At 39.0% G+C, this 277638-nt stretch overlaps 3 protein-coding genes and 1 long non-coding RNA gene across 5 annotated transcripts; 2 read left to right on the plus strand and 2 right to left on the minus strand.

Moving 5' to 3' along the window:
- Positions 1-77044: 77044 nt before the first annotated feature.
- GDNF (glial cell derived neurotrophic factor) lies at positions 77045-94580 on the plus strand (the record flags this gene model as incomplete). 2 transcript variants are annotated; one of them, XM_080362656.1, is made up of 2 exons in its annotated part: positions 77045-77216; positions 94096-94580. In XM_080362656.1, 2 exons carry the CDS (start codon positions 77045-77047, stop codon positions 94578-94580), a joined length of 657 nt encoding a protein of 218 aa, XP_080218782.1. The 2 variants fall into 2 exon arrangements, with proteins under 2 accessions (XP_080218782.1, XP_080218783.1); XM_080362657.1 differs by having other exon boundaries at positions 77045-77117.
- A 21648-nt stretch (positions 94581-116228) lies between these two features.
- WDR70 (WD repeat domain 70) lies at positions 116229-243380 on the minus strand. Its single transcript, XM_080362484.1, has 18 exons — positions 243350-243380; positions 243196-243258; positions 242891-242974; positions 239303-239417; positions 235126-235324; positions 210501-210560; positions 207197-207330; positions 202199-202352; positions 200349-200425; positions 175609-175783; positions 156990-157089; positions 150800-150884; positions 149604-149742; positions 132667-132767; positions 131221-131300; positions 125832-125948; positions 125284-125446; positions 116229-117921 (listed from the first exon to the last, which is right to left on the minus strand). Exons 1-18 carry the CDS (start codon positions 243369-243371, stop codon positions 117837-117839), a joined length of 1953 nt encoding a protein of 650 aa, XP_080218610.1. The 5' UTR covers positions 243372-243380; the 3' UTR covers positions 116229-117836.
- Positions 243381-246534: 3154 nt separating this feature from the next.
- NUP155 (nucleoporin 155) lies at positions 246535-274762 on the plus strand. Its single transcript, XM_080362889.1, has 35 exons — positions 246535-246636; positions 247875-248012; positions 248354-248450; positions 249589-249659; positions 250270-250362; positions 251203-251369; positions 251810-251915; positions 252446-252519; positions 252821-252912; positions 253045-253142; positions 253237-253389; positions 253968-254068; positions 255471-255641; positions 256652-256762; positions 257674-257768; positions 258519-258607; positions 260403-260465; positions 260566-260716; positions 261576-261642; positions 262526-262644; positions 262837-262937; positions 263844-263977; positions 265308-265499; positions 266138-266276; positions 266867-267002; positions 267425-267578; positions 267846-267950; positions 268041-268195; positions 268654-268783; positions 269052-269165; positions 269644-269764; positions 270742-270852; positions 272108-272244; positions 272987-273087; positions 274386-274762. The coding sequence occupies exons 2-35, from the start codon at positions 247895-247897 to the stop codon at positions 274522-274524; spliced, it is 4005 nt and encodes a 1334-aa protein (XP_080219015.1). The 5' UTR covers positions 246535-246636; positions 247875-247894; the 3' UTR covers positions 274525-274762.
- Positions 268715-277417, minus strand: LOC308052104. Its single transcript, XR_013923547.1, has 3 exons — positions 277255-277417; positions 274261-274334; positions 268715-268765 (listed from the first exon to the last, which is right to left on the minus strand). It is a non-coding gene; the product is annotated as an uncharacterized lncRNA (long non-coding RNA).
- Between the last annotated feature and the right edge of the window lie 221 nt (positions 277418-277638).

Raw genomic sequence — 277638 nt, forward strand, 5'->3', positions numbered from 1 at the left:
TAGTTGTAAAAAATTCTGAAGTCAGAAATAACCCAAAGCAAGCTGAAAAGCATAGAGGGAGACACACTCTGGTATTCAGGCAGAGAAAGGCTTATGCATCACAAGACTCGTCTTTTCAACAAAATTATTGGGGTCACATTCATGGCAGATGTTGGGAATCAGTGGGACTAGCTATTGAAGTATCTCTGAATGCAGGAGCTTATGTGAGTGAAAAGGTCTGGATTTTTAGCCTGACACCAAATAACTACATAAACAGACTTTCTGAAGTTGTAGTGACTGATGCATTTCTGATTTATGATCTTCCCACAAAGGATTAGAATTAAGCATTCATATAGGTTGTGATGCAGATAAAGATCCTGGACTATAACTTACCAAAACATAGTTTGGGGTCTTGGTGATTCCTTCCTGATCCAAAAGAGAGATTAAACATTATTCTCATCTGCATCATGGCAACTAATTTACACCACAACCTATGCTTCCTAAGGACTCCTGGGGCAGCTCAACCAATACAGGTAAATCTAACTAAAACAAGACACAAGGGATGTGTAACATTTCCAAGAGACTGATATTCCATGTCACATAGTTGCATCCCAACCACTGCATGACTGCTCATCAAAAGCAGCCTGTTTCATTTCCAATTGTACTGCTGTAGGGTTACACTCCTGAGGCACTCAGTCCCACACAAAATGCCTGTGTCTGTCTGGCAATGAAATCAGCTCAAATGGCTGAAAGGTACAATCTGGTTTTAGTGTGTCATCTTCTCTTAAAATAAGAAAAAGAGCAGCCGTTTTCTCAACAACAGGCAGAAGGGTTAAGATAAAAGAGAATTAGGTCCTTGACCACTTAGAACTGACAGCTTCAACGTCCCTTAGAGATCACCTATGAAACCTGGCCATTTTGCTTCACTGAACATATTCACAGCTACACAAGGATACCCATGTTTGTGCAGCATAGCCTGCAAACTCCATGGCTGCAGCGAAGATTATTTTCTAATATAAATAAAACCATATTCTAGGACTCCCTCCAGGGCCATTAAGCCTTCCTCTGCTCAGTTAGTTTTGTCTTTGGACAATTACAATAAAAACATATGTTAACTGTTGTTCTTCCACTTTCTCAAGCCTGTGGGAATTCTGGGGACTACAAATTTTAAAAAGGAGAAAAAATGTTCTTTAAAATGTTTCATCTATACATTCACATGCATATGACATTTAAAGTAACTTTTTTACTTTATATTAAATATTGGTCTACTTATCTATCTCTATATATAGACTAATAAAATTCACAACAAAGCCAAGACCCAGCCACTTGAAAGCTTCCTCAGCACCAGGTACCAGGCATTTGTAAGACCCCTGAGTGCCTGTTTCAGGCCTGAGACAACAGCTCCACCAGAACTGCCTCTGATGTGTCATGGTTGGACCGATAGGCTACATCTGTACTAGCAATTAAGTGCTCCCCTCTCTAAGCTGAGACAACTGGCATGAAATTACATGCATCTATGCTATCAAACCCACACTGCCACCAAGCTGATCACTGGAGTTATCCTGCTTTTGCACTAACTCACAGAGTTTGGGGAAGTTAGCCCAGGTAAAAGCCATGCCTGAAGTCATTCTAACAATTTAACAATACAGAAGACCAGGGTCCAGTGCCAAGTGCTGCTTAATCTACTACGTGGACAGAAGATCTCACAGGCAAGTTATCTCTATACCACTGTTGTTCTGCTAATTGAATTTCTGTAGCAAAATCGTCTCTTAATTGTCATTACTCAGGTTTGGTCATCATAAGATCAAACTGTGAATTTCTGTACCTCTGCCACTGGTTCTCTGGCCTAAGGTCTCTTGTGCAGACCAGCTGACCTAGCTCTGTGGTTTCAAGGCAGGTGAAGTGAGTACCCAAAGCAAAGCAGGACTCCAACCCTATTCAGAAAAGTAAGCCCTCTGATTTTTGTAACGGAGACTCTGTCACCCCAGCTAAACTAGAAACCACCAACAATACACTTCAGTTGCAGTACACATCCCAGGGCCAATCTTATACCATTCCTTTTTATTTTTTGACATTCAGATGCAGTAGTCTCTAACCACAGTTGTATAGTCACAACATTGACAAAGTTCAGCTGGAAAAAAAATAAAGGTGTGATGAACTATGAATGAGAAACAGTCCAGATCCCATAAATGATGCTGACAGGCACTGGCCTTGTTTCTGTCTCACTGCAAGGAAGACTAAAATGTCTATTCTTTGAAGTCCTTCAGTTCATATACAACTAATTAGAGTTCCTTTACAAGCACATAAATTGCTAGAGGGATGCAGGCAGTCAAACCTGAGAGTCTTTCCCTGGCTGGCCTTTCTTTGGAGAGGCATGATGCTGTTAAGTGGAATCTGAACAACGTCTGAGCTCACACAGTCAGGTTTCTGATCTTGGCCCACATGCATACCCATGTAACCAGAGCTACCTTGATGTGCATGTGAGATGCACAGCCTGGGCCAGCTACAGGAGACCTGAGAATGGACATTTTGTCCTGGAGCGACAGTAATATGAAGTTTCATACTCATTCCAGTGAGTGAGAAAACCACTACTGCAAAGAAAAACTGTAGCTCTTGCAAGGAGATGCAGATTTAACTGGTTTTCCCCATTAGCACTGAGCAATGTAATATGCTGACATGCACCAGGGAATGTATTTATTGTGTCACATACCCTTTACAGAAAAGACCTGAAGGATCTGTGGTAACAGTTCCCAGGTATTGGACTGGTAGAACACTAAAATGAAAAATTGTACTGCTTGTTAGCAATGAGTATTTGAATGCTTTCACAAACAAACCAGAGGTGCAACTAGCTGCAGACTCTGGAGAAGCAGAAGTATCTAATAGCTTCCCAAACACAGTCTATGAATAAAAAAGAGCCTAGAAGGCAGGAGAAATCCATTCACCATGAAGAAATGCATCCCAAGAACATTAACTTCCTTAGAAAACTAAATACTGTGGATATTTTTGGCACATACTAGAAAGCTAAATATATTTCCTTAACTACAAACAGTTATTACTGTTCCATTACATACAATAGATTATACAAACAGATAAAAAGCCATTTCATAACTAGGTATACCTCTGCTTTTAAAAATATTTCAGTAAAATGAGAGAGACTTCCTTGACAGTGCAACAGGGTTTTAGGGCACCTGTGATGCCTTTAAACACTCCAGCAGCCTGATAGTTCGGTGCCAGATAAACAGGAAAGGCACCATTCTCTGCTCTGGTTGTTTAAGTGCAATTTATTTCTGTACAATGCTGAACTGTGTAGTTTCAGAGGAGCACAAATGCAATACTAGCACTGCAGAGGCAGCACTTACTACACTAGGCTATATTTGACTGCTGACAAAAATCCTCTTGAAATTAGAATCGAACCCATCAACATCAACAGGAAATATAATGCAGATGGAGCCATTTCCTTGTATTTGAAAAAGAACTAATTATAGAAATATAAAACATGAGGGTCAGACCTTATATTTACTAATAATGATTGATTCAATCTTGACATGTTTCCTGCAAACTGGTTCTCAACCTGAGTGGGAAAAATCACAAAGACTCTATCTTAAGCCATATGTAAATTCTAAACCTCCCAGGGTGTCTTTCTGTCATTACTCAAGTTCTACTTGAGAAATTAATGCTTCATTTTGTTGTAATCAATTGCACTACAATGAAGACTGGTGATGACATCCTATTGCAACAAAGTCTCAGCACTGGTACATTCAAGGGTTGGCAGGGTCTGATGCCTTTACTTCAATTAGCTAACTGTACCTTTGTGAATTAATTCCCCAAATGCTGCCCGCATTCACCTGCGTGGTTGTGCCCTCCTGACCCAAGTATGGTTTGTCCCAAACCATAGATCTAAGCTGATACCCAAACTAGATAGAAGTACGAAAGTAGGAGCCCTAGCACTGAGGCCACTGATGAGTGAAAGGCCCTGAATATTGCACATTTGAGCGTTTGATCCAACTTTAGCACATAGTGTGCAACTCTTCAAACCTCAGGCCGTCTTCAACCCTTCAGTCAGAAGCAACAATAATGGAATATTTGGAAGTAAAAAAAAAAAAAATTGTATGTGGAGAGCTGTAAATCACATTCACATTCTGGGAGGCCACATAAGGAAGAAGCCCAAAATGCTGTATATTCACGTCACTCCACAGGCTTTGACAACAGTTAGGATTTTCCCCATCTTCTATTCCCTATTTCACTTTTGGCAATAAGCAATAATTCTACTGCCAGAACAGTTCTCATCTTATAAACTATTGTCTTTAGAAAAAAGGAGTAGCGCTGTTGACAGCCATTTTTCTCCAATTAAGTTTTTCTAGTTTTGTTTCTGAAGAGCCAGGAAAGATTGGGCTGGTGCGATCTCTTTATTTCCCATTGAGGCATAGACATTGATTTTAGCATATTATTGATTTACTCCTGAGGATATGAACCAATGCAGCTTCTGAGTAGCTTGGGGAAAAAAAAAATCTCACACCAAAAAAACCACAAAACAAAACAAAAACCCTACTCTTAACACAATATTTTGATCACTCTGCTTTAGAAAGAAAAATAGGAAACATTTACAAGACACCATGAGCCAGATGTAGACGCAATGCATTAGTTGTCATTGGAAACCCATAGTGCCTCCCCTTTGTTGTTTCACCGGTTTAAATCATTTTATGGCTCTCTTCCGTTCAAATATTGTTCCTTTGGAAGTTCATTCTATTCCTAATTCCATCTCCAAATGCAGCTGGCTAATGCTGTGTGGGTGTTCAGCTGTCTTCTCTGGGAGAGACCTCTCTCTAACCAAGACATGTGCAAGTTTGACTGGAGGTGTGAAATGGGATCTACTTTGTTACCATGATGGCTATGCAATATCTTTTGTGACCAGGACAACAAAGATGCAATTACAGTATTAAAGGCTTGCATTTCAATCTGTAAATAAATTGAAACACATCACAGGGAGACAGTGTCTTGATTTAAGAAATGGGACTCTGCAAGAAAAATACATCAGAGACTTCCACTGAGTTTCAAGATATAATGTTGCACTGGGCATACTTGATGAATAAGGCTAATGCACTATGAGGGACATAGGTTTCCAAGGAACTTGGTGAACGAAAAGCTACATTCAGCTCATTGCTATCAGGCAATGGAAGTGAACAACGAAGAAAGAAAACAAGAAAAAAAAAGAAAGGGTAATGTATATTTGGAACTTTTAGATATTCACATTTCAGTAATATTTATTTTTTAGAGCATCATGTTGAAAAATAGTATTTCAAAACAAATGTTAGAATCACTGCCTAACCCTCTCTGACCAGATTTTTAAGATACAGAAACGAAATTCCTTTCAAAATTAAAATACTAAAAATACAAGTAGACAGGATGATGCTTACAGCCACTTCTCCACTGTTCTGCTTTTTCACTAGTTCCTTTCCACATCTCAGGTTTTTAGGCAGTAAGCTGTTTGTGTTTGTCTGCTGCTCTGCTTACTCAGGGCATAATACAATCTGAGTTAACAACAAATAGTGGAGCTTGCTTTTCAACATTTCAGGTCCTATTTGACCTATATTTCACCAAGCTGTGCTTTGCATCAGAAAAAGTCTTGTTAAAGTGGATAGACACAACACCTAGTTAGGCTGCATTAAACAGTGTTGGGAAACGACCTTTTAGTGTAGGCAGAAAGGTAGAGTCATTGCTCCTCTATTGAACTACCAAACAATGGTAGAAGCATAAATCAAAACTCAATCTATGTTTTGAAACATTTTGTGTTTGATCTAAAAATTAAAATACATTGAGATACATAGAATCAGGTTCTAGGCTTCTCTTAAACTATTACAGTCTGCTTGAGTGGGGAAAAGAGAGACAGGGTCATTTGAGTGACCAGGTCATTTGGGTTTTACAATCTAGCCTCATGCTTCCCTCACATCCACTTACAGAAATGTCTACATTCTTCTGGCTGTCTTTAAGGCTTTCCAAATGCCTGTTACTCTTCACATCTGTTTAAGTACCAAAATTGGAGATACAATCAGTGAGATAGAAGACAAAAAGTCAATACAACCATGTTTCAAGATCAGAATAAAACATCAAAATGAGGTAAAGTTACTTAAGCCTTGACCTTTTGAAGGTAGGCTTTGGAGCTCATTACATGTGAATTTTCTCCACTGAAAAGATTATATACTATACACATACACCACTAAATTATCTCATAACAGTTTGAAAGAATATGTTTTATAATAGACACCCTTTTTTCAAAAAAAAAATGGAAAGGATTGAAGATCTTAAAAATGTATTTAGTCAACACAGCTAACAGAAATGGTCAAACTATTGGTGTACATTGTGTTGGTGTATCAGATAGAATCATTAAACAGAAAGTGTTTCATTGACAGAGTAAACTGATGTCTGTTTTTATTTAAGAAAAAAGTCACTCAAATTGTGTCTAGTGTGATTCACAACAGCAACAAAATAAATAGTTTGTATTTGCTTCCAACTTCATTAGAAAACATCTGAACGTATTGCTGGATGAATTTGTGCTGTTGAAACTCCTGAAAAACCATTTCGTTCTCACACAACCGGATACTGGCTGTCTATCACAAAGAGCACATAGAGTTAGACTCCTGCAGCACTGAGGTAGAGAAGTGGATGCTCCTGAGAATAGAACTGACATATTCATCTGAAAAGGACACTGAATGAGAAAGCAAGTGTTTAATAGCAACAGATACATCAATGGAAGAATTTCCTCTGCATAGAAAGCAGAGAAGTAAAGCACAACAGTCTTCACATCAGCTCCCTGGCTCTGGCATGGAGACAGCAACAAAGACTACTCACTTCTCTGTGCAGCCCTCTTAATTCTCATGGTTACAGTTCCCTGTGGAGACCTTCCAAGGACTTCCTTCTTAGTAACAATCAGAAAGGTTCACTTTCACCCTGGTTTCTAATTCTATAATTGCGAATGTGTGGAAAACTGCTAAGTTTCATGTGCAGAGCTGCCACCAGGGCTGGATGATGTAACAGCCTTGTGTAGCAAAGTTATGTTTGAAACAGGATCTATGCTCATCAAGAAGATGTTATAAAAAACTGTAACATATAATACCTCAGTGTTTTGCATGTTCAAAGCACACTGAATTCATATCCACAGTGGTATATTAAAATCAATTCAGTGGAATGCCAGTAAAGTCACTGGAATTAATGTGAAAACAAGTGCTGGTGGCAGCAGCCGGACCAAAGCTGACTGACCACAGTTCTCTGCACGAACTGCAATGACAGTGCAAGATTCCCTTCCAGCCCAGAGTAACGCAGCTGATGATAGAGTAGACTACTTATCTTCAGAATGAATGCCTCCAGAGGTTCATGATGCAAATATATATTACACGAACAGCTGTAATATGGAAGAAGACCTCATCCCTCCCTTCAGCACCCTTCTCAGTGCAATTTGACTGCACATACCCATGGGACAGTCAAGTTTGTGCTCAAAGGACACTGCTCAAGCAGTATGCAGGAAAGCCAGCATGGATGTTTGAGACCTGCTTTCTACATGCTACAGGCCCTAATGTATGTGGAAGATGATCATGCCAAGCTCAGGGTCTCTAGGTTACTCGATGTAGCCTCCTTTCCCTCAGACCTTCTGCCAGTCCCATACTTCACATCATCTTCCTACACACATCTGTCATTGTCATGCCTCCTCTGTAAAAAGCCTGGGACTGTAGGTGACCCAAGAACATGACTGTGCACTGGATGGATAGCCCCCTTCAGTCTTCTCCCACTTCTCCCTTCACCTTGTAATGAGCAGAATTATTCAGTGGAAAAACCCTTCTACCCTCAGAGCAGTTAAGGAGCAAGAATTATTGCTTTCATTGCTGATGCAGGAGATATCCCAGACAGCTTGAACCAGGACACAAGTCTGGCCTTGGAAGACAGACTCAATCCCCAGGCCCATAAAAGTAAGTGTACTGTGCTTTACAGTTGCTCTCAATGGAGGTCAAGGCTTCGCATTTCAATGTGTGAGTGAAATGCAGGTCAGTCACCATTATGTTAACCACTAACATTTCAATGCACTTGTCTTCATTTTACTTCAGTTAATAAGCCTGTGTGAGATTAATATCAATGCCTAAATGATAATGCCATTAGAAATATTCTTGTGCTATATTTAACATTCAAGGTTACTAAACAGAGAGGTATTAAGAAATAGGGTCCACCAGTTTATTCAGACCATGGTGGAACTGGACTATCTTTCAGAAAGAGGGCCAACTCTTTGAATTCCTCATGATTTTCTTTTGCCTTTCAGCAAGTGAGCCCAGTCCAATGCAATCACTCCAAACAATGGGAGGGTCAAATTATTAATGTTTGTCTGTATTTGTGACAAGGCAAGTGGTATGCATGCATATCACTTATGTATTTTCTCACGTGCACTAACAAGCAATAGCAGACTGAATGGATAGCAAGCTGATATGTCAGCCACATTTGTATGTGAACCATAACTCACGGATTACAGTGTTATTATCAGGTGCATTTTCAGAGGATGCTTAGGCATAAGAGTGTCTTATAAATAAAAAGAATGAAGACAACTGCAAATTCTAAGCAGCATGTACACTCACAGAGACTTGGCAGTTCTACCTCAGTATTACAACCTAACTGTATTTTCTGTTAATTTAAAAGAAAAAACTGCTAGTCAATGATAGGTTCAGTTCAGAAAGAAATCTTACTTAAAAAAAAAATAATCTTAGTGGCTGCAGAATGGCATTTAATACAATAAATTTCTAGAAAGTCATTGCATGAGTTCAAATCATGAAAGTAAAATACAGAAAAACAAGATGCATGCAGTACCCAATACACTTAGCCTCTGTGTTACTGTCTATACTGAAGTAGTTTGCAAATTATTATTGTTGCTGTAAGCCTTTTTCAGATCAATGCTCTTTACCATACAATGGTAGGGAACATTTCATTGACCAACCTGGGTTTCAATCTAGGTGCTGTCCCTCTATTCTTCCTCCCAGCTGCTATCTGAACATGCAACTGGGAAGTTGAAAAAGTCCTTGGTCTCCTTGGCAACAGCCAAAATATCAGTAAGTTCTTACATTGTTTTCGTATCTCCTCCAAAACACAGCTTAGCCACTGGAAAGAAATAAGTTCTTTGCAGGCAAAGCATAGGAAGCTTACTGTGTTCTCACATATTTCTCCAGTACTAAATCCAAAACAAAAGACCATGCTAGCTACTAAAAAGAAAATATTCCAGCTGCATAAAGAAAATCTACTCAATTTCAGTGAAACCAGCAAACTAATTCTACCATGAGGGGTTTGTTAGCTGACTCTGTCAGGAAAATCTGTTCTATTTCTATGTGTTTCTCTCCTTCTCCATATATACACATCATGTATAGCAAGAGTTTTCTGAATTTGTAAGAGAACAGTGCTTATAGTTAGAAGCCCAGCAGTTTACACAAAATGGAGCAACTGCTCAAACCCAGGAGTTTTTTGAGTGCAATTAGTTTACAATGCTTCATTTTTGTTCAGGTGACATGGAAGAAACACATGGCTCTTTAGCCTTCTGGGACTGCAGCCAACAAAGCTAACAGATAACTGATTTTGCTACCCCTGCTTTCTTTTGGAGAATGTTTTAACCCTTATATTTTTCTATGAAAGAAGAACTTAAAATCATCTTCACATGCAGAATCAGAACACATCTACAGTCCCATGAATGGTCCCTCACACTCCCAGCTTGTTCCATAACCAGCTGCAGTCCTGATGCCATGTGACTGCATCAGTGTAAGGCTGAGTCAAGGCTATAAATCCTGCCTTCTTGAGAGCAGACATGCAGGTGTCTGCACCATGCATCAGCATCCTTGATGTGTCAGGACTAGCTCATCAGTAAGCCAAGGAGACTCAGAAATCCAGTGAGTGTCAGCACAGCCAGACTTCCCAGGGAGGGGAAACAACACCACAGGCAGAGTTAACATCTTGCAAGCAGTTAAGTGACACTGTGTACCTCCAGCTGCAGACATTCTCTGGACACAGGTGCCCCTGAGCACACAGCCTGACCACTCTTGCTAGACCCAGGATGATATGTGGTATGCACACCACGTGATGTGCTAACAAGTCTGAGATCTGTTTGAGCACAGGACCTGGCACTTCAGCCTCCTGCTTATTCTAGGCCTCCTTGTATACCACGGCTGGGTCATGTCTGGGCTTAGAGTTCTTTGTATCCTTTAAGCAAAGAAGTTTATTTAAGTTACAAAGCCCAGACCTTCTATAATTGTCCTTAGGAGTGCTAGTTCTGTATACATTAAGTCCAGAAATATTAATGGCATCACAGGCTGAACTTCAGTGTGTTTGGACACTTGGTTAATTGGAACACTTGGTGTCTCTCTGCTCTGGATCTTACATATACGTGGGACTCACCACAGCCACATCAGCATGTTGTTCATTTCCAGTATGACTTTCCCTCCAATTCCACAAGCTTAGCTCCAACGGTTAAGCTAATTTCTTTAATGTTAACCTTTACATTCTACACAGTTATTTTCTGTTACTGATTAGAGAGACAACTGATACAACTGGCTCTCTGCCTTCCTTTGGCTCATACTTGGTATCTCCCATAGACCCGTCCCTTTACGGAAAATCCTAAACGCTTCTCAGCTTTGACAAGGCTATAATACTAATCTATGTGCTCTGCTAGAAATGCATTTAAACATTTAATTGCCTTGTTAGCATACATCACATAATCTCACTTAGAACAGTATAAAACGTTATCAGCCTGGCTAATCTAAGACACAGTACTTCTGCTGAACATTGCTATGTCTCATAAATGTACAGCTCCCTTGTATGAAAGCTTGCAGTTATTTAGTTTTTGAGACCTGTTTTAGTCTAACAGTAATGAGTTTAGAAAGATGTTTTCAACTGTTCCCCAAAGATGTTTGACCTGCCAAGATCAAATAAAACTCTGACATAATATAGGCACAATAGGTTAAACATGTTTTCTAGGTTTAAATCTTTTCCCGGCAGTGGCATAGTAATCTGCAAGCCAAAAAGCTACGTGAATACCATACACTGAAGTATTCCCAAAAGGAGAACAAAGCAAAATATGCAAAAAACTCACTGAAGCCTATTGCAATCTCACGGTCCTGAAATGAGTATTTCCCTCAGAAGTCAAATCACTAAGCAATGGCAGTATGGTTATTCTGCTTTTTAGTTACAGCTGTTCTTCATTGCCTGTATAATTGTAGAACATAAAAAGGAAGGAAGCAGGGGAGGCATTAAAGTTTGAATGGTTTTGATGGGGTCTTTTTCTGTCCTAGGCGTGGGAGGTGAGAAAACGTCAGAACTTTCAGTGCAGTAAGGGCAGCTAATGACACTCAACTGGATGTGAAACGTCCTTTATGAGGAGGATGAAAATATGGCCAGGGCAAAATGCTTCATGGACAGATGGGCAAAAACTTCTTGGAAAAAATCCATGGCAGTAGAGTCATGCTTTAAAAATAGTGCTAGTGGGGTTTAGTTTTCATTTTAGCTTTAGTGTCTTCTCCATCCAGAGTTTGTCACTGCAGCAAAATCATTAGGAATACATACTTCAGTGCATAGAAACATAAAAGAAGGTTTTCTGTACTTTTTCAAAGCCTGCTGAGGTGACTGGGAATTTTGTCTGGGATTCCTGAAACTTCTGTGAGACCCCAGTGAGAAAAGGGTGCTTTTCCACAGAAACACTTCATACTTCTGCTCTATCATAGGTATCAGTTTGTTGGACAGCAAATGAATACCTCCATTTCTCTGTCAGCACCATCAAAAAGGGCTTCAGAGTTTCTCTGAGAGGTTCCTTCCTCCTATCTTTGTATGAATGGCATTGAATTCTGTTAGTATGGGTACATTTACTCCTGCCATTTGTATTTCTGCACATCCCCCTGTTATCACAAGTTCAGTAAATTATGGTTATTATTGGTTCAAGTACTTTATAATATTAATCAAGCAGGTGTCTGAATAACATAGCTCATAAAATACTGTCTTATTATTTTGCATGGATAAATGATGTTTATGTGGCTGTGATATCTGTATGAACATGATCCTATCATCTCCCAGGTCTCCCCTAATAGTACTCAAATCCCTTTACCGCTTTGAGCTGAATGAGGTCCCTGGCCCATCCCTGCTCTCACTAACTGCTGCCAGGCCAGTGGGATGGAGATGTGAGAGGGTGCTGAGGACATTGTGTTGTTATGAGGGACCTGAGGGGCTGCAGGGCCCAAAGAAGTGAAGGTCCAGACTTGTGGCTATTAAAGGAGGAGAGAGACCAGGGAAGTGGGTAAAACTGAGGATATGCCAGTAATGTAGGAAAGCACACAAGGAGAGAGACAGCTGGGGCTGGGGCAGGGACAGAGAACCAAAGGTCTTGCAGGAGACCCTGCATTGTACAGACAACAGATCAGGAATGCATAGGAACTCTCCATTCCTCTGTTCAGGGAAAAAGTTGTTATGAACACTCCTGATTGGATATTTGGTGTAAATCTGCTTAACTGGCACCATAATAAAACTGTGGGTTTGCTGGTATTCTCTGAATCCAAGGGTAAGCTGACCTTCTATTTCTCATCTTTTCCTTTGTACAAATTCAGATGTACCAAGACTCCAATTTATGGGAAAAAGTTGATCTTCTTAGTAAAACCAGAAATTCTCATATAAACATTAGAAATTGCTTCAAAACAAACCCATTCTAATAGTTTCTGAGAAATTCTACTTCTTTTCAGCTAATGTTAGTCTCTGCTTTTCTGAACAAGGTAACTTTTTTAAATTAAAGAAGCATTAATAATTTTATCTCCATATTTTTTAAGTTATGATTTTGTAAGTAAAGTTCAAAGTTTTGGGGTTTTTTTAAAACTGTTGCTTTTCTCAAAACGGGGAAGCAGTTAGGGGAGAGAGCTTCTGTTCCCAGCTCTGCCAATGATTCTTCATGGGACCTACCCATTTAAATATCATTCTTTCTCAGTTTAACCTGTCTGTAAAGTGGAATGCAATAAGGAACTTCATCAAGTTGTTGGGAGGCCTCTTTAACACCTGAAAAGTGTTTTAGTGTCATCCCACAGTTGCTTGCATAAGTAGAGTATGGTTATCATAAGTGCTTTTTAATTCCTATTTCACTTTCGAGCCCAATCTTGTTTTCATGTGTTTTCACTGCAGCTCTGTCACAAAACACTCTGATTTCATCCTGTGGAATCTGTTGAATTTACGCTAGATGCAGATCAGAAATGAGTTTGCCTTTTAAAGCACAGATATCATATTCTGCATTTTCTAGGGATGTATCTCTCTCTCAACTAACTTCTTCTGGCATCTTACCAGATTTTAGTACTGTAAAACTTAAAGAATCTGGAATCCGCATTGTACAAGTATACAAAGTTCATTTAATTAAATGCAAAATATGCTGCATTGACTATTTTTCTCTTAAAAACTATTGCTTCTCCACTTCATGTTTCAAAAACTACATGAAAAACAGTCTTAAGGTAGATTGAAAATAGGTTCATGTTCCATGCAGAGTACTTCAGTGATTATGTCCTCAAACCTTTTCCTGTACAACTTCAACTGCGTATTAGCTTCTGCAGTTGAGCCATCTTTATTAAATTAGATTTGAAATTAAAACTAAAGCATACAGTATGTTAGCTGAACATAGTATAATTTTGCATCCTCATATCAAGAGTAAAAGTAATATTTCTGACATATTCAACACAAAAGCTATCCATGACTAATACTAAATCTGTGACAACCAGAGAAATACAAGAAAGTATGAAGTTAATGCTGACATTTTCACCTCAGTACTTTTCAATGCATCATTCTCCTAGGAAATTATTCTTTTATTTCAATGAAAAACAGATTTCCAGGTGTCAAGGTGAACTGAGACCTTAAACATGCAGTGAGAACAACTCCTCATTCCTTTCCATGCAAGTTGGACCACAGGTTATAGCCATGAGTCTTATCAGAAAGACAGTATTTACCCATTCAGAGCACAGCTGATATGGATTCGATTAGAGGACTGTGATTTAACGTATTAATAAAGTGGTGGGAAACACTGGCCCTATCCTCTTGAACTGGAAGTTCTAATCCCAAGGCATTCAATGTACTCTACATTATGGTATTTCTTATTAGCTTCTTGCACAATACACTGCCTTCAATGAAACCTATCTTAAATTTCAAAAGTGAAAACAGTACTAAGGCAATAACCTAATACGTACTGCACAGTCAACTTAGATAAGATGCCCTACAAGTACTTCTAATTTTGTTTGTTCTACATGGTTAAATATTGAGACAAATGGAACAAGACCACAGGAGATCCATACTGAAAATTCCCTTTAATATCCTTTAGGTACCATCTCTTTCACTATCAAGACATCTCCAAATCACCCAGATTGTCAGACAGCATGATTTGCTTGTTAATATTTCTAATGTTTCTGGGCTAACCCAAATAGTACATCTCATGCACACTGCAAGTACCAGAAAAATAACTCGTTTTTCCTACCTCAGTTCACTGCATGTTCCAGATCACAGAATTACAGAATCCCACAATGTTAGGGATTGGAAGGGATCTCAAATGATCTTCTAGTCCAATCCCTCTGCTGGAGCAGGAACACCTAGATGAGGTTACACAGGAATGTGTCCAGGTGGGTTTTGAATGTCTCCAGAGAAGGAGACTCCACAACCCCCCTGGGCAGCCTGTTCCAGTGTCTGTCACCCTCACTGTGAAGTTTCTTCTCAAATTTAAGTGGAACCTCTTGTGTTCCAGTTTGAACCCATTACCCCTTGTCTTACCATTGGCTGTCACCGAGAAGAGCCTGGCTCCATCCTCATGGCACTCACCCTTTATATATCTGTAAACATTAACAAGGTCACCCCTCAGTCTCCTCCAGGCTAAAGAGACCCAGTTCCCTCAGCCTTTCCTCGTAAGGGAGATGCTCCACTCCCTTAATCATCTTTGTTGCCCTACGCTGGACTCTCTCCAGCAGTTTCCTGTCCTTCTTGAACTGAGGGGCCCAGAACTGGACACAATATTCTAGGTGTGGTCTCACCAGGGCAGAGTAGAGGGGAAGGAGAACATCTCTCGACCTACTAACCACTCCCCTTCTAATACACCAGTACGGCTTAGGCCATCTAGTGTGGTAGGACCATAATTACCAAGTTTCTCTTTGTTTTCATCCTGTATTTAAATTTCACATTTCTTTGGTGAAGAGAGGTTTTTTCTGCTTTTGTAGCATGTAATAAGTTCCTATTGCTTGACTCTGTATTCTAGATCTTGAATATTAATAACACCAAATCCTACTCTGACATGCTTAAAGAAATTGCTCAGAACCAACAGGAACACTACAATATAACACATTCACATTCAGGTTCGAAAGACTTAGAGATGAGTACCTACATGTAAAATTTAAGTCTTCAGAGCTCTGCTTACCTCTACAGGTAAGCTTTGCTCAAGCAGACAGTTCTGTTGCTGCAACTACACTGTTGCAGCACACAAATCGTATCAACTACCACAACCGAGTGTGGAAGAGATGCATGTCTGTCCTGGCCAGTCTACACTTCACCCTAAATTTTTCACCAAAACAGCTCTTAGGTAAATCCAGTTTTGCTGCTAGCCATACACATAGCTGCAGAGATCATGACTGGACTGTGCAGCTCCGTTCCTGCCCCTGATTTAAACCACAGTTTAAAATTTCATGCATTAGGTGATTTCTGTATTTTAAGGAAGAAAGAGTACCATAAGCACTCCTCACCATTCACAAAATGACCAACTTCATGCCAAAACAACCTTTTTATTTTTATTTAGAAGCCTAAAGCTGTGGGATAGACCAAAGTGGTCTATAAGCAAAGTACTAAAGCATTTGGATGTAAATGAACCAAGTTCAAGACCAGGTAAGGTCTTGAAGCAGAGATCTGAAGAAAATTTTCAAAGAAAAAGCTTTAACTACCAGGCTATTGAGCATTTGAAGGAATGCTGTCTCTCATGTTGAAGCTGTTGTGATACTGGGTTGAATGAGAACTGTGTGAATAACTGATTTGGGATGGTTTGCTGAACTGAAAGAACACCAGACTAAAGCTAGATAATGACCTATTTTTGCATAGATAATTAAATATTCACTGGAGTAGGAGCTTGAACATAACCCTCCTTTATTTCAGACAGATCTCTGCTGACCGAGCTGTTTGCCAGAAGTGCAAATGCACCACACGCTTCTTCCCCTCCTCCTATTACAGCTGCACTCTATGGGAGAAAGGCTTGGCCACCCACCTGCTTGCAGGAAAGGATTCATGGCTGCGAATGCCAAGAAGAAACAGAGGCACTTTCCTTTGGAGTTAGCTGCCTAAGCTTCTTCAAGAGACACAGTAGGATGAAAGTCTTCCCACATCCTCAGCGTCTCTGATCAGCCACTTGCGTAGTGTCCCGGGTTAACATTCCTCTCCTTTCCTTGGGCGCTGGGCAGGCACCCCTCCCTGACTACACCGGGACTGTGAATTTTGTCATTCGGGACAATGGCTAAAAGGCAGGCACCACAACACAAACCCGACGAGCTTCAGGTTGACATAAGAGGCTCCTCAGCACTGCACATTTCTGAACTCATTTCATTCGGGTCATAAGGATTGCAGTGTATGAACAAGAAAATTTTGATTGCTTCCTGACATACTTGAAACTCCTCCTGAACAAAGATGAATTTTCAAGACTGAATGTGACTCCAATGCTCCATTTTGGCTAAGCATTTTAAATAACAACACTTCATCACCAAATGGAAAGTGATATTACAGAATTGCTATCCACTCACAAACTTATTTTGCTACATTTACATTTAAACCACCTCTGGCTAATTAAATTCTTATTGGGGAACGAAAAAAAAATTAAAAAATAAATAAAAAGAAAGAAAGAACAGACTAACAAACCAAGATAACCTGTTCTTTAATGGTCATCTTTTTCCTTTGTCAGCCAAGTTCTCTGACCTATGTCATGGACCTGCTGTAGAACTTACAAAGTCTTAATCAAAACAAAAAATATTTGTGTGAAATCAAAATGAAAATCAGGCTGAAGATAAGTAACGCCCATTCAATTGCTGAATTCTAGATGAATGTATAAATAATTTCTAGGCAACCAAACACGTGAATTTCACAAAGAAACACCAGTGGTGGTGAACATGTCCCATGAGCTAAACCAGAGGAACCTAAAGGTGTTGAGAACCTCCCCAAGTCATTTGGTTCTGTACAGACTCAGGTTGCTACAGTGGCAGCCTGAACTTTATGTCTTCATGACTGAACTGTGTTCCAGAGTGCCCAAAGAGATTAGTGATTAAAGACCCAGTTCCATTGCTGGTATATGTGGCAAATACCCATGTAGCCTACCAGAAAAATCAAACAAAGGCTTGCTTGGGCAGTGAAAATCATGAGTAGAGTTTCCAAAGTTATTATAACCAAGTTCAACCAATGTGTATATTTTTATCACTTCATGCTAAAATGGTGTGATCATATTTCTGTGATTTTTTTAAAGAATACAAGATCTCTAATTTTTCTAGCAAAAATACTGTTTTCAAATATGAAGAGATATAAAATGAGACCATATCCCTTATTCATGAGAGACAGATGTTATTTTTGGCTGCACAGTTTAATGAATACCATATTATGCTCTTTTTAACCTTACACCAGAAATAACATACTTCTGGTATTCAGGAACTTCAAGCCATTATCAGTAAAAGCTTCTATTGACATCCAGAACTTTTCTCAGTTCTCACTGCAAAAGCTTTAGGCTGTCAGCTACAGTCCCTGTCATGGAAGGATTTTTTTTTTTTCTACCCATCAGAAGATCTTCATGCAAAAGTTATAATCCTTAGCAGTCAGCTAGCTGATGCTGAAGACACTGCTGTGTTTTCCTGATGTCTTCTTTACAGTCCTGATTTTATACATTTGATACCTTGCTGTATTTTTGCATTTGTGTTTTCTTTTCTGGCCTTCTAAAAACAAAAACAATGAACCCTTTTAGAAATGTTATTATACTTCTGTTTATTTTCACTGATTTGGAGAAATGCCTGTTAGTAAGTATGAGCTGAAACTAATTATCATCAGTACAAAATCTCCAAACTGAATGGGGATACTGACAGAAATGCAACCAAAAAAAAAAAAAAAAGAAAGAATAAAATGTTTATTGGGAAGCAGAGATCAGTTTTGCCAGTCAGTGACTACAATGCAAAATAAAACCCTGCATAAAAACAGTTATTATTATCATTTCATTTTTGTGTGGATAACTTTCTTCATAGAGTAAAGGTTGTGGCTTATTCAAACTGCTCAATTTAAGCCAACTATAAAAGATTTTTAAATGACTGCATGGCAACTGTGTAAGTGTGCACAATAGGGTTTTTTCCACGACATCCAATATGATGGCTTGAAACAAATGAGGTTGTTTTAAAACCCTTAAAGCCCGAAGACTTGGGTATCTGTCTCAGTGTCATATGTGATAATACAGCAGGATATCTTCCAAAGAGGTAAGCATAAAATCACTCTTAGGTGATGGTTCCTGGGCTTGAAGTACAAATGTACAAAGCTCAGGAGTTAGGACATTGAGAAGCTAAGATGTGTTTATGGCCTACCACAAGCTCAGACTGTATGAAGAAGTGCCCTTTGAAGGTAAACGTAAAAGTGTCCAAATTAACACCAATGTTTTCATGGCCACAAGGAGCCACACTAGCAATTGCAGATCTTTCCGCTACAGCAACCTGCTGTTCTAGGCTTTAGCTAGGAATTCACCGAGTGCCAAAATCACAAGCTGATCCAAAAGCTTTACTAAGGAAATACTGAGCTGATAAGAGACAAGGAACAAGAGCAACACAAGATTAAACAAAAACAACAAACTCGTGAGCAGATTGTGCTTCATATTGCACAGGTGGGCTGAGGGGGAACAGAGCAGCACTTCCATGGCAGCACGGAAAGATAAGGTTCTGGCACTCCAATTCACCTCATGATTAGCTTTGCTACAGCACCAGTCAGCAAGTCACAAAGCAAAGTGGATGTGGTCAGAGCAGGCCACATGTAATTACTGTTCCCACAGAAGCTGACATCTTCTGTTGAGATAACAAAAAAGTGCCCAACAACACATTGCCCAGGGCAAACAGAGCCTCAAGCTGTGTGGAGCACACCCAGTGACAAGAGCCATTTGCGAAGACCAAGAACACTCCATACAAGATATATTCTGGGAACGGTAAGGAAAGACTCAGTTTACACAAGCAGTACAAGTGTAGGATGTGCCACATTTGTCCTGGGCATCTCACTGTTATTTAATTTTTTTCTGGACAACAAGAATGGTCAGGACTCAAGCCAAAAGTTCTTTCATCTCTGTATCTTGTCTCTTGACAGTAGCTTGGCAATCAAGTAAAATAAATTATAGCAGTAATACAAGTAATCATTTGCATTTACCATATTGTTAGTGGGAAAAGGGAATCAAATGTGAAGTCTCTCCTACCGTTAGGCAGTCCACACACTTACCATAATTGACTGGCAAAATAACATCATTGAATGTGTAAGTGAAACTCAGCAAGAGAAAGTAATGTACTGTTGGCAGCAACAAACAGAGCTCGCTGGTTAATGCTGTAGTAAAGCGACTTTAATGCAGCTGAACAGAAGACAATTTATGGTGTTTAGACTACACCAGTGCTGGCATTTACAAATACTCTGAACAGGCCAAAAAACCTCAAAACTTTTTGGTAAATTTAAATATGTCTGCACATGCACATGAATGACTGTGAATGTTTTATTATAATTCCTTCCTTTCATTTTTATTTTTAATATTTCATTCATAGTATAATTCACCCTCCTGACCACTGACCTGGAAATTTGAACAATAAAATTCCTCAAAATCCTTTGAAGTTATAGATGTTAATGAAAAGTGCTCATAAAATGCCTTTGACTTTTATTATTGTTTGTACTCTTTTATCTTAAAAATCATCAAATTGCCTTTTTCAGATGTCCTAAGACTTCCTTGTGTTTCCTGCACTCAGCTGCTGATGGCCAAGTTTTATCTGAAAAAAAACCTTTTACAGTTCCATTAAAATTAGGAAAAAAGTCAGAAATATAGGTTTAGGGTTTGCTGGTACAGAAAGGTTCTAGTCTTGTAAAAGGGGAAAACAACACATTTCTGTGGAACAATACTGCTAAGAAAGAACAAGATACTGAACAGAGAACAGCAGTATTGTTCCTTCATGGTGCTGATTTGCATTCAATGAGCATTTATCCCATGTTTGGGTTGGGGGGGTGGGGGGGGTTATTTGTTTGTTTTTGGTGGTGGTGGTGGTAGGTTTTGTGTTGGTTTGTGAGTTGTTGGGGTTTTTTTCTTATTAAATATTTTCCTTTTATCCAAGTGTTCACAATTTTTGAGGGAAAAATGCAAGTTGTGGGAGCCAAAACACCTTCTGGAAAGCTGACAGTTCCTTAAACCATTTCATCACACTGTCTCCACTTGGGAGACTTCATTTAAAATACTTCCCTGGTTGACTATGCTGATGCAAGGGTTAATCTATCAGTATTTTAAGTATTTTCAAAAGGACAAGTTCTGTACAGATTACAGTTCAGAAGAAATCCAGTTCCTGGTCCTGTCATTTTTATTCCTTGGGTTATATTATGTAAACAGTCTAATACAGGTGCTCTGCAACCTTAGATGACTGCATATCCGTAAGGCCTATAGTGTGAGGGCAATACCTTGTTATAAACCACCGGGAGCCCCCTTTCATTGAGACCAGGCTGTAACGGATGGGAGAACAGCTGCAGGACAGACAGATTCTGCACATAGTTAAAGCTCTTAATTCTCAGTCATTTCAGGAAAACGGGGATTACATCTACATGGTGCAACAGAGAATGAGGTAGAGAGCTCCAAATTAGAGCCAAACATGTTAGCATGTATCACAAAATGGGGCAAAGATGTGCAGAAAACTTATTTTGGACCCTCAAACCAGACGTGTCCTCAGCACAGCGTAAGCCTGGTACTAATTAGACTGCTTATAAGGCTCATAGGTAACACACACTGCATCAGGACAGCCATATTGCTACTAGTTGCAAAGTTTCCTTAGTCTCTGGATGCTTCTTTCACTGCCTTAGGCATTTAAAATCTTTTACAAATGCTTCCCAACATCTCTAAGCAGACCCACATATCCACGTTTTAACCTAGAAGTAGTTCCAGGGCTTCCATTAATGCCACTCCTTGAACTTAAGTCACTCAATCAGCCAAGTGTTTCACTGATGCAAAACAGCTGGGGCCACACCTGAGGCCGGAAGGAGAGGTAAGGATGGAAGGTGCCGGACAAAAAGGAGAAAGCCAAGTCAGTTAACATCTGACAGGAATTAGACTGTATAATAGTCACCTGCATCTTTGGAGAAATATTTTTTAAGCCCAGAAGCTGTCCTTGATGGATCAACAGTTATAACAGCTGGAAATGCATCCCACAACAGCAGTTTCGTACCCTCCCTTGGCAGCTGTCTTTTTTGTTCCAGTTGTCTATCAAGTCCTCCTTGCTCACTTTATATTTTAATTTCTGCTCTATCAAGAGCAGAAACTACTTTTACCATCCTCCTGGATTAACATGAACAATGTTGCTGCTTCTCCTTGTAAGATTGTTTTGATGTGAGATATTGAGGTCCCATGTTCCAAACAGTCATCTCTGCATTACATATTCTCACTTCTTTCCACATAGGTCTTCATTTCCAAAACATCTATCACATTAGCTCTCTCCTCTGATCTCTCTCCAGCTTGTCTGGGTCTCTTTTAAAACATGTTGCCCAGAACTGAGCAGAGTACTACAAATCATGTGTTGACTACAGCAAGCTAAGAACACTTGCCTCACATACAATACCCTTGGTATTTCAATGAAATACAATAGTAGCTATTTTTTTCATTAGTGCTGTGCTGTTTACCAACTCATACTCAAATCGCCATCAACTATAATCCCCAGATACTTCTCTATGAATTAAATACATGTCCTGAAAGATTTCCCATATTCTATATTTATTCTTTCTTATGTGAAACAGACTATGTTTGCATTTTAAACTTTACTTGATTGACTTCAGTCTTTTTCTACAATTATAACTCACACAGTATTTTTAAGCCCTCTTCTCCCAATAATTTCTGACTCTTCCCAGACTGCTGTTATGAAAAATTAATAACGAAGGTTCTGAGAAACACCTCCAAGTACATGCTCTGCATACATTAGCTGAATTTATTGAATAAATAATATTATTATTTATTCATATATGTTATTAATATATATTATTATTAAATAATAAATATTTATTGAATAAATAGCAATTACTGATTATGTTTGTTTTAACTAACTTTAGTCAGAAAAGTCTAGAGTCTCACCATGGCAGCTACACCTGTAGTACATCCATGAGCTTTTCGGAGGAAAACTTTACACAAGCAAAAACACACTGCACTTCATTTCTTTACTTCATTAAGATAACCACCAAACACATAATTTAGCTTGCCATGAGTCATTCATAACAAACATACCTACATTACCTTCTCTTCACTGTCTTATTTTCCTTTGTTAAGATTTCCCCCTGGTCTCAGTGACTGTAGTAGTTAGGACATCAATGAGTGAGAAATAACATCTATGAGATTTCTTTCTTGTGTCCAAGCCAACAAGAAATCAATTAACTATCTGATGGAGACTTCCATCTTTTGATCTCTTTCGGTACCTGAGCTGGCATGTGCAAAGCTACTTTCATATCTCTACACTGCACTCCAGTCTGGAACATGTACAGAAAACCTGTTGTTATCCTGAAGAACAGACGTTGAACACAGAATAAAGCAGATTTCTTGCCATCACTGTTGGGTAACTGAGTATCCCATAACAGTAGCGGGGAAAAGGACATCCCCCTTTACACACCAAATATCTTATATGGGGAAAATAAGACTACAATTAGACATACCTCCAGTTCTTCTGTCTTCCCATTAGGACCACCACCAAGTTAACAATCTCCACAAAAGGAGAAACTTTTGGAAAGCATTTATAACATTTCATTCTGTATCTGCCAGCAGAGACGTCCAACAGAAGGCAGACTTCAGAGAGCAGCAGCTTCTGAAGCACTTGTATTCATCAATTTTCATTTATTTCTGGCAGAGCAGACTATGAAACTATGCTTAAGAAATGATAAGGGTTCTGCATGACCTATAAAAATGAAACATGAGAGATGTCCTCTTAAATAGAGTGTAGAAAACAGGCCAACCTATAGAAGAGTTTGAGGGTGTTGTAAACATGAAAAACAACTGTCTCATATAGACAAATAAAGAGGAGAAAGGATAACAAACTGGGTTCATAACACAAATTAGATTGTCATTAGGATCGAAGTCAAAAACTCTAAGAGCCAGATGATTGAAGCCTTTGACAAACAACCCTTAACAAAGCAGTTATAATTTGCAAAGTGAATGAAAGTATCCACTCTGGAATGAGGTGAACGTGGCTATTGTACAATAGACATGATGGACAATCAAAGACACTAAAACTGAGCAGAGCCTGCACATCAAATCAGATGGATATTCTTGGGCTTTGCTGCCATGGAAAACAAAGTCACTAAAAAGCAACACACCCTCACCAAGATTTTACTAAATATTAGGCCATACAATCCCCATATCTTCAAAGAAAGAAACCACCAAGGCTTTTATCCAGTAAGATGCCAGGCAGGCAGAACTTTGGCCATTAGAGACAAAAGATCCTTAGGATACAGAATAACTCTGACAAACTAACTCATTGTTTTTTAAAATCAGCAGTGTTGATGGCGCAGACACCAGCTCCTTGCATACATGCAAACTTTCATTGGATCCCATAGGAACCTAACTAAGGCTGTGTCATGAATGGAGTCAACCCCCCACATCCCTGAGCCAAACCTAAGGAGCTAAAGGTCTGAGCTGCAGCTGGGCCAGGAACTCCTTCTAGGAAACTCACAAGGAAGCAGAACGACGCACTGAACACTGATAAGTTTTGGGTGCAAGGAGTCTCATGCAGATCTTGCCCACTGTATGCAATATGACTTCGAGCCAACCATTTTATTCCATAAATATGATGCCTGGGTGAGCCTACATTGAACTCCTTCTACTAGACAGGCATGGCTGTAGGACAACGATCTTTTACAAATCACACATCAGTGGATGAACCCAATTTCAGTTTTATTTTAGTTGTTTAGCTCCAATAAGTATGTTTTAAATAGAATTAATCACTTAGAATTATAAGGACCTGTGATTTTTAGTTTGCTGTCTGCTTAGTGTTTCTTAGTAGCTAAATTTACTAAAATCTTAAACAGTGTGTTGTAAAGTTCTGCTCATATTAACCAAACTTGTATCTACTTAATGAAAACAAAGCAGCTACAACCTATCAACAACACCTGCAAGGTAACCTTGGTTTGTACTTTTTTGAGCAAAACATGACCAACTTGAGCAAAATGGCCTCCTTCAAGGCCAGCACAAAGCAGCTACAAACTATCAACAATGATATCAAAGCAGCTAAACAAAACAAGGGCCTGTCTGAAGACAGTGAGAGAATCCAATGAGAAGCAAGAAGACCCCAGACTTAGAGACTACTATTGGACTGAATCATTGTGTGAGGGGTGGCTAAATAGTCCGTAAAAGTATAATTACCTGGGGATTTCTATGCTCAGCTCAGCACCTCAGCAAAGGCACCCAGCTTGAGCCAACCCTGTTGCTGTACTTTTCAGTTAAATTATTTATTTCTATGAATGTTAATGCTCGAGAGTTTACTTCAAGAGTCCTGGGATCCAGACTTCAGAGTGCACTGACACCAGACCCATAGAGGGGAGTTAAGCAGGTTGAGATGCAGAATGGTGAAACTTTGAAATCCTAGCCAAGTGATATGAAAATTGTGTGTGCACATATAATCCTTTGGCTATAAACACATATAATCCCTTACCTGTTTTCCTTTTCTCCCTATGTTTCTTAGACATAAACTGTTGACCAAATCTGGGACTAAGTTTGGATCCAGACTGACCTAGATTTCTGTCTGAGAAGTTTAGAAAGCAAAGGGGGATCCATTCTGAACCTCATGACTGAACAGAAGGGCCTCCCTCTACCTTTTTGCATCTCCTGTCTCTATATAAATCACTCTAAAACAACTCTCACCCAATATTCCTTGGCATGTTTCCTCCATGCAGTAAGTCATAAAGTGAACTTTGCCATGGAACTCTGTTAAGTCACACTTTTCATTCAGCGATCTAAATACTGCTCTGCAGCAAGCAGGACCCTAAATCACTCATCTGTGACAGCGTGTTACAGGGCACTGTTTGTAAAGGCCAGTAAAGGTGAGAAAAATTGAATACAGTACAATAGCCTGACAATGCCATCCAAGACTGGCATCAAGATTAAGTTTGTTGAAAAAATATGAGAGTGGAATCAGAAGCCAGTGATGTAAAAGGAAGTACTGGAAGTAATTAATACTCAGCTGATGAATGAAATTATGAACTATTCAAACTACACCTCTTTAGAAACCTTATGAAAGAAGAGTCTCTGGAATCAAAGAATAACTCAAACTATGCCAGGACACATAACTTCTTCAAACGTGGTTTGAGCAGCAGGAAGAGGAGCCTCTGGGCATAACAGCTTCCATCAGCAACGAGAGACCCCCTAACATTGCCTCAGATATTCTTCTTCCCTTCCTGTTGCCATGTCTTCCCTGTCAACTTCTTCCCTACCATCTCCTTCATATCTTCTTTCCCTTGCTATGTCTATTTTTTTAGCCATTTGCCTCAGAAAAATCCAGTTTAGATAGCCCACGGGGTGTCTTATGAAGCACTGGTAGAGAGGATCCAGCGTAGGGCAACACAGATGATTAAGGGAGTGGAGCACCTCCCTTATGAAGAAAGGCTGAGGGAGCTGGGTCTCTTTAGTTTGGAGAAGAGGAGACTAAGGGGGGACCTTATTAATGTTTATAAATATATAAAGGGTGAGTGCCATGAGGATAGAGCCAGGCCCTTCTTGGTGGCAAACAATGATAGGACAAGGGGTAATGGGATCAAGCTGGAACACAAGAGGTTCCACTTAAATTTGAGAAAAAAATTCTTCTCAGTGAGGGTGACAGACACTGGATCAGGCTGCCCAGGGGGGTTGTGGAGTCTCCTTCTCTGGAGACATTCAAAACCCACCTGGACATGTTCCTGCGCGACCTCACCTAGGCATTCCTGCTCCAGCAGGGGGATTGGACTAGATGATCTTTTGAGGTCCCTTCCAATCCTAAACATACTGTGATACTGTGTGATACTGTGGTGTGATCCAGCCTCTTCAGAGGAAGCTAAAAGCAGTGTTCAGTGAACAGGCTGATGCTAGTAAGCTTGCCAAGTTTTGCAGTGACTGTAGCTTTGTTTATCTGAGGGTCAGAAATCATAGTCTGTGTTTGCTGTTTCTACTGCTGTTTTCTGCATCTTTGGTCTCCTTATCTTGCTTTGTTTTCAGAAACAGAATCAGATTTTAATGATAGGAGCAACATTGGGTCCAGCCACAGAACCCAACTCATGTCTTGTTTTTCCCTAAATGGAAAGGTATTAGCTGTTGAATCTGAAAGACTATTGAACAGGAGCTTTCCTTAGACAAATAAACCCCTCTACAGTTTAAGGAAGAAGGAATCTGATTGAAACAGAGCTTTCTTTTACTTTCTAAATTATCTAGCTGCCTCCCGTCCCTCTTTTATCTTTTTAAGTTAAAAAGACTTTAAGACGCTCTAAGCAAATTGAAATCTCTGCACTCAAAGCCTTTAGAACACTATGTGTAATACCAGGGCAATTTCTTGGGTGTCTCCAGGTCCATTGGTTCCCTCAGAATTAACACGACATAGGATATTGCAATGACTAATTGAACAAGTTATTAACAAATTAAGCTCTTCGTTTGGTCTCAAGTATTTACAACAGCCTTCTACCAATGCACTTGCTCAGGGATAGTATCCTCAGGCCTAGGACTCATGGAGTTATGGCATCTCTCCCCTCTACAATGAAATACAGAACTGCTGTTGATCCAAACTGCTGTGGCCTGCAGTGAAGTGCAGCACCAGCGATGCAAGCTCAGTTCCACCACCCCAGGATGATGTTGCTCCTGATTTAACCAGCCCAAACTTTCCACAGCACCACTCTGATATGCTAGAGCTGGTTGACGGCAACCCACTGCTTCATCTCAGCAATTATGCTCTATCCGCATCTGGCCCAGTGTTGGCTCTGTGGTGTCTCTGCAGTAGCTGCAGAACTCTGCAGGGCAGCGTGAGCAAGATGTATGAAGCTCTTGCAGATACCTGGTACTACCCAGAGTCAGATGGAGCCATATTGAGAAAAAACCTTAGCCTTTGCAAACATGAGAGGAGAAAATGTGTGTATTTACTGATCATGATTTCTACAAATAAGGTTCAGTTCTGCTATCCCTTTAGTGTGAATAAGTTGGAACTTTCTGTAATCAGAGACTGCTTCTCTGAGGCTATTCTCATTTTATGTTACTTTTTAGTTCTGATTCTGTATTCTCTTATGATAGTTTTACCTCTAATAATGAAGGGAACTGCTCCAGCGGTAGGACAAGGGGTAATGGGTTCAAACTGGAACAAAAGAGGTTCTGCTTAAATTTGAGAAGAAACTTCTTCTCAGTGAGGGTGACAGACACTGGAACAGGCTGCTCAGGGGGTTTGTGGAGTCTCCTATTCTGGAGATGTTCAAAATCCACCTGGACACCTTCCTGTGTAACCTCATCTAGGTGTTCCTGCTTCTGCAGGGGGATTGGACTAGATGATCTTTTGAGGTCCCTTCCAATCCCGAACATTCTGTGATTCTGTGATTCTGTGAGAGGTAGAGTGCAAAATCGTTATTCCTTTTTAATTATGAAATTGTATTTCAAAGCATTCTTTGATTCCTGACTATTACAACAACAGAAATTTTCATTTTTACTGCCCTACCATCTTCTTTTGCCAGCATCATTACAAAAATAAAGTCAAAAGGCTTCCTTTCTACATACTCCAAAAGTATCTGGAGTTATGCCCAGAATTAGTATCTTAAAACTGCAGCACATTTCAAAGCTCTGACTTTCACTGTTCTGCAACACAAGTGACTTTCTACTGTCATATATACTGGCTCCACCTTAAAAATCCGGACTTTCTGATGACCGGGGCTGAAATTTCATATACAAAAACATCTTTGTGAATGAGTGTGTTACTTTATTACCTATATCTTCTATAGAAATAAGGTATGAATGTTGTAGCCAAGTTATTTCCTGAATTTCCCTCCAAAACATGTCCTCTACAGACATGGATCAGTAGTCCAGAGGTTGTTACTGACGATTTTATGTTTGTTTCTAAAGACTGGAATGGATACAGATCCTAATCAAAACCTCACTGAAGTTAATGAGATTCTTTCCTTTTCTGCAGTATTTCTGGAGCAGTGTCATTACTGAGGCTTTTATGCTCAGATTTGATCATAATACAGAAGGCCAACGAAAAATCTGCTGCAAATGAGTACAATTCTCATGATTTTGTGTTGGCAACAAATATTTAAAGCATTCCTTAACATCACAGTAACCACTGAATGTGTGATGCTAGGGTGTCAGCAAATATCTTTTTTGGTCAGGTTGAGTTTCCACAAACTTGTGAGATCCACGTTTTTTGAACTTGTAAGTCCTACATCTCTTAATAATAAAAAGCAAGGTAAACTACAGCTCAAGACAAAACATTAGCAAAATAGTTTAAGCAATTGTATCTGTGGTGCAGTTCAACCTACTGAAGCAAGATCTAGAGAGTTCTCTCTGTGCAACTTTAGAAAATAAATCTAAATGGCAACTCAATAACTATATTCTGTTATGAGTCACACTATAAATGCTAAACTATCAGAAGTTTTGTTTTCAAATGGAAAGCATTCCATCGATGTTTTACACAGGAATAACTAAGAGCATCTCTAAGTAAATTATTCTCCAGATGTTACATAAGGAATAACTGGTCTAACATGGGAGATGGATGAGTGAGTGAAGATTACAGCATCCACATTATGCTACCTAAAAATATAGCTACCTGATTAGTAATTCATTTTAAATTTAAAAACAAACAAACAAAAAAGTAAAACTCACTGAAGTTTCTGTAATACCTTTTAAAATGGCTGAAACCAAATCATCCTTCTGTCCCCTATTTTCTGTACACTGTGTTACAACTGTTGGACTCACTGTTGTAGGATAGACAAAAAGAAAATAAGAAAAGACAAAAAATAAATAAATACTAATTTTGGAAAACAGTAGTATCATTTTAAGTTTTAGTCATGAGTCCTTGTGTTGTTACGTTGTTGGTATGTTAACAGCAAGGAGAACAGAAAGAATGTACCACCTTCACTTCTTCATCATCTCTGTTTTATGATGCATACTTATACCATGGCATTTATTTGCAGCTTCTGCTGGCTACCTGAAGTGGTCAGGAGAGAACTGCTTTCCCCTTTATTATAAAATTTGACATCTATATTCTTTTCCCTTCAATCTTCAGCATATTGGAGATTAGTCATGTAAAAAAAAATACTATAGACCAAGGTATTCAAATACATTAGCACTACTGATTTTATTGTCTTACCAGATCTAAATTCGGTAGAGATTGTGTGCTTTGTGGTCTCTGATAGATTGAGGCACATGGAGTAAAAGTTTTTCTGGACTAACCACCTCAGATGTGGTTCCCCAACCCCAATGAAGACAGGAGTCAATGACGCAACCAGCCTCTTGCCTCTTGGTCTTGCATTCATATACTCCTGTGCCTGAGGATAATGAAAGACTCTATTATATGCTGACTTCATTATGGTCAAAAAATGTCATTCAAGTAACGAAAATCTTTAATTTCACAATCCTACTGAAGATGGGTGGGGCAGCACTGAAATGAAAACCCAAAGGACGTATCCCTTAGTGCTATTGCTCCTATTGGAAAGAGCATGTGAGGTTCAGCCAGTTCATTCTGTGAAGCACATTCACCATGTGTCCTTCAAGGATAGGCACAACCTCAGGGGAGAGCAAGTGTTGAGGGCAAGAAACAACCAGAATAATCCAACGCTAAGTCAAGTCAAAAAGCTTCTGTTCAAGGTGCACAAGCTCCTTTCAGGACTTTTCCTAATACCTTTGTACAGTTTGGTAAATGACAAAGGAAAACACATGGCTTCCTCTGTCAGTCCCAAACTTATCCGTCAGCCTGAAGTTCACTATAGCACAGCAAGGAAATGGGAATTTTCAGAAGAGATCAAAACCAAGGAAGATACTACTTTTTTCTTCTACATTTTTCTGATATGTCTTTTTTTGGAAAAGTACAGACACAGAATACATAAGACAGTGAAAAAAATCTCCACCCCATCTCCTCAAAGGTTAATTACTCACTGGATGGGGAGGAATCTCTAATTTGGATTAAAACATGGCTTAAACTCACAGTACAAGGAGTGACAGAGAAAAGAATTAACAGTGGATACCCCATAAATTTTAACATTTTCAGAGGTATAAATGGATGCACACAGAGACAAAGGAAAACAATACCAAAGTGGCAACATTGGAATGTGAAACAACATCCTGGCTCATCAAGCCTGGGGAAGATGAGTAAGGCTTATAAGGAATAACAGAGCACCAGATGAAAATCAGTGGTTGTACATGCAATATAATGCAAAATAGGGAACAGAGTTAAATGCAGGGAAAATAGTGACTATGTGTCATGGAGGCACAGAAAACAATCAACTCAGGCAGAAGGCAAACGCAAAACGGGGCATTTATTTTTGCTCTTCCAATCAAAATTATTTAGCCGGTGATAAACCAAGAATAAAATGTGCTCTTAATCAAAATTACTTTATGCTCCAACAAACATTTAGTAAACCACAGGGTCAAGATATGAAGGGGAATCCAATCATTACACAGCTGACAGAGGGTATCTCCAAACTCCAGAATGATAATTTAAAATTCGCAGTCACCTATATAAGATGAAGGTCTCAAACTCAAGGAGTTTCCTTAGGTGGCATCTCTACCCAAGGTGAGAGTCTCCAGCTGCAGACCCACTGCTATGAGAAGACCAACTCAAAATGGGGTCTTCAGCAGGATCCATTTATACTGTAGTTGAATATGAGCTGTCATATATGGTCAGAGGTCTAGAACCTTCTCTCAGCTGAGGAGTTTCATTGGCCAAGAGCCCTGTCTGTTGACCAAGAGGCATGCATATGACCATAGTGGTCATACCATAGTGCGTCTAGAAGGTTCTGGTATTTTTGGGGCGTGGTGAGGGGTGGTGCACCTGCCACACTATGGTTCAAAGTAGAACTAGATGGCACAAAATTCATTCTGAATAATCACAGAATCACAGAACAGTTGGCATTGGAAGGGGCCTCTGGAGATTATCTAGTCCAACCCACCTGCTAAAGCAGGTAAACCTGGAGTAGATTGCACAGGAATGTGTCCAGGTGGGTTTTTAATCTCTCCAGAGAAGGAGACTCCACAACCTCTCTGGGCAGCCTGTTCCAGTGCTCTGGCATCCTAAAGGTGTAGAAGTTTTTCTTTATATTCAGATGGAACCTTCTATGCTTCAGTCTGTTGCCCCTCATCCTATCATTGGGCACCACTGAAAGGAGTCTTGTCCCATCCTCTTAACATCCAACCTTGAGAAATTTATAAACATTGATGAGATTCCCCTCTCAGCCTTCTCTTCTCCAGGCTGAACAGACCCAGCTCTCACAGTCTCTCCTCAAAAGAAAGATGCTCCAGATCCCTAATCATCTTTGTAAGCTCGCCGCTGAACTCTCTCCAGTTAATTCCTTGTCCTTCCTAAACTGGGAGCCCAGAACTGGATGCAGTACTCCAGATGCGACCTCATGAGAGCAGAGTAGAGGGGGTGGACCACCTCCCTTGACCTGCCGGTCACATTTTTCTGAATGCACGTCAGGTACTTCTGCCTTCTTGGCCACAAGGGCACATTGTTTCCTCATGGTCAACCTATTGTCGACCAGAACTCCCAAGTCCTTCTCTGCAGAGCTACTTTACAGCAGTTCCACCCCTAAGCTGCACTGGTGCCTGGGGTTATTTCTCCCCAGGTGCAGGACCCTACTCTTGCCCTTGTTGAATTTCATTAGGTTCTTCCCTGCCCAGTCCTCCAGCCTTTCCGGTTCTTGCTGGATGGCAGCACAGGCTTCTGGTGTGTCAGCCCTTCCTCCCAGCTTGGTATCATCAGCAAACTTGCTGAGGGTGCACTCAGCCTCCTCATCCAGGTCATTGATGAACAGGTTGAACAGGACTGGACCTAGTAGTGATCCCTGGGGAACACCACTGACTACAGACCTCCAAGCAGGCTCTGCACTGATGATCACAAACCTCTGAGGTCTGTCATCCAGCTAGTTCATGATCCATAATTAGACCTAGTAAATAAGCAGAGTTTATTAGACTTATAAAAATCCAGTGCTTTTGAAGCTACACAGCATCTTAGAAACACAGTAGTCCAAGGACCTCTGAATATTCATTGCATTGTCCAGTGAAGCTATAACCTGAAAAACATTGAACTGAGGGTCACAAATAACATTCACCCAACTGTTAGGAGGCATAAAAAGAGGCATGGAAAATAATACCAAGTACATTCTAATGCTGTTACGTTTTGGTATAATATGCTTCCACCTGGAATACTGTCTCACAGACTGCCTCTTTGGCTCAGAAAGACACACAAGCCTTTTATAGCCCTGGACGGCAACTAATGAGACCCAGGTGACCTGGCCAAGCAAACAAGACAGACAGTTCATCAACCTCAAGTCTGATGTATCCTCACACACACCTTCCTTGTTTGAGGCTGGAAGGTCTCAGACTGAAACTCCTGTGCTATCCATTATATCACATCTACAAGCCTTAACATGGTTTCTAGAAAACATTGATCCCAATACTGTTTCAAAATACTTAATTAAATACTGTTTTGCATTAAGCTAAACCTGTAACTCTGGAGCATCTTTCTTTTGAGGAGAGCACTAGCTGAACTGCCTGATCCAACCTTGGCAGTAGACTTTGCATTGAGTGTGATGTGCTTAAGTGGGACATACCTTTATCAGCACCACAAGTGAGCAGGACATAAATAGGGAAGGGAGAAGGAGGCCTGCAGGTGTCCCAAGATGTCCATCCCCAGGACTACCGTGTCACTTCTGATGTACTGTAGCCAAGGTTACCCAAGCCTGATGCAAAAGGGAGTAAGCTGTGCTTGCACAGAGCCCTGCATGTGGCTGCTCACCAGTACCACATGTTATAGCTAAGCTAGGCAGGCTGTAGGCCCCAGAGAGTGGCCCCAGAAGGGGTCTCAGGCAGTGTCGCCACACCTGGTGTCCAGCCCTAGTGAGGGACTGGAGGATTCCTGCATGATGCAGGTTCAGCGGAACGTTGTTTAACACCTCACTGTGTGTTAAAAAAACACCACATAGACGTTTACCCTCCTAACGGGAATGGCATCTTGTCACCGTCCTTCACAAGTGTGTCGTTTTCCTGCAGCAAAACCCAGCTCTTTTCCTCCCAGGAATGGGATGTAAATTTTATTTCTGTTGACCCTTAACCTTGGAAAAGGCCTCAGGCAACACTTTCCCTTCACTTCAGTCAGCTTGGGATGGAGATTACAGAAAACCCAGCGCTAAATGCCCTGGTGGCAGGTAGAAAACAATGTTGCATTAAGTGCAGAAATTAGGTGCAATTTGACTCTCATTTCTACAGTTGTTTCCATGTGTAGGTGGATAAGCAGAAAGCCATGCAGTGATTTCAAGTCTTTGCTCTTCCTTCCCCTCTATTAAAGTCACATTCTGTCAGCCCAGTCCCTCAGCTCTCAGGAGAAAGTCTCATTAATTTCATTTTCAGAGTATGAAGGAGTATATAATCACAACATGAAACTCATTCACAAAGTTTAAAGTAGGAACTAATTTAAGCAGCATTTACTTCTCCTTTTTTCAACACAGTTCTTAGTCAAATCAAAATCAAAAGCAAATGGAGAAAACATGTCCAGTGGGGAAGAGGAGGTTGCAGCATGCCATAAAATTTGCCCATGGCATTCCAAAGCAGAACCTATTGCTTGATGCATACAGCTTGCCGGGGGCTTATCATTGGAATCCCCACGCATGCCTGCACAAAGACTCGCCACAGACCTATCTATATAACTATTTTAAAAAGCATGCAGGGGCAGAGGTGGGGTTTTCCATTTCCTACAATGTCTAATTGGAACTGTGATCCTCAAGGCCAAATTCTTGCAGGTAGATCCAATAAGACAGTTAACCCCTTCAGATTAGGCACTGAATACCTGGACGCTAAGCATCTGGCTCCTTCTGCGAAATTCAAAACCCAGAGCTGGGTGCTAAGCCTCCCCGCATTGAGCACATGCAAAGTTAGACCTCTCAGAAGGGCCATCCAAGAAAGCACATGTAGAGCGGGAGACACTTGGAGCTGGAAATGCTAATTGCAGGAGCGTGGCCGAATTCTTGTCCCCTCTCCAGAGCTATGGCATCCGCCTGTGTCAGAGCTCCAAATAGAGCCTGACCCTGCTCCATCCCGCCAGCAGGCAGCCCTTGTCAGGCTTCTGTTTTCTTTCTAAAACCCAGCCAGGATGCTCAAGAGGTGTCGGCATTTGCGCGTACATCATGCCCTGGCACCGGTAGCGCCTGCCCAGGGAGAGGTACATGGGCACACGAGCTCCTACACTGGCTGGGGGACCATCTCCTGCCTCCCAGCAGAGTTCCCTCACTGCAGATGTCTTGAATTATGTGAACTGGATTTCTTTAGTTTCCCCAGGAAATCCTAACTTTAATGGTGACTCTGGCAGCAGTTCTCACTGCTGCGGGTGTGTACAATGAAAATGGACAGTTTTAGCACTTCATAAGACCTTATTTTCAACGGCCAGCTTTCCCCTGCTATCATCCTAGACCACTATGAGCTTCCACTTGCCTCTTTCAAACATCAGCTACATCATCCTTGCAAAGATCTTTCTACCTGTAACTCAGGTTTCACCCACCAGAAACCATCTGCGCTCTCTCCAGGTTTTGTCCTATTGTATAAAAAAATACTATGTATTGATGATTTGGGACAACCCACCCAAACACACAGTGGCCTTTTTCAGTTGCCTCTTGCTAATTTTACAGTTTTCTCTTTTGGCCACAACACACACACCTGTACAGTAACTGCCATTCCTTTTACACAGGAAACAGGGCTCATGACAAAAAACAGGGTTGAGTTAAAGCTAACCTGTCATAAGCTCTGAGTTAAAAAGAAACACACATTTAGCAGTGATGTTTGACATGAAACAGATGTCCTTAAAACATATCACTTCTTGTGAAAAGTATTCTTTTAGCAGTGAAATTAATTTTGGTCAATATTGTCCATGAACCTGGAATAAATAATAAAAGGGCATAGTGGTCTTTTTGAAGAATGTGAATTTCATGTCTATCAGAACTTATGTCCATGGACATTAGTGGTCAAATACAGTTCTGAAATGTAACTCTAACATGTATCTATGGTGACATAATATTTCTAGTTTTCCCTTTTGCTTTGAGCACCTGCACTCAAATTCCCTATTGTAAAATCAGTTAAAGTTGGTATAATGTAACAGATAATAGTATTTAGGCTCAGAAGGAAAATACTGAGATTCAAATTACACGGCAGAAACTAAGAACTCCCAGTAGACCTGAATCATTCAAAAAAGGTTTTCTTTAAAAGTCTTAAGGCATGGAACTGGATTACCAAGAGACCTTTTTTGCATCTGAAAATACTACTTTAAATTTGTAAATGTTGCCTCACTGGAAAAAAAATCTGGAAAATGAATTATGATTTACACCCTACAGCATTGCTATAAATGAGTAATTCAAGAAGCTCCACAGAAATCTGAAATGGATGATTCCAAAACAAGTTGCATTGAAATGGAATTTAGCAAAATATGTACCCTGACATGTAGCAGAAGAGCACAGGGCATACAGCTCCCAGTTCCACACTGATCACAAGTCAGGGCTCTAACTTCCCAGAAAGAGCGATTGCAGCCTCTGAGTGTTTAAAAAAAAAAAAAAAAAAAAAAAAGAAATGAAAACCAGTGGCAGAATGTGAAGAAGGAAGATGTCTTTGTTCAATTTGCAATATCAAGCCCAAATGGAAAATGCTGGCGAATTCCTGAAAACTTGGGTGCATGCTAGAAAAACAGGCGGTTAGACAGCTGGGGAGCTGGGGCACAGGCACAAGAAGCTTTTAGGCAGAGCTGTCATCTAGAGAGTGCTCCCTGCCCCTCACATGATGTGACACTATGGTTGAGAAAAGAGATAATCTTTCCAGGAGACAAAGGTTTTATAGTTTTCCATAAAATGGCACAAACGTGAAAGTACATCTTTCCAAAACAGGCTTACAAGAGTTAGGCAAATGAATGGTTACAACTAAAGACATCTGCATCTGTTCTGAGTAGAAGAGCCACTTTTGTTGTTGTTCAATCCTTATGCCATTATGAAAAAATTTCCAAGTACTCCTTTTTAAAGCAGCTTCCTGCTAAAGTCATATCAGTTTAATGCTTTCCACTATTTATATCTGCTAGGCTTTCCTTATCTGGAGGCCTCCTCTGACTTAAATGGAATGAAAGAAGAAAGCCAAGATACGCGCAGGATGTCTCTATCTGAAAAAGTAGGAGCAGGTAGATAACTTTTATCACACACCCAGGCACTGAGCCAAGTTTTCAGTTCATGTAAACAAGCACAACTTCACTGGAGCTGGTGGAGGCCTGTCAGCAGAAAACTCACTTAGAGTCTATCATTCTCTCTGCTGCAGCACTAAGCTGATACTCTGGGATAAAACCTGAATACCTCAAGAAAAAAAAAAAAGTATTGGATGAATAAATCTCTTAAAGAAAATCAGAACCCTGAAACTGTAAGCTTTTGCTGTTATCTTGATATAATCTATTTAATGAAATTGCCTTTACCCTTATAAGTTTTAGGCAAGGTAACAGGTGATGTTCTCTGTGTACATGACTTTTATAGAAGCTGCAATACTTCTCTCACCCTGGATGAAACTAAACAGTTCATTCTTCAAAAGCAGGGATGGATTTCTCAGAATGGCATGGGTAACTAAAATCACTCTTGTGCAGTTGTGACTCACTTCAGAAAAGTGAGGACTGACCTTGTGTCAAAGTACTTTGACACTGTATCTTATTTCCAGAAAATGTAGGTGCTTGTGTGACTCAAACTTAAATAGCGTATGTCAAATATTCATATATATGTTGGCAAGATTACTAAAGAGCAAATAGACTACAAATATACCTATAATATAAAGGAAAATTTTTTTGCATGACCATGAGTATACAAAACTTAGAAACAAAGGGAAGAATCTATGCCAGATTTTTATACATAAAACATCTGAGTACCATCAGTTCAAACATTTGGGAGCTAAGTCCAGCAGGTCATGAACCTCAGTAAGAAATTTCTGTGTAAGAATTAATGGTATGCATTATTTTATAATTCACTGGTAATCAGGGTGGGGAAATAATCTTTCTGGTTATATTATCACTAAATTCTTTCAGAAATCACAAAAGCTTCCATTAAAATAAAAACTATTTTGACAGAACAATGAAAACAGCACAATAAATTAAACATATAATGTATCAGTCTGAATAGACTTGTAAGAGTTGCAGCAGCTAAAATGAAATATATTTTATGTTACTGTAAGATTTTAGATTGTCCAGGGCCTAGCATGTTGATGACATCTAATCACCTAAAGTAATAATAGGTATAAATTTTTGCCACTATTGCAATTGTAATAACTTTACTTGAAATAGAGAAAAATGGTGTGGGAAAATACAAATCAATTTGTGATGTGCAATACTACTTCTTTCACCTACCATAATACTATCCAAGCAGCCTTCATTAGCATCCCTTTCATCTATCTGATATCTGCCTGTTGAAATGCAGAAATAGATGCCTGGTGGTTTAGCTCACTAAGTCTCCCAATAACTTGCATTCTGGCATAGGGAAGTTTATATGAGCAAAGACCTCATTAGTACCTTTAGGTTTTCAGTGCTTTCCCACATACACATGGCTAGTTGAGTCAGATTTCCAATGCATAGAAGAAGAGCTGTAGTGTGTAAGTTTGAGAAATTTGTCCTGTTTTCTAGTCTTCCTGCAGTAGATTGTTGTTATTCTTTTCTGATTATCACGCAAAGTTAACAACATGTGACAACTCGTAGAAATATATTCATTAAAATTTAGAGTTCTCCAGTCTCTTCAGCACAAAATAATGATCAGGCTCAGGAATAAAGCACTGGACCTTTCTCACTCTCTCTCCAATTCAGTTTATACAAGATTTTTTTTATTAACATTTTTCATCGGACAAATACTTCTCTACTGAATGAAGATTTATATTGTGGTTTCCTAGAATAATCTTCAAGAAGGAAAAAGTATTTCCTCCCTCACAAATCCCCTCACTCCATGCACACACAACACCATGCTCTGAATAGGATGAAGGAAAATTAGTGAGGATATGATTACTTTACTAGAGAAAGCCTACTGTGCTCTCGTGCCAACAAGATATTATAGGTCAAGTCAAGCAAGGTCAAGTGAGTTCTTGTCATGTCCAGGATCACTGATTTATTCTGTCAGCTGTTCACTGTCATGCAGCATGATGGGGTGAGCGTCAATACTGAGATAGTGCAAAGTGACTGGACAGGTTGATTTAAACTAGGGTGGCTCATGTTCACTTGAAACATGCACCGAGTCCTGCTGGGTGATTATGGATGTCATGGGGAGTGTGGGATGAACAGTATATTAGCACACATAATTTATGTTCAAGGCTTTTTGTGCCTTTAAGAATGCAGCCCCTCTAATGAGGAGGTCCCATGGGTTCCTCTGAGCTTCATTAGCCCTTAACAGACAAGGAGATAAAAAGGAAGTAAATTCAGAAGAGCTGGTGCAGTAAGGCCCTCTTAACAAACCTACTGTCTCTCCTCTTAACAAACCTACCCAAGATCAGACAGCAAAACAGAAATACAGCTAGGACTCAAAGCCATGGGTTCCTATTTGGTAGCTACGTGCCAGCTCGGTAGGGTATATTGCTTCCTAGCTCACGTGAAATTACATTTCCAAGAGCTGCAGTCCAGCATTTCCATTGCAAAGGCAAAGTACGTATGCAGACTTGTAGTGGTGGTGTTATGCAAGCAAATGATGGCATCAACCCTGCAACTTTTTTTTTCTTTACTTTTATTGGTATATCTTTATTTTTGACAGTCCTTTTATTAGGGATTAGGCAACTTTGTTTATGCTGATCTTTGTCACTCCTTTTTTATAAATACACATTTTCTGTGGGCAGAATGCAAAGTGGAACAGTTGCTGAAAGGGATCTGATGACTATCAGAACATCCTTTCTTTGAAGTGGTACTTTTTGGTAGCCTCAGTTTTTACAGTCACAGTTTTCAACAGCTCGGGAGTCAAGGGCCTCAGTTCGAGTGATACCTGCAGCCACTCATCCAATATGGAGTAGGAGGTATTATAATTATATGCAATAATTGTATCACTGTCCAAAACTTCAATTTGCTAGCATAACAGTATATGCACTATATGTTATATGAGAACTAAACAGTTATGTATGCATGAATTTTTGTGCACTTGCTGTGCAAAGCCAGAATTTAATATGGAGTTCTTAAGTCTAGTCACTCTGTGGTGCAAAATAGTAGATTACCTAAAAGTCAGGTTACCAAAAGCCTTATATATTGTGCGCAAAACCATGGCTCAGATGAATTCATTGACAAAACTTCCACTAACACCAGTATCTCAGCATTTCTCATGGTGAATACAGTATGAGGCAGGGTTTAAACTAGAGTGGAATGGAACAATCTACTTCTATCTGTAATAGACTACACCTTTGTCTAAATCATACTGATCTAGGCCTGTCCAAAGCCTGTTATGCTTCCACTTCCCACAGAGTGCAGTGGCTATTGTAGCAAACCCTTCAGTGTCTAAGTCTGTATTTCTGCACGGCCTTCCGTGGGAGCTGCAGCAGAGCGCAAGGCTGGGCTGACATTTTGATAAACATGCTGAACAAGTATCTGCTCTGTGGAGCAAAGGGGAGGGAGAAGACGTCAAAACAACAGGAAACAGTGCTAAAATTTACTTTTCTTTACAGACTTTGATACCACTGGAGCCAAAGGAGCTGAATACTGTCAGGTAAAGCAGATGGGACTCCACAGCTGTGCTGTGTCTCTGGAGCCCTTCAAGTATTTCCACCGGTTTCTCTTTGCAGAACTCAATTTCATCTTGAATTTCAGGTTCAGGAAAGAATTTCCAGTTTCCATTTCTGTTCAGTTCCTGAAATACCCCACAATTCATTTCTTCTGGATATCAAAACCATTAAATAACACCATTGCAACTTGGAACTTTGCCAAAGGTGGATCAAATAGGCTGAGTCTTTGTGCCGAGTACAAATGCTACTAGGGCAGAAAAGGTCATCACTGTTCTAGTTTTTAGCTTCAATAGATAAAATATTTTATGATCAATACTTAGTGGCCTTCTCCATGTAAGTCCCAGTTTCCAGAACTGCTTTTATTGGTTATGCTTCCAAACAGCAAAAATACTCAGGCACACTCATAACTTCAAGAAACTGAGTAATCCCAGCGCTTTGGGTTGCACTGTTGAAGTGAGTGGGAGTCTTGCCATTGACTTTTATAGGAGCATTATCGGACCGTAAGTGCTTTGCTGGTTCAAGGCCAGTATTTTCTCAGACTTTAGAGGAAGCCAGAATGGGCCTGATCTCTACACAGCCTCTCCTAGAAAGACCAAAATAAAAACAAATGATACTAAGCAACAGGAGTGCACGTAACATAGAGGAAAGGGTCGTTGACACAAGACAAGCCAAGGAAGCATTAGTCATTGAAATACTGGTATAGGAGAGAATGGTGGCAGGTTGTTTTCTTCACAATATCCTTGATGTCAGGTTTTACAGACAGACAATTCATCCATCTAGCAAACAAGCATCCGTCTGACTGAGATCCAGGCAGACATCTAAGCCTGCGGCAGAGCCAGAGCTGCAGTCTTTCTCTAGCAGAAGGGGTTTATGCTGCACTGGCTAGAGAATGGGCTGTGGCAATGTCCAGCAGCAGCATCACAAGCACAGCCCTTTTGGTCCCTTTGGTCTGTACCTGCAGCCTGGGTGAAGGGAGAGGTAAGAGCAGGAGGTGCAGCCACCGTTGGGTGCTGGGCCTCTCCTCTCACACCAGACACCCCACGTGTCCCACAGCAACCCAAGCTGCAGTCCAGAAACACCCACATCTGCCCCTGGTGGGAACAACCTTTCTGGAGCAGCAACAGCCGAGTGCTGAGCCAGCCTTGTCCTAACAACTCCACAGCAGCATTTCAGGGAAGTAATTTGGTCCATATTACAGCACGTTTTGGCTTAATATAGCTCCGTTCAAACTGTGTTTGGTGCTATGGTACTCCCTCACTTTAAGAAATTATTCCCATGTTAGGAATTATGTATATACCCATTTTGTCCAGTCTGTGTATCACTTACATGCACTCAAAGCTTGACATATTCTGTATATGAATCACTGTAAGTTTTAATGTACCATCTACCACACAGAGACATAACTATGGCCAGTGATTGACATAGCTCCTCTAAACCAGCTCAATCCTGCAAGAACACAATCTCTCAACTCCAAGACTGATGGCTGAGAAATCTTGAATTAGGAATACAGCAACCTCATTTCATTTTTTTTTCTAGTAAGCAGGGAATTTTTTACCCTGTTGGGGCTCCTTTAGACAATGCCTCTTTAGGTAAAAGCTAGCAGGTATATATTTTGAGTTTTATTCTGTTACTCTTTTACAAATAATCCAGTCACATGTGTAGCTACTCCCACTGAAGCCAGAATTACTATTTTTCTGGGTAAGATTTGTTTTTCTAAAACAGCAAAACCAAGACCCTTGCTTTTCTGCTATAGTTTCTTCAGCGGGATAGCCCATGCTGGGACAACATTTATTTACTCTTTTCATTTCATTCAGCCACAGAATTAGCCAGCTCTTTTAGGCATGTGTATCTTTTTATGAAATACAAACCAACTATCAAATGCCCTTTTGTTTCAAGTCAATTTAAATCAACGCCCTACAGAGCATATGAACAACTCAGCTCCATGAAAGATACATACCTTGAATTGCTAACCAGCTCTGGATAGACCAGAGAATGCATTTTAAATGACAATGTCACATGCAGCTTGTGAGTGAGTTAAGAAGTTATGCCACTATGATACCTCTGGAAATAAGCACTACTGTTTTCCCTAGGCACTCCATGACCTTGTGGGTTGATCCAGGACTGTAAATAAGAGCACTTGGAAAAGCATTTCTGTTCACACATTTGTAGTTACGAGGGAGAAGTCCTGAATGGAAGCATGGCATCCATCAGGCAAACACAGCAGGTGGTACAAGAGGGATTTCATTAAGCAGATGCTACAACTGGGACTTCTACAGCATTTTATTATGGCAACAACTAAATATATATTTATCAAAAAAAATCAAACAGAAAAAAAGTTGTTCCTATTCACAGTAGAAGGCTGGCAAGTTTCCAGTCAGCAGTTTAACAGTTGGCAACACAGAAAAGTCACTTGTTGGGTCACCAAACTGCTGGGAATCTGCAATCACTTTTATCACATTATCTACAAGCACTTCACTGACCCAGTAAGAAAATTTCTTGGGGTATCTGTATACTCCTAGAAGAAGTCAGATTTGGTAAAAAGAAACTTAGACTAGTTAACTCCTTCATCGATAGTGTTATAAAAGTTACTTTTTTCCCCACTTTTTCTGTTTCACAAGTGGTGATATTTTCTGCTTGCTTTATTAGTTTCTACTTGTATTGTTCTCATCAGGGCTATCTATGCTGAATGACTAGGAAACAAGTAAAATTACAAAGTGGCTTTTAAATATTACAGATTTTTTTCATATTGTGCATGCTAGAATGACAGAAAAAAGTCTCCCAGCATAGTGTCTGTGTGCTGATCTGAACTTGCTCTAATCCTAAGGCAGAAAAGAAGACTCAGGAGGCCACAGCCACTCTAACACTCTCACACAAGGAAAAAAAAAATCCGTGACATCGAAAATGACATCTACAGGATAACATATGTGCTAGACATGCCGCCAAAATGAGGAAGCACTAAGTCCCCAACACCTGTACCTATCAAAAACACTAACACAATTACAGCAAGTGCATCACTATTTTTAAAGAAAAGCTTCCTTCATCCCCACTGTTTCCTGGAATCACTTTTATCAATTTCAGACACATAGAAAAGAAAAAATAGAAGCTGAAATAAGTAAATGAGAGACAGCCGTGACTGTTGGCAAAGTTTCTGCTGCTTCCTTCCTGTAATCTTGATAGATTACATCACCTGCACTTTGTTCTCTCTCGTCAGCTATAACTCCATATCTGCACTTGCACGGCCAAACACCGCCTACCCCAGCTTGCCTTGCAGCTCCTACACAATTCTGAATGGCCAAATTAAACACTGGAGACAGGTCCTTTCTAATGGCCCCATTTCAAACTGCCATAATCTATTGCTAAATTTTAAAAGAAGTACCTTCTTTTTATCACCACATTGGTCCCCACACTTGGGAGCAGCTTCCCACAAGCAGTCACAAGACTGCTTCACTATCCTCTTTCAGATTCCTTCTTAAAATTTACTTTTGTAGTGATGTCCACCAAGAGCTGACAACAGCAAAGTGCTGAAGCTGTGGCTTAGCCCACTCTTCCCTGCCCAGCTACAGGGTGATTTTCTCTCCTCTGCTTTTACACTAAGCTCCTTAAGGAGCAATGTTGAAGAGTTTAATCAAAACACATTATAGCTTGTCAATGGCTTCTATGATCTCAGAAACCTTCCTGAGTACAAGAGCTCTTCCAAACTCCATGTTAGGGAGAAGATTTCTCATACAGGGATACAGGGAATAAGATCAAAACCCAGAGCAGACAAGAGCATATTTCAGATATGCTAAATAGAGTACCAAAAAGTGAACGTCATAATTTCACAGAGCTTTATATAACGAAAAGTTAATTGGATTTAATACTAGACTACTATTCCATCTAATATTTAAAAAAAAAAAAAAAAACCAATAAATCAATGTTTTCTCCATGAATTACTTGCCACCTGAAGCTGAAGAAGAGAACTTTTGCCAGGAGGAGAATGATAAATTACAAAAATAACCCAGAGAAAATCTAAAAATAATGCAAAGGGAGTGTAAAGAGACAGTATTCAAAAGGATCCTTACATACTGCAGAACTAAGGATTTCTGTCCTGTAAACATCCTTTTTATTGAAGTCTTTACCGGCTAGAAACAGATTCCAGCCCTGGAGTACAGCATGGAAAGATGGTGGAGAATTATAAGGCAGAAAAATTGCACTAAAGAAAATGCAGAATTTCAAGTAGGAGTCTAAATAGGAGTGGTTTTCCTCTGAATTTCCAGTCTGATAAGTTTAAATTTTTATCATCTTGTGGCATTACTAACACTTCAGAAATGTGGCATTTTATCCCTTACTCAGTAACAGGGAAGGAAGAGATTGCCAGTAACAACACTGAAGAAAGGACGTGTCTTTTCTCAAATCATCCAGCGTTTGGAGTTTCTGTAGGACCTCCGGCCAAAGCCGCTTGTGATACTGAGGGCTTGTCCGTCGATGCCGTTAGGTTTCTCCCCTGTCTTTTGGAAAAAAAGTCTAATAGTCATTTTTAACCCCCGCCAAAGACATGTTTTCCTATACAGTCTTTTGAGCTGTCAAACCCTGAGCCAGACCTTTCTATAGCAACAAAGCACAGTAGGAGTCATCCCTTCTGGAAGCTTGGAGGGGCAGGAAGAGAGATATGCCAGTGTCTCTCTATTTATACCTCTAAAGCCTATGAGGAGACTGGCGGGGCATGAGGACCATGGCCAGCTAAGAATTCCTTGCAGAGCTAGTATTGCTAGCTACTCTGAACCTAGATTTCTGTGTCTAAGATAACTGCTACTCAGTGGAAATTACAATTACAACTTGTGTATCTTGCCAATATTTTGAGACAAACAAATTCAGATATACTGGAAGCCTAAGGGACCATGTGTTTCATTAATAAATACAAACCACATGATATTTTCAAATACTTAGTTAAGCCAAACAAAATAATCCAATAATTGTGATATTTAAAAAAAAATCCAAATGTTCCATCCTGAAACTACTGGAAACCCACCGCAGAGACTACCAAGACTGCACACAGATATGGGCAAACAAAAGAGGACCAGCTGCATGCAGTAAAGGCACATATTTTATACTAAGAAAACCGATTTACTTTACAAGGGAAAACTATTTGATCTAGATCTGCATCACATCTGATAAATATTTCTTGGTACAGCAAGTTTTTGCCAAATGAGTCAAACATTTACATGCAATGTCACAACATTAATAATGCACATAAATACAAAAAAAAAAAAACAAACCAAAACAAAACACAAACTTTTTTTTTTCTAGAAGCCAGGAGCAGAAAGGAACAAAAAAGCATGGCTTAACATACAAGAAAATTAAAATATATTTAATGATGAGGCAAATCCATTCGCATTTTATCGAGATAAAATAAAATTTACTTCTATACCTTCCAAAATATTAATAGGAATGTCTGTTCGATATTATGGATCACTAGAAATACTGAAAAGTGTTTTTGAACTTTATTTTTAGAGCACTTCTTAATAGTTCCCATGGAAAGATATGAAATATGTCCTTTCAGTACATATTCTGAGAAACTTTCAGCAGATTATTTCATTTCTGTTTCTATTCTGAGCCAAGGTTTTGGTTTCTTTTTTTTATTTTGGGGGTTTTCTGTTTGTTTGTTTTTCTTTGTTTGGTTGGGTTTTTTTAACTGAAAGAATCCTATTCTTCTCTAATGTATACATCAGGAATTAAATTTCTCTCTTCAGCCCTTCTTAGATAAAACTTTGCAGCTTTGGCTGTAGCGATACCCTCATTGATTGATTTCAATGGTTTAAGTTGTTGCACAAGCCCAGAGAATTTCTTTCACTTTAACTGTCTCATTTGACACTGCTAGCTGATTCAGGGTTGCCTGGTCTTTTCCCTCCCTCTTTGGTTTTAGCTTCTCCCCATTTTTCAGACTTGCGGAAACTGAGGCTGTTTTGTACTTGTGTCTTATCTGTACTCTTTCAGATTCAGCTGTATGCTCTTTTTTGGTGAAATTTGATAATGTAGCCTGATGTTTCAAATCTGATTTTGCAGTTCTGGGAACCTGGTCCTTGGGCTGCCCCAAGAGCTTTGCAGTACCTCAGAACCATTGTGTCTCCACACATCAAAGCAGAGCAGTCTACATCCACACCTTCATTCTAGTCTGCCCTCTGCAAAGAGGGAGGGCAGCAAAAGGCTAAGTCAAAGCAGGTTTTACGTCTTTGTATTGAGAAATTTCTGAGAAATCTGAATCAAACCCTCAATTAAAAAAATATTTCTGATTATTCATTACCAATTTACATTCTTCCTTCATGTGCTCATTTTTTAGATATTTTCTGGCAGAGACTCAGTATCTCTGATCTGTTGATTTGTAAAATTCATTTTAGCCTCCATATTTCAATCCAGTTCAGGTCTGCAGAGGTTTATCCAGGAATGCACCAGCACTCTTTCTAAAGAGGACCTAGAAAAGCTGAAAATGGATGAGTAACTTGTCTCAGACCTAAGAACAGCCATTATCCTCGTGAATATCAACACAGGAGGGAAACTGCTCCTGAAGTTTAGTCCTAATCATCCAACTGTTCCATGATCTGACTTTAATAAGTTCAGAACAAGATGCTTCAAATGCAAGGGGAATAACCCAGCACTAGACAGATGGAGGTGTGATCTACTACTTATGAGAGGTCTCATTCCAGTCCGTAATTGTTAGTAGAAATAATAAATACAATGCTATTTATTACATGATGTAGCATTTTGTCGAGCTAAAGCTTTTTTCTTTTCTTTTTTCTGCTTCTTCTTAATTAGTACCTGGCCTTTACCATCTGCTGAAGAGAGATAAGATAGCGAACACCAGATTAACTTCACAAGTATCTGATACAGCTCACTGTTTCATGTCACAATTGCCTAAAATGTTCTTCTCTGAAGAAAATGATAAATCACAGCCTTTATTTTTTAATACACGTTCCAAGGCAATGGTTTCCAAACTGTTTTGGACCTTGCCCCACTGTCAACTCTTAGCATTACTTACACACCATCAATCACCATTACTGTCAAACATTTAGCTGAACTCCTAGGAAAGTGTGGCTGTGTGTGCTAGCTGTACTCTATGCCCTCATGGGTCACCACTTGGGACACTCTCCTGCACAGAAATAGGTTTATATCCACAGGTCACAGTGAAGTCAGAACCAAGTCTCCCCACATGACATAAGACAAAGATCTGAGACACAACAAAATTCTGTCTTCCTGCGAATTACAGATCAAGGCCAGGTGTAAATGACAGCTAGGTGTCCAGATGAGCTCAATGACCCTCTTTTTCTCTGCGTCTTGCAAGATTAATGAAAGATGAAATTTTCATTTCATCACAGCATGGTACAAATTATTGGAAAGCAGTAGATGAAGTCTACCAAGACAGTAATACAAGGGCTGAGGTACATGGAAGACATATGAAGGGAACATATTTATATACTTTCCTCATATTTCCTTGCATGCACACAGAGAAGCTCATGTAGCATGTGTACTCGTGTTACTCAGCAGGAAGATCCTGAAGGTGCTGGTTTCTTCTGGACACACTGCCACTCAGATGAAGCATCATCCTCAAAGTACTGACTCTGACTAGATCTGTGAGGCTGCCTCCCACTCCTGGACCCTTCACACCTGTAAGGCTGCTCTTTCCCAGCTCTTTCCCATGGTGTCAGCAGCTCCAAGGAGTGGAAAAACAAGGCCTCTGATTCACTTGATTCAGTGATCATGAGGTTCCCGGTGTCGCTCAAACACCCAGACCAAACCATGCTGTCACAAAAATCTGGGGAGTTGTGTTTTAATTCTGTGTAATTAACACTGAAGCCTGCAGTCTGCTTGAGGGACTTAAACCCTCCTGACCAGGCTGGTGGACAGAGGGAGGCTTTGTATTATGTACCTGCTTCATCCCCGAAACCTCAAATTTTGATGCTTCCAAGCTTTCCCCAACAAGTCCTTCTCCAAACTTGAAAATTATGCAGATGTCTGAAGAGAGGAGATACAGGCAGTTTCTTTCCAGCTGACTGGCTGAGGATTTTAACTTTCTGGCTTACAATCAGCAGAGCATCTACCAGTTCAGGTGAAGCTGTAAGTGTGTCATCAGGATACCACATGCTTTGATAATTACTCTAGTGGGTATTAAAGTTAATCCTGTGCAGTGTAGATCACTTACAAAACACAATAACTGAACCAGAAATCCTTACGTGAGACAGTTATAAAATCAGTGGCTGACAGTGCCAGCACGTCTCTGACACGTCCGGCATAAACTGGAACCCAAAATTCCTGCCTAGTGCAGCCGGTCAGGAATCCAACTGCCCTGTGATTATGAAATCTGAGGCATGGCAGAACAGCTTATGTCAGATCTACTGTGTATCCATGAGTCTTAAATGAAGACTTGTGAATATAACCCATGCCCTTCCTGGCTTGTGAGAAGGGTCATGAGCAACCGGTGAAATTTCAGACCAAAATAGCCAATGCATCATTCACAGGACCCAGATCGTCTTCCTTTAAAGACCAGACACCCATCCCTGATGCACTGGTCCTACCCAGCTATATTCATTCTCACCATGAAATCTCCCATTCTGCAGAAAGCCTAGCAAAAAAAACATGCTAGGCTTTCTCAGCCTTGGCTCAAGACAGGACACAAAGCTAAAGTCATCTTTACAGGTATGATGGAGAGGTAAATATATCCATCCTCCTCATCCTACTGCTCTTCTTTGCTACCTCCCTGCAGTGGCTGACATGTTTTAGCAATAGGTTTTTGCAATATGTTTACCATACAAATGGTCAAAGTCCTGAGAACTATGCTAAAATAATTTCATTCTTTCCCAATAGGAGAAATTCAGTGAACCAAATAATAATAGGAAACAGCACATCCTCATACCACCTCACTTGGATCACTATTTTCTCTGTTTTTTCCTATGTCTTTGTATCATACTGCATAAATGTGATACAGAAGCTGGACGCCAACGCTGGATAACCATCAGCACTAAGTATCAACACCAAATACTATCACCTGTTGCCACCACAGCTGTCTAGTTCTTGGAAAATACTGTTTTAAAAGTAAAAAGTGCTTATAGCCCAGTAACAATGCTTCAAGGTAGTCTTATCCATCCTGAATCATTTGCATGCATAAAATTATTATGTTTGCCTGAAGATTTCCAAGTAGCTGCCTCCACTGTGCTGGATTCACCATGTGCTCCAAAAGCAGTATTCATGAATAGCCCTTTCGGTATCCCTAATTAGAAACAAAAACCTTTCCGTACTTTCAGATGAGAATTTCAGGTTTTACGAGATATCAAATAGTACAAACACTGAAGTAGCACAAGATGTTAATAGGATATCAAGCCTATCCACACTGTAATCAAAAATCCTTGTTACAATAAGATATTTTACAGAAATCATTTATCATCAAGCAAAGAATAAAAAAAAAATAATAAAAAAAAAACCCAACCAAAAAACACAACATAACAGAACCTAAGAATTCGGACACATTATGAGATTTATTGGATACCACAAGACAGAACAGACTTCACCTTACAATAAGCTGTCCTAGAGCCATAGGTGGCAAAGGCCAGGCCCAGGCTGTGGAGAAGGTGAGGAGATGGAGAGGACACAGCTGGATTGGCAGTAGCTGGGGTAGCTCAAGGATGCAGTGGCCTTTGGGATCAGGCAGAGCAGGTGCATCATCCCACTGGTGCAGCCTGTATTGAAGTGGGTTGGGCTCACCTTCTGACAAGCGTGAGTGCTCATGTAGGAGCCAGTAAGGAACTACATTTAAAATTTCCATCCCAGATTACATACAATGGCTCTTCATGTACATCAAGCCTTACCTAGCAAGGAAGAGATCCACACAATATGCTCCCAAGGAGGTAGACCTCTGTTCTCAATATCACAAGAAGGATGCAATTCCCAATTTCCTATATGGTTTCAAGATTTTTTTTTTTCTTCTCTTTCATGTGCAAAAAGTGGTTGGAACAGGGTTAGAATTTTCTATCAGTCTTTGTTTTTGCCTCACAGTCTTTTTATCCATGTTCCCTACCAGTGTTATTTCCACTAGCCTTAATTATTTTAACCAGTCTCGTCATCCTATTCATTAGACTTTAAGTAGAGGTAATTCTCAGTGAGCTCTGAGTTACAGTGTCACTAAGACTAAATAGCTATTAATATGTTTAATCTTAATGAGCCCTAAAAACCAGTCAAATCAAGATTAAAGGCACAGCAAACAGACAAATTGGCAGAAACATTGAAATCAAATGGCCATTTTGGTTAGACTGTCAAACTAAGATGGTGGGGAATAAATCTTCATAAATCCTTAAAGAGGAAGTTAAAAGAGGTAGCTATTTAGGTAGTAACAAATCATATGAGCACATTTTTGCCTGCAGCAATAAAATCAAATTTCAGTTGGATGTACATTTTAGTGCTGGAACCAAATTACTGTTTATGTCTAGATCACAATCTCAAGAACAATTAAGACTTCCTCCCTACATTTGTGTCATAAGAAGGCTAATCTCTTTTATTCTACCTCCCCACAGAAATTACAGCATTCAACAGGGCAATCTTTGAGGGAAATGTCTATCAGCTTGCTCCCCCCAGAGGTATGTGTATATGTCTAAATACATACATACACACACACATACACACACACACACACGTATATATATATGTGTGTATATACATATATCTCTCTGACAGCTTAATTTCTCTGGAACTCTTCACAAAATGGGACACAAAGATTCCAGTCTGAGATTCAGGCTATAGAAATTTAAGTGTTTAACCTTCCTCCCTGGGTAAGGTTTTTTGCAGGAATTAATTGGCACAGGGCAGCATCAAGCCATTTAGTTTTATCAGCCTAACCAAGACAACTTGCAGTCCCAAAAGGTTAGGCCTTCACAGCACCCTTTGGCCCTCATCTGGCCTCCCCATGGCATCTCTGCTGGTGACTCCAGGCAGTGGGAAAAATGCCTTGGATTTGAACAAAGAGCATACAATCCAGAAAGTATGGTACATGATGCTGAGCCAGAAATTGCCTTAAAATAGTATCTGTGATTACAATCAATATTATCATAGCAATGGAAAGCAATGTGTGAGGCCATTTCTGAACCCTCCTCTCTGGAACAGTCCATCAGAGCATACCTTTGGTACTACCATCATCTGGTACAGTTTCTAAAAAGCTGTAAAGAGAAAAAAAGACCTCTGAAGGTGAGCAGAGCACAGAGATATAGCAGCAAGAACAGCTCAGAAAAAGTCTGGATCATTGCAATAGTACAAGGCATCTGGGAATGGACAATTGCTCACATTCGCTGCTACCAGACTTCTCAAAAGCGTTGAAAAGTTAAGTTTTCATCTTCAGGATTTTACTGTTTCTCTTTCATGGATAGGGTCTGAAAAAGTAGCTGTATAATTATCAGGAGGCATTATATGTGAAGGTATACAAAACATTTTCATATTCAACCTCAGATTTCAACTTCCTAACCCATCTGAGAAATATGTCCCACAGGAAAAATAAATAAATAAATAGATTTTTTAAAAATATAAAATAAAATTAAATTAAATTTAAAAAAAAAAAAAAAACTAATACCCAGGAAGGAAGATGAGAAAGGAGCCACAGGAATTTTCAATGAGACCTTGTTGGAGCTCTCATAGAAAGATTTGCGTTGGAAAGGACCTTTGAAGATCATCTAGTCTGATCTCCCCTACCATGGGCAGGGACATATTTCACTAGGTCAGGTTGCTCAGTGCACTGTCCAACCTGGCCTTGAATGTTTCCAGTGCTGGGGCACCTACGGCCTCTCTGAGCAATTTTTCCAGTGTCTCATCACATTCATTGTAAAAAAAAAAACCTTTCATATGTCCAGTCTAAATCTACCCTCTTTCAGTTTAAAATTGTCAGCCCTTGTCCTTTTACTAAAGGCCCTGGTAAAAAATCTCTGTCTTTCTTACACATTCACTGTGCTGGCTGAAGAGCCTCTCAGCCACTCCAGTTTTGCCACTGCCTATACAGCCCTTAGATGTTATTGAGGACATAATTATTCCCCTCCTAGCTACAACTCCTCTCCCGTGTAGATATGACTACATATGACCTATCCTACTCATGTACCATCCCAAAAGCCATCCAAGCTGTGATTCATATCCTTTCCCAGGGGCTCCTTAAAAATTCCTGCCGATGCTTGCCTTGGGAACCCTGCTTGTCTTCAGGCCATAAAAAAGTTCTTTGACCCTGTACATTTTTAAAGGGTATCCCTGCCCAAATTTCCGAAACAATAGTAATTGTGGAAGAGCTTCTAAAAACATTCACTTCATGAGGGCTACTTCACGAGAAAAATAGTTTGGCAAAAATAAGCACCAAGTGGAAAACAGATGCTAAAACTTGTTGGTCAGCTCCTCAACGATCTATGGCTCCACTAAAAAGTGCACACAGACGTTATGGTCAACCGCCTCCCTAGTAACACTGGGTTTCTGTATCCGCCCCACGTAGCCACCTGATTTTCTATCACTTGTTAAATCAGAGAGCAAATTTGTCATTATCAATGCAAAACAGACAGTATCCTGGTTTAGTTACACAGGAAATCTACTGGTGACTGAGACCTCTTTCTCCAGCTTGTTGAAAAGTTACTAGAGAAGATTCAACAAGCTTACTCATTTTCAATGAACTGCTCTCCACACACGGATATCAATGGGGATTTTTGAGTAGGCCTAGAATTTCATTACTCTGTGCAGATTATTTCAGAGAAGTTAAATAACTCTTAAAAGGTAGTACAGCCTGCTAGCGCTCCTCTTCTCCAACTCTTGTTCCATTCAGTTGAATTTTGCGTACAGAGGAAAGTGATTCAGAAATGAATCATTTTCTGTGGTAGCTGCTGCTGGAAAAACATCAGTGAAATTACTACCACATCAAGCAGAAAGCACATACCACCCACAGATGCAGGCAGAGCAAAAGCACTTGTCTCTGGTGGAGTTCCTGGTATAGGACTTCACAGACCTGTAGTATAGATCCCACACAGTGAAGCCATCTACAGTGGCCAGTTTAGTTTTACCCTCATTTGAAGAAGGGAAAATATCCAGCTGACCTGTCAGTAAGTCAAATCTCTTTGATATCCACTTACCCATGCAAGAAAGACTCTTCCATGAAGCCATGTAGCATATACCTTCTTAGAAACACTGTTTTACTTACATCCTTCTGCATAAATTAAATAAAATGCGAGGCAAATACTTCCTACATTACCACATATATAACCAAAATATAACTTACTATTTGAAGATCCGATTTAAGGCCTTGTACTCAGTATATATTAGAACATACAGTTCTGTATATTTATATCATTTTCTTGATTCACAGTTGAGTGTCAAAATTTAGAAATGTTATTTTCAGTGAAAAGAGAAGCAGACAGACAATTTCATGTTGATCTGTAGAAGATAACAAGACTTTCAGGACTGTTTCAAGAATTATCAGAGAATTAATTGAATTTGCCATATTCCCATAGTTAAGGAGTTTGGGGCAGAACTGCAGTTGCCACTGGCTGCTCAGTAACCAGGGTAACTGCACTGTTCATGCAAGCAGAAGATCTTACATTTCTATAGGACCAGATACAAGGAAGGAGTGGATGCAGGCCCTGACAGGTCTCTGCAGATATCCAGTCCTAAGAAATGACACAACAATAAGCAGCTAGAGCTGATGAAGTAATAAAATCTACAATAGAGCTGTACTTGCAAACACAGAGTGCACAGAGTGAGGACACCATGGGATAAGGACTTAGCTCGCACAGGTCTTACATATATCTTTGCTTCCCAAGCTATAGTTGGCTGAGGACTTAGGGAATTCATTTACTTCACTGTAGATTTCATGGAGTTGCCTTTTGTCTCAGTTCTTTCTTTAGCTTTGTTTGTCATCTACCATCTGTCTCTTCAGCTTTTTTCTTCCTGATCTGATTGATGTGGTTGTTACCAGAAAATTTCTTCATTCCATGATGGGAATTTGCACAATTATCCACATTATTTACTTAGGGAATTCCCAAAAAAAAGTATCAGACTGATATTGACTAAGTTTATGTAAGCCTCTAATAACTCCACTGATTTGAGTAGAATTTGTCTGGATTTACATTGGTATGAGTAAGATAAAATTCTGGCCCAGACCTTCTATTTCTTCACTTCTGACTTCACCGATCACGCGATCCTGGATGCTAATAGTTTGACTAAAACCAGAGACAGGCTTTTTCACAGAGGCTGGCACTCCATGGTCTTTTCCAGCTACGGAACATCAGTTGTCCGTCCCAGGAAACTTCTGTTGCCTGAAGCAATTTAAACCTCCAGTCTAAATTCCAATTAGTAACTTAAAGCTTTTACTAAAGTGCTGTCAGAATTTATAATAAGCTCTAAAGGCATGAGAAACTTCAAAATCAGCAAACTACTACTTGCTTGATCTCCATTTCACATTCATAAACCAATACAGCTATACACTGGCTGTAAGTTATTGCAGTATCCTCCCATTAGATGACCACTTACACACTTCAGTGGGATATAAAGTGTCTTTACTGTAAGTAACAACTGGGTAATCTATATTTAGCATTTATTTTGCTGCTTATTGTCAATAATTCTCTGCAGTGCAGTGACTTCATCTTGTGGATGAGATGCACGTGGTTGTTGATTGGCTTCTGCTATTGGGACTTTTGTCCTCTGACAGCTCTGACTGTCTCAGGGCACGCCACCCTGGCAGCAGCACTGGGAATATCCACCACAAGCTTTGCCTTGCAGTTCATTGTCACACACAATTCCCCCGGGGCAGCAGCAATTTTCCTGCAGCAACAACCACAGACATCAAGTGCTTTTGTGTTATGGTTCACTATCTGTAGCAGACCCAGTAACACTGCACAATCAAATGCCACTGAAGCCAGTGGGAGCATCATCAGGCTTTAGGTCAACAGAGTTTGGGTAGCAGCTCGTTCATCCCACTGCATTGTGTAAGGCATCGTGGCTGCATGTTCCTGGTGCACTGGGTGCCAGTTCCTGTAATAAAAAAGAATTCTCCCTGGTGATTTATTCAAAACACTTTAAAATTGGTGGAAAACCAGTGACACCTGGCAAATTTTACTTTAGCTGACTGGCAAAGCCATCTTCAGAGTTTAAATCAAGAAATATACTGTAGCTGAAACTATCTAAACCCAGATCCATCAACAGAGTAATATCATTTTTAGCTTGCTGCCTGAGGGCACATAACTGACATTTTGTATATATAAAGTATTGGCGTCCCTCATATGCCAAAGTTTAAACCACAGAAAGAACCTTCTGGCAGATTCTAACAGAAGCTTCCCAGGGGCAGCTGAAACAGTCTATTATCTGTGCATGCCTGTGTTGACTAAAAGTTACACATAGGCTGCACTCTGCCATCCAGCAAGCCAAGGCACAATGCCAGCTTTATCCCAGCAGTGCTTCAGAGCAGGAGCTCCCACCAGCATCAGGAGTGCATTCCCACGTGTCAAGAGCTGCTCTCTGCAAAACCCAGCACGAGCTGCATGGGGAGCACCCCACGTCCCTCACCACACCTTTGGAAGGTCACCACACCACACTGGCCACTTGGTGAAAGGAATGAGCATGTACAGAGACGGGAGGATGCCATTTGGGGTCACCTAGGAAATTACTTTAAAGGGTTAGGGACTAGAAAAGGGTGGGAAGTTCAGAAGCAGCTTGCACAGAAAATACCAACAAGTCTGTTCCTAATTTCTTATATCAGATTCTTTATTCACTACAAGACAGCCCAAAGGACTAGAAGAAGGGGAAATTTTCATTTATACTGATTTCTTAGGGCTGCTTGAATGAACTTCCTTTAGTCTTTGTTTGTTTCTCAAATCCTCACTTTACTTGTAAAACTAGGATGCAAATAATAAAAGCTACCAGAGAGAGCACTGTTTATCTTTGTGTTGGTTTTTATAGAAAGAGCTTGAAAGTCTATTGGCAGTAGTAAGTTTTGCAATTTTAATTATGACAAAGCTAAGTCAATGTAGTGGCTCATTTTGGTTCTTACATTTACCATCTCAGGAGATGAAAAGGAGCAGAAATTTTCTCTTTAACTAAGCCCTTCTCCCCAACTTAAATTTTAACATTTTAGAACAAACAGATATGTGTTATTGAAACAAGAGCTTATATTAAGGTTTTTTTTCTGTATAACTTAGTAAGTCACACTAAAGCCCTCACTACAATTCTTACATTAAAAAAATAAATCAGGGTAATTGTAATTTAGATCCATTGTAGGTTTTCTTTGTATTTTTAGTGAGGATTATTGTCAAGAAAGGTTTGCAACCACATACCTCGTTCTTCTATCCTTGGCTCACAATCACAATCAGTGACTGCAGGTAAAGCAGTTAAGCTTGTGCAAAGCTAAACCATATTCAAGGGGCAAAAAGTAACACTTATTTATGGCTGTGCTTGGCTCCCTTTCTATAGTATTTACCAGATCATGCTTCTCTGTAGAGATCTTGTTTCAAATTTTATGAGAAATTGGCACTGAGAAATTCCTATCTCACCTACCAGATTTCCATATTCTGGTCAAACACTGTGGGAAAGTCTGGTAACTTTTTCTATAGGTGTGCATACTCATGTGCAGTGATACACCTAGCTAGGATGGCCAGTATTTTTCTTATTGTTCAAAGCTATGATTCGGTTTTCTGGCTGTTCCAGTATTACATAGCTGCTGCCCTTCCTCCACAAACATTAAGTTCATCTTGAGGGTAGTCTCAAGTGGTTGACCTATAACAAAGTAAACACATGTAGTTCAATCACATGAGCTCAACGCATGCTTGTGTGAGGCTGCTTGACAGTCTGGGGGCTGTGAAAGCAAATGTGTAGCTGCAGCAATGCAGGCTGCTCCAGAGGGGAGCAGTTTATACAAAGGCAAAGCAGAGTTTAGATTTATATCCTCTGGTACGGCAATGTTGCAACCTTGACCAAGATCACTCACCTCATGGAGCTTCATTTCACAGCCTCCAGAGTGGTGAAAACTGCACTGCCTGCACACCAGAGCACTTCCCCCTGCCTGTCACCAGTCTGCCCAGACATTTCAATCTTTAGGAACTGTTCTGGACTGTTTTGTGCTCTAGCCAGGCTCTCTGCAGCACTGAGGTTGGGCACATCAGAGAAGGAAGAAAGAAAAGTTTGAGTGACTGATCAGAGCATCACCACCCTCCTCCCACAGTGATGGAGCAGCCCTCTCCCAGGGTTCAATAGGAAGCATGCAAGTGTAGTTTTACCTCTCCCTCCAAATACATTGATTCAGAAGCAAAACCGCTCACAGATATGAGGAACTGTAGTGGAAAGGATCCATGAACCCCAGTAACATTTCCGTAACTAGGCTGGACATCCTCTGCCTGGTGCAGCTTGATCCTGTGCTCCAGTCCCACTCCACACCCATTCCAGCTGCACTGCCCATGTGTCCCTTCATCCCTCCACACCACGCAACCCCTTTCAGCCATCTCCCTTCCCACCTTCCAGCCAAGGAGTTCCCAGACTGCCTTCCCTCACCTCAAGGGGACTGAAACAGAACAAACATGGTATTTGCAGCCATGGTGTGGCTCTCTCTGCCTGATCATCCTCTTATATATTTTCTCTCTGTCTGTGTCCATTTGCAGCATTTGGGTCATGTTTCAAAACTCAGCAGTTAGTTTTCATATTTTTTGGTGCTTTTAACCTATAAAAGCAAAAAAAAATCTCGCCCTCCCCACCATGTCAACAGTTTGAAAATACAAAATTCAAAATGTGCCTGCATCCAATTAAGAGACAAATTTTCAGGCACCAACTCATCCTGTCATGGGAAGGACAGAAGTCACTGTATGCAGGGGCAACATGGTGTCTATCAACCCCAGACTTTGGCTGCAGACAAGGATTTACTCCAACATAGTTGCAAATAAAGGTGTAAATTACTCATTGCAAAACTAACTCCAAATTTCTGTATGGCAAAAATGCCATACTTGATCAAGTCAGGCTAAAAGCTTAGCCCTGTTAATTTAACATCTGCATATCTGTCACTCCAGTGTTCAAAAAGGGCAAGAAGGAGGATCCGAATAACTATAGACTGGTCAGCCTCATCTCCATCCCTGGAAAGGTGATGGAACAACTTATCCTTGGTGCCATCTCAAGGCATGTAAAGGATAAGAGGGTCATTAGGGGCAGTCAGTGTGGCTTCACCAAGGGAGAGTCATGCTTCAACAACCTCATAGCCTTTTATGAAGACATAACCAGGTGGCTGGATGATGGTAAAGCGGTAGATGTGGTCTATCTTGATTTCAGTGAAGTATTTAACACAGTCTCCCACAACATCCTCACTACTGAACCAAGGGAGTGCGGTCTGGATGGTCAGGTAGTGAGGTGGACTGGGAACTGGCTGAAGGAAAGAAGCCAGAGAGTCATGGTCAATGGGGCAGAGTCCAGTTGGAGGCCTGTATCTAGTGGAGTGCCTCAAGGGTCGGTACTGAGACCAGTACTATTCAAAATATTCATCAATGATTTGGATGAGGGAATAGAGTGCACTGTCAGCAAGTTTGCTAATGACACCAAACTGGGAGGAATGGCTGACACGCCAGAAGGCTGTGCTGCCATCCAGAGACCTGGACAGGCTGGAGGGTCGAATGGGAAAAATTTAATGAAATATAACAAGGGCAGGTGTCTTGCGTATACTCTGCCCTGGTGAGACCACATCTGGAATATTGTGTCCAGTTCTGGACCCCTCAGTTCAAGAAGGACAGGGAACTGCTGGAGAGAGTCCAGTGCAGGGCAACAAAGATGATTAAGGGAGTGAAGCATCTCCCTTATGAGGAAAGGCTGAGGGAGCTGGGTCTCTTTAGCTTGGAAAAGAGGAGACTGAGGGGCAGTCTCATTAATGTTTATAAATATATAAAGGGTGAGTGTCTGAAGGGTAGAGCCAGGCTCTTCTCGGTGACAGCCAATGATAGGACAAGGGGAAATGGGTACAAACTGGAACACAAGAGGTTCCACTTAAATAAGAGAAAAAACTTCTTCATAGTGAGGGTGACAGACACTGGAACAGGCTGCCCAGGGGGGTTGTGGAGTCTCCTACTCTGGAGACATTCAAAATCCACCTGGACACATTCCTGTGTAGCCTCATCTAGGTGTTCCTGCTCTGGAAGGGGGATTGGACTAGATGATCTTTCGAGTTGCCTTCCAATCCCTAACATTCTGTGATTCTGTGATATACTAAGTGATGACTGGACCTTTAGTAAACATAGAAGAGGAAAAGTTAGTAATTCATATTAAATAATTATTCTCTGCATGCAGAAAACAGCTCTTTTCAGCATCTAGAATCATTAATATATGTCACCAGTTGTCTGCAGAAGAGTTCTTTCTGGTATATGGAGTTGATCAAAATGCAGATGTGACCTCTGTTCATTTCTGAACAGAGCGTCTTTTTACTTTACATTTCTCCTTCCCTTCCACTAATTTTCACCACAATGTAAAATTACCATATTATGTTTGCTGGTGGTATAATATTTCAAATCTATCAGAAGTTAAGATTTCTGCTTATAAATTAATCTTAACTAATGCGTTTCTTAAATAGAGTTTTTTCTGGAAAAAAAAACTTGATGTGAACCAAGGGCTAACCACCACAGCCAATATCAAGAAGTCTATCTGCTCCAGCGTGCTTTCCAGAGCCAGCATTCAAGATCTGACTGGTAACTCCTAAAAGCAAATGTGTTCTCTCTTAAAACACACACAAAAATATTTTATGCTAAATACATACAAGCAGACAACATCCTAACTGCAGCAAGATTATCTAGTTCATCTTTTTCCCCTCTCTTTCTAGAGTGCCTAGTGTAAGAGAAGCCTGGACCATGACAAGCTCTCCTGTACGCATCCTGCATAGAGAACAGAGGTGATGCTGCCTCCCATGGTAGTGGGACATGGCAGCTTGTCTCATGCCCTTCAGGTGGTGTTTATTCCTGCTGTCAACAGCAGCAGCAGCGTGCTGACAGCATTACTAAAACTGTTTTGATCTTGTTGCAGAGTGAATAAACAAACTCACTGGATTGGGACCAGGTCTATACCTCTCCTCTTAACAAAATCCATCCTGCATCTCCCATGGCATTAGCCAGGCTCCCGTCTGCACTCCTGTGTGTTTTTGGGGTGGAGGGAACACACATGTGAGTGTGTGTGTTATTCTGGCACTTAAATGTGGAACATTCAACAATTCACTGGAAACGTAACTGTTGAATTTCTAGTAGTCTGGACTCAATTGAGAGCTAAAGGTCAGTTTGCATCAGGTTTTGTATTTAATGAGTAAAACTTAAGTGCTCAAAAATGTGCCTTGTTGAAATGAAGGTACTTAGTCCAGTAGTTTATTTCAGAGTTGTGATGCTTTGAAAGCCTATAAGCAAAACAGATACTGTCCTGTAATCCAAAAAACAAAAGCAAACAACAACAAAAAAAAAACCCAAACAACAACAACCACCAAAAAAAAAAAACAAAACAAACAAACAAACAAAAAACAACAAAACAAAACAACAAAAAAAAACCAACCACCACCATACAAGTGCTATCCTAAGAGGTTTTCAGGATTTTACCACCCACACCAAAGAAGCCAAACATTCTTTTAAATGAATTGCCCTTAAAAATAGAAAAGCTATTTTAATCAAGCTGCTGGACTGCTTTGTCTGGTCACCTGTGCCCAGCAATGGAAAACTTTCTTCCTTTAATAGTTATGTTTCTTAAAACAACCTGATCGTAAGTGACCTATAGTTTTTAGCAAAGCACAATGGAACAGTTTAGTCTTGCTTCTCTTCAGGTCAGTGGGAAGCCTGCCACACCTTCCAGCACAGGGCATCTAAGCCTGCAACTTGCACAGGGCTCTACCTTGCAAAGCCATTTCACCCTCCACCAAAGTTCATGGACGAGGTGGGCTCTCAGCCCCTCTGCAGATAATGGCCAAGAGATGCTTTCCAAATGATCCACAATAGAATAGCTTGGCATGCAGCAGCCAGCTGACAGATGAGAGCACTGTGGGAAAGAAGCTTTCAGTTTTGATTTAAAGAGTGAAAGGGCAGTAGTACTTTTGGCATCTTTGGGAAGGGACTTTAAGGGATGAAGTAGCAGCTGCCCAGTCTGCATAAATTTATTAACTGGTGAGACAAGCAGGCTGCTCTCTATTGGCCCTTTGGAGCATGAAAGGTGTCACCAGATCACACACAGAGCATCAGTGGCAAGCAATTTACCTCAAAGGAAATACTGAAACTGAATGTAAGCAAAGAAGTAGGATACTATTCATTAGCAGCTGGTAGAGACCCAGCAGCCTGTGCAAAACAAATGATGGCAATTTTTTGTGTGCAGTAAAGCAACATGAGAGGCATCACAGTTAAAACTGGATAGAAACAGTATGTTGACAGAGAAAGGTGCACTGGCAAAATAAACAGTTTTTCATTAACTCATGTCAATCTCAGGAAAATCCCCATTAGAAAATCTAAATAGACTTTCTGTAATCTGCCGCAAAAACCCTTTTATTTTGTTTTTAATTTTATTTTACTCGCTTTGATACTTACGTTTTATCATGATGTTTTTATGCACAAACTACTACTTGAATCTCCTAATGCAACAGGTAGGATATGCAGTGCTTACTTAACTTCTACAAATTATCAGATACTGAATATAGTTTAAAGACACCCAATCAAATAAGTTACCATTATATTGCAAGGAAGAAGCTCAGCCAGCTCAATTTATTATAACATATCCAGATGAGACAAATACACATTTAAGTATTTCAAATAGGAGAGCTGAAGGTCCCAGAGACAGAGTGTTGATATTTCTAAAAAGGTTAAAGTCAGAGTTCATCCCAAGAAAAAAACAATGACTCAAACATTAAAACTTCCTCCAATTAAAGTGCTCTGGTAAAGGTCCTTAAGAAATAGCACCAAACAGACAGGATGGAGAGAAAAGGAGTACAGATTCCTAGGCAGTTGCTGGAGAGATCACCATGGGTAAATTTCTAGATTATCTAGTCTCTGGTACAGCACAGAGGAAAAAAAAATGACGACACAAAGGCTTATCAATAACATCCAATACTGCAACAACACACAAAATTTTCATGGGAGAAGCATGTAGACATCAAAGAGCAGACACCAAGATGACACAATAGCCAGGGGGGTGACCACAAAGGAGACCCTGAGAGCCACCGTGGGGGATTAAGTGGCTCAGGTGAATAAGGACCATCAGCCAAGAGGCTGAAAGCATCTGGGCATCCCCACAGGCAAGGCAGCAAACAAACCACCTTCCCAACACATAGGAAGTTCTAGACCACAGGGAAATAAATATAGCAATCACAGCAAACGGCAGTGTGATCCTCTCAACTCTGTCCCAGGCTCCTCAGGCTGTCAGAGTCTAAAATCAGCCTCCAGAGACTCTACAATTTTCCACATCTCAGAGGCTTCATATAGAATTATTCCCCATGCAGAAATTTGGGATTAGATCTCTTCCCAAATAAAACACCAAGAATACATCTGCATACCATGTTTTACAGTTATTATCATTAATGAACACAGGTGACAGTAAAAAATGGTCTATTAACCAATCTGACAGATCATTTCCAAAGACTAAACAGCCATTTCAGACCAATCATTACCTTTGCAGTCACTCTCTCTCTTCAGAGGCTGGTAGCAACAAGAAAACTCTTGCGTGTTTGTACTGAAGCTTGTTAAAATTGCTTGTGCCAAGTTAACTCCAAGCCTTGCAGGAAAACTGATATAGCTGTGGTAAAGCCAAGGGGGCGGGCTGCTACCATGTGTTTCCCATTTCCTAGTCAGCATAAGCTGCAGCAAACACACAGAGAGCAGACAGAGAAATTATGCAGAGCTTGTTTCAGCTTTGATGGTTGTACAGTCAGTTATTGAGATTGCAGCTGTTGAAAGCTGAAGGCACTTCTCTTCCCATTGCCCATCAGAGAGGTGCTGACATCCCAGGCAACCTTACCTGAGAGACTGCATAATCATAACAACACTGTTAGCATTTGTCTTCTAAGGTATCATCAGCTTAGCAAGAATTCATTAAACTCTGTGATTCTGAAATATTTCATGCTGTGCTCTGTGCTTACGCTCTTGCATTTTCTTATGCACTTGTGCTGCATTTCCCCTCGTGCCAGGGAACAAGCCAAAATGCATGTTTCTCATCAGGCCACGTGTTCTGTGAGAAGCTGTCTGCAAACTTTCTGCCAAGAAAACCTGGCAGAATCCAGGCCAGAAGAAGTACAACTAAGTCCCCTCTGGCCATTGTGTCCTGAGGAATTCTGGAGGAAGGAACGAATATCTATATATTGCATATGTATGTACAGTGTATGCACACAGCAAGCACTGGCAAGAGGAGCGCTCATCCCAGGGCACTGCTCAGGGAGAGTGAAAGGGAAAAAAATAGGTCAGAAATATATCAGAAATTAGGTGGGAAAGCCATTCTGACAGTAGCGGCCGTGGGAAGGGGCCCAAGCCAGGGAAGGTCTTTCAGGACCACAGGGCACTGCAGGTCAAGTATGTGTGTTTCCATACAGGTATATGTGTTTATATCAGCTGGCCCAAGACACAGAACAAATGTGTGAAAAAATACACCACTGAGTGCTCCTCACAACACACATCCAAGCATTGGAAAGCAGGTCCCCTCTCTCCCCTGCTCCCATCCTATAGACCTGTTCTCATCTGAGCTCGTTCTGCAGAGATGTTTCTTATGAGACTGGTTGCCTCTGGTTTCCTCTAACACCAATTAAGAGACACAGAGATGCTGCTCATCTCTTAGGTGGGCTGCATTGCCCTCTAGAAAGGCTGCATCCTCCATGAAATATTGAAAAAGCCCGTGTCAAACTGGATTTCCACCTGGGTATGAAGCTGGCTGACAGAAGTTAGGTGGAGGGAGGCTAATCCAAAGTACTTCTCTTTCTCTCAATCTCTATCAGTGGGCTTTTCCCAAAACACGGCAATGTCAAAGGGGCACAAGATGGTACAAGAGCATCAATGTCGAGGCTTTATGTGTGTCTACTCCACTTCCATTTCCCTGGTCCCTCCCTCCCTACCAAAGAAAAACACATAAAAAAAATCATTAAAAGCCTTGGACACGTTGGTACCAAGTGGTGAATATGATCAGGACTGTTGGAATTCCCATAAAGAGAATAGAGATGAAATTACATGTTCATAAGATTCAGTACCAGTTTTGTTGTTTTGGGGCTTCTTTGTTTTGTTTTGGGGGAAAGGAGTCAGGGGTTTTGTGAGGGTTTATTCGTTGGGTTTGGGAGTGGAGTTTTTTTGTTTTGTTTGAATGTTGTTTTTTTTTTTCAAATGATTGCTTCCTCTTGCATTGCCAGGAGAGAGGTTAAGCTCTGTAGCCATGAGCAGAGAGGACCAATGCCTGGTACCTGCACTAGCGTGATCCAAGGAGCAGGTGCCCCAACTGCACACATGCTGACTGCCAGCACCTGGGCACAGCCCCTCCATAGCCCTGAAGAGACCATCACTGAAGCCTACAGACTGCATGGTAGGGAAGGAGATAGCAGGTTTTAGGCACAGAAGAGAATCTGTAAAGGGAGGGGTTAGAAGTGATGCAAGGGTCACTAATAGCAGGCAGAAGGCACTACTTGCAGCACCTGGAAAAAGTGAGGCACTGAAGGCTGCAGGATGGAAAGGCAAGACCTGCTATAGCCATCCTGACACAAACAGTCAGACGTGTGAAGGAGCATCAAAGGAGCCAAACATCACTGAAATTTTGACTGAGAACAGGGCCAGAATTGAGCTTGTGTCCTGGGTTATCAGAAAGTGAAGACACCTTGATTTCAGGAATGGGTATTTTGACATCTTGGGAATGTCCCAGAACTAAGGAATCTGTTAATGTTTTAGGGTAACCTAATTTCATGTTAAAAGCTACCTTGATTAAAGCCCCACTGGATTTTTCCTCAAGCATTGTACTGTTCTGATATCTAACCCCCATTCCTATAGCAAAGGACTGGAGTTTTGATCCTGAGCAGGCAAAAGAAGTGTCTTGCAATATAGATTCCACCTCCTTCTAAAAACGCAAGTTTGGCTTTAAACACATCAAGAAAAAAAAAAAATCCTTGAAACAACAAACTTTAACAGCTCTCATAATGATAACACATGGTCTTCACGAGGAGACCTGCCAGTTTTTCCCTGTCCCAGAACAAAAACACAAACGGAAACATAATGAAGGAAGGCTGTGGGGAGACTCCCCTTTTAACCATCTCCAGAAAAGTGAATTCCTTGGGAACTTAGCTAATAATGACACAATCTTAACTGCTGCACAACAATTAATTTCTTCTTCCAAAAATAAAGAATGTCTTCTTGTTTCCATTTCTTGTTTCCATTCCCCCAAGAAAACCAGAAGTTCTCAAAAACCTGATACACTGGTTCAGAGAGTACAGGTGAGATATTTTATGGAAAAAGTGACATTGGGAAAGGATCTGAAAAGAGAGGAAGTGGGAATGAGGGGCTGAGTTGACCCAAGGCAACAGTAATTCTCCAGGCGAAATGGTTTTTCCGCAAGCCTGCTGGAACTCTGCCTCATCCAGCAGCACCCCCCTGACCCTGGAAGCAACGAGTCCCTCAGGAAATTGTCACACTGAAGCCAATGGAAATATTCCTGGAGTAAGAACAGTTTCCAATATTGATTTTGTATTGACTTGCATGGTCCTAAGACAGTAGATTCTTGGAAACCTTTGTAGCATCATACCATCCCAGGATATACAATATGATTTTTTAAGAAGCTGCATTGCAGATTACAACATTTCTGACATTTCTTTCCTGTCTAAAAATGATTATTCATAACTTTCCTGTGAATATGGGATTCTTTCACACCTTCCCTCGTTTACTCACCTCTATATTCCTAAATGGCTGCATTCTATTTCAGCTTGCTGATTAATACTGTCTGTACTTTTTTTTTTTCACTTCTCCTGCACAAAAGCAGTGCAAATATAATGCCATGCTGAGACATTTAGAAATCCAGGGGCCGATTCAGCAAGTAGCTTGCATGTGTCTAAGTATGCTAATTGTCCCTGGCTCAAAGTCAATGTTTCACTGCTTTGCTGAATTGAGATGCTAAACGTAATCTTCAGAGGAACTTCCTTGACGATCACATACATCATTGCACTTCAGACTGTTGCTAACTATGGAGAGCTCAGAGATGTAGGCAAGAGCATGAACAGTACCCCACGCTTTTCCTTGCTGAAGGAGATAAAGGTCTATGCATGATCCACGCAAAGACTTCACAAAAATCAAAGCAAAAGTGACTTGCTCCTACTAAGTGACTTCAAAAGGAACCTGGTATAAATAAAATGTGTCAGTTTGCATTTTTGTCCTAGATTACAGACTAAGTTTTCAGAACTTTTTTCCCAGCTGCTGAAGAAGATTTTGAGATGGGTAAATTCACAGCTCTGTTAACCATTGTTATAGCTATTTTACATGTGAGCTATTTCCTCTGAATTTGTTACAAATAATAAGTCTTCTTCTCTGTGGAAGTATATTCATGAACCCATACTTATGAATGACTCTTTCTGAACACAGAAACCAAATAAGCATTTCTAGTTTCAGTAACAGTGAAGTTTTTGCAAGGTAAGCCAGCAGGTTGAAGCATTACAAGGTGGTGTACAGCACACATTAAAACAGTTTTATGTAAAAAAAAAAAAAGAAAAAAAAAGAAAAAAAAGAAAAAATTAAACACTGCCATAATTCCACATTTGCATAGAGAGAAAAAATATCATTTAATTGTCTCTACATTATGAAGTACACATAGGCAAGGAGCAGAATATTTATAGACCAGTTGTTCTCATGACCAATCGTAATTACTGTATGTCTCTACTTGCCCCACCAGCAACATCTGCTGAATGGCCCAGGCTAGGAGTAACCACTGCTATCTGACATTCCAGTGGTTTACAAAGACAATGCAGTTACAGCTGCACATCTGCCATAAGCAAACAGCTGAGTACTCTGCTGAATGTATCATGGTCATTCAGACTGCTGAGATGCTTCTTCCTATACTTAGTAACAGGCTAAGAGGGATATTCACCTGAAAGTACCAAGCTTCTGCTACACAACTTGTAAAATTTTACTACTTTTTAATTTATATTTTTTTACCAACTTGGCCTAGCGGAAGTTAAGTTAACAAGCTAATTAATACTTCTGAATGACCTTCCTTATGTCTTACCATGACATCTGACAGCAGAATAGAAATTTAGAAATACGGAAAAAACTCTTGGGAAAGAGAATCCAAATGAAAAAAGTCACCACGTTTGCAAACTGCTGCTGCTTGTTCCAGTTGTCCTCTGCATGGCTTGCTCTTCTTGGCTGCTTTCGGCACAGATTAGTGACCTTCAACCCTAACAAATATGTTGCCCTCATGCTTCTATGATCTCCTAATCTCCCAGAAGGTGACACATTCTAGAGATTAAATACACTGAGATCCCCGTGGCAGCATAATACAGATGCGGCTGTGATGAATGCCAATTAATACAGTAGCAGCATGTGACACCTGTTTACAATTACTTTTAATTAGTAAGTTTTAAACACTCTGTTATTGGGTGCCTCTTGGAAATATGCAACTAGAATAGGTCCTGAGTTCATGTTTTGTTAGTCTTTTGAGTAGCTTTCTACTAGAGACCTACTTGTTCTCATGGGGGACTTCAGTTTACCAGATGTCTGCTAGGAAAAAACACAGCAGTGGGGAAATAGTCTAGGAGGCTCCTGGAGTGCATGGAAGACAAGTTCCTGACACAGCTGATTCGTGATCCAACTAGGGAAGGCACCACACTGGCCTGTTGTTTGTGAACAGAGAAGGACTCATGAGTAATGTGTTGGTTGTAGGTCACCTTGGGCATAGTAATCATGAAATGATTGAGTTCTCTGTTCTTGGAGAAGTTAGAAGGGTGGTCAGCAGAACTGCTAGTTTGGACTTCTGAAGAGCAGACGTTGACCTATTTGGGAGGCTGATTGGCAGAGTGCCTTGGGAGGCAGTCCTGAAGGACAAAGGAGTCCAGGAAGTCTGGTTACTCCTCAGAAAGGAAATCTTAGAGGCATAGGAGCAGGTTGTCTCTGTGTGTCAAAAGGTGAGCTGAGGGGGAAGAAGACCAACCTGGCTAAATAGAGAGGTTTGGCTGGAACTTGGGAATAAAAAGAGAATGTATAATTTTGGAAGAAGGGGCAGGCAACTCAGAAGGAATACAAGGATGCTGTGAAGTTATGCGGGGAGAAAATTAGAAGGGCCAAAGCTCAACTAGAACTGAGACTGGCTACTGCTGTAAGAGGGAAGAAAAAATGTTTCTAAAAATACATCAGCAACAAAAGGAGGGCTACAGAGAATCTCCACCATCTGGTGGATGCGGGGGGAAACATAGTGACAGATTATGAGGGAAAGCTGGCATGACTGGAATTTGACATATATGACGTTCATCTACAAGAAGGGCTGGAAGGAGGATCCGGGACATTACAGACCTATCAGTCCGACCTTGATACCAGGGAAGGTAGTGGAGCAGATCATCCTGAGTGCACATACAAGACAACCAAGCAATCAGGCCCAGTCAGCATTGGTTTCTGAAAGGCAGGTCCTGCTTGACCAACCTGATCTCCTTCTATGACAAGGCAACCTCTTTAGTGGATGAGGGAAAGGCTGTGCACGTTGGGTACTTAGACTTCAGTAAAGCCTTTGACACCATATCCCACAGCATTCTGCTGGAGAAGCTGGCAGCTCATGGCCTGGATAGGTGTACTCTTACCTGGATAAAGAACTGGCTGAATGGCCCAGTCCAAAGAGTTTTGGTGAATGAAGTCAAGTCCAGTTAGATGCTGGTCACGAGTGGTGTTTTCCCAGGGCTCAGTATTGGGGCCAGTTCTGTTTGATATCTTTATCCATGATCTGGATGAGGGGATGAAGTCCACCCTCAGTAAGTTTGCAGATGACATCAAGTTGAGTGGGATTGTTGATCTGCTGAAAGGTAGGAAGGGTCTACAGAGGGATCTGGACCAGCTGGATCAATGGGCTGAGGCTAATTGTATGAGTTTCAACAAAGCCAAGTGCTGGGTCCTCACTTGGGTCACAACAACCCCAGGCAGCCCAACAGGCTCAGGGAAGAGTGTCTGGAAAGCTGCCCAGCAGAAAAGGAACTTGGGGTGTTGTTCAACAGCCAGATGAACATGAGCCAGCAGTGTGCCCAGGTGGCCAAGAAGGCCAACGCCATTCTGGTGTGCATCAAGAATAGTGTGGCCAGCAGGACTATGGAAGTGACAGTCCCCCTGTACTTGGCACTGGTGAGGCCCCACCTCAAATCCTGTATTCAATTTTGGGCCCCTACCTACTAGAAAGACTTTGAGGTGCTGGAGCTTGTCCAAATAAGAGCAACAAAGCTGGTGAGGGGCCTGGAGCACAAGTCTGATGAGGAGCAGCTGAGGGAACTGGGGCTGTTCAGCCTGAAGGAAAGGAGGCTGAGGGGAAACCTTATCACTCTCTGCAACTACCTGAAAGGAGGTTGTAGCATGGAGGGTGTTGGTCTCTTCTCTGAAGCAGCAAGTGATAGGACAAGAGGAAATGGCCTCAAGTTGGACCGGAGGAGGTTCGGATTGGATATTAGGAAAAATTTATTCACAGAAAGGGCTGTGATGCACTGGAACAGGTTGTGTAGGGAGGTGGGGGTGTCACCATCTCTTAAAGTGTTTAAAAGGTGTAGAGATGAGGTTCTTAGGGACATGGTTTAGTGCTAGAGTTAGGTTAATGGTTGGACTTGATGATCTTGAAGGTCTCTTCCAATCAAAATGATTCTATGATTCTGCTGTATGAAAGACTTTAGCAGAAAAGCTTTGCCTGATCTGCTAGTATTGCCCTGAAAAAAATACACCTAAAGGAAAAAGCAACTACAGCCATGGGAGGAATTTGGTCACAGGACACTGCCCAGAAAATGTGCTCAATGCATATTTCCTACTGTGTTCCCTATCACATGTTAAACTTCACCTATAAACATACAAGTTAAAAAACACAAGCAGGTATCTACAATAAAGTTCTGCTATACCTACCCAAAGAGAGGAAAAGTTAAGGTTGCTTTTAAGCACCATTTGCCACATCTCAGACCAATTTTAGAAACAGGGTGTATCCTCCTCGCACATCAGCAAGAGAAAAAACCCTGCTTAGGACTTGTTTCTATTGAGCAGGGAGGTCTGCCTGAAGCACGTGGAGACATGCTGGATGCACCTATCTCAGGAAAGTAAACACTGCCAGGGATGCTGCCAGGACCAACCGTTGATACTATCCCACTGGGAGAATGGTCACTGGTGTGCTGGGGCCCATGCTGTCCCAGGCAAACCCATCCCCACATTGGTGCAGGAGACCACAGGGACCAGGAGCCACCCCCAAGGCTATGTGCACACAGCCACCTTCTCTGGGAGGGAGCAGGAAAAATGTGGTCAAATGGCAGCAGTTGGCCCCCAGGCTAAAGAACAGACCTTGGCACTGGCTCACAATAATTCTAATAAACAGAGCAATTAGGGCCAGCTTTAACTAGATAGCTTGAGCAAGGCAGGTGATCTGGGTTCCAGCATAGGCTGGGCACCTGAGCAAATACTCGTGGGCCCCAACAGACCTGCATCACCCAGTAGGATATCTGTGCTGCCACATTTTCACCCCAGTTCTTGTCTAAATTACAGTCTCACTCCTTGCCCACCAGTTAAGTCACCGTAACACAGGTACCATGGGATGCAGGAAAGGCAAGTCCAGCGTTGGGTGCCACTGCAGAGCAGAATGGCCACCCATGCCCCTGAAACACGTGAATTCATACAAACCTTAATCGTCTTAAAGAAAGAGAATTAATGCTCAAAACTGAGTTTCATGCAATGCCCAAATCCTGCAGGGACCTCTTGCAGGTCCAGGGAAGACCAAGGACATTCAGCATCACATAGGATCAGGCAGATGTAGCCCAAAACACAAGTTTCCCCAGGCATGCAGATTCTCAGTGCATTTTTTAGTACTCAGATGACTTCCAAAGGCATTCACTTCAACAACAGCACAATCTCCTCTGTTACTAATACCAACGAAACAACCCCTTATTGCCTGAGCAGCCATACCATGACTAGGAAATAATGTTTCGTATTTCAAAGGTAACTTAGAAATTACAATATGGAGCGCTTGACATCTTAAGAGATCTATACATCAAGTTGACACATATAAACAAAAAAATGAGACCATACTGCATAATGTCAAGCAGCTTTTTAGCTTGTTTTAAAAGAGCCAACCTTTACAATGTAAAGACACACTTTATTTAGGTCTGAATGGGTCATTTTTCTCTTTCTGTTTTTTTTTCCCTGACAGCAGAACTTTTTTTCTTCAACACGAAAAAGTTTTATCTCAAGCAGCTGCTAAATACTTGTGCTTAAAACTTTATGATCTCTATAGAAAAATAAAATCAGTTCTTGAGTTTTTGTAACATTTAATAGAGCTATAGAAATTTTACACAAAGCAAGAGTGTGCAGGGCTTTCAGCAACCCTCCTTACCAAGAGACTTGCCATGGTGGTGCAGGGAGAGGCAGGTACATTATCATTGTGATTAAGAACTAGCAGGTTTACTCTCCATTTATTTTGACCATCCTATTAGTGCAGCTAAGACATCTGCATAACATCTTGTTTCACCATGGTTCACATGAGCTAAATAATGCATATGTTAAAATCCGGGCTTTCAGTGGTTTTTAATAGCAAGGAAAAATAAACTCCTGCAGTATTACAGATACACAATCTCTGTTTTGGCTTCATCACCTGATGTTATTTAAAGAAAATTAGTGGTTTTGCACTGACAAAACCCACGCAAAAGAATAACGCATTTGGTTCATTTTATCCAATATCTGCAATAAGGGTTTAGTTAATGGTCTTTTAGTTAAAATACCAGGACTCCATCTCACTGCACACTAACAGGGTAACCAAGACATTCATTCCAAAGTGTCTCAGTCCCTGGCCTCCAGTAGAGGCACCTGGTTGTATCCATTCCTCCAATCTTTCTGCCTGCTCTGTTCAGGCTAGGAGCTGGAAATGGCTTTCTGTGCATATGGTACTTGGTGCATACAGCATCTTGTGGATACAGCATTTGGTGCATACAGCACTTGTGCTCACAGCACTTGCATCCATCACCTATCTCACAACTATGCATAAAGAACTTGGTGGCAGAGGCAGCACAGCCTGAACAGTATTGCTGAGCCAAACCACCACTGGTGCTTGTAATGTCTTCTCCTGTCGCCTTCTGGTGTGCACATATATATAAACAGATGCATTTATCAGATGCCTGTGTCTTTATTGTATGCATACCATATACCCTGTTTCTTTTTAACAGATTGTTATTGTTTCACCCATTTGTTGTCATCTGTAAAGAGGCTGCACTTCAGAAACTTTTATTCCAGGGCCAGGAGAGAGGACTTTTATTTCAGGTGCCTATCACTGGACTGTCTATATTGAAAAAAAGTTAAGATGACTTTTAAGTGATTACTGATGTACAATACTGTTCAAATTTATAATGGGGGACAGCTTTTGGGGAGTGCTTTACTCTTATACTCTTATGAGAAATACCTTTTGTGCAAATCAGTCTTTCTCCAAATGGCATGATTATTAAAATAAATAGCCTAAAATATAATAATAATAATAATAATAATAATAATAATAATAATAATAATAATAATAATAATTTCAGACTTTATTGAGTCACAAATTTTTTGTTCCTGTAGAGAGGGGGACACTTTGCTAAGGAAGGCTGACCCCTTCATCACAAATGCCTCATTTGATGGAAGATAGTTCTGAAATTCCCCCTCAGCAGGTGGATGACTGCAGCGATGAAAAGTCCACAGTGCCCAACGGGCACTGAGGGGAGCTTCATGTTCATCTCTCCATCTTGCCATCAGATGGAAATTTAGAAGATGTCTCCTGCAGAAATATTTGTCCTGGTAGCCCATCCAGATGACATTAGCAGACCTCTCCAAATTTCCAATAAACATATCTTTAAAAAACCTTCACTGCTCTGACTGTAGAGGGCACAGGGGTTGCACCTCACTCCCATTACAGCCAGTAAGTGACTGTGACCCTCTCCATAAATGTAGAGTCCCTGGGGCCTGAGATCTCCCCCAAAACCAAGTGCTTGGAGGACTCTGAGTGTTTCACACTGATGAAGAAGAGCAATTGGGTGTCATTTGTGCGCACACACCTCGCTCTGGAGTCTGCATCTGAGGTTCTCAACCTGCTTCCCAGCCAAGGGGTGCAGAGAGGGTGCAAGAGGCGTGGCAAGCACTGTGCAGAAAGCCCAGCACAGGCAGTGGGAGCTGGTCCCACTTGCCTCCTGTATCCTCTCCCTCAGGACCTGGGCTGGCCAGAACAAACACAGGTGAATGAGCATGAGGGGAAGAGATGGGAAAGAGAAAAGGGAAAAAGGGGGGAAAGAAGGGAAAGAAAGAAAATAGGGAAAGGGAAAGGAAATAGGGAAAGGGAAAGGGAAAGGGAAAGGGAAAGGGAAAGGGAAAGGGAAAAGGAAAGGGAAAGGGAGCCCAGGAGAGGCAGAGTCGGGGAAAGTCGGTCCCCAGTGCCGCTGGCGGTAGCAGTGCCCGGGTAGAACGAGGCCCGGCGCTACCGGGCCCTGCCGGACCCTGCTGGACCCCCCGGTAGCAGCGGTGGGCGTCCCCACAGGGGCTCCGGGAGCTGGCAGCAGTCACCGGGGGGCTGCCCGGGGGCTGCTCGCCTTTCCCGGGAGAGAGGGCCGAGCCGGTGCGCATACGTGTGAATGCATAACCATAAACATACACACACTCGGGGCGGGGAGTGCATGGAAAGAAACCTGCAGCCAGCTTACAACTTTCGGGGCAGCTCTGCGGGTCTCCTCGCCCCGCGGCTCCGGTGCTCGCTGCTTTACCGGCGCGAGGCGCTCCGGGAGCGAGATGGTTTCCTGGGGGTTTCCCTGCTCCATCCCATAATCCAGCGCCTCCCTTGCAAACAAAAATATCCAAAGCAAAAATACATATTAAAAAAAAAAAAAAGCAAGCAGCGGCGCGGGGCGGACGGAGCGGTCTATTGGCCGCCGCACAAGCCCTGCGCCCTGCGCGTTCCCCTACCGCCCGCCCGGGCTGCGCCGCGTTAATTTCATAGCACCGGCGACATGAGGACCTCATACCTCCGGACAACTGGGTGAGTCATAAATACACGGCGCAGGGCTGAAAGCCGAGACTGTTTACAGCGACTTTGCAGCGGCCTCCGGCGAGTCAAACCGCCGTCCTCCGTGCAGGGGCCGAGCTGCGCGGAGGGGACCCGTAGCGCAGCGCGGCTGCCGGCGGGGGACCCGCGCCGGCGGCACCTGCGCCCAAGGGGCGGCAAGGAGGGTGGCCGTTCCGCCGCCGTCCGTCGGTCCGTCCGTCCGTTCGTCCACGGCGGGGGGCGGCCGGCAGCGGGAGCGCGGAGGAGCGGTGCTGGGGAGCCACGCGGTGTTGGGTTACCCTGGCCCGGCCCGGCCCCGCCGCGGGGCCAGCGGGTGCCGCGGGTCTGCGCCGGCGGCCGCGCAGCCCACGGTATGTCGGGCCGGTGACTTCAGCCGGGAGATATTTGGAGGCTCCGCGGGGTCCGGTGCGGGGGGCCAGCGTGTGTTTGGGTCTGAAAGCGAATCAGCGGAGGGCGCGTCACTGCCAAAGGGCCCTATAAATCCATCTGCGGCGCCGAGTCGCCCTGGCAAAACCCCCGCGTCCGCGCGTCCGGCTCCGCGCTCCCCTCCGCCCCGCGGGTGCGGCGCCCCCCGTGCCTCGCCCTGCCCCGCGCCCCCACCCGCCCAGCCCCGCCGGCGCCCGGGGAGCCGGGCGCGCCCAGGCCCAGCCGGGGCAACCAGAGCGGGCGCTCCCCGGCACCGGCCCGGCCTCCCGCCGTTCCCGCCACGCTCCCCGCTTGGATCTAAGCCTTCGCCGCGACGGGACCCCCGATCTGGAGGAGGAAGCCTCGCTACTGCTGCTGCTGCTACCGGCTCTACAAATCCCGGCGCCGGCCTCTGATTCTCCCAGCAGGCTGAGAGGGGTTGGGTTGTTTTTTTTTTTCCTTTTTTTTTCGTTGTTGTTTTTTTTTTTTTTTTTCACCGCTCCCCTCCTCAGCTGGGGTGGGCTTTTTTTCTTTCTTTTTTTTTCTTCCTTCCCGCCGTTGCGTGCGTGTCCGAGCAGTGCGCGGCTCCCCGCGGTGCTGGACCAGCTGGCGTTACAGGAGCCCTGATGTCTTCATCTGACTCCCCGCAGTTGTTGATGGAGTGTCTTTCTCAGATTTCCAGGCAGGGTCCCAAGAGCAGCACCCAGAGCCAGCTCCCGCTGCCAGGCGGCGCTCCCCGCGCCTCGGGCCGCTCCCGCCGCTGCTGAGCGCGGCTCCGGGGCCGGAGACCCCCGCGGCGCTGCTCTTGCCGCGGCCACAGCACCTGCGGCGGGGGAGGCCGCCGGCGCTTGTGCTGGCGGGTCCCCTCTGCCTCCATCCAGGTTGCAACTTTGTTCCCCCTTCTCCATACGTCTCCCTCACCTCGCGCAAAGAGGATCCCGACGGTCGGACCCCGACCTGGCCCACATGCATCGCCCGGCCGGCAGCTGCTCGGCACCCCGGGGTTAATGTCCATCTCGGGTCCGACGAGACCAGCTCGCAGGTGAGGGTGAAGCGGGGGCCGCGACGGGGCGGGCGGGCGGGTCGGGCACCCTCCCTGGGAACACAGGGCCGCCCTGCATCCCACCAGACCCGGCGAGGTGCGAAGGCAGCGGCCGGCGAGGAAGGCGCGCACCGGGCGGCGGGCGCGTCCCGAACCCCGCTGCGGGAACTGGGGCCGCCGCGGGGCCCCCCGGCGGGGCAGCACCCCCAGCCGGACACTGCCCAGTGCCGCCGTCCAGTCCGGGCTGAACTGGGCTGGAGGCAGCTGTCATCCCTGGGCGGCGGGCATCGGGTGCGTGACTGGCTGCGGGCGGGGGCGGCCAGAGAGCGAGGGGCACAGAAGAAAAAGGGAAAGGGAAGGGAAAAGGAGAAGGAAAGGGAAAGGAGAGAGAAGAAAGAAAGGGAAATGAGAAAAGAGGAGCAGGAAAATAAAGAAAATGAAAAGTAGAGGGGGAGAACGAAACAAAGAGAAGGAGTGGGAAACAAGCGGCAAACGAAGAGGAAATGGAAAGAAAAAGGAGAGGAAAATTAAGAGAAAGGGAGATGGAAACAAAGGTGAAAGGGAAAAGAAGAAACAAAAAGGAAGGAAAAGGGAAATATTGAAGCAAGGAGAAAGGGAAATGAGAAGGGGGAAGAGAAAGGGACAGGGGAAAGGAAAAGGAAGGGAACCGAAGAGGATAGGGAAAGGTGACAAGTAAAGAGGAAAGTGAAGAGAGAAAACCAAAAAAAAAAAAAAAAAAGGGAAAGGAAAAAGGACTGGAAAGGGGGTGGGAAAGAGAAAAAGAAAATATGGAGGGGAAAAAGGAAAGAGAAAAAGGGAAAGGGAAAAGGAGAAAAGAAGGGGAAAGGAGAAGGGAAAAGGCAGTTTGCTTGTAGCGTGACAAATCTGCGCAGCCCCGCACCCCAGATGAGCCCTGTCAACCCTGGCCCAGACCAGGGACAGGTGCCCTGGCGCCACCCGGGCACTGAGGAAGGACAAGCACAAGGTGACCTGTCTGCCAGCACAGAAACGTGGTCACACCCCTACATCCCTGGGCTCAGGCTCCTGGGACCTGCCTACCCACATCCCTCAAAGCAGCTGTGTGGCACACAGAGGGACCAAAGGCCACCCTCTGTCCCTAGACCTGGCCAGGGTGGACCAGACTGATCTGGGTTGTGACACTGTCCAGCTTTGTCTCAGGGGCGGCAGGGAGGGGGCAGGTCTGGGGGAGCACAGCAGCTGGGGGCTAACCTTGCCTCTCCTCTCTGCCAGGGGCCTGTGTTGGAAGGAAATCTAAGATGAAGTTATGGGATGTTGTGGCTGTCTGTGTGGTGCTGCTCAACACGGTCTCCACCTTGCCCCTGCCGACTGGTAAGATGCCTCCCAAGGGGTCCCCTTCAGTGGTAGAGGGGCCTGAAGACGATCTCTCCCCCATCAGCCTGCTGCATCCCTATGCTGTGCACAGTGACTGTAAGAAACATTCCCCTTTCTAGCCACTGCTGTCTGTCTTGCTAAACCTGCTCCCCTTTGCCCAGACATCAGGGTGAGGAAAGGACCTCCCCACTTTCTGCTCTCACTTCTCTCCCAGGCAGGATCACTGACTCCAGTCTGACTCCAGCAGCTCCAAATCAAGTCATCCTCCAAAGCTTGGAGTTGGCAATTGCAATGTCAATGTCCCTTGTTTCCCCTACCTTCAGACTTTCTTTCCTGGCAGTCGTAAGATCCTTTCGGATTAAAAACCCAGAGAGATGGGAAAGTTAATTGCATGCAAAGGAGCTGGGAGGAGGATAAAGTACCTGCATCTTGCAGTGCAGGCACTGAAACTCCTTCCCCGCTGCTTCAGCCTCCTCTCCCTGCTGAGACCTGCCAATGCAATTATTCACTGTCTGTAGTGGGCGCCAGTCCCAATGGAGATTGGGCTCCATGATGGGAGGCACTGTACACATTCTGGAGTGCTGCTGAGTTTCATTAAATCCTCCTTGGATCCTGATCCCAACATTAGTTTGTCCGCATGGAAATTTACAGAAGAGTAGCAGTGGCAGGGTTAGGAGCTTGATGCAGAACAATCCATATGAACCAGCTCACAGTAAGACAGCTTACCATCCAAATGACAGATAATAATAATACCTCGCTAATAATAGGTCTCCTACAATAGCAGATACAGGATTTTCACAGCGGTATGTGAACGTATGCTAACTCTGGTGGCTTTTTAAAGTGAGAGTTAATATGACTCATTAAGAAGAGACAAAATAGTCACATGAATTGTAAAGATGTTCACTTAGCGAAGGCAGAGACAAAGCTCAGAGGTTTCTCCCTTTGCCCTTGCTCAGCCCCCTCTCTTTAGGTCATTGCAGGATGCAGACAGTATCCAGTAGTTGGGATTCATTTTTATCTCCTTATCTGGAGGCATGTCCTTTCCCTGCGCCTGCCGTGCCTTCAGCCACGGACAGCCCCGCTCTCGTTTCTCTGTGAGCTGTGCGGAGGCACCAAGCAGGGAATCATGTGCCGTGACTCCGCTTTCATCCCCTCCCCAAGACCCATCTCCTGTCTGTCCCCACACACACAGATGTATATCCTTCCCCATTTAGTCTTCTTTCCTTCCTTTTCTTGCTTGTGTTTCCACCCTTGCTGAAATCTTTCCTGGCTGCCGCCCCAGCCTGTCCCAGTCCAGGCTCCTGCCACTCACAGACCTGCAACCCCTGATGTCCTTTCAACCCTTTTTGTAGTGAGGTCAGCCAAAAGTGCTTCCTCCTAGGGCTCCAGCCTGCCAGGGCTGCAGGGCTGTCATGTCTTCTTCTCCATGGTTAGCTGTGTGGTGGGCTAGGTACCATCCTATGAAAGGCAGTAATCAGCTTTGCAGGCCGCTGTGCTGGTCTCTCCGCATGGGCATGCTGCAGTGCAAGTGGCAATGAGAGCATTAGAGGGAAAGTGGCATCAGTCAGTTTGCAGCTCTTGCAGAAGCTACAGGGTGGAAGGACATTAATGCTTCATCTTTACAGCATGATAATATTTGTGCAATGCCAGCTTTCATATTGAAACTTTCTTCTGGGAATATGGTTCCTGGTGAGTTGGTTTCTCCACAGCAGCTGCAGAGGATGGGCAGGACTTGCAGTCTTGTCTGTTCTAGTGTCCAAAACTTCTCATCATTTCCTCCTGTTTTTCCTGTGGATTGGTAAACAAGACGTGGGAAGAAAGATGACCTGTGCTTTACCTGAGCTGTGGTAGTATCAACAGACAGCCTCTTCCAGAAATCTGTTTCCAGGGTACAGATATAGGCTTTGCCAAGCAGAGCTGCATTGCAGGTTATTGCCCAGAACAGTCATTTGAGAAAGGGCTGTGTTTGGTCTTGATCTCATAACCCTGCAGATCATGAATAAACAGGCTTGGCTGCAAAGGAAAAGCAAGCTGTACTGTTCTTCACAACAGATATCGGGGAAAACCCAGGGAGTTCCTGTGGTATTTGGATGTCAGCAGTTTACATATCACCGGTGCCCAAAAGTCAGAAACTCTTCTTTCTGCTACATTGCCAAGTCAGATGAGTCAGGGGAGACCTGCAGAAAGGTCTCCCTGCAAGAGAGCAGTGAAATGCTTTGATTCACTTTTACATTGTTTTTAATTGATTTAAAAGTCTGTAGTGTCTGAAGAGCAGTCTGCAAACACAGAGCCCATGAGGCTGATCCTATCTGTGCACATCGCTGCCTTCCCACTGCAGCAGCAGTTTGTTAAGAGTCACCACAATCAGTGTTGTTATGTTTGTTTCTTTTCACTTTCCATTTGGTGGCACATAATCATCAACACACGTAAAACATATGATGATGTACACAAACAAGAGGAGTCTCATCTACACCACATAGACTTCCTTCTTCTCTTTGAGGTTTTTCTTAGAAGCAGAGGGCAGTGTGGCATGAGCATGCAGGCATGCTTGCAGCTCTCTGGTTCATCTGCTGGTGGACCTGCCATGTATTAATATCGCTGTGGATACTGTTGGTCTGCTGCTTCGCTAAGTACCTTTGTAGGAGGCAGCTCACAAAGCAGTGTGAGTGCCATCATCCGCATGGACTCATCTGTGTAGGGCAGTGTGTGGGCTTAGCAGGACAGGGTGCTGTGTGTGTTCAAAGAGGGGTGCACTACTCTCCTCTAAAGCAATCCCCATGCAGGCTGAGTGGGAAGTAGCAGTTGTGCTCCAAGGTGTGCATTGCTTTTACTCCAGGGAGGTCAGGTCTCCCATACACCATTTGCAGCGAGTGATTGTAGAGTTGTGAGATCAAGTCCTGCTCCTAAGGCCAAGTCAAACACCCAGCTGGAGCACTGATCTGTTTTCCAAGGCCCTTGACACCTTTTAATGTTCTCATTTGATAGGATTGCTTTCTCTGCAAAGTGCTCTGCGGTCACCTGGTGCTACCCCATCCCTTTCAGATTAGCTCAAAACCTTCCTTCATTGCAGCCTACAGGCAAGGTCCTAACCTCCTGGGCTGATCAGGTGTAATGTGCTGACCTTTGCTGTTCAGGGCAGTAACGAGAGATGGTAAAGGATGTTGGCAATTGCAGTCTCCTGCATTTTTTACTGGCCTGGAGGCTGGGGTGAGGGTAGCCTCCATAAGTGCAGTGCATTTCAGATTAATTCCATGTTTGTAAGTGTTGAAGCATCAGTGTTCATGGGACATCTTATTTCATACAAAGAAGAGTAGCTGCAGAGTTTGCAAGGTTAGAAAATCCTTTCTTTGTTTCCTTCATGCTACAGTTTGCTGGGGGAAGGACAAAATTAGCTTAAATAGCATCTGTGAATAGAACAAATATAAACCAAATTATTATAAACTAAATATGAAGTCAGCAGCTTCAGAAGCATGACAGTGCAGAGGGAGCCAAACACTTAGTTTGACTTATATGCAGTTCCCAGCAAATACAATTGTAACTGTTGCTGCTGTATGGTCAAAATCAACATGTACATGGGGACTGGAATTTCTTAAGATCCAGGCTATGTTATATAGTCTCTTAATCCAGTGAGCACCTTTAGTAAGAACTAATGGTAAGCATGTAGAATTAAATGAAAAATTTCACTGTGGGCTTTTCCCTCCTAATAGGAGGAAAAGATGGTGTTTTGCATTATAACGTCTGAGTTACTCTATTGCCATTGGATGGTCATTTGACGTTGAAGCTCCTTTGGTATGTTTGTTATGCTGTAACACACGGTGGTACATGTGCATTATACATCTGTGAAAAATTCTTCATAACTCTACTTAGGGGTATTTAATGTTAAGTTACTGCATTTAGCTGCAACATTATCAATAATATGGAAAGTATCTCAAAGAAATGGTGATATTGTAGGGCTCTTTAAGGCAAAATCAGTATTAAATTATACATCCAGCTACATTTCCTTCCTTACAATATTTATTAGGCACATTTAGTGTTACGAACCAGAACTCTCATGCTTCTGTCCAGGCTTTCCTGCTCAACACACCTATGGTGTGGCATATGTGCTTTAGTCTAAGACATCCAGAAGCTACAGAGGAAACCGGTTCATGCACTGTAAATCCAATGCATGGGACAGGTATTTGCCACACCAAGCAGGTGCCACACTGCGTCATTTGATCTGTGTGTATCCAGTACAGCTGATGCATCCACCCAGTGTCACACCAAGTGTGCCTGTGCCCCTGGGCCAGCATATATTTAGTCAAGTTTGTTTGCATGGGCACACCCAGGTTATCTAGGCATTTAGAAATCTCAGTCATTCAAGTTCACCCATTCATGGGCAAATTTCTAGAAAAAGAAAGGACACATCCAGTTAAGGCCAGATGCATGTAGCCCTAGAAGCCAATTTCTCCGCAGTCTCGGGTATAACTACTGAATATACTCCTGCGAAGGGTATTCTGGGACTTAAGGGGAAAAGGACTTAAATGCAAGATAATATGGTTTTATTGTCATTTTAAGAGTTATCCTTTGTTTAAAGGTTTATGTCTTTGCTGCTTTTCAATTTAAGGACCTCAGAAATTTCCCAGTGGAAGTGTGGCTACTTTCAGATGTTTTTCAGGTGTGAGTTGCTAGATAACATACCTGAACATGCTCTTCTTGGTCACCTTTCATAGGCCTCTTCACTATATTTTAGAAATACTTCTGTTCAGGGTCTACAGATGACAAGCTGCAAAACCCCTCTTTTGTAAGGCTGAAGAATTTAGCTGTGTAGTGACTATTGATGAATTGATGGAGGAGGCATTATTTGTCCACTAGAAGAGGATCTGCAGATTGATACATTGTGATGTCTTTGCAAATTGTAAGTGTAAACTTATAAATGTTCCTGATTAGGAGTGCATAAAGTAGGTTTAAAATATTTGAAGTTACAGAGGCTGAGGGAAGCCATTGGGGTTATTGAGTCCTATCCCCCATAACTGCAGATGATATGGGATGGATCATAGAATAGAATAGTTTGGGTTGGAATGGACCTTTAAAGGTCATCTAGACCAACCCCCCTGCAATGGACAGGGACATCTTCAACCAGATCAGGTTGCTCAGAGCCCCCTCCAGCCTGGCCTTGAATGTCTTCAGGGACGGGGCATCGACCACCTCTCTGGGCAATGGCTCCAGTGTTTCACCACCCTCACTGTAAAAAATCTGTTCCTCATGTCTAGCCTGAAACTCCTCTCCTTTAGTTTAAAATCATTACCCCTTGTCCTGTCTCAACAGGCCCTGCTAAAAAGTCTGCCCCAATCTTTCTTATAGGGCCCTTTTAAGCACTGAAAGGCCACAGTCAGATCTTCTCAAAGCCTTCTCTTCTCCAGGTTAAACAATCCCAACTGTCTCAGCCTGTCCTTATAGGAGAGGTGTTCCAACCCTCTGATCATTTTTGTGACCCTCTTCTGGACCCACTCCAACAGGTCCATGTCTTTCCAAGTGCAAATATCCAGTCTTTGTACCCTGTGCACACTATCAAGCAACTGCAACTTAAAACTTGTAGTATACAGGCCAAACCCCACATAACTACACTTGTGGATTCTCATACTTATGAGGTAATAAGTTAAGGGCAAGTAATAAATTAATAAGTGAGGAATAACAAATATTGCAGTATAGCCATGTTCAGGATCATCAGACATCTAAATAGGCCACTGCCGCATTAGTCAGAATGGTCATTTTTAACAACTGAAAGATTTCAATGATTCTTGGAAGTCCAGTCCTGATTACAAAGAGAAGAAAGGAAGTAGAATTGATTTTTTTTGTTTGAGACAGGCACAAATGAAGAATTGAGATACAAAATATACATTAGAGTATGACTGGGTTTAAGATCAAGGACATAAAATTAATTATGTGAGGCATTTCAAATATCAGCATTCTTTTTAAGGAATAAAACCACATTGTATGACTTAGCAGATATTTAGGTTGTGTGTGTTGGTACAGCACTTAAGCTGAAACCTGCAGGTACATGTCTTTGAAGTCAGTGGGACCTGTATAAATGCTTTAATGATTATTGGACAGGAATAATTTTCAGAAGAACTAAACACTGAAACCAAAATATTTGCTTTCCTGTGTTGGGGCCAGACACTGGTACAGCAGTATACCAAAACTTCTCAAGTGGCCATGTTTTCAGAGGCACATTGGTCATATCCCCTTTAACTAAAAAGCTGCGTACAAACACCTGGATGATCTTTGCTCCCATCCCAAGCACATAAGATTTCTTTGGCAAAACCAGCAATTACTCAGGAAAATTCTGACAGGGAGGTGAGGATCCAGCATAGCAGCTGGCAAGGAGCTTGCTCTTCTGAGCACACGCCAGTGCTGTCTGGCAGGCTGTGGTCCACGCATCCCAACATGAGACCTTCTGCAGCAGAGCACGTAGCACCTGCACTAGAGCCAGGGACTGATTGTTATAATAATAGTAGCATTTTCCAAGCTGCAATGTTAATCTTTTTATATCATTCCCATTGTAAACACGTTGAAATGCCATAGTTTTGCCCAGATGGCTCTGCTTTGCTGCCTCTGAGGAAGAGAGTGGGACAGCATCCCTTCCTGCTGCTTTGCTGCCTGTGCTTATTCCTTGGGAATACCCCTAAAACCCAACAGGAGATGTAGTGTAAGAGCACAGGGAGCCCAGGAACAGTTGCTGTTATTTGTTTAGGACTGCTCTTCCCATTCAGTGAGCTGGGACTAAGGTGGGGCTAGTGACCGATGTGGGGTTTTACTCATGTCGTGTGAGGGCTGGGCTGGATCACGTCTGCACCAGGATTGCTAAAGAGACTTTATTTTTAATACCAACAGTATTTCCTCCTTTAAAGTCTCAATGCCTTGCCTGTTAGCTGGCTGCATGCCTTCTTGCTAATAGAGGTCACAGGTTTCAGGTACCACTCATACATACACATTTGAGGCTCTCATAGGGTTGGGACAAAACCAAATATTAAACATAAACCCAGATTTTACTGGGAAGCTGGATATTTACTCAGCATGGTATGGATTTGAAGGGGTACAAGGTCTTAGTGAGAAGGCAACAGGCAGGTATGTGCCTCACCCAGGTTTGGCTCCTGCTCCACCACTGCCTTCAGGGAGAGCACTGCCACTTCTTCTTTTTTCTCCTTTTACAGTCTTTATGCCGTAACTTTTTCAGATGCAGAGACTGCTTTGTGGGTGCTTGAGTGCCCACACAGCCTTGTACAACAAGGCCCTGGTGCCAATGGGTGCTGGCAGCTGCTGCGGGAGCTGCCACAAAACCTCAAGAGCAACCACCGAAAAGCCATCCGCTCCACACCCCCCAGCAGGAGTAACAAGCCTTTTCTTGCTTCTGAATAGTCTGTGGATGTGGTGTCCTATTGCCCAAGTGATACTCTGGAATGGTGACAATGATGTAGTTAGATTTAATGCACCTCCTGGAGCAAAAGAAGCCAAGAGGTCCTGTGAAGCTGTGATCAAATTTACACAGTACCTCCTTTTTTTAAAATAAGTTGCCTCAGAAGAACAGGGAGGAGTTTAAATGTATTTGTAGATTGCATGTTAGATGACATCTGTTTGCCTCCATTGGAGACTTGAGTGAGGGCAAGAGGAAGCAGCAAGAACAAAACAGCTGGATATAGCAGGCTATTAAAAGAAAAATTGAGACACTCTCAAATAGTTGAAGCTGTGTCCAAAGGAAGGAGATATAGGCTCATAAATGCTGGTGGATTAAATACAAAGATATAATAAGGCCAGCCAAAGAAAGCTTTAGGTATGACTTGCAAAAGCAAACCCAGCGAATGCATTCCTCTTCAGTTACATTAGGACCAGTGAGCTTTCAGGGAGTCCTTACAGACAGTAATCTGTCCAGGTGTAGAAGTGTGTTAAGAGTTAAGTGCTGTGGGACTTTCTCTTACTGGATGTGGTTGGGGAAAACCCTGGGACATATTGTTTTATAACTCTGAAGCCCTCACAGGCTTGAATGTACTTATTGGTGAAAAGGTGGTGAACAGCAGGTGCTGATGAGCTGGTGTTTCCAAGCTCTGAATCAGAGGTAGGACCACATCCTCTTGCTGCTCCTTTGCTGCCTGACTACCAGATGAGACCCTTCTTTGCCTACCCCAGAGATGACAGAGGAGCAGCTTGGCCCTGAGTGCCAGCCCAAAGTCAGGCAGGATCTTCCTTTACTTCACCAAGTTCATCTGACTTTGCTGTTTTCCCCTGCTCTCAGGAAATTCCCTCAGCTGGCAGCAATTAGGATGGTCCTGTTATTCCTTCTCTTTATTCTGGTGGGAACCGGCATTTCATACCTGCAACAAAGCAGGCAAAGGATGTGAGGGGAAGCACGGCCAAGCATGGCAGTGTGAAATACAAAGTACTTCGCAGATTTGCAGTTAGGACCAACACATGGGAAGCAGCAAGGTTAGCTAGTGAGCTACAAACTCAAAACTCAGCCACTCTTTTGGAGCAAACACACCAAGGAGGTTAACCCTGTGCCTTTTTTCCAATGCTTCCTTATTGTACCTGATCAGTGTGAGTGGCCCTGGAGACATCTTCCAGGGTACTTAACTCTTTATCTTGATGAGGAACAAGTGACAAGGATGAGAGGCACTATTTCTGAGGGCTTCCTGAGTTGGAGGGGAGGACACAGCATGTCCTTGAGAGCTGGTGCGGCAGGGAGTGAGGTAGTGAACCAGAACTGTATTAAACATTTAAAAACGAGCTGACCGTGATGTGTTTGTTGTTCCGTTTCCTAATGGACAGAACTGACTGGTTTCCATTTCACTCTTAGCCCCACGGATCTTCATGCAAGGCATGAAAGCAAAGTCATGCCTTAGAGAATAATTAGTTCAAATCCTGAAAACCTTTCAGCCTAACTATTTTTAACACCAGCATTTGCTTTGATGCCTGCATGATAGGCAGCTTTGTTTTACATGAAAAATATTTCAGCAGAATGATCACCACATTAGTAATTTTAACCTCACTAAAGTTGCATTTCCACAAACATATTACTCCAAGGCTCTCTTGAAGTATGTCTTCATGGTGTGAGATGAAGGGATTCTGTGTTCAGATGGGCCATGTCCACTATAATAAGTACCTGAAAACACTACTGCAAAGCAAGCTAAACACAAAATTAGTTAATTAATTAATTGTATCCCAGATTAATCTTCATAAGCAACAAAAAAAAGAGGGTGATTGACTGCAGTCACTGTCAGAGACACATTAGTTGTCTGTTTCCCACTAGCAAATGATCTGAGAAGAAACATCTTTGTGAGTATAACTTTGGAGGAAACTTGAAAAATAATGAGGAAATTAAAAAGTTTCACTTGTGAGGGGCCTATATTAAAGTACCAGAACTGTTTTTGAAAAAGGACCATTTGATCCCAACACAGATGTAGATCTGAATTTTCTAAATAATGCTTACCATTATAATGAGCTGGCTTACCCCCCTGAACTTTAAAATTATACTTTAAACTGGAGTCTGAATGCTGCTGTTTGAACTTTTCTAATCAAAAGACAACTGTGCTTAAAGGAAATATCCTGGTAATTTTATTAAATGTTTGACCTGATATTTTGATGCTATACACTGCCACAAAAGCATGCATAAAAGCTACAATATAAAGCAAAAATCTAATTTTATAATTTTTAGTGTACCTTATGTGATTACATCTTCCTGAAACCGGTATGGAAAACTATTCCATAAAGTACAGTTTCAGATAATGTAAAACGTCAAGTTTAATGAGATTAAAAATAAAAAGGAAACCCACTTATGTAAATTATTATTTTCCAATTAATAGAATTTAAGTTTTTGTTGTAAACCATAATAGACAGCATGGTCAGAAGATCAGAATAGACTGTAGTTAGCCTTTTAAATCATAACCAGGCACCAAAATGAGTAACTGGATTTTTTTCTCAAAAGCTGAAGATCCATCTGTTCCCACTGAAATCAATTTGTGATCAGGTACAAACTGAGGGTTTCTTGCTCTACCATGCTGGGTTACTGCCACTGTGGGGGAATATTTGGCTTTAAAGTAAATCTGTTGCTATTGAAATCAAAGGAATAGTTTTATAAAATGTAACTGTGATCACATTTGAACAGATAGAAATAAATCGGCCATTTTTCCTTAATGGAGATAGTTTTCTTGAGAATGTGATGAGTTTAGACCTGGTTTATGTAGAAGTCTATCTGCAAACTGTATAAGCGCAGGCATCGGATCCCGGTCCTGCTGGCACATGGTGTCTCTAATTAATTGGCAGTACAAAGGCAGGCTCTGGGGGGGTTTGCACCAGAGAAGATGCCCAGAGGAAGGCACATTTCCTTGTGTGCCTGAAGCAGAGCTCCGAGGTGGCTTTCTGCAGAGGCCAGTGGGGAGCACCACAGGTGTTCAGCTGCAGGACCCTGCACCCATATGTGCTGCCAGCTTCTGCAGTGCCCAAGGTACAGGGTCTGTGCTCATGGGTGGGCAGGTCAAAGCTTCAGGTTCCAGAGAGCAGCAGTGAGGTGAAAATTTCAGTTTGCATTCAAGAGGGGTGTTCCTAACCCAAGAGATTGGGTCAAAACTGTGATCTGAGTGTACCCTAAGGCTTCAGAAAGCAAGCGAATAGCATTCAAACTGCAAGCAGAAATGCATATATTCTTTGGGGTTTTTTTTTTTTTGGTTTGTGTGAGGTTTTTTTGTTTGTTTTGTGTGGGGTTTTTTTTGTTGTTGTTGTTTTGTTTTAAATTAGTCTCATTTCTTGTTTTTTTTGCTTGACTCCTGGAGTTCTGGACATCTGCTGTTCACAAACTCTGCCGTCAGCCTCGTCACTCTTCTAGATTCCCATGTGCACCAGTCCTGTGATGTTTTGTTCTTCTTTGCTTTTTAAATTTATTTTCTGGTCATGTGAGAAACTCCCAACAGAGGAAAAGGCCTGGTTCAGCTGGACGTGGGAGACCGAAAGTGCCCAGAGGCAGACTGGCACATGAGATGCCATCCATACCTCCAACTGGTGATAACACCAGCGCTAGAAAGCGGACTCATTTTCTGGTTGCCACCAGAGGAAAAGGCTCTGCCTGTTCATGGCTGGGTAGTCAGGTTCTTGGCACAGCACTGACAGAGGGAGCACAGAAGGGAGCTGCAGAAGGACAAGATAGGTGGGAGCAGGACACACATACCCCATGCAGGTGGGGTGCTAGGCAAAGGCAATGCGAAAATGCATGCATGTGCCCACATGCAGCCTGCCTTCAAGGGATTTCTCTGGGGAGCTGGATGGTCAGGACACAGCTTTCAGAAACGTGACATAAAACCCAAACAAAACCTTCTGACTCTGTTTCAGTCTTGTGAGTGTTCATGGCACTATAGTCTTAAGTGGTGGGGCTCAGCCCATTGCACTGCCTCAGTGGGGTCTGTGAGCCTTTTCATCATGCTGTGCACAAGATACAAAGAGGCTTCATATTCCCTGAGGGAGGATTTTACATTTCCAGGACATATGGTGCTTTCCCCTGGGAAACACCTGCTTTGAGGTGCATAACCTGTGAGCCAATCTTCACTAACCTATACTGAGCATGTGCTGTTGTGGGATGTCCCATCCTATTCCATCCCCTCCTGTCCTATCCTAAGAGGCTTTGGATTTTTAAATTCTAATTCCTTCACACCTTGGGGACCAGGGACTACTGCTCAGAGAACTTTACTGCTTTTATTGCTGTAGTATCTGGGCATTTTCTGCTGGCACTCTGTACAGCATGACAGGCATCTGTCATGTGTTTGTTGTCTCAGCTTTTCCACCAGATGGCAAGTGTTGTCAGTAAACTAGTTTGTTTTGAAAAAATATGGGTGTGTATAAGTGTGTGTATAATTAGGTATATTTGCATGTGTGTATGTGTGGATACATATATACACATGTGAAAACTGTGTATGTTACACGAAGGGATAATAATATATGCTTCTCCCAGGGGTGTGAAATCCCCATGGGAAGATCTGCCTGCTGCAGAGTCAAGGCACATGGCCCATGCAGTATTAGAGAAGCAAAGCTGCCAGGCTGTTGACCAACATTCTGAGACTGCAAACATTTTCTAAACTGTGTTGGAGACAGACGGGTAACTAAGTACCCCTCAATTGAGTGGCTTTATTCAGGTTACAAACCAGTGCTTGATGCCAAGGCAGCCCCTATGAGTCCAGTGGTGTTCCCTGGCCACACAGCTGAGGTCAGCACGCCCTTCATCCCCAACAGCACTTACCACAGTGGAGAGACCAAATAAGTGCTCAGCATGTGGTGGCTGAGGTACAGAGAGGCCTTGGCATCCCTGGAGCACATCTACCAACTGGCCATCAAGATGGGTTGGTCCTTCTGTCAGTCTTCTCCACCTTCCCTTCTGTCCACTAGGCTTTTATAGTCTTTAGTCCTTGGTCAGTGATTATTGCTTATTCATGTATGGTGTCTGGTTGTAGCTTCCTCAGCACTTACCTCTAGTGCCTTGTTTCAGCCCATCACGCGTGGTCTTAATGCTGGCATTTCCACTTGGTTGATCAGTGTCCTACTTCAGGGTTTTTTTGCACCATTTTCTTTCAGTCTCTCAGGTTTCGCACCCATACTTATTGGGCAGCTGAACATCCCTACTGAGTCGTGACTGGCAACTTGGCATTGGCTGCTCAGTCAACTCTGACTTCATTCCTGGCTATCAAGGTTTCCTTCAGACTCCTGTGAGCCACTCCTAGTGACTGTTTATAGTCATGCTGATGACTGTGCTTCATTAAGCAGCAGAAAATTAGCACCCAGCCACATCCTATCAGTATGAGCCCCATCACTTGGGTCCATGGTTCAGTGGCTGCTGGTTCCAGCTGTGCTGGTTGCAGTATTGAGAGCACAGGCCCATGCTGCCAAGTTTGTGTTGAAACTTGGCTTTGTGGGATTGTATAATAATTCAGAGTCGTACAAGAATTGGAGGTGTTCCTCAAACAGTGCTGAACTGTGGAAGCAAACTTGGGCTACATTGACAGTCCATTTGGAAGCTGGCAAAAAGAACATTGTTGCATTGACCATGACTGGTTGGGGGCTCCACAAGCAGAAGGTGGTGTTGCTTACAGCAACTTGCAAGGACTCAGAATAGCCCAGTAATGGAGCTGCCATTGTGTTGATGACACGTAGCTACACAGCCACGTAATAGCATGCGTGGTTGTAGGTGGGCAGATGCCGACCAGGGTAAATAGGTCCAGCACATTTTCTTGAGGAGGCCTCTGTGCCCAGTGTTCCCAGTTGTTCTCTAATATCTCCCATGTGCCTTGTGTCTGCTCCAGTTATGTAACCTCCAAATACCAGGAGTCACTGCAGCAGTCCTATTAACAGATTTAGATATCTGCTTGGGATATTTTCCAGTTCCCTGGGCTGAAGGGGAAGTCCACCCTTGGAACAGAAAATTGGCATTCATCTTACTCATAGTGCTGGCATCCCTCCCAATAAGTGTCCCAAGTGCCTGATGTTGCAATAAGGGATGAGCTGAGCAGGGATCCCCAGCTCCGTTAGACCTTTCAGCCACGCACACCTCATCCCAGGTTACAGCTCGGAACACTTCTTGCATGGCTTGTGTTAGAGCCCCAGTGAGATTAGCAGGATCAGTCATGCTGCCAATTACCCTGTTTTGTGGTTGCAGCAAGTCCATGTGTGTAGATAAGGCTTCCTAGTTGGATATGTAGTTGGCTTGAATACTTGATCTACTTCTGCCCTACTGCTTCTACCGTCTGCAATGCTGACACCCCATACCTACATTAGCAGCACTGTACAGGGCTCCTCTGTGGTGGGTTTCCTCAACCTTAAATATCACAGGCCACTTGCAGTGCAGAAGGCCTTCAGCAGCATTAGCTCCCTTGGTGCACTTGGAGTAATGATCACACGTGGACCAGGATGGATGTAAGTGTGGGCTCTGAGCAGTGACGCAGCCTACAACATGGGCCTTTTCTCCTCTTTATCTACCCTCCATAGCATATTTGGATTGGCTTGGGCAGGCCAGTGCTTGAGCCCTTTAACTGTCTGATTAATATTTAACCAAAGTAGACCCCTTCATGTAGCACTGTCACAGGGGTAGGTGGTATTTTTACACCCAAATTGCAAGCAGTTTAAAAATTACGTTCTTAGTTGGGTTGTTATCTCTTCAGGTAATCCACAGTTTTGTTTCTCCCTTCTTAGGTGGGGGACACTTACTTCCCTCACTGCACTGGCAGCATACCATGAGGCTGAAGGTTGCCAGCAATAATCTCCACATATAGGTTGGGTCTCCCTGTAACAATCTCCCTGCCCCTTTTTGATAGTTGACCACTGCATGAAATTTCGTTAGACCTGAGTATGCTTCCCTGACAATTGTATTTCACTCTCCATAGCCAACATCTCACTGCATCATACTGTTGCTACAGGGGTTAGGCCAGCAGTATGAGACAAAGGTGTGGACTGGGGCAGTCACAGTAGTATGAGAGGGGTAATTTGAGAGTGGAGAATGGCACAGCTAGAGCTGCCTCCTCAGGGCCACATCATTCCCTTATTGGGTTATAAACTAAAAAACCTACTTTCTGTGCAAGAAACCTAGAAGGCATCCAAGTCCCATAGCAACAAATGCCTCCAGCCAAACCCCTCTCCATCTGTATCTGTGCTAGGGCCAAGCTTATACTTGACAAATGGGGGCTATGACAGCTCCTTGGGGGTCATCTTGCTTAACTGCGTCTAGCAAAGTGTCTACCCCTTCTTACTTCTAAGGAATGTAGCCCACCCATTGCCTTGACCCAGACCTTACTCAGTAGGGCAGTATTTGCAGGGTGTAGGCACACCAGCCTGTCCTGCAAAAGAGTTTGGTGGTGCATGCAATGTACACATCTATCCAAGATACCCACTCCAGTAGGTATGGCTCACACTGCGTATTTTGGTACCTGCTACAGAGGTAATGATAGAGGAGTACAAGAAGAGTGCACTTACCATTGTTGTCACAGGAAAATGAAGCTTGGTGCAGGGTCTTGCCTTGTTCAGGTCTCATATAGCTGTGTAGACAGCAGCTATCCCTTCTTCATGTCTTTGGACAATTTCTGGTTTACAAGATTGTTGCCTTTAGCATGGCTATCTGTAAAACACGATGTAATTCACTTTTCTCAGTCCCAAACTCTATAGGATCCTGCTTCCCATGTGCCACCTCATTATGTAAAGGTACAACATTTCTTGCCTTCATTACTCTTTTACCAGTCTATGCTATTTTGCTGGATGCATCTATGATAAACCATATACTTCTGATTCATCACTGTTTGTAATGAAGGGGGGCCTCTAGGATGTGACTGCTTCAGGGCGGGGACTATGTTCCTCCTTAGGTGCAGATGCAGCACGTTTTTGCACTGAGTAAAGATCCTGCTGCCCTCATCTCCTCTGTATTTGGTGCTTCTATTGAGAATATAAGTAATAGGAGGCAGCCTCGAGTCTTCCTGTCCACTGTGAACAGAGTCCATGCCACCACATGTAGGCTGGGTACCTGTGCTGCCTGGTCTCCCATCAGCGCTTCTGTGTGTTACTGTGCTCATCAGGGAAATGCAGCACTGAGCCTTGCCTAAGGATCTGTTCCTATTTCAGCACCTGACCTGTTGAGAGTCTTTGTGGCTTCATTGAGATACCAGCCTCTGGCCAGGTCCACTCTGTTGGGTATCACCTTTCCCAATGTTTGCAGTTCCTGGGATATTTCTAGGGCTCTTTCTGGAGGTGGAGCTCCTGTACATGCAGGGCCAGGTGCATAACAGTGGTCTGTTACATGGGTGGGCACTTAGGAGTTAAGCACAGAAAGAAGCATCTTCTTAGGTCTTACTGCAAAGAAAGGGAGTCCTAAAGTCTTGATTTTTGGCAAAATGAATGAGAAAAAAAACCCTCAATACTGCATGGTAGTTTATGTATTTAAAAGATAGTCATTCATAATACAACATAAGGGCACCTACACACAGGCTCCTGACAGCCTGACCCTCCACTAAATCACTGGATTCACTAGAGCAGATAACAGTGAGGGGTTTAGTCTGTGGGAAGTTTAAAGATTTAAAAATGTGATTTTTTCCAAATCATGCTGAACAGCTGAAATCTGAGAACATTTCAGAACATGTTCAATTTCACTCTCCTTGAAAAGTTTCATTCTACTCATATCAAAACATTTCACTGACTTGAAAACTTAATTTACTTGAATAATTTATCACTGATATATATCAAGTGAAAAACGAAATAGGTATTTTAACTTCATAAAAAGAAAATGCATTAATAACATTTCCCTTGAAAATTAACATAGTACTTGTATTCTGACCTATTTCTACTCAGTCTAATCGGCATCTTGTGATACAAAATACTTTCATGAGAAATTTTTCAAAAGTTCTCATAATAATTATCCCCTAGAAGCCATAAAAAAGCAGGCACTCAGCCAGGAATAATAGCTTAACCTGGTACCCCAGGAAATTCCTCTTTCTGTCCTTCCCGAAAACCTTATTGATAGGTGACTTTGGCAATACTAACCACTGCTGGTGTGAAAAGACAATAATTAACAATTATAATCACAAAATTGCTTTAAAGAAACCTCATCCTTCTGCTGCTTTGCTGGGAATAGCCTGTATAACCTCTCTACAGTATCTTCACCCCCCATTAACAAATATTCATATCATGACATGCTTTTTCTTCCATCAATTTTAACAGGGTTCATTCAATATTGAAAGATATCCTGGAGTGCTACCAAGCATCAGCGGACTCCTACAGAGATACATACATATCTCATTTATTTTCCCCCAAATGAGTTTTTATGATGATCTAAACCATTCCAAATTCTCTCTGATTTCTGTGGGTCCAGGGTGTGCACTCTGAAGTGATGGGCAGAGCAGCTTGCATGCATCTAATGTTTTGAGCCACAGATGGACAAATTTAATGACAACTGACATGTGACAAAGCCTTTTCTCTCTTTCCCAAACAGCTAATATGCCAGAGGACTACCCAGATCAGTTTGATGAGGTGGTGGACTTTATCCAAGCCACCATTAAAAGACTGAGGAGGTCGCCGGATAAACAGACTCCGATTTTTTCTAGGCGGGAGAGAAACCGGCAGAGTGCAGCCACAAACATAGAGAATTCCGGCAAAAAGGGAAGGAGGAATCAAAAGGGCAAAAATCGGGGATGTGTCTTAACAGAAATACACTTAAACGTGACTGACTTGGATTTGGGATACGAAACCAAAGAAGAGCTAATTTTCCGGTATTGCAGTGGATCTTGTGATGCAGCCGAAACCACGTATGACAAAATTTTAAAAAACCTAACCAGAAAGAAAAAACTAGTCACTGACAAAGTGAGGCAAGCTTGTTGCAGACCCACAGCCTTTGATGATGACCTGTCTTTTTTGGACGATAACCTGGTTTACCACATACTGAAAAAACATTCCGCAAAAAGGTGTGGCTGCGTCTGATGGCTGCAGGCCAGAGGCAGCTCCAGTTTTGCATTCCTGCTAAGGAGAGGGACCAAGGTTCCTGGGGATATGTCTGCTCAGAGTGGAGAAAAAAGGACCAAGAACGCAGCATGAGGGGTCATGAGAACCTGGGGTGCATGAGGTGGCATAGGAGGATGGAGGCTTTTGACGTCCTACGGGAAAGTATGTAAAAGCTCAGGTGGAGATGCTGACAGCTGGATGGCATGCGTGCTCCCTGTCCCGTTTGACACAGTCCACCATCAGTGAGACTCAAATCCATGAGGAATGTGCTTAAAAACACAACCCTGCCATACCATGCTGTGTTGTAGTTATACCATCTGTGCCAGGAGGCTTAGCCAAGAAGTAGCTTAGGAGTACCTTGCTCATCCCCTATGCCCTCACCTTTACTGAAAGATACATTGTGCTACTGCTTATTGCAGTGTGGTTCCTTGGCACTTAGGACATCTTGTAAACTATAATAAGATTAACTTCATAAGTAAGATGACATTGGGCAAATATCAAAATTCCCAGGTTCAAGTTCTCTAGGGCTGGTATCGTTGCGAAGCAAAACAGTTCCACTTACTGGTTAGGTTTGGTTATTTCCACCTCGTGTTTCTTCAAAACCAGTGTAGGATTTCATTCTTCTGCTACGTATGAAAACAAGTTGAGTTTTTAAGCACGTCTTCTTAGGATAATAAGAGAAATAACAAGCCCTGCCTACACAAAATGTGTTTATTTTGGTTTACAAAGGAGTAACGTCACTTGTGTAACTACATTTCTATTTGGTCATTGTGAGTGAGCAGAGACTACTTGATGCAATGCATCCATTCAGAGACATAAATATACAGAAGATATTTATTGCAATTAAGTTATTGTTATTTATTACAGTTCAGTAATGAGTCTCCTTTCCTTATTTATTGAAGTTTCTTTTCAAAGGTGCCAAAGTAGAAGGTGCTTGGAAGATATAGAGAGACAATGAAGTTGGGAACAACGGTCCATGATTTGATTGAAAGTGTTCACTTGAATGCAAAAAATCACTTACTTTACCTTTTTTTTTCTTTTAAACAAAATCCTGATTATGTGCACAAAATGTAGTGCTGAAGCCTGCAGCCCTTCCTCCTGTTCACTAATACTTCTGAAAATTACTGCAGTCATACATGTACAGGAGCAGCAATGGCTCTGGATGAGTGAGGGCTGCAGGACTTGGCTCAACATTAGCAATTTGTTAGAAAAACTAATTCTAGTCGTATTTTAAATGTAGCCACATATTTTTGTCACACTTTTTGCCAACTGACCTCATATAACTATGGACAAATGGAAAATAATCACATCTAGCTTTATAATTTCTTGTTATATTTATTTAAGCTTTTCCTTCCATATTTCCATATAGAAGCGGTTAAATCCCTCTTACTAGTTAGCTCTGGATTTAATATAGCCTGCCGGTAAAAAATTGTGTTAAATAACCAACATGTTTTGTATAATTTGCTGAAATGTTACAGGATCATACCCATGCAGCAGAACAGTCTGAGTTTCCTTAGGATGAGGGAGGTTGTACAGCAAAGACAGCCGCTAATGCAAGCTCTCCTGGAGATTTTTTTTCCTGAAGGAGCACCGTGCAGGTCACTAGACATACCTGACAACCAGTGAAGCATCAACTCCCACAAAAACAACAGGAAGAAAAAAAATCCCTGCTGAAAAACCAAAAACCAATGGTCTGACCTTTTATCTCATGCAATGGCTCTTCATACTTATTTTGCCCTGGGCCCCACGGAGTGCCACAGAAGAAGGGTCTAGAGGTCAAAAAATTCCAGAACAGGCATAGAAAGATGTGCCAGGTGTATGAAATGTGATTTAGCCCCAACCTCCGCTGCTTTCCTGGGCAGATGGAGGGCAGCCCTGGAGCCCACCCGCGAGGTCCATTCTCGCACTGCCATGGGGATATGTTACCCTCCACGCTGGGCAGGAGTGGTACAGCTGATACCATGACAGGTATCGGCATCATTTGGGCAGTAGAAGCTTGCTAAGCTGAGGGTCGGCTGGGCTGTTGGGCAGTTGACCAGGAGCAGTACTCGGAGTATTTTCACTTGCCCTGCTTGCAGAAAATTTGCCCCAAAGCATTTTCTGCACAGCTTGAAGAGTCTGCAACTAAAGCAAATCACTATGTTCAAAATACAAAAGGGTAAAGTTTGTGATTTTTTTTTTCATTTTTTAGACCTTACTGAAGACAGGAGTGTGCTTCTCTGGAGTTTTTACTTCACCTGCAATTTATGTCTCAGTCATTTGTGTTAATCAACCAAAGTTCTCTACAGACTTTATTTTTGTACAATATTCATTTTATAACTTTTTACAAAATAAAACTCATTTCTATAGTTACCTGGTTGTTGCTTATGCTTCTTCCCCATTGTACCACTTCCAAGTTGCAGTATTGCCTGATTCCCAATCTGCATGGGGAAATGCTGAAGATTCAGCAAGTCCTCTATGCAGTGGAGCTTTCCTCTCCTGTCTCACCAGTGTCTTTAATGTGGATCAGAGATGTCTGTGCCTTCTTAGCGGAACGTAACATTAATGGACCACTCCAATAAATGACTCAAAAAACGCATAGTAAGCAGTGATGTAGTAATCAGCCCAATGGCAGGCTTGAAAGCCTGGTGTTACCCAAGGTGTCCCTTGCCTGTGTGGGGCTGCAGTGGCTTTGTGGTGGCCACATTTCCTGTGCTTGGAGTAGACTTTTTACTAGTAGACATTTTACTTTACTAATCGAGGTATTACATCAATTGGACTAAAGTCCATCCACTTTAGCAGTCATTTTCTCTTCATCTTTAAATAGGAAACATGAGGAATTTTTTTTCCATCACCATCATGGAAAAGATGAGGGCAGGTTTTGTGGCTGTGGCCAGCAACATTTTCTCAACTGTTTTGTGTTAAGTGCTGCAGCTCCCATCGCAGAGCCAATAAATGCATGCAGACTTACAGGTTTTGACACTGGGCTCTGTACTCGTTGAAACTGCTATGAAGAGGAAGAGGGACCATCCGAGCAGTGAGCCAATGAGCAGGAGATCAAACGCTCTTTCTCTTAATGTACAGCATATGGATGCCTTGGTTTCATTTGTGCTGAGCGAGGCCATGCACGCAGCTCTAGCCCAGCCACTGGAATGCAAAGCAAAGCTCACAAGCACTGCTTTTGAAGCACACGGTATTGAAGGCATTTCTCCTTGCATGCCACCGCCTCTGCTCCTTGCAGCAGGAGCCCATCCACCATACACAAAGGCTCCTGATTGCATTCTGGTTGAATATGGCACTCATTGAGCGCTTGGCATGAAAATGATCTGCAGCTTCACATTCAGCAGAGATTGTGCACTTTCCCAAGAGCTGGAGGGAATGTCTATGTAAAACACAGCTGTGAGGTGCTCTGAAGATTAACCTCTGATCTTACAGACCAAACCTCCTGTCTCCTCTTGTGTGGATGGGGGTGTAAAAGGCCAATATTGAAGTCTTGCTTGGCCTTTGAATCAAAGGCTTGGAGTGGGGCACATAGTAGCTGTCAGGAGCAGGTTTTCTTGCATGGAGCTGCTTCACCCTTCTTCCCCAGCTTTCCTCCTGGTGAGGATAATATTGGAGAGAGCAGATGTGGTTTTGCTGTGGCAACCCCAGGCTCACCACTGCTGGGCTGGTACCTTCAGCCTCATTTTCTGGTTAAAGAAAGGCTTGCAGTATTTCCCTGACATCTTGCACATGTTAAAACAGCTTGAAATCTTCAGCTGGCAGGTTGTGTACAAGATACCAAAAAATAATCAAACTTTTCTTTGTCACTAGATAGTGCCAGTACTGGGACAGATATGTTGCTGCTTGAATAGCAAGGACAGCACTACCCTGGGTCCCTTCTGGAAGCAGAAGACCTGTCCCAAGTGAGTTAAGTTTTTTACAAGGGAGATGATGAACCAAACCTCATAATTATTTACACTCAGTACTAAAATCAAGAGAGGCAAGTGCTTCTCAACATCTTGATAAGGATTTTCTTTTTTTTAATTTTGCATTGGGTCTTGTTGCCTCAGTTATCATTGTGCTGTCAGACAAGAAGGGCTGATTAGAGACTCGGAAAATATACTGACCACTCAAGACAAAAGCAGATATTTTGCAGGAGGCCATATTTAGGGATGCAACTTAGAAGTCTGGCCCTCAGAGCGTTCCCTCCAGCAGAAGGGTTTGCAGCCATATACATCTCACAGGCAGTGTCATCCACAGGCAGGGCATGAAGACAAAAACTGTAATAACATCAGGTCCATCTGCAAGCTCTCCGTGTGCTCCATCCCACCGCTGTCTGGTTGTGCTGGTTTCAGTGCAGAGAGAACGAAGTAGGCAAAACTGTGTTTGGTTTTGGATTGTTTCACCTTCGGGCCGCAAAAGGGGAGAAAGGCCAAAGGCAGCCAGTGCCTTGGTCTGGAACAGCACGGGAGGAGACCAGCAACAGCCTCGCTCCTTGCAATCTGGATGGCTAACCAAAAATACAGAGGAAAATATCAGGATGAAGAAAACAAATGGAGCTGACACATTGTATAAATAGGTCTTCAAATGTCATGCATGGCTGGAACAAAGATGTTTTGTTCCAAAGCAAGAGACAGCTTGAAATGGCTCAGTAATACACATTAAGAGGTTTGCTTATTTGGAACAGAGCTCTTCTAATGAAAAGGTTAATTGTGTTGCAATGGAAAAGAAAAAAGGCAAAGCAGAGGCCAGGCATGCACTCCTCACCCTAGCAAAATTTCCCATTGGCTTGAAATGAAGATTTTCTATAGCAGACATCACAGGACTGAACTACTAAAGTTACAATAAATTATACAGTAGGTATATTCACGGGTCAATAAAAATAGCTACACAAACCATATATTCTATCAGTATTAGTCCCAGTAGCTTTCAGGCAAACTGAAGCAGCCGCCAGTGAGAGGAACACAGTGGTCAGCTCAGCCTGAGGCCAGGAGGTTTCCTTGGGCCAGCATGAAGCACCAGTGCTTGACGTCACCACTGGGACATCTTCACTTGCCGTTGGCTTTTTCGCTTTGAAACTGTGGCATTTTGTTTTGTTTGTGGGCCCTTTTGCCCAAAAGGGTCTTTCGCAGGTATGGAAAACTTTCTGCTTTGCAGCTGAAGAAATTACGACACGACGGGCTTTTGAAGGCTGCAAAGGGCTGCTGTAATTACCCACAAGGCTAAACTTTTGTGGGAGACTTTTCTAGCTTTTTGACAGTAGTCTCCACCTGGGGCCGCATGTGCAGGTTCCCTCCTGCTCCCTCAAACCTTTGGTTTCTTGTCTGCCAGCGCATGGAATGAGGAACGCTTCCTATAGACATCAGTCCCTGGCCCAGGGCAGCATACCTTATCTTCAAGTGGTCCTAGCAGGTCTAAAGCCACCAATATCCTCACCAGAGCTGCTCCACTGACTGTCATAGAGTTACTCCAGTTTCACAGGAATGTAAAGAAGTATATCAAAGTTCTTCATTTTCTTGGCAGTATTCACACACAAAGAGTTGTACAATCCACCTAGTCTTTCTATTTCAAGTTTCTCTTACTTATTTCACATGTCCTGGGATTTCCAGAGCTTCAAGATATTTTACTGTGTTCTTACCATGTTGCTAATTCCCTCTTCTCCTTCTCCATTGGTGCTCTCTGACAGATTTCCTTTCCTTGACTATCTCATCACTCCCACATTAATCTCTGGTACCACAGATGCTCTGAGCATGTCCAAATATTCCCTTATTTCAGGTTAAAACTATTCCCCTCTGATATACAAACAGGGGTAAAACAGGCACTCCTTCTTAGCATTTGGTATTATTTATAATAGCAGTTTTAATCTGGAGATGAGAAATTTCCTTAAAAAGACCCTACAGCTTAGCCATCAACTTTGAATAACTCTGAATTTCAAAAGATATAGAGGCTCATTTCCCACAGGACTAGTCAGGTCCTCTGGGGATTAGAGTGACCACACAGCCAGGTCAAGGATTAAGATCTCCCAGTACTCTATCTCTGCCAGTGGCCCTCAGCTGGGAAAGGAAAGAGTAGAATAAAAAGGCAAATTGGGAGTGGTATTTTCCCTGGAAACCCCACCCCAGCTCCAACAATTTGCAGTTCAGGAACTTTCTGAGCCAGATGCTGTATTGGTGTCCAACAGCCCTTGGCAGGTCTGTCTCCCTGGGAAGACACCCAACATCCTCCTCTGAACTTATTCTTTCGGGCTCCCCTGCTCTCTGGGGCAATTTAATTCTGTGAAGTGCAAGCAAGCGCTTGCTGGCACTTAACCTCCATTACATCAGTTGCCCACTCATTCCTGTGTCCTGTGAGCTGCCAGCCCTCCTGCACCTTCGTAGTCCATGTGGGTCTGTCCAATTGAGGAGCCATCACACCTCTCACCATCCGTGTCTTCTCTTCCAATCTGACCATGTTCCTCCTGAGGTGAAGATGCTCCCATCAGAAGGCTGGTTGGAAGCAAATTCTGGATTTCCGCAGAAGGAAACTGATATTTTCTGGTCTGTTTTCTATTCTGTTTCCAATAATTCCTTTCAGGTGCTGGATGGTGAACTCGTTAGAGACATGACTTCAGAGGCAATATGATGCGTCCTATTGGGAATCCATTTAACACCAAAATTTTTGCCAAATATCAGGTCTGAACCTGACTAACTCCAATTGTATCAATCTATGCAAGGTGTCATGTGGCAGCCAAAATAAGATTTTGTTTTACTGATGTGAAACCATTGTGTGCAGCCATGGTGGAGCCAGAAGGCATTGCCTCGGGGCTGGGCTACTGCGCAGATGCCCACTTCCCAGAGTTGTCCATGTAAGGAGATCCCAGGTCTCTGGGTGTGACACATTCATCTGACACAGGAACAGATCTTGTGTCTCACTGGCTACAGAAAGTTAATTAAAAGGGATCTTGTCTTCTAGGAGCTACGCTGTTTTAAATCAAAAAGGATCATAGACAATGAGTTTCCCCTTCTAGAAAACAGTCATCACTGGAGGAAGGAATAGGGCAGTAGCCCAAAGACAAGCAACAGTGACCAAGCTCTGCTGCCAACAAGGGATTCAGGGAGAATCCAAAACATGGCACAAGACACCCCCACAAGATGTGATGACCAGTGGAAAAGCGTTTCTGTCCAGACAAGAAACAAGTGGCTAATTGCAAACATGCATCCAAAAGAGAAACTTTCTGTGGCTCTCACAGGGACAAGGTGCCTATCACAGCAAAGAAATGAAAACAACCTAAAGGCAAGATGTTTTGGAGGAGCTGAAGGAAGTCCTGCAGCATTTTTTTCTGGTGTTTATCTAGAAGGTCAAATTCTGCTAACAACATTTTTTTTCCTATGAAGGGTGTCTGGTTTCATTTCAGCTACAAGTGGGAATCTCATTTAAAAACCCAGAGCAAGTCAGAGATAAAAAGGCAGTTTTGCAAGGAGTATGGAAACCTCCCGTTCTGATTCTGACAACTGGTGGAACAAGATTTGGGATAGTTTAAAAAAATTGTCCAAAACTTCGGAATTTGTTCCATTAATCTATAAAGAACAGCTTGGTAACACCTTAGGCTGATTTCTTAGTATCAGTAATATGTGACCATTTTAGAACAATGCAAGTAAGTCTCAAGAGTAGAGTGTGGCTTATAGTTGACTGTGAGTCTGTATATTATGTGCTAGCATGACCCAATGAAGCACCTCTGTGTCATGATATCTGTTTGGCTAGCTGCTCTGGGAAGACAATTTTAAATCCCTTTAAATCTTTGTCTGTTATTTTAGAATAGATGTAATATTGGCCATATTTAATGTAAACAAATCTGTCATAGATTTTTCCTACATGACATCGGTGGCAGGACATGTTCCCTACATTACATGCTTTTTTGCACAAGGTGAAATAACGCACAGCCTAAAATTATTTCCCCATCTCCAGTGTCTGAAGGATAAATGGAAAACAGGAGTGCCCAGAGTCCATGGCGATGCTATTCTGCTTAGGACAAGAAAGTTCATTAGAAGTTTCATATATTAATTTAATTTACTCAACTCACGATAAACTGTAAATCTCCTCTGTCGTCTTTGACACTAACTACAGACTCAGAAGCACACTTTAAAACTATACTGTGTGAAGATTTTTTGAGCAAATATGGTAAAGGCTCCCTTAAAAACAAAGGTAATCCCCCTGAGCCTGCGTGGTCTCAGTCATGTTTATTCACCTCTTCCAGTGTAATAACTCAATAAATACTGCTATGGACATTAGCTAGGACAGCCACTAAATGTATAGTTTTATGGCTGAGTCTCTCTCAGGCGCTCATTTAATCATGTGTTTTATTGTCAGCTCTTCTCAAACTGTCAAATGTTGTTCCTTACAGGAGACCTGCTTTCTGTAACACACATCCCCCCTAGTCCCACTCATCATTTAGTACTATTACCTTTCTTTTCTCTAGCCTGTTGGTGACATTTATGGCTGTTTTTCCCAAGAAATAGCATATTTTTAAAACAGGGCCTCTTCTTCACTTTTTAGTGCTTTGGCTGAATAATTCCTCACATGCTAGAAAAGGCCCAGCTGATGTCTTGATCTTTATACCCATCCCCATCCAAGGGCCATAAGCAGCAGTGAAAACTCACTGTGTCTACTGATTTTGCCTTTCTTCAGGAAGCCTCACGGAAAATCCCTTCCCTGCTCTGCTCAGTCCCGCAGCACGGGCTGCTGCTCTGTGCCCGGCCCCTGCCACCCCGCCAAGCACGGACACAGCGACTGCAGGCAGCCAGGCCCGCACAATGGAGAAATACCAATGTTTGCCCACATTCACGTCCAAAAGAAATCTTCTACCTGTGGCACTGCAATCTGGTGGTATGTAAATGCGTAGTGGCCTACACCATGCAAAGAATTTACCCGTGTTGTGGGGCTGTCTCCATAGAAGGGGAAGGGGGCAAAAGGGAGAGGGAGGAGAAAGGAGATTTTGCTTGGAAGGGAGCTACACATCATCAGTTTAAGAGCAGCAAAATCACTTGAAAAAGCCAGTCCTAATACCATGTTTAATTGCACAGTTTTAATCTCATCACCCATATGCTTTCTAAGTGCTCCCCAGAAGCCTGATTCTTGCTCTAGGCTGCCTGTGCTGCTGAGAATGGCCAAAACTGCTCAGCCAACAGGACAGGTAAGAATCCAGTGAGAAAATAGAAGGGTACTTGGAGCTATGAGGCCAGGCTGCAATATCACTATTTCAAACCCGTTGAATAAAACCCTCTTTGGAATCTTACAGAGAGCAATAAACGTGTTTCCTGATCTCAGTAGGGGTCTGGCTGAGAGGAGCCCATTTCAGTTGCCGAAGCCATGCACATCAGCTTTGCAGATTTGCCAGCTCCCTCTGCAAGATGGCCTGCAACATGTGTGCACATGGTATCTGGCAAGAATAATTCAGGGAAAATGAAAAACGCTTCTCATTCATTGCAAACAAATGGGTACAGTGCAAGCACAGGCAAACTTTCCCGAAGCAGGCAGCTTTCCAGATTAAAAAAGAAGGGAGTGAAAAGAGAGTGTGGGGCCTAGCAGACCCCTGACAGGAAACGCGTGGCAACAGCTACTTCAAAGAAGGGAGTAAATATCTAGGAAAAGAGCAAGTTTCCAAAAGCAGCCTTTGCTTTCTGCTCTGGAAGAGCAGAGCTCTGCCCATGCCCAGCACGGGTGCTCACACGTGCAGTGCCAGGTCTGCAACCGTGGCCACCATCACCGCCCTGCTCCCAGTGTGGACATTTGTCTCTCATTGCCAAGTTATTCCCAAAACAATTAGTTCTGATATTTTAAAGCCCCGTGACTCTGCAGATCTGGGCACCTTCTGAGAAATAAACAGTTTTTCATGTATTTCCAGGTTTCTTCTTTGCAGGGCCTTTGTCTGCCAGGGCCTGTGATACCAGCATGCAGGGCCACTGGAAGGGAAAACCCATGGAGAAACTTTAGAGGGCACCCCCAAAGCTCTTCTAGACAAGGATGTTGCAGACGAAAGCACCAGAGCCATGACAGCGAGTATATGCTGACACGGCTCAAAGACACTCAGCCACACAACATTTGAAGAAACTAACCTCCCTGTCTCTGCATCCATGCCTTTACTTGGTGGCCCTCCTCAGTCTTTTCTGATATAAATTAGCAACTATTCAGAAAAAGACCCAGCAACTAGATGAAGCCACGCATGGCATATATACCACTGCCAAGTCTGAAAAAGCTTCAGCCTGTAGCATAGGTGCAGAAATAAAACACCTTAATAAAAATATGATAGAGCATTCAATTTGTATTCGGATTGTATCTGGTGTGAATGCTAAGGCATTTTACTATGCACAGATAAAATTTAATTCTTACTTCACCTTTGGCCTACATGTATTTTTTTATACACATCATCAGTGTATACAGTCCAGAGTTCATAAACTGTCTTAGCCAAGGACCTCAGTGCAAACATAACCAATTTCATAGTCAACAATCAAAATGTTAAAATCAATAGCTCATTTGATCCTTCCAAAAGAATTGCAAACTGATAGATTAATCATAGCATTTCTATTATCATTAGTTTAAAAGCTATAAACGTGCTTTCCTGAAGGTTTACAGGGAATAACAGCTGGCGGCAACGTCACCTGGGAGTCACAACGGGAAACCTGTGGTTGGGAGTTGTTTTGCTTTCCCTTGTAAAAGCTCTGTTGTGTTTACTCCAATAAAGTTTAACTTGGCTATGATTTCATGACTCCTGAATTCACGCTGTTCCCCCGGCCAAGCCATAGAATGGCTAAAGATCCAATAAAGATGAGTGACATCATTAACCCAATACAGTAGCTATTCAGATGTACGCTGTGGTCTCCTTACATAATCACCTAATTTTAGCTACTAAGTGAACCACATACAGTACCACAGTGTATTATGAGCTCTGAATAACGGTCTAATATCCAGATGCTTTTTTCCAAAGTTATTTTATTTTCCTAGTTTAAAATTATTTCCTTACGTAAATCTCAAGGTGTTATTTTTCCCTTAAGCAAACCTTCTCTTCAAAACATGTTCAAGGGTTCTGCTGCTCCTGATCACCTTGACACATCATTAGCTGGTCATCACAGTTGTAACGGTGTTCATGGTACTAATATATGGCACAGGACCTCGGGATTTTATAATGACTGTCAATGATAACAGCTCTAAGAAACCCGTAAGGTGATTACGAGCCTCAATTCAAGCACCAGACACACACATGCTCAAGTAAAAGCACCTGGTTTGCTAAAAGTAGCTGTTTCTTGTAGTTTTACAAAATATCTATGAAAATACCTTTTCAACCAGAAATATTTATGGTCAAGGACTTCTTTTTGCTACGTGCTACAACAGCAGCATCTGCAAGCCCTGTTCCCTGCAATCAATTAACAGCAGACAGATGCATATTTGATGTCATGTATAGGTACAAACTCCAGATATAAATTAAATGTGGTAGCTTAGCCGTGCTAGTGCTGGAAATCCCTCAGATGGATGTTCTACTTTTGAAAAGGATATACGAAAGCAGAGCTTTCACTGCAGGAACCCCACACACAATTTGCACCTGGGCGCTGTGCACACCTTCCAGTTCAGTTCCATATTATGCAAACTGCACATAGAGCCTCCAGAGAACATACCGCATACAAGACCAAGTCAATGATACAATTTGATCAAATTTATCCTTCTTCAGCTTTTTGTCTGGTATGATTACAGAACTACGCTCTAGCAATGAGACTTGTAGCTTTTAAAAACAAACAAACAAACAGAAAACGAAAAACAAATGAACAAACCACAACACCTATGGCTATAGTGGTATTCATCTAAATGACATAACACACTAAATCTCAGAAGTTCTAATCGTTAATTTCTCAGAGGTTCCTGTGCCTGTAGAAACTTACTGAAAATGGGTTGATGTATTTCTTTGCAATTGCAGAAAAGATACAAGACTATCTACAGTGCTTGTACCGAGGCACTTTATTTTGAAGCACACAGAAGGGGATTACATGTAAAAGCCAACTCATGTATTATGATTCCCAAACCCACAGTTCTGCTAATCGCCCCCATCCTGACACTGGACATTTGACTTTCTCTCTCAGCACAGTCGCCCTCGCTTCTACCCAGAGCTGTTCTGCAGCCGGGAGAGCTGGCAGCTGGTCCCCATCCCTTGTGTAATCAACTATCTCACCTCAGAGATATGCTCACATTGTGCTGGCACAGACTCACTTCTTCCACTTTGCAGTGCTACAATCTGCAGACAGAACTCTGGCCCGGCTTTCTGTCTAGTTAAAACAAAACTAGTGTCTTTGTGACAATTTCTGGAAAAACAAACATGCTAAAACCCAAGGCAACATCCTCTGCTGGCTTAAGTAACAGCAGCTCCTTAGCCCTCATTTCCATTAGCAGAGGTGCTGGCTCTTGAACTCCAGTTCACTCTACGCTACTGGCACAATATTTTTGATTGTGGTGTCAGCAGGAGTCAAACAAATCATGTTAACGCTGGGAACTGAATGTTTGTGCTGCAGAGGGCAACTGGCTGTGCACAGCTTCAACCCCCAAGCATCTACTCTATGTCTCTAATGATACCGTAGAAATTAACAGTAAAAACTCTCCATGTGGTAAAAACTGACTGTATAATTCCCCGTAGAAAAATGACATTTAGTCTACAGATTAAAAAGTAAACCAAAGCCCACCCGTGCAGGAATGCTGAGTGAAGCAAATGGGAATGCTGACCATGCCTTGGGACTGGGAAGACAGTCTAGCTGTCCCACTGGGGTCCAGTCTGTTTGTCTAGTCACTTATAAACAGTGTAAGCAAAATAGCAAGGTTTGATTCTGCCCAGGACTGTCGGATTGCAGCCCCTGCATTCATTCTACGTTTGAGATTCCGATCATTTCTAATTAAAAAAAAACCCTGGCTCCCACGCAGTGCAGCGTGATTCAGGAATAAACATCATCAGTGCCGAGCTTGGCTGTGGGGAGCCATCGCAGCATCCTCGCTTCCCCAGGGAAGCGAAACGTTCCTCGGCTGTGTGCAGAGAATGGGGTGCCAGGAGAGCAAGTTAAGGAGCAGACAATCACAAAGCAAAATTAAGTCAGGGTGTATTTCCCAAGGAGCTATTTCAGCCTGCACTGCCAGTGTGATATGCCCACAACCTGAAGGATTCTGTTTCTCACAACAACCAAATGACTGCTATTTGCAACTCAGGTACAGGCACAAACCCACGAAAGTTAGATGACCACCACAAGATAAGAGCATTTCCCTGATTCAAAAAGTTGTCTTCCAGACTTCTCTGCAGCAGACAGATGCTGGTAAGGAGCATCAAAGGGACACTGAAATAGCTGAACAATATTCTTAGATCTGCCACTAACCTGACTTTGATCAACCCTCCTTATCTCATATTTCTGTTTCTTCAATCCTGCAGTAATAGTTGTCTTTTCCATTTTGATTCTTAGAGCAGATTATACCATCTCTGATTATAAGTTTGAGAAGAACCTAACAGAATAAAAGACCAAGGATTTTTGTAGCACAGCAAAAAGGAAAGTTAGGAAGCAGGAATACCAGGAGTACTCTCAAGAACTTAATGAAGTCACTTCTCCCTCTTACCATCCCCCCAAAAACCAACCAACCAAACAAACAAAAAAACACCAAACCAACCAAAAAAAAAAACCAGACACAAAAAATACTTATAACAACTTCTGTTATGGAACTATTTAAACTCTGTTGTATGCCAGAGTAGAGTAGTATGCTGCACAATAAAACAAGTGGTTAAAAAAAATAATATTTCCAGAACTAAAGCTTCCTTTTTTTTTTTTTTTTGGTGTGTGTGTAAACATGAGTTAAAAGCTAGTAAAAATCAACAAAATAATCTGACAAAGGTACATTTTATAGACCCACAAGCAAAAAGATTATCACCTTCTGAACAGCAAAATCTCTCACCACATTTGGCACTGTGACAGCTGTCATCTTCATTGAAAACTTCTTCTTCTGTTTTCTTGCACTGCAGGACAATTTTACAATGGTTTTGGAAAAAATTACAGAACCTTTGAAAGCTGACTCATTAAATTTTTTATGGCCATGCACACGAGTGTGCACCATCTTAATCCCTCACCTTGATCCTACAACCAGCCTCAGGTGCCCATCTGCCAGCCCCACCATTCCTGGAAAGGTTTCCTAAAAAGTGTCAGTGCAATAGGATCTCACAAGCCTGAACGTCAGAGGTGAGGGCAATTACAAATGAGTGCCTCAGAACCGGAGACAGTCTCACCAAAAAGATAACTTTCAACACCATGTCAGTCTAACTCTCTCCTCTTTATAAACATTTCTTTCTTCTTTTTTTTTTTTTTTTACCCCATTTTGTGACTCCCAGGGCTACTCCAGAGCATTGTTCCATTCTGCAAAGGGTTAATATCAGTGTTTTGCCTAAGCACACCCCAACTGGAGTGAAGGAGACCCATGTCTCTCAAATTAAAATACTTACTGCAGGTTCTTCCACTTATTGCTTCACAGGCTGTGCCTCTCATGGGTTACATTGCCAGCTTCAGTTTCTCTGGTCCTCTAAATTTCACACAAGATACTGCCTTAACTGAGGTAAATTTCCCCAAGATAATTGCTCATCCACACAGTTAATGCACCACTTGAGATATGTAGCATGTTACTTCTTGGGCATAATTCCCCACATAGCATGCCCCTGTCAATAAGATAAATAATATATTTACACACATATGTATATACAAATGGTTGTCACACAAAGCCAATCTCAGTTACTTTAGCATGTGACCTGTTAATGTCAATTTAAACTATCAGGTTTTGTCATATATTTTTTTGTCAGTGCAACACAGAACACTCCTTTCCAAATAAGTTTCTAGGCAATCCTTAGCACCCAAGGATAAACTGCCTTGTGGTAAGTCACCAGCAGTATCACTGCTCACGTCCCACTCATCTCTGCGCCCTATCACTGGTGTCACTGCAGGATGAGGAAGAGTCTTCTGTGAACTGGGAGCCTGCTGTGCTGACATAGTCAAAATTTTACAAGGATTATGGATCTGGAAGTTCAGCATGGGCTGTTTAATAAATTAACAAATCAGGAAGTATTTTCCACCTTACTACGTACGGACAATTTATAATGAGCTGGCAACTCCACTATTAGGCTTATTTTTGCATTATCATATTTCCTTGAAATCTCTATATACTGTTTACATGCAGGGGTTTAGGGGAAGGATCAAGCCACAAAATGTTTAAAGGTTGTTTTTACAACGGAAAAGTGTCTAACCCAACAATTCAACATTCATGAGAAACTGTAAAGCAGAGCACCTGAAGCACAGCTGTATGGATAACAGCATGAGTGGGAAGAGACCAGCAGAATTGCTTTATGAAATGTGAAATTTCCAAACTAGAGAGAGAAAGAGATTTAAAAGTCTCCTACCCTCCTGCAGCTTACCTTGAAAGCTTCAGGATTTTAAGGATGGAAAGAGCTGCAATTACAAGCAGGAGAGAGAAAGCAGATTTTTGTAGTAAAGCAGATAGGAGACAAGTTTGCCTCTCCGAGAGCCAGCTAAATGTGCAAGACTGCAAATAGAAAGGAGCGCTTTGACTTGTGGTACACATGACATCATCATCTAGTTCTCACAAAAGGAGACCCCTCTGCACTGTATTTACCAAGCTGATTTTTAGACGAAAACCATCCCAACCACTTTCATACTTCTCAGTGTCTGCGAGACAGAACGTACTATGTTCCCAGTCTGGGTGTCACTCAAGCTGCTCAGCCGAGAGCAATCCTTCTGGCAAAAACTCCACACGCATCATTTTGTCTGCCTCGTCAGAGGAAAAACAGAAACACAAATTGCCATCCACCAACTCTGACATGGCTGACAGTCATCCCACCACAGAGGAAAAAATAATCTGCATTCTGAATTATTGTTTTCCAGATGTATTATCTTGCATTTGTCAGGGTGACTCCTTGTTATTTCCTGCTTCTCTTTTTTCAGTGGTGTTTGCAGTATTCATCCGCATCATCTGTTAATTTCATTAACATCCTGTTTAATGATCTCGAAGGGGGTAGTTTAAAATGATGTTACATAAAACCGGACATAAACTCCCTATTCCTGTAGAATCCTACTGATCACCTCCCACTCATCTCTGCACCCTATTATTTATCACGACCTGTTTCCCTGTCTTCTGCAAGGGCTCACACTGTGTTTGCATGACACGCCATTTTCAGGTGAAAATTCCTGACTCACCGGGCCTTAGTTTCTCAGTCTGGGATCGCCTCTGGTTTTCCTTTGACTGCTACACTGTGCTGTTAAGGAATGAATTAAATTTCTGTGAATCATTACAATAGCAACACAGTTTTGCCCCAGATTTGTGATGCACTAGTAAGCTATGGGGACATGCTGCTCTGCAGTTCCATGTTATGGTCAGATTTACTATGTATGTTTGTTTAGATACTTGATCTTTTTCCTCTTTGCTGTCACTAAAAACAGTTTATCCAGCTCCCAAAGTTGCATTCTCTGAATAACCAGTAATTACCACTGGTGAGTTCCTATTAGCCCCAGTGCTGCTGGTATAGTCCTGTGTCCACACCTTCAAAGCCTCTGCTGTCACCCCCTGGGCCTGTGCTTCCCTATGAAGCATTTCAATTCTAGAGTCATGAATAGTTCATTCAACACAGAACAACCAAACAGAATTACTACTTACCAGTTACAAAGCCATGAGTCTCCCCATCATTGTACAGAGCTAAGCAAAACCTTTAACAAATGCAGCAGCTGGTTGTTAGACAGCAGCTAAAGAAGCTCCGACAAAGCCGCAGGCAGCCCAAGACAGGTCAAACCCCAGGCAAGTCCTGAGGCCTCTTAGCTTAATACAAAACCTTGGCCTGCTACTAGCAATGGCTACTCCATATTAAAGGGCATCCCAGACTGCAGAGCAGATCCACAGAATCAAGCCAAGTAACAGGACAGGCCTGGGCCAGAAACACAAGTTTCACAGTCGGGTGCACACTCTGCAAAACTCAAAATAGAAACAAGAAAAGACAATTTCCAGCCTAGGAACAACTGTGCCCCTGAGGATATGAGAAACATCCAGGTGGTCAACAGCATGAAAAGAACAGTACAGACAGTGCCTGAAGACAGAGACTTCCAGAGAAGATCTGTAACAAGCTGCAAGTTCCTCAGCATTTGAGCATTACAGAAACCTGCACACTACATGTCACCTAACACCTGGAAGCTGAGTGACATGGACACCCCTATGTTCTTAAATCAGCCGCAGTGCAGCCCCAGTGATCTTGATAAGCATTAGTAATGGACTACAAAAATGCCTAAAGATTATAATTTTCAGTAAAATGTTCCCGAGGCCACCAGAAGAAGAGATGAACAGAAAAGTTGTGGAACAAGAAACAGTGCTGCTTTCATAGTTCTTGGAGTTTCAGGAAGTCAATGGGCAACACAATCACCACAAGCAAGGCAAGCACAGATCTCATTGCAGTATCACAGCTCTTGGCAGGTGTGAATGTAGTAATTAAATCCTAGCACAGATCAGACGAGATGTACATCTACAGGTGTGTGGGTAGCCCTGATGCTAAATTAACAGATTATACAAGATTATAGCAGATTATTATTATTTTTTTTTTTTAATTACAGAAGAAGAGTTAATGTAAGTGAGAATTCAGGATCAAAACATCTAACTGAGAGAGGCTGGAAATATGTTTGGAATGTGGAGTATGGAAACGCTGAACACAAGGAGGTCTTGAGGTCTCCCACATCTAACTCTGTTAAAGTCAGAAGGATTCCTGCTGGACACAAAGGGACAGAGCCATTAAAAAAACCCTGAAGCCAAAGCACATGAAGGGAATCCAGCAATTTCTAAGAAAGCCAACTGTTTTTCCAAAAATTTCTGAGCACAATAACTAGATGCTTATGAACCCTTAAGAAAATGAATACTGAATGAAACATTTCCCTCCCATACATATGGGAAACCTTATGGATTTTCCACTAACCACCAACTTCAATAGTGGCTTAGCGGACTGAAAAAGGAATATATTTGTTACATCTGCTGGCAACCAGAAGCAGTAAAAAGTTGCCAGCATTTTGGCGCCAAGAGAGAATTCAAAATAATCCGAACAAAATGGTGATACATTTTGAGAAAATGCAATCAAATTCAGTACAAAGGACAAAACTGAAACCTTGAGAATAATACATAATAATACCAGACAGTGAATTGGCTGGGCAGCAGCCTTGTAGTGGAGGTTCTGGAGTCTGAACGGGATTAGGACCAGAACAAAATCCATAATGCCAAACTGCAGAAAAAAACCTGACTGTAATAAGACAGGCAAACACTTTTCCTGTTTACTCAATAGTGCTAAAAAAAGTAGCTTTCACTGAAACACTGAATATGGACATTATGGACAGTACAGTCCAAGAAATGTGGCAAGAGAAATGCAAATAAATGATGAAATGCCAGAAAACATAAAGGAAAACTGAATGAATAAGAGGAGACAGGAGAAGATAATAAAATTTCAAACACAATAAAAAGCTGCTGCAAAGGGGAAAGTCATAAAGTGACTTTCATGGCTACTGGGAACAGGATAGGAAATAGTGGGCTTAAATTGTTGCAAGCATGTTTTTCTTAGAGATTATGAACAATTTTCTAATGCTAAGAATGAAGCATTGGAACAGATTGTTTAGAGAGATGGTGCAGTGTCTACCATAGGAGCGTTTGAAGAACTGATCAACTGATACAACAAACATGCCAGAACTGGTTCAGGTATGGCTGTAATTTGAGTCGAGGATAGACTACATAACTTCTCAAGGACCCATCCAGTCCATCTACTGCAGGTACTCATCTGTTGCATCTACTATTTCATGATGTAACAAGGAAAAGGCCAGAGCCCGCAGGAATACTTCTTTGAAAGAGTAAGAAAAGTCATAAGTACTAACCCTGACATAAAACAGCCCTGCACAATAGCTACAGTTAAAAAAATAAGACCGACTTCTTGGCTATGCTTTCTGAATCAGCCTTGTATTGAGTTATCTCTCAGAGTACAAGATGAACATAGTGTCTGATCATCAGCCATTAAAAAAAAAAAAAAAGATAAACTATTGCCAAGGCACTCAAGCAACACATAGATTATGGAGATTCCAATAAGCTGATCTGAGTATAAGACACTGCTGCCAAAGCGGGAGACTGTCAGCACGCTCCAATACCTTTGCACGTAGGATGGAAAGCTCTGACAACCGAAGCAAATTTCAACCAGGATGATACGCTACAGACAGAGAAATATCTTGTGTTTCAGAGCTATCCAGACTGCATGAAACAATTAGACACAGGAGTCCCAGAGGATTAATGAATTGCATATTGTATACAAAATTGTGTTTTAATGAGATTAGCCCAAAATCCTAGCAGATTTAAAAACTGATGTAATAAGATGTGTCTGTGCTCCAATGCCAGGCAACCATAACGATATATCTGCTAGCCAACTACACAACTTTCATGTACATTTATCCATGAAACAGTTCAACAGATAAGAAAAGCTCAGGGATCAACAACAGGGGATAGAAACTCATGAAATCATAGCCCACCCATTGAAAGAAGTCAGAACAAGCCTGCTAATTTTTAATAAGAGTAACTGTAGGGCTTTCAGTAAGTTCTCATCACTGAGAGGCAGGCTAGGAGGACACACAGGCATTTAGTGTGACAAGGAAACAGAAGGGATCTCGCAATAGTATTGTGAGTAACAGGCCACATCAAAATTCAGATGTTTCAATATTAAAGGAGGATGTGAGCTACAATTGTCTCAAGCTGGACAACCCCAAAGGCTTCAGAGGTCAAAGAAATTACTGGATAAAGATCTAACCAAGAGGATAGCATCTGAGCTCAGCAATATCACTCATTGCAAAACACTCCTCAGGATCCAGCAGAGATTGAACTGATAAGACAAAGATTCACCATTCTTCCCATAATACATATTTTTCTATAGCCCAACAGAGAAGAGGCAGATATGACAAAGGACATCCAGCCATGCCTGTAATTGGAAGCAAGGAGCGAATGACTGTAGGCCTCTGGGCATAAATTCACAGTTCTTGTTATCTATCACAAAAAGTAGAGGCACAAGTAACACCTTCAGTGAATTACAGGCCATAAAAAGTAGATGAGAGAGGAACACAAACAATCATAAAGTAGCTACAAACAGACAGAGGAAAAGTACCAGGACTCAAAGACAGCCTTGGCAATCTTCTCACCTACTGCAGAAGACTTAAAAAATAAGATAAAGGAATAAGGAACATAGGACAAGACAAAGGACTACAGAGCAAAATTAAGACCCCTATACCAATGGCAGCTAGGTTGACCACCAGCTGGTGGGTTGCAACCATCTATCAGGAAAAGCCTTGGTCTGATGGACAGGCATGTAGTACTTAACAGCTGGTCTTAATCATTAGCACAAGGGACAAAAGACCAGAAATTACTATAAAGAAAGATCTAGAAGCTGCATAGAACATGGAGAAAAATCCAGGTCTGGAGAAAGCACCATGGAAGCCATTCTGCAGGCCAAAATACTGATGATGATTGTGGCACCTCTGTAAGCAAGTCTTTTTAGGAAAGAAGCAAACAAAAAATCTCACTCCGTTTCAGAAATATGGAAACTCCCCTGCTCTGGCAGGGAGATTGGACTAGATGATCTTTCAAGGTCCCTTCCAATACCTGACATTCTGTGATTCTGTGAAACAAAAGCCCACCTAGACTCTGGCCACATTAACACTAAATACAGAGACATGGAAGACCAAGATTACAACTTGGCAATTACTAAAACCTAGATACTTTTTGAATTTTTAAAATAAAATTAGGTTAATAAAAGTATTATAAATATAGTTTCCAATATTCCAGTTTGCCCATAGAGTTCCATCTTTCACATCGAATATTTAATCATGTTAAGCTTTATCAAGACAATGTTACGATTTTTCACTGTACAATTCAAAGGGCTGAGTCAGAGTTTGCTGTTCCAAGTATGGTCAAGCAGACCGTTCTTACCTCCTTCCCAACTGGATTAACTCTTACCTTTGAGCTGTTCAAGATTAAAAACTGCTTTTAAAAATGCATTAGGATTTCTCTTGTTGGTGAACATGCCATGAAAATCCAGTGTAAGGACTACAGCAAACCAATCAAGCCAAGAGTTAAAGTACAATTTAGGTTAGTTTTAAATGTTTTTAATACACATCTGCACAGGCACTGTTTTAAATTTTACACTGCTAAAACAGTCATTCAAGACAACTAACCACTGTAAGTAACAATGATGAACTCTTAGAGAAATTCTAACATAACTTTTGCAGGGTTCACTTATGAATTAGTTTTTCTACGAATCAGGAACCAAGATCTAGCTGATATGAATAACTAACACAAAAGGAGCAGCTTCCTTCAAGCTCAGAGCTCTGCCTTTCCCTGCAGCTCTGCTCCCTAAGCCATGCTGCCTCAGTGAACAATTAACAACAGAAATGATAAAGTATTACTATTCAGACTGCATTATTGGGATTAAAAAAAAAAAAAAGACAAAACAAAAAGTAGCTTTAAAAGAAACGATGCCATTTAATCTTTATTTGCTGAGAGGGACATTGCATAGTGAGGTCTTTTGCAGATCTTAACAACCACTACTGTTCATCTGGTACCTCCTCTTCTCCTCCACTTACTGTCCACCTAGGTGTTAAGTTCTTCACTACAGCTGCAATTGTAAATTAAGCATTGATTTGCTATTCTACATAAGTACGTACTAAAAAATTTTTACAAGGGACAAAGACGAGTTGTGGTTTGTGTAGTGAGGTTTCACTCTTATCAAAAGACTATACTGAGTGAAAGCATTGGAAATATTTTGTCATGGGAATGTTTTGCCAATGCTCATTATACCCTTTTGAAGTGAGGCTTACTTTTCCCTAAAGTATAAAAATGATAATTAAAAAAGAAAGATAAGCTTGGAAAGGAAAATCATAGAATGAAATAGCAATGCAGAGCAATGCTCAAAAAATATATCTAAGCTCTGCTGACTATCAGGAACACACACTTGAGGTTAGGAAGGTGATTAAGTGCTTTGCTAAATATAGCCTTAATATATGCCTTCAGAATCTGTTAATAATTAAGCAAGCTTGATTGTTTATTAAGTCGATTACTCTCTACTCTTACTGGAAATGCAGTGTGCTTGCTACACTGTATATTATTATAATCACAATACTTAGCATATTGTGTATTATAATAATCACAATATAAATGACTAAAACTAACATAGCTTCCTTTCTCCTTCTCTAAAGGACATTAGTTTTAAATCTGTCCTTCGCTTTATGACATTCAGAATTGCAATTTTGTGTTAAACAATTAAAACTTTCAATAATTAAGAAACCACTTTATAAAGGATAGTATCAGTCTTCAGAGAGTGTGAGGCAGGATATACATAATTGAGGCATACACAAAAGTCAAGAGATAGAAAGGCCTGGTAATAAATACATAGCTCTGCTCTATCCTAACACTTATCAATACAAAGTAAGAGGGATAGGAAGCCTGAACAAAATTCTGCATCAAGTAGGTAATAAATACATTCTTTTTCTTAAAACAAAATATATAATTGTCCATTCCAGTTTCACATTGTTGCAAAATAAAAGCTGTATAAAATACTACTTTGAGATAATACACATACTTAAAACAGCATCATCCAAATAAAGATAGACACTAGAAAATATGTTTTCTAAAATTTACACAGAAGTGTGAATTAAACCAGAACTTGTGTGAACACACTAATGAACTAAACTGGATTATTCTCATCAATTAATCTAAGTGTAAACTTTGTTACACTTGTAACGAAGGGGGTAATTTGTTAGATCTTAACTAGAAAAAATAAAAAGGAGGCTGAGAAACAATTATTTTATTTATACACTTGAAATGATTGAACACTGTCATGACACAGCATTTATAAAGCTAGCAGAAATTAAAAAAAAACATTTGGCAAAACAATGAATTCACTACATTTCTGTTTATAGAGACATTTTTCACTTAAATCACAAAACTAAAAAACTGACATAGAGAGGAGTTCTTTGCACAATAAAATTAATTCCTTATTACAAAATTCAGATGTGGGATTAAAATCCATTGTAATACAACAATCCTTTTTTACAATGTAGCAAGTTTTATAAACTGAAGTAATTTCTGCTTTCAAATTTTGATTCACTACCCAAAATTAAGAAATAAATGCTGCACTTTGTTTCAAATGCTCTAAAACTATTCTTTAAACCAATTTTTTCAAATTTTACGTTTTTTCCACTCTGGCTTGTCTGTTTCATCATCTTCTGGTTCCACTTCGGCAAAAACTGTTTTTGGCTGTGTTCTAGAAAACATTAAAAAATATGAAAATAATGATCAGTCTATAATTCTTTATCAGAAACTATATTAGACATGCACTAGACATAAATGACATCCTTTCCATACTTAAAAAGAGAGCATCCTTGACTTGCCCATTTTTCATTTTCAGCATAAACCTTTGAGCTACCCTTTTAAGAACTGAAGAAACTTGCAGCTCTCAGGCAAGGAACAAACATAACAAACACACATCTTTTGCAAGTATTATTTCCTTATCAGCTCACAATCGCTATCTGTGTATTCCATGAATAAAATTAAAATACAAGAACAAATTAATTTAATACAATGCTAGAATGCTAGCCACAGATCTTCTTATTCCATCAATTTAAAAAAAGAAACCTCCATTTTGAAACACCATAGTATACAGCAGCCAGCAAGTGAAAACAGAACAGCTAAGCCAGACTTCATATGAGAACACAGTGTATCCTACAGTCAAGCTTGACGGTATCTATTTCTTCACTGTTTACTTGTACTTTAAATAACACTTAAACTTTATAAAAATAATTATTGATTACTTTTTAAACGAACACAGTATCAAGCAGCATTTCAATAAACTGTTTGGACATTGAGTTCCCCTGTTTTACACTTTAATCACCGCACAGTCTCCTTTTCCAACCTAATTCTCAGCACAATAACTGCGGACCAGGAACTTCTAGATTTCTGATGCTAGTTGTGCTCTACTTCTCATTACAACAGACATGACAAAGTATAAAATGCAGCCAAGGCAGTCATAATCTCATTTATATATTAACTAATGTTTTTACAGTGGTCTAAGGATGTGAAGCACTATTATTGTAACAATTGTTATTTGGCAGACTCTACCAAATGTATAAACCTTAACAAAATTGTGTCTGCCTTACTTAACACAATAGGCATAGTTTCATTTTGCCATTGACTTCAAAGAGTAATAGCAAGCCACCAGCCAGTACAGTCCAGGATTCCCCGTTTGTTAAATACGTGGCACAAAATAGATTTAAAGTCACCAAATCTAGTCAAAGACAACTTCCTGTCTATACAGGATCTTTCTATCAGCTTGCCTTCTCTCCCATTCTCCAGACTTGCCATGGAGGTAAGGAGCATACTAAGATGTCCCATAGATGGTCCTGCTGCAGGACTCTATTGAGACACGGTCCCTGGGTGCAGGTTTCATTACACCTAAGCAGACATTGTAGCCAGCTGAGGACCAAGACTACTCGAAGTTAGATGATACTCCATGGAAAGCAGAACTGAGATTAAAAAAAAAAAAAACAAACAACCCTCCAATTGAAAAAATAATTAGAAAATAGTTACATAAACTCTATTTAACCAATAACTGAAGAAGGATTAAAAAAAAAAAAAAAATCAACATTAGATTCAAAACAGAAACCAGTGATGAACACTTTATTGCTCGAAATACTGGACTTCGTTAGCTGTTGAAGATATGGAACATATGGAACCTTCTTCTCTTTTTTCAAAACACAGTGATGGAAGTTTATTTAGCCCATTTTAACCTGCCTTTTATTAGAATAGACAAAAAGTATCTAAATGGCATTTGGATCCCATCAGGTCAGTATGGAGACACTTCTTAGTAAAGCACAACAAATTAACCATTAATCTATAATTTCTGAGTGCAAAGCCTGCAACTGCCATAATTTTGGTTAGAAACTTCCAACTAAGAAGAATGACTTAATTTGTGAAGCAGCAGTAGAATCTACATATTTTCTAGGAGAGGAGTGGCACGGAGAAACTTCAGATAATGCAAGTATACTAGGGAGCCCAATGAGGCCAGGTGTAGGATGGGGGGGGTTAAAAAAAAAAAAAAAGAAAAAACATCTGTATCATAATCTAGCAGTGACCAGCTAAAAGAAAAATACAGAGAGGAAATCAAGTCTGCTTGCTATCTAGTTTCTTAAAATAAGCACGAAATGGCTGTAGCCTCAGCTCAGCTGAAATGTAAACTGTTCCACCTCCACAAGCGGTAACTGGGGCACCTAGGGTGATTCATATGCCTGACCATTTTAAAGACATAAGCATAGAAAACACTGGTTTTTTTATAGCATTATCAGCAGTGATCATTTAATTTAAACAGAAATTGTTCTGCCTAGTAACTGCACTAGAGATTGGTAATGCAGTAGGAGTTTGCCGCATTATTAATATTTAAATAAAAATTATCAAAACAGGTTTACTACTTCAAAATATTTTTATTTCTGAGGGCTACATAATGCATGTGTAAAGATAAGTTCTTTTTCCACATCAACTTTCTCGCTTTTATTAATCCTTGAACTTGGAGTGTGCTTCAGTTTGTTATGGATTTGCTTGCCAGATCGTATGGGAAATTGCCATGGAGGGCAATGGAGCCCAGATGAGCTGGTTGATCTTTCAGGACAACCCCTTCAAAATACATTCCATCCTATGTGCAGAAAGTGAAGTCTAGCAGAAGGCTAGTATGGATGCGCAGGTATCCCATGACTGAGCTAAACCCCAAAAAGCAAGAACACAGACAGAGGAAGCAGGGACAAACTTGGCCAAGAGGAACAGAGGCATTGCATCAACATTTAGGAACTGAGTTAGGAAAGCCAAAGCTCAGGTGGAGTTGAAACTGGAAAGAAATGTGAAAGGCAGTACTAAGGGCTTCTACAGCTACACTGATAGTCAATGCTACGGAAGATGTGCTCAATGGGGCAGGTAACCCACTAACACGTGGTATGGAAAAGGTCAAGATAGTCAGCTTTTTTGGGCTACATTTTCCTTGAGAAGGTCTGTCCTCAGCTCTCTGAGGACCCCTATACTAGCAGCAGAGTCTTTGGGAGGGAGTGAGGCATGACCAACAGAAGAGGAAGAAAGAGACAGGGAGTACACAGCATAGTGGAGATACAAAAATCTATGAGATGAGATGGGACGGATCCAATGGTACTGAGGGATCCGGCCAATGTCATTGCAAGGGCATTCTACCATCTTTGAGGGTTCATGGTGATTGGGGGAGGTTCTCGATGACTAGAAAAGGCAAACATCATCATCTTTATAATGGACACAAGGAGGATTTGGGGAACTACGGGATGGTCTACCTAATCTAAGTCCCTGGGAAGGCTATGGAACAAATCCCCATGGAAGGCATCTCAAGGCACATGAACGACAAGACGGTGACAGGAACAGCCAGCACGGGTTTAGCAAGGGCTTACTATTCCTGTCAACCAGACTCCTGGAACTGGTTGCCCACAGAGGTGTTGTGGAATCTTCATCCTTGAAGATATTCAAACTCACCTGGGCAAGTCCCTGAACAACCTGAATCTAATTGGATCTGAGCAACGTGATCTAAGTGAATACGTTTTAAGCAGGAAGTTGGACTAGATGACCTCCAGAAGTCCCTTTCTATCTAAATTATTCTACGATCCTGTGTTTCCACATGACTGTCAGCTGAAACCAGTGTCTCATATACTGACAAACGCATTCCTATTGTGGGTTACACTAACAGGCTGCAAACAAAAATGGGAAAACAAACTAACATGATTTATTCATAGTGCATGCTTCTCCTTATTTCAGTGGTTTTCAACATGTTCAGATATGTAGACTCCTAAAAAATTTGAAGGGGTCATGCAGACTGTTTTAGAGTCACAATAATCCCTCTGGTTATGTGTTGTTTTTCTTAGTTACCTTACAGTGATCCAATAAAAGTATCTCATTGACATCTGAGGTTCAGAGACTAGCAGCTACAAAAACACTGCTACAGCTAAACCAGCTGGGGATGACAATTGCATATCATAGCATGTGACTCAGGCTGCAGTAACTTTTGAAATTGTGTTTATATTGCACTGAAATAAAAATAAAAAGAAGACTTTCAAGCACGCTTGGAAACTAGAGTAATGTCAGAAAGGCTACTTGCAGACAGAAATGTTTTAAGCACCAGGCCCCTTTGTATTCCTTACCTCATCAGCTAGCCTGACTCTTCTCTGAATCTCAGGGGCTTCCCTCTCAAAATTACCCATTTCCAAAAAAAGATTTAGCTTAAATATTTCAACATGTGCCCATAAAACCACTGTTAGGAAACATTCTGTTCAGTCCTGCTTCTTCAGCTACAGGTACTTGAGCCAGTACACGACTGACACTTCATACAGCACAGCTACAGGCTGCTGCTTCAAGTCATTCCCTTTTGCCTGTGATAGCAGCAGTGACGAAGACAGCAAAATACGGGTAACATCACTGAACTGGAAGATATTTTCTAAGATATTTTCAGGTATATCATGTTGGGGAGGGAAATTTCACCCTCACCTTCCCTGCGGTACAGAAGAAAGCTACATCTGGGCCTGAGCAGGCCCTCAGCTACAATGTAGTAATTTCTGCTAGTCCTTCACAGAGACATCTGAAGTCATTATAGTATCTCTGTACAGCTGCGTTAAAACAAACAGCTCACAAAGAATGTAATTTTCAAACATTTACAACTGATGCCTCAAGTTCCTTTCCTGTAGTTCTTTACTTGAAATCTTCAATCTGTCCTTCCTTTCACTCCACTGGAATGGCTCTTGCCAAGGTCTCTAACAAACTTTTTCCTGAAAAATCTCAAGATCTTTTATTTATCCTCATCCTTTATGACTCTTCTGCTGTGTTGCTAACATATTTTTTGACACTTTATTCACATTGGGCTTCTGTGACATGTCATCTCTTGATTCAACATGTACTTCTTATCATCCCCAGTATCCTTTTCAGCAACATCTGTTTTTTCATGCATCCTTTTACCATTCATGCACTTCACCTTCCTTTTCTGGCTCAAATTTTAGAAGAAACAGAACAGCCAGGCTAATGATAACAAGGTTGAAAAAAATTTTAAGTAATAAAGAATGCAAATGACTATTTGTCTTGAAGAATAAATTAGGCACCTTTAACTCCAACACAAAGGAAATATTTTTACATGCAATGTATAAACTAAGAGCAAAAGTCATGTTGCAGGTATTTTTCATAAGAATTATTGACGTGAAAATACAATTTAAAAAGCATAAAATCAGTTGTCTGATTTAGAATGACCTAATCGGTATGAATCAGGACCAGCTGAACTCAAATCCAGTCATCACAATCAGAGTTATCAAAACATTCATCAACCAGAAAAAGTGTTCCTTCGCATTCTCAGTCTAAAATCATTTAATAACCATCACTGAAGAAAATTAAGTAACTATAGTTTCCTTAGACACCATCTTAAGAAGGAAAATGAAAATCTGTAAGTGAATAACCATCCATTAGATAACACAAAAACAAAAGCCTTGTTAAACAAATTGATAGTTTTATAATAAATTTACATGAAAATTAACTATAAGAAAAGTGAAAAACAGATAGTTGAGAAATAAGTAGTAAAAAGAATTAATACTGTTTAAAAAAGTAAAATATATGCGATGTATGTTTTTTTAGGTCTCAAGACAGTATGTAATTCTAAGTTTGTATCAGAATATCACCTTTCCTAACTCTATAGTATATCTTATGCTATAGGTAAAGCAGCCCATTTCCCTAGGTTTGTATACTGCCTGTATTAAGAATGCCTGATTTTAGCAGGGCCACTGAGGACACTCTTCCAACCCAGTATTATGTGATAATATCAATATCAATTACTTTTAATTTGCATACTTTATTAAATATGCATCCATAAGAACAGCTGTAAGATGCATTATATGCAGGGTAAACATACATGCCCTGTAACATCAGATACAGGATAAAATTAGCACAGCTTTCTGTATTATCTGCATGTGCAAACAACAGCTAACAAAACCTATGACTGCCACTAGTCTGCAGTTGTTAATATCGACCTCCGTTTCTGAAAATTAAGAACATAACACAATTTTAAAGAAAGTTTTTGCATTTCAGTGTCTTAGTCAATAAAACCAACAACAATTATATTATTATAATCATTATTATTATTAAAAATGCTCTTTGCATAGAGTACATATCAAAGTCAAGCTTTGGAAGCAAGGATAATGGCAGTTTCAGTGGCATGAGATTTATCAGCTGACAAAACCATCAAGGCAGCATGCTGTTGGCTGCAGCCCAATTCCCCCACATACATATCACCGTCTGGTGTGTAAGTTAATAGCAGTCTGGACTTGCATCCTCCTCGCTTCTCAGCCAGCTCTCTTCTTCCCCTGCAGCTACATCTTTAACAAGGAACTGTAATGAGATCTGCCCACCTGACACAGTAAGCCTTCTGTAATACAGCTATGTTTTAAAACTTTCATGTCTACTACATTGCAGGTGTCAGGGATGAAACGTAATATATAATCAATGAAGTTACTGAGCCAAAAATATACTGAGGTATCTATCTACCTGATGGACTGAGTGATTGTATTTACTTTGGAGAACAGATAGCTGCGTATCTGAAATAAAACCAGCTGCCTACACATTCAAAGTAAATTTCATCTCTAGCAAAGATGAACTCTTAAACAATTAAAAATCAATATTTAGCATATTAATTACAACATCTGTTACAGAATCAGGCTTTCAAACACTCCCTTTGCTAGCAAGGGTGACACTGTGTAATACACTGATTTGATGTACAAAATCAAATGCCATACTTATTAATTAGCAGTATCCCATGTATATATTTAGTATTTATTTTGGTATTATTGTGAGAGTATTTATTTAATGCTATTTAATTGTATTTATTATAAGAAAAAAATCTTTGGTAGAAAGCGTTCTAGAAACATAACACCACACTTACACATTCTATTTAAAATGAGTAAGTTACCATCTGCAGGATTACCGAGATTTTACTACCATAATCTTGATGAGGCTCTTTATTTAACAACAAATGAACATTTATTTCTTTACGTGGACTTTGTAGATTTTATTGTCAAAATTTTTAATACCAACAACAAGTTAATTCAGGCAGGTACTCAGGTCCTTATGTAGGAAAATTTCAAATAAAAATTTATGACTTTCAAGAAATTATCCAAAATATGCTGTCATAACATCAAGTAAATATTTTGAAGGTTTAACCTAAGTATCAGTCAGAACGAGAGGGTATATTGTTAAATTTATAATCTCAGTCTGTCAATGGGACAGTAGCTTATTAAAAAGTAAGTGTAATTTCAGACACTGGTTTGTAGAAGATTATAAATTCTCATCAGCTCAGAAAGCTTTAAAATAATTTCCTAGCTTTGACAGGTACATTTTTAAAACAGAAATGTCAAATTTCAACAATTTAACCTCCTAGAAACTCTTAATCTTCATAAAAGAGTATGGCATATTCTTGGTTTACATATTCATGGCAGCAGTCAAGAGAAAGCAAAGTATACCATTGAAAACGTGTTCTATTTTTACGAAAACTCCCACTGGCCTTGAGAAATATTACTTGTATTTTAAATTGTTTCCTTACTTAGCATATGCCGGAGCAACCCAGTATGGATTCTCCTCCGCTTCCTTTGCATGACGTAAAATTGCCTCTCGAGGGTTGCTGTCATCTGTCTTATCCAGTGCAATATTCTTGACTATATATGATGATAAGGTACCTCCATGAGTTCCAACACGCCCACCACGACCTGTAGCAAAAAAAAAAAAAAAGAAAAAAAAGAAAAAAAAAAATAGTATTTTAGAAAAAAGTGTTTAAAAATAAACACAGAAATGTCATATTCTAACTGTAACAGTGATCTGATACGAAGAAGTTATTTAATACTATAGAAAGAGGCTAATTCAGAGCTGCATTCGCATAAGTATTTTACTGATTATATAACAAAGTAAGGTATTGTGATTATTAATTTATTCCAGGTAACCACTCCAATCAAAGACCAGTGTTTTACAGTGCCCATACATATGTAGTTAGAGTCACCACCCAAAAAGTTTGAATGCAAATCTGAATGAGTGTAGAACTCAAGCATGACTGTTCCTTTGGCATACAACGGCCTCAAATTATTATGCCTGGGTTACCTGGTCCTGCTACTGGAGGTTCAGGTTTGTGAGACTTCATGGGGTCCAGCCTGTCCTTCTCCAGCTGTTTCCTGGTGCTTCGCTGTCGTGGTTCACGGAACATCGGAAGCGCATGGGCTGAAAGGTCACATTTAGGAGAAGAAATGTTAGAAATTCCATTTTAAATTCCATTTTAATTACAAAGACCGGAATGCTTCCTTGCAATGGAAAAGGTGGCAGAAACAGCCTCCCAGGTATCTGTATCCAATCAGTGGTCTACTGGGGTGTATTTTAGAGGGCTTCTTTCTGCTCAATTTTTCAAAGATGAAAGCTGCCAGATTTCCAGGGTTCCTTCAGGCAGAAGCCTTTCATCTCAAATACTGTTTGCACAGTTTATGCATATTTAATTTACTCCTCTGTCATTCAGCTCTCAACATTAGCATTGTGACAAACCAGTTGCTCTCTTCTGAACTTTTCATGTTTCTACAGCTCTCTAATACTCTAAAAGCACAACAAAACCCTAGATGCATTTTTGGATCTGAAACACAGACAGGCAGAATCCCCTTAATGATCCAAAACCATAATGTTTCTGCATATGAAGTCACAACCATATTATTTTTTAAATTATTAGATTAATCAAGGTTGGAAGAATACCCATAACTTAGATAATCTGGCCAAATCATCAAGATTTCAAAACCTCTGTTTCCTCATAAACCTGCTACAGTATCTTCAATCATTTTAACAGTTTTGGTCTGCTCAGTCAAGAGACACATTTGTTTTCAACAGAGAAACACCATGTTAAGGGACATTGTTTTCTGGTGGTGAGGTTTAGCTCTCACATTCACGTGCACTGATTGCTGCAGTTTCCCAAAATGTGGGAAATTGTGTTGGGGTCAAAAAGACACAACAAAGATAAAAAAAAATCAGACAAATCTTGAACTTACAGGCACCTACTCTATATTGAATAAAAAATAAACAGAAGGCAGAATCCAGGGACCTATCAGTTTGATTTTTCAGCTTGTTTCTGGAAACCTGCTCAATTTATTAGGCTGACTGAAGTCACAGCCAGGTGACACGGCAGTATATCTTTGGAAATAAATGTTTAGGTTTTATTTTTGCAGATTTCATCAAGTATGAAAGGCAATGAGAAATGCCTGGGACAATTGCTGGCAAGGATTAAGCTTCATCGGTCTGCATAGAGCATCTGAGGTGACTATTACACAGATCTAAGCTTTCGTCATTTGTGGAGTCAAGGTTGCCTAAGGGAAATCAAAACTTTGTATTCCCGTGTTTTAGAAGTAACATCTAATCCTTCAAACCAACATTCCTGCATTTTAAATATCCATTATAGGCAATTCTAAGATCAAAGAGCAGCCAGAAGTCTGAAGGAAAAAAAAAAAAAAGGAGAAGGAAAAAAAAGAGGAGAAGGAAAAAGGGCTTGGCTTGGTTCACTTCACAAAAGGACTTCTCAGACCTTCAGTTGTTTCCAGTTCTATCTGTAAGTTTCAAAGACAGACATCTAAGCTCTGAAAAGCTCCTGAAGTTTGCAGCAAATTTTAAAATTTGCAAAGCAAATCCTTACAACATTTTCTGCATTGCTTTATATGCAAGTATCTTAACCATGATAAACAGGCAGATGAAATATTTTGCAGGTAGCTGGGAGAAGTCTCCCAGTGACTAGGCTTGTTCTTATGGGGGACTTCAACCTACCAGATGTCTTCTGGAAACACAGCACAGAGAAAACAGTCTAGGAGGCTTCTGCAGCCCATGGAAGCAAAGCTTCCTAACACAGCTGGTTAGTGAGCCTAATAGGGAAGGAGCCCCACTGGATCTGTTGTTTGTAAACAGAGAAGGACTTACGGGCAACATGTCAGTTGGCGGTCACCTTGGGTATAGTGATCATGAAATTACTGAGTTTTCTATTCTTGAAGAAGTTAGAAGGGTGGTCAGCAGAACTGCTGCTTTGGACTTCCGAAGGACAGACTTTGATCTGTTTAGAAGGCTGGTTGGCAGAGTCTTGTGGGAGACAGTACTGAAGGACAAAGGAGTCCAAGACGGCTGGTCTCTCTTCAAGAAGGTAATCTTAGAGGCACAAGGAGCAGGCTGTCCCTGTGTGCTGAAAGGGGAGCTGGCCGGCCTGGAAGAAGGCCAGCCTGTCTGAATAGAGACCTGCGGCTGGAATTTAGGAATAAAAAAGAGAATCCATAACCTTTGGAAGGAGTGGCAGGCTACTCAAGAGGAATACAAGAATTCTGTGAAAATTAGAAGGGCCAAAGCCCAACTAGAGCTGAGCCTGGCCACTGCTGTGAAAGGCAACAAGAAATGTTTCTATAAATACATTAGCAGTAAGAGGAGAGATAAGGAGAATCTCCATCCCCTGATGGATGTGGGGGGAAACATAGTGACAGAAGATGAGGGAAAGTCTGAGGTACTAAATGCCTTTTTTGCCTCAGTCAGAACCGTTGTGCTACAGGTATCTAACCCCCTGAGTGAGAAGACAGGAATGAGGAGCAGAATAAAGCAATAAAAATCCAAAGGGGAATTGTCAGTGACCTGCTACACCACTTGGACACCCACAGGTCTGTGGAGTCAGATGGGATACACCCAAGGGTGCTGAGGAAGCTTGCAGAGGTGATCATTAAGCCACTTTCCATTATCTACCAGCAATCTTGGCTAACTGGGGACATCCCAGTTGACTGGAAGTTGGCTAACATGATACCCATCTACAGGAAGGGCTGGAAGGAGGATCCGGGCAACTACAGACCTGTCAATCTGACCTTGGTGCCGGGGAAGGTCATGGAGCAGATCATCCTGAGTGACATCAGACAGCACAGACAAGAAAACCATGCAATCTGGCCCAGTCAGCATGGGTTTATGAAAGGCAGCTCCTGTTTGACCAACCTGATCTCCTCCTGTGACAAGGTGACCCACCTAGTCACCATGAGGGAAAGGCTGTGGATGTTGTGTACTTAAGACTTCAGTAAAGCCTTTGACACTGTTTCCCACTGCTGGAGAAGCTGGCAGCTCATGGCCTGGATGGCCGTGCTCTTCGCTGGATAGCCTGGTCCAAAGAGTTGTGGTGAATGAAGTCAAAACCAGTTAGATGCCAGTCACGTGTTGTGTTCCCCAGGGCTCAGTATTGGGGCCAATTCTGTTTAATCTCTTTATCAACAATCTGGATGAGAGGATCGAGCCCACCCACAGTAAGTTTGAAGATGACACAAAATTGGGTAGAAGTGTTGATCTGCTGGAGAGTAGGAAGGTTCTACAGAGGGATCTGAACCAGCTGGATCATTTGGTTGAGGCCAATTGTATGAGGTTCAATAAAGCCAAGAGCCGGGTCCTGCACTTGGGTCACAACAACCCCAGGCAGCGCTATGGGCTTGGGGAAGAGTGGCTGGAAAGCTGCCTGGTGGAAAAGAATCTGGGGGTGTTGTCTGACAGCAGCTGAACATGAGCCAGCAGTGTGCCCAGGTAGCCAAAAATGGCCAACAGCATCCTGGCTTGTATCAGGAATAGTGTGACCAGCAGGACTAGTGAAGTGATTGTGCCACTGTACTTGGCGCTGGTGAGGCTGCACCTTGAATACTGTGCTCAGTTTTGGGCCCCTCATCATAAGAAGAACATTAAAGTACTAGAGAGTGCAGAGGAAGGTGAGGAGCCTGCAGCACAAGTCTGATGAGGAGCAGCTGAGGGAATTGGAGCTGTTCAGCCTGAAGAAAATGGGGCTGAGGGGAGACCTTATCACTGTCTACAACTACCTGAAAGGAGGTTGTAGCACGGAGGACATTGGTCTTTTCTCCCAAGTAGCAAGTGACAGGACAAGAGGAAATGGCCTCAAGTTGCACCAGGGGAGGTTCAAATTGAATATTAAGAAAAAATTCTTCACAGAAAGGGTTGTGAAGCATTGGAACAGACTGCCCAGGAAAATGGTGGAGTCACCATCCCTGGAGGTGTTTAAAAGGTGTTTAGATGAGGTTCTTAGGGACATGGTTTTGTGCTAGAGTTAGGTTATGGTTGGACTCAATGACCCTGAGGGTCTCTTCCAACCAAAATGATTCTATGATTCTATGATCCTTATTTTGTTTCAAAATCATGTGGAAGAAACAGCTGAACAGCTAAAACTCAGCCATAAAATCCTGAAACTTTGCATAACTGGGACCTAAATCTTTGAATGGCATTTATAAATGCCTTTGAATACACAAGTCCCATTGGATTTTTAAGCAGAAAGTTTTTTTAAAAATCACAAATGCTCTTTACAGCATAAACATGAATGACAATGCACACCAAGTATTTAGATAATAGACCACATGCTGATATAGTCAAGGCTGTAATAAAGATGGATTGAGAAGAACACCCAAATGAGATAAATAACCTTGATCTTTGCCAGCTGCTATCCCACCCATTGCTACCCGAAAACTGGAGCTGGACATCTGCATCAGTGACATAAGAAGGAGACAAGTGTGGCTGGAAAGTACCTGAGATGGGAATCCAGAACAAAAGTGCCTTGATATGGGCCCAGTTACCAAGACTGCCCAGACTTTCTTATTCTATTTTTTTTTTTTCTTATACTGCCAGAAATACCTTTAGCTATTTCTAAGTCCAAGACTACTGGAAAACAGAGTTGAGTCCAAACTCCATGGAACTGGAAGAGGATGAAGGAAGCAGGGTAGCACAACTGTGTGACTGTTCACATTTTAAAAGAAATACTACACGGGGCAATGCTAATGGAGAGGGCCAAAATCTTTCAGTCTATCCTCTCATCCTCTTGTAAAATTTACCCTTGGGAAAAGGCAGATCACTGAACATTTTATAGTAAAAGTGATAATTTCTTACGCATCAATGAGCCTTAATATGAACATAAGTTCTTACACAAGTATAACCTTCAGGCTAGATAGATATTTAAGCTATTTAAAACCCTATATAACTCTGGGCAAGTTCTAAATTTTGAAAAATCACTTGGAATGTGTTCAAGAACTATCTCTACTATCTCTGATTTTGCCACTGTTACTGTTCATGTTCCCAAGTGGCAAAACACTTCCTAAACCCACCTACACTCACCAATTTAGTTTTGGAAAACCGAAGATTTAGGCGAGCTCCAAAATTTTGGAGGGTTATTTTTGTTTTGGTTTGGTTTTGAGGCAGTAGTCCTTCCAGGCTTTCAGGTGCATCAATCTAGAAACCAATCATTATCAACAACTTTACAGAGCATACAGAATATATACCTTTCTGGCTGTACAAGGCTACAAGAAGTTCGTATAAAGCACTAACACCTTATATCAACGATTGATACTTATGAAGGACTACAACTTTCTGGATGGGAAAATATAAAGGTAAATGATCTGCAAAAAATTTTACACCTGTGAAAGAGCTAAGGATGCTGCTATAAAAATAAGTTTAAATTCCTTACGTGTTATAATGTAATCCTGTGTAAGAGTCTCTGCTTGTCTCTCTTTTCGTTTGGTTTTGACCACACATAATTTTGCTCCCCTAGGAGGAAACATACAGCAGTTCAGTTAGTTTGTTATATGTAACAGAAACCATTTTTTTCAAGACAGAGTACCAACAAAATTATATAGCACTTTAAATATTCATCAATGTGCGTATCTTCACCTGTTCATGCACATGTGAAGGAGTGTAGAGAGATTAGTGTTTCTGTTATAGAACAGTTTATATGACATGCAGAAGTAAGCATGGAAGATTCATTTCACACTTCATTTGTCCACAGTACTTGCAGCGGGCACATGGAAGGTGCTCCTCTCCAGCCAAGGGCAATGACTCGCTCCTAGTACTCTTCCTAAGCAGCAAACAGTTATCTAACCAGAGGTGTCTGTAACACCAAGGCAGGAAAGGCTGCATAAGCCTGGCTGCAGCAAGACTGGTTTAAACTGGTGGTACTTTCCTGTTTATGCTAAGTACCATGAAACAAACTGGGAACAAAACTGAGCTAGAGCTCTTGTGGTCTGTGCCTAGGAGGCTCAGGCTGCCTGCTGGAGCAGGGTCCAAACAATGATGACCAACTGTTTCGTTCTCCAAATTGACAAAGACCAGAAAAATAAAACTTATTTATGATAATCTTGTAAACCAGAGTTTATCTTCACATCCAGGTGTCCAGGTTACAGTCAGAATACAGATGCTGTGAACTGTAACACAGTATGTTTTTGGATGCCAGTGATGGTAAAAGCAAATTAATTGCAAAAGAAGTATTTATAGACTAGTTAAGTCCTCTTCTTTTCATTCCAGGCTGACAAGTCACCTTCTGATGAATCACAACCACCCTTCCATCAGATGTATAGACAAAACCCAGACATCACAGGTGGGGGTGGGGTAGAAGACTAGTAGAAAGATGGGAATGTGCTTCTTTGATTTGCCCCCTATCAATTTGGATCTTCCAGTATTACTTCACAGACACTGAAGTTTAAGTTAAAGCTTCCAAATAAGATTTTTACTTCAGAGGAAAAAAAAAAAAAACAACAACAAAAAAGAAAGACTAAATACAATAAACATCCTTTCAATAACACCACATCAGCAACCTCCAATAGGTCAGATGAAAGGCTGGTTATACTTACTGCAGACTGCATGCAACTGAAAAATGGAAGTATTTGTAAATTCAGATAGAACAGCTAGCATACTGCACCACGAAAAGCCCAGAGGAAAACACGCAGCTTTTCAGAAATAAACTGGGGGTTTGGCTGGTTGTTTTTTTTCTTTCTACTGTTACTAAATAAGTAAAACTCTGCAAAACAAATGTTACTAAACCAGTTTTTCTCATTTCTTAGTATAAACATAGAGTCACAGAAACTGGCTAAATTTGAGAAAAAAATAATGTTATTAATCATTAATCATGATTACGTACCTCTGGCTTTTGACAGGATCATAGTACACTTTGGCCAAACCATTTCCTGTACCAACCATAATCTGGTTCAGCTTGGGATGCCAAAGGCAACGCACAACACTCTGAAATAAAGCAACATATTGATAGTTAGTTGTTCATTCATCTAGATCTTAGAATTAATATTCATATTGACATATAGTGGATCAAAGTCACACTGTAGCAGGAATAAGCCTAAGCACATGAATGAATTTGTGAATGAATATGTGAATGAATATCAGTTCCACTCCAGAGCAGAATAGAATGTAAAAGCAGTGACAACACATGGATGTAGGCAGAGAAGGAAACACAAATTGGTGGCAATGTGACAACCAGCGGTTTCCACAGGCTGCCAGCTCCAGGGTGTTTGTGGACCTAATGTAAATGTAAAGCTAAGGCAGGATTTGAGGGAGAACAATGAAGTGCTTCAGATATAGCAACACAGGCCTTCATGACTTCTGCATTTTTATTTTTAATTATCAATTCTTCCATCCTGTTCTTTATCTTCTCTTCTCCTCACACAGTGATGACCTTTCACTAGCTGACTGCAGAAACAGAAGAGTAGCTGATTTTCACTCTTGGTTCTTCCTCCCCCACAACACCCAGAAGAACTTGCTATTTAAAGCCAATGTCTCACAGTCTTGTCACCCTTCTGGTCAGCAGAGAAACTAATTTTTAGACATTAGGAGTATTGTTCTTTTACAGACAAAATGTGGTTCTCCATGTGACTTTGGATTTCCACGTGATTACTGTGTTCAGCCTGATTCAGCAGGTCAGTACAGAAACTCTGTAGGACACAAGCTGCTGACGTGAGAGAGGCAAAGAAGTGGGCACAATCTGCCACAAAGGACAACACAACACAAAACCTGTATCTGCATCTGACTTACGGAGAGGAAAAAAAGTATGTCTTTTTGAGAGATTGTAACCCTTTAAAGAGTTTCAGAGAGACTTAAGAGGGGTCTGAACAGTATTTGTGTTACCTGTGTAATAAATGTATCCAGAGCTGGCAGGATGCATCGTCCTGTTAGTATTTAACTGAACAATGCTCATTTTTCTAGCCCGTTTTCCCTCCAAGCTTACTACTTCACCTTTCTCAAAAATCAGGAATGGGCTCTTCTCAAAGTAGATTAATAATTTAAAACATTCAACCAGTATCATACATCTATCTTTAAATTATCTATGTATATACTTCTTTTTTTACATAATACAGCACATGAAATTCACAAAATGGGAACCATTAATGTATTAACCAGAGCAATACAGCAAAGCTAAAATAATTAGGGGTGTAATATAGCTCTGTAACTTTGGAAGTGAGAACCACCTAATCTGGAAGAGAATGGTATGTATCAACTGTAGTGACTTCTGAATCACTTCCCATTTCACGTTCCATGCTATTTCTGGTTTGGTCCAGATCCCGTTTTTTTTGAATGTTAGGAGGCACACAGCATAAAAAATATCGAAAAATTTCTGAAGCCCATTCAGCCAGCATGAATCAGAACTTCATTTCACTACACCATGATGGATTATTCTCTTCTGAGCTGTTTTTCTGCTTTGTGTTCTTGTTTAAGAAGGAAAATTGAGTGAGATAAGTTTACATGAATCAACTGACCATTCCTTAAAAGGTTTCTCTGTAAAACATTCTCATTCTACACAGATATACATAGAGCACTACAACTTCCCATTTACCTACAGGTACAAATAAAACTGGCTTGCTTAATATGAGACAACTAAAGCACAACAATCTTTTTACAGGTAACTCCGAACTATAATGTAGAATTCTGATAATACATTAGATGCATGATCCCTGCCACAAGCAACAAAAATGACCAATACATGGTTGTATTAAGTTGTGTGAGTTAAATAAGAGATTCTTAGATATCGTTATGTAACGGTCAAAATGCTACGGTAACTCTAAAACACACAAAGCTATAACAAGTATTTGAAGGTCAAAGGTGGGTGGCCTTTTCTTTTATTAATATTTATTGCATGTGTTTAGCCAGCCTTTTAAAACTTTGTAGTTAATGTGGTTCTCCACTTTCTACTGTCAAGTAAACGTATTTTATAGCATGGTACTGGCTACCAGCCAACAAAAACACAGCCTGAGACAGTGTGGCCCAGCCCTGACGGGGATTGCTAAATTTCTAACTTGTAAAACATGGACAGCACACTTAAAACCACCACGGCACATGCTCCAGAGCGGACAAAAGACACTGCCATTAAATGCAGCCCTATAAATCTTCTGAAACCATGGAACATCCACAGAATACAATTTGTTAAAAACTAAACAAATACAAGCTCTGAACATAAAAGTAATTTTATTAATCCACTGGCATATAAACCTACTTTATAACAAATAATAAACACTACTTATGTAGATTTTTGGATTATTTTAGAAATGAGCAATGCTTTAAAAAAAGACCAAAACACTGAATTCCTTACCTAATTCCTAATAATTTTTACCAATCATATAATCCTAAAGAAGTAAAAATTCTAAACAGCTATACAACAAAGAGATCATTCTAGACTAGGTCTTAACATTGGGAGTGAGGGGGAAAAGGGAATATTTTAAATATAAAAATAATTAATTCTTAAAGAGCAATGAATCTAACTTCTGTACCCTTTACACTTAGAATAACGCAGGTAACCATTTTTATCATTGGAAATGCTAACCACAAAATTCCAGCTCAAAGAAGGTCCTACCTCCCAGCTCTCCAGAAAAGTAAGTGTGTTAATAGCAGGAAAAAAAGTGTTTTCCTGGCTTGCCCTACCTATGCACATAGGTAGATATCCATCTACTAATACTGAATTACAGAATTGTTGTGGTTGGAAGAGAGCTCTGAAGATGATCTAATTCAACACCCCCTGCTCCAAGCATCGTCAACTACTACAGGCAGCTCAGGTCACTGTCCTGTTTGATTCTGAATATTTCCAAGGGTGAAGATTCTACAGCTACTCTGGGTAACCTGTTTCATTGTATGACCAATCCCACCATTAATAATATTTTAAAAATAAGCAAAAAAACAAACAAAAAAAGCCTAAACACCCCTCCCCCCCAAACCAACCACCACCAACAAAAAACCCCCCACCAAAAATAAAAACCAAAACCCAATAAAACAAACAAACAAACAAATCTCAAACCATTTTCTTACATCTAAGTGGAATTTTTTGTAATTAGTTTTGTGCTTGTTGCCTCTTATCCTGCCACTGGCTACCACTGAGCTTTGCTTCATCTGCTTCACCCTCCTGCCCCCTTCAATATTTATATGTAAGATCGCCCATGAGTTTCCTCTTTGCCACGCTGAGCCACCCTATCTCTCTCAGCCCCTCGTTCTGTGCCAAGTACTCCAAGCCTTTAATCATCTCTGTAGACCTTTACTGGACTCACTCTAGTATGTTCGTCTCTCTCTTGTACTGGGAGCTTAGAACTGGACCCAGCACTACAGATGTGTCTCACCAGGACTGTGCAGAGAGGAACCATGTCCTTCCTAGACCTGCAGGCAATGCTCTTAGGCCTGATGCACTTTGGACTTCATGCTGCCAATTTCACAGAATCATAGAACGGTTAGGGTTGGAAGGGATTTCAGTTGCTTTGAGATGGAAAGGGGATTTGCCATTCCACGATCACATTTAAAGAATAACTTGTTTCATTTAAAGTTGTGCCTTGCAATGGAACCCAACACAAACAAGATAGTACTTCAGTTTTAACTGCCCGAGAAACAGGAGCTCAGGCTGGAGGCAATAACCTTGAGCAGTTAAGAGCAAACTGCAAGCTCTCACCCTACTTACCACGGTAGTTTCATTCTTTGTAAGAGAAGTAGAAGAGCAGGGAATTAAATTGCCTAACATTGCTTTATGGAAACCTAGCACAAAAGACTTGACTCACTGCAAATACTGCTTGTAAGGAAATCCTATGAATGGCAGCTTCAAGAGTCAGAAAATATGAACACCAGATCACAAACTTCAGTTAATTAATTGTAGATCAAAAAAATTCAACAAAGAAACACAAAAACATTTAACTTGTTTCTTATAATATTTAAAGCTGAAACAAATAAGGTAAATTCTGAAATTAAAAAAAAATCCACATAATATCTCAGCTTTGCAAACAGATAATAATGTCTATTATAACAAGAATGATAAAATGCAGGATGCAGCATCACATAAACATCTTCAACATTTGAAAAAATAATTTCTGTAATGGCTGATTGTTTTGGATAGCCTATCTTTGGAGCATGAAGACTTGGAAGCCTATCATAAAAATCCTGAAAACAATTTTATCCATAGAACTGATGTGGCCAGTTTTGTGACCCACAGATCTGAAAATACAGCACTTATAAAAGACAATTCCTCGCCATGATTTAAAAGTTGTTTGGTACTTTTGTTGTTGCAAAAGCATTAAGTTCTTCAAATGAAATAAAACTGAAAAAAGCCTTTGGCAATGTTTATTGCATATACAAGCACAGTAGCCTGCATTAGGAAATACTGGGAAAAGATTGTGAAAATATTTTCGTGAAGTCAAGCAGCAAAAATATTAAAAATGTTAACAGAAGGAGAAACACTCCACATTTACCTTCCTCACTGTCACTGTGGAAGAGATTACAACAGATTCATTATGTGTCATTGACAGTAGGCTTTCGTAATTATTTTCAGGTAACATATTGTCTTATAATACTGACTTAAACAGAAAGTCAATTAAAAACCCACCCACCTTGAAAGACACTTTTTTTTTTTTTCAATCTGGATGAAAAGATTTATCTTCTTAAACAATTGTGTAATAAAATAAGAACATAGTGGTGATTGTTTTTAAAACTACCTATACCTTTTTCTAAAGTTGCTATACTATTGTTTTAAATAAAAAATTTGTATTACTGATAAGTATTTTTTGCTTTACTTTTAAACTAAGCACTATATTCACTTCAGACTCTCAGTTCTTTTAAAATAAACTCCAGTTTTAGAAAATTTTACCTATAATAACTTAAAAGTTTAACAATAATATGTGGTAATCTTAAACCATAAAACTCATAAATACATAGAAAGGTGGCAGGCAAAAGTGATGATATCACTATTCCCTCGTGTGCTCTTCCACCTGCATTTCTTCTGAGACATGTGCAGTCCGAGCTCACGTGCAGTTCTGGGGTGGTTCATAAATAGTCTCACCCCTAACAGCCTGTTCTGACCCGAGTGTTTCCCTTTGTATCATATATGCAGATCTGTTGCTGCAGGTAAACACTAAACTTCACCAAATAATTTTTCTGTTGGGTTTTTCTTCATCTGCGTTAGCTCTCTAGGAAGCTACACACATGGCTTTGCTGCTGCTAAGCACGTAGCAGTGCTTTGACGGAATTTAACAGCAATGCCTCTCAATCAGAAACTGAAGCCTGAAACATAATTTTGCGTAACACAGAATGGGACATCTATTCTGACCTAGAAATATGTTTAACAGGCAAAGTGAAGAATAACTGAAGCAGATTTCTCAGCAAGCAAAAGCTAATTATCTGAACTGAAACTGTCCAGAGCACTTGAGTAACACCCCGATAGGAGTAAACAATGCAGAGAGGGCATTTTACAAGGTCAGCAAGAAAAGATTAAAATGATTTGTGGCACAGGAATGGAAAATTTACCCCTAAGATGAAACCATGAAGCTGGTAAGGTCATAAAACTACAGCCTGATGTCAAGGATTGAAAGAATTCTCCTGGATCTTTGCTTATAAAGAACGTTCAAGACTACAGCAGCGAAGACAAAATTCAGTTCCCTGGCCAGTGCTTCAGGGAAAAACACTCAGTTTTACTGCACAGATAGAATAGATCCAGGATGGGAAGAGCAGTCTCAGGGGGGTCAGTACAGGTTGGAGGCAGGAAGGCGAGGAAAGGTTAATAAATTCTAGTAAGAGGGACTATGAAGGGTTAGAGATTTTCCACATTGGGAATAGGGACTGGCAGACATTATGAGGGGTGTGAGAAGCTTTGGAGGGGATGCAGTACAGAAAACATAGATAAAGCATATCAAGAAAAAAAACCTGAACAAATAAAGCAAGCATTCCTAGTTCTTCCATATTATAGAGTATGTATACGCTTCTCATAAACATTAATTCTTACACCTAAAATATTTTTCTACCACATTCCAGAACCTGAGCAGTCACTCCATCTCACTAGTATCTTTTGAATCTACCAAAATGTAACTTTGCCCATTATGTAACAAATTAAAGAGAGTATATATATGAAGAGTACCTCTTGAAAGCATTACTCACCTTTATCCTTTTTAACTCTGCTGCAAGAAAGCTAGGGAAAATTGAGGTTTCCCTCCATTGCTGTCTTCTTGTATTCCTATACTAACGTTTTACATGTCTGTGAGCTGAACTGTACAAAACCACCGTTTCTTACTTTTTTCATTTCAGCTGAAATTTTGACTGACATCCAACAAAATGTAACTACAGTTATACGTATATAAAACCCAAGTTAATAGCCAATCTTGCTAGCAAAATTTATTAAACAGACACTCATGTGTGTATGTGTACACTGATCTAAGGGAATAAGGGTCCTAATTTGCTGCAAGATTGGTGTGATATCAAATTTCACCATTTTCCAAAAAATTCCAAGTACTTTCATATTTTTGACATAAATAGGAATCACCATACACTTCTGCAGCGCTTAGGTCAAGGGGGCTATATTCTTTCCTTGCTACTGCAAAATGAAAACTAAATTACAGGGGCCATATTTTACAATGTTGTTTTAATTTCTTTCCCCTCCTTCAGGAGGTCTTACTGCTTCTCAATTAAGTATTGTTTTCTTTGGAAACAACCCCTTCTCCCTAAAGACAATTAAGTTCTAAAGTTAAATACCACACATTTGTCTTCGAAAATGAACATTTCATGTGAAATGTATTTTCAGATAATGCATGATAATGTATCAGCTTTTTCAAGTTCATTAGTAAAGCTCATCCTGCCATGCTGGCAAGAGGAAAGACGAACATGCTTCCATAACAGTTATGCACTGTTGGAATAAATATTTTCAGTTTTTCTTTCTCTTCACTTCTGGTACAGCCTGTACAACTCCTCTCTGATAGTTCTCGACTAAGCCTACTTATACATTTGCTCCAAAATACCATAACTGATTGTTCAGTTATCTGCAGCTATCAGACTTTAAGACTAATTTCACTAAATTAATGTCTGCTCCCACGGCTATTACCAAAAACTGTTTAAAGGAAAGTTCATCCAAAAACATCCTATAAATGGAGAAGATGCACCATCTACTTCCACACCTATAGAAAACTGCCTTGAGAGAGCGTAAATCTGCCGAATGATGTTGACATACAGTTAATACTCATACTACCTCTGTGGTGAGTGTGCAGCAAACATCCTGCTTGTAAACCAGAAAAAACAGAAGTGATTTCCTTGCAAATCATTAGAAAAAATTACTGCTAATTCCAGATAAATACTGAAAATGGAAAAGGAACATGCTAATTGTAGGCTTTCACACATTTCTCACTGTTGAAGCAAGAAGCAGTTTCGATATTTGCTTCATGTGCTGTTTAATAAAAAATTCAATTAACATTTTCAGAAAGTTCTGTACTGCTAAGGTGAAGTTCCTGATGTTTTGACAGTTATTTCTGGAAAACTGTGAAAGGATTGTGCTAGCTGAGATTCCAGTCTACGCACAGAACGGCAGGCATTTCTCCTATAAATAGCCTACAGTCATAAATCCTTAAATCAATAGAAATTAGTGCAAAAGTAAACCATTGTCTCCTGCTTTACTATTGGCAAGGTCAGAGCACAGGAGATGAAATGTCCCAGTGCTTCAGAAGGAGAGAATAAACACTAGTGGAGGGAAGTGAAGGTCTTAGGTGAGACTTACCTCATCAAACTTAAGATGCTTACACCTCTAATATTTAGAGGTCCACTCTTTAAATGTCTACAAACTTTCACCTCCCTTTATAGTTAACAGAGATAAATAAGCCTTTTACAGTGGCCTTCACCTAACCTATTTTAGGTAGCTATTTTAGGATGAGATAAAATCACAGTCTGGATGTGTGTAATTTTCTCTGTTGATTAGAAAACGAGTCTAGGGTGACTGGATCAGCTGCAGACATCTATATTTGGTCAGGTGAATCCCTGCAGCCGACAATGGCCAAAATAACTATATAAGAAAAACAGAAAACTAACGAGGATCTATGTTACAGCATGTTGTGCTACTCACATAAAACTCTCCAGTTCAAGGATAAAGGACCCTGGAAGCCAACTTAAATACTCCTAGTGCAGAAATAATACAGCAGATACAAACTCTCAAAACTGTCCAACAAATCTTTACAATCTTAGGTTGAAAGATCAGGTCTACCTCTGCATGGACATAAAACATAAACACAGCATATGTTCACCCTTACTGCTCACCCCTTTCCTAACCTACAGTCAAATAATTCCTTCAAATTCTGTTGTGAAGATACACAATAAAAAGTGACAGCAAGAACTGCTGCTCTAAGAAAATATTTTCGGTTAGGGGAAGAAAAACTTAAAACAAACCTTTTGCCTTTTGTGTGTGCAAGCTTTGCTTCAGTGGCCATGAGGGAATGTGATGGGTTCTGTTTGAACAGCGCTGCTTGGATTTGCTGCACTTGGCTGTCCAGCCAGCCAGATAAGCAGCGTATCAGCAGGGAAGGTGGTGAACGTGTAAAATGACATTCTGACCATGGTTGTGGACTCTGTAAGGACAGATCACCACAGCAATGCCCAAATGGGACTCTTCTAACTGAACTGAATATTTTATTCTAACTGTAATTTTTATAAATTCCAACGTTGCTGAAAAGAAAAAAAAAAAAAAGTCTGTAAAAATCAGTGCACATATGCGTGCAACTAGTTTATTTAACACATATTCTCTCTTTTCTCCTGTAAAACCCTCCATACTCCAAACACACAGAAGCTTAAAATATAATTAAGCAATACTACTTTTGAAACCTAACTGCTTATTGGTAGTTTTTTTAAGAAACAGTGATTGCCTTTCAAATTAATATTACCTATTATCTAATCTGATGGTTATATTAGATTATATTTGAGAGGGGTAAGCAATTTCAAGATTGTGCTGGAGTGAGGGATCAAATCTCAGTGTGCCTTCCAGCTTTATCTTCTATGGTTCTGGAACTTGCACAACATTAAGTCCATCTGACTTTAGCATTACATCTTCCCAGAAGAGAAGGGAAATGTACAAAGTTATCTCTGCAAAAAGCTGTAATTATTTTAAAGGATTTCTGTGTCTTGAAATAAAACATTAAAATATTTGGATGCTAACAGCTAAAGACAGCTTCCCACTACCACAATATTTTTTCAGTGATTGTTCCCCATCTCTGTTTGGCTAACACAGCATTTAAACAAATTCTGTAAAAAGGAAAGATATTAAAGTAGTGTCTTTCAAGCTTTTCCATTTTATAATAAAGGTGTGCAACCATTTAGAGACTTCTGATACTTAGACTGATGTACAAGGAATACAAATCTAGTTTTCAAAAAAACCTCCATGGACACGTTTGAAGAGGCTCACAGTTTTTATGGACCGAAAACTTCTCTGCAACTGCTTATGAAATACATTCCAGCAAGAACACATACACTGCTTGTTAAAGGAGAGGAAATGCCTCAGAACGTACCAAAAATCTCATGATGCTGGGATGCAGGGAAGGCTCATAATAATTTTAACTTAAAGGTAGCAGAGTGAATCCTGTCTGTCTTTAAGATCTCAAAGCTTTGAAGGAAAGACTTCTTCCCTCTCAAGCCCTCATACTCTAGAAAGTTCAGAAGCAGGCCTAGAAGAGATTAAGCAAGCATTTCACCGCATTTTTCCCCAAATGTACAAGCACATTTTTCCCCAAATGTAGAAAGTGATATTTCCTCTCCAATTCCATCCAACTGGAATTTAAAGGGAAATGAGTAAATACTAGAATAGAATAGAATAGAATAGAATAGAATAGAATAGAATAGAATAGAATAGAATAGAATAGAATAGAATAGAAAAACAAAAAGCAGAAAGTCAATATTCTAATCTGAAGCTAATGGCCGAAGACCTGCATGAAACATCAGCTACAATAACTGTCTAGTCCCCTCCAAGAACAACAGAAGTTCTGCCTTAAGAATCATAGAAACGTAATGCTGCTCAGACACAACATAACTTCCCACCGCACACTCTGTAATCTCTTTTCACCGATGTCTTAGAGCATAGTGGAGATCCAAAAGCCAACAACTTGGCTTGCCGTGCTGCTGTACCTGGGAAAGGCTGGTCTGTCTCTTGGATGCACCCACCCACACACCACAGGAGGAGAAAAAAGGTAGACTGAATAACTCTTACAATACCCATGTATTTTAAATCCAAATTTAAAATAAAATTTTAAAAAAAGTAGAATTATGCCATTTCCAAGTGTCTGCAAGGCTGGACAACAAATGCCACCAGTTTGCCTCCACTTTCTTTCTTTTTTTTGTGCAAAAAGATGGTTAGCACTCATATGTTGATACTATGCACGCTCTGATAAAGAAAAAAGGCTGCTCACACAATAAAAATATACTAACATTATATTAAAAATCTACTTCAAACCCCAAATGCTAAAATCTTTGGGTTTGAGATTCTTCTGGAGTTCTTCCAAGGAAAAGAGCAAACTACAATAAATAAGGTGGGAGGTTAGAAAATATCTGCAATGCACTGGCCTGCTATCATTAGATTTAAAATACCCATGAGAATACAGTAGTAGAGGAAACAATACTAATGTTTTTCCCTTGTGAAACATGACTTAGAAAATGTGTGGAAACATTCAATAGAAAAGGAACTAGGAATGGATAATATTTACAATTTTCTATGTAGAAACCAGAAATATCCTAAAAGCATTTTCAGAGGCAAATAATTTAAAGCAGAATCTCAATATAGAACATATGGACAGCAAAGCTGTATTCGCTTACCCTTTCAAGGTACAGCTATAAAATATATTCTTAGAAGGGAACTGCACCACTGAACAACACTTTACTTTTTTGATGAATAAGAAAAAGCAACTTAATCCAGGTGGTAAACTGTTTTCCTTGTAACTGCAATGTAGGGCATTTTTAAGCACCTGCTCTTTTAAAATTACAGCCACACTTTCATCACAGTATATTGCAAAACTAAAGCAGACAACCTTCACAGACACCCCCCATGCCCTTTAACAGTGAGGAAACCTGCACAATTTATTTCTCTCCAATACCTCAAAACTCTAGTGACAGCTCCTCTAAAACCAAGTACATGCTGCTGCAGGATATACAAAGGGAAGGACCACATTGTCTTTACATATATGAAAGTAGAGAATAAAAATTGACAAGTTACCTCTCTGTAAAAGAAAACACATTCCTGTGATTTACCTTTCATACTAGATTTTTTTTCTTCTTTTACTTTAATCAGCACTGGACCTTAAGTATTGTATTTACTTCCTTATTGTGAAAAATGTGGATTTTCCCTTCAGATAAAATAAATAGCTTTAAAAAAATCCCCCAGAAGTAGCAAAATGATCTCTTCCAGAAGTTAAAACAATTTATTTTTCTTACATTCAAAAGCTTTAAATCTTAGTGAAATGGGCCACAGTGGAAAAGCTCTTTACTATATTACTGCACCTTATAAATAGTAAATGATATCCTTTGAGGTCAGGGAAAGAAATACTGCAATCCTATATCAACTGTGCATAAAGGATGCTGGAAGTTTCATATTCCTTATTCCTTCTTTCCTTTTGACTCTTTAATCTAAAAAGAAGCTTTATTTATAGCTTGTCTCAGAAGACCTTCCTGAAACATCCCTTGGAGGTATTTTCAGAAGTATTTAATAATTTAACTTTTGCTTATATTTGAGAAACTAAGAAAATACTGAAGAATACTCCAAACAGAAACAGGTTTCCCAGAACAACCACAGATCTTTGGTTTTGGATTGTTGCTTATCAACAAAAACCTCCAGGACATTTTAAAAAACTTGCACATCTCATTTTACAATGTACACAACCTTATCATCTTTGCTCATTCTTAAACTAAATTATTAGTTACATTTTCATTTTAAAAGAGCAATTTCTGTAATTGTACAGTTGTTTTTTTTTCCCCAGTGCCCACTTTTGCTTGGCAGTATCGGAGCATACTACTTCTCCCTTCCATATGGGGAAAATGACTGCTCTACTGCTGCCAAAATCAATCTTGTCTGTAATAAGGATAACTACTGGTTGATCTGTCTGAACTAGCCAAATGAATGATAGACATGTGAGAGTGATTCAAGCGGCTATCTACAGCTATTTTAAATTAAATTGACACAGGAGGAAATGCTGTGTATCCAGCTCTGTTTCCCATACATGAGGTATTTATATCTGGTTCCCATGAAGATCTCGTACTTGCATAACCAAACCAAGAATTAGGAATAAACCATCCCTGACTTACATCTGTCAACAAAATCTCCCTTTCGTTCCAGAAAGAGAGTGGAGTCAGAGATATTCCAAAAGATGAGACCTCATCCTAAAGCAGCTACAGGTCTTCTTTCCTCTCGTACTACCTGAGGAAAGTGACATGGCCTCTGAGTTTCTGTGCACACACTTTGTACCCCTCTTCTGGCAATTATATTTCCTGACATCTGTTTAGGTCTCCTTGTCCATCTAATGGAACAAAGAAACATTCTGCATGCACTTTCTGCATGCATCTTTCACATGAAATAAGCCTTAAATGCTCAAACTGAAAAGGTTTAGTATAAATATTTTTGTGTGGATATTTGAGGTGAGGGTAAAAGAACTGTTCATAGATAATACTGTCTAAGATAGAAGAAACAGAGACAGAAAAACTACAAAAAAACCTGTATGCGCATAACAGGATTTTTAAAAGTTCAGTTATTGTTAAAAAGAGAGGAATTCTGTACAGTTTACCATACATAACTATGGTCACAGTACAAAGCCCTCCTAATTTCCAACCTCACCTGCCTCCCCTGAGCCAGAGAAAGGCTGAAGTTCTGCACACGGTGCATCAGCTTCCTTGTGAAAGCAGAAGAGGCAGGAGCTCCCACCCCTGAGCTTTGATCTGACCTGCAGTAAGCAGATGACCCCATCAGTAACCTGCAACACGGGTAATTTCACTCCTTGATAAACTCATGGAAGAAATATCCACTGAGTGCTATTAATTGTAAAATTCCTGTGTCTTCATCAAGACATCTCTGAAGTCACAGATCACTGGAGGCAGAACAGGACAGTCAGTGAAGCAGTGTGGTGTATCTGCCCTGTTGACACCTTCTCGTGCAGGCACATTGCTACTGGCCAGAGATGGAGACCACAGTCTGCACCACTTCTGACATTTATTTATTTTTTCTTCAAAAAGTATTCCTATTTACCCAAGAAACCTGAGTTCTACACTAGTCCCAATGCCTACATAGTGAGATGGCATTCAATAGCGGGCACTACAATACAGTCACTTGTTTAGCCACTAATTGTGACCAAAAAACCACCAAAAACAACAACAACAACAAAAAACCAACCAAAACCAAAACAAAAACAAACAAAAAACCCAAAACAAAACAAAAAACCAAACAAAAACAAAAAACAAAAACAAAAAAAACCAAACCACCAAGACTAATACATGAAATGAAAAGCAAATTAATACCCTGCACCCAGCCATAACAACAGAGACTAATCAGACTGTTAGTCCATTAGTAAAACCACAAGGTTTCACTCCAGCAGCTCTGAAATAGTAATGGGTTTTCCCATGAAAACTTGAAAGAAAAGGTGAAAAAAGGTTTGTGTGTATGATGGAAAGGAATGCCAGACACAGCTTTGGTCAAACATTCCCATTAAATATTTTCCCATTACCCCCTAGGTTCATTCACAGGCCAGTTGCACTGGCTATTTACCAAGAAGGTTTAAGATAATGTTTACTGCTCTTTAGTCTTTTTCAATTTTCTAAGCTTACCAGCATTTCCTTTAAAAAAATCATTTTGAAATTAAAAAGCAACACACTAGTAGTTTATGTCTTCTCTTCACAGCTGTTAGAGAAGTTCCTTCATAGCTGAGACTCAGGCATGGATTCCAGAAATATGTACAAGAGTAGATTGTCTGTTATTCTGATTATATACTTTCTGCCACTAAACTGGTATACAACTGCCCTCAAAAAGTCTTATTATTTTCATTTTATAATTGAAATAAATTCTGCCTTCCTTCTTTAGCAATCTTGACTAAATCCAACTAAAATCACTTTTATTATTTTCATGAGGAATGAGACCACATCGAGCTCTTTATAGACACAGATATTGCTGGATTTGTGCTTTTGCTACACATATTGGCATAGTGTAACTTCATATATGCAACGCCTAAAAAAACCCCCGCAAAATAGAAACATTGAAATTACACATTCAAGCACTCGATAACACACAAAAAGTAAAGATAAAAAAGTACACTAATGGCTATCTGCATTTTTGAAAGAGTATAAGGAACAAATGAGAAGTAAGAAAGCAGTCCTTAGAAAGCAAGTAATTACTCCAGTGCGGAAAAAATACTTTCATAAACTACACACAAAATATTAATCTACCATTTTATAGTTCAATGATCATTCCAACAAACACCATGTACTGCTTATAAAATACAAAAGCCAGCTTCTTAAAAAAATCACTTGTTTTTAGCATGCTTTCACTGCAATTTGAGAAGAACAAGAAAAGAATACTAATGAAGAAGCTGAAAGATACAAACAACAGAAAAACCTTGAAAATACATACTAGTTTTATAACACCACTTACAGTAATTTTTCTTCTTTTAGATTGATATCCTTAACTGTGTTTTTCTTAGATGGGTAGTGTTGAAGCTGAAAGCTAGACATACTGATTAAGAGGTATTATTAGTGCTGACTCACCGAAAATTATGTCCCAAGATCAGTACTTATAAGTCTTGATTCTTCACCTATTATTTCCATTATTTTCATTTTATCCATTATATTGAAAGCAGGAGAATGATTATCTTAAATTTTATAACTACAAATGATGAAAAACAGCACTAAAACTCTATAGACAAAAGTAATTTAATACAGTCTTAAAAAGTATCATATAAATGTCAGCACCTATGTAAATTTATAGTATAAAATTATTAACCTGCTGAGATTTGTACACATACTTAAAATTTTACTACGTGAGTGGCCCCAGTGAAGTCGCTTATTGACCTCTAATTTTGTTTTTCGAAAAGTTTCCTTCCTACTGTTGGTTCTCAGCTTCATGTGTGTTTTGCATTTTGAAGCAGAAGAACAGAAATTCACTTCTAAATTATGAGAGAAACTGACAGGAAAACAGTATTTGCTGGATTCTCCTGTAACGTTATCTACCTCAGCAAGTAAAAAGACTCTCTATTTCAGAGAATTAAAGACTGTTTTACTGGGAGACAAAGTTAGCAAATGAAAGTGATATTTCCTTTCAACCCAAACCAGGTAAGTTTGTAAGCAGTAATGCTCACTGTTTAATTTTTTCAGAGATACATGATTCACCATTCACAAGCCTCTCATTCTTGCAGTCTTAAAGCTCAAATGATGTTTCTGTACATTGTTACTGACTTCACCACCACTAAACAGAGATGCCATCATGACAACATCCAGACACTTTCGCTCTAAGGAGTCCAAATCCATTGTGAATAGAATTGCTAACCTATTTTGTTTCCTGTGCCCAAGGACAGAGAAGAGCTCCTAGGACAATCTACCTCTTGCACTTTATTTTATGTAGTTGTTTTCCTTTTTTCTGTCATGAAGTTTCAGAGGGGATACTGAGACATTCGTGTTTTGTCTCAGAAAAAGATTATAAATACTTGGTTCTAATACTTGTACCAGAAAACAAAAATCCACTAGAAATCTTCATGACTTGAGGTTTAGTATGTTCCATAGGAGAAAAATTTAAAATCCAATTTATGTTACCTTGGAGAAAATCTTTACCTCTAAATAAAACTTCCAAAATCACATAAAAACTGCATTTAGCATATATGGTTTAAAAAGAAAAAAAAAAAAATCCCCTTATGAAAAACGACATGGTTTCTGAATTTTTAATTTGCAAGATTGCTGCCACAGCAATGATGGATATAACTAATTCACCTGTAAGCAGGTTTTGCTTTAGGATGAATTAAAAGAGAAAACGAGATTTGAAAAGTAAATAGAAATGTAAATTCTGTATAAATTATCTCCAGCACAAGGTGGGGTGGTTCACTGTGCTAGGAAAGCCTGCTGTGCTGAGTTAAGAAAAGTACAGAAGGAGAAAACAATATCTTGAAAGAAAGCAAAAAAGTTGCTGACAGACTGCAGCAACTAATGGGACTTAAGCATACATTGCCATACTTAAGCAATGTCAGTTCTGTCTGAATTTCTCCCATTTTTGTTTTGTTATAATCTATAAATGTACTTGTATACACCACAAGAGTGAAATGACCTTTTTTCAACTATGATATTAGACCTTTTCCTTCTGTACAAGGGAATAGGTAGGCAGTTGAAGCCATACACAGACTCTTCTGTATTACAGATTCTCAGTTTTAGGGTTTTGTATTACTGGTGATAATGGTATTTTTGATGGAGTGATTCCCAATGATACCTTCCTTTTACCATGAAATCTTTGCATTTACACAAGCTAGAGTCCAGTGAAATACAATCTTTAGTAACCACAAGTCTAGTTTCAGGGATAAGTAGGAGTTTTGTTACAATATGGCATTCAATCATGATAACTGGTGGAGTAAACAGCATAAACATGTAAGAATTTTAGGATTCAGGCCTCACTTCATAGATCTAAATGAGTAAAGGAGAATAGCGCCTGTTCAGGCCACTCTGCCTCTATCTCTTAAATGTGGAGTAGAATAATTACAGTAGTGTTAGTAGCTCATCATCATCTGTATAAGGAGAAAAAAAGCATATTATTATGATTTCATTCATATTTTTGAATAGTTGACAAAAGAAAACTACAATACATACCGCATCTGTAACTTCTATCTCATACAACTTTTCAAATGTCTCCCGATAAAAGAAGAAAAGCTTCCCACTGCCACCACCTTTCTTAACAGAGGTGCCTGTGACGAGTATTTTATCATCTGGGCTGAAACAACAATCTGTCCTGTTGAAGAAAACAAATCATTATACTGGGAAAACCAATCATTAATGTATAGGGAGCTTATATATAAATTGCACTCGCTGAAAATAATCCTTTGTATTAGTTAATGCTTTCAGGACTAAACTTAAAAAAAAAAAAAAAAATCTTTCATCAGCTGTCATCTCTTACTATAGTTATTAGACACAGTTCACCTGTACAATTACAGCTGGGCACAAAATGGGCAAAACTGGGAGATTCAATAAAAATCCTCCTCTCGACAAAATTCTCTTCCGCTCAAAAGTCTGATAAGCTTTTCAAGATGAAAACAAATGAAAAAAGTTTTTTTCAAATCTGGTTATCAGCCTTAAGTAAAAAAAACAAATCAGCCATGAAATCTGTTTTTGCTGATGATACATTTTTCAATGACGCAAAGCACTGTGTTTATACAGGAACCAAAAAATGTTTTGTCTGTTTACTTTTCCTCTATGCTACAAATTGCACTCAAGATTGAGCTGTCCATGACCTGCCTTTCTAAAAGTATAAATTACCCTTAGAGTTGAATTTCGCTGTGATACAGCTATAGAAATCCAGGTAATACCAATAAAAATAATAAAATGAAATATTTAGCACTATGCAGTACAATATAGTACTTTAGTACCAAAGAACACAGTCATCAGCACTTCCAGCATCACAATCTGAACTCATACCATGAACCTTCAAGTCATGTGTACTTTTCAACACAGCTCTTTTTTTCTTTATCACAGACCAAGTAAGAATGATGATTACTTATATATCTCATTACACGAACATAAGGCAATGACTTGGCCTCTTCCTGAAATGTTGCTTATCTAATTGGCATAAACCAAGTACAGCTAGCTATGAATTACCACAAAAAACCCTGAGATCTTTTAAAGCTACTTGAAGTCCTAAAACAGCCAAGAATCCTGATGGCAGAGTCCTACCTGTGTAGTCCTTTCTGCACAGTTCTGGACACAGTGAGAACTGACAACTCCAGAAGACTACCTCCCATTCAGCACAACTATTGCTATTTCTACTTGTTGCAATAAATTAGAGTACTTACATTGGGAAGAAGCTGGGCAGTCTTTCTGCTGTCTTAAGAGGCATTTTAAATTGTCTAATATCCCACATCTTTAAAGTATCATCTCCTATGAAACAAAAGAGATGAAGGTTAGCAATAAAGAATTTGAGTCAAGAATTCAGACATGTAAAGAAAATTCTATCCTCTAATTCAGACACAGAACATGGGGATGGTTTGGAAATTTTTTGTCCCTAAATGATTATGAAAGTGCAAGGATGAGAAGTTCCACCTACTGCACTCCAGCAGATGAGAAACGTCTCCTCAGTAGCTCAGGTCCATCATGACAACTCGTCCTACCAAGAAACACTATCCACAGTGGAAACAGATTCCTGAAACACTAACTTATTCTGTGTTTGTGAACATCGGTAAATTTAACTTTTAACTTTTAAGATATCAAAAGAAATTAAAATGTCACCATGGATGGTCTAGATCAAAAACTAAGCAAGTATTATGTGTCTGGTTTCTACTTGCCTTGAAAAGATGATCAGGAAGAACAGAAGACCCAAGAAGTCTTACCCCTTTTTTAGTGGTCAAGCAGCAACAAACTGCAATCTCAGTATAGAGAACAGGCCCTCCAATCAGTCAGAAATCCTTAGGGAGTCGGGGAAGGGAAGCAAGTGAATCCACACTTGCTATAATGAAACCTTTTCACACCCCTTCATCACACCACCTTTGGCCATAAAAGCCAAAATTGAGGTAACAGCAAGACATTTATAGCAATTCTTGTCTGTGTTTGATAAACATGGTATGACTGTGGGCCAGTAAAAGTCAGGCTGTTTATTCCTTTTTGAAAAGTTATGACATTTTAACAAATTGAGAACAGGAAAAAAAAATATATTAGTTAGTTATTCTCAGAAAGATCTACATCTCTGCTGATATCTCTCTGGGATACATATTTCCAGCATGAGATGAGCTACAGATTTTGAGCTTTGAAGCACCTCACTTGGGCACCTAGACATCTTGCATTTGACATCAGTGTCTCAGTGCTTTCAAGGGTGAAAAGAAGGACTTTCAACCAACAATTCTATTTAAAAATATCCAGACAACAATTTTGGACAAAAAGTTAACAAATCTTCCTGACCTAGGAAGAAAAAGAGGCAAGTGACTGGTAATCCAGAGACCTGCTTCTTTCCAAAGCAGGAACCTTGCAGCAAAGCATTTTGTGGACTCAGAACCTTTGAGATCAAGAGCTTAAAGGAGGGTTTGGAAATGAAATGTTACAAAAAAAAAAAAAAAAAGGTAGCACACCATAACAAAAGAAATCAAGGCCGGCAGTACCCTTTGCAGGGAAAGCAGTAATGTGTGGTCTCGTACATCATGTATGTTTATATTAAAGACTAGGATAACTCCTTACTACAAAATATTTTTAAGAAGTGGACAACTTAAATAAATGATGTCTAGAGCAGAGTATATTTCTGTTCATTGGAAAGCTAAAAAATGACAAGAAAGAAAAATGTTGAGTCCCTGTTTTGGGAATATCTATTTTGTTATTGTTTCCCAGTAGACTCCATCCCAAGCACTTCAAAGTATTTGGTCTTGTAATATGAACCCTCATTTTTCCCTCCCCCAACAAAAAACCACTTATCGGCAAGATTTTATATCTAAAGTACCAGCACTTTATAAATGTATGCAAAGGATACCATTTGGCCACTCTGCAAATTTCCTGGATAGGGACAGATCTAAGACTAGCAGCCAAGGCTGTTCTGTTCCCGGTGGAATGAGCCCTGACATGATCTTCAAGCTGTAGTCCTGTCAGGCTCTAGCGGGAGAGATGCAGTCTGACACTTAGCTATAGCTCTTCTGCTAACAAGAAAATTTAATCTGCTGATTTAAAAACATTAGAAGACTCTAGAAGGACTCAAAAGGTTGTGGCTAATTTCAAATCAACGCTGTCTTACACCATGCAGAAATGGATAATTAAGTATTTGGAAATGTATAACTAATAGTAGAATTACTTGGCCAATGCTGTGAAACTCTGATGATCATTAAGAATTTGCCGTCATTAATTTTTTCTAATAAAAATTTTCTGTGTTGCAAATATGATATTGGTTCCTGAATCTCGCCTGCATTTGGAGTAGAAATCACTGTCACTAAGAAAACAGACACACCAACTTTCCACAAAACCAAGGATTTTTTCCAGTACCATCTTTCCATTGATGCTTAAGGGGCTTCTTTACAAGAGCTGTAGCAGTAATAATCTATTTTCACTTAGTTCATACATGGACAAAAATAGTTACCCTTAAAGCAAAACATATGAACAGAAGTTGTGCAGTTCAGCATGAAGCATTCAAAACAGTCCACTCAGATCATTCAGTATTTTTCTTCATGGCAGACTTCTCCAAAGCCTGGCAGGATTACTTAGAGCTTTTATAGCATTTTTAGTAGCATTTCTAACTCTATTCTTTGCCATTTTAATAAGAAGGACAGCAATAAACAGGCTCTAGCCTGATAATGCTATTGAGCATTGGATTTATCAAGTGGTAACAATTAGGTCCTAGAAAAACAGTCTTTGGTGAGCCACCACAGACATTTTGCAGACAGCTTTCAGTCAAAATGAGGCCAATGCAGTCCAATGTGCTGATACTACACAATATTTTATCTGTTTGTTTTTTTTTTTTTTTCTTTGCAGGATATCATTGGGGAAAGCAATGAAACAAAATAATGGAGAATTTTAAAAAGAAAATACAGCATAGGAAAGGCAGACCACGACATGGCTTCCTGTGAGGGAGCACCAGAATATATTATGTTTATAAACTCTGAGCCTTTCTGTGAAGTCTTATACTAAGTATGTGAGGAGAGGCACCTTACAGGACAAGGTCTATGTTTCTGCATAGTGCACTGGTTCTGCACAGAGGAGCTGCAACAGCTGAAGAACAACCTTGGGAGGCACCGCAGGTCAGGACCACTCTCACCCCAAGCCAAAGGCCTTGGGAGGGAAGTCACAAATTGGCGATTCTGCACTGACACCTGGAACAGCTCTCACCATCACCTGCACCCACACCAGACTGGACAAACGTTTCAATGCAACATTCTCTCTCAACATACGGAAGTGAAGGATACTGGAAGACTTTGAGAAAGTAATTTCATCTCCAAGTGTTACAAATACTTGACAATGGCTATTAAAGCTAATGAATGAAATTTTGCATTGTTTGAAATGAACATCAGTGTTCTGCTCCTGAGAAATATTACCTGACATAAAACCTTTTGATTTTTAAAATGCTAATGTTTGAATTAACCATAAAAAAGCAATATATTATTACTCTACACAAAACAAAGTCACTATACATGCTGCTGCATAATCCTTGAGTATGCAGGAAACTGTACTCAAGATGTTTCTACTTTTTAAGTTAACTTCAAAATTAAATGTTTTAATTTTCCTCAAGAACATTGTGAAAAGAGGAATTCAGCCATAAATAAAAGAAAACCCCAAAACAAAACATCAAAAAGAATGACACATACACAAATTTTGAACTCAAAAGGAAGTATATATCTGCACAAGCTATCTGATAGGCTTAGATGTGAATATTTTTTCTTGGGTTTAACTACAGTGAATTTATTTTCCTAAATTCTATTTCCTGTAGAATTTTACTGATTAAGATGGCACTGAGTCTGCACACTCTTCATACCACAGAAAAAAAATTAATCAGCAAACTAATAGCTATCAGGAGATTCATGGAGTTAATGAAGTAATTGCTTCATATTATGACAGAAACTAGCTCCATAAATTCTGTACATATGAGAAGTCAAAACCATTTTTAAAAAGTTTTTGTAATAGGCCCCCAAGTCCAGTCCTAATGCTTACCTCTTCACTGCTAAACAAAGAAAATATTCCCCAAATACTATCCTGACTGTATTTAGGAAAAATTACTTTCATGGTTACACGTGTGCAAAAATATCACTTTCTTAAGTTTCTGACAAGTTACTACTTAATACCCAACAAGAGTAAGACTGGGGTGTCTCATAAGCAGCTCCTTAGCTTTTCATTTTCCCTTGTGCTTGCAGCTGAGCCCTGCCTCATCTCTCATATCCAACACAGAATCTACATCAGATGCAGGAGAGTCAATCAGGCTTTCAATGAAAAGTCCCCATTCCCCAAACAACTATCCTCTCTTTGATCCTCAACACTTGGCAGGTGTGTTAATCTATGAATGCTGGATCCACATCTGCTTTTGTTGGTACAGATCCAAAGCAATACTCATATTAAAGCACTAACCAAACAAGTCAAAATAAGGTATGAATCCTCCTTATTCTCTAGCACAGCACATACAAAGCTTTTTTTTTAAAAAACACTAGACAAAGGTAGCACTTTTATCCACACTGATGGGCCAAATTTCCATACAGTCCTACATTCTGCAAACAATCAATCAACATTTTATATAGCTTAGAGCAAAATGTGGTAGATAAAACACAAGTAAGTGAAAGTCTGTTTAACACGATACAAAATCTGGAGACAGATGAGGAAGACCAGGCAACCGAAAGTGCCACATCCAATAAAAATAAGCAAAGGTCATTTATGTGATTTATATTCATAAATGTGATACATAAGAGAATTTACATAAATGCAGATTTCAAGAGAGCACTAGTGAATATTCCTCATGTAAGTATTCACCTTGTTTGCTGTTAATATTTAAAGTCACTCTGAAATTTCTCTTTTAATCTTCTGAAGTACATCTGTGTGAATATTTTGGAGGCAACACCACTGGCAGACAGATGCATCATTTCACTTAGCCCAGAACAGAAAGACAGACGGTTCACCTACTTTCCAAGAAGGAGAAGGTTCTCACGTAGTAAGTGTTTAATTCAGTAAGGACCAGCAAGTTTGAAAGTTTTTACCTCAGCCATTCATGATAAGTACTGTGGCAGTGGAACTCTGGATCCAGAAGCCTGAAGAACAATTAAGAAACTATCCAAGTGCTATTAGCATGACCCAGTGAGCCTGGGGCTATCGAGGACAAGACCTACTATCATCTTACTCTGAAGGATGAGATCTGGGGAACATAATCTTAGAAATATGGCAAGACATACAAATTAGTCAGAGAGGCAGCATAAAACAGCAGCTGCATATCAATGTAAAAGCCACCAATGTCACTCCACTCATCAGAGACAGGGGGAGGACACCGACAGTAAGCCACAGCCATTGGTTTGGAACCACATCCCATGCTTCTGTGCTTTTGTCATCTATTAATACCTCTACACTGGTATTTTCTATCAGTAATCTCATTCTGCATATGTACCAAACTGACCAGATGTCCTGTACATATGTTAGGTACAATGTTAGCTGACATTAACACACACTGTCTCACCCTAGGCCTGTTTATTTAGCCTCGGGGCCATGCTAATGCATACATACAGCTTCTGGTTACAGCTGGTTTCCAGGCAGACAGCTTGGATTGTGTGCCTGCACCTGCCTGCAAAATAGTGGGTAGACAAATCTTTCTGAAAAGCTGCCTTAGGCAGACACCATCCTATCCAGTACATCTAACGTTGGAGGTAACGAGTCTTCACATATATCTTTGCCTTCTCAAGACTTGTTCCGTTACCTAAGGCTTTAATTAAAAAGTTTTATCTGGAGGTTAAAAAATAAGGGGTTTTTTCCTGTCCTGTAGACATTTCAAATTTTTTTGCCATTCAAATACATCTTGGCCACTCACTCCCAGTCATCACATCTCAATGTTTGTAATATAAATTAGATAAAAACAATTAGAAAAGGACATTGCATAAGAAAGCTGTGTGATTAATTAATAACTCCAAAACAGATATACCGTTATTGAGAGGCAGTAATTTTCCCAGAAAGAACTAATTAACAAAACTGGTCTCATTTTATTTTTAATTAAGCTACTATTTTCCTTTTGGTGTATTATTAATGCTAGACAAGAAGATCAATCAGGAACTGTGTAGTATACATAGCAAAGTTCCTTAAAATATTCCTTAACTGCTGTAAAACATGCTTGCAGGAACACAGTATTGGATGATGTATTAAAATAAAACATTTAAATTGTGAAACACTTCAGGTTTAAATCACTCGTATCCCATTTCTCTATCTTACCTCCATCACGAACAATTACATTTAACAATGATACAATTTAAATTGTTTGTTTACCAAACCATTTCACTTCATACAGTTAAAGTCATCTTAAATTCAACACATCAAAGGTTTCTTTCAACCACCTACCTCCTCGGCTGGCAAGGACAGTACCATCATAGGAAAATGTCAAGCATGAAGTGTCGGTGCCTGGAGCATGGGCTTGCCTGCAGTGGAACTTCGTGTGTACCTGTTTGTCAAACAAATAAAACATTAGAAAATTTGCTTATTACAAGATGGGACAACCATTTCTTTATAGCATTTTGTGTACTTTGCTGCTATTCCTAAATTTAAACAGAAAATCCAGAATTTTTACGAGGTACGGAAGCTAAATAGCTCTACAGCTTTTAAAAAAATGTCATATATTTCAGAATAGGCTTTCATAACGAGTGCATGAATGAAAAATTTTACTTCTTCATAGGTTTAATTATACAGTCCACATTTACTTAGCATCAGAGCTCTTGGAAAACTCCCACTAGCACTGAATGAAGGTAGTTATGCCTGGTTAAAATAAAATACATTTTAAGATAGACCTCAACACACCCCTAGCCAGGCATATAATTACAAAAAAAACCAAAATACAATATACATACTTTGAAAATATCTTAAAAGAAGGATTGGAAGAATTTACTTTCACCAGATTTAAACCCTGCCAAAATGTATAGCCTATACAATAGAACAAAGTTCAGATAGTCTGAGGTTTGTGTTCCATTTAGCTGCAACAAAATTCAAGTTTGGGAATGATGTATGCTTATTTTTAATTATTTCTACCTTGCTGACAACCCTAGAGAAAGGTAGAAAGTACTTTCAAGTTAACACTTTGTTCCTGCATAGAGCTGACTTCATATTTATTAAGTCTGTATTTAGTAAAATCCCTAAAACTTCTATTAAAAAGGAAGGAACCTCAAATTTAATTTTAGCATTTTCATAAAATCAAGCTTTCTTACTTTCCGACCAAAAATAAAGGTCTCTCCTAAAATACCAAGATGCCTTTCATATACAAGAAAGAAAAATGGAAGAAAAGGGAAAAGATGGAAGCAAAGATGAAGGAACTTGAGACAGATTGACTCCTTGCTTAATACACAGGATATTAACACTTCCCATTCAAGCTCTTTGCCTAACAGAGATCTAATTTATATAGTTTTAAAAATAAAGCATTCAAGAATCAAAGGCTGCCTGTGCAACTGGATGTCAGCTTCCCATCTGTATCACGAGGGTTAAAACATGTCCTTCCTCATGCAGGGTGCAAGAAGACAAATTAGTGACCTTAAAGTCCTCTGTTTACCATGGTGATGAACAAAACAGAATAGAAGTGTACATTTTCACAGGAGGGTTTGAACAGCATGCAGTAAGTCAGATCCAGAATCACACCCTAAAGACTAGCAGGACAAAATACTGAGCAGCTGCTTAGTGATTACTCTCCAATCTATACTTTAAAAGAGACACTTCTACAGAATCAAAAAGGAGAACAAGATGACAAAATGCAAGCACATGGATTGAACTAAGCTTGCACAGGAATCATCAGTTACTAGAGCTTCTAATTTTTGACTATGCACCTCACTTTACCTTTTTGACTATGCATCTCTTCTTATGGACTATTTTGTATGCAAAAGACCCAAGCTAGTGAAGTAATAAATGTTGTTTAATCTTTCAAAGATTTGTTCTAAATTTGGTCCAAAAGCTAGAGAATCTGTGTGACAACATTAACAATGATTACAACTTTATTTTGGTGTGCAGATTTAGCAAGTTTTTAGAGGAGTCACATAAGTCATTCTGTCCACAAATGACTTCAACAAACAAAAGAGGACTTCAAACACCAAGTAAATGCTTCTTACAGCATTTGGAGATAGAATGTAATAGCATAGTACTTGTTTTGAAATTACTGTCACTTCTAGCCAATTGTGCATATCCTGAAGAAACTCTATGAACAGATTGCAGTTTACAACTGTATGTCTTTGGTGAGGGTGCTTATAAATACTAAGAAACATATTTTATGCATCCAATTACATAAAATTTTCCAAGTATGTGGTAACATATAAAGGATAAACTGTAAATTGGCTACCAGAAAATAAATTCCCCGTCATATTTGTTAAACATTAACAAACAATTAAAATGATGTATTTTCTGCCTAAGAAATACCATGGACATTTGCAAAAACATCATAATTGGTTAATAATCAAACCAAAAAAAATGACAGAAAGATTACAATATGGTATTTAGCTATTTTAAATAAATTAGAAAAACTTCATTTGGGTTCCACAACACTTGTCTCCCCAACACTCTCATCTGTCTCTGGTAATGTCACACTGACACACATTTATTAAAATAACAGGTTTTTTTCATTTTGCTGCCCAACTTCAACCACGGTGTTTGGTTTTGGTTTTTTGTTTGTTTTTCTTTTCATGTCATCCTCAATCAATCTGAAATGCCTTCCTTTTGTTTTGTTTTGGATACAAACTGAAATAAAGGAAAAGATTTGGTTTCCACCAATGCCTTTTCTTGTATGTCCTACTAATAAAAAAATGAAACATCTACAGATAGATAGATAGTAAATCAGATAATGTTTCAGGAGTTTTGTTATTTTTCTATGGTTAAAGACGGTGATTTTATTTAGCATTAATTTATGAATGCACTAATCAAACCCAAACTGTATCTTTCAGGAATTAAACAGCTCACCTTAAATACATCATTCACTATGGAGTCTTCTCAATGAAATACCTATTCCTGAACAACTGCTTACCTTTTTTCAGTTGTCTCATAGAAAAACAAAAATACCAACATACAGATGCCCAAGACAGACGTTATTTGCCCCTTAATCACAAAAATGAAAACAACGGAACAAATTTAGCCCAACTCTTTGCAGCTTTAACACCTCAGGATTTCATGCAAAATGAGAGTAAGATTGCATGAGCAATTCCCTTTGTCTTTAAAAATAAATTTGCTCAATTTACCCATAAAGAGATTGTTTTCCTAACTTTAAGGTATGCAAGGTTGCCCTCATATATTATTCTCTAAAGGAATATAACCCTGAATTGTAATCTTAAATCAAATATTCTAAAATGATCGAAGGTTGCTCTAAAATGATAGAAGGTTGAAATGATAGAAGGTTGAACAAGAAGTTTTTACATATACTGGCAAATGTTCATTGCAGTTTTCAAAAGAAAATAATGTGTTTGGCCTCTAGCCTCTTAACATTTTTAACAGATGCCTAATCTTGCTAACAAATCATTAGTAAAAAAGTTGTTATCACAATCTTTCTTGTTGGAAAGACATGAAACAACGGAACTAATGTACACAATTCAAGTTTTATTCAGGATGAGAAGGAGAGAACACAGAAACACTAGATACAGATGCCCTAACTAGGTAGTTAGGGCAAAGCATAACTACATTTCTCCCTCATTATCCCTGTCATTTTGTTGTACAGGTGCTTGCTATTACGGAGTACTAGTCATGTGCCATATAAAATTTGACAAGTTAATCAGTCCTTAAAAGTTTTTAAAGGTTTAGTTATTTCAGCAAATTCTGCACACTAACTTCTGCAACTTGTTTGAAGGTTTTCTAGCAAATAACTCCAGCAATGTAAAACTTTGTATTAGCACATATATTTTTGTTAAGCAATTACAGCTGACTGGACTTGTGTGCAATATGAAATGACAGGCGGAAAACATGAAGCACGTGTGAGAAAGGATGTAGTTGCATGTATCAAAAAAAACCCAACAGGATAACAGATAAATGTCATGGTATGCAATACCACCACAGTTCTAGAGAGGATGATAAACAGAAGACAAAATGAAGCCAGAGAAAGGATCGGAAAGAGGGGGGCGGGGGGGAAACAACCAAACAACCAAACAACACAAAAAAAAACAACCTGCCCAAAAGGTATGTGACTGAAGTGTCAGTAATTAATATCCTTTGCACAAAAATCTGGGTGGACTGAAGAGGACCAAAATGGGAAGTCAAGAAGATGGCGGCCACATGAAGTACTTATCACAAAACGAATGACCTACAACAGAGCTGCATGGTTAGAGCTCTGCGTCTCACAACTGCTCTCCTTCTCCAGAATCCTAAATAAGACACATTCTAGGAAAAGCAGAAAACAGAACTGGTCAGTTTGCTCACCTCAGAAATCCAATAAACACAGATGAGAAAAACGACAATGCACTTAACTAATGAAGTTTTTAAACTTTCCACATTGTTTCTAGCATACAATATTTCACAGTAAGCTGACACTTTTCCAAGACTATAATGCTTCCTCCCAGCCTCTTTTCTTTTAACAAAACATTGAATCTCCAGGATAAGACATTATTCTTCCTTCCTGTTCCTAACATCTTGATTTTTTTTTTTTTAAGAGCAGGGGCAGTAAAGTAAGGAAGGCCTTGAGGACAGTGAGATCTACAAAAATTGCTGTATCCATCTTTTCCTGTTTGCAGAGACGTAACAAAATTTTACTCATTTATTAGCAGGCACACAGTCAAACATGCAACCACAATTGTGTCTATAGCAAAAGACTGAGTGTGCCACTAACACTGTGCAATCTACTCCAGGGAAGATCATCTCTTGATGCACTCCCATGCTCACTTACGAGCTGTTCACCCTCTTTCACATCACGGAATGTTCCTAGTGCTCCTTGAGAGAGATGGAAATTGGGATTTACTCTGGTTTCAAACGTGAGGCAGAAGGGCAGGACTAGCTGGGCAGAGATGCCAGGAAGACAAGTCTCAAGCTATGTATGGCTGAGCTAAAAGAGGCCATTTCAGCTAAGATAACATAAATAATAAATTAGCTGACACTGACAATATCCAGCTGCAAAAATGATAATTTTTAATAAACATAAAAGCTTTTCAAGATAAGGTGTTACCTCAGGCCAGTCTCAAGGTGACAAAGACATGAGCTATAAAGCTGCAAAAAGAAAACAAACAAACAAACCAGAAACCTCCCTTTCCATCACAACTGAGCAAAGCTGTCCAGCTCTTTGTTGAAAGTGATCCCAGAGACAGCCAGCAATCTCTGAGCTGTGATCACAGCTGACAAGACTGACAGGTTCCCAGGGTATGAGTTACACTCTCCAAATGGCAATTTCCCCTTCCCCCTCTTGGTCATCTCTACTGAAGGCAACATATTTGCTTTGTTCTCAATTATAATCCATAAATGAAATGTAACTGTACTTTCTGGGTTTAGTGTCCCACTTAAAAATTATGAGGTCTACATATACCAGGTAAATTCACTAATTCCTTAATTTCTGCCTTGAGTAGACATTTGCAGACTATATCAGATGCTTTCCTTAAGTCTCTGTAAACATGATCCCTGGGCTTTCACTTTATGTGACAGCTCTTCAATACCGCTTCTTGTGGTGTAGATATGGATGCTGTTTCAGTAATTATCACACTACGCACAGTAAGATTAACCTGTAAAATCTGAGGGTTTAGTGTTTACATGATTGCACTATTATATTATTTGCTCTTCTCCATGATTTTCTAACTCAGTACCATCTACCCATATCACTAGCAGACCTGAAACACTCTTTCCTTTCTCTCAATCCTAATTAATCAATTGTGAATACAGTAACCTAACTTCATGTGCCACTGGCAATTGTATTTAACTGTCCCACATATCCACTATGTGCTCATCTGGTCCAACCAAAGCCTTTTTCTGGGTGGAGGGATAATATTCTAGGAGATGCAAGTCTTTGGGATTTCTTTATCTCTCACACTCAGTAGTGGTCCAATACCCTCCAATAATCTTTCACATGTATTTCATAGAGCAGTTTTTCTAGTTATTTGCAATTACTGAACAGATAAGCGACTTGGCTCTTTTTTTTTTTTAAATATTCTGCAGTTTTTCTTCACAAAATATACTGCAATGAAAAACCTAAGTAACAAGGAAAAAAACTGAAAATATAACAGCTCTGTAACTATTTTTGAAGTTTATAAAACCTTGTATCATTATATCATTGAATTATGAATAAAAATAAAAACACAAATGTGAAATGCTTAGTTGGAAAATGTTGGGCTGTTATGGAAAATGGCATTCTTAGAAGAGAAGCCATACAGCAGTGTAGTCAGTCAAGGTGAAAAAACGATTTAGCGTTTTGTTAATTGTAATTGATACAAAAAGTTGATTTATTTTGAAAAAAACCTCTTAACATTTACACAGAAGGTAATGAGCCAAGGTACTCAAAACATCAGACTATATGTGGTTTTAGACAGAAAAAGGAGGCAAGCAAACTGGCTTGCCTTAGAGGTGTTTCTGAGCTACTGCAGAGTGTTGAGAAAGCCTATGTTTCCTTCACCACTTAGAGCATTCTATTTCTAAGATTATTGCTGACCACAGAAACAATTTATTTTTGTTTAACTTAATTCATCAAGAAAGATTTTAGGAAACCATTTCAGAAATATGGCTTCTTAACAGCATTGCTAAATATCTGCCTAATGGTTTGAAAACGAAACCCCAGCTGAAAGTTTGGCTTCACTGTCAAACTTCGCATTTGAGAAAATAATCTTGGCCTCAAAAACAATAAATATAACTAATAAAAATAGCTTTTGGAAACTATTCAGTTGGCTTACTTTGGGGACTTTTTACACTACATGAGAAAAACGTAAAAGGATGTAGAAGAAACATTGTCTGTATCTTTTCATAACTTATCGAACCCATCCCATGCTATGCTAGCAAATTTATGATTTTCCTCATTTTTACTATTGTAAATATGGCTTCTGTAAACCAAACAAAATTCCTTTTGCCTCTTCCAAAGTAAGTTGGAGAAAGTCCAGAGGGAGCCACAAGAATGATCAGAGGGCTGGAACACTTCTCCTATGAGGAAAAGCTGAGATAGCTGGGGTTGTTCAGCCTGGAGAAGAGAAGGATCTAGAGAGACTTTCCGGTAGCTAAAGGGCACCTACAAGAAAGCTGGACAGGGACTTTTTACAAGGGCATGTAGTGACAGGATATGGGGTAATGGCTTTAAACTGAAAGAGTGTCAATTTAGATTAGATATAAGGAAGAAATTCTTCACCATGAGGGTGCTGAGGCACTGGAACAGGCTGCCCAGAAAAGCTGCCGATGCCCCATTCCTGGAAGTGTTCAAGGCCAGGCTGGATGGGGCTCTGAGCAACCTGGTCTAGTGGAAGGTGTCCCTGCCCATGGCAGGGGGGTTGGAACTAGATGATCTTTAAGGTCTCTTCCAACACAAAGCATTCTATGATTCTATGGTAATTTAAATATGACCTATTCAATATCCAAGACTCTCTCTAACAGGCAGCCTGTCAACTTCTATCTTCTCCATCAGCAGTGGCATCTTCAGAGCATAGGGATACACACCAATTATTGTTTGCAAAGGTCGTGCCTCAGAAACCTCACCTGAATGATCCACTTTTCACCAAATAGCTTCCTGTTTCTTTTTCTCTCTCTCTCTCCTTTACTCTTTTTCACAGTTTGGCGTTTCTATCCAATACTGCTGTTTCTTCTATCCTCATTCCTTGTCAATCCCACGTAAATTCCTCAGTCTCAATAGATTTATCCCTGACAAATCCAACAAACCTACCCCATACTCATTCACCTTGGAAAAAAATTGCCTATTTTCTACTCCCCTTCTTCATTGTCCTATGAGGTCCGGCATCTCCTGTATACCTTCTACATGTTGACTCCTTCACCATCCCTCCTGGTGCACGATTGTCTCTCAGTTTCACTGGCTACTCATCGTTACTCAAATGCCTTGTCCCTAACTTCTCACTCTACAATGTATTTTTAAAAACTTTTTTACAACCATGACCACTACTATTTCCATGCCAGTAAGCTACCTTCAAAGGAAAGGTACACCATTCTCTGTCTGCTGAACATCTTAGTTCACCTTGATATCACTTTGTGAATGTTTAACTGGCAACTTCAATTCAACATGATGAAAGCTGTTCCTGATTTCCTTACCTGGATGCCATATCTCCTCAGTTTCCCTGGAAGATCTAGCCTCTTTTAACTACTTAGTGTAAGAAAAATGTTGTATGCATCACAATGTGTCATCTCCTTTCTGCCACATATTCTAAAAGACACTGTAACAAATCGAATCAATAACCTGATGTCAATACTATTACTTTGATGCCTTTTCTCTCTTTCCTTGGCAATGGTTCTTCACTTTTGGGGTCCAGTGTCACCTCATTTTGTCTTCTTTAACAGGTGTAATTTTACCAGTGACTTAAATATACATTCTTCCAGTAATAGCAATTACAGACCACTCACTTAAGCCTCAGGCACATCTGTGTTCTTCTCATATACAGAAAAACAAAGTCAAAACCAACAAAACCACCACTCTCTCTTCTATAACACATATGGACATAGAGCAAACTATCATTTAAAGATGACAAGAAAAAGGAGACAACTAGCAACTGAGTTTGCGCTCTGCCTTGCTTTTGTTTGTTGGTATAAACCTCTTACCAACTTGACACCAAAGGATTCATTTTTTTTTACATAACCACATTCGTTTTGGAAGTAGAACAATCAAAACTGAAGTTTGTTTTAAATACGTGGACACAGAGCAGCACACATTAGCACAGCCCTGCCTTGCTCTCGCACCTCAATGCAATAGCCAAGAAACAACAGTGGCCTGTCTGGAGTACAGAAAATGTTCCTATGCCCCTGTCAATTCCTACCCAGTTTGGCACCATGCTTCCACACATGAACTATCAAAATCAGCGAGGCATTTTGCACATTTATGACAAGCGACAAGCCAATGGCTGGCAACGCAATGCTTTCTGCTAACTAAAACAGGTGTCCCTACTTATGAAAAATCACTCAGACTCTTGAATATAAGCCAGTCCTCCTGATACATGGGCAGGAACACACAACCTGTCCTAGCTGTGCTTTTGCAAGGTGTGTTGAAACAGCCTCTGCAAAGGTCACAGCAGTATACGCTAATAACTTGACCAAGATGAAGTTTGGTTACAGAACTTGGGCTCAATCTGCTCTCCAAATGAGACCAGAGACCTGCATACTGGTCAGGACAATGAAACAGGCCAGGAATAGGATATAGTGCCATTTCTGAGCTCTTATCAAGGTATGTGCTGATCACAGCAGTTATATTCATCAGGAGCAATTAGTGTCCATAAAAAACACAGTCCACGAATTGGGGTTTTTCAGAATATTTCACTCTTTGTATGCTAACTAACATAGTACTTTCTAATTTGGCCATCCATCCTAGCCTTAATAAAAATGCATTATACCAAAAATTAAATATGAACTAAGGTTAAAGTTGATTAGAGGGGACTGTTTTGAGCACAAAACAGTCACAAGTCAAGACAGGAAGTGATACATATACATGGTAAACAGAGAAAGAGTAACCATAAAGGCATTTTTTAACCCTTACACATTGCTTAATCTGAATGAAAATTACATATGTTGAATTACCTAAGAATACCTTGTTTGAATTACTAGAGCTCCAAATGACTATATACATTCAGAAATTCTACTAACCTGGAATTTCATTATAAGAAGTTTGTGGGCATACTTAGACACACAGCGACACACCATATATGTATCTCCGCATAGTGTGTTAAATATACATGTAGCCATATCCAACTCCAAGTCTAGTTCTCTATCTCATGAGAAATTTAGAACTTGGTTTGAGGAAGACAGCTGTTCCACGGATGTATCTGATTTCAGTCTGTGTAGTGTCACTACAGTCATACATTAAATAAAACACAGCTGGACAATGCTCCACCTATTTCACCACCCTCTCTGCTAACTGTTTAGCACTAACATCTGTTGAAAACAAACTTTAGGAAATAAGGAGATAATGAAAAAAAACATTTATTTTAAAATATTTTGCACTGGAAGAAGTTTTACTTATTCATAAAGAAAGCCTCACATTCAATTAAGCTTTCATTATTACAGATTAGATACCCAGAGTTAAAAGAAACTTGCTCGCTGAAGGCCGTCTTACACAAAGCACAATATTATTGCAAATACTTTCATTTTGTATGATTGGTTTAGTTCCGTACCTGCTCCCAAGAGATGGTGTAGTTGTGCAGTTCACCTTCTCACTTATAATCATGGACACAAAAATAACTTATTTGGTTTATAAGCTTATTATGAATTTTCTACAAATCCCATGCAAACTTTTTAAACTCAAGTTGACTAGACTTATGAGACATTCTTTAGAAACTGACTGAAGTCTGTATTGTATTATGGCCACCTATTCAAGCACATTTAAAACTGCATCCTCACAGAAGTGCACCTTTTAATGGATTCAGCCATGAAACAATTGGTCTTTAAGTAGAAATTGTTCTTTATCGGACTTCCTCTGAGTCAAGAGTATGTAACCTTATGGTACATACAAAGGCTATGTTTCACTGTAATTTATCTTCTTTTTTTTTTTAGCTTCTCAGTTTCTAACAGATTCATGGGGAATATTTTTGTATGAAAAATATATTTCTTAGCGTCATAAAATTGAGCACATTTCAAAATAAATCACTCTCTTATTCAACTGAACAAAAAAAACAAACAAAACAAAACAAAACCCAAAACTGTCTGTTTCTCTTTGGTAAGTGTATTTTTTATAAATTAAACAGTTATGGAAAAGGTTAGACACAAGCACCACCCAACATTAAACTTGCTAGTTCTTAAGTACACTCTTTCCAAAATTCACTTCACATTACTCTTTACTAATACGCCAAAATAGAAAGCTTTCTAAAAGTTAAGAATTAATGAGAAAATTGAAGCCTGCAAGAGATACATCTGACTATGAAGCTGGAAGGGGGTGAAGGGCCCATAAATTAGATCAAGAGGTAGAGCAAGCATACGCAGACAGAAAATACCTAATCTTCACTCAATATGTTCCACAAATCAGAAGTCGTCATTTCCCACCTTTTTGTTTTTAAATAAATCCACTCGATCAAGCTGTAACAGCTTTCCTTTCGTATTTTAAAATATGGGAGTTTTAGGCTTCTCTAATAAAACTAACTTAATGATCAGGAGTTGTACATAAATGTACTTCTCATTACTTTTACAGAATTCCCAGCAAACCTGCTGTTCATCGTCCCACAAGCTTCAAGAAATAGTGACGTACTATGAATCACAATGAGAAGCATTTAGACACAAAACTGGCTTCCTAGTACAGACACCAAGCACAAGATTCTTTCAGTAATATACAAACCGTATCAGGCTCTAGATCAATGAAGTGTCCAGCTTGCTTGAGCAGTGAATATACTACAGTATCTAAAAGCCATTTTTCTGATAAGCCAGGCCACTCCAGAGCTCATTTCTGTTAGAACAAAATGTAGCATCTGCATTTTTAACTTTTTGCCACTGCAGAAAAGGAAAATCTTCTCTAAAATAATAAAACTACCTCAAAAAGGTTCTGCTATTTCTGTTTCATTATTTTTCACCATTTTATATTTTATTTCTGTAACATTCATGTTACATTAATATTAATAATACCACAATATTAATAAAGCAAATCATGTTGCTATAGTGCCTATACTTTTCTTCTGCAATTGCCATTTTAAAATTATATCTGTAAGCTAAGCTCTAATGTTATTTTTTAAATAGTAAATCAAATTTAGATATATAATCCTTGTGGGATAAGCCTTTTTCTTTTAACCATATATGAATCCAAAGTAAAATCCTTTATGCTGTTTTCATTGGAGTGTGACAGACTTGAAGATTTAGAATTGCCTTTCATCACTATATTAGATAGTGCAAACACTGAGATAGTTCTTAACTATAAACTGTTTATTATATAAGAGAGAAATGCACTTAGAAATACAACAGGGCACATTTTATCTTAGCATATGATTGTCAGATTCTTTACTTCAGCTAGCTTCAGGGTATAGATAGCGATGTACTGGCTAAACCAGACGCATACAAAAAGGAATAATATATGAATCTGTTAATATTTGCTGCTGGCAAGCTTGTGTGTGATTTCCAGTTTCTGGAGCAGAGATCTGGCACATACACATATGGAATGAAAGGGTGGGATATTATGGATATGGAAAACTTACCTTAAGTTTGAAAGGGGAATATAGTATATTTGGATATCTTTCATCTTGTATTTACACAAGAAATTTCCAGATGTAGCCAGACTGCCCTCTTCAAAGCAAGAAGCACATTACATACTTGGGGGAAACTGGAAGATACGCCTGCTCTTCAGTTGTAGTAGTGATTTCAGCAAATTTGGGGATAGTTATTCTAAATTGTTTCTATTAAATATTAACATCTCAGGTAAATAATTTTAATGCTCTGAAAATATCAATATAAACCCCAAATTCTAAAAAAGCAAAACCAAGACAAAGTACCCAAGTTGACAAGTGAATATTCCGTGGTAAAAAAAAACATAGTAAAATCTAGCTAGTGTGGAAAGAAGATAATCCTGGAATGCTGTGAGAGATCAGATGCCAAAGACTATGAGCTTTGCCTGGTAGAATCTGTATCTAAAAAGGCACATGCACACTAGTAAAGCTTTCTATTAGACAGACACATACATCTTAATAATTTATGACTGAGAGCTGAGTCTTTTGCATGGCAGCATATGCAAAAAGCATCCTGTAATTATGCAAACATCCAACAATCTCATCTTCCCAAAGCATGGGTATAAACCCCCTCAAAGGACCTTCCAATTAATGAAGAAAATATTTACTGCAAGTCTCAGGTCTTACTACTAGTTTTCATTACTCTGTCTTGGCAGCATCATCTGTAAAACCCATCAAGAACAGCAAAATAAAGTTTACAAAAAATTTCCAAGTAAGATCTGGGCTTAGCTTCCTATTCCAAAACAAAAGGGTCATCCTTTGGGAGTGGGGGGGGAAGACTTAACATGATCTTTTTGCATTATCTAAATCTGTGTCCTTAGTTGTACAGTATTTCTTCAAAATGGTTCCAATGCTTGTAAAACTTTTCATCTCTGAAAACTACCTTTAAACTTCATACTGCACACCACAAAACTAAAGCTTACAAAAACCCTTTCAAAGCAAACAGTCACTAAATATAGAAATGTATTTATCTTACATCTATAAATCATGCAATTATTTGGAGAATAGTTTTAACATGAGTATTTGTAATTTAAATGTACAGAGCTTAGATCTGCTTAATTTCAGTGTGTACTGAGACATCCCACTTTTCTTCCCCTTATATCTGAGGATAGAGCTGCTTAAGGGCATTTGGAAAACAGGTTATTTAGATTACCACTTGATCATACCACTTTTGGGGATATTAATGTGGGCAGTATATTAGTATAGTGCTGGATTTCATTATTATTGTGCATTTTAAGTCCTGGAAAATCACTTTGAGCTCTAGCTAAGTAATTTAAAACTGATCAAAATACATAAATTATTCTAGCAACTTAAAATCAAAGTAAGGTTTTAAAACCAGGAAAAAAGAAAACACTAGCAAAGCAATAGTATGGCAATACTATTAAAGATGCTCACTTTTGAGCAGGAAATGGCTGAAGAATGGAGTCAACACTAGATGTTTCATGAAACAAGACAATAAAAAAAATCACTAGGTATAAAAACATCTTCCTCAGCACTGAATCAATTTGTGTTTAATAAGAATAAATTAAAATATTGCATAATTCCTGTTCAGATTTACACTACATAAAAACATAAAGCTATTACAGTTATATCTGTCAAAGCTAACTCTTTACTACTTACAGAGACACCATTACATAGCTAAAAGCTCATAAAAATTAGCCAGGGTTTCTAAACAGACCCAACTTCATATAGCTTGGAGTAAAATAAACCAACTAACCAAGCAAGCAAACAACATTTGGGGTGTACAAGCTATGTTCTTACAGGCTTTTAAAAGATTTCACCAGTCCTTGCAACCTCTGTCTCCTCAATATCCCTATCAATACTTTTGTATCACAGCTGTGATGATATACCAGAAAACACGTGAAGTGATAAGCTGAGTAACATCATTGGGGCTGCCATATGCAGGGAAGTTGACTATGCAGTCCTGGGCTGAATGTACCCATGGAAAGCTGGAGGGAAAATTCGCATAACAGGCAGCCTCATCAGGTGGTTTGAAGGACTAAGAAAGGCCAGCTAAGAAGTTTAGTTTTGTCATCCTTATAAATCCTGTTTATAATCACTGAAAAACTTATCTTGACCCCGTCCTGTTTAGGGTGGAAAATAATTGGAGATATTTTTCATTAAAGACATTTCTATCAATTTTATCTCACAATACATTTTTAACCTACCCATCAAGTGTGCTAATAGTCTTTACAACAATTATTTCAGTTTTTCTGTATCTCTATGAATGAGATACTCCCACTTCTACACAGGAAAACTGGGCGCACAGAGGTTTACTGATTGCAAGACACACTTCAGTCTTGTTACTAAAGACTGGGCTCCTGGACCAGCTCGTTCAGCAATAAGTATTACTATTGGTCTTGCAACAAGCTTTGAATGGGCAAGCATAAGCAAGATGAGGAATTTTAACCTATTTGAGCTGCAGGTAAATTTCGTGGTTTTACTGCACTGGCCTGTGAATCAATAATTATCAAGGTCCTCCTGTCTTATTTTGACTACTAACACTCTGCAACTCTCCATATTTGCCAGACGCTTCTCCATGTCTCAGAACATTTAAACTGAGACAGTTCAAACGTATTATCTTATGACTGACTATTTCACACTATTGTTTCCACTATCCATTGGAAGTTTGAAGGAAGTTATTTTTTATGTCCTTTGAAGCTGTTATTTTAAGCCAAGTTGACAGTGTTCATAATATTTCAAACAAGCTGACAGATCGTTCTGCTAATGTGCACTGTAAATGCACATGTACGTGAACCTTAAAGAAAAACCATGCACTGACAAAATAACATACGTGAGAAAATAACACAGATTTATGACAAAACAAAAAAATCCTCTGAAGCAGGTGATTGTAATGGATCGAGATCATGCTGAGGAAGTTTGGAGAAAGGCAAGGCAGAGCCAGAATGCATTTGGCTAACTTCAGCATTAGCAAGTTACAAATGTCAGTGTCATGAAGACAAAAAAAAGTCTTCCTCCAAAAGTTCCAAAAGTGTTTTTACTCGCACTACATACAGTTTGGAGATTTGGAACTGCACCAAAAAAGCAGTGGAAGCAGAAAACTGAATGAAACACTCATGGTGTGCATTACTAGTCAGAACTAAAGAAAAGAATCAATCACACACCAAAATTACTCCCTAGGCACAGCAACATAATTTTAAAAAGAAAAAAAAAGGCAGATACTGAGGTGGCTCTAACTGGCTTGGAAAAAAAACAACTAACTCATGACCCTAACTTAAACAGCTACTTTTGACTTCAGCAGGGATGACAAAACATGGGACAGAAGAGATCTTGTTATCTTGTTTCTTTCTAAAAACAAACATTCAAATAATTATTTAATCACACCTTTCTGGATCAAGTTCTATGCTACTCAGCAGCACACACACAAGATGCCACGGTGGTGATGGAGATGCCACCACACAACAGGTTGATTTTTAATTTGTTTGCCCTTTGATAGACACATCAGTAGGATTTCTGTAGTCAGGTGTAAAGCTACCTAGTCATGTCTGGAACAGAAGCTAATAAACCTATCACTGGCAGTCAGAAACTATGGCTACAGTGCCAAAGAAGATTTCTGGGAGCTTCATCAGGGAATTTTTGCTACCTTGTAAAGTGGTAAGGTCTTTGTGAATCCCTAGAGGAAGAGAGGCTTCCTAACAGCACTGTCGCAGGGTGCCTGCCTCTAGTTAGTGCCCCTTCACTCTGGAAAAGGGCTTTATCAGACCCTCCATCCTACCAAGGTATCTACATCTTCCCTTGATACCATTGTTTTCATGATCCTTCTCCTGTACCAAAGCAGAGACTTCACGTTTGCACTGAAGCGAAGACAAACTGCCCTCTCTCTGAAGTGGGCTCAATGTTTGACAGGAGTTTTTACACCTATCAAAAATAAATGTGTCTAAAACCCTTCACAGAGACCAGGATAACAGGTGCTATGGATAGTACGTGATGTGAGCCATAATATCTGGTAGAAACACCTTCCTGGATTTAGTTTGTGCTGTCACCATCATATGCAGGAACAGTAGTATGGGCATTCAACAGCATGCTTGAAAGGCCATTTATGTTTTTTGTTTAAATGCAAAAACCAATTCAGATACTCAAAACAGGCCTTTATCAGATCACTTCTGGCATGACAGTACAGTCAACTAAGTTATGTTCTGAATCTGTCCTTTCTGCCGCATATGTGCCAAATCCAGAGTCTAAAATAATCATGCCAGAATCATTCCTAACTGATCAAGTATAAGAAATTATAGCAACTATTTTCTGTTTTCAAACACTAGTGATTTTTGTCACAGACTCAATAGAGTCTTCTCAAGTTAAACACAAATGTTGTCTTAATTTTGACTTGAAACAGAGCTGTACTGCAGTGTAGCAAAGTCTGTGTATACAGCTCTACACTTGTTTCAACAAAGTCAAACTATATTTGCTGGATATAAATTAGAAAATTTCTTCTTCACAAATTTGAAGTTAGTATTTCTAATATATATCTCTTCAAGCAGCCTAACTCTCATGTCTTGATTCTCCACAGCTTTACCTATTTTCCTGTGTCACCTACTTCGTGCCCCCAAAGCTGTACCACTTCATCATGACTTAGCATTTTCTTGTTTTCCTTTGCAAGCATCTCTGCATCCTGTCAGGCCAGTAAAGTGCTTTCATTATTCCAATGCAGGAGTCAATCCCATCCTCCTCTTTCTAAATCCTACTTTGAATATATGTTCTTTTTTATTTTTTTTCTTTTTTTTCTTATCCACTCCACCCCCCAAATGTAAGATGCAGGATTTTTCTTTTTTATTTTAAAACTATTTCATCAAGAGGCCTTTTGAAACACCTCATTTTGACTATGCACAGAAATTTTCGGAGGGTACCAGCAGCTTTAGGTAAGAATGGCACTAAAGAAAGACAATTTAAACTCCTCCTTTACACAAAAATCTGGCACATTTCTTAATGATACGAACAAAAGCAAAGAGAAAAATTATTTAGGCTTTAAACAAAACAAATCCAAGGACAACTTCATGTCTATTAGGAAATCACTTTAGTCTTGCATTGTTATATAGGGGTCACCAGTTGGAAATCGCACAAGATGCACAGGACATATCTTTAAATTATTCATAATCACCTTAAACTGCACCCAATCAGCATTACAATATGTCATTTTATAGACACAGAAAAGTTCAAAAGGAAAAGCACATGAAAAAGCAGACTACCAAGAGCACTATTGTTAAAACTACACCAGAAAGCTTAATATTTCAATACTGTATATGTTAAAATAAACAACATACACAGGTGATGAAAGCCAGTCTCTGAAAAATTTATTATTCTGTTAGAGCAAGTTTACACTTACGATGAATTCTCAAGCTTCATGCCACTAGGAAGTTTTACTGGGTTTATAGTGGAAATAAAAACAGAAATAAAAATAGACGACAATCCAAAAACACAGGCTATACTTCGAATATGACCAACAGGCTTTCTTTTCCTTTTACATCTATACATTTCCTGTTGCCTCCAGCAATTGAATTTTATTCAGTCTTCAAGAAAAGTTCCCTAAACTGCCTGTTTTCCTTTTTGAAATTAAATGTTTTGTAAGATTAAGTTGAACAGACTACTGCAACTTGTATTAGTTCAGCATTACTTCCCCAACACCATCCTATTGGAATTGTATAGCCTTCTAAGACTTATGTCAGTTTGATCCAAAGGATTCTGCCCCACCCTCAAATTTTCCCTGTAATCTTAATTTGGCTTCCAAAAAAATTAACCCTAATCTCATTGTTTCCTCCAATGCATTCTGTAAGTACTTATCCCGTTGAAGTGAAAGGAACTGGGCATCAGTTCTTTGTGTAAGATAAGAATAAAGGAGATATGGATCATTAATTTTAAAAGCAGTAAAGCTTTGCCTGATGAATTTGCACTCAACATTGCAAAATTAAACTCTTGGAACAGGACTGGTTTCTAAACTATACTACACAAAGCAACAGGGAGCACTGACTGCTCCAAGCTTCAAATTATAAAGCAGTAGCAAGAATGTATGTTATTCTTTGTCAGTTACATTCATGACTACTGGAAATTCAATTTTAAGTTCAATATGAACAGAAGAAATTACAGGGTATATTTCAAAATTTTAAATAATTTGATATAGTTCTCTTTCTGACTCCTTCTGATAACACCACACTTATATAATTTGTTCAAATTTGTCTCAGTGTTATTTTTTACACATGGGACAATGTAACAACATTTGGCACTTAATATGCAGCATTATCCTTATACTCACCCACCAGGATGCTATTCTCCTCTGCCTATGATCTGGATGAATATCTGATTTCCGTACAAGTTTTTATGAGGTACTGCTTAACGTATTCAATATCGTAAACAAATGTGGAAGTATATATTTTTGATTACATAAGAATTAATGAAACTACAGCTTTTCCCACAAACATCGCATCTTAAATAAGTTATATTCTAAATATAGTTATGTAGCCAACTTTTTTTTTTTTCAATAGACTGCCAATAGTTTCCTCAGTGTTTTGGACTGAAAAGCAGCACACTGAATGATCAGTTGTAGAGAAGCAGGAGAAATATTAAATTCTGCCTACGAGGTACTTGGGTGGAGGGTGAAGGGGAGGAATAAAATGCATGTATAAAAGTACCAAAATTGATTTTATCAGCTTAAGCATTCAGCGTATATTATCAAATACTTGACTTACACTCATATTCCTATCCCAGATCTGGATGGAGCCATCTTGACAGCCAGCTGCAATAAGTTTACCATCTCTGCTGTATGTGCAAGTCGTAGGAATCACCCGTTTACCTTGAACTGATCGTGGTTTAAATACACTTTTGTGCTTTTTCTCATTGTTCACATCCCATGTCCTCACAGTTCTGGAAAAAGGTTTAAATACAGAGTTGTTTTAGTTGAAGTTAATGCATATGGATTAATTATGATATATCCAAACACCTTTTTCAGTATAAATGGCACATAATATTGTTCAAATAAAGCTGTAATGGCAAAACAGCATTTAAGATACGGTATGGCAGTCACAAAACTAACGTGACAACTTTCTACGAAAGACATATTATATTCACTAGCAAGCATGTGAATATTTTAAAAATGAAAAGAGAAAAAAAAAATCAGTTCTTCCCAAACTCTGTGTAAATACATAAAATTATTTACAACTGGACAAACGACCAAAGGTTAATAAGCAGGCACTGCATAGTCTCTGCTGTCACTAGAAATCAGGAAGATTAATGTATTCAGCCCTTTACAAGAACGAAGACTTAATGAAACAGGCATGAATGCTTATAGAAATTCATTAACAAGATTGTCTTAATTGTTCTGACATTACAACAACTGTAAAATCTGCTTTTAACTGGCAGTATTGCAGACTCACTAGTTATTCTTCAGACTTTTCTTAATTTTACAAAGGCATTTTAAATAATCAATGGCCATATTATCATATTTCTCTTCCACTAATCCCAAAAGCCTTACAAGTTCTGTTGTAAAACTGTTCTTTAAATACTTTACAAAGACTCATTTATACAATACTGTTCTTTCAAGTTGAGTTTTCCCCACATTATTAGCAAAATAAATACATCGTTTTTCTTTTTAATGGAAAAAGAATATCTGCCTAGATCTTTAATGTTTCTTAGATGCACAAAACCATCCAAATGCACAAGAACTAAGCCACTGAGATACAGGTGGACTCTTTTAAACTGTCTTAGATACAAATGTTTTCTATCCATTTAATACGTTGATTTCTTTCCAGATAAAAATTCAAAACTCTTCTGGCATCTAACACAGAGAAGAGTTTCAGGATTTGGCAAAGAAAGGAAGATCATTAATTTAGAAAGAAAAAAAAAAAAAACACTAAATTCTCAAGACAACTTTCTTTGTTTAAACCATAAAGACATTGCCTATGATCTAACAGCATATAATACAAAAGTCTCTAGCAAAGTAAACAGCACTTTAACAAAGGCTGCCATTTCTCCAGAACAAGACAAGACACCGTGGTGCAATATTAGGAGCTTCCACCAGAGCTACAAAAACAAACAGGCTACAGAGCTGAGATATATCTAATTCTAGGACAAGAAAGTGAGCTGGAAATAGCTCATCAAACCTATATTTAATCACACATTTAATGCCAGTAATGATAAATCAGTAACTGAAGTAGAATGAATCTCCAGTTGTCCATAGCAAAGTCAAGATAGTCTGTTTTTAAAAAGTCTTCAGAACTCATATTTATAAGGTATTACTTCAGTGCTATATTTGGAGCTCTAGCTTAAGACATGTAAGCGTTCTGATGGTTTGGTTTGGTTTTGGTTTGGCTTTGGTTTGGCTTTTTTTGGTTTTGTTTGTTTTTCATTTCAAATTGAACATTAGATTATGATGCATTTTCTGGGGGCACTTAAATAAATCCATACTGCTATGTGGAACAGCTTGCCCAGCATGGTTATGTGTTCACCTTTCTTACAGTTATTCAAAACCTGTCTGGAGATGGCCATGTGCTGAGTGCCTAGGTGATTATGTGTTGAACAGGATGGGTGGAGATTAGAGTATCTTCAGAGGCTGCTTCCATCCTCAGTCATTACGTGACACTGAGATTCCCCTTTTCCTCTCCATGTGTTGTCAGTAAACAACCATCTCAGCCTCCTGCCTTTCAAAAGGCACACTGACATGCATCCCATGCTGATATTTACTCAAAACTTGAGCCTTTTTCCAGACTCTTTCCCCATTATATTCAATCCTTCTATAGAATCATAGAATCATTTCAGTTGGAAGAGGCCCTCAGGATTATCAAGTCCAAGCATAACCTAACTTTAGCACTAAACTATGTCCCTAGGAACCTCGTCTAAATGCCTTGTAAACACCTGCAGGGATGGTGACCTAGCCACTTCCCTGGGCAGCCTGTTCCAACGCCTGACAACCCTTTCCGTGAAGAATTTTTATCTAATATCCATCTGAACCTCCTCTGGTGCAACCTGAGGCAATTTCCTCTTGTCTCATCACTTGCTTCTTGAGAGAAGAAACCAACACCCTCCATGCTACAACCTCTTTTCAGGTAGTTATAGACAGGGATAAGGTCTCCCCTCACCCTCCTTTTCTTCAGGCTGAACAGCCCCAGTTCCCTCAAATGCTCCTCATCAGACTTGTGCTCCAGACCCCTCACCAGCTTCATCACCTTCCTCTGCACTCTCTCTAGTACTTTAATGTCCTTCTTATGATGAGGGGCTCAAAACTGAGCACAGTATTCAAGGTGCAGCTTCACCAGTACTCACTGGAATATCCCACAACTCCAGCTTCTCTTCATCCTCTTGTGATGACCATGCCCTGCTAAAAAGCTACTCCCTCCCTTATACTAGAAGTTTTCCCCTTCTCACATGGTGTACCTAATAAGATAGTTATGAACAGAGAAGTTAAAAGCGTGCCTCCCCCTATTTGCCTTTTTACCCAAGATACTTCACAAGCACCTCAGCTGTAATTCCAAAAACAACCTCTGAGATTCCTTCACCACCTTAATTCTTCATTTCTGGTGACAGAGAAAGACTTTCTTAAAGCCTTCAGTTCCCTCTTTTTAGGACTCAGTGTCCTCTAAAAATCTCAATTGCTTCACAACACTATAGAGCATATTCATTTTAGCTTTCAACTGTAAAAAGTATAACACAGATCAAAAAAAAAGTGAGCCCAATATCAACTGTAATATCAGGGGGACAGATGAAACATCTAAGTTTCCTGAGGTGTTGCTTCTGCAGCAGAGACCTGGCCACACTCCCCTTTCTAAAATGCCTACATAACCTATAGTACTGGTATAATGTCCCCTCAATGTTTTCTTAATGACCCCACACTGAACAAGTATTTACTGTTGCACTTCTGCTATTGGATCTAAATATAAAACTTTTCTACTAAAATTAAATAAATATTTTCTAAGAAATCATCTGTGTATTATTTACAAATTGACAAATCATTACCAGAGAGCCCTTAACTCTTGAGCTATGACTGAGCTCTTTAACCTTGTCTTTCATGTCACGTCTTTCAAGTATTTTTATTCTTCACAGAAACATTTCCTACTTTTATTAAAAAAATAGGCATCATATTGCAAACACATCTCATGATACCATGGACAAAACTTCAGCTCACCACATAAATCAACTGGCCCATGGTTTCTGACTGAATCATCACCAACCAAAACATTAGAAATCATCTATAAACTATACAGGCTTCACATTTTCCTTCAGATGTTTTTCTTCAGATAGACTAGAAACACAGAGATTTCTGAACGATCTCAAAGAGATACTTTCACTGCCTTATTCTAAGGACCCTCATCACACAGTCTGAGTTTGATATAGACTTATTAGTTCTGACATTCTCCTTTTACCTTCCATGCTCTGTCAATAACTACCTGAGCATCCTGTCCCTTCTTCCAGCAGGCACTTGGATGCCTTCCCCCATCTACTGTTTACACTTGAAACTTACTTGAAGGCTTTTTCCAGTTCCTTTCCCTCACAACACTTTATAACTCTTAATATTTAACTCCTCCCATCCTAGCCAGGAGGAAAACAGAAACCCAAAAAATCTATCTTCAGGGAATATGTCTTTAAACTGACAACACCGCAAACAAGTGCTAACTAAGGTTGCTGCTGTATTTTCTCTCCCCTTCTACTACAGACCCTCAGTCACCACACCATATCACAGTCAACTCAAGAGAGCACCATTTGGAATTATGCCTCTAGGGTTTTTTTCAGAATATTTTGTACTGTATCATGATTCTCCCTCCTCCTCAGACATTAAAAAAAAACCTGACACTGCATTACAGAAGTCCCATTTTCCCTTCCTAAGCTACTCTGGGTCCAATCTAAGGTTTTTTGCATTAGAACAAGTAAAAAAAATTACCCTTGGTTCCATCACATCAGTTCCAGGATACTAATTTTGGTTAAAAAAATTAAAAACTTTTTTCCCACTTGAAAACTAACTATCTTTATTTTTTTTTCTTTTTTTCTTTAGTAAAAACAACATATAGGGGGTTTTTTTTAACTATCCCTCCAATCTATGTCATTCTTTCATCACATCAGATTCTAATACACTTAATGATATGTACAGTCATATAAATATTTTTAATTTCTCTTCCATAAATTTCTTTTCAAATAAAACTTCAATGAAAAGGCTCTACATACAAGTTTAAATTTAACTTTTTAAATGGTGGATTCCACATCTGCAAAACAGATTTTGTAAAGTTCTTCTATTTGCCAAGAGCAATTCAAAGCAACTTAGAAAAGGATGGGAATGTTCTTTTGGAAAGGTAATGTGGATATTTTCCTGACCACTGAGAAGTTAAATGACCCATAATAAACAAGTAATTTAATTACTGGGGTCCAAAGGTTTTGTGCATTTCCCCCCCCCCAACACAGATGTTTTTCTCTCTCTTTTTTTTTTTTTTTCCTTTTTTTCTAATGTTCTTACGGTGTTATTACTATGTCAGAATTTCTAATAAAATTATTGACAATGCTGTATTACACAAATTATTTGAGTTATTTATATAGCTGCATTTCCCAGCCTGAAAGCATGGAAAATTTCTCCAAGTCTTGATTCAGTAAGCCACTGCTCATTCTAATACTATTCTAATACAATCTGCTAAAATTCATGGAATGAACTAGTTTGAACATTAAATGCCTGACCTCTCAAATTCCACTAAGCTTCTCTGTCTGTCCCTTATTCTCTGTTTCTACCGGACTGCAAAACTCTTGCACAATATTAAATGTTATTGGAATTCAATATAGTATAAATATATTAAGTCTATTCTTAATAACTATGTCTACTCTTATCACACTTAAAATACAAAAATATGGTGAAAAATTACCTAAAGTAGAATATGCAAATAGAATAGATAGATAGATGGATAGATGGATAAGAAATAGCTGAAAAGTTCTGCTAAGATGCACTTTGTGCATATGGTGGTACAAGACTATGTCATCAAGAGAACTTTCATTGTTGTATTCTCTTTGCCCTCTTTCAGCAGAAGAAAGTTACAGTAGTCTTCTGTTGAGCACATGGAACCCAATGAAGTTTGAATCACCTACCATATACTGAAAGAATTTGTACAGACAAGCAGATGGAGAAATCCAGAAAAATTTTCCATACTTGTTTGGCAGAAAAACTTCTAAATAAGCTACCTACTCCCAGCATCTGAAGAGAGTTAAAATAATTTAAACCAGAACACAAAAAAAGTCAGATCCAACATAAGTAAAATCATAACTATGGAAGGAACTGCCAAAAAAATTGACACAACTTAATAATTTACAATACTTCTTCAGCTTCTCTGTTACTTAAATAATCTCTAAATGTAAAAAACAAACAGAAACTTCAGCTGATAAAACATTTTACCAGAGTAAGAAACAAATAAAAACATCAAAATTCACTTTTATGTGATATGCAGCAAATGGATTGAAGCAACTATGAATGTAGCTTTTTCCATGTTTCCAAATAAAATTGGTAGCCCTTTTTTGATAGGAGAAATTGCCACCATTTGGGAAATTACAGCTGACTTATAATTGCTATTCTCTAGTGGGAAAATAGATTAAAATCTTATAACAATGGATCAGAACTACTCTTATTGTCCAGTCTGAATGAATTAAAAAGCAACCAACTCAAAATTGAAATGACACATAAGGATGTCTGAGGGAGCATGGCAAGTAGATGTTCTGAATTAATAAGCAAAACCACTGTTGCTCGCCAGCAGGTAGCCTGGGAAGAATACACACAAATTGTCCAAGCAGTCAGGGATGGGGGTTAGGAAAGCTAAAGCCCTGACAGAATTAAATCTGGCCAGAGACAACAACGGCAACAAGAAAAGCTTCTGTAGGTATATTAGTGATAAAAGGAAGACTAGGGAAAATGTGAGGACTCTCTGGAAGGAAACAGGAAGCTTGGTTGCCTGGCATATGGAGAAGGCTGAGGTACTCAATCACATTTTTGCTTCAATCTTCATCAGCAAGTACTCTTGCCACAACGCCCAAGTCGCAGAAGGCAAAGGTGGGGTTGAAAGAATGAAGAATTTCCCACTGCAGGAGAAGATCGGGCTTGAGAACATCTAAGGAACTTAAAGGTGCACAAGTCCCTGGAACGTGATGACGCAGCTGTGGGTCCTAAGCGAAATGGTAGAGGTGAAGTTGCTAAGCCACTATCCATCATATTTGAGAATCTGTGGCAATTCAGTGAAGATTGCACCAACTGGAAAAGGGGAAATATAACTCCCATTTTTAAAAAGGGAAAAAAGAAGACCTGGGAGCCACCAGCCTGTCAGTCTCACCTCTGCCAGCCAGATCATGGAGCAGATCCTCCTGGAAATGGTGCTAAGGCACACGGAAAACAAGGAGGTGATTGGTGACACCCACCATGGCTTCACTAAGGGCAAATCATGCCAGACAAATCTGGTAGCCACCTGCAATTGGGTTACAGAGTTGGTGCATAAGGGAAGAGTAACTGATCTATCTGGACTTGTGCAAAGCATTTGACACCATCCCACATGACATTCTTATCTTTGAAGTGCATTCAAAACCTGAAAATCCCCCCAAGTATTTGCAGATCTGCCCATCAAAAATGACCAGCTACAAAATTCTGTCATTCTCAAAGCCAAAGACTATAGCATACATATTTCACACATCACGTTGGCAAGAATGAATGACAAAATACGAGACAGAAAAAAAAAAAAATCCTAGATTATAAGTGTTGACATCTATCTACTATCAACAGCAGATCTTAACAAAAGCACAAGAGCATCCAGTCACACAAACATGAAGATTTCAGAATGGATCACAAAAGAAATTCTAGGATTCTGCTCTAGACTGTTCCCCTCTACACCTGTAAATTCCCACTGAACTATACTGCACAATGCCAAATTCAGATAAATACCTTGCTATCACCAATCTTTAACCTGAAAGATGCTGAATGCTTTAATTCAAACCAGTAAGTTTTACGTGGGACTTAAAAGTTTCAAAAGACATTTTTTCTTTTCTAAAAATATTTGACAGCTTTTTAAAAGGCTTTGAAACTTTAAACTATACTTGCTCTTAACATACCTAAAGAAGAATATATTTGTTTTCTTATATATTATTTTTTTGCTAGATGTATAGATCTTGAAATAGTTATTTGTAAATCAAGTGTTCTTACAGAAAATCTAGCTAGAAAACCTGTTACCTGTAGTACATCCCTTTTACTAACAGATGAGCACTCTGCTTGGAATATAATCACTATCTTGGAAGACGGTATAACATATTAAAATAGAAATAATGTACGGAAGAGTAGAAAATTAAGAAGTAAGTAAATGATAGAAAATTTTGATTAAAAACAAAATATTCACATTACTATATGTATTTTCCATTAACAGTTATTAGAAAAATAAACTAGTTCCAGTGTAGTTACTAATGTTCAGCAGAATCTTCCTTACTTGAAAACAAATAGTCTGAACATAAGTAAAACAAAAGGCTTGGTGGGAAAAACTTTACAACCTCAGAAGAAAAGATATGAAAAGAAATATTAAGGGAACGAACATACAAGTAGGAAAGAAAAACGCGAAGAAGGAATATATAAGTGAAAAGCAGATCAATTGTGGAAAACCAAACATGGTTAACTAAGCTAACTGCTGGACAGAAAGCAGTAGTAGAGGGTATGCAGGCATGCAAGTATTATGCCAGTAAGATTCCATACTTCTAAAGAAGGAGGATTAAGATTCCATACGCATGTTATATTCAGTGCTGCTTAGAATACAGAAAAATAAAGAAATCTAAACCCAGTAATTACATTCTGAAGGTAGGATGACTGTCTGGAGGTGGGGGGAAGAAACAAACAAAAATCTCACCAAACCAAACACACACCTTCAAGAACCAACATACAAGAATAAACTACATAAAAGGAAAGTGATGTTAAATAAAGCTTTAGATATTATAGAAAGGAGAATGCACTGCACTGAGCACTGTCTTAAATACATTGAAATTCTGGAGAAGATAAATTGAAGACAAATCACTGAGGGATTTAAAAACAAAACAAAGCCACGACAAACATGCTCCTGAACACTCCTTAGATTGCCAAACGAGTGATACAGGAAAAACCCTCTTCAGACTAAAAAAAGTCTTCAAATTAATGGCATATACGGTATTGACAACAGTGGTTGCCGGGCTCATAGTTTACCAAAAAAGAATAATTAATGGTTTCTTCTTTGAAGAATTTTTTCTGAGGTTTAACTTAAGGTAGTTATAATGGATTCAGTCTATTTGACAAAACCCTTTTTGTATGCCAATGTATAGGCAAAACTTGAACATGCCCATCCTGCCTGAATTCCTATAGACCTTTCTCCCTTTGTACTTCCATAAATATTAAAGTAATTCACAGAATCACAGAATCAAGTGGGTTGGAAAAGACCTCAGAGATCATCAAGTCCAATCCTTGATCCAACTCCAGTCCATTTACTAGATCATGGCACTAAGTGCCATGTTCAACCTCAGTTTAAAAACCTCCAGGGACGGTGAGTCCACCACCTCCCTGGGCAGGCCGTTCCAATGCCTGACCACTCTCTCTGTAAAGAATTTCTTTCTAATATCCAGCCTAAATTTCCTCTAGCAGAGTTGAAGCCCATGCCCCCTTGTCCTACTGCTAACTGCAAATTCCTCTTGTATTTTCCTAAAGTACTGAATATATTTATTTCATTAGTGATGAGCACTTGGGCAACCAGACTGCACTAAGAGAAAAAAAGCTTGTTAGTTCTGAATTACTTTTTTGCTGGCACAGACAGCTAATTTGTTTTCTGTCTTGTTGATGAAGTCTTCACATACAAATCTGACTGAAAAAAAGAGATTGTTTTTCTTTGAATCAGCCATTACACTGACAATCATGAACGTCTGCATCAAAGCACACCACTTCTCCAGTTCAAATCAGCATCGGATCTAAGCAAATCTTCAGAAAACCATCCATAGAGTAGATTAGAGAACCATTTCCCTACAATAATTTCTTCCAATGACTAACAGGTTCAGTGATTTTAAAGAAGCATATTAAGCTCCCTGAAGGGCCAGTATGTTTTTGAATTAATAATAATGCAAAGTCTATGTTAATGATGTGCTATTTAAAAAAACTGAGTACTGGTATTTTCCTGAGACTATGTAGCACTTTGCACACAATGAGTCCTTCACTTAACTATTCCAGCAACATCTAACTTCAATATTATTACTTTTATACAGAACATTAGATGAATTACAGATAATATGTGATTGACTTCAGAATCCTGTGACAGTTAAAGGAAGCAAAATTTTGTGTTATTTTCCAAATAGGACAAGAAGGCCACAAACTGAGATCTCATCTCCCACTTAGTAAAGATAAGAGTGGGCTGTAATCAATCTCCCTACAGGGGTACCTCTGATTAAGATCAAAGGGGAAGACTTCTGGTAAAGAACATCTTGACAGTTCAAGTTACTGTCACCTGCATGAACTGAAATGACTCAAGAGCAGTCTTGCATGATATGGCAAGAACAGGAAGAGTAAATCACTAGGAAAACAGGATGCTTTCTAAAAAGCTGATTAGTCATGGCTATAAAATAGTTAAGGCTCATTTGGATCTCAAGTTCTTCTTCACTCTACTAAATAACTTAGATTGGAACTATTAATAACACTCAGCAGAACTCTCCATTAAACCAGTGAAAAATGAACTGCAATTAAATTAAAGCAGTCAAGCAATTAAAAGCTCTCTGAAGCAACACGTCAGCTGCTCCTCTATGCATAACAATTAGTTTTAACTGGTTTTGCTGCCATCTTAGATCTCACTCACAGCCACTTTTCTGCAGTTCCATTAGCAATGAACTGCAATCTAACAACACGTAAGTAGCAGAAGAACAAACTATAAGTCTTAAATGTATTTGGATTTTTAAAGTTACAGACTCTGTTCTAAACAACACAAAGTTTAACTCAGTTATACAGATTAAATATGCAGTTGGGTTGCAGAAAATTTTAAAATTGAATTTGACTTTGCATTTATGTGTGAAGTAACAAACTTTGTATGTTTTAGTACAATCTCCATAAAAACTTATTAAATGCTTATACAGACCACACCAAATGGCAGCACATGAAGTGTAAGAAAATACGAATGTATGTATTTATCATATTTTATGGAATACACGCAAAAGTGTAAGACACTTCCCTCCTCCTCCCAAAAATTCAGAAATGAAGACAGCATCTTTTTTAAAGAAATACAGTTCCTAGCCTCAGCTTTCCAAAGAGTCAGGATAGAGTCCTGTATCTGTTTGGATAAACACACAGAGCAACATTTTTCCATATACTCAACACTATAGTCTGCTTACATCATAATATTACTGCTACTGAGGAAGCCCCTATATTCCTTTCCGACTTTTGTGTAAGGTTAAAAGTCTAAAGCAAAAGGTTAGTGGACAAAATAGTATAAAACTGTATTATTTCTGAAGATGAAAAACTATAGACTTACATTCCCTTATCTCCACGTGTGGGGAAATTATTTTGCTAGAGTTGAAAATACATCGATTCAAAACCAGTAAACAGCAGGACATAAACAACTGAGAAACTATTTTTAACAATTTTGTTTTCCATTTAAATAAAAAGACCAGAGAAGTTCGACTCCCTGCTCCTCACAGGACTACCTGATACTAAACCATGTGACTGAGAGCATCATCCAGACGCCCCGTGAGCTCTGACAGGTCTGGTACTGTGGCCACTTCCCTGGGAGCCTGTTCGAGGGACCAACCAGCCCCTAAATGAATAATCTTTTCCTCATGTCCAACCTGAACTTCTCCTGACGCAGCTTCATGCCACCTCCTCATGCCCTGTAGCTGGCCGCCACAGAGAGGAGAGGAGCACCTACCCCTCCTCTGCCCCTCCATGAGGAAGCTAAAGATGACCATGGGAACACCCCTTCTTCAAGCTGAACAGACCAAGTCACCTCAGCCACACTCCTCGTAAGTCTTGCCCTCGAGGCTTTTCACCATGTTGATTGTCCTTATTTGCACACACTTGAGTAGTTCAATCTCCTTCCACAGAGTTGCCCAGACCTGCACACAGTGCTCCAGGTGAGGCTGCACCAGTGCAGAGCAGAGCGGGACAATCACCACCCTCGCCTGGCTGGCAATGCTGTGCTGGATGCGCCCAGGACACGGCTGGCCCTTTTGACAGCCAGGACACTCTGCTGACTCACGTTTGACTTGTCTTGTCATCAACCCAAACCCCCTGATGTCTTTCCACTGTGTTGCACTCCAGCCTCTCATCCCCCAATTTGTAGGTATAACCAGGATTACCACATCCCTGGTGGAGAATCTAGCACTTGCTCTTGTTAAATTTCATATGGTTGGTGGCCGCCCAGGTGTACAGTCTATCCAGATCTCTCTCTAAGGCCTCTCTACCCTTGGAAGGAGTCCACAGCTCCTCCTAGTTTAGTATCATTAGCAAACTTACTCAAAGCACATTCAATCCTGCATCCCAATCATTCATAAAAACATTAAAGAACACTGCCCTAAAACTGAGCCCTGGGAAACCCCACTGATGACTGGCCAACAGCTGGATACAACCCTATTTACTATAACCCTTTGAGCCCAACCTGTCTGCCAGTTGCTCATCCAACATATTATGGACTTGTCTAGCTGTGAGTTGGACTTTTTTTTCCAGAAGCATACTGTGACAGACTATCAAAAACTCTGCTAAAATCCAAAAATCACACATCTACTGGTTTCCCTTGGTCAACTGGATGGGTGACCTTGTCATAAAAGGAAATTAAGTTAGTTAAGCAGGACTTTCCTCTTGTGAATCCATGCTGGCTGTGACCAGTGCATTGTCTCTAAAATGTTTTTCGTAACTCCCAGAATAACCTTCTCCGTAATTTTACCAGGCACTGGCAGGCCTGTAATTACCAGGGTCTTCCTTCTTACTCTTCTTGAAAATCGGGACATTTTCCAGCTTCCACTCAACCGGAAGTTATTAGTGAAAAGCAAGTTCAGGATGTTTAGTTCCTTCCTACTATGGAAAACTGCAGCTAAGGAAGCTCTTAAAATTAAGCCACTTCTGAAATACAGTTTTTAATTCTTGCATACTTTTATCTTTAAAATATAACTGTGTTTTCCCTTGAAACAAGAGAACCATCAATAATTGATGCAATCAGGCCCTCAATATATGAGGGGCAGAACCTCAGGAAAAAATTGGAAGACAAAAGCTCAATGCTTAACTGAAAACCTAGTCTTCAGCAAAACCTTGTGCTTACATGAGCTGCAAGGTAAAAACCACTTGATTAATAAATTTCTCTTCAATCATGCTACATGGAAAGTAGAGTCTTGTTCCTGTCTGTGTGCATAAAACAGGGTTCTAGGGACAAAGCATAAAACATACTCACTTCCACAAAGCCATAGACATAATAGCAAGACTTGATTAAATAATGAGGAAAAAGAATTGGCACAACTTAGCATGCTCTGTCCTCTATTATCCCTGTATTGCAGCAAGTTCTTCTTTCATTTCAAATTTTTAATTCTTAAGATAATCTACTACTGTATGAACCCTTTAAAAATGAAGTTACGCACTAAAACGTCCCTGTTGAAAAAGCCCTCAAATGCAAGCTCTTAGAACTGATGGGATTTTTATTGCAACAGCTAACATTTTAAGCAAGAAAAACTTCAGAAAAAATATTAATATAAACGTACATAGTTTATAAAGACAAAAATAGCCTTACTAACCCTTTTGTAAACATACAGCTTTCAGCAAGGGCCAGCACAACCGTTATTCAAACTCCTCTTAACCAGGCCTGCTCATTTGCTGTGCTCTCTTAATCAGCTCTGTACTGCACAAATATCTATAAATAGATAAGTTAGTCTAGAAAAAGCCATCCTCATCTATTTGGAGTGGACTTCACACCTTTACACATGTCAAGACAAAAAGCGAACTACCATGACAGTGCAGTGCAAATTACTACACACGTGCAAAATGGCAGCTGTTTGATGAAGGCACTCTGGTATTATTAAAAAGTCTCTAGATGTGGTTTTTCCAAATACATACATTTTTGGCTGATCAGGCAAGATTTTCACAGAAGCAACAGAACTTTACCCCTACATAACCCTCAATGCTCCCTTTTCCTGTGCTAAAGGATGAGAACTCAGGGTGTTCCAGAGACAGGAGAAAGAAAAAAGTCACCAGAACTTAACATAATTGGCACATGTAATTCCTAAGCCTCATTATTGAAAACAGACGAATTGCTATGGCTGAAATAAAAACAAGTCAGCTATGTGAGGACAGACAAGGTGGATATACAAATTCTCCTACATAATTTGATTTTCATAAATGCCAATTCTGCTTTATTTTGACCTCATGCAAATCTTGAGAACAAGTTTTTAGCTAATCTGCATGGTATCTCAATGTGGGTATGTAAGCAACAACTCTATAGTATACAGTATATCAAATACAGGTTAAATCGGGTTTGTGTGTCATATACATTTTATATTTAATTCAAAATAATATTATCTGCAACAGTTGGAGAGTGCCTTATTTAAGTTAACTTCTGATTCACAAATAGTCATTACAAGAAATAAAGCTTGTAAGGCTCTCTTCTTTAAAGTCTTCCTATATTATGGCACTGAATATGCTTGGAATAATTTTAAATTATATTCCACATAATTATATTAATTTCCAAACAAAGTGGCCAGATCTATCACATCGCTACTGCTTTTGGAGGCCCTGAAATATTTTGTACTTCCCAAGACCTCTCAGACTTCTGAAATTGGTAGACTGCACGAGTACTACAGCTTTCACGTGAAAGAACCACAAAAAGCATGAAATATCAATATTAAGCAAGTTCAGACTAAAGCCTCAGAAACAAGGAAAATAACAAGCAACCTATAAATATTTAGTTTCATTTTATTTTGAATAAATGGATGTTATTTTATATCTGTTTGAAAACCTGCTTGGCATTGTCTAAGATGTTGTCTGGCTGTTTCATTGCTAAATCATGCATCTTAATGTAACTTGACAAGAAAGATCTTTAAACCAAGCCACTAACTTTCTACTAAAGCCAATGAGTAACGTTCACTCCACCAATTCAATTATAAGGGTGGGAACCTTCAGCAGAGGATAAAAAAAAGGAGAGTTTGCATGTGGAACAGCTACTTTACAACTGCATGGACTGTTCCCCTAAATATCAGAACCTGTCAAATTAAACTGTAATGCTATTATTTTTACATGTATAGTGTTCAGAAGACTATTAATATCATCTAGATCCTTCTAAACATGGGTCCTGGGTTGAAAAATTAGCCATTCTAAAGTCAGTGATAGAGTTGTTACTCGATGGCTGAACTTCATGTAAAGAAATGTGAGCTATGTAAAATACATTAGACACCCTTTGTCTACTTGGAAAAGATTCTAGAGAAAATAAGCCCTGGACATGGACTATATGAATCCACTCTGGTCCTTAGAGGTTCTCTGCAGGAAAAAAGTGGAAACACAAAATGCACACTATATTTCAATGGCAATTTTGATTTAATGGTCCAAAAAGAAAACTACAAAAATGTATTTTCACGATAGCACTATACTTGGTGTCCTTAAAAAATTAACCAAAAAATTACAAAGGAAAATAAGTTCATGCTGCAGACAGACACACGCTGGGATGAAACATCAACGTATGGACAACTAATTAAATCTATTTTCAGAATTATGATAACATGGATGAAAATACAAAGTTGTTCTTGTTGGTTTTTTTTAAGCTCGTGTGTACTACCAAAAAAGGGAAGACACCTTTTTTCTTCTCTGAAACTCTTCAGTTCCTATTATACTGCTATCCATTTAATTCTCTGTGAATCACACAACAGAATGAAGCTACAAATGAGTATAAGTAAATTATTTATTTTGAAGGAAGGAATGTATATGCTTTAGTAAGTTTATGATGACAAAAGAAGATCTGCATCTTATCTCACCAAAAGTTCAACCTCAGGAGACCAAAATGTTTGCCAGAAGGTTCTAAATCACACAGACACCAATGAATGTAGATCTTACTTGTAGATATTAGCTGACCAGAAGTTTCCACTACCATTAATGAGCTAAACTGAGGAATATCAATCAGATGTTTTCTGTCGTAGCAAACAGAAGGTTTCACAAATCACAGGTCTGGAAACATTTCAAGAAGGAGATGAAAGGTTTCCAAAACTAAACTAATCCTGCTCGAAAGAAACGCATTTAATATTAAGCTTTATTAGCAAATACTTGAAAAGATAAAATTAGCTTCAAAGAAATTATCATTATTGCCATAAAGAGCAATTGTAAAACAATTTATTGGGGAATGATTCAGAGACAGCAAGGCCTTGGCGGGGAGGAAATCAGGATAAAAGTCAACAAGGAATTGGTTGATAACGCTGTGAAGGCATATTGGTTTTGAAGAGATAGCATGCAACTAAAAAAGAAAAAAAAAAAAAAGAAGTAGTAATTAATGTGCTACAGAAAGAACTATTAGATCCATTTCTAAACAGAAGTTCCACATGGACAGATCTGCCATCCTCAGAAGGACTCTGTATGGACTTCTCCCTAGCCTCAAAAAGCTGAACAACTTTAACAGACATTCAGAGCTCAAGCTCCAAACCCTTATCCAAAAGCAACTAAGTCTCATGTATGAGTTTTGAAAATATTCTTCTCCATTTATGACCTCACGTGCTGTTTTCTTCACCCAGTTCGTTAACCAATCTGCTCTCATTATCAGCGACTAATACTTAGTGTTCAAGTTTTACTAGAAATAGATTCACACTTTTTCTGAAAAAACATGCTTTAATTAAAATAATTTATAAAAATATGAAAGTTTTGAGGCAATAGTCCAATCTTATGAAATCACATTAGCAACATGTTGTTTTGATTACTTCAGACTGTCACTTTTAAGATCCTTTTCCTACTAGCCAGTCCATGTGAGACAAATGTCTCACATGTATTTACAGATAAACCCTTTAAAAGTCACAAACAAAATTTACTGGAACGAACAGGAAAAAAATTAACAGATTTTGGATTGTAATCTACTGCTTTTAACCTACTAACAGCTACTATACAAAAATTTACAAAATGTTTGATTAAACACGAGAAGTTTCTCTCACAAAAGCCCATACAGCATTTCTATGATGTTCTATCCCACTTGCAAAATTATATTTATCAGTCTTACACAGAATTTTCTGGATGAAAGCATTTCCCGACCAACCAATACCCAGTGAAACCATACACCTTTGAAAAGCCTACTAATAGCGAAATACAACTTCAGCCTGTTCCAATCGACTTCATGAAAAACAAGAACCACCCAATATACATCTCTTAGGTGCTAAAAAAGCACCTTATCAGTGGAATTTTAACTGTAACAATAATTTATATAACATGAAGACCCTGATAGGAGGAACAATTTTAAATCTCATTACACAATGAAATTACCTGTAATTTCAAATGTCAAAGAACCCAAAGCAAATATTTTTCCCAGGATTTTGATCTATAGGATATTAACTATCATTAGTCATTACTGCATGACTTTAATACAGAATCAGATTTGAACATAAATCATGGCAATTTAATTTTATTTTCTTAGACAGAATACATATTTAATCTTTGCAAGCAAATGTGCCAAAATAAATTCTTGTCTACCCTACTTTACTTTGTCATTATCAAACAAAAACATTAGAGTTTAGTTTACTAAGTCTATTGTACTTCCTATTATTACTAGAATAATCAAAGAATTTTGGTCATTCAAATAAGATGCATATCTCATGAGAAAACAGTCTTTTCATTGAGTTCCAGGTTAAAATAACCACTGAATACCTGAGAGGAAAGGATTTCATCTTCATATGATAAAAGACATAATCAAGTCTTCATGGGAGAAGACAGGAAAGGAAATTGCTGGAGTGAAAGATACTTGTGGAACAAAGCCATCACAATGGAAGTGTTTGCTCACCAATCTGTATATTGCCCAAAAACTTGGGAAGTTTTCTATCAGTAAAACAAGCAAATTCCTGTCTTCTTACCTATCTGATATCAAGCTGAGCTAATGGAAATATTAAAACTTCCAGTCTCCCATGATTTCTATCCTGCCAGAAGTTATTTACGCCTCAGATCGGCCAACAGGGCAGTTCAAGAGTATAACATAACTCATCTCAAAGTGACCCAGGACCAGGAAAGATGTAATAATTAAAAAACTTTTCCAATCTGTCTCATTTTAATGGAAAGGAGGTAGAGAACAAGTTTGAAGGAAAGCTTATACATATAACCTAAGCTGTGCACAATACAGTTGAGAAGTGAAATACCAAGTACTCTAGTACAAGAGAAGCAAATATACACACCGAAACTACTGCCTTCCCATGCTAAGCTAAGAACACAGCGATTGACTTGCAAAAGCCAACTTCCTTTGAAAAGGCTGTCCCTTCTTGCTCCACTCACTGCACCATTCTTAAAGGAATGGAATGGTATTATTTTATGTCCTATATTAATGCCGAAAATTTGTCTAAACTAACATTGTCCTGGGAAAAAAGTACCTCAGAAAAAACTTGATGAAAAAGTTTCAAACTTCAGAATTTCATCTTCATATGAAATATTTCACATGAAGTGAATATGCATATAATATAATATAATTATATACAATATAATTACACTGAACTGCACAGGTAGATTGTGCTTTCACCTATGTCTTCAGATGCACAATATTATTGATACTTAAAACATTTAAGAAGATTATAGCTTCAGTTCTCCAGTTGTCAACCAAGCTACTGCAGGTACTAACAGAGTTCAGACAAACTCCAGGGCTGTGTTAATTTAAAGTGTAATCAGCTTAGGCTGAGAGGCTATCAACCTAGAGTGAGCAAACAGTATGTAACCTGAAGATTAGATTCTATAATCCAAGAAAAATGCCATGTAAACACAGTTTCACATGCAGCAGAGCTGTCCTTCATAGTGCATGGCCAAGCAGGCTGGAGATAACAAATCTCATGCTCTCCTGAGACCATACTGACATGGAAAAAAAATCCAAGGAGCAAGTATGTGAACTGTGTTAGGTGACTTGGCTCTAATGCTTGTGGGGCACAGACCTCATCACCTGAATTAAAACAGAGTCATCTGAGCTGAAGGGAGCTTGCCAGTTCAAGATGGGCAGAATGGTGTTGTGGGAGGAATAACAACTGATTGCTCTGTGGGCAGGAAAACTGACTGCTGGACATCTTCAGCAGTACTATTCCAGACCTTGCTCAAATCTCTTTTCTGTCAAGCTATCAAGGCTTTATGCAGTTCTGGACCTAACTAAAGGAACACCTGCCAGAAAATGACGATCATGAAGGAGAAGTCATATACTGATAGCTACCACCTACACAGACATACAAACAAGGCAGCTTACGGGAGGGAGACAAGACAGCAGCTATTCTGGATGTGAACCTGGTTAATAGGACGCATTTTTTACTACATAAAAAGTGAAAGGTAGCTGAGGTTAAAGTGATCATGAAGCAGCACTGTTCACTATGGTGTATGAAATTTCAAAAGCCTCCACCAGTAGTACCAAGGCCATAATGGTGTCCTAAAGGAGAGAAAAATTTCTAAACAGCAATGCTTGCAAACATTATATGGAAGTTATGCAAAAGTACTATCTATACCACTCATCCTTCAAACTGTATTTTTCATGTTTGAAACTAAAAATCACATATACAATATTAAGCTTATCGTCAATGGTTGCATTAAAAAGGTAGTTAAACTACCATTGTCAAGCATTAATAGTTTAAACCCTGAAAGAAGGATTTTAAGAATGTATCCACGTTTCCTTTCTCAACACTCTCTATGGTCATCCGTCATTCCAACTCATAGAACAAGTAACAGAAATTTGTCTCTTTTTTAAGACACAGAGAACATTTACTAAGCAAGAGTATGATTAAAACAAAACCAAACAAATCAAAAAAACCCCAAACAACACACCAACATTTAGCACCCTATACCATGGAGTAGAGTAGCTTCATATTTGAACCATACATCTGACAAAAGTCTAAGGACTAAATTGTACCTTAAACGCAAAATTTTGTTTCAGAGAATCATAGAATGTCCTGAGTTGGAAGGGACCCACAAGGATCATCAAGTTCAACTCCTGTTCTTGTACACGACAACCCCACAGTTCACACTATGTGTCTGAAGGTGGTGTCCAGTCTCTTCTTTAACCTTTTCCTAATGTCCAACCTAAACCTCCCCTGGCACATCTTCCTGCCATTCCCTTGGGTTCTGTCACCGGTCACTAAAGAGAAGAGATCGGTGCCTGGCCCTCCTCCTCCCCTTGTGAGGAAGCTGCAGCCGTCATGAGGTCTTCCCTCAGTCTCCTCCGGGCTGAACAAACCAAGTGACTTTAGCTGCTCCTCATACAGCTTCCTCTCCAAACCCTTCACCAACTTTGTGGCCATCCTCTGGACACTCTCCAGTAGCTTTATATTTCTGAAGATGTGAAGCTACTTCACTAAATAACTCCATCTATTTAACTGGAGATAGATCTACACTGAAGCACAATTTATCCCCTAAATAACTTATTACAGAGGTCACTTGGTGATAGCAGTCAGTATTCTCTAAGATATGTTTTGTAGAGTATGAACATCAACTTAACATACTAGAGGGTGAGAGAGGAGAAGACTTGTGAGAGGAATTTTCTACAGTAAACCAGCTGTTAAGCAACCACAGCCCTAGCTGCAGTGACAAATCACATAGTTCAGTACTGCTAAATTTCAAGTTTGGCTGTTATTCTACTTCTAAAAGGAAAAAATACATGAGAGCAGGGACACAGAACACCTGTTGCTGGCACATCCTAATATCACTGAGCTCTCTTGCTTATTCATACACCACTACCTATCACATTTGTGATAAGAAAACATTCAAGTAACGAAAACAATATTATCCGTTTCCTCTTCCTCCTTTGTTTTTAACAGGGAAGTCAACTGATATTTTGGGATGATATAAACAAGGACTTAGTTATGTCTTAAAACACAAAGTATTTTTTTAGGTCAGCCTGCTTAGGTGTATTTCCAGAGAAAAATAGTTTTTCAAGTCTTTCTCACTTTCAAATTTTTCTTTGACTTTCAGGCAATGTATTAATGTTGGCATTTTCATTACTATAAACTTTACTGCAGTTCTGTAGACATGTCTAAGATACTGCTGACAGATCCCTGCCCTAATTAGTTTATGTTCTAAATAAGCCTGAATAACATGGTAAAGACATTATGAAAAAGACAAATATGTTCTCGATCACACACTGCATCTGAGTTTTATTGAGAACGGCAAGGACTATGTGCAATTAAAAGGGGCTGATTTTTCAGGAATAGCTGTGGGGTATTTAAAGTTCTAGGCAACATATAGCCATAAATAAAAAGATAGCCTGTGCAAGAAAAGTTTAAATCAATTTAATACCGATACTAAAAAGAGCTTTGTATATAGGCTTTAAAAAGAGTGAAAAGTTGGTATAAATGAACAACAAATTAGTGAAAATTGAAATTATCATACCTGTAAGGTAAACTTTTAAAGAAAAAATTACTGCAGTTCCATAGATAAGAGAGCTGAATTTCCATGTCTGCCTTTTCTTTTGATGCAATTTTATTCTAATAACTTGAAATACTGGAAAGCTAAAAGCAGCACTACACAGTTCAGAGCACACATGCACGAGATTTAACCTAGTCTAAAAAATACATTCAAATAACGAACTCCTTAGCTAAATCTCTAGGTTAATTAGTGTTATTCATCTGTACATTTAAGGTTAATCATCAGATTACTTACTGAACTGACAAATTTCTTACTTCCAATTAAAAGCTAACAGACTCTGAACAATCAGTAAACACCCAACAAAATTATTATTAATCTCTAATTCAAGAATAATGACACTATTTGTTTAAAAATAAGGTTTTTTAAAAACTTGCTATAACATGAAAAAAAGAAACATGTTTTAACAAGCCTGTAGTACTTTCAAGGAAAACAAAATGAAGTGAGCTACTGTAAGTTTTATGTATTTACTAACAATCGCATAAGTGGGCATGAACTTATACAAGTCAAACAGAGGAGTTTTCAGAATTACTCTATAACCATCAGGTCTAAGGTCAGGCTCATTCCAGTGTGTAAGCTGACCAGCTTTGTCAGAAGGAATTGTGTCTTTTTCTTATGTAGGCTTTTCTGAGTTTAACGTTGTGTCCTTGAACAGCCATACAAAACACACTGAGACTCCCTGCTGGTAACCCATATATCTGCAGTCTCAAGTAATAAACTTACAAATAGCTTAATCACAAACCAGATGCATTATAGTCAAAACCTACTTATAGGATTTATACTTTAAAATGCAGAGCAAATTTGAATGCCATGAATAAATCACAAGCAACAGACAAAATCTCAAAACACTTATTTTACAGTAGCAATTCTAAGAGCTTTCATTTGAATTATTGTTTAGTTCAGGATATTACAATTGCCTTAATCACCTGGAATCAAAAGAAACTGCCAATTGTATATAAAGAATACACTCAAGTAAGAATTTGAGTTATAGAGGGTTAACATAAAAAGAAGTATGTGTACAAAATATTTTAGAAGCATTTATTTAAACATATTTAAAACGTGTTATTTCCCTTTGACTCCACAAGTCTACTCACAAAATTTGCTTTTTAACTTCTTTATGCATCATGAAAGCTCCTGCTTTCAACATACCAACCAGAAAATGCAATCTTCTTTCCTTACTTTTTTTTTTAAACTGTACACAAGTGACATCCATTTAACTAAAGAGACAGACAATGCAAATGCTATAGCAGTCAGATAAAATATACTCCACATTTTGTAAATAGTTGTAACATTCAGTTTATGAATGACTGTTTGCTCCAGAGGTGGTGCAAGTTTTCTCTATAAGCATATACTATATGGATTAGGGTTTACAGTACGTTTAACACCCCTCAGGCGCTCCCCTGTGTCATCTCCTTCAACCTCAGACACTGCCATTCACCATGCCTCAAGGAGCGCAACACACATGCTTCAACTGTTACTTTCAGGAGGTTCCAAACCTGTAGATGATAAATTGGAAATCCTTACAACTTATCTTGCAAGAATCTTTAAAAACAGGTGTTGGTTCTGGCAACCAAGTTTGGAGTACACAGAAGCTGATTAAGTGAGAAGTACCTGTTTAAGAGCTAATACAGTGTTGCTTTACTGTTCCATGTGCTGTCCAACAGAGGCTAAAGCCAGCAAAACTGGAGGATGTTCAGCCTTCCTGCATGCCGTTTAAAGGCAACACTGGTTTCATTCTCCTACATCTATACGCTCTGGAGTGACGCCCTGGTGTTCAGTGTTAGGTGTCCTTCTACACATGCCAGATGTGGCAGTTCCTTTTCCAGTGTGAGGACTAAATCTCAACATCTAGAAATCCAGAGAGCACTCCTTCCCTATTAAAAGTTCCAGAGCAGTCACCATAATTCAAGTAATTTCATCTTTCCACAATGACTAGTACAAATTTTGGAACAAAACTAACACAAGTAAACTGCAAAACTTTCAGAGCTCATCTTTACTGCATACAAGAACAGGAGTGCACTATCAGGATAAAAAACTTTGAGGTTTTGCCTAGTTTGGAGAAAAGGAGGCTGAGGGGCCACCTCATCGCTCTCTACAGCTTCCTGAGGAGAGGCTGGGGAGAGGGGGGCGCTGAGCTCTTCTCCCTGGGGATCGAGCGACAGGACACACAGGAGCCATTAAAAATTGCAAGGGAGGTTCAGACTGGACATGAGGCAGCATTTCTGTACCAAGAGGGTGGTCAAACACTGGAACAGGCTTCCTGGAAAGGTGGTCGATGGCCCAAGCCTGTCAGTGCTTAAGGGGCATTTGGACAAGGCCCTTAACAACCTGCTGTAACTTCAGTCAACTCTGAGGTGATCAGATAGTTGGACGAGTTGATCATTTTACATCCCCTCCAACTGGAACTATTCTATTCTTGTTTACAGCTCCAGTCTTAAAATTAATCAGTGTTAAACACTGGATACTTTATAGTTTCTGCTATTGTTAAATTTCACAGGTGGAATATTGTCTTTAACATTTAAGTCCTGTGCTGCAAATTAAGCAATCAAAATTATTTCTTTTCACATGATATGTCCAAATCCTGCAAAGACCTGTCACTAACATGAAACAAAATTAAATGGGTTTAAAATAATACTTTTCCTGTAATTTCAGCCATGTAGTGCCTCTCAAAATTAAATTATGCAACCATTTGTAGTAGTGTTTATCTGGATTTTACTTACTTGACCAGACCATTTCAATTCACAGAAATTCAAGCATCACAGATGCACTAAATCCATACTTGGCGTATTAGTAAAGCACTTGCTTAGATGGGACAAAATTAGACAGTCTCCATAATTTAGAATATCTTAATCTGTTTTTGATTTTCTACAAACTAGTCAACTTAATTAACAAGCCGTACTAACGTTTAACTACATTTAAAAGAGCAATGAATTCCTAAAGCATCTATTCTATCATTTAATAAACATATCTGCTATGGAAGTAAAACCTGGAAAAAAATACATAGTTGACTTAACTTGCACGTATTTTTACAAGTGAACTGTAAAGCACACTGTAGTATTCAAGTTTTTTTTCCTTCTGCCACAATCTTATCAGAAACTGTGAATTTTCCTATCAAAATCCTTTTTTTCATATACTTGTGTGTTAAATCAGTAAGTTGGTCCTTTTTGGGAAAAACAAAACAACAACAAAACCCACACTTGTTGTTTAAAGTAATTGATAATTGGAGTCTTCTGTTTACCATTGACCACATTACAGATACATTAATGAGGCAATTCAGTCTTCCCACTCACTGTCACTCTGGAGTAAAGGAGATTGTATATTTGAAACATTGGTTCAAAAATCATTCATGGTCTTGCTACTGACAGCTGCAGTAACTTTATTAATTAACGCCATTGCCACAGTGACATTTTGCAATTTGATTCTAACCACAAAGATCAAAACTGAAGCCACAAAATAGTTTCTAATAGTCTCTCTGACACTTGTCAAACAACATTCAGCAATATGCCATTAAATTTAACACAAAACTAGCAACTTCCAATTGAAATACTGTGTCTTGCCAGTGAATCCAGTTAGTTTTGAGTCTCTAGACAGGAATTATTCTCCTCTGAATATATCCCAGGTTAAATTTTGTCCAAGAATCTTCATTAAAACATATTTAACTAACATGTTTCATGAAATACCATTAAAAGTAATTTTAAATTACAGAACCAAAATAATTAAAACAAAACAAAAATTTAATTATCCAGAGCTGAAACACATAAAATTTTTGCTTCCAGATCCCACCTAACATTGTCCTGAGCACTCACTCAGGATTTTAAAAGATTATATTTAAAGCAAATTAGTGTACAGTATTAAAACACTGAAGTCAAGCAAGCCTCTCAAAAAACGATGACAAAGATAGACCTCAATACTCACCCATCATTAGAACATGTCAAAAATTCTTCCTTTATTTTTGGATGCCAGCAACCTGAATTGAGCATTGCTGTGTGACCCTAAGGAAATAAACACAAACAGGTCTTACAAGGTTTTGCAGCATGTCTTATAAGGTTTTATAAGTTTTATTCTAAATACTTCAAGTGGAATCCCATAAAAGCTGAGGGCCAAATCAGATCCTTCTGACCACAGCAATGATTAACTGACATCACAATGATTTAACAGATTTTATGAACTCTGATTAATTTCACCCATGTATGTTTTCATTTGCATGTTATAAAAACCCAGCCATTCTTCTATTTGTATTTTTTCTTTCAGAATATGGAATGGAATCATACTTCCCCCTTTTCTCTTGGGAGAACTGTGATACAGAGAAAGGATGAAAAAACAGGCATCAATATGGTTTCATGCAAATTTGGCCAAGTTATACAAAAATAACAGGAATAACAAAAATTACCAGGGTGGCACTCAATGCTAAAACACACTAAGCAAAGACCTTGTTGAAGAAAACTGAGGAAATAGAATTAAAGAGTCAAGATGGATTTAACCTCAGATGAGTCCTTCATAAATGATTAAAGGCTGCAAATTGAGTAGTCAGCCCTCTTCCTTTAGGATGGACAAACAGAAGGTAAGTATTTTATCCAAAGTAAGTGATTGCCATTATGGTGACTAAGAACATAAAATGTCTTTGTCCAGTTGTAGTACAACTTTGAAGTACAGGCATATGCTCACTGACTACATTCAAAGGGATATTTGGAAACTACTCCTGCAATTCTGGAATTACTTCAGTTTGCTTTAAGCAAAATATAGAGAGAAATACTGAAAAGTTAATGGGGCAATATAATAAATATTTTAGCATTTTGGCTGTTGGACCACAATACAGTGGAATTCTAGAAGTTTACAAGAGAAAGAAAATCTGAATTATTTTAAAGTAAACAAGAACTAAAGCAGATGTTACCATTTGATGGTTTTATATACATATCACTAGCCAAAAAAAATAGTCATCTGACAAGAACAGCTTTAGGCAAAACAGCATTTAGCCTAGTTATTTGGCAATATGCTTTACAAGCAATAAATAAATCAACTTTATCATCAGTTTGAGCAGTATATTTTTCTTTACTTTTTAGACTTAAGCTATCTAAAAAACTGACCTGTATTTAAATTATTTATGTAAGTAGAATCCTTGTTTCAGATAGTTTGTGGAAATATGAAGGCAAAGTGGTCAAAACCCAATCAACTGTTTTTAAGATACTTCAAAACTATGAATCAGACCTTTGCCACTTGCATTTTTAGCTACCATTAAAAGTGTGCATATTGTTACTTATTAGTCTTACAGTATGCAAGTAACAGCAATAACAACCTCCAACCCCTGCTCTGAAAGATGTAAATTGTATAACAAAATAATGGAGTGTGGAAGAAAGCAAGAGCCCAGATCAGATCAATAGCTTCTAGTATTTTTTTGTTGGTTAGACAAGGGTATGGGGGAAGCTGACACTTTTTGAAAGATATCCTGTTTAGAAGATGAATTTGTTGTAGCTGCATAGAAACATTAGTTGGAAGAAACCTCTTGAGTTCACTTAGGTCAACTCCACTGAAAGCCAGATGAGAGCCAACAGGCCAATCAGGTCAGGCATGGCTTTGTCTAGCTGGATGTTGAAAATGGATGAAGCTTCCACAACTTCCATTATGTATCAATACATGGACTATCACAACCCAGAGACAGGGCTTTGCATGAAGTTCATGAGATTTCTTGGTAAGAGTGAAAATACACAATATTGTCAGTCTTCTGGCATTCAAGTAACTGATTTTACCTCATTCAATTCTGACTTTACCTTTGTGTTTGTCATATCCACAATGTACTGGTCTCCTTTTATGCATTCCATAACTGGGAAGCCATCTCTGTCAAGAACTTTCGCCTGAGAGTTACCAGAGACAACGAGAATGACATCTCCTGTGCTGCTATATTGTAAAGATTTGATTTGGTGACTAAAAGGAAGAAAGAAAAAGAAAGAAAATGTTTCAATTAACTTCAGATCCTGTAAGCCTACACTAAAACAGAAGTGTCAATGGTGATAAAAGATATTGCAGAAATAAACCCATATATATTCCTATACTAAAAAGGTCAAAAAAAAATAATCTGAGATTCATGGATTAAAGCTTTTCATTCCTCTGCATCTCCTTCAACAACACAACAAACAATATTATTTAGAAAGTTGGCACCTAAAATGCAATTTCTGGCAAACATATTTAAGAATGCCCTTATAACTCCAAGTGAAACACAGTACGATCTGATTCAGCTCATTTTTTTTCATCTTCTCAAAAGCAACATGTGGATTTACAGTAACCTATAAATTACTATAAAAGTACATTGTAGTCCTACATAAAACTTCACTGCAGATTGTATACCAGGAAATCAGTCATATGTCAGCATTCTTGCATCTTTTTCTATATCCAGGGATAGTTTCATCAGAATCTTGGACGAAGTTAAATACATCATCAAGCCAAGAAACATGACAGTAGAAAACAATCTGCGTAGTCTACTATGTCTTACAGGATTGCTCATTTGCTGTAAAGGTTCTCTTACATATGTCTTCTATTGACTGAGAATACCTGGGACAGAAATAATGGAATAATACTATACCAAGACAACAAAAATTATTAACTGAAAGTGGAAGGATGGCTGATGAGTGAGAAATCCATTTCGAGCTTTGGCATCTTTTCTCAGCGTTCTGCTTTATGAGCAAAGTTCACTGCAGTTGCTGTACCTGAAGCAGATATCCCCCTGATCACCAACCAGCTACACTCCATTACAAGGATGCAAAAGGATACAAATGAGTGTATCCAACCCACATCTGCCAGAATTTATATCCCGGCCCATTCAAATCCCATACAAATCCTAGTAACTTTAAGGAAACTCAATTTAACACAATTTCACACAGTAAAATTAACAGTCAGATGATCAACAAAACTGACTACACAAATTGTAACTTAATTATTACGTTTCATGTCTTATATGGTAGTGATTTCATGACTGACTCAGTAGAAGCTATTATCTGTTAAATTTACCCTCAAACTACAAGTTACAACACAAAACACATAAAACATTGTAATACATGTTTTCAAAGTTCTGCATTGATCATAGTAATAGAAACTAAACCTAAGTTTTTCATTCAAAAAATGTTTGGCAAAACTGATTACATTACAATTCAAAAGCCAAAAATTGCTTCAAGCACCCTATGATGTAATATAAACTGGCAGCCAAATTGGCTGAAGTATTATAAACTCTGATTTTTAGTAGAAAGGAGACACTCAAATCTGGGAATTTCCGAAACAGATCACAGACGATGTCTGAAAAAGCATCTTGAGCCTCAAGAGCAAAAATGGATACTTGCTTAGAAGAGGAGAAAGAAGGTCAGCCACATTAAGGTCAGTAGAAACAGTGAAAAAATTAAAAAGAAACCCAAAAGAGAAACAGTACATGAAGTTTAGAATATTCTCTGAAGACAGCTGATAAACCTAGACTGAAGTATCCATCGGATAGAGCTTTAGAGCAACAAGCATATCTTAGGAATTAATAAATTGTCCCCAGTTGTACTTCAAGTGCTCTTGCCATATGACATGAATTGTACAAAGCTCAAAATATTCTCAAGCCCCACCTGAGTACTGCATACAGAATGAATAACTTATCTAGTTGTATTTCTCACACTCTAATGCTGAAATTGTCAAAAGAAAATACCCAACACATCTCTAAAGCACAGACTCATGTTTTGTACCTTTCATTGAAATGTAAGAACCAGAAGCAAACATTTAAAAACTACACTGAAAGATTATTTTTGCTTGATTTATGTCTCATGCAAAAAGAGGATTTGGCCACTAGATATGATCAAATAGGTTGCCCAAAAGTAAAACCTGATTTCTGAGAGAATCCACAATATGTAAAAGCCCACAGAGTCTTCTGGGAAAACTTTTTGTCAGACACTGAATTATTGAAATTAAAACTACAGATATTAACACTGTTAACATGGCACTGTTCATAATTTGACCAATATCTTCATATTGCTGCTTCTTAGTTCTGTATCAGCACGTTGGAACAAACTTTGTTTTCATGTTAGTTTGAATTAAAATTTCTTTTAACAAGGAAGAGCACCTGATTTTACAGTGCCTAGCAAAATGGGAACATAACTAATACTTCATCAAATCAGTCATGTGAAAAAAAAAATAGGTTTGACAGAAAACATTTCCACAACCTTAGATAAAGGTTAAAAAAACCCACCTTTGTGACTGTGCAGTATGACTTTTAAAATTATTTCCAAAAATTGGTTCGATAAGCAGGGTATCTGCAAAGTCCCGGAAGTTACCACTTTTCAGATTTTTTATTGGAGTATGACCAAGAGTGCGGCTCTGCAGAGGCAGTTCTTAAAGAAAATATTTTTGGTTCTTATTAATGTTAAAGAAAAAGTCTTGGGAAACTTAGAAAAACAGTTTCCTTTAGTAGCACTAATCTAGGTCATTTTGTTTTAAAGCTCCCAAATGCGCACAGTACTTTCTGCCAGGACTTGCAGTACAGAGCTATATACATGGGTAGAATTGAGACACAAAAAGAACTTCTATACACGTACCACAGCTTTGCCTTACCCTTGTCTTCACCTTTAACATCAAGGTGTGGTTTGAAGGTACTAGTCTTTTGTTAGGCTCTTTTTTTCTTTATTTCTGTTTTCTTATGTACCAAATCCAAGGAGAAATTAACAGAGTAACCTGATATTATGCTACAAAATGAAGCCTGGACAACACAAGATTGTTCTCAAGCTTTTTTTTACTCTCAAAATGAAATCAAATGTCTGGCTCCAGAACTGGATTTCGGCTAACACATGAAGCTTCCATACCAGAACTGCTCAGAAATCTTTGAAATTATGTCTGTGAAATCTAACAGTCCTTGCAAAGAGTCCACTAAAAATATATATACACCTGGGCATAAGTTACACAATATTCCACATAATGCTCACCAGCATGCCTCAATCTCAGCATGAAGGAACTTTTTCTTGAGTTTGGATCTTTTTATCAGACAGAGCTATAGCTCCAGTTTAATGTTGACAAAGAGATACAGAAGAGGTATTTAAATAATATATTTTTAAAAACCCAAAATTAGTACATGAGACTTGAAACATAAGTGACATTCCCGGAGATTTCACCAGTCAATTCTATTTTTAATATTATTTTATATTTATGTTTTTATGTATTACATCGGTATTTCAACATACTCAAACCACAAGAATGTACATTTTACCAAGAACACTCCTATAAAAATACTTATGAGATACTTAAAACACACTAAATGAACAGGATAACAAGAACTTTAAGCTCACAATTTACCATTACTTTTTACAAAAAGGAGGCTACAAATGTATTTGCAAGCTCTTTTCCTTGAATGGGACGTGTCATTAACACACACTGTACTTGTGGTTTTCACACTGTATTCATGTCTTATTACCAAGTACTACTAAATTTGAATGAACTCTTCTGCTAAATTTGGAAATACTTCAGTTAAAATAATCTCCTACTGTGAGAATAAAGACTGTCAGATCTTTCTTACTGCTCATTTATGACAGAGGAGAGGAAAATACCATTTGTATCCTGCTAACCATGTAAACAAAACTCATAACAGAAAAGTCTGAATGGGACTTCACATTTAGATAATTTTCTTTATTTCAAAGTTACATGTTTACCAAGTTATGTTTTCCAAGTAAATGTGCCATTCATCTGTTTATTATAATATCTGTCAAAGATATTAGAATTGCATAAGGTATCAAGCCACAGTTTCTATTTTCCTGATTTTTCATAGTTCAGAACATCAGTAGAATTCCCTTCTATTTTGCTCCTTTTCAGGCCAACAGCCCCATCTTTTTCTCATCTTTCATTATCTAGATTCTTTGCACATCTATAATTAGTCACACACATTCTAAATTGACCAAAGTGACCTTCCAAATTGACCAAAATGACCTTCCAAATTGACCAAAACTGAGGTGTAACTTTTTATGACAATAATGATTAAAAATAGACATTCTAAGGACTACTTACTGTGCGTAACAAATTTCAATCCCTTTTCAAGCATACCAAAGTATCTAATAAAGTGCACCACATTAGTTAGACAATAAAAGGTACTTTGCTAGAACTGTGTTATTAATTTATGAATGCATTTATCTGAAAGTTTGATGTGCATAAGACACGCACTCCTTCTGAAGAAGGTCTACATCCTAGTGCTCTGGAATAAGTAAATGTACCTGGTTCATTTTCCTGCTGAATTACCAGTGAACACTATGGACAGTAAGGAGATCATTCTCTAAAAATGCTTCCTGTATTTTGTTTTAATTTACATATACGAATGTATAGATAAACGTAAATAAACATATAGCTTTTTTCTTTAAAAAATACAACACTTACACTCTTACACTTTTTTTAAATACACACTATGTAGTTATTCAACTAGCAGTGCAATGCAAAGGACCAGTGCTTCCAGAAACAGTGATTTAATGAAAATTAGATACCTCCCACTCAGAAATATTGGCAGTGACTACAGGGGCTCTTGACAAAGGGGTTAACTGTTTTAACTTTTTTCTCTTCATTAATTTTATATAAGCAGACTACATAGTAGTTTTTAAAAGTAGAAAAAAATGCAAGCTGTTGGAACACACATGAAAAGACATAAGCAGGTAAGTTTTCAGGTTCACATTCCACGTACCACAAAAAGCACAATGGGATACAAGCTATCTTACAAGGCTTTTGAGCTTAACACAGGCATAGTCTTAGGTGAAAAAGGCAGTCTTTGTGCTTACCATTCACAAGGCTGGAGTGACCGAAAAGCTTGGAGAGAGGCATCCATTCCAGCAAAATCCCAAAATTTAACATCATAGTCATATCCACCAGTTATCAAACGGGCACCTGAAGGATCCAACCCCAAAGCAGAAACCTACACAAAGGAAAAAAAAAAAAATTAGAATTACTCAAAATTATACCCAACCTGAAATGTTAAAATGACTGAAAAAGTTTACATGAGATGATAAAACTCATATTGAATTCATGCTTAGGTTTTAAAACCTACAACACAATTTAACCTCTATTAGGCATTTTAAGTTAGGCAGACCATGGGTAAAACCTAGACTCTAACCACAGGACAACTTTCAACCATTGGACAAAAAGCTGGGTCATCCCACACATAAGGCAGATAATCATCAGATTCAGAAACCCTTTGATAACAAGGAAGACAGTCTTCAACACAAGAAAATAAAGTGATGATGATAATAATTACAATTATTATTGTTACTGTCATTATTGTTTCTTCTAGAAAATGCTTGTAAATGGATTTGAAGAGATAAGCCATAAAATTCTGAAAGAAAAGAAAAATAATCTTGTACTCCACCACGAGCATTCTGACTTACGAGAAAACTAGGTGCGGGGCGGGTAGGAACAACCAAAGGAAAAAAAAAGTATACACAATAAATAATAACAGCTTTCATTTCTGAGTGAAAGATAACACCTGAGAATAGTGTTATGGCTATAGGCTAGCAATGCTGACCTTCTTAGGAACAAGAAAGAGAAAAAAAAACCCAGCAACAGGTCAATTACTTTCAGACACCTAAATCTGTATTAAAAATTCCACATATTGATGTATAAAAACTACAATAACTTGCATATAAGGGTACTCATCTGTATCTTCAAATGTATACATGAAAAGTAGTGACAGCCATTATGACTTAATGCAGACACTTAGAAGCACCACCAAAAAAATCTCACCTCAAAGATATGTTAGTCTACTACCACACTTTTTTTTCAAGCTTTAGTATATACACTGTGTTATCGAGACTTTTAAAACTTATGTAAACTATTGAATATTTCCCACATCAAACATTGTTTAAAAAATGGAATTCAGCATGAGATATTCCCTCTTCCCCATCCAGTTGAAAAAATAACCTAGAGAAAATACATGCTTCAATAAAAACACCAGTTATGAGTGAAATTTATTCTTTAAGACAGGCAATCTGTTTTGCTAAAAACCAAGTTTCCTTACGTGAAAGAGTATGGGCTTCTTTCGACTTTTTCCACTTTCACATAGAAAAGATTCAAACAGGCATTCCTCAGTTTATCAAAGGCTAGTCATCTTCTCCTCATCATGCTCCTCATGCTGGTATCTCACTGTATTTCAAACATCCAGTGGCATCATATAGCCAACAGTTTGAAAAAAGTACTTTCAGGAAAACCAAGATGTTGCAGAAATGATGCTATTTTTCACCAGGCAGCTGATTCCTCCTTAATCTAACTATCCTGCTTTATTTTAGAAGCATTCACTTGCACAAATCTCGTCTTTTAGAGAAGGTCTAAAACCTCATTCTTCTAAAGAATATAAAGAATCATCAGATACCCTAACCCAGGGACCTCCATAAAATCTAATTTACAGAATTTCTAATGGAGTCGACATTTTTCTTTCTACTTCCCTAAGTCACGTTTAAGTGTACTGCTGTGTGCTATCCCTAAGAATGAATTAAACTCCACTTAGTGATTATGGCACTGTGACATATTTGATTTTCAAATGAAACAGACACAACCTCTTAGGTGTTCCCAAAAAAATGCCCCTTTTACCATTTAAACACAAATTTTGAAGCCCATTCACATCACTCATGATTCCTAACATGTAGGAAAACTGGGCATCTCCAGAATAATAATGCATTTGAGTAACAAACTCAAGTGTTCTACTCTATGGTAACTACAGTAGGAAGGAGCAGCTATGAGCTGCTAGAAAGCACACTGTTCAGAATACCTCTGATGTTGTATGCTTTCTCATACCTATGTATCAAAAGTATCAGGAGAAAAAAAAAAAATGTGTATATCCCTGAAGTTTCCTTGGGAACAGTAACACCCATTACACTGTACAAGCAAGGCAACTGGGAAATTAATCAGGTTTCTGGAAGGATTCTCCAGCTTGAGAAATCTTTTCTGAGACTTTTCAGCTGCCCAGGAATAGAGACATCAGCAAACTCACATTCATTAGATTGAAGGCCAATGACCCAGCTCCCTCAGCCTTTCTTCATAAGGGAGGTGCTCCACTCTCATAATCATCTTTGTTGCCCTATGTTGGACCCTCTCCAGCAGTTCCCCGTCCTTCTTGAACTGAGGGGCCCAGAACTGGACACAATATTCTAGATGTGGTCTCACCAGGGCAGAGTAGAGGGGAAGGAGAACTTCTCTCGATCTACTAACCACCCCCCTTCTAATACACTCCAGGATGCCATTGGCCTTCCTGGCCACAAGGGCATAGTGCTGGCTCATGGTCATCCTGTTGTCCACCAGGACCCCCAGGTCCCTTTCCCCTACGCTGCTCTCTAATATTTAATTTCACAACCTATACTGGAACCTGGGGTTGTTCCTGCCCAGATGCAGGACTCTACACTTTCCCTTGTTAAATTTCATATACTGTACTATATGATATGATACTCAGTGTATAAATTGGGGAAGAAGAAGGAAGAGGGAACTTTGGGAGTGATGGCATTTCTTTTCCCAAATAACCGTTACATGTGATGGAAACCGGCTTTCCTTGAGATGGCTGAATGCCTGCCTGCTGACAGAAGTAGTGACTGAATTCCTTGTTTTGCTTTGCTTGTGTGCGTAGGTTTTGCTTTACTTACGAAATTGTCTTTGTCTCAACCCATGAGTTTTCTCACTTTTACTCTTCTGAGTCCCTCCCTCAACACACTGCAGGGGAGTGAGCAAGCAGCTGCATGGTGTTTAGTTGCTGGTTGGGGTTAAACCATGACACCAGTCAAAGAAAGGGCTAGATTAGACCTATGTTGAGATTGGGAAGGCCTAGCCTAGAAGAGGGACTCTATCAAATGCAGAGAGTATATTTAACAAAGGAAGAAGAAAATGAGGCTACAATTGTGTCAAATGGAGCAGTGTTGGGTTATTATAAGAAAGCAAAGAGGTTTAAAACATGTTTTCAATCGCTTTAAGAGAAGAGTTAGACTAAAACAACAAATTAAGAAAAATAATTAGCTTCTTGAACTTCAGCTGACAATAAGTCTTTGTTAACTTATTTCATAGACTGGCTCAGTTCTAGAAAAAAACAAGAAATGTGTTATCACTTACTGTTTTTGTCCCATGTTGGAGTGTAATTTCATGAGAATCTGGAATTTTCTTGACAGGGTTCTGTTAAAAAAAAATAAAAATCCACATATGTGAAAACAGTGCTTTGACAAAAAAAAAAACCACCCAACCAAACAAAAACCCCAATACTGCAATATATATGAAAGTAAGAAAGTTTCGCTAAAGCCAGCCACCATAACCTGAGGAAGAGAAAGCAGGAGGAAATCAGAAACAAGAGATTGTTTCCAGATCTTTATTTTCATGGTATAGCCCTAAAAATATGAGGAATAACTGTTAAAAAAAAAAAAAAAAAAAAAGTGCTATCTCAATGAAGAACTAAAACTAGAAATATTTCCTATTTTTTCTCTTTAGAAAACATGAAAATCCTCTTTGGTTCTTAATCACCAATATCTAACAATCTTGATCTGTGATTTAGTCAATCCATCATTATTATACAATAATGTACCATAATTCAAATAAAAGGACTCTATGAAGTTAACAAAATTAATTAAAAAATCTAGAAATTCATTACAGGAGCTAAGTAGTCTGTATGGTTTATTAAGATCATGGACTGGCTTCCCACTTCCACTTGTGCCACTATCCATAGCTCTCATGTGTCTTCACAACTGCCACTTCAAAGGCAGCCATAACATGGTCAGGGAATTTAATTTAACAGCAACATACTGGTCAAAGGTAGTGACAGTTTAAAACATCTAACACATCTCGCTAACATCTGTAACACAAATATGAAAAAAGTTAATTTACACAGACAGAAATGCACTGAAAGTCCTCAGGTGATTGCAAGGTTCTACAAAGGTCATTTCAATCATTATTCTTAAAATGTTCATATGTCTGGTACCACTTAAGTTTCCTAAAACAAACACAATCTATCATTTTGATGCCCAACAGCTTTGTTATTATTTTATGTTGCCAAAGTCCGATTTTAAAACAGTTTTTAAGTACACTTTATTTACTATATATCTTTCCTTACTCATTTCTGCTAATTCCTTCCCTTTTTTCATGCTTGCCACAGAAAGCCTCTAGAGCATCCAGGTGATTTCCTTTCTAGTAATTTAATTCTGCAGTTCCACAAGTTTTCATTATCTTTGGTTTAGTCAAACCTACCCCTCTTTTAACTTCTTGCCACTAACAACAGCTCTGAATCGCAAAACAACTGTATAATTTCTTTCTCTTTTCACACACACATCTATATATAGAGATAAACCAGCAGAAGACTCATGCCATCTGTTTTCGAATTCACAGCATAAGCACATCTTTGATAGTCACTGGTGTCTGAAGGGGAACTTGAGTATTTGCGAGGAGGGACAATCCAAGACAACTCAGTGTGAGTGATAACGCATTGTTCCCTTTATTGCCGTCAATGACACATATTTACACAGGTTACAGTAATCATGCATACTTGTCACCTGCTGATTGGCTTAGATCGGAAGGTTACATTTACATGACCCTCCTACCTGTCTGAAAAGGTAACAGTAAAGGTTTACTAATAGCTACATGTGACATTATGAAAGGTATAGCCCACATGGCTTTAGGAGACACTTCCACAGGCTCAGTGATTTATAAGGGGAGAAGCAGGTGTAACTAAAAATTCCCAAGTGATGCTGTGATTACAAAAATGAGTTCAGTGTTTAATTGACACTATAAAGCACCTGAGCAAAAGTATAATCGTAATATTAAATGAGTTTTCTGTGCCTCCTTATTCCCTGTGCTATAAATTGGTATTTGCTCTTTTCAGGATGCAAAAAACTGCTTAACAGCCACTGTCTCTACTTGTCATCTAACTACATTCCATAAAAATTGAAGTGTTAAAAGGAAACAAATATCTTTCAAGATCCATACTGCTATTACTCAAAACGAAAGATGTACCACATCAAAGATTTTCACAGGAACCATCCATTGTTGGAAGGAGAAAAGGCATTTTGGTCATTCTATCTTAATAACAGAAAGGATGCTTATTTTGTATTATAACCCACTTACTGGAATATTATAATTAGAATATATATATTGTTCATTTCATATACCTTAACCACAAAGGTAAGTATAGTCAGTCTATACTGAGTCAGCATTTAATTTTGACAAAGTATCTTAAATACTTTGAGTTCTTTCAATAATTAAAACAAACAGCAAATTATTAATAAACAAAATATTGCAGGTAAAACTTATTTAATTTCAATTGCTAGCTCCTCCAGGTGACAATAATCAAATCCCTCTTTTAACGATAAAACTGAACCACTCACATAAAAACATCTTTGCTTTACAGTACACTCATGTTGAACACTGCTCTGGCTATTTATCTTTAAGGGAGAACAACAGATAGGAACACATTCTGTCACCTGATAAATCAAACTGCCTGAGTCTGAAAGTTGGACATTTGGTGAGTGCTAGCGGTGCTACACTTTGCAGAGTCCAAGCCTGGCAGTTAAATTTAACTATTTGGACTATTCAAAACAAAAAATTAAGATAACAACGTCCAGGAACATGTCTTGGCATAACACCTTCAAATCAGCAAAACATTTACAAAAAAACAAGGTGGCTTATTCTATTTTAGTAACTGTGAACTTCCTAAATGACTGAGAATGCTATAAATATCTCTAACCTGCTACAACAAATGGCTATATGTGCACACAAAAATCAGATGCAGCTACCATTTTTCCAGTTATTACATTCCAAAGAATAAGTAATGCTATAAAATGATTTTTTTCACACTCTCAAAAGAAAATATAATTAATACATTTTATGCTGATTTGAACATCAGAATGCCATGTATCCTGGAATATTACTTTAAGTCTGAAAAAATGAAAACTTAAAAGTTTGCCCCAAGGTTTTTTTTACCTACACTAAAATAAAAGTTTCTTTTATCTATACTTCCAGGTCTTCCAGCTGTTGCTTGGATTTCAGCTGTTAAGTTTACACAAATTGATTTTAATATTTCAACAAGGCTGTTATGTAAAATTTGTATTGTAACCAAAACTTGATGAGATGAAATTTCTAGCTGATTTTATTTCTCCTTTTTTCTTTTTAACTGTATCAAGAAAAGACAGCATATTATATTTTCCATGAAGGAAAACAGTTTTGGTGTTGACATATCTCCAAATATTTTTAGAAAAAAAAATGTCAATTCCCTGGTTTACATAAGATTAATATATATTAAATCTGTGCTACAGTGTACTCTAGGAGTTCACAGTTTTTGTAAAAAAAAAAAAAAAAAAAAAAAGTCTTACCTTTTAAATAATTTCTGCAAAGGGACACTGCTAGTCAGGCATCACATCTGCAGTTTGCAGTTACATTTTTTCGGGGAATTCCTGTCTATTGAGCTCCTGTGCCTGACAACACTTCTACTCATTGCACCACTGTCCCTAAATACTGTTGATTCTCTTTTTCTTGTTCCTTATGGGAGCTTCCTTATCCTCAAGCAATACTCAGAAAATATACCACTAGAAGCCACAGGCTGAAACTAGACCAGAGTCTCCCAAGATCTCTTAAGAAAAGTCAAAGAAAAAAAACAGAAAATCAAATAAACCAATTATGCAGGTCAAACCAGACAACTGAGAGAACGGACACAAAAGGGAAAATTTAGTTAAAATCTAGATTACTGCATCCTACAAGACATCCTCCAATATCCTTGAGATTGTAAGTATGGGCAATAACAATCACTGGGATTTGGCAGATGACAGAGGGATAAAGCAGTTTGGTATTTTTATGATATATTAAACATTTGGCTTGCAGAGAATATTAAGTCCTACAGAAGTAATAAGAATCCACTAAACGGTATCACAGAAAGTAACTGACAATTAAAAATACTTTGACCTTTACTATCTACTAGCCTTTCTAGCAGATTGACCATCCAAAAGCCATTTTAGAATGACTTTAGAATGCCCATTAGATTATGTCCACAGGCTTAAATGGATAAAAGCAAGGATTATGAAAAACAAAATGTGTATTCCACAAGTCTTCTGATCTCACATAAACACTAACTGCAAACTGCAGTTGATGAAAAATAAATTCATCTGCTAGAATCCATCCTCCCCCCTTAAAAATACCCCTACAACTTAGAATACAGGTCATCAAATGACTCAACTTTCCACGGTGCAAACAGAGAAGCACAGAATTATGCATTTACACCTAAAAATACCTCTGCTGCTCTGTTTGCAGAGGTTTATCTTTCACTAAATGGAAACTATGCTGTGTGAAAGAAATTTGCAAGCTATGGGTGATCTTTCACACATCAGGCCCCTAAATGGGAACCTTTCTGGGCACCCACAAGACTACAATTTACCAGAGGAAACAACAGTTTGTTTGTTTTTCTTTTTTTCTCCGTGTTTGCAATTGTCCTTAGATTTCGGTATAGATTATGTTGCCTTCAAGGATTTCAAGATCTTTTGTGGCCCTGGAAGAAAATACAACTTTCCTTTTCTGGATGCCTCCTGTGTTCCTACAGCTCTCCAAAAATCTGACTTGCTGGAGGCTTGGAGAGACTTCTCATTTATGGGAGCAGCGCTGCGGTACAGCATGGAAAAACAACATGCAAAACTGCAACTGGTTAAACTGAAAGTGAGCACTTCCCCATCGTGAGCAGGGGAAGAGGTTAAAGTTGGCTTGGCTACTACTTACTTTAAATACCTTAAGTACTATACTAAAAAAATCCCTTCTGTGGGAATTGTAAACACTCACACCCTGCTTTTTTGGAGTCTGATTTGGTACACTTCACGTGGCAAATGCTGCTTTTTCATGGGCAGGAGCGAAGAGAAGGACAAAAATCTACACTGTATAGAGATTTCTCAATTTCTGGTGAAACTGTGGGTTTCACAAAACGAATTCAACAGAGGTGGTCTGACACAGATGATTGCTGCCTCCCTAGAATATAGATGGAATAACTGGGTTCCTAATGGACAGCAGGAACGGCTCATTGAAGTGAGAGGTGGGCAAAAAATCCCAGCATCAAACGGAATGGAATTACCTTTATCTACTAAAAGTAACTGCAGCAATTCAAACTTCCAAATGAAGGACTTACTGCAGAAAACCAGTTTTGACAGATACTGTACCTGTGTAAGTGAATAAAATCAAGAACTATTCTAGTGGTGATGTACAGAGAGAAGAGAATCATGTTCCATCCCTCAATGTTGAGTCTGCGACACTATTAGAAGAAAGACAAAGAAGTGTGGAGGGGAGTGTTTCACAGGTCTGGAAGAAAACATGCCTCATCCTTCTTATCAGACTAGAAAAATGTTTTAAGCTATTAAGCACTCAGCTGAATTTTCCATGACATCAGTGAAAGCTGAAGAGTTTTAAATTTTTTTTTCTGTAGCTTTTTAAACTTGTTTTGCAAATACACACACACTGATGTTCATGTTTTGTTCCACAAGCTATTCCTCATGCACTGATTAAAACCATAACACCTGTCAAATTCCAAGTCACAATTTTTCGTTATTTTTCTCTATAACTCAAACTGAAAATAAACAACTAAGATACACACTAAGGTTGCACAAGTGTACACTCAAGAGAAAGATGGTGCATGAAAAACCACAGCATCAGAGATGGGCAAGACGCTATTTTACAGCAACAGAAAACAAGAAATGTTTCTGATTTTATACAAGTACATTAGCCACAAACTTGCACGCAGAAGGAAGCATCCATATTCGAAAGGGCTTTTCAACAACTTTTAATTTCCTCTGTTTTAGTTGTTAAGAGTTGACAGATGTATTCTGTTGCATACTTGCAGATTAAACTCAGTTTGGCCCAGATTCATTTAGTCTGAGCTTCTGAATGTGATGCATCTAAACATGGAAAACACTTACTTCAAACTTCCTACACAGCCTTCAAAAAGAGACAGATAACTCCAGAAGAAGTATCAGTGTATTAAAAAATTTAATCATCTGGAGACTTCTCCTCTTCCTGAATTATTTGGGGAGTGCAATGAAGCTAAATTCCTAACAAAGGTGCCTTGATTAGTTTGGATGAAACAGGGCCTATGTGTGTGTATTATCTTAAATTTTGGCCCAAAAAACATAACAGAAAATATAGAAAACAGAAGGACAGATGCAAACACTGATATGAATCATCTTGGTTGATATTCCCATGAAACACCTACAGTATCTGTTACTCGTGGAAAAACATAGCTAACTCGTAAATCCATAACAAATGCAGAAAAGCCTTCAAAATTAACAGAAATACTAGAAGAGCCCTATGAAAAGGTATTTCTCCCAGTTATCTTTTAATTCGGGTAACACTCAAAACAACACATAACTTCTAAGCACGGGAAGACTAAGGAGAAGTTATTTTCTTTAGTGAGCTAAAATGCATTACTCCAGGGTGCACTCAAGAATTAAGGAGGTGCTTAAGTAGATGAACTTCCTTTTGAATGCCTACAGGAAGTAAATTTATTTATTAAATATGGAAACAGTACTGTGGCTAGCTTCTCTCAACATCATCTAATTCACAGTCTCATGAAACTGTTTCTTATGATCTGAACCAGAGTGTTTTGTGAGGTTTAACCAGCAAGGGAAAAGACCTTAGATTAAATCTTCATTCCCACACATGACTGACTGAAAACAATAAATTTGTAATGTTATTATAGGTCAGATACAACATATTTTATTAGATGATGGGTCAAATGGTAATTCAGAGACTGTTACCAGACACAACAGGTAACATTAATTAAATCTCCTTCCTTTTGTGCCACTTACTTGCATATCCCCCTCTGAAAAGACTACAATGGCTTAACAATTTAGAAAAGGTTTTGCAATCAGCATCTCAGCACAGTTTGCAAGTATCTTTTTTAGATATAAACATCATATTTCTAAAGTACAGCAAAAAGCCTGCCTGATCTGCCTCCTCAGAGACAGGTTTAGATAGATTTCAGGAGGTTACTATTTTTCACCTAGATTCTAAAATCTCATTCAGATAATTTCTAAATTTATAAGAAGCCCTTGATTTATGATGTAATAGTTTATATTAAAATTTATGACCTGGGAATTGTTCTGACAATGTATACCAAAGAAATTCTCTTGAGCTTTTTCTAAAGCAACTTGTAATCACTGATAAACTGATTTAAATCTAAAATTGCCTGTGGACCCCTCAAGTTTCCTTTGCAGTTTCTGGGAGACTAATTTACTGAAGCTGAGCGTTCTGGTAATATGTCAGATCTGTTACATTCTGCTTACATAACGACCTATCTATTTCATCTTTATCATCTCGGTTTCAAATGCATATAAATACTTCATATTTCTTAAAATAGTATGCACAACTGCCACATACCACCACAAAGTACCCATGTTCAGTCAATAATGAAAAAATCACTAGCATTTTCAGTCAGACATATCCTTTATTAAGGTTATTCTTTAGAGTGAACCTTCTGCTCTTTGGAGTTTCAGTGCCAAATGCTTAGTTCAGATGCAAACATACATGAAAGCATAAGTGAAGTCTTTCACATCCAGCTTGATAAGAATTTCCATACCACAGGGATTCCATGTGAGATTTCTACCACAAGGAATATGCCCTAAAACACACACATGAAAGAATCCAAGAGCACAACATAGGATGCAGGACCAGACTGAAGCTAAGTTTTGTTAACGCATGAAATTTTTCAGCTTGTTAGCAAGCTTACTTAATTATTTACATTAAACTTGCTCTGAAACACCTTTTATCTAAATTATACAGACCATTTACCATCATCACTTTTTGGCAAACCTTAGGGAAAAAAAATGTGTGAAGTTCTTTCACTTGAAACTTCTTTCACTATGAAAAGTAAGGTTACACTAAGAATTCCAGAAGCAGTATCCTGCCTTTTAATAACTTTTAATAACTTTTAGATGTTTTCAATTCATTAAAATAGCCTTAGTATTCTCCAGATTTAGTCTTAAAATAAAATTATTTAAGAAGTATTTTAGACATTAAAAGCCATTCTTGTAATAAGTTTAACATTTTTTGCAAAAAAATGCCTCTCAGCTCTATATTTTAAGAGTCAGTGATACTATTAAGCTTTTGTAATTCATGCAGATAAAGGCAGTTTTAGCTACACACATTTCCATGGCAGTACATTAAAATAATATATGTGGTAGAATATTAATACTGTTTCTTTTGCAAGTTTCATAAGCAGTGGAATTAATTCCATCAGTAGCACCAAACTCTAAATTTTAATTTTGGACTCATTAACACTTAAAAAGTCAATGCAGCCAATAGATTTTCAATATTTGGGACTTCTGTCTAAAACAGACATGGAGATTACTACAATTGAAATACAATGCAATTTTACTCTTATCCAAAAAGAGCCTGACGTTCACTTTAAGTCTTCTGATGAGAATTTCCTAAGCATCAAGGCAATACAAATAAGAAACTTTATACAGCAAACTCATTAGTGAGCCATCTCTCTTAAATTACACATGGTTTAATGACCAAAATTAAAACAATACAACACTGGTACTGGCATAGACCAATCCTCAGCCTTTGACTCTGTGTAGTTTATTTTACTCCTGCATACCCCAGTTTCTTCATCTGAAAATTTGAATAAATAATATCTATCATAAGGAATCTGGTACAAGTTTTATACAGCACTTTTGGTGAAGTTCTTCAAATTCCTCAGGGATCCTGTTATTCCTGGCAAACATACGACAGTCAGTAAAACTAAACAACCACATCTCTAGAGAGAGTTGTCCACAGACTACACTTTTCAACAGTTCTCCAATTGTGACTGTAAAAAGGTGTTCACTCAAATGTTTACTCCAGGATCTTAAGAGACGAAAATTTATGTGTAACACCCCACTTAGTGGCAAATATTCCAGTTGTCTACAAACTTACTAATCAAATAGGGTAAGGTATTAAAATGGGGTTGGGGGGGAGTCACTAGTTAATCACACAAAGATCCACAACCATAGGGTGAAGGTAGCGGGCGGCAGGGAGTAAAAATTACAGCATGTCTAAGTTACTGCAGGAAGGAAGGACAATTTCCTACCTAGCTCCCACAGCTGGTTCCAATTCCATTACTGTTTCGATTACTAATTCTCCCATGCCACCCATAAATTACCTTCAAAACATTAACATTTAAGCTGTCTTCTAGCAGCACAATTTTATGTAATATGACATGAGCATAAATTGCTAACAACTTTAACTATGCATCTGGAAAGAGGAAAAGATACATTTATATTTCACATATGTGAGGTCCATGCTTAAAAGAAACACACCTTTCTCCGTGCTTCACTCAGGTATGTTCCTTTAACTAAAGCTTATGTCAGAAGAAGGCAGTGCATTATGGCCAGATGACGTATCTCATATTGTAAAAACTGTTTTAATATCCAATGACATCACTAATAATTTTCAAAATGTTCAGGGCAAATACTAAGCACTAGGTTAAAAAACACAGCTTGTGTGAACATCTTAGTTTCATTTTTAATCAAAAAAACCAACATTTTCCAATGTTGTGCCCAAGAAAATGATATGTCTTACTATAGTATCTATCAATGTTGAGACACTCTAGCATACCATATCAAAAATACTGATTGCCATGTATGGAATTTAGTCTGAATATTCCACATTATTACAATTAAACCTGACAAGACACAAAACTAAACAGAGAGCCATTGATTTCTACAGAGCAACTAAACAACTAATATTCAGTATTGCTCAGCTGTAGATTAAACAGGAACAGAATAAAGACCCCTACACATTTTCCAATGAAATGATGCCCACGCATCAAATCCAACACTTATTATAATCATTCCTCAAGGAGCCTGAGGTATAAAAGCATACAGAAGCAATGCTTTCACTTTTTAACCCAGACTAAGACAAATATCCATCGTCTAGACAGTGCAAAAAATTGTAGCTGTACGAATGGAGAAAGAAGGCAAAAATTCAAGGTCATCAAGTCTAAGGAAATGCCTCATTTCATAGACTTTTACTGACATGTTAAGACCTCATATTTTTCCTTGCTCTGTAACTGTTAGAAAGTGTAGAATATTAGATACATTCTATGAGATCTTTCCTTGAATTATTCAACAGGTTTCTTGATGTTCTCCATAACGAGCTGTTGCAGATACTCCATACTATACAAAGACTACTTGAGGAACTAGAAAAGTCCTCTTCCTTTTACAATCTAAAATTTAAGTTTCAATTACATTATTCAAATTAAGTCACTATTAATTGTGTATATAATAACCTTGTTAATCTAGCTGAGATGAACTAAAAACAATGTGCATCTTCGACTTCATCGTAATAACGCAGTTAACAATCCTTAATTCATACTTACAAAGAGGACAATTTCAGATGTTCAGATGAAGGCCTACAATTACAGTAGGGTTGTTCCTGCATCTGAGCTGCTCATATCCTACCAAGCCAGAAGCTATGATGAACATCTATTATTGATATAGAATCATAGAATAGTTGGGGTTAGAAGGGACCTGCAAAGGTCATCTAGTACAAACCCCCTGCAATGAGCAGGGACATCCTCAACTAGATCAGGTTGCTCAGAGCCCTGTCCAGCCTGGCCTGGAAAGTCTCCAGGGATGGGGCATCCAGCACCACTCCACGCAACCTGTTCCAGTGTTGCACCACCCTCATTGTAAAAAATTTCTTCTTCATGTCTAGCCTAAATCTCCCCTTTTTCAGTTCAAAACCATTACCACTTGTTCTGTTGCTACAGGCCCTGCTGAAAAGTCTGTCCCCACCTTATAAGGCCCCTTTAAGTACTGAAAAACTGCAACAAGGTCTCCCTTGAGACCTCTCCAGACTGAACAACCCCAACTCTCTCAGCCTGTCCTCACAGCAGAGCTGTTCCAGCCCTCTGATCATTTCTGTGGCTCCTCAGGCCCCTCTCCAACAGGTCCATGTCTTTCCCGTGCTGAGGGCTCCAGAGCTGGACACAGGACTCCAGGTGGGGTCTCACCAGAGTAGACAGAGAGGCAGAATCACTTCCCTCATCCTGCTGGACACGCTGCTTTTGATGCAGTCCAAGATATAATTGGCCTTCTGGGCTGCAAGCATACATTGCTGACTCATGTCCAGCTTTTCATCCACCAGTACCAAGTCCTTCTCGGCACGGCTGCTTTCAATCCCTTCATCCCCCAGCACCAACACGGGTGCAGGACCTTGCACTTGGCCTTGTTGAACCTCATGAGGTTTGCATGAACCCTATTTCCAAACTTGTCCAGGTCCCTCTGAATGATATCTCACCCCTCAGGCATGACATACTTCAAGCGACTCTAAGTTCCCAACAACCTCATTTACAAAACAAATTAAAAACAAACAAAACAAATCAGGAGGAAAGCAAAAAAACACCACCACAACAACAACCAAAAAAAACCCTCTGTGTATAATGCACAAGTGAAATCTTGAATAGACCTGTGGTGTTTTGTATCACCTGGCTGACTGATTGGTGAAGTTACCAGGGAATGCACGGTTACTACTGTTTCCATAAACAAGCAAGTTAAAAAACCCTTCAGCAGTTCTTCTTCTGTAACAAGCAAGTGCTTAAACATAGGGCCAACTTGCTATTCTATCAAAAGAGAAACAGAAGTAAAATATAAACCAAAAAATTAGTATGAGAGAAGCAGAGAGCTCAAAAACACTTTCTGGCTTTCCACAACACAAGCTGAAGTGGTGGGAAGGAACGTATAACCCATAAAATAATTGAAATCAAATGCAGTCCAGAAATTTTTGCTCAGATGTGTTCAAAGGAAGCCAAAATAAGGATTCCAAATTTTGCACAGTTTGCTGGGCTTGTGCAGAGTTTAACTCCCGTTTCTGGAATTTGCTCTGTAGGTCTGAATTCTTCACAACAATGGCATGTTTGACATCTGCCTCAGACATGTCATCCATGGTTTAGTTCTGAAACTAATGCTGTCTCATGTAACATCTACTGCTGTCCTGGACTCAACTGTTTCCCAGGCCTTTCAACAATTTACATTTCACCTCCTGGGAGCCGTGCAAAATGAGCTTACAAAACAAATATTTTGCCTTGAGTTCTTCAATACCATTATTCTGTTTACAGACAAACCGCAGATCACAGATCACTTGAAGGCACTTTTCTTTATGTTCTTCCTTTTTAAGTTTACTTCCCTTCTGTATCACACATTCAGACACTCTGGATGCTCACTTCTGTGGCTACTACGGGTAATACCCAGCCTGACCAAAAATGGACCTCTGAGTAGAGGACAGCATCCTCTGTCTTCAGGTTCCTCTCACTAGATCCTGATAAACCTCTACAGAAAGGGAGAAAGTCTTCCTAGGACACTTTATTTAAGTGAAGTCTCCTTTCATAAACCAACTGTATTGGGCAATCTATTGAAATGGGAAACCCCTGATAATGATGGTAGCCTGCTGCAACATGTGAAACACTTGACCTTGGAACTTCAGTGTCATACAGAAATAAGAAAATAGAGAAAGCAAAAAAATCCTGCTTTTAAAACACAATCAGCAGTTGGAAAGAAACATGTACAAGAATTATTAAAACCCACCATAATCTATTCATAGATTCTCAAATCTTCACAGTCACTACAATACTGAACAATTCCAGTAGTGTGGAACTTAGGTGAGGGAACAAGCTAGCAAGAATGAGCAAATGCATATAAATAGATTTCTGCAGCTGGCTGTGGGTATCAAGAGCTTAGAAGTATCTATTAATACTGACAGGCACAGTGTCGATCCACATTGCACTGTTAAAATTTTGCACAACAAAGGGAGTGGGGGAGTTCTGGCTTAGACACTGGAATTTTTCATAAGCTTAGATATTTGCTCTGAGATTATAATTATTTCTTAAGTGATAGGCTTGTTTACAATTGTGCATTTAAAGAACTCAAAAAAAATCCCATAAGGTATATTGTGAACTGCATGTCATTTAGCCTATCTACGCCAACGGATGAAAGACCTGAGGTGACCTCCTTAGAATTTGTAACTACAATAAGGTATGGTATGCTAAGCCTAACGTTTACACAATAAGCCCTTGTCATTGGGTAAGTGCCAAGCTGAGATACCATGTCAGTGTGCCTCAGAGCTTCTCCTCCATGCCTTTTCAGCAAGAGCAATGGTACAGAGCAAAGTCAAATTAAACATTATTTATTCATGTTATTTCGAATACAAACATTCTGCACGTGGTTTGTATTCTCCTATCAGCTCCTGACCTGCAAGACATATTTCCTAACAAAGAAAGCCTAAAACCACCAATAATCTCTCTTTTAGACTATTTGTGTCTCAGTCACTCCGGATTTAATTTTTTTATCTCCAAAAACTAAAATGTGTATAAACAGCTTTGACTCAAAACCAGTTATTAGAAAGTCCTCCTGCTCAATTTAGTTCTGAAAGTGAGCCAGTTACATTAGTGGTTATACAATCACAAGAGAAAACATAGCTTAAAGATATTTTCTTGCCTACATGCAAATTAGGTTTAAAATGCCTTAAAGAAAAATTGCATCACTAACTACTATTCCAAAAAGGTGAATAAACGGGAAGTGCCAAGGTTGGCTCCAGAAAAACAAACAAACAAACACACAACCAAAACAACAACAACAAAACAACTTCTTACTAAACTTAGAAGGCAAATACATTTGATACACACATAATCACCAGAAGGAAACATGAATCTTTGCAATCCCATGTTCTCTTTTTTTTTTTCTTTACATACATTTCAGAGTAATACTGAGAGTAATACTAACTTTTCTTCCGACACTGTCCTTGCTTACAAACAGCAGAGCGCAGAGGATCCACACTCTGTTTTCACCCCACTGGCTTATTGTACTGTTAAGTGGTTTCTCTTACCATTGATTCTTACATACCTAATTCACATCTGCATCATCTACCTGCTGTGTACAATCCCTATTAGAAAAGGTCCACTATCATAAATCTGACTGTACGTCAAGACACAGCTACACACAAAAATTTTCTCCTAATTGCCCAGAGAAGCTGGGTAATTTCTATGAAATTCTGCCACCCACTCAGATGTGGTTGAAGAGTCCATCACGAAGTTACTCCCTGAAAGTATCAGATAGGGTTGCAGCTTCCATCAGTTTCTATGCTATAAGACAACTCCCAAGAGGTAAACTAATGCAAATTGTATTAAACTACATAGAATTAAACTACAGCTGACAGCTATTATTTTTGACAGGGTAGTTTCCATAACTATAATGTGATTTGGGCAGATGCTTATTTAAGATACTATTATAAATAGCATAGTTACAACTCATTTAGATTCAGCGACATGCATCTTACTCTGGGGAGTTAATATTTTTGCTGAAAATGCAGTGAATTGGTTGACTACTGCTCACTCTGCATTCAAACACTGATTGCGGTTTCTTATTTGGACTACAAGGCTTCAGGAAATCACAGAAAACTACCATTGGGCCTTCTCATTAAGTCACTGTCTACTCAATGTATTGTAATCATCTTCCCTAAGAAAAATATTTTAAGGACAGCAACTAGACTAAGCATGGTACTCTTTAAACCATTTAGAGATAAGTGACACAAAAAAGCAACTGGCATGTGGAAGTTTACATCTTCTCCAGAATTTTATATTTTCCACAGGAAAAGTTAATTGAGTTGAAAACCAATTTATTTTTAGATGGTCTTAAGGCACAAAATGCTCACAAAGACCAAGACTTAAAACTGTAGAACATGAAGGGGTTGTCTTTAAAGTGATTCAGCACTCTGTGTCACAGTAGTCTTGTAAAATAGGTATGTGCAATTTGTAGACACTGAGGATGATTAAGCTAGTTATTTCTTCTTTTCCATTTCTATTCCTGACATTATTGGTACGCAATAGAAACCATAGTAATACTATTAGTGTACTTAAGGAATGTCACTGAGAAATATGTTTATTCTTATATTTAAGACAACAAGAGCAGTTATGTCATTACATTTACTTTGCAAGAGACATATGCTATTTGTACTGAAATAGGTTACAAATCTGTTAGCACTGAAAGCCAGCTGATCCCTACAGATGTGGTTATAGCCTGGTATGTAAGTTGCTTTCTTTGCAGAGGACAGCATGTTCCAATACATCCTATCTAACAGGACAGTCAGAAAAAAGGCAGGTAAATCTCCATAAATACAGATGATGTAGGAAGCTTGGAAGATTAATGACTTGAGAAAGAAAGAATCATTATTCTATGAGCTCAATTCTTCTCATCCCAATTTATACTTTAAGTGAAGCCTAGCAAATTCTTGATATATATAGGTCTATGCCACATTATAACTTAACCTAAACACAGAAAATTTCTAGTTCAAAAATTGTGCAGTAAAATTCTGAAAGGCTGAAGAACTGTTTCAAATGCAACAACTGTTGCCGTTCAGATGCAGTTCAAAAGTTTAAGATTCAATCACTGTTTTCCCCTTTCTGCTTAGAATATTCCCAATATGAAGAATGCAAGTTCACCTTTTCCAAAGAACTGCAAATCAATCTTGAAATCAGATGCTGACATAATTTGCCTTTTCAATACAACTGTCTGTATCTGCCATCACATTTATGGATGGTTTATTTTTTGAATGAAATCCGATCTTTTACTCCTAATTTGGCCTGTTCAGTCCTGTCAACCCGGCATTTTCACAGAACTTGTTTTGTGTCTGAACATGTGCAGCACAACCGCAATATCTGCAAGCAAGACATTTACTCAACCTGCAGTAAATATAAAAGGCAGGCTTCAAAGTAGGTCAGAGATGAAGGCTCAATTACGTGCAGAAAATACATCACCCGCTTTCGCTAGCTGTCTTTTGGACACAAGGACCAACAGCAAAATAAGCAGGTAATCCCTCCATTTTCCAAGAAAACTGAAGTAAATACTACTTTCATTTCTGGTATTTCCAACTAGGCATGAACTCACACAGTTGTACACTGTGGGGTCAAGGAGGCTTGAAGTCCTTCCAATTAACTTTGACTAATGAGAAACCGCTGAGCCACAGGACACAGCAGCTAAAGTGTACTACTTACAGACCCCTTTTTACTGTGCCTGCGTTTGTCCTGCCACAAGATTTTGTTTGCACTGAAACTGGACATTTAGCATCATCACTGTTTTCACAACATCCAACAAGTAAACAGTGAATATGGTGAGTCTCAGTCACCTGGTTAAACTTGGAAAAGAAAGGTGTCCTGTTCTGGCCCATGCTCCTCTGTTTGTTTTCTAACATCGCGCTGCATAAAATGCTGCCCTGTGGGCCTGTTCCACTTTACACGTGAACAATACAAAAGCACATGCACCGTATTAGATACATACTTGGTATCGCAGACTGACTACATTTTGGCTACAGGACAGATTCTTCCTCCTACACAAGCAAAAGTCTAAAGAATTAAGTACTCCAGTACACAAAAGCTATATGGTCAAACTCAATCAAAAATCTTTCATACTTTGTTTAATAAATTGAAATAAAAGAAGAAATCAGACATGGGAAGTCTCTGTTAAAAACTCAGCTCTATTTTCCCACTCCTTTTAAAGATGTAAGCTGCTGCATAAGTTCTATAATAAGTTCTCCATTCTCCAACTAATCTTCCAAAGTTTACAATTCCATTTTTTAACAGAAGGGGAAAAAGAAAAACAATATATCTATAACTTATTTTTTTTTCCCTCCTTCTTTAAATTAAAACTGAAAAAAAAGTATTAAGTCCTATGGTTTGCCTGTATTATATGACTGGAAGACAGCTAACACACATAAGCTAGTAGAGTAAGACATCTCAATTGAAGACATTTTTTCCACAGCAAAAGTTTTGTTCATGCATAGAAAATTAATGTCTATTCTTAATTTCTAGAGCTCTTCCAGGATTTATTTCCTGCATTCATCCTCATTATTATATGAAATATGACCTGTGCAGTCTCTGTACTGTAAAAAGGCTGCTGTGACTGAGTCCAGCCCTTATATAGGACTTTGTGTTTCACCACACGTGCTCACCACAATGAACTCCATGCATCTAAATAATCCAAACTAAAATCTTTACATAGTACTATTTATGCTGAAAACTGGTTCCAAAATAGTTGCTTAAGAGGGTTACAGAAATTACGCAGGACAAATAGGGGTTCCAGGAAGGCTGGTATGCATCTAAGATGTTTTCACTGCCCCCTAGTGCAATTTTGGGGAAGGAAAAAAAAAATTACTGATGTTGGTTGGGGGTATTTGGGTTAAGATGTATCAAAGAAATAGTATTTTTTTCTTTAAGTCAAATATTGCCTGCATCTCATGCAGACAAACTCAAACTTCTGTATCAGCTAAGTAACTCATGTATAACCGGCAATGCAGACACAAGAGTACAGAACAAACAACGTGCCCATCTATGCCCTGCAGCTTGCTCCCTTTGGACCTAGCCTGCTTGAGTGGAGCTCAGTGCTGTCCCAAGCTGCCCAGAATGCAGAGTAGTTATTTTGGGAGCTTGTCACTGCCTTTACACAGACACATGGAAAACTCTTCAGTTTCATAAGCTCCTATCTGCACCTTGAGAGCACAACTTGCTACAAAATACATACATGTTTATTTAGTAAACCTGGAAATAAAATGGAAGTAACAAATTCCCTTCTTTCTTTTAGTAACAAACGTTTTCTCTGTGTCTCCATTTTGAAAAGTGTAAAAGCAAAGCCACAAAGCTGGTAGTTTCCATGTTCATAGTCCTACTGAAGTCAACAAAAGTACTTACATGGAAAAGGATCTAATCCTCCAACCCTAAATAATGAACCTGAGCTGCATGAGAGACGTATTTATTAGTTCTTTGCGTTAAGCCCTATTTTAGAAAACTGGACAGAATGCTCCTTATCCCTACTGCATAAAGGTCCTGTCTGAACTCTTTTTTTTTTTTTTTTAATATTGAGAAGTAAAAGGTACATCATTTATAACCTTTTCGCTACTCTTGCACAATATTTATGAAATGAAAATACCTTTTCCTTTGAGGAGTAACGTTTGACTTAAAACCAAATGCTACACCTAACTCACCTGACTTTTTAAACTACATTAGAGTCCTCATGTAAACAGATGTAATATCTTAAACGCTTCTTTTTCAGTTTTCTTCTATCTTATTTCTCAACAACAGATGTAAAACTGCTAATTTTCAAAATTAAAATAAAATACTTCTAGTACAATGAATGAAAAATTGTTTTAAAAAAAGCAACAAGTGCACTGATTGAAATCCAACATAGAGTTTTAAAGACAGTTCAAAAACCTAAGCAGTGGACCATGGAATGGGATGATTAATAAAAATTCATATGAACGGTTCTTTATGACTCTCCAGTTCCTTTTGGTTTATGAAAGCAAATCAGAAACACTCTGTAATATATTCCCATAACATTTGTTTATATGGACACTTATCAATCCTCAGTTACAGTGATGTGATAAACACTTATAAATATTAAACAAGGTAACTCAGCAAAATACTATTTAAGCTCCTAATCATTTGAAAATAATTTTATTAGGTATTAAAATTCAAAGAAAGATAAGCAGGAGTAAAGGAAGTTCAGGACCACTGTTGCATGATCTGGATAGTGTTAGCATCAAGTATGTATAGTCTCTGTATACTGCTAAGTGCCCACCTGCAAATGAGAGATGCCATTGCAGCACTTGGAAAACATTATATGTGGTAGTCTCACATTCACAAAAATTCAAAGCCATCTTTTAAACAAACAGCAGACATTCCAAGAGTCAACAAAATTGCTCTCCAAGGATATCACTGGAGCAGTGTGCAGTTCCAGCAGTTTAACATAAATCATTTGTTAATCAAAAATCCTGTGAAAACTTGTTTTGGAAAGGAAATGTAACTGTATGTCACTTATACTCTTCATTCAAATATAGCCCTTCTAAATTATTTAATCATCCCCACCATAAATATTTCAAGTACTTGTAATCATCCACTTTATTTCCCTCTTCATTCAAGCAAGAATTCTGTATACCTGTATTTCTCATTTTTCTGTTTAGTACATAAACAACATTTTCAAAAAGATAATATTCATATGCCAGATACAAAGAAAACACACTATCTTCCACTTATATAATACACAGCAACACCAATGGTGTCAAACATAATGTTAGTATCGCTGTTATCTCCTTTTCAAAATTTAGAAATATTTCATTTATTCTAGCACTGATCAAAACAACACACTACTTGTGCTTCTTTATATAAGTACATTGGGAATTTGTTGGAATTGCCAAAAAAAGCATCATGTAAGAAATAAGTCACCACTTTCTTTTGACTGTGTATGTGTTTTAGGTAATATTTAGACTCAGATGTTGATAGACCATTGCATGAATGTAATTTCCTAATGTTTCCCAGTACATATTCTTGTTAAATAACACTGGTCTTGTGACTGAAACATACATGTAGAATATGTGCTTAGAAATATTTTTTTTGCTTAAGAGGTAGGTCACAGAATTGTACAGCCTAAAGGTTACCCATGACTCAGACATACCTGGCAGAAAAAAATCCAAAATATTTCCACTCTACCTACAAAATTCTTCTAGCTATAAAGAAACTAAGGATTGCAGGAGAAATGAGCATGAGGATCCCCGTTTCAAGTGTGGGAGCCCTACAGCCATAGCTATCTGGGCCAGTGATGAAGGACACTTCGCGTGACTCTTATCAGTTCCCTTTACAAATACAGAAGTGGTACCAGCAGCTCCTAGAGAAGCTTCCTACAGGCTACATCAGGTCAGGCTGATCTGATAAAGGATCTTTAAAGGAGCTGGCAAAGAGTAAAAACAAGACATAGGAAGACCACTAAACTTTGTTAAGAAGGACAGTAGTAACAATAACTATGTTCTATATCACATTTTACTTAATATTAATGCTACTAAGTTAGTTCTCTCTCACTTTTAAGTACCTTGAAGGCAAAAAATATATGCCTATTAATTTTCTCACAAAATATGTCTAAAAACAAACCCATAGGACTAAGTAACTATCTGTAGAGGAAACATTCTAAAACTTATCATATTCAGTCATATTACTAATTTATTAAAACTGATATCATGCCACCAAAAAGGTCTGGTATGATACACACACAGCTGAGTAGTCTTGGCCTTACTATGCTTTGTAGAACTGATCGACAGACATCTTACAAGTACATTCGTCTTCTCTGGTGACAACTGGTAATCATGAACTCTGGGGCACAGGGTTTGAGAGGAGAAAAGCAAATACCCCATGCCTTTTTATGAAGACAAATATTCCCTAAGGGAATTACCCTGTTAGCTGCCTCTTGTACATTGTCCATATGATGCTCTCAGTTTCTTATATTAAGTATTCCTTCCCTTCCAGATTCTGACTGATTCTCTCACATTCTTATACTGAGCTTCATTTTACAAAATGTAGGGGTCTTATTTTGTTTTCTTTTAATGTTTGTGAAGCTTGCAAACCCTTTCTAACTCACTTCTGTGATAATCTTTCTCATTCTTTTGCAACACCAGTAACCACATCAATTACCTTCAACAAAAATTCCACTGCTTGTTGCAAGTTTAATACGAAGAAAATACATTTTCTTGCTTTTTACAACAGAAATACTGTCATAACTGAAGAACAATATGCACATTTATGACAGAAGGATTTTCCTCATTATATAGGAAGGTAACACTAAAGAAAATTGAAAGTAATAGTAGTTGTTAGCTATCTGTCATCAACATATCAATGACTAGAAGTAATTCAAAAATAATGCCTCTCATCCTTAGACCTACACTTTTCTGTCTCTATTGCACATACAAAATTGCTTTGTTCAGCTTATTTCACTTTTTCGTCTTTAGACAAGATGAAACGAAACATGACTGGGTAAATAAGATTGAGCAGTTACCAGGACAGACAATTCTCAGCCTATAATGCTGTAACTCCTTAGTAAGAAGACTAAAAAAATCCCACAACATTGATTTATTTTTACAACATCATGATTTTTAGCCTGGTACCATAGCCAAGTTCTAATAGATGCAATTACAGTCTCCTTAAATTCTGCATTTAAATCAGCAGGAAATGGCTTTCCTCCATTCTGAACAAATGAGTATTATTGGCATGTCCTGTTTTAAACCTCTGCAAAAATTTAAAAGTGTCTCAAAACAATTCTAAAACTTGGAATACAGCTATGCTATCATTTTGGAAATATGCCCAAATCAGAGTATAGCCCTGAGAGGCCCAAGGCTATACTTGTTTCAGGGACATAATTACAACATGATTAGTATCCCTTTGGTACACCAGGGAGAAACAGTTCTCCATTCCAAAGAAGAATCAACTGTAACTAAGCTCCAGAAAGAAGATAAAGCCTTGCAAATCTATCTGGCAAATTCTTTCAACAACCACCTCTATACATGTTCCTTCAAGGAAGGAAAAGTGTCAAAAGATGCTAGCACTTTATTAAGTTCTGTTAAAGATGTCAGCACAGTTTCTACTTACAGGTAGAAAATAATATTAATAAATACAAACTCTAACGTCTTTTAGTAGGTGTCACCCTTACCTTGGCTTATGTCCTAGATTTAAAGCAGTCCACCCACCAACCCTGATACAACTGCTTTGGCTAGCCTCCTGTCCCCATCCTGACAGATTTTATTTTGATTGCATGAACACCAGATACAATCCCAAGTGCCTCTTGCCAGGGCAAAAAAGACTCTGTCTCCCAGCCTCAAAATTTAACACACGAAATACTGCCCTCATTAAGAATTTCCCCTCTGAAAAATAAGCCATTTTCTCTTTTAAAACATTCCTGCTTGGAAATTAAGCTTTTTTTTTTTTTTTAAGTTTTCAAGAAAGGCGTACTTTTCAGGATAGAAACCAAACCTGAAAAGCTTCAGACTACGTGAGACACACTGCTTCCTCCTTCCCCCTCTCAGCTTAAAACCATGTGAAACACTGGCACTGATGATCCAACCAGGTTTTTACACCATTAGGAGAAAAAGCACTGATGACAACTCAAGCAGACAACTTGTTTCTCGTTTTCCTCACTCCCAAAATTAATGTTAAATCTTTCATATAAAAAGGAAAACTATAACAAGAGGAAAATATCAGAGGAAATTGACAGAATGTTCATTGAATATTCACAGAATGTTATGAGTTGGAAGCGACCCACACAGATACCAAGCATGCCTACTGTCCTTAAAATACACTTGATACAGTAGACTTCCCTACACTACAAAAGAAGCACTGTAAACTATTTGTATTAGTACTTCAAGCATATTAAGCCTTGTTAAAATCATCAATTCTGCAACAAATAGATCTGAATTATACTAAATGAATAAGTCATTAAATCTGAAAATTTATTTGTTGAAGGTAGCTACCAGAGGTATTAACACATTTAATCAAACACAGAAAAATGCTTTACAACAGCTAACATGAAGACTCGAGTATATTAAAATGAACTTACATAAATTCAGAGACAAAAGTAACTCAAGTCAGAATTCACGTCATATAATATCTATGGATCTCCTCAAAAATTTATTCTGTTTGTATCACATGTAAATGTAAATGACAGAAATACAATACTCAAAAAAATCCCTAACAGTGCTAATTCAAAACCTTCAGCAATAAACTGCTGTTATTAATTTTCCTATAAAAACACCAGTAAGGTATGAAAAATGCCCATCAAAGACAATAACCACCAGCTACTCCTTCCACCTGATGATTATCAAGTAAATACCCAATGTGAGCTGGGCACTCCTGGGCCAACCCTATACTCAAAAGATGCTAACCTCATACCAATCAATTCTGACAAATGTCTCTATAGATGGTTTCTCATGAGAAAGTAAAAACAACTGAACAAGCAATGATCGAAAACTGATGGTTCTATAACAAAAACCACATCTAAAATTAGGCTGAAGAGACAGTGGCAAACTACTAGGGCGAAGCCAGTATTTTAATGCATTTTATCTGTTATACAAAGTTCACAAGACTTCGGATTACAGAACTGCAACTCATACAACTATTAAAGAAAAATTTGTTTCTTTCAGGGTCAGAAACATATACTTGAGTTTTAAAGAAGTTACTTCAGCGGCAAAATATGATAACAAAAGAGTCTCTCACAGTACATCTGCAAACAAAACAAAAGAATTATTCAACAGAGCTTTCCATTTCTTTTCTCCCAGTTCTGCCCTGATGTGTACCAACCACAGCCTGATGTACAAGCAGGAAAAAGGAACCACAGAGTTCTCATAACAGCAACACCTGCCTTCCTTGGGGCTCACAGGATCACACTGTGATCACCAATCGATCAACAGGAAATCAGGAAAGCACAGCTGCTTCCTGATTCCCTTCACAGGAAAGAAAATAACTGAGTTCATGAGCAGCAGTGAGGGGAGGCTCTGGACCCCAAAGGCCTCTGGCATCCATGCTGACACAAAATCTTCCCAGTTATAAATTAACTGTTTAGACTGAAAACCCACAAGTCTCATATTTCTGCTGCTCTGCTTATTCTCAACTAAATATATTCTAGACTGTTTTTTAACTATTGTCTTAAGTTTAGACAAACTTAAATCACGCCAGTCTGCAAGTTACCTTTTTGTCTGAAAATTTTCGTTGGGGTCTTTGAACTCTGGTTTCCAGCAACTCCACTTTATTGAGCCAGTTGCAGTGTTATTCAAATATATATGAATAAAAAATTAATACCATAATCATGCTAGAAATTAAAAGAGTAAACCAGCAAACAAAGCCGCTAGTAGAGAAAGACAGGTTGTCTGTTTCCACAAATTGTTTTCCCTTTGGTATTCTAGAGAAGTTTACAGAACTAAAGCAAGAGCTTTGTTAAACAAACTCTCCACTGACCTTTGGAGAGAGATAATGAAAATAAATTATATTCAGTGCTTAGAATACATAAATCTGAAAGGCATGCAAGCAACTATATAAAATAATTTTAAAAATCCCTATCTCATTAGCACATGACATCAGGTTAAACTAACAATCCAAGTTTTTCTTCCAGAATCATTTATATGCACAATAGATTGCATTTCAGGGATTTCAATGCAGAAAGCCCTACTAAGGTGCAGCCATTTTTGATGAAGGACAAGATAAAATAGGTACCCAGCATGATATAGTACAGAGGGGTTAAAAAGAAATAGACATTGTCTATTATATTGCTCATAACCTTCTCTTCATAAGCTACCTCTACTAGTGAAAGCCTTACCCCGTTCTGTGGAACATATGCATTGCCTCCAAAAATAAACACAGTTTTACCATTTAAGAGCTGTTATGCATCTTCCTGTAATTTCTCAATTACTAAACAATACTGCTCTCCCATGCTGCTACACTATGTGAAGAAAATAAAGCCCTGAGTTACCCTGATTCATTTTCTCAGAACAGCTTTGGCACAATTTTTCTCCCTAGATTCAAGTCCACCTACACCTCCTCTTTTTTGTAAAAAATTCTATATGTGCAGCATTGGGAAATAAACCATATAAAATATTTATACAAAATATTTTTATACAGTTCTTTGATAATGTGAAAACAAAAGAGAGTAAATAATATACACTAATTTATGATGAATCTCCCTTGAGATTGACATGCATACATTTTTTTAAATTCTGATATTTTTAGATGCAAACAATTATTTGCATTGTTGAATAATCATTAAAAAAAACCACAAAAGAATGCATTTCAAACAATAGCCATACTTCACCTGCAAATTCAATGATAAAGGAAAAAGCACACTTAAAAATTAGTGCCTGCTCAAAGTGTTAAAACATTAAAGAGGAGCAAAATACTTACATTCTCTTCCTCCTCTGTATCATCATTGTCATTATCGTCATCACTGTCCTTGAACCCAGGTGGAAGTGGTGGCCCAATGAATTCATCATCTTCATCATCAGTATCCTCAGCTGGACCTTGAGCGAAGGCCTGAGACTGCCTGGAAGCACCAGTTAACTCTTCATCTGAGCTGTCTTCACTTCCACTACAGGTTTCCTCTCTGCATGGAAAAATTTAAAAAAAATATTATTTCAAAAACATTGGCACTTCCATAGTAATTTTCAGATAAAAGATATTGAGCACTGTTGTGAATTTGTAAACGCTGAAATTAGCAGTATAAGGTAAACTATTTTTTATTAAAAGTGTAGGCCCACCATCACCTTGAAAGCAAAAGTAAAGCTTAAAGAAAAGGTATACCATAGTGACTGACAGTTCAAAAAAAATGGACAAAAATAAAACAAAGAAAAAGACAGATTGTCAAAAAAGCACTGCCACATCACTAGTATGGATTTCACAACCCATGCGAGAACACAAAGCATGGCACTTACTTTATAACACTGGTAAAGAATAAAAGGGAACCAGACAATTCAAACCAAGTAGTTAATACCATCATAAATCTACATTCTAAAAGTTAAATTAAATTATCTTTTTGCTGTTGTCCAAATCAATTTTGTGCACATTATATTTTTGGCATTAGAAATTTTCTGAAAAGTAAGCAGAGCTATTTAGTACACACATTCCCTCAGTTTATTCAAAACAAGTGTGCTCCCTCTGCTGGTAGTTATCAAATAAGCAGTACTCCAACTTCCAGAAGGTCCAAAAGCAGAAAAAAATTGCCTTTTGACTAGATACAGTGTATCATTACAGCGATACCTTGCAGTGGAAATCATATGTTCCTCTCAGATGAGTGAGCCAAACTCAAATTGCTAGACTTGGTTTAGGAGTTTATATTTTAAGAGCATTTGCGTGAGTGAGCAGAGTGCACAAGATGTGTTAATAAGGAAAATAAAAACACAACAAAGGTACAGGGATTTAAGTTTAGGCTATCACTTAAAAACTATAATAAAAACATACAAGTTTAAGAACATAATAAAGAATTATGAAAACATGTTCTAAAGTATGTAATTGTGAGAGACTTCAGCTCCGCTATGCTCCACCAAACCAGCCGCACACCAAGCAGGTAGTAAGTTACACAGCAAATATTTATGTTGGATAAGCAACTGAAATCCTATTTTAGGAAGAAATCAAAACAAAAACCAACACAAACTAGGTCCTCAGATGCTACACTGATAAGAAGGGCTTGCATGTCTGAAAGCTTGTCTAATTTTTCCAACTGTATTTACTAGCCTAATAAAAGATACTACTTCTACATGCAAACTTTTTTTTATGTAGCAATCACAGACACTGAAAGACCTAGATCAGGATATGATTATCTAATAAATCTAACAGAAATAAAAAGACCTCTCTTTTTATACAACAATATGGCAATTGATATCTTTCTACTAGAAAGGTTTTCCGGCATGTGAGGAATGGTTTGGGACCTTCAACGTTCTTCAAGTTGGATATCCCCAAAACCAACAACTTCGCAATAGTATTATATATGCAAAATAGTTGTATTTTAAGAGTTGGTACGCATTCCCAGACTAACAATATCTGTTCCCCAAAAGTCAAACTGTTAAATTAGTTTTCGAATGGAGCCAAATATATACTGTAGCTGCCAGTGAGAAGAATGTATACAACATGATTCAAGGGCTTTTCAGTCCTGGAGTCCTAGGTTTTCAGCTCATTCTACAGACACCCAAGAACAGTATCTAGCTTCCTTCCTAATTGCCTACCCTTATCATTCCCTCATTTGCTAGCAGGCATAAATTGATCAAATCAAACATTGCAGTATTTTGAGTGGCAGTGTAATCATTCTGTATGTGAAATGGACAGAATTGCAGTGCTACTTTTCACCACACTCTGAGCTTGGCAGGGACAGCCAAGTACTCAGGCTACAGCTACTGGTACCCTCTGTCCTGACTGGAAGAAAGTCAAATGTAAGAACATCCCAATGCAGACAGACCAAAAGCTTATATACCCTTCTGACAGCTACTGGGAATAATGCTGACAGAAAAGACAAAACAAGTCGTGTTTCCTTCAACTTTCAGCCTTATAGCCCTACTCTACCAGAAGATGTGAAGAAAGAACCAGTTTGCCAGCCCCTTTTCCAGGATTCAGAGAAGTGTAAGAAATTGTTTTTTGCCTTCCCTCATTACCTCCTCAGTAAGTGAAACAAGCTGTAACAGGGAAAAAAAGAAAAGCTGCATTAGAGCATGGATGGCACACAGAGGAAATAACAGAAAACATTCTGAGAGACGTGCAAGCATATGGGTATATCCCTGCCAATGCGTTCACTCTATTCACATCACCCACTCTATTTTCTCTTTCTTATTTTCATATACTAGCAGATGCTTTCATTTTACAAGGCAGATTATTATTATACTTATGCATAAATACTTAAGTATCATAACTATTGTAAACATTTCTCTACAGCAAAGTAGCTGAAAAGCAACAAGAATCAGTAGCTATTCCTCACATCTTTTTGGAGTGACCGATTCTGTTTCAACAATTGAAAAAATTATAACGAGGGCTACTATGGTAACTGAAAGTACTTGGAATTTCAAAAGTAATACGCATGAAAGTGTTGACATTTTCAGAGAACAGAAGAAACTACAGATGTTAGATCAGTTTAGAGTAACTAAAATCTACATTATAAAGCGAACTGCTAATAATCCTATATTTCAGATTTAGATTGTCAGTTTTATGATTGTTCCTTTGAATTAAGACTGAGTCACAATGGCATATCTCTCTTAGGACCTCCCCGTTTTTACCACTAAGTACTAAGCTACATACATATTACACAAGGAAATATAAAACTTTCAGGAGAGCTTTTCATGTCATGCCCTCCACTTTCAATTCTTGGTAAAAACAAAAAAATAAAAACAAAAAAACCCCTAATATCAGCAGAACTCTTGTGAGTTACCAGAGCCTACCTAATAACTCAGAATTCTGAAAGGTATTTGTTATCTTCCTTTACATAAAGTCCCCAGGGTTCTCTTCTGTCAAGTCCATTGCGAAATGAGAAGATTATGGAAAGACTCTATATTATCTGCCTGCTTTCCATCTTACCATTTCTTTTAATATAGTCTTCATATTGAAGTCACCCATATACAGTACACAATCATGCTGCATTTAAATTATTGTGATCCTTCATTAATTCACCAGATGGGTATCTCAGATTGTCAAATGCAAATGGGAGCATATAATATTTTTCCCTCATTCACAAGACATAACACTAGATCTATAGGGTAGTATATTGTACAGTTATTTCAGTGAGAGTGCACTGCTCATTTGAGTTTTCCATAGAGCAGCAGGCCAAAAGTAAATTTTGTAACAATAATTTTTTCACACTCTGAAACACTACAAATTTGTCTATCATAACCTACTATGTATAGACTCTACCAGCCCATAAGACACATATATATAGGTCTACTAGAGTCTTGTATGGGTGATTAGACATCCATAGACACAGAAACTTAAAAGTTTACAGTGCACTGATCTCTGCAATCCCTATCATGCAATGGAGTTTTGTGGCCGCCATTACCTTCAGCTACTTTTGATTTCCCAGGGTTTCAGAATTCAAACTGTCAAAGGAGTAACATTTTTTGTCAATAACAAATGTTGACAAATTTGAGAATAAATTTCAGAGTAAATCAAAACAAAATACTTTCTCAATCCCATCAAAACTCTATACAATGTGCATACAGGGACTCTCCAGTACTTTGCTTTCTTTTTCAGCAGACATGAACAAGTATATCTTATGGGAAAAACAGCTGCTTATTAAATCAGCATATGTATTTATTATCTTTGCCCTAATATTTTCAAAAAATCCACAGATAACATTGTGGTTATTTTTAAAAAAGTATGCCAAACAGGACTAGGTAATAGACAGCAAAATTAACTAATAAATGTACAGATTAACTAAGAAAGCACAGATTAAGAAAAATAAATAAAAATTAGTATTTCCACTGAAATACTTCTGTTAACATAGACATGTTCACACAAGTAAAATGACAGTCATGCTGTCAAAAAAAAAAAAAAAATCCTCTTCAGATAAGAAAGCTGTTACATGGAATCTCCCACTGTATTTAAGTACCTTTTGGTTAACACGGGCCCAGCTCCTGCTGCACTGGATGCTGAAGCTGATGAATCTGTGCATGGACTTCTAAACTCTTTTTCAGCCTGCTCTTCCATCTCTTTTTCACGAGCCTCTGAAAAAGTATGTAAATGACAAAGACTTTTAGAAAATAATAAAATCAGAGACTTGTTGAAGACAGTAAAATAATTTTCTTCATTTTCAGACCTACGTGAAATATTTGAAAAGGTAATAGCAAATAAAGGATTTCACTTGAAAGTAGATTACTTTTCCATTTAAATTAAATTCCCTTGTTACTGCAATGATCACTCAGAAAACCAAAATGTTACAATGAAAATGCAAACACATTCCAGTTGGTAGTTTGTACATACTATCAAGAGTAAGTTGATCATATAAGGAGGCTGATAGTTCAATATTTTCAGCACTATACTAAATCAGTATGATTACTTCAGAGAGTTCATGAAGTTTTCACAGCGTAAGGCAGTAAATTAGTACGTAAGAATACATAGGTGTAAATAATTGAACTCTAAATATAATTTATGGAATATAAATACGAAGAGTTGTTTGTATGAAGAGTTTATTTCCTTACTGAAAAAGAATCCCTGTGCAACAGTGCAAAAAATCAAAGTGAACAGAACCTTCCATTTTGAAGTATTAATATAAATAAGAATGGACTGTGGAGGTAAGAGATAAAGTGTGGTGAAAGGAAGACTTTCCCTTGGTTGAGGAGGATCAGGTTAGAAATTGTTCAGGCGAACTGGACATCCACAAATCCTTGGGCCCCGATGGGATACACCCATGAGTGTGGAGAGAGCTGGCACATGTTATTGCAAAGCCACTCTCCTTCATCTTTGAAAGGTCTTGGAAAACAGGAGAGGTGCCTGAGGACTGGATGAAAGCCAACATCCCTCCAGTCTTCAAAAAGGGCAAGAAGGATGACCCAGGAAACTACAGGCCAGTATGACACCAGGCACCAGTACAAGTTAGGGGTGGACCTGCTGGAAAGCAGCATTGTGGAGAGGGACCTGGGAGTCCTGGTGGACAACAACTAAACCATGAGTCAACAATGTGTCCTTGTGGTCAAGAAGGTCAACAGTATCCTGGGGTGCATTAGAAAACTGGGTCCAGGGAGGTTCTCCTCCCCCTCTACTCTGCCCTGGTGCGGTCACATTTGGAGTACTCCATCCTCCAGTTCTGGGCTCCCCAGTTTAAGAAGAACAAGGAATTGTTTAAGAAGAACAAGGAATTACTGGAGGGAGTCCAGCACAGGGCCACAAAGATGATTAAGGGTCTGGAGCATCTTTTTTATGACAAGACTGAGAGAGCTGTTTTTGTTCAACCTGGAGAAGGCTGAGAGAGGATCGCATCAATGTGTATAAATATCTCGTGTGGATGTGAAGAGAATGGGGCCAGACTCTTCTCAGCAGTGCCGAACGATAACAGATGGAAACATAGGAGGTTTCATCTGAATATGAGAAGAAACTTCTTTACTCTGAGGGTGCCAGAGCTCTGGAACAGGTTGCCCAGAGAGGTTTTGGAGTCTCCTCTGGGGACATTAAAAATCTGCCTGGACACATTCCTGTGCGATCTGCTCTGAGTTGTTAGGGAGTGGCTTAAAGATAAAGGTCATGAATCCATGGAGCAGTTGCATGATCAGAGTTTATTCTAAGAAGAGTTTTGTCCTGCTGTTTGTTCTAATAAGAGTTCTGTTCTGATAAGTTAGCGGTTTGTCATGATTTGGGGGTTTGGCTTAACTAGGCCTCGATGCCTCGGCAGGCCTCAGTGGAAGCTGCTGGAGCGGCAAGGACACTGTCCTTGATGGGGTCTTGTAAGCTCACGTGGCCAGCTAGCCGCAGGTAGGAGAATCAAGGCAAATGTAACCTTTGGATCTAAGCCAATCAGCAGGTGACAAATAGGCATAATTACTGTAACATGTATAAATATGTGTCGTTAACAGCAATAGAGTTGAACAATGCGTTATCACTCACACTGAGTCGACCTAGCTTGTTCCTCCGCTGCTCGCACTGAGTGAACCTGCTTTAGCAGGTGGGTTGGACCAGATGATCTCCAGAGATCCCTTCCAACCCCAACCTTTATGTGATTCTGTGATTACAAGTGTAATAGATACAGCTACTGTATTTCTAAAAGTACTCAAATAACTTCAATTAGACAGAGAAAAGTTACTTTCTCTCTACATGAGAAACACAACTTTCTTTTTTTGCTCACTGTTTGTTAACTAAAAACACATTCCACAGCAAAGCCAGGAAACATTTTCCTCTGAAAAGAAACACAAACACCTGCAAGATCCAAGACCCGGAAGCACATTTTGGTCTCACTTCTTTTTATCCACAGGTTGGGTAGCAGAGGAGACATTTCCAAAATTTATCATAGGTATTCCCAAAAGCTAAAAGTCAACAGTATATCTTAAGAAATCTGAACATAAAATGCCCACATTCCCACAAAAAGCTGTAAAACACACACCATTCTAATTGCTCTATTCTGAATCCCAAAATTTGTTTCTAAGCTAAACAGCTGAATTACATACAAAGCTATGTAATTTCTGGTAAAATGATCAACCACATAAACAACAAAATGTCTTGTGCATATTTTATGGGTAAGACCCTAGAAAACCTTGGGTGAAGGGGACAAGGGAAGAGACACATTCAAGATTCAGTTCAATATGTCTTGACATAAAAACATTGTGTTTTCATAACCGCTTACTGGATTTCCCTCCTAAATTAAAACATGGTGTAAGCAAATAATCTCTCAGAAGGAATGAAAGCTCAGTCTGAACCAGTATCAAACATGAAAAGGTTTCCAACATGGAAACATGCTGTTGTGTTTAGATTCGGCCAACACAAAAACATGGTCCAAATCAAATTTTGGAATCCCTTGTATATTTGAATTCCACAGTGTCTTAAAGTCCACAAACCCATCAGCCTTCAGAGATGTCTGTTCTTGTGGTTCTGTACAGAATCAAAATAAAAACTACAACCAACATGATGATTATCTCATTCTTTCATACAGAACTGCTTTCTTTATGACAAGGTGCTTCAAGTCTACTAACTCCATAGACAGCAGGTTAAATGTAACCTAAAAGGATAAAAGCTGCTCAACTGTGATGGCATAGCATTTAAAAAAAAAAAAGCTACAACCGGACATTCTGCACAAACTGTTCAAGTGGGAGGAGAAGGCATGGACATTTGGGCTGGCAAAGGGAGTTCCAGAACATGCAAAAGTGTCTCTCAATGGTGTTCTTCAGAATGGTGTTCGCTTGTTTACAAGCAGCAAGACAGAAATTTTGTCATCTCCCACTCTCAAAAACTGTCTTGAAAACTTACCCACTGTCAGCACTGTAGAAAACAGAGACAAATTTGTGGGCTGCTATATAACCTGCTATTCCTGGCTTTGCTGCAAAACATGCTTTTTACCAGTCCCCAGGTTGCTTAGGGCTGTCTTCCTCGAACAAAATCGCATTTGTTTTTTGCCCTTTTGGCAGCCAGTCTGAGACACTTTAAATGACACCCCAAGACAGAAGAACAAAACACGTCTTAAAATGCGTTAGCTGACAACGCTCGCATTTCTTACCCAAGACCTTCCTGCTCCTCTCCACTGCAGTTCTCCTCGTCTGCTCAAACATGGCTTCGAGGTCAAAAGTCCGAGCTTTCTTCCCTGAAAATGAAGAAAAAGGAGACTGGATCACAGACTCACCCTGGCCACAGGCACTCCAGCAGCTCCAGGCCGGGGGCGCGACAGGAAAAACCGCTTCGTTTGCACCTCCGGCCACCAACCTCCCCTGGGGCTCCCCACCAAGGGCCGCCTGCCCCAAGCAAGCCCCCCACCCCGTCCCTCAGTCGAGCGCCCGGCAATCCCCGGCCCACATCGCAACGCACCGAAGCCGGAGAAGCCCATGGTGGCCGCCAGCTCCGGGTCGGGTGCCCCCAGCATCTCAGCGTCTGCAAGGAGATGGGAAAGAAAAGGACGGGGGTCAGCTGGGGGCGCAGGGCGGCCGCGGCCGGGCCCGGCCCGCACTGCCCCAACGCTCACCGCCCTCCGCCGCTGGCTCCATGCTGCGGCCGCCCCGGAACCACAACAGGCGCCGGCAGGAAGCGGCCGGAGGCGCCCGGGGAGGCCCCTCCGCCGGCACCGCCTCCAAAGGTCACGCACCCACACGGGGCACCACTTGCGGCCACTAGAAACGGTGCCCGGCGGGACGCGGGCAGAGACGCACGGAGTTCTTGTGAGCAGCGAGAGCGGAGCCAGGCAGAGCTGAGCTCTCTTTTATTAGCCGTTCTCAATTTCTATGTTTACAGATACAGGGCTGGACCAAGAGGTTAGACAGTTTTTTCACAAATGGTATTTGAAACACACCACACTCATGTGACTGTGGGCAGCGTTCTGACCCACTCATTCGCACGCCCACGCCCAACATTCACACATCATGCATATGGGGGTGGTTTTCCGACCGGAGATATTCTTCTCACTGGCCTGGGCTATCACTTCTTACACTCATAAAAAACATACTTCTCTACAACCTGTCCAAGGCCCTTTATCTGGAACTGCTGTTCCCACACCACCCCCACCATGGTTCCTTGCCCGCATTTGGGCGGCAGCCGTGGCTATGTCCTGTTCTGCCACTGCCGCGCGACAGGCCTCGCATACATCTTCATGGAGTCGCATAATGTCTCAAGCTGGAAGGCACCTGTCAGGATCATCAAGTCCAACTCCCTGCTCCTCACAGAACACCTAAAATTGAACCATGTGACTTAAGAGCATCATCCAGATGCTCCTTGAGCTCTGACAGGTCTGGTACCGTGACCACTTCCCTGGGAGCCTGTTCCACGGACTGACCACCCCTTCAGTGAAGAACCATTTCCTTGTGTCCAACCTGACCTTCCCCTGACACAGATTAATTCCATTCTCATGTCCTATCGCTGGTCACCAGAAAGAGATCAGCACCTTCCCTGCTGCTGCCCCCCATGATGGAGCTCTAGATGGCCATGGGGACACCCCTCAGGCTTCTCCAAGCTGAACAGACCAAGTCATCTCCTCATAAATCTTGTCCTTGAGGCCTTTCACCATCCTGGTTGCCCCTCCTTAATCCATACTTGAATAATCTGCTGTTTGTCAAACATCAAGCTGCCCAAAACTGCACCCAGTACTCTACATGGAATCAAAACAGTGCGGTGGTGGAACAGTCAACTCCCTTGCCCGGCTGGCAATGCTGTGCTTGATGCACCCAGGACATGACCAGCCCTTTTGATGGCCAGGACACTCTACTGACTCATATTTGACTTGTCATCAACCCAACCCCCCTGATGTCTTTCCACTGTGTTGCACTCCAGCCTCTCATCCTCCAGTTTGAATGCATAACCAGGATTACCACATCCCTAGTGGAGAATCTGGCACTTGCTCTTGTTAAATTTCATATGGTTGGTGGCCACCCAGGTGTACAGTCTATCCAGATCTCTCTCTAAGGTCTCTCTATCCTTGAAGGAGCCCACAAGTCCTCCTAGTTGAGTATCATTAGCGAACTTACTTAATGTGCATTTGATTCACGCAATCCAATCATTTATAAAAACATTAAAGAACACTGCCCCTGAAACTGAGCCCTGGAGAACCCCACTAGTGACTGGCAAACAGCTTTTCAATCTTGAAAAGATACAGGGAGGATTTCCTACTTTGCCATGTAAACCCTGCAGGATTTAGGGCTTAACTTCAGGTTGTCCATTTGGAAGGCAGAGCTGGGGCTATTTCCTTTCTCATGCTGTTATAGTTGTTTTTTAAACTATATCCAAGATTATTACCTTATCTTGAGGCTTTGCAGGTTGTATACAAAAAGAGAACTGAAAGTTAGTCCTCAGTTAGTCCTTATCTTATCTTGAAAGGATAGGATGTGCTGATGTGCTGAGAATGCACATCTAAGAAATCCAAGAATTTTACATGATTTCACAATGAACATAGGAATAGCGTGCATGTGCAGTGACAAAAGGTGAAAAGTACACGAGTGAAGAAGACTCCTTACTTCATCCTGAAGACCCCCTGAATGACCACCAGAGGACACCGCCCATGCTTAGAGTAGTTCCAAGGTGTTGCAACTGATATTGTGAAATAGTTGTGAAATCTGATGAATATGCAATACATACATTGTAACCCTAATGAATATGTATGTAACCAAATTGTGTAAATGTAGTGGAGTTCGAATCGGTGGTCGAAGCCAGCTTTGGGTGCGAACCCCTGTTTTCCCAGCGCTGAAATAAAAGCACCGCATATAACTACATCCATGGTTATGTGTCTCGTTTGCTAACAATGCCACGTGCCTCTCCTAGATGAAGCTTTCCAGAATGGGCACTGGATCAACCCTGGAGCCGAGAGTAAGGGCAGCAAACATGATGTATAGAACAGACCCATTCCCTGGAATCCAAGTTTCACGCAACCCTGAGGCTTCCTATGACCATTTGGGAATGCCTACACTTTCCAGAGCAGACACATCACTCAACAGAGGCCCAGCCTTGGCAAGTTAACAATCTGCTACTCATATTGATGTGTCATCCCAAATCCTGGTGAAACAGCAGCCCCACCAGGTCAGCACAGTGCAAAGGTGACTTCCCTTTGCTTCTACACCTTTGCTCCTGGGGCCTTGTGTATGCCTTGGGAGGGGAGTCCCCTCACTGTTTCAGCTTACATGACTACACACAAAATCTGCGTATCTTTGAGTAAGTCTAATATATATGGTCCTGCTACAGTATCACATCAGGCTCGCAGTGACTGGGCTGTCACAGGGGCCCCCCGAAGAGCTACAGTGACCGCCGGGCAGACAGGGAACCGCTCAGGGCCGCACATCACTGACAGGAGCCACCTCCTGCCACGCTCCTCGGGGCCATCCTGTGCCTTTGAGGATCCTCGCAACGGATCGCGCCGTGCCCTCGGGCAGCCCGCAGGCCTACAGGGCTGCTCGGTGAGGCACCGCAACCCCGACGCGGCCGTCACAGCCCGCCCATCTCCGGCAGCTACCCTCCAGCCGCAAGGGGCCACATGCGCCGCCCCCCCCGGCGCTCCTGTCGGACAGGCCACTGACGGAAGCGGGAACTGGCGCGGCGGAAGCGCGTCGCGCGCGCAAGGCCTGCCGGGCTTTGGCGGGTGCGGAGCTCCCGCCTTTTCCCCGCGCGCGGAGCTGCCCGGGCCGGGCCTGGCCGCCATGCCCGCCGCCATGAGTCCCGCGGCGCCCGCCGCGCAGGAGGCGCTGGAGATCGCGGGCCGCATCATCGACCGGCAGATCCAGGACGATCGCTGCTATCCGGACCTGTCCGAGCTGCTGGCGGTGCCGGCGCCTGGTGAGGAGAACTCCGTGGGGTGGGCCGCTCCCTCCGGTCCACCTCGGGGCCTCCGCCGCGCCTTGACTCCCGACAGGGCGGCCTTGTCTGGCCACGCCGGGGGACCCTCGGCCGGCAGCGGGGGACCCGCTCCCTTTAGCGGCTGCCGCCCTGGCAAGGCCCTGGGGACCGCGGCGGTGTGGCTGAGTCTGGCGGCTTCTCTGGCTTTGGGCGCGTGTAGTGGAGCCTTTGGTGTGTGGGTGATAGTTGTGGGTGGGGGATTGCTCCATGTTTGCAGGAGCCCCGCAGAAGGAGTAGGCTTGGGTTGGCTCCTTGGCCCCATCTCCCTCCAGCAGGTGAAGAAAATGGCCCTTGTTTTCCATTCAGTCCTTTGGGATGTCTCTTGCAGAATGCTCGTAGGGTCCCTAAGTGCCCAGGACCATCACTAAATTACAAGCAGCCTGAAAGTATCTCTTAAGCCTCGTTTAATGATTTTTATTAGTTTGTAGCTATATGTCACATGTAGTAATGATACAAGGTATGCTTTTTGTCACGCATTGGTTTTGTTCTTAAAACGTCAAGACAGCATTTCCTACTTCATTGATGCCAACATTGATCCACTGAAGAAGCATTATAGAGCTGTAGGCAACCTTGTATATATCCAGCAAGTGTCAGGATACAAGCAAAGAGTGCCTCTTTTCTGATATGATACAATGCAATGTGTGTAGCAGCATTGTGGGTAGATATAACATAAAATAATGGGTGTATGTGGGTATTTAACATGGTACTGGTAGTATAGATCAGCTTTTCTAGGTGAAGAAATATGCTTCTGGCTTGTTGACACAGCACATTTAATGATTTGCCACATGATGAAAAAAGGACTGGAGAGTATCACAGAAAAAAATTGGATAAAGGGTAGGCAGGGGCCCAGATGAGTTATCGTAAAAGTTTGTTTGTAAATCTGTTTGCTCATGTCTAATTTGAGATTTAGGTTTATTGCTTGTGGTCCTGCTTCTCTTGAAACCTTTGTTCACACATATTTTGCAAATAGTGGTATTATACGGCTGGAGTCTCTGCAGTATCAATAACTTTTTTCTGAGTAGCCAGAAGGCCTGCATTATTCATCTAAAGTGGGAAATGCTATTTGTCTAATGCAGATTTCACAGATTAGGAAACAATCAGGTAAAGATAAAGAAGGAGAATATAAATGTGTTGTTGTTTATAAGAGGTGTAATGTATTTTGTTGGTCTTACTTGCAGGTAGCCCTACTGTTTCTGGTATGTCAGATATGGATTATCCTTTGCAAGGACCAGGTTTGCTGTCAATACCTAATCTTCCAGAGATCAGCTCAGTCCGCAGAGTTCCCCTTCCCCCGGAGCTAGTGGAGCAGTTTGGACGTATCCTTATGAAAAATAATGTGTTAGGTTGTGTAAGTAACTAATATTATTAGAAACTAGCTTTTTTCTTCCAGAATCTTCTTCTCTGATCTTTCTGTCAGATTTACAGTAATGAAGGTTGCTATGGTTCATGTTCCCTTCACAAGGCTCCAAGTGGTAACAAGGTCCATTTGAGTAGAGCTGCTGGTGGAACTGGTTTCTGTATGAAGAACTTTGAATATTTATGGTACATAGCGTGTACTACTGTATATAAAACAATGTTATTTTTTTTTAATGTTCCAAAGGCAATTTTGCCTTTGCTAACCGAAATGCATTTAGACCTTACATCAGCAGTGCTTCAGATATGCAGTGCAATTGTATGATGGGAGTATTTCCAGAAATCAGCAGAGCTTGGCTGACCATTGACAGCGACATCTTTATGTGGAACTATGAAGACGGGTATGCAGAGAACACATTTCTGATGATATTTTTTTGTTATTATACCAGAATTAAGCGATTGCAGTATTGAGAGATTGTTTACTGCTAGCACAGGTGTGTGGTGTGCTATTCAGTTTAACATTTTGAGTACTCTTAAGTTTTACTAAAACTTTTGAATAACAAGTGTTTAAGGTTTTCTAAGAGTTAGTAATATTGCTTCCAAATCATCTAGAGATGTAAGAAAGGAAAATGCACTTGCTTAGGGTTAGGTGCAACTAATATCCTAAAGTTATTGCTGCATTTATGCTAGGGTTTTGCTTACACCAAAATAGTAGAAAAAATTATATTAATTGCCTAACTTTTCTGAGTAGATCTACTAAGTACTCTGATGTGTGTACAGTGGCAAATCATGCCCACAATGGTAAGCAATACAGCATTAGTACTTTGAAGTATGATTGAAGCCGTCCTGCCTAGTTTATTTTAAGGATGCATAGAACTGAAAATTATTTCATTGTATTTCCAAATGGCAGTGATAAGTTTATAATGGGCAGATTTACTTGCTTATTTGCCTATATAATAAAAATTCTTTTAGAAATAATTGTTTTATACACATTGTTGCATTTTCCAAGAAGATTAAGGTTCAAATGGTAGCTCACATAGCTCCTATCCATACATTTACATTATATCATAGTGGATTAAATACATTCTCCAAATATCACAGCATAGTGCTAATTGTAAGATGCTTGGGAGGAGGTTGGGAATTCTTGCTTTAGATAATTTTCATGGGAAAAAAAAAATCATATAAGTTCCTCTCTCTTGATGTTAATCAGCATTGCAGATCCTAAATTGTCTAATTCAGAGTAGACTCTATGACTTCACAAAATCCAAAAATATAAAATACTGCAGTTGGGTTTGAGGTTTGAAACTCAGCTGTAGGGGCTCCAAATATCTCCAGTGATTGCCAATGTAATTCTGCTGTGAAACTTCTGTGTCATTCCATTCTGCTGGACTTGCTTCCACCCAAACTGGAAAATGTAGGTGGCTTCAGTGTTACAATAAATATTAATAGTTTTTAAATATACAGAACAGGGTTTCTTTTACTTTGTTATTATGTGATACTACATGAGAAGTTTTATTTTGTTTGTTTTCTTGTTGGCAGGGGAGATCTGGCTTATTTTGATGGTCTTAGTGAAACAATTCTTGCAGTGGGTCTTGTAAAGCCAAAGGAAGGTAAGGCATATATTACAGTGTGTAGAATTAGGCAGTTACGGACCCTTCTGTGTATGTTTTACATAGGTACATATGTGAAAATCCGTGATTTGTGTGTGTAGATATGTATACACATGATACCTGAGTTTGTTTTGGTTTTAGAAAGATGAAATTAATTACAAGCCAAAAACAATTTGTAGTTTAACATTCATTTGCACTGATAAGCTTGCATTTTTTTGCCACATTATACTCTGTGGCACATAGCATACTCAGAAAAACAAAAGTTACTGTTTATAAATTTACACATTCAGGTAGTAACTTCCATGAGATACTGGTTTCTAGCCCTCCCAGTTCTTTTGTTAGCTACTGTTTGGGTAACAGTGAAGTCAATGTTGAAGAGGCAGTAGGGTTGAATTTAAAAGAAACACATTTATAAGCAAAAGTCGAAGATGCTGTGTTTCATGAACTAGAAGCTGAGCTGCTGATTGATACTGCTTTCTAGTTCTAGATTTTCATAGATCGTTAGGTCTACTCACTGTAATCAGTCCATGTGTCCAATGGATACATTGAATACATCATTGTAATGAGAGGTTGGCTGCAAACTAAAATTTCAATTTCTCTCCTTCCTTAGGTATCTTCCAGCCTCATGTACGACATTTACTTGTTCTGGCTACCCCTGTTGATATTGTGATTTTAGGCCTCAGTTGTGCTAATATACAAGCAGGTAATTCTCTCATTTCAGTGGTACATTAACAGGTATACACGGTTGTTTTATTAGTAGCCATTTTAAAAAGAAAAAAAGGAAAAACAAAAAACAAAACAAAACAAAAAAAAAAAAAAAAAGAAAAGAAAAACAAGGCCAAGTGCTAAGCACCTTGCTAATTTTTAATCATGTTACAGGCAGGAGCAAATAGTTTTTATGGAGTGTACACTTCCTGGATTCTGGACTTCTATATGAGTGTTGACTTGTATTATTCACCTGTTAAACAGAAAAACAGCTTTTAAAACAGGTGCTCCTGTTAATTAAACAGCATGTTGGAGAGGGAGAGAAGAGATGGGCATGAATCTTGGAATTGGTGAATACAGTTAGTTAACCTGTTCAGCATTTGTATTCCAACCACAGAAGCTGAGAACCTGATACCATATTTTTATGCCATATATATTAATAGAGAGAATACACAATTTTATGAAGAAAGTGAGAAGGTTACAATCTTTTGCTATCTTCTCATGCTGTCTTGATATAAAAGAGAAAAAAAAAAGTAGAAATCTGTGTTTTAGACTTGTCACAATTTAGAGGAGATGGCATTGTATAGAAATGCAAAACATGGCATTTCCTTACTTGGAAACTTACACTGACAATTTACTTTCATTTTTTTAAAAACAGAAGATTAGTTACTCTGCATTTCACTTTGAAGAATAGCTATTCCAGAATGTGGTTAGTAATTACAAAATTTACTGTAATTTTTTCCTGTTTTCTGAAAGGCTTATCACAGACTTGTAATATTTATTAAAACAACTTAAAAACTTGAAGAGGATTTATTTATTAATTCTTAATTTTTTTGAGGTACTGGATCACTCAATGACAGTATGTCTGGCGGAATGCAGCTGCTACCAGACCCTCTCTATTCGCTCCCTACTGACAATACTTATATTCTGGCAATAACATCTACTGATAATGGGCGTATCTTTTTGGCTGGAAAAGATGGCTGCTTATATGAAGTAGCATACCAGGTGACTATAGGTTTTACACACAGGCATTTTTCGATGTTTCATGGTTGTGGAATGTAGAGACTAAGAGTTCTAAAACATGTCATGTTTATTGTCTTGTTTTATTCCATAATTGCTTTGCATGACTTGATTGCACAACAGATCTGATGTCAGTGCAGGTGTATTATCTTTGAAGAAGTATCTTTGAGGAATAGCAAGACTACCTAGTCAACTAAAAAATTAAAATTGTGACGTCCTGCACCCTTTTTGATGTGAAATTTTCCTTTTAACGATCACCTGTTTCTTTCAATTGAGTAGTATGTACTTTTTCAATTAAATAAATTGTGTGTAGTTAGATTTTTACTTGTTTTCCTACTTGTCCTGGTAAGGACTTTCTGAATATAACTGCTAGTTTGTTTTTTGTTTTGTTTTTCTTTCAACACTGTATTTGTTTTAAATTGTAGGCTGAAGCAGGCTGGTTTAGCCAGCGCTGTAGAAAAATTAATCATTCAAAGAGCGCTCTGTCTTTCCTTATTCCTTCATTGCTGCAGTTCACATTCTCAGAGGATGGTAAGTACAGATGTTAAAGACTTACCCAATAATTCAATGTAACCTTTTAAATAATACTATCAAAAACTCAGGCTGGATGGTTTTCTAATTCAGAGCATTTAGTTATTCTCAATGAAACTTGTAGTAGTTGATGATTATAAAAGTCAGGTCCTGTGTGTCTAGTTCAGGATATAGATACCAAAATCTAGGAAGTTTGACATCTATAACTAAAGTTAGCATACTGTAGAACAAAATTAATATGTGCTTAGTAGAATCACTGCAAACAGTAGAATTCTTAAGCAAGCAATTTTAGCCTGTTTCAATGTTTAGTGAAAAAGTTGAAATTATACAACTTTATGCACCTTTTTTTGTTTGTTTGTTTAGTAATAATTGTGTGGAATTGATTGCTGTTTTACATTGCTTCCAGTAGACGTCATGTGTGGGACTCCTGCAGATTTTGTTAACTTACTATTAATTATTTTATAAATACTCTGTCTTAAACTTGTTTTCACCAAATCCAGTGTTGATTTGCTGGTTTCTTGCCTCCTCAGATCCAGTAGTTCAAATTGCGGTTGACAACTCTCGAAATATCTTATATACCCGCTCAGAGAAAGGAGTGCTGCAAGTATGTGGCTTCTTATGACTACTGGCTATGTTGCTAATGTGTATATAATTTTTAAAGTTTTCCTCAATACCTCAGAATTCTCTGTGTGTATGTCAAGGTATTATTCCAGTGTATCTGTTCGTAACAAAGCGTGTGCTGAAGACTTAAAATACCATCTTCTGAGAAAAAGTACCCTTTTGATCTTCCCCTCCATTGTATGAAAATATGAGGATGAGATAAAAATAGAGTTTGAGTTTTTGCTTGATAGGTGTGTCTGTATTAATTCAAATGTAAACCACTAAGCAGCGTTATTGAATTGCAGGTTTATGATCTGGGACAAGATGGTCAAGGAATGACAAGAGTTACTTCTCTTTCACAAAATGCTATAGTTTCTGCTGCTGGGACCATTGCCAGGTATATTTAAGACAATTGTAGTTTAAGAGGTTTCCTTTAAGAGCAATAATTTCATGCTATCTTTTTGAAAAATGCTGTTTGCTTTTTTCTTTGGATTGAGAGTGTGTGTGGGCTTTTTGTTTTGTTTTTTAGAACAATAGATCGTTCTGTATTTAAGCCTATTGTTCAAATAGCAGTGATTGAAAATTCTGAATCCATAGACTGTCAACTATTAGCAATCACACATGCAGGTAAGAAAGCAATGTTAGTTCCTCCCCTTTTAAACTGGTAAATGGCATCTGCACAATTCAGCAAAATGATGACGTTTCTTAATCTTTTGTTCAGGTGTCCGACTATATTTTAGTACTTCACAATTTAAGCATCCAACAGCTCGTCCCTCCATGTTAACCTTGGTTCATGTCCGTTTGCCACCTGGATTTTCAGCTTCTTCTAGTGTGGAGAAGCCCGCAAAAGTTCACAGAGCCCTTTATAGCAAAGGTAAGCAGTGGAACACGGCTCAGAGGAGATTGAATTTTTGTTTGTTTGTTTGTGGGGTTTTTTTGTTTGGTTGGGTTTTGTTTTGTGTTGTGGGGTTTTTTGGGTTTTTTTTGTTTTTTTTTTTCCCCTCCGTGTGACAGTCACTATCACACTGATTTTAGATTGTGGAGTTTGAAGTAGTGGGAGTAACTGAGAATGGAACATGGCTTCTGTGTGTTACTGGGAAAGGTTTTGGAAATGGAAGTTTGTAATATTTTTCAGAATTTATTTCTTCTGCAAGGTGCAGTATTTGAGCAGAGAAATCCATGATCTGTTTAAATATCTATTTTTTGAGACATGCTCTACCTATGTTAGCCTCATTTTTGTTTATATCTTTTAGAGTAGACAACAAGTGGTGTTGAAAGTGACTTTCTAAAGAACCCTGTGACATACAAACTCAGGAGATATGATTTGCTGTTTAAATTGTGTGATTCGAATTTAAAGATTGATTTTTACTACATAATGAATGAATTCATGAACTTGTATCTCATACATTATTATTGCATCTAATACAAACTTAATATTGGTGTTCTTGCTAGGAGTCCTGTTAATGGCAGCTTCAGAAAATGAGGATAATGACATCCTTTGGTGTATCAATCATGATTCCTTCCCTTTTCAAAAGCCAATGATGGAAACACAGGTACTAAAGCAAACCTCTATACAATTTTGATGGAATCTAGATATTATTTTTTCCTTTCTGACAACAGATACTTGAATAATACTATCTTCAAGAACTGGATAGTTCACTGAAAACTTGCATGAGCAGTTTGGAAACATTTACAAAGCTACTAGTCAGTATACTTCAAAGAAAAAAAATTAGCAGGCAGCTGTTGTCAGTGAATTGGATCTGATCTCTTAGTAGGAATTCCTAGTTCAGCCATACTTTCTAGCATGATGCGAGCTACGTATCAAATGTGATTGCCTTGACTTCTAAGACTTAATAACAGATTTGAAAATGTTGTCTGTAACCTGCTGCATATTGTGCACAAGCACAGGAAGACACAGTCCACAGTGGTGTTTGTTGATGAGGATAAAATTTGGCAAAGATTGTCTAAAAAGTAGGTGCTAGAGGCTTTGAGTTTATTTAAACTGATATGCCACATCTTCCTTATATTTCAGACATAATTAATCTCTTCATTATTTCATTTTTTTTTCTGATTTTCTTTTTCCCAATTGTTACATAAGTGGGTTTGTAAGAGGAGTTGTGGGGGGTTAGTTGCCTTATGCTTCAGTTCAGGGAGAACTTTTCATGTATTCCAGCTCTGAAGGAAGTCTGAAGTCTTCTACTGATGTGACAAATGACATGTCAAAAATAGTATTGTTGGAGGAGCAGTAGTAGAGTTGGAGTGGAGAGACTCTATAAGTTTCAAAGTCAAGTTTTGATTTATATGCAGTTTTAATAACTTACAGTGGAGCTTTATAATCACTCCAGATCCCTTCCCTGAAAAAACTTACACATAAATATCCCAAGTACTGGCATCTCTCTTTTTTTCCAAAGCATTTAGCAGTGACACAGGTAGGTTTCCCAAACAAACCTGCAGCCTTTTCTTGAGCAGCAGTTCCTTGTTGTTAGTATATCTAGTTTTCTAGAATGTCTTCACTACCTTATGTCCCTTCTGGTGTTTTATTTGAAGGACTGCTCCCAACTGTGAAAGTGTTATAAACCTCTGCGATTCAAGTGCAGCATTTTTTTATTCTTTAGGAAATAGTTGAAATTCATTTTGTCTTTGATACTTGGTTCTGCTGAGTTTATATTGTAGCAGAATTAAAGGATCCCACTTAGCAAGTTGTTTTACATTTAAATACAAAACACTATCCCTATCCCTCAGAAGAAGTGATATATTATTCCTTGTCTCCCATGTAGCTGTACATTTGGTGATAACCTTCTGTTAGGCTGTAAAAGAACTTGCTCTGGGTTTTCTTGGGTCAAAAGTAGATTCTATTCTGTGTAATTTTAAATGGTAAATAGGAAAATATCACCGTGAACATACAAAATGTATTATCTGTTACCAAACTTCGGATGATATCTATCTTTTGTTCAGATGACCACTCGTGTTGATGGACATTCCTGGGCTCTCTCTACTATTGATGAATTTAAAGTTCAGAAGATTGTAACACCACTAAATAAAGACAGTATTCCAATAACTGATTCACCCGTTGTTGTACAGCAACACATGCTGCCACCTAAGAAGTTTGTTTTGCTTTCAGCCCAGGTTAGTATTACTTTCCTTAATACAGGAAATCAGAAGAGTAAATATAAAGTTGGAAGACTGATCTAAACCTGTCAATGTTTATTCATTTTGTATATGCTTTGAGGATTATATTCTGAACATGAGAAGGAATTAGTAAGAAGATTGCTGAAAACCATTTGTAACCATTTGAAATTTACTCAAAGCTGTTGGGCCAGCTTCTCTTATACACTGTATGAATAGTTTTCATTGGTCTCAAGAGACCCTTGTAGGTACAAATTGTCTGAGAAGTTCTTTTAAACTTGGTTATACTCATGATTACATGAAATTGAAACAAACAATGGATTCCTAGGTATATCCTTTGTTATAGAAGAAGTCCCAAAAGTAGTTTTTGAAAGGGTTTTAAAAAACAAAACCCACGAGAAAAACAAACTTCCCTTTGTATGTTTCTGATTACATTTTGCAACGTTTTAGGGCACTTAACATATTAACGAATAGGCAGTTTAAAAAAGAAATATTTAATCATTAATGTCTTGTAACCTCTAGACTCAACCTGCATATGTTTCATGACAGCTGTTTTGTTAAAGGCACTAAATGGACCCTCTCCAGTAGTTGCTGTGGATGCAGGCAAGATGTTTATGTGTAGAGTCTTACAATGCCCTTGATCCTGAATTCTTCAAGCATTTCTTTTCTAGGCAATTTTGAGGATTAGAAAGATAAAGCCTTTCTTTTCTGTATTTGTGTGCTATGTGTTTGCATTTTGTTGTTCTTAGCCTAGTATGAAGCACACATTTAATTTAGTTTATGGAGAATTTCTAGCAATTGTAATATTTTTCTTGCCTTTCCTAGACTCACTACAGAATTCTCTGTATGTGAATGGGCGCTGGGCTTTGTGCACCATTCATATTATACTTTGATCCAGTAGTGCAATGAAGGAAAATTTGTATTTATGAAGATAAGCATTGTAGGGACAGGGTGATGGGATGGTCTGAGTAAATACAACTTTATTCTAACTAACTTTGGGTTATTTTTAGGGGAGCTTTATGTTTCATAAACTCAGACCTGTTGATCAGCTGCGGCATCTGCTTGTTAGCAATGTAGGTGGAGATGGCGAAGAGATTGAAAGATTTTTCAAGTTGCATCAGGTAAGAACTTTCGACGTGTTACAAAAAATGGAAGATTTATAATATTTATGTAAATTTAATCACTTCCTTCAGCATCTTCTTGTTGTTGCTATAAACTTCTAGTTAATATTTCATTTATCAATTAAAGTATTAGCTTTTCCTCCTGTATTATCTACATAAAACAAGATTGTATAATGAGAAATAACTTCTTATGGTATCTAAAAATTGAAGTGTAATTCACTTTCCCTGAAATGTCTTGTATGTCTTGTATGCAGAAGTATGATGCAGTTCCTAGTTTAGGAGAGGAGTTCATCTAAGAGCAGGGGAGGAAGAGTTTCTAAAAAAAATTTAAATTCCTACCACTATAAGATGATTTTACATTTCGAAGGCCTGTAGAAATGTGTGTAATTGGTCTAATTCTTTTTGTTTAAGGTCAATAACAAACAAGCAAGAGGGAAGCTATAATAGATTACAATTGTAATTCGACTAGTACTGATTTGTATCTGTCATTAGGATCTGTTCACTGTAATCTATTCTCTTGTACTTCGATAGGACATACTGAGTGTTATTTTAACATTCCTTACAAATATGCAAACCATAATTTGTATAGATTTTTTTTCTTCAAACACAATCCTAATTTACATGTATGCAGAAATTGCATGAATCTTAGTCACAACTAGGTGACAGACATGGAGACGATTTCCTGCCAGTAAACATACTGTGTTTCAAAAACTGCATAGCAAAACTTAGCTGCTATAGTGGAGTGCCTTACTGTGATTCATTTCCTGTCTATAACTGGGAAGAGCTGATTTCCTTGCCTTCTAAGTAAAATGATGCAAAAAGTATTTACTATTTATTGAGCAGTGTAACTCCTATACATTTCTTTATCAACTTGATATAAGCTGCCACACTAATAGTATAATATGCTGTAGGAGGATCAGGCCTGTGCCACTTGCCTTATCTTGGCCTGTTCTAATGCTGCATGTGATAGAGAAGTATCTGCCTGGGCTACTCGAGCATTCTTCAGGTAAGTTTCAATTCTGTAAGTTTTTTCCAAACATTATGTGCAGGATCACTGTAGCCAGTGAATAATTGTGCAGACTCTTTAATCTGCTACTTGAGCAAGTGTTGTTGTAAAATGAGCATAGACTGTTAAACCTGATAGAAAATGCCTTTGCACTAATTTAGGGCTCATCAACAAAGGAAGTAATGGTGATTGCTATATAGTTCCCCTTTGGGATGCTTATATTCCAGAGAAAATGTAGACAATAGGTCTGGAGAGATGTGTATTAGCAAGGAAAGATGTTTAAAAAGTGCTCACTATAGGAGAGAGGTGGATAGAAATTATTTGTAGACAGTAGAAGGATAAGCATGAGCTGTCTCAAATGTGTCCTTCTGTCCACTTTGCTGTAGAGGCAAACCTTAAAATGATACCAAGACATCAGCCTGATTTTGAGAATTGGTAAATTTCTCTTTAAAGCATATTCATACCACATAATCAGCAGAATTTAAAATGTCCACAAGAATATACTTAGTTGTTCATCTAACTTATCTTTGCAGTGGCATATGTTAGTGCTTTTTAATATAAAGCATATTCCGTTAGTTTTCTTCTGCTGAAAGTATCATACAGTCACAAATATTTCTGTAAAGTTATGGTGGTTTTTTGTATTCCCCATTTTAAAAGAATCCTAAAATTGCTGTTAATTTTCAAAGACATGAAAATAAAGGGGACTATGTATGAAATGTGAGGAAATTTGTCTTTGCATGGAAACTTTAGATACGGAGGAGAAGCACAAATGAGATTTCCATCAGCTCTGCCGCCTCCAAGCAATGTTGGACCTATTTTGGGTTCTCCTGTTCCTGCCAGTAAGTAGCAAGCATTTTTTGGTTTTGGAGAGGTGGTTTGTTTGTTTTTTTTTTTTCTCTTAAATAGGTTGTGTTTTGTCTTCTCACAAGTACCTGTGTTCTTTTTGTCTAAAATAGTTCTTGATTTTCCACTCACTGGCTAATTGATTATAGAGTTTGATCCATTCCTCTCAAGTGCATTTCAGTGCTGGTTTTGACCTATATACAAATTCCTAAGTATTGGAGAAAAGTGTGCTCAACTGGAACAAAGTTTTGGAAAAGTAGTTGACCATCTTTCTCAGAATTCTTAATTCGTACTAAAACAGTAAAAGAGTGGCTGTTTTCAGTACATCAGTGGCATCGCTTTCCAAGTGTGATGATGTGGAACAGTAGCAATGTCGGCAGCGGGTGAGGCTAGGCATAAGAATGTAAAATTAAATATTAAATCTGAGTTAGAGAGGACAGCAGCTATGGGAAGAACAGGTGCTAGGAGCAGACTGAGAATGAATATGGTATGGGGGAAGTGATAGGTAGCTCTGTGATCAATGAGGTGGCTGTTTTTAGAAGTAAATGTGTTTTTCTGAAGTCTAAACATTTGGGTATTTTTATTATTTGCTGTCCTGTATGCTTCTTTGAAACGTAGTATCAAAGCGTGCGTTTCCCCATTGCTTTCAATGACAGGTCCAGGTAGAAGATGGCACCAGTTCAGATACTCCTTACTCCGTTTGCTTAAAGGGTATAGAACTGTCATATGAAGTTAAGATTCTGATATTATGAATGTCCCATGTGGTGGGTCACACAGTGCTGACAGAAGTTGACCAAAACACCTTGAAATTTTGCATGTGAAACTACATTACAATAATGTTAGCGTTAAAAAGCCAGGCACCTTTAACTTCCCTCTTTTTCTTACTGTTGAAAATCTATTTAAGCATTCATGTGCAGCTTTTCTGCACGTTTGTGTTTTACTTGGCACACAGGAATATGTGCTCTGAGAATGCATTGGCACTGTTTGGTGAAGAACTTTATTATCCTTTACACTGTTGTGTATTGCCAAGTTAAGAGAACTGTAGTGAATGAAGTAAGAGCTGATTCTTTCATAAAAGCTAAATTTCTAGAGTGTCAGTTTTCTTGCCCTTTCTGTGGTCTAGCATCCTACATGCTAATAGTACATGGATGTTTTTGTAGATGACTACATGTGCTCCTCATATGTTGGGGTCTAAAGTTATGGGCTCAGACTTAATTTGCAGAAGGTATGAGGATTCACATGTGAGTCTGAGGCCATGGACACTATTAAACTGAATGTTCCAAGTTAGCAGTATTGCTGTGGTGTTTGTCCAACTGCCTTATGTAAAAATTAAAGAGTAATAATACCATTTTCTTTCAGTTGAGTGCTTTGGAGGTAAAATTGTTACTCTTTGAAAAGATTTAAAAGACTGAAAGTGTGAGTGTTTTGAGAGTAGGTGCCCATATTAGGAAAGGGAGCAGTCAGAGAGTGAAGAACAAGAATAAGTATGTGGACAACATTATATTCAACGCAGGTAACAGATGATGTGCATTAAATAGCACACGAATGCTGGAAGAAAAAGCATAAGAGCTGCTCTTGAAACATATCTATTTGGTACACTTATGGAATGTTAGGTTGATAAGAAATCAGTGCACTTTGGTATTTAACTATACATAAAAGATCTTGAAATGGTTCCAACTTTAAAGTACTTGATTTAACAACTTTGCTGCTTTTGCACAGGGATTTATGGATTATATTTTGGTTTGGGTTTTTTTTCTTTGTATTTAACAAACTGATGTTTTTCCCTTTTAGGCTCCCCCTTGACTGTTGATAGTCCATATCCTAATCCTAGCTTTTTGACAACACCTGGGCAAGGTAATGCCTTGTTTTCCTTTGCTGGAGAAATGGAGGTTTATTTCAACTAGTCTTTCTTATTTGCATTCAAATGATTAATATTTACCTACTTTCACCCTAGGTTTACAACCTCCTACTATGTCAACTCCCATGTTTCCTTCTGGGAATTCCATGTCTCACCCTGGTACATCCATTAGTGGAATGATGGGTCCTGAAATAGTATTTTCTGGAAGACACAATGGCATTTGCATATACTTTGCTCGGATTATAGGGTGAGGTGTTTGCGTGAAAGGAGAGTCTGTCACTGAATTTGTTTCATAGTTTTTATTTCCCCTAATGCTCGTCGGTGGTGAATTCTGTCTTAATAGCATTTAAATCTGAAGTTAGTAACGTGCATTTTTATGTTGTTTATGAAGTACCCATTGGTATAATACATTCTCTTTCCAGCTCCGTTAATGATAATACATTCAGTGAATGGCTAGGACAGTAAAGTTGCTTAGGCATTGATTCTGCAATCAAGTGTATGTGCACAACTCTGAAAACTGCAGTTTATATTTTTCAAACCTGTGAGTTATATGTTTCAAACTCCTAAGGGATGAAACAGAAATGCAGAAGGACTTACAGGATTGAAGTCCTGGCTTGAAGTCTTTTCTGTTAAGAGGCTTAAAACAGAAAGTTGAAATCAGCAATGAAGCAAAACTACAGAGGATTCTGTTACTTGGTTGTTGAGTCCTGTGTTACTAACACCCCAAGCAAGAACAGAGCTCTTCATATGTCGGTCGTCTGTCTGCATGCTGGTTGGGAAAGAAATATTTATTATGACACTTATTTACCTACACTGTATTTCCAGAGAACAATATTGGCCTATATTTAAAGTATTTGAGACTGTCAAGCTTGATTTAATTAAAGTTTTAAAATTTGAAATTTTGTTAATTATATGTATCTATACCATTCAGAAATGGGTAATGGTAACTTTTTTAATGTTTAATTTTCATCCAAATTAAATCCTTATTTTAGACCTTGAAGTAAAAAACATTACCATTTCTTTCTTAAGAAATTATACGTACAAGACTTGCAAATATACTTGCTTAAATTACTTGATGTTTAACACAGTAATGTTTTGTGTTGCAGAAATATTTGGGATGGCAGTATAGTCCTGGAGAGAGTTTTCAAAAGTGGCAATCGAGAAGTTGTTGCAGTATGTAAAACATTTTATATCTTTAGAAGTTCCTTATAGTATATATCTTAAGCTGTGTTATACTTCCATTCTTATTAAGAACTGATATAAAAAAAAACATTGTTGCTATATGAATGTTTTCTGAAGTGCTGTGCTCTTAACTGAGGAGTAATTGTATGTTCTAAATATTTTTAAGCTACTGTTTTCAGTGTTACTTTTTAAGAAACCTAACTGTAATTTGATCTCTGTTGTTAAATGGCAATGGCCAGTTTTCTAAATGTTTAGTGATTGCAATTCATTTCTGCATACCACCTCCAGACAAAACTTAAGAATAAAATGCTTTAGTGGGTTAGGATAAACATTGCGGTTATATAAGGACATAAAAAAATATCCAACATCTTCCTAACATCTTGGTGTTTCACTTTTTGTCCATGATCAAAATAACAACGTCTTATCTGACCGTGGATGTTAATAGAATCCTGAACTGAGTAATTTCAGCAATGCAAATTAAGTTCTACATGAGCTTTCTTCTTCCAGTTTTAAGGTAACTGGGAGACTCTGGAAGACCTTAGCAGTTATACTCTGTCTTAGTAATGCTCAATCATTGTTTTAGTTCAGAGCTGGAAACAGTAAAACACAGCTGACTTGGTTATCAAAGAGGCAAAGAAAGTAGCATCTTGAATACTGTGTATCTGCAGAGAACTAGTACCTCTTCACATGTGTGCCCCCTCTTCAATGCTTCTGGTAAAATAATGTTGTGTTCCAGTGATAGTATTACTATTATGCTGTTTATTTGTTGTGCCCTCTTTGCGTTTGTCTTTTTTGTGGCTTTAGCTTAAAATGGAAATTTTTTGGAAAAAAGTTTGGAAACCAAGCTTTCTGTAAAGTCTACTTTCTTTTGCAGATAGAAAGCAGTGTTCCATCCCATGGACTGGAATGTGTACTGCAAGAACTGAAAGGTTTACAAGAATTTCTGGATAGAAATTCACAGTTTGCTACAGTAGGAGCGCTTGGAAACCCAAGGTATGATTCATTGCGCCAATTTTCTAGTGATATTTAATGTCTATCTCTTGAAAAACTACTGTGCATATCTGTATGACGTTGGAAATGTGCATAGCTTCATCTCAGCTAAAATGACTTGTTAGATTTCATCTTTAAAAGGATCAGTATTTGTTATCATACTAGCATCTCTTTGTTTTGAAATTACAGTTTCAGCTCACCAGCTGCCAATCTGCAACAGAGGCTCCTGGGTTTTATGCGGCCTGATGGCGGAAGTTCTCAGCAAGTCCAGCAAGACCTCCAGAGGAAATACCATGGTATGTAATTACTTTTGACCTGGAAGTAGCAGGGTATGGTGCATTTACATGTTCTCTTTTCTTGTTAAAACCTCTTTCCATACAAATTCGATGTTAATCAATATGCCATACTTATAACAATCCTTCAGAAAAAGCACTGTGGTTTGGAAAAGAGCTTTGCTAGCACCTTGCTTTTGCTTCCGGACTGTATCATGCTGGGAACAGTGCTTCTACAGTGATTTTGATGTGAAAAAATAATTTACATACAACTACTAGGGATGAATTATGTACCCAGAATGAAAACTCAAAACTAAATAGAGAAATATTGCAGCCTTAAGAGACTTTGTTACATGCTTCAGATATTACCTTTCACTTTGATATTGAAAGCTTAATAATGCAACCAAATAAAGCAGACCACAAAAGAGAGTATCTCTTTGTGACGATAATCTGGATTTTGGCACAATAACATCTAGTGGTCTTGAGCCACTGCAAAACCTAAGTTGTATTTCTCAATTTATTAAACTAAAATAAAAGTACTTGAACTCTAAAACACTCTAAGCTTTCTCAGAGAAGAATTAAATCTCAATGCTGTGTAGATACATGTCCTCTTTGTCCTATTTTCCCCGTGCAGACAATCTTGAAATTGTGCTGTTACCTGTCTTCTTTTTGTTCTTCCTAATGGTCTCCATATTTCATAAGATTGTTTCATCTCCTCATTAAAATATTTGGTAGCTGCACATCCATTTATATTTTCAGGATAGCAAGTGTGAAGCAGTTTGTGAGACAAGTGAGTATGTTGTCCTATCACAAATAAATACTGAATTGAGAGAAAAAAAAAATCTAAGGAGATTATTTTAAAACCTCAATTTACAGGCTAATTTGAAGCATGTAGAACAGTTACTCATTGACAGTCTCTTCGCTTTTCAGCTGAGGCACAGCTAACTGAGAAGACCTCACTTCAAGGCATCCAGCAACTTGTTCGCAAAACCTGCCAGGCATTGGCTTTATGGAAGTTGCTCTGTGAGCACCAGTTCAGTGTTGTTGTAGGTGAGCTGCAGAAGGTACGATCCAAATCACATTATTTTTATGTTTAACATTATAATTTCATTGAGAAATGTATCCTGAATTTTAAACCATAGGTGGACGTTCAGTCAGGTTGCAAGTGTTTATATTTGAGACTAACATGTATTGACCTCATCACCCAATTTTAGCGAATTGGAAGTGTCACTTCTTATTTTACTTTTATTGTCATTTAATGAGTCTGGTTTTATGAATTACTGTCTTTTCACATTCAGCACATTCTGCAAAATGTGCTAAAAAGAATGGATCAATATTGTCTGGCCAGGAGGAATTCACTCTCTGCCTTACTGTTGGTAAATGTTTAAAAGTGAAAAGCAATAGGACTGTAGAGTCTCAAATCCAGCCTCTCTCTCCTTGTTTGTAAAGAAGGAGACTTACAGAACTGTGGTGCTACTGCTATGTACCGTTTGCTAATGTTGAATTTGCATCCAGCCCTTGAAAAAGCTATTAATTTGAATACTAGGGGTTATGTCCTAGCACTTAAAAGGAAAATAAATGGTTTTGAGAAGTTGTATTCTTTGTTGATAAAAATAAAAATTTTTAAACTTTAAAAATGCAGAGAAGCTGGAGCTATTTACGCTCTCGCTTTGGGGAGTTAGCATAATTTCCAACACAGGCAGCTTTTCTCTTGTGTTGGCCAAGGAGTTAACTAATTGTTTAACAAATGGAATCTTTTCCTCTGTCTTCAGTAGTTCTGGAGTTTTGTAATAGTATTTTCACACTGTTACATCCATAGACACTATATAGACACTCCTGGCAACTCTATGTGAGCAAATAGTCTTAATAATTAAAAAGAATTAATAACCTTCAATGTAATTTACTGTGAAAAAGCAAAAAGAGTACAGACTTCCAATTTCTTCAATTCCTCCTTTTTATGCGTTTGTCATTTTTTTAATCTATGACAGTACTCAGATGGTTCCCATTATTAAAAACTGTGACATACTCATTTTATAGGTTGTACATTCTGGCAATGCCTTGTGAAGTAAGGGGAACTGCTAATTTCATTCTTACTTGCAGAGATCTGAAATAAAATAGACACGTAGTGAAGATGGCAGAGGTCTGCTCAAGCAGTTCTTGCCATCCTTTGGCATCCAAGAGTCTAGTGCCTTCCTTCATAGGGCTTTCTTTATTATTTTCATTTTGTTTTATAATGTGTGTTTTAAAGAATGTATTTCTGTGCTGTACACTTCAGTCATTGGAGTTTTCTATGCATTTATTTACTGGAAACAGTTAATTTAGCTGCTAGAATGTTGTGATATTTCTAAACAATAACGTAAAAACTTTGGTAAACTAATTAAATTCTATCTTCAGGAACTTCAAGAACATCTAAAGATTACTGCTTTCAAAGACTTGGTAATTAGAGACAGAGAGTTGACTGGAGCACTCATTTCTTCTCTCATAAACTGTTATATCAGAGATAATGCTGCTGTGGATGGCATCATTGCCCACTTGCAAGATATCTGTCCTCTTCTTTATAGCACCGATGATGCGTTGTGTTCCAAGGTAAGTGCACTTCCAGATTTTACAGCACCAAAATAGAACTTTAGAACATGTTCAAATGAGGTAAGCTGGGCAGCTTGTGCTTAGGTAGTTTCAGGAGCACAAGAACTAATGAAGGCAGGTCATGTGCATATTTCTATGTTGTAGTTGATTAATGATGAAGATTATGCAAGCTCTGGGTTGAAGCATTTGCAGTTATTTGTAGTGTTCATAGGTTCTCTACCTCCAATGTCATGTCTAATGAAACGGTCTTCTTGATGTTGATAAAATATGTTCTTAATCCAGTCTTTCCTCAGCATGGTCTCTTATTTTCTGTCTTCTTGTTTCATCGAATTTCTGGAAAGATTATTGTGTTTAAGAACTAGACTTTCTGAAGCTCTTCAAATAAATTTGAAAAAGTAACTGGTGAGGGGAGAATGGGGAACCAGTTGGTTGTTTAAGCCTTAAGCCTTTCTCTCTACTGCCGTTTCTGCTAGAAACTTAGTGTTATCAAATAATGAGAGTGCTTCTGAGAGGATAATGATTCTACTGTTTCAGCTTTGAAGTCTGGAATAATAAATCATTAACTTAGAACAATATCCACGATCTGCTCATGATGTGTTCATGTTAATGATTTCCATTTTCCCATAATTTGTCTATAGGCAAATGAACTGCTTCAGCGATCTCGACAGGCTCAAAGCAAACTGGAAAAAGAAAAGATGCTAAGGGAGTCACTGAAAGAATACCAGAAGATCAGCAATCAAGTAGACCTTGCTAATGTTTGTGCACAATATAGGCAAGGTAAGAGACAATTGCTGATCATGTTCTGGTAAACAGTTTCTATAATATCCTTTTGTGCCATCTTCTATTTGCTTCGTTTGTTTACTTAGTAACTCTTAATATACGTCAACCCGTTCTTTTTTAAAGCCTTTCTAGATTTCACCATACAATCAAAAAAACTACTTCTATATAAAAATATTCCCATCCACTTATTTCATGTTGTAGTGTCCGTTTGTTTCATATATGTGGCAAAAATGTTTATAGGAAAACTGTTGTATGTAAGCAGAAAATAAATTATTGTACTTTTGCAGGTAAGGTTTTATACTAAATATGCTGTTTGAAGTATGGTTCTGAATACAGTTTTGTTCGGTAGAAGCTAGTATGTAATTCAAACGTAGATATAACTTCTTTAACAGTCAAGATGTCAGTCTCTGTACAAATCTGTAACTTCAAACTTGCATATAATCCCACAGGTTCAGTACAGGCGTGGACCTGTATACAACACAAATCAGAGTGAATAAGATTTTTTTATTGCTTGCTAAAATGGAAGTGTTTATCACCATTTTGTGACACACAATAATGAACGGTAATATTTGTTGTTTCTTTCTTAGTGCGTTTCTATGAGGGAGTAGTAGAACTCTCTCTTACAGCTGCAGAGAAGAAAGATCCCCAAGGTCTTGGCCTTCATTTCTATAAAAATGGAGAACCAGAAGAGGATGTTGTTGGACTTCAAGCTTTTCAAGAGAGGCAAGTTTTCAGAATACTTTATTATACGGGGTGCTTTATTTCAAGGCACCAGAAGAGTAACTCTTTTGGGCGAGGTATGCAGGGTAACAACAAGCATTTCTTAATAAGGAAAAACAGTATAGATGGTTTTGCCTAGCATGCTTTCCATGTTTCTCATTAATATGGCACCAACTTTAACTGGAACATATGGTAAACTGATAGATGCAGAAAACATTGTGATCTGAATATTACAGAAAGAATTGTTAGAAAGATGATTGAGAACAGACTAGATTGTGGCAATTGGCTGACAACAGTCTGTGATCTTTTCGAATGTTAGTAATTGTGTTTACAAAGGCACACAGTAACAACTTTTGAGAAGAGTATTTCATAGACAGTTGCAAGGAAAACTGTGAGGTTTTGCTTTTATTTTCCTCTGTTTACAGATTGAACAGCTACAAGTGCATCACTGACACCCTTCAAGAGTTGGTGAATCAAAGTAAAGCTGCTCCTCAGTCTCCAAGTGTACCCAAAAAGCCAGGTCCTCCGGTGCTGTCATCTGACCCCAACATGCTAAGCAATGAAGAAGCAGGGCATCATGTAAGAAATTAACCAAAAAGTCATGACTGCACTCCAAAAAATGCTGTGATTTGAAGGGGTGTAGAATTTATTGTTAAAAAATTATGAAATAGTTTAGTGGGGCAGATAAAAGTAAAAATTTGTCACAAATTGGTGTATTTATATACAGTGTTCATAGAAACAATGACATGCAAATAACGTGAACCTAAGCATTGTCACATATATATTCAGTGCTTGGTGTAATGTAACCACTTCTAGAATAACAGCTTTGGCCTTTTCTTCCCTTAGTTTGAACAAATGCTGAAGCTAGCTCAGCGTTCCACAGATGAACTCTTCAGTATTGCACTTTACAACTGGTTGATACAAGCTGACTTGACGGACAAGCTGTTGCAGGTGAACTGAAAGAGTTAATTGTAATAATGCTGATGCTTTAAAAAAGAGGAGAGAGGAAGAATATAAATGCTATCTTTATGACTTCTGCAGGTTACTGCCCCCTTTTTGGAACCCTACCTTGTGCGGATGACCAAGATTGACCAAAACAAAGTCCGTTATATGGATTTACTGTGGAGATACTTTGAAAAGAACAGAAATTTTAGTAATGCAGCCAGAGTCTTGGCTAAGTTGGCTGACCTGCATAGGTATGGATTATGTGTGATCTATTGCATACATTGAGCTAATTGGTTAAAAACCAAATAAACTACATGTAGGTATTTTAAGAAAAGGCCAGTGCTAAAAAGATTTTAAGTCAACAGAATATATTAGCTTTTGATCCAAATGATTACTGGGAAGAAATTACATGTTTATTTTATATATTATACATTAGCTTGCAATGTATTTCCTGGTTTTAAGTACTGTATCTTAAGTGGTCATTTCTTACGTGGAATTTTGTAATGTGATAGTGTAACTGTGGAGCAATGGATAGAGAACTAGAACTGAGCCTGCAACAAAGATGATGTTACATTGTTGGATGATGACCTGCTTGATTTAGTAAAATCTGGAGAAGTCATGTGCTAATTCCCAGAGTCTAGTTAGAATATAATTAACTGTCAAATAACTATAGTAATTCCCCATTTTATTTTGTATATTTGCTTTGCAGCACAGAGATTTCTCTCCAGCAGCGTCTTGAATACATTGCACGTGCCATTTTGAGTGCCAAAAGTTCCACTGCCATATCCTCTATAGCTGCAGATGGTGAATTCCTACATGAACTAGAAGAGAAAATGGAAGTAAGAAAAAATATTAATCTAAGCTACATTGTAAATGCATTCTTTCACTTTGTCATATTGGCATGTGACATTTTTATTACCAGTTCTGTAGAAAGTTTTCTGGGCTTTCTTCACAATGTGGCAAAATTATGCAGTTGATAGGAGACTCTGAGATGAAAGACAGTAACACTTCTACATTTAAATAAGTTAAAGTGAATTCTGAGTGTATTCTTAAGCTTTCATTAAACGAATCCAATCTTGACATATTTTATTTTTGTTTTTAAACAAGGTTGCAAGGATCCAGCTTCAAATACAAGAAACATTACAACGGCAGTATTCCCATCACTCTTCAGTGCAAGATGCAATCTCCCAGCTTGATGCTGAGCTGATGGATATAACCAAGGTGATTAAAATTTCTCCGTATTTTTCAGTTTCTAAATTTATAACATTTGGAGAGTTGGGGATGAAATGTTTTGCAAAGAATGTTCCTATGCTGACTAGGAAAAGTAATGGACAGTTTGGCATTGTCTCAGAACGTTACCCAAGTCTGTCTTTTTCTGTACTTTGATATTCCTCCAGTCTTTAGTACTTTAATTTCTTCCATGTTTATCTTTGTTATTAAGTCTTCTAGATTTATTCGTTTATTGGGAAAATTGTTAGAAAATTACTGTTAGTATTTATAAGTTCATATAAAATTGGGGATTGAAGTTAAGAAGTGAAACGAAATGTACTAAAAAAATAAAAAATTTAGTGTTGACAATGGTTACTTGGGTTGCACTATTACTAGTCTGATGTCCACCACACAAAATAAAGAAAAGATTAATTTTAAAATGTCCTTTTTATCCTACTTGAAATTTAAAGCCCAATAATTTTTCTTTCAGCTGTATGGAGAATTTGCTGATCCCTTTAAGCTCTCAGAATGCAAGCTTGCAATTATACATTGTGCGGGTCATTCTGATCCTATCTTGGTGCAAACACTCTGGCAAGAAATCATTGAGAAAGGTAGGTCTTAATGGACAAGGAGTGATATGAACTAGAACTGTAGGAAAATGATACAAATAGAGCTTTTAAGACTAACTGTACTGCTACTGATATGCTGTCCAAGTGGATGTTTGCTGGACTATTCCAGTAAGTATAGTTAAATATACTTGTGTGCCTTCGGCTTGTATGCCTGAAGGACAGAAAAGTAATATTTTTACACATATATTTTGGAGAATATTGCCTGTATAGCTTGAATAATCCCATTCTAGATAACATTTCTGAAGTAATTCATCCCTTCTTGTTTTAAGATTCCATGATATATAGAAAAATTTTGTCTGAAGATTTCACTATTAGGAAATTAGAATGAAAATGTTACATTTATCATTACAAAAATTAAAGAATCTTCAGGGAGTTCTGTGTTTTTATAATGCTGACAGGAGTAGAAGTGTAAGGATTTTGTCCATTTATTGAGAAGCAGAGTAGCAGACATAGCTCTGCAAGCCTTGCTTCTTGGCTGTAGTAAATCTTCCTCACCCTTTAACAAAAGAGTTGGTAATTCACTATCTTTCTGTTTCTGGGGGGTTTTTTAAATTATGTTTGTTTTTTCTTGGATTTTGTGCTTGTGGTTGCTATTGTGGAAACAACACTGACAGTGATTTGAAAGAAAAGCCATGCGCTAGTGGTTTTCTTCTGAGTTTGTTGTTGGGTTTGGTGGTAGAGTTTTGGGGTCTGGTTGTTTTTGTTGTTCTTTGGGGTTTTTTTGAGTAGATTTGCACAGAACTTCAAGGGAACACTAAAATCTGTAAATGTACACACACACACACCAGAAAAAGTTGCATTTGCACTTCCACATGCTGATTTTGCACTGACAATAGCAAAAGATTTTGATGTGCTAGTAGTAAATTTGAGTACTTGAGTACTTTATACACAGAGTAGTTGTGTATAAATGTGCAACTTTTCCCCTAAAGTTCTCTCTAAATGATTTCTTTCCCTTTCAGAGCTGAGCAAGAGTGTGTCTCTGAGCCCCGCTGACAGAATGCAAGAACTTAGTCTGAAGATGGTATTGCTTGGAAAGATATATGTTGGAACACCTCGTTACTTTCCTTTAGGCAAGTTGTTTGGCCTGCATAGTAAATAAACATACGGATTACATGAATGGATCACAGCTTTCCTTTTTTAGTCTCTTAAAAAAGGTTTTAACCTAGGAAATGTTTCTCATTTAAAATCTAGGAAGAAAGACTATTGGTAATTTTGTGATACATTCTTACATGCTTGTGATACATAATTACTGTAGCTATTTGTGATGTTTTTTTCACTGTAGCTGAAGCAATAAATTATTTCAGCTGTCAGTAGTGATGGAGCTGATCTTGAGGATAGCTGAGTAGTACTTTTAAGTTTCTCCCAGAAATTGGGAACACAAGCATTGTTATGACAGTGACTTTTGATAGGGGATTCAGGAGAGGGAGGTTAGATGAAAATTAGAAATTGAATTCCTATTGGCCTATTTTGTAAACAAAATATTATTGTATGATTATTAAACCATTACATTTTTTACAGGTGTAGTTTTTCCTAGAATTTATCGAGGAATTTTACTGGATTTTACAGTTTTTGACCCTGAACGGGAAGTAAATGAAGCTTAGAAGGCAGCAACAGTTATTTTTGGATGATTTAGTAGATCCCATTTTAGAAAGTAATAAACTTTGTTTTTATCAAAGGCCAAAGTAAAAAGGTATATATACACATATAGTAAGATTTTAGGCAGCCACTTTTATCTGCTGTCTTTTGAAGTATCCACTGCCATCTGCATGGGCACATGCTAAAATCAGAATTCAGATTTCTTGAACCTTTTTGGAGCATCTTTCTGCTTTGGGGATGCTCAGATATTTTGAGAACTTGGTATTACATAGAAGCCTGGAAAACATGCTGTTCAGCACTAAGTGTCCTTTTATCATATTCTAGTTTTGTAAAAGAAAATATAGTGCTGTCAGCGTATTGTTAATTGTTACTGACAGTTAAATGTGGTAAAATATTCACTAGTGTTGCTGGCTTTTCTAGCATATGAAATGATAGTATGCTCTTTTGTGCTGAAATGAAAGTTAATGAACTTTTCTTAACAGCATAGTTCATGGCAGAACTGTAATAAAGTACATAGTATGAATAATCCCTGTCATGCGTTGCTGATAGCATATCCTTCCCTGAGTGCATAATGGGGCAAACTATTACTTGTGTTTCACAGGAGAAAAGGACTAACTGTGTAGAAAGTGATTTATTCCAAGCTTTAATTTTCTGTCTTCAAATGCCTTTCTTTGCTAGACCCCCATTAGCAAGGTGAAATCTAAACATCCCGTTATTTTTGTCCTCCAGATTTTTTAGTGCAGTTTCTAGAGCAACAGGTCTGCACTTTGAACTGGGATCTAGGTTTTGTAACATACACCATGCAAGAAATTGGAGTGCCATTGCCAAGGCTGCTAGAAGTATATGACCAGTTATTTAAAGCACGGGTAAGGAAAATAACCACAAAATAAAAATATTGTTTTCAGCTACTATTAAGGTCTGTCTTTAGCAGGAAGCACAAAATAATGTAAGGTGTTATATATCAAAATATCAATTTCATAGCTTTTTTTGATTCAAAGGCCCTTAATGCTGCTTTTTTTTCCCCTGTTGACTTTATTCACTTCAATCTTAAAATATAAGGAAAATTGTTAATCATTTTACTTTACCTAAATCTGATTTAGGATTAAGTAGGATTAGAATTGTTATGTTATAGAAGGAACAGCATATTTTGAATATATTATTCTTGTTTCCTGTTAATGATTAAAATTTGCTGTATTGCTGCATCTTGTCTAATCTATTGATGCAGTAGGCATAAAGAATAAGAATGTCATATTTTTAACTTTTGGGTTGTAAAACAAGCTTAAACAGAATTAAAACAAAGAGAATTGACTTTTTACCCAGATTCCTTACAATGTAAGGCATTCAGGACTTCCTAAAATCTATTAATTTACAGAGTGTTTGGAAATGGAAAACTGAGTTAAATTTATATATGATTTAGTAGTCAAAAGTCAAAATAGTAAATTATAGACTTAATATAGATCAAGATAGAATTGCAGTTTCTGTTATATTTTTGTTACAATGAATAAATAATTACCACATCTGACAATTTGTTTATACACACACACAGAGGGTGCTTTTTCTTATCTCGTTAATATTTGTCTCCTTAATATTTTGGATTTTTTTTTTTAGGACCCATATTGGAATAGAATAAAAAAACCTCTACACCTTTTAGAGTGTATTCATTTACTGTTATCAGGATATACACAAGATCCAAGCAAAGTACTCCTGAGGTAAGAAAGGCAACTATATCTTAATAAATAGTGAAAGATATAAAATATCCTAAAGCACTGCACTTCAGCAATCCCCAAAGCTTTTATTCTTTTCTTTTGGGTGAACTTAGTAAACACCACTAGGAAAGAAATACTGAGACTCCTCACTTAAAACCAGTTGGTAGAAGCTGGTAGGATACTCCCTATAAACTACCTCAATAAAGAGAATTTTCTCCACTTCACTGAAGATTCATGAGGAACTGAGAGGATTATTTTGTAAATTTTAGGAACATACTTTAAGCAGTAATACAGGCAAATTTGAGGGAATCTGGGACAAGTGGGGAAAAATGAGAATCTGGCATTTTGTGAATGAAACAATGAATTGTTTAATGAAGGAAGGCTAGGAGCACTGAGTTCTTGTGTTCTGGAAAAGAGGAGATTAAGCCTGAGGACAGATCTTCCCAAATTATTTTTAAGAGGCTGGTGATGAATCAGTCTCCAGGACTAAAATTTAGCTTAGTCTGCAGCAAGGTTTTAATATTCATTTAATATTAATTTAATTAATTTTATATTAAGACTGTAATTATTATATTTAATAATATAAAAAGCTTTTAGCTAGAAGAATAGCTATGTGCTTTGTCAAGTTGCCTGCATATTATGGAATCTTTAGCTTTTGCAACTTTTGTGAATAGACTATACAAACTTCAGTTAGAACTATCTTGTCACAGTAAGCAGAACTAGGCAAAGTCTTGATAATACTTCTAACCATATTTTTTTCTGATTCTCTTGAAAATATACATGCAAATGTCCCCAGTTCACATAGAGTTTACATCTGTCTTTTCCCATGTTTTTGGTCTTTTATGCTTAGCTGATTTAAACACTCAAACTTATTAGAGCCTTAGTGAATGTTTTCTAATTTTAATATCTGCTTAGATATTAGTACATAAATTGTTGTAGTCTGATACTAATTTTAGATATTTAAATTGCTATCTCAATTAACAACTTGTACATTGGTTACGTTAATAGGTAAAGTAATATCTAAATATTAAAGATTTCACATTGCCTTTAACTGTATCATGTTTCATTGTTTATTATTAGATAAATAGTAATTATTTATTTATTTTCCCATTATGCCTTGGTCACAAGCATTGTATTTCAAAAATAAGTATTTCTAATAAATAGTTAAATACTTACAAGTAGCTGACAGATGTCTTGCTCATATGTTATTTCATTAAATCTCAATGCTCACTTTCTATTTCAGATGAATTCTAATACACAGAAACAAAAAGGAGCTCGTTATTATTCTGTTTTCTTTACAGGCGACGATTCACAAATGTTTGCTTGGATGCTGTTAGTTGCTACCTGGTTGAACTTCAGTCTATGAGCCCAACACTAGTGGTGCAGACTACTATTGGAAATTTTAAATCACTACAAGCTAAATTAGAACGGCTTCAGTGATTGACTAATATAATAACAAATCTCAGATAAATGAACTATGTGATAAAAGTTCAGATGTCTGCACTGAATCTCTGGAAGAACAAATCCTCAGAAAGAAGTTCTGAGAAAGTTGTATCTCCTGCTGCAGTTACCAGTTGTGTGGCCTGTATTCGTGCTATTCCAAAGGTATCTGTGAGTTGTAAAGTAAATGTGACAAATTGAGTTCCTTTTACTACTACCAATTTTTTTAATGATGGAAAGCTTGTTTTTAATACTGTTGAAATAAAATACATTGTGTGATCTTTTCCTTGATGATTAAAAATATTTGGAAATTTTTTTAACTTTTCTTAGTGTAAAGTAAAGGAGGACAGTAGGATGTAAAAATCTTCTTGATAGCTATTTTACAAGTATCAAAATGGAAAATGACAACTGCAGAAGGTAAGATGATGATAAAAGGGCATGTAAAGGCCATCATACTGGGGAGTAGTGATGTAGTCCTAAATCTCTCCCTGAGTTTATTGGCAGATCTTTCAGTAACAAAGATAATTATTCTTTCATAACGGTCACTTTACACACAAGCTGCCTCTGTAAATAGAATGTTTGGGATGAAATTGCAGAAACTAGCAATCTCATTTGTATTGGAAGTAAAATAACAGAATTAAAAGCTCATCAAATTATTTTCCATATCCATTTTAATAAGTATGTTGTATCTGTTAAAATCAAAAAGAAATCAAGAAGTGACTTCTCTTACTTCCATTACATGCGCGCAAGCACCAGATAGTTTATATTCCTTAAAAGAAGTGAAGCCAATGCATCATCCTCAATGCGTGCTTCCTAAGATTTTAAAATCTCTTCCTACAAGGAAATTTATTTTGTCTCTGTTTTACTGTTGTGCGTTGTGTACGTATTCAGCAACACAAACTCTATATAACATGCACAATAAATTGCCAGTTCACGGTGGTCTTTAGTCTTTCTCAAGTAACTTATTCACGTAAGTAAATAATGACAGAGTTTAGGGAGATTTTTAATGTGGTAAAGAAGCAAGTATCTTTATGCCTACAGATTTAGACATTTACATGGAGGCTATCTACTTACAGCCTTTACCTTTATCTGATTACTATGCTCTTTTTATTTAAAATACACCCATTAATTTCCTTTGCCTGTGAACTGCCAGGTACATTCTGATGATTTTCAGCCATAGAATCATAGAATCACTGGGTTGGAAGAGACCCTCAGGATCATTGAGTCCAACCATAACCTAACTCTAGCACTAAACCATGTCCGTAAGAACCTCATCTAAACGCCTTTTAAACACCTACAGGGATGGTGATTCCACTACTTCTCTGGGCCGCCTGTTCCAATGCCTGACAACCCCTTTCGTGAATAAATTTTTCCTAATATCCAATTTGAACCTGCCTGGTGCAAATTGAGGCTATTTCCTCTTCTATCACTCGCTATGTGGGAGAAGAGACCAACACCCTCCATGCTACAACCTCCTTTCAGGTAGCTGTAGACAGTGATAAGGTCTCCCCTCAGCCTCCTTTTCTCCAGGCTAAACAGCCCCAGTTTCCTCAGCTGTTCTTCATCAGACTTGTGCTCCAGAGCCCTCCCCAGCTTCATTTCCCTTCTCTGAACTCTCTCCAGCACCTCAATGGCTTTCCTATAGTGAGGGGCCCAAAACTGAACACAGAATTTGAGGTGGGGCCTCACCAGGGCCGAGTACAGAGGGATGATCGCTCCTCTGGTCCTGGCCACACTATTCCTGACACAAGCCAGGATGCTGTTGGCCGCCTTGGCCACCCAGCCACACTGCTGGCTCATGTTCAGCCACTGTTGACCAACATGCCCAGATCCCTCTCTGCCAGGCAGCTTTCCAGTCACTCTTCCCCAAGCCTGCGGCTGTTGTGACCCAAGTGAGGACCCAGCACTTGGCTTTGTTGAAACTCATATAATTAGCCTCAGCCCATTGATCCAGCCTGTCCAGATCCCTCTGTAGGGTCTTCCTGCCCTCCAGCAGATCAATACCTCCATGCAACTTGGTGTCACTTTTAAACTTACTGAGAGTACACTCACTACCCTCCTCCAGGTCATTGGTAAAGAGATTAAACAGAACTGGCCCCAGTACTGATACTGATCCCTGGGGAACACAATTCACACAGCGAAGTGATATGTAAACTAGAATACATCTCTTTTTTACCTCTTGCTAAATCAAAATAGAGCTGAAATCTTAATTTTTTCTCTTTTGTCAGTGTTGAAATTTCCTCACTACGTATTTAAATAGAGGAATTACTGTACATCCTGGGAAAGAGCTACATGTTTCCATTAAAAGTATACTATATTTAGATATGACAAGTTGAGGCTTTTTTTTCTGCTGATGGCTGTGTTTCACACGAAGGATGACATGTATGTTCAGCCCAGTCTTGTTATTGCAGGTTCTGTTCATACTCCATACGTGTTGTCCCAAGTCTTGCCTATCTGCATAATTTTTTTTCATCTAAATTTTAATATTTTCACAAAAGTATGTTCTGTTGAGCCATATTCCATAATCTAGGTAAGCAGATTATTTCTGTTTTCAGATCTGGATAAATGACTGGAAAGTTTGGAACAAGCAGAAGTCACAGAGTTTCAGCTCTTTTTTTCCCCCCTTCTTTTTTTTCTCTCTATTTTTTTTTTTTTTTTTCCCAGTTAATAGAATAATAATGCCTCTGGAAATATTACAGGTTTTTCCAAAGCTGGAGCATTTCAAAGTACCTTAAGAGTTATCTTTCGGATTTTTCAGATGACTGCAGGTAATTTCAGTGTAGACATTGCCTTCTGTTTTCATAGCACTTGCTCTACACTCAGATGGAGAAAGGGTGGGTTCTGTTTCCCAGTTTAAATTTGGATGGCAGTGGAAGCCTAGGGTAAGAGGAGAGAGCTGGGTGGATTAATGCAGGTAGCTGAAACAAGTGGTGAAAAGCACACAGATGTAACTGAGCAACATGAATGTGAACCACTTCTTAACAAAATTCAAAATTGTCAACAATTGGATTATTACTTTAGTTGGTTGTGGGTTTTTTTTTGTCCCAACGTTACTCATTTTTTATCAAGATTGTGGTTAAGGGAAGGTAAAAAAGGACTTGGTCTGAAGTGGTT

This window comes from Nesoenas mayeri (genome assembly GCF_963082525.1).
Source record: "Nesoenas mayeri genome assembly, chromosome: Z".
NCBI lineage: Eukaryota > Metazoa > Chordata > Aves > Columbiformes > Columbidae > Nesoenas > Nesoenas mayeri.

What these genes read in the sequence shown, in the direction of transcription:
- WDR70 (XM_080362484.1), bottom strand. Translation starts at nt 243,371, where the DNA reads ATGGAGCCAGCGGCGGAGGGCG. An exon ending in CATGGGCTTCTCCGGCTTCG is followed by an intron (nt 242,975 to 243,195) that starts GTGCGTTGCGAT and finishes CTTCATTTTCAG; the next exon opens with GGAAGAAAGCTCGGACTTTT. An exon ending in CTGCCCAGCTTCTTCCCAAT is followed by an intron (nt 149,743 to 150,799) that starts GTAAGTACTCTA and finishes TTTCTTCAACAG; the next exon opens with GACAGATTGTTGTTTCAGCC.
- NUP155 (XM_080362889.1), top strand. Translation starts at nt 247,895, where the DNA reads ATGTCAGATATGGATTATCCTTTGCAAGGACCAGGTTTGCTGTCAATA. An exon ending in TTGTAGGTGAGCTGCAGAAG is followed by an intron (nt 263,978 to 265,307) that starts GTACGATCCAAA and finishes TTCTATCTTCAG; the next exon opens with GAACTTCAAGAACATCTAAA. An exon ending in ATGATGCGTTGTGTTCCAAG is followed by an intron (nt 265,500 to 266,137) that starts GTAAGTGCACTT and finishes ATTTGTCTATAG; the next exon opens with GCAAATGAACTGCTTCAGCG.